Source organism: Papilio machaon, chromosome 9 (assembly GCF_912999745.1).
Source record: "Papilio machaon chromosome 9, ilPapMach1.1, whole genome shotgun sequence".
Lineage (NCBI taxonomy): Eukaryota > Metazoa > Arthropoda > Insecta > Lepidoptera > Papilionidae > Papilio > Papilio machaon.
This window is the reverse complement of record NC_059994.1, coordinates 373,849-662,206: the sequence shown is the minus strand read 5'-3', so window position 1 is coordinate 662,206 and position 288,358 is coordinate 373,849. Positions and strand designations below refer to the sequence as shown.

General features: G+C 34.1%; 24 protein-coding genes across 31 annotated transcripts; 11 read left to right on the top strand and 13 right to left on the bottom strand.

Annotated features, from left to right (window-relative positions):
* Positions 1–2,038: 2,038 nt before the first annotated feature.
* On the bottom strand, positions 2,039–6,686 carry LOC106711717 (mitochondrial pyruvate carrier 1). The gene is made up of 4 exons (XM_014504101.2): positions 6,482–6,686; positions 6,176–6,248; positions 5,725–5,825; positions 2,039–3,106 (listed from the first exon to the last, which is right to left on the bottom strand). Exons 2-4 carry the CDS (start codon positions 6,241–6,243, stop codon positions 2,931–2,933), a joined length of 345 nt encoding a protein of 114 aa, XP_014359587.1. The 5' UTR covers positions 6,244–6,248; positions 6,482–6,686; the 3' UTR covers positions 2,039–2,930.
* Positions 6,687–8,872: 2,186 nt separating this feature from the next.
* Positions 8,873–16,602, bottom strand: LOC106711699. The gene is made up of 11 exons (XM_014504076.2): positions 15,691–16,602; positions 15,349–15,482; positions 14,924–15,053; positions 14,240–14,405; positions 13,634–13,814; positions 12,774–12,891; positions 12,083–12,203; positions 11,375–11,494; positions 10,681–10,969; positions 9,723–9,840; positions 8,873–9,198 (listed from the first exon to the last, which is right to left on the bottom strand). Exons 1-11 carry the CDS (start codon positions 16,462–16,464, stop codon positions 8,944–8,946), a joined length of 2,406 nt encoding a protein of 801 aa, XP_014359562.2. The 5' UTR covers positions 16,465–16,602; the 3' UTR covers positions 8,873–8,943.
* Positions 16,603–16,878: 276 nt separating this feature from the next.
* Positions 16,879–19,726, top strand: LOC106711714 (50S ribosomal protein L1). The gene is made up of 8 exons (XM_014504098.2): positions 16,879–16,975; positions 17,066–17,115; positions 17,227–17,357; positions 17,461–17,674; positions 17,885–18,052; positions 18,336–18,569; positions 19,010–19,107; positions 19,563–19,726. The coding sequence occupies exons 1-8, from the start codon at positions 16,957–16,959 to the stop codon at positions 19,693–19,695; spliced, it is 1,047 nt and encodes a 348-aa protein (XP_014359584.2). The 5' UTR covers positions 16,879–16,956; the 3' UTR covers positions 19,696–19,726.
* A 363-nt stretch (positions 19,727–20,089) lies between these two features.
* Positions 20,090–32,712, top strand: LOC106711748 (ras-related protein Rab-11A). The gene is made up of 6 exons (XM_014504149.2): positions 20,090–20,349; positions 20,766–20,887; positions 29,463–29,695; positions 29,947–30,062; positions 30,776–30,908; positions 32,667–32,712. Exons 1-5 carry the CDS (start codon positions 20,310–20,312, stop codon positions 30,901–30,903), a joined length of 639 nt encoding a protein of 212 aa, XP_014359635.1. The 5' UTR covers positions 20,090–20,309; the 3' UTR covers positions 30,904–30,908; positions 32,667–32,712.
* Positions 32,713–35,430: 2,718 nt separating this feature from the next.
* On the top strand, positions 35,431–43,136 carry LOC106711696. Its single transcript, XM_045679455.1, has 9 exons — positions 35,431–35,542; positions 36,343–36,488; positions 37,038–37,238; positions 37,354–37,559; positions 38,554–38,662; positions 40,425–40,565; positions 40,860–41,060; positions 42,144–42,349; positions 43,004–43,136. The coding sequence occupies exons 2-9, from the start codon at positions 36,348–36,350 to the stop codon at positions 43,107–43,109; spliced, it is 1,311 nt and encodes a 436-aa protein (XP_045535411.1). The 5' UTR covers positions 35,431–35,542; positions 36,343–36,347; the 3' UTR covers positions 43,110–43,136.
* Positions 43,137–44,329: 1,193 nt separating this feature from the next.
* LOC106711735 lies at positions 44,330–56,616 on the bottom strand. The gene is made up of 10 exons (XM_045679454.1): positions 56,544–56,616; positions 56,073–56,244; positions 49,166–49,372; positions 48,433–48,638; positions 47,980–48,118; positions 46,848–46,881; positions 46,302–46,459; positions 45,622–45,819; positions 45,061–45,263; positions 44,330–44,459 (listed from the first exon to the last, which is right to left on the bottom strand). The coding sequence occupies exons 2-10, from the start codon at positions 56,220–56,222 to the stop codon at positions 44,354–44,356; spliced, it is 1,401 nt and encodes a 466-aa protein (XP_045535410.1). The 5' UTR covers positions 56,223–56,244; positions 56,544–56,616; the 3' UTR covers positions 44,330–44,353.
* A 1,901-nt stretch (positions 56,617–58,517) lies between these two features.
* LOC106711737 (glutathione S-transferase 1-1-like) lies at positions 58,518–66,332 on the bottom strand. The gene is made up of 5 exons (XM_014504136.2): positions 66,241–66,332; positions 61,506–61,647; positions 60,079–60,279; positions 59,215–59,420; positions 58,518–58,752 (listed from the first exon to the last, which is right to left on the bottom strand). The coding sequence occupies exons 2-5, from the start codon at positions 61,644–61,646 to the stop codon at positions 58,653–58,655; spliced, it is 648 nt and encodes a 215-aa protein (XP_014359622.1). The 5' UTR covers position 61,647; positions 66,241–66,332; the 3' UTR covers positions 58,518–58,652.
* A 3,236-nt stretch (positions 66,333–69,568) lies between these two features.
* Positions 69,569–84,623, top strand: LOC106711694 (WD repeat-containing protein 44). 6 transcript variants are annotated; one of them, XM_045679533.1, is made up of 19 exons: positions 69,569–69,749; positions 70,310–70,472; positions 72,194–72,318; positions 72,622–72,710; positions 73,162–73,257; positions 74,473–74,634; positions 75,413–75,540; positions 75,648–75,762; positions 75,852–75,998; positions 76,118–76,277; positions 76,496–76,641; positions 77,347–77,476; positions 79,579–79,695; positions 80,060–80,137; positions 80,764–80,965; positions 81,497–81,628; positions 82,067–82,444; positions 82,531–83,124; positions 83,441–84,623. In XM_045679533.1, the coding sequence occupies exons 1-19, from the start codon at positions 69,682–69,684 to the stop codon at positions 83,579–83,581; spliced, it is 3,171 nt and encodes a 1,056-aa protein (XP_045535489.1). In that variant the 5' UTR covers positions 69,569–69,681; the 3' UTR covers positions 83,582–84,623. The 6 variants fall into 6 exon arrangements, with proteins under 6 accessions (XP_045535489.1, XP_045535488.1, XP_045535492.1 ...); XM_045679532.1 differs by having other exon boundaries at positions 77,344–77,476; XM_045679536.1 differs by lacking the exon at positions 74,473–74,634 and having other exon boundaries at positions 77,344–77,476.
* Positions 84,624–86,343: 1,720 nt separating this feature from the next.
* Positions 86,344–91,885, bottom strand: LOC106711698 (probable DNA double-strand break repair Rad50 ATPase). 2 transcript variants are annotated; one of them, XM_014504074.2, is made up of 9 exons: positions 90,487–91,885; positions 89,806–90,039; positions 89,277–89,531; positions 88,704–88,907; positions 88,210–88,436; positions 87,659–87,761; positions 87,361–87,580; positions 87,128–87,216; positions 86,344–86,963 (listed from the first exon to the last, which is right to left on the bottom strand). In XM_014504074.2, the coding sequence occupies exons 1-9, from the start codon at positions 91,732–91,734 to the stop codon at positions 86,793–86,795; spliced, it is 2,751 nt and encodes a 916-aa protein (XP_014359560.2). In that variant the 5' UTR covers positions 91,735–91,885; the 3' UTR covers positions 86,344–86,792. The 2 variants fall into 2 exon arrangements, with proteins under 2 accessions (XP_014359560.2, XP_014359561.2); XM_014504075.2 differs by lacking the exons at positions 86,344–86,963; positions 87,128–87,216; positions 87,361–87,580 and having other exon boundaries at positions 87,665–87,778.
* A 273-nt stretch (positions 91,886–92,158) lies between these two features.
* Positions 92,159–93,095, bottom strand: LOC106711719 (trafficking protein particle complex subunit 1). Its single transcript, XM_014504105.2, has 2 exons — positions 92,890–93,095; positions 92,159–92,712 (listed from the first exon to the last, which is right to left on the bottom strand). The coding sequence occupies exons 1-2, from the start codon at positions 92,986–92,988 to the stop codon at positions 92,374–92,376; spliced, it is 438 nt and encodes a 145-aa protein (XP_014359591.1). The 5' UTR covers positions 92,989–93,095; the 3' UTR covers positions 92,159–92,373.
* A 260-nt stretch (positions 93,096–93,355) lies between these two features.
* On the top strand, positions 93,356–94,491 carry LOC106711716 (mitochondrial import inner membrane translocase subunit Tim17-B). 2 transcript variants are annotated; one of them, XM_014504100.2, is made up of 4 exons: positions 93,356–93,486; positions 93,573–93,733; positions 93,815–93,992; positions 94,183–94,491. In XM_014504100.2, exons 2-4 carry the CDS (start codon positions 93,590–93,592, stop codon positions 94,356–94,358), a joined length of 498 nt encoding a protein of 165 aa, XP_014359586.2. In that variant the 5' UTR covers positions 93,356–93,486; positions 93,573–93,589; the 3' UTR covers positions 94,359–94,491. The 2 variants fall into 2 exon arrangements, with proteins under 2 accessions (XP_014359586.2, XP_014359585.2); XM_014504099.2 differs by having other exon boundaries at positions 93,566–93,733; positions 94,183–94,490.
* Positions 94,492–96,145: 1,654 nt separating this feature from the next.
* LOC106711713 (periplakin) lies at positions 96,146–99,578 on the top strand. The gene is made up of 9 exons (XM_014504097.2): positions 96,146–96,372; positions 96,736–96,810; positions 97,432–97,527; positions 97,701–97,802; positions 97,875–97,976; positions 98,044–98,175; positions 98,309–98,473; positions 98,753–98,890; positions 99,420–99,578. Exons 1-9 carry the CDS (start codon positions 96,370–96,372, stop codon positions 99,510–99,512), a joined length of 906 nt encoding a protein of 301 aa, XP_014359583.2. The 5' UTR covers positions 96,146–96,369; the 3' UTR covers positions 99,513–99,578.
* A 9,316-nt stretch (positions 99,579–108,894) lies between these two features.
* On the bottom strand, positions 108,895–110,224 carry LOC123721248. The gene is made up of 2 exons (XM_045679413.1): positions 109,246–110,224; positions 108,895–109,160 (listed from the first exon to the last, which is right to left on the bottom strand). The coding sequence occupies exons 1-2, from the start codon at positions 110,059–110,061 to the stop codon at positions 109,158–109,160; spliced, it is 819 nt and encodes a 272-aa protein (XP_045535369.1). The 5' UTR covers positions 110,062–110,224; the 3' UTR covers positions 108,895–109,157.
* Positions 110,225–141,284: 31,060 nt separating this feature from the next.
* LOC106711734 lies at positions 141,285–193,812 on the top strand. The gene is made up of 4 exons (XM_014504133.2): positions 141,285–141,457; positions 188,961–189,191; positions 193,068–193,155; positions 193,305–193,812. The coding sequence occupies exons 1-4, from the start codon at positions 141,367–141,369 to the stop codon at positions 193,453–193,455; spliced, it is 561 nt and encodes a 186-aa protein (XP_014359619.1). The 5' UTR covers positions 141,285–141,366; the 3' UTR covers positions 193,456–193,812.
* On the bottom strand, positions 186,833–188,620 carry LOC106711732 (D-aspartate oxidase). The gene is made up of 2 exons (XM_014504131.2): positions 188,428–188,620; positions 186,833–187,985 (listed from the first exon to the last, which is right to left on the bottom strand). The coding sequence occupies exon 2, from the start codon at positions 187,980–187,982 to the stop codon at positions 186,969–186,971; it is 1,014 nt and encodes a 337-aa protein (XP_014359617.1). The 5' UTR covers positions 187,983–187,985; positions 188,428–188,620; the 3' UTR covers positions 186,833–186,968.
* Positions 189,591–191,389, top strand: LOC106711733 (protein transport protein sft2). The gene is made up of 3 exons (XM_014504132.2): positions 189,591–189,809; positions 189,914–190,065; positions 191,024–191,389. The coding sequence occupies exons 1-3, from the start codon at positions 189,624–189,626 to the stop codon at positions 191,292–191,294; spliced, it is 609 nt and encodes a 202-aa protein (XP_014359618.1). The 5' UTR covers positions 189,591–189,623; the 3' UTR covers positions 191,295–191,389.
* A 2,198-nt stretch (positions 193,813–196,010) lies between the features above and the next one.
* On the bottom strand, positions 196,011–207,451 carry LOC106711731 (fragile X mental retardation syndrome-related protein 1). The gene is made up of 14 exons (XM_045679453.1): positions 207,324–207,451; positions 206,903–206,955; positions 206,669–206,822; positions 202,234–202,397; positions 201,881–202,030; positions 201,012–201,098; positions 200,624–200,915; positions 200,295–200,432; positions 199,755–199,905; positions 199,454–199,544; positions 199,217–199,352; positions 198,710–198,833; positions 197,076–197,150; positions 196,011–196,213 (listed from the first exon to the last, which is right to left on the bottom strand). Exons 1-14 carry the CDS (start codon positions 207,372–207,374, stop codon positions 196,011–196,013), a joined length of 1,869 nt encoding a protein of 622 aa, XP_045535409.1. The 5' UTR covers positions 207,375–207,451.
* A 677-nt stretch (positions 207,452–208,128) lies between these two features.
* Positions 208,129–211,868, top strand: LOC106711693 (GDP-L-fucose synthase). Its single transcript, XM_045679447.1, has 8 exons — positions 208,129–208,341; positions 208,433–208,584; positions 208,769–208,883; positions 209,225–209,353; positions 209,681–209,754; positions 210,194–210,333; positions 210,993–211,121; positions 211,612–211,868. The coding sequence occupies exons 2-8, from the start codon at positions 208,433–208,435 to the stop codon at positions 211,845–211,847; spliced, it is 975 nt and encodes a 324-aa protein (XP_045535403.1). The 5' UTR covers positions 208,129–208,341; the 3' UTR covers positions 211,848–211,868.
* A 378-nt stretch (positions 211,869–212,246) lies between these two features.
* On the bottom strand, positions 212,247–216,793 carry LOC106711722 (glutamate dehydrogenase, mitochondrial; the record flags this gene model as incomplete). The annotated part of the gene is made up of 11 exons (XM_014504108.2): positions 212,247–212,372; positions 212,634–212,776; positions 213,010–213,214; positions 213,537–213,698; positions 214,045–214,182; positions 214,417–214,583; positions 215,207–215,293; positions 215,362–215,454; positions 215,534–215,641; positions 215,962–216,085; positions 216,551–216,793. Coding segments are annotated over 11 exons (1,587 nt in total), but the record flags the coding sequence as incomplete, so codon positions are not given.
* A 394-nt stretch (positions 216,794–217,187) lies between these two features.
* Positions 217,188–220,027, bottom strand: LOC106711703 (phenylalanine--tRNA ligase alpha subunit). The gene is made up of 6 exons (XM_045679280.1): positions 219,668–220,027; positions 219,179–219,533; positions 218,739–219,016; positions 218,369–218,509; positions 217,687–217,894; positions 217,188–217,412 (listed from the first exon to the last, which is right to left on the bottom strand). The coding sequence occupies exons 1-6, from the start codon at positions 219,938–219,940 to the stop codon at positions 217,192–217,194; spliced, it is 1,476 nt and encodes a 491-aa protein (XP_045535236.1). The 5' UTR covers positions 219,941–220,027; the 3' UTR covers positions 217,188–217,191.
* A 1,330-nt stretch (positions 220,028–221,357) lies between these two features.
* LOC106709986 lies at positions 221,358–226,177 on the top strand. Its single transcript, XM_045679452.1, has 3 exons — positions 221,358–221,951; positions 222,516–224,810; positions 226,166–226,177. The coding sequence occupies exons 1-3, from the start codon at positions 221,358–221,360 to the stop codon at positions 226,175–226,177; spliced, it is 2,901 nt and encodes a 966-aa protein (XP_045535408.1).
* On the top strand, positions 225,777–235,829 carry LOC106711701 (saccharopine dehydrogenase-like oxidoreductase). The gene is made up of 9 exons (XM_014504080.2): positions 225,777–225,926; positions 226,509–226,677; positions 231,183–231,370; positions 231,723–231,852; positions 233,476–233,590; positions 233,722–233,808; positions 234,063–234,441; positions 235,068–235,162; positions 235,733–235,829. The coding sequence occupies exons 2-9, from the start codon at positions 226,509–226,511 to the stop codon at positions 235,827–235,829; spliced, it is 1,260 nt and encodes a 419-aa protein (XP_014359566.2). The 5' UTR covers positions 225,777–225,926.
* Positions 235,830–239,145: 3,316 nt separating this feature from the next.
* Positions 239,146–262,526, bottom strand: LOC106711749 (homeobox protein Hox-A1). The gene is made up of 2 exons (XM_014504150.2): positions 261,615–262,526; positions 239,146–239,679 (listed from the first exon to the last, which is right to left on the bottom strand). The coding sequence occupies exons 1-2, from the start codon at positions 262,219–262,221 to the stop codon at positions 239,279–239,281; spliced, it is 1,008 nt and encodes a 335-aa protein (XP_014359636.2). The 5' UTR covers positions 262,222–262,526; the 3' UTR covers positions 239,146–239,278.
* Positions 262,527–276,327: 13,801 nt separating this feature from the next.
* LOC106711711 lies at positions 276,328–284,780 on the bottom strand. Its single transcript, XM_045679451.1, has 3 exons — positions 284,688–284,780; positions 281,552–282,211; positions 276,328–276,656 (listed from the first exon to the last, which is right to left on the bottom strand). Exons 1-3 carry the CDS (start codon positions 284,778–284,780, stop codon positions 276,504–276,506), a joined length of 906 nt encoding a protein of 301 aa, XP_045535407.1. The 3' UTR covers positions 276,328–276,503.
* Positions 284,781–288,358: the final 3,578 nt, after the last annotated feature.

The window sequence follows — 288,358 nt, the reverse complement described above, 5'->3', positions numbered from 1 at the left end:
TTGCTGGCATTTAACCCTGTTAAACTTTGTTTGCTACCTTTTGAAAAAAGAACGACTATGGCAGATTTATTATTATTATATGCCATCGTTTTGTTCCTAATCTCACTTTTTCTCTGTTTATTTATGTTTATGCTCATCTTGCTTTTGCTTTGGACTATTAGCTATTTGACAACAATGATTTATAAAAACATTAAACCATTCGGAGTATTGCACGTTCTATTATGATAAAACTATTGGTGCACGGTATAACGTAAGTCAAATATAAGTCTTGAAGTTGAGCTGAACTAATCCGTAATACGTTTAGGAGCGTCGTAATCGCGCTGCAGGCGGGAGCAGCTGTGATGTGATTTGTTGCTCCGACGCTTCCGTCTGCGAGTCCGGATTCCGACTCTACTAGATTGATTGCTTTAGCGCCAGCCCTAGACGTCTCTAGAAGCTGCACAAACTTTGAACGATCTTCCAATATCGATGGTATTACGATATTAGATTTATTTGTTTTTCATAGACAATTTTGGATAGTCTAGTAACAAGCTTCAAAATTTAAAAGCTTTGAGATCATCATCGTACATTTAACTGATGTAATTTTTTTGGTTTGTCACCTGTACACCTTTTGCCATTAGAATAGTTTGACCATTTAATCCACGAACAGAGACCATCCACAAGCTTCCATTTCAATTGTTTTAATCCTTTTTGTAATTAAATTGACAAACAATAGAGATGTAATGGAGTTATCTATGGTATGTGTCAAGGCATTGTGTTCGCGTGGCGGGAGACACGACTGTTTCCCGCCAACTCGCGCTCGTAGGTGACAATGGCGGGGCGTCACAAACACGTAGAGACAATGAACTAAACCTGCATTGTACTGGGATAAGTGCGCGTGAATATACAGCGATTTCACGTCATTAAGGAAGTAAACGTACATAAGGGATATTAGAGTACGTACTTTCCGAGATATTACAATGTAATTCCACGAACGTTTTTGTTTCAACTGTAAATGTAAATTTAATTGTTTGTTACACTAGCTATTTAATGCAAACAAAAAATCAAATCTTTGGTCTTTACAAAATTAGTATTTTTTTTTTTGTATTAGTAATATGTATAATGGTTTATTTTCCATTCAATCTTTTTTTTATTTGCTAAACAAATTTAACCTTGTCGTACTTTATTAGAAAATCTCTGCATAGGTATAAAAATTGAAAGGCGAAAAAAAACAATTCTTTATTTTATTTATAAATAAAAGTCTTTAAAATGGAAGACAAAAAAACAATTTCAAACAGATCAATAACGTGGTATATTCAATTCAATAAATATTCGAAAAATATACTTATTTACAATAACTAAGACGCCATAGACTAAAGAGCGACCACAACTCAAGACGGTAAATTCCACAGATTTTATGCGACATGACGTTAGTAACACAGATAATATAAAAATATCATATATTTATAATGTGGCAAGAATGGAAATAACATGATAAATAGTAGACATCAAAGTAAAAAGTTAAAAATTAAAAAAGATTCATTGTTTTGTAAAATATTTGAACAAATATCTTGAAAATCATAGAAAACATTGGTCAAAAAATTGGTCATTAATGTAATTGTTCATGTTCAGAGGACCTAGCACGAAAATTTACGAAAAAGTAGTCTTAACGTAATCAAAACTTGTATTAGATTTGTACAGTGCGTGAAGTAAAACAAAACTTTTTCAAACAAATATTGTGTTGAGAAATGGCAAGCTGGTGCCACGACGTCACGACCGCCGTCCGCTCGTACGCGCCGCCAGTCGACGGCGACGACACTCGCCATCTTGGACCCCACCGGCAACGGACGACCTTTACGAACGATCGTTTTTCAAGACGGCAGTAAACCAGCCTTCATACAGTCTACTCTCCTAGGTCCTCAAACATTGGTCCTTGGAGCCGGATCAATGTTTGAGGCGAGTGTCGTCGCCGTCGACCGGCGGCGCGTACGAGCGGACGGCGGTCGTGACGTCGCGGCACCAGCTTGCCATTTCTCAACATATTGTAATTTTTTTGTCGATGATGTTACGAATACTGATATCGCTAATATTCGAGATAGACCCTCAGAAATAAATACTTACAAGTCACATCGATAATCAACTTCAAATTGGCAGACAAAAAATCAAGAGGGTAGAGAAACAAAAATATTTGGTAACTCAAAAATCACAACTTTATACAATGATTCTATTAAAACAAATTTTATGTCTATTCCTAAATTGATTTTAAGCACATTTTTTTCTTATAAAATACAATCCGTTAACTGTCAAAGTATTATTATTTCTACACATACCTACACGTTCAGTTGTGGCCGAGGCGTCCAAGTACAACCATTGACTACATTTACTACTGTGTACATACTACGCAGAGATAAGCACCGCAAATAAGGACTGCTATACACGGGCGAATTTATATCCAAATGTGTTATTTCCTCTAATAAAGGTTAAGAATATTTATTTAGGTACTGTCTAAATTAAACTAAATTAATTCGTTCTCATGTATCCCTTCCACTTAGAGTTAGGGTATAAACAGTGCCTAGTGCATTAGGTCAGTTCAGTCACTAAAACCACGCCAAAAATACTACAGTATGTTTTAAAGATCGTTTTGACACTTGACAAAGTTTAAAAATATATTTTAAGCGGCACTTAGGCTAGCCTAAAACTGATCAAAGACAATCATAAAAACGACTCACCTTGATATGTATTCAAAAGAATCCAACCCATTACATGGATTAATTATAATCCCATCCTAAGTTAACCTAAATATTTTGTACTAATTACTATTGCAAATCCCTTTGAACATATTTTATGAAATAATCCGCAAATCCCTTTATGTATATTAATATTTTGTACTGGAAACTATCGCCCATGTAAACAGACCCTAAGATAAGTTCTAGAATTTTCTAATTGTGAGCTTATTTCTTGAGATCTTCCTTCTTCTCTCCACCCTGTATGTAATGGTAGTTGACGAACCTCACTCCCTGTGTGATCTGAGCGCATTCGTTGGTGAAGTGACAGGCGAACAGTAGCATGTTCCTCGGCTTCACTCGCCACGCGAACCTCATGAACATCAGAGAATATAGCGTCAGAGCTGGGGACAAAGAATATAAATAGACGTATGTTCAATTGGTACCGTTTCAAATAACTGCGCGTCAACTTCTGTCTATCTAAGCTAGAAAGGTACAGATTACAACAAAAAAATATTTCATCATAATTATTATTATTATTTAAGAATAGTTCGTACCTGCTTCGCACGTGTGGATATTTTTTTTAATTAAATAACAATATTAAAAACAGCCGATGAGTAAAGAATTTTTGAAATGAGTCAAATAGTTTATTCAGTTTATTTGTTACATACAAAAATGCAAAACCATTCCTGTTTATAATATTTGATATAGTAATAAGAGTATGAAGTCGACAATATACTCGTAACATTGGTTCATTATAAAAATGGCGTCAAACGCATTCGAAATTTATCAGACATGTACAACGTTTTTTCTCTTCTAAAAAAAATGGACGATTCAAACGAATAGAAAAGGATCTTTTAATTTTAATGCGTGGCTAGAAATGTTTTTTTCTAACCCATTTCATTAATGTCAACTCCCTACGGACAGGATTTTCCTTTTCTATTGTCTATTGTATTCGCAGAGCAAACGTAACGGATAAACTTATATGGGAATAGAACAAAAGACCTTTAGTCTATGATTGAAATAGATTTGATTGTTATAACTGTATGTTACATATAACGTACTGGCGATTTTTAACGAACATTTTTTAAGCCATTACACCTCAACAGAAGGAAATATAGAACATATTGTTGGAGTAATTAAAATCAAACATTTATTTCGTCCTTCCGATCCAATTTCCGACTGTATATATTTTTGCACATATTTCAAAAATTAAACAATAGACAAAATAAATTAGAAAAAATTAAATTTTTTGGTTTGAATATATTCTTTTGTATAAAACCTCTTTGCTATTCTTTGACACATATGTTCGTACAATCTTTCGACAGCAGCAAAACACAAAAACATCTCTATCTCACTCTATCCTTGATTAAAGTTGCCTTAATATAAAAGAGCATATAATACTGTTAGTAGAAATATTGTCCAGTGTATTTCTACAATGTATTTAGAACTTGATATTGACACAAATTAATGTACTTGGTATCTTGTTTAACATCACAAAGAACAATATTATGTGTTTTACTTTGTTAGTGCCATTGTTAATACAGATTATATAAACGTTAAGGACTGTTACTTGTCCAAAGAATATAAATGTAGACTGGAAAGGGATAAACTACGCAAACGGAAGTGAGAGAGAAAAAGAGAAAACAAGAGTGTGGAAGAAGAAAATGAAAGTAATTTCACATATGTGATCAAATATTTAAGATTATGATCCAGCCAGCCATAAAAAAGTCACTTTAGTACATACTCATATTATTGACGATTATTTGTACTTTAATTATTTTTCCTCTGAGAGGCTGGGATAATTCAAAAACACTAGAATCATTGTATAGTCTTTGAATTCAGTCCGTGCATTTATTAAAATGTCAACATAATAATGTTATGTTTTAAATGTATAGAAATGTATCAACTTTATGCTATGTCATACACAACTGTATGCTAAACACAACATTAAATATGAAATATTAACTGTTTTTAACCAACTGTTTTTATTTACCACACTATCAAATCTAGACAGACTCCAATCTTATCATAAATCTGAATAAAGTATTTTAACAGCAGCTATAAAATGTATGATAAGATATACACTAAACATTATTTACAATATTTCATTTGCCTACTTAATATTATAATCTATATACTCGTATATAAAAGAAAGTCGTGTTAGTTACACTATTTATAACTCAAGAACGGCTGAATCGATTTGACTGAAAATTGGTGGGCAGGTAGCTTAGAAACAGGAAACGGACATAGGATAATTTTTACCCCGTTTTCTATTTTTTACTCCGCGCGGACGGAGTCGCGGGTAAAAGCTAGTCTATATATATATAAGAAAGTCGTATTAGTTACACTATTTATAACTCAAGAACGGCTGAATCGATTTTACTGAAAATTGTTGGGCAGGTAGCTTAGAACCAGGAAACGGACATAGGATAATTTTAACCCCGTGTTCTATTTTTTATTCCGCGCGGACGGAGTCGCGGGTAAAAGCTAGTATTAAATATATATAGCACCCTAAATTGTTTAAGACAATGTTTAGTTGAAGATAACCATTCCGAATGATACATTGTGTTATCATAAGGAGGTTGGGTTATCTCCTTAGAGTTCTAAGTACGTAAAAGGGTGACAAAATTCATATAAAAAAGAAAATGTACACAAATTAAAGTCTTATTTAGTAACTAGTCCCTTATCTAATTATTAATCTATTTATAACATAACTAGCTGTTGACCGCGACTTCGTCCGTGCGGAATAAAAAAGTACTTAATAAGTAGCCTATGTGTTCATCTGACTATTTTCTATATCTGTGCGAAATGTCATCAAGATGTGTTGAGCCGTTCTGAAGATACCTTTAAAAATCCATCCATCCATCTAAACATTCGCATTTATATTATTAGTAAGATATATGATAGTCAAATTATTTATCAATCTATTAAGTCTATTCATATTGCTTATGTTTTATATTAATTAATATATCATAATGTTAGTCCATAGAAATATATATCTCTAATTTTAATAACATACCAAGTGTCATTTTGCCACTAATGTAGACAGGATCTTTCCGTGTGTCTGCAATTGCTGCCAGTGGTATACCCCAGTTTGCTACGGGGCCCCAGAAGTGGGTACTGAAAAATGTATTACTTTAATATAAAAACCATTTCAACCACCATTAGAAGTTACCTGTAGCTATTGCTTCAGATTTTAGTTAACTAATATAGGAATGACTAAAACACTCACATACATATGTCCTGTATCGGCACCGACTAGTTTCGAGCCCATCAGGGGCCTTTCATCAGGTTGGGACTGGTATTACTTCGTGGACACGGCCCGTCGCTCACTTAAAACTAGTCAGTGCCGACACCAGATATATATATACATAAGTGTTTTAGCCATTCCTATATTAGTTAATGATAATGTCTCAGATTTTACTGTGGTATCAGTTACCAATGCTGTGTACCTTCATAACTAAACTAACCTCATCAAATATTCCCTAAACTCCTTGCTTTTGAGCTGGTCAAATAGTTTTTTCACCAATGAACCCATTTTTACTGAAAAAAAAAAACAAATAAAATAAAAAAACTTGTTTATAGTTTTTACAATTTCCAAGAAACGATTGTAGATCTATAATTTCAATGTTAAATGATATCTGTATATTTAAATTCAAGCAATTACGAGTTGTGTTATAACAGATCATGTCAAGGTCTAAACCTTTTAACCTCGTCATTTGAATAAAACTTGAATGAAAATTGTTTAATAAAATGAAAATATTAGCAGAACTTGCCTCTATTCCTCCAAACTTTTAATCTTTAAATTATTAATTAAGCAGAAAAACTGCTACGTCCTCTTCAACTTTTTACTAGTGAACCAATGTCACTGTCAACTGATAAAAGTGATAACCAAGAAATATTAGAACTAATGTTTCGTACAAGAGTGTAAATAGGTATAACAAAAATTATTAGAGTAGTTAAAAAGGTCAACAGTTCGTTATTTTATTCATGCTTGAATTTAAAATTATAAAATGATAATCATTTTTATCATAACTTGTCTAAACTGAAATAATGATGAAAATGTAAACGTCAAGTGTTTGACTGATTGATTGTCAGTGTTACGATTTACGATATTTTCACTTTGTTTCACCTTCCAACTTAGATTTTTAATATTATTCTCAATAAACATACTTTTAGAATTATTTCTTATGTGCTCGCGTGAAAATATTTCATACAAGTAGTTCAGTAAAATCAAACATTTATTATCTGTTAACAATCCTCATTGACACTTCGTTATCAACAATTATCACCAAATCAAAACAATTTACAAAACAATACTCACCGTTATGGATGAATTTTAAAATAAGCCGTTACAAATAGTAATCCTTTATTACCATGTTAAGTATCTAAACAAAATGGGTTTACTTCGTATACTGGTTATAATTTACATGCTGCTTTATATAATCTTATACTTCGGGTTGGTAGGAGGACTACTATATCTTCGCGCTGTTGTCATCCAAAACTATAGGTAAGATGTAATGTATAAATATTAATAAGATCAAAATAATAGATTAATAAATTGATCAAAATACTATTAAATAGTCTACTCTCATGTAGAAAACTATGATGAAACTGAACTATATGAAATCCAATAAGGTGTTATATCTATATTGCTTTTCAATAAAAAAAATGTACTCTTTTCAGTGGCGAAGCAGCATACAATACTGGATGAAATAAGAAGTCAATATACATAAAAAAAAACTTTATTCATACACAAAAATATAAAAGGCACTAAAAATGGACGGTACTTAAGTCTTTTATATAAGTAATATTTACTATTGGAGTTAAAAATTAACTTAACATGAAAAATAAAAGGATTACAAATAATATAATGCCATGTTCACACTTATTTTACAAGTAAACGGTTAAGAAACCCCACTGTATATTACTAAGTGACGTAATAATTCTCAAAACAAAAAGAAAAACATTTCATTTCTTTGCTGTAAAAATAACTTCTAACTTTAAAAAACAAACTAACAAAGTAAATGTAATTTTAATAAATTTGCACTTTTTCGATATGAAAACGCTGCGCGTACATTTGATATGTATTGCTTATGTACACAATTATATCATTAATATTAATTAATGTCATATAATACCTTATATAAATATCAGAAATATTAGTTAAAATAATATCAAAATGGTTTTTTTTAAGTAATCTAAAGCAAGTTCATCATCATCAGATCTTATGTGAGGTTAAAACATAAACAAATAAAAAAAAATTATACATAATTTTGAACTGTAAATAATGTAAAGAGTGAATTTAAAATCTCAACTTATTTATAAACAATATTTAAATTGTTAGAAGTGAGTTGAAAGTTTTTACAACATCTTAGATTTATCGCCGCTGTAAAATTTAACATAAACACAAAAGAAAGCTATATTTATATAGAAAGAATTATAACCTATTTGTAAAAAAAAGAGATTCAAAAATGCATTAACACAGTCAAAAAAATAAAAGTAATTTATATTAATGATTGACTATTCGGATAGATGCCTTAATTTTCACTGAAGTTTGTCTATTTATTTAAACTTAATGAATTATATAAAGGAAATAAATCTTATATTTACAAAATTGATAATTACGTAAAAAAAAAGTAAAAACGTAATGAAACATGGATTGATTATTGTAACAGTCGGTTTCCACTGCCAATACAATACAAAAAAAACTTAGCATTTATTATAAAGTGAATAATTCGTGTTTAAAAGGATTTTGTTGATAAATGATAATTCCTACTTCTAATGTATGTTATAACTAAAATTTCTCTTTTCTAAATACTTTATAGTTTTTTTTTTATCTTGCATATGTCTTGGTATATAATTCTATAAAGTAAATGAACTAAGTTTAAAAAAAACGGAATGTATATAGATTAAAAATATTTTTGTGTCACTTCACATAACCTATAGTCCTTAATTTCTAATTTTTTAAGGTATTCAATCATTTGAAAGTGAATTTATTGCAATCAATATCGTAAAATTACATTTTGAGCTTTAAACTAGTAACTAGTATTTTTTTTTGACAAAAGTTTATACAATCAAAGAGATGTATAGAGTATATATGTAACATACATACAAATGTACCTTACATATCTTTCATATGATATTAAAGATATCAGAACAAAAAAATGTATATTTCAGTTCAATTATTAAAATCTCTTTGGTTAAATTTACCAAAAAGACACTGGCAACACTGGTATTATCTGATCTTGAACACTAGCGCCATCACAGCTATAATTATAACAAAACTACTTTGTATAGCAGCTGCTCCGGCTAATCTGCATTTAAACATATCTATACGAGTCTCTTTATCCGATATTATATTCTGGAATTCCGCCTCCACTATTTGTCCATCGTAGTAAGTTGTGAGATCTTCAAATGGATATTCATATCCTTGTAAGCATTCACATTTGTAACCACCAGCTTCGAACCCACGACCCAGGATAGGAACACACTGAAAAATTAGTTACAATAAATTAGAAACAATACTAAATTTTGACTGGAGTTCCGTGGATTCATGTTCTTAATGTCATTTTGATGGTACATGAAATAACGGGTATTCTTTTCTGTTTTCCCTAGTTATTAGAAATAACTAAAAAAAGTAAAGCTAGCATTTGTAACAAAAAATAGCTTTTCGAGGTATATATTATTAAAAACTAGCTTTTACCCGCGACTCCGTCCGCGCGAATAAAAAATAGAAAACGGGGTAAAAATTATCCTATGTCCGTTTCCTGGTTCTAAGCTACCTGCCCACAAATTTTCAGTCAAATCGATTCAGCCGTTCTTGAGTTATAAATAGTGTAACTAACACGACTTTCTTTTATATATATAGACTAGAGAAGTAGCCTATGTATTCTTCCAGACTATGTTCTATATATGTGACAAATTTCATCAAGATCGGCCATTCCGGACATACCTACAGAAAAACATGCATTTTTTCAGCAGATTTTAAATCATAATATATTCCTAAGTACTTACATAAGAAGATTTCCTGTCGCACTTATCAGTACCTTTGAATGCATTAGGCACATAGTACTTGTCCGGGCACTGGTTGATGTCCAGCGCCATCAGAGACATTGTCACAGCGACCACACCCCTGGAAAATACAACAATTTTTAATATCTTCCGAAAGAATAACATCAAATTAAGTGCTCGCAGTCAGTTGATGGATGCAATGCCATCATTAGAAAAAAGTCTGCTTCGTTGCTTTGCAGACTGAGAGCTAGCTCCAACTCCAACCTGAGCACCATAGTATGGAGATTTGACTCTCCGCTGTTACTAGGAATTGTTTGTAGATACATATCGAACAATAATTTTGTATGACCGGTTTTATCTTATTTTACTAACATATTTGTAATATATATTATTTTTTTGCAGTAACACTATATGGATATAACTTGTCCGAAATAAAAATTACTTTTTTTTTTTATTTAAGTCGCAATATAAATTCAATAAAAATCAAGAAATAATACATTTTCTAGCAAATCAAATACTTCAAATCAATATCTGTAATTGTCAAAATAAACAATACAATTACTGTAAACTGAACAAATAGGTTAATAACAGTGGTAGACGTCAGCAACAACAGTTGCAGGAATTGCCCTCGCTCAGTGAATTACCACCTCACAGAAGACAGGCGTGAAGTGGAAGTAATTCCAAGTACAGTCTGATGAGTGTGGTCCCGGAGGCCTAATTTTAGTTCTCTTTCCCTTCCCACCCTTTTCTTATAAGGAAAGGATGGAAAGGGAAGGTGGATTTGATGGAGGAGGACAGGAAGGTTATTCTCTTTTTGTGCATCTTCTCCTTCGTGGATTGAAGGTAGGCAACGCATCTGCAATTACGAATGTCTATGGGCAGCGGACGCTTCGCCATTTCGGCGAACTCATGTGGCTGATTGCTCATTTGCCACCTTGTAATATTGAAAGAAAATACTTACTTGAATTCCAATTTGACTTTAACATTATCCCATCCGAAGAATGGTGAGGCGTATGTCACAACCCATTGCTTTAAAGGTCCATCGCAGTCATAATAAGGTTGAGTCCAGTGACCGTGCTTTATATTAGCTGCTCTATAAAATGTAGGATATTTCTCATATTGTCGCAAATGCACTCCAAGTTCATCGTCTCTTAACTTCATTTTGAGGAAGAATTTCTCCAAATTATCAAAGTTTGTCGACCATCTTTGTTTCAAGAATTGAAACCATTGCTTATTCGTGTAAACATCCTCTGTGAATTAATGAAAATTAAAAAATTAACCATTATGTTATCTTACTAATATTATAAACTAGCTTTAACCCGCGACTCTGTCCGCGCGGAATAAAAAAATATATACGATATCGAACTTAAAGTATTTCTAATTCTGACTCTGTCTTCTTCTGTTGACCTAAATCAGAATAAAAAAAAAATTGATCTTAAAAGTAGGTAGGTAAAGGTTTATTTTGGAAAAGGGGGGTCACTTGTCTAAAATAGTTTGGGTATCCCCAATAGGCATTGCCTGGATGAAGACATAGGTTATTAATTATTATTTTTTATTTCGTGAGGACAGAGTCGAGTGCAAAAGCTAGTATTAAATATTAATAGTTAATAAATTATAGATTTAAAATTAGTAAAGAAATGTATGTAATCACTGACCAGTCTTATTCAACCTCGCTAAATCCTCCAACTTGTACTTCCTTGTGTTGAGCTCAGTTTTGTAGGCGAAAGGTGCAAAGTAAGTTCTATTCGTAAACTTGTTTCTATCCCAGTAAGTACCTGCAGATATGTTATTAAAATTTAGCATTATTTTCCATACAAATAATACGAAAATTCCATTTTTAGCCAACTTCAAGAAGGAGGTTATCAATTCAACTGTATTTATTTTATGTGTGTTAGTGCGAAACTCCGCCCCTGGTGGTCCGATTTTGATAAAAAATATTTTAATTGAAAGGAAGTGCTTGCAGATAGGTCCCATTTTTTTTTTTAAATAACTAGAGGACTTATAGATTTTAAATATAGCTTCAAAATTTGTTGCGAAAATTAGGAACATTTTTGCTTTCAGCGCTTATGTAGACTAAACTATAGGACCTACATAAAAATAATGTATGGACGAATTGTAGCTCTTTAAATGTGCTAAATAAAAGTTCGCGATAGCATATATCTATCTTTTATAGTTTTCTCACAATAACCAATTTTTTCTTCAGAAACATCAATTAAATTCATGCCCTATTTCCAACGCTATTATTCGAGTTCTGTATTAACTCTTATGTAAATAAATATGTTCATTATCAAGAGAATTTAATGTAGATTATATTTTTTTTCATAAACTTAGAATTAGTTTAAATTTAAAATAGTATTATTTACCTGCAGACCAGATCTTGGAGTCGCCAAGGATGATAGCTAAGGTCTCGCCTATCATCTGGTCTTCAGTCAAGGGTCTATCCGCTACACGAGTCCCACTGAACACTTCATAAGGGTCCGACACCTGTAGAAATAGTCAAATTAAATTACAACATTAAGTATAAAAAATTGTAAGAAAACTACCCAAAAAAGAAAAGACCATGAGTGTAAATGTCTCTCTTTCTCTCTCCTTACTGCTGCTACATAATATTTGATATTTCAATGTATTTTAGCTCCAATCTAATTAATTTAAATTGAGCGTTGATGGCTCAGGGGTTAAGTACTTGACTTGCAATCTGTAGGTCCTGTGTTCGAATCCTGCCATGTACCAATGTGTTCTTCTATTTTCGATTTACATATATACATTTATCCGATGTTCTTACGGTGAAGGAAAATATCGTGATGCTGCACATATCTGAGAAGAAATTCAAAGATATGTATGAAGTCAACCTGCACTTGGTCAGCGTTGACTATGTCCTAGTCACCCCTAACTTGGAGTAGACTCCGAGCCCCTCAATGGAGACGTATAGTGAGCTGATGATGATGATGATGATGATCCACCACTTGGTCATAAATTGTAGTCTACATTTCCTGTAATTCTGTAATAGCTTTATACAACTATATGTAAAATTTATTGATATACTAATCTACAAACCTGTAAGAAAGCGCTTATAAAGTTAGCTAGACGTACGGCCATCTTGGCCTGGTTCTCGAACTGCTCCGGTGCGCCAAAAGCTATATCACCATTCAGGAACAAGTCTGTTGGTTTGTATCTGAAACAAACAATCATATTTTTACAACAATTTTTTTTTATATTACAAGGTGGTAAACGAGCAAGCGGCCACATGAATTCGCCAAAATGGCGAAGCGACCGCTGCACATAAACATTCGCAATTACAGATGCGTTGCCTACCCTCAATCGACGAAGGAGGAGACGCACAAAAAGAGAATATTTAACCTTCCTATGCATCTCCTCATCCATCAAATCCACCTCCCCTTTCCATCCTTTTCTTATCAGAAAAGGGTGGGAACGGAAAGAGGAGTAAAATTAGACCTCCGGACCTCATCAGACTGTTCTTGGAATTACTTCCACTTGAGGCCTGTCTTGTGTGGACGTGGTATTTCACAGAGCGAGCCGGACAATTTGTGCAACTGATGTTGCTGGCATCTACCACTGTTGTTGAAAAATGAAAAAAATAATGACAACAAAACAATAACCGATGATTTTATTTTCAGCTTTGCCCATAAACTTTAGTGTTTTTTTTTAGTATTTAAAAAGCTGGGGTTCTTTGGCGAGCTGGGCTGGCTGGAGTAACCCACAGCCTGCCTTCACGCAAAATACGCGCTTGTCGTGGAGTTGCGGAGAACTGAGCCCCTACTACTACTACTAGTATTTAAAAATATAAACGTAAAATCTTTAAGATATTAATTTTAGGACATAAGTACTCATATAAGTACGGTATTAAATCTCAATCTGACTGCTGAGCTTTGTTTTAATTATAATACAGCACTTACTTGGAACAATTATGTGGCTGCACTCCTCTAATAAAATTGAGCACTTCAAAGATATTGATCCTCTCCGTATGCAATGCGTCCGCGCCGCTGCTCGCATTCACGTACTCATAGTAACGGTCCGCGTACAGCGCTCGGATAAATGGATGAGCTTTTTCCCACTTTACAGGGAGCTTTTGTACCCCTACAAAGTAAGAAAATATAATAATATTATATAGTACTAGCTATCGCCCGCGACTCCGTCCGCGCGCAGTTAAAAAAAACTAAATGGAGGGGGGGGCATGAAAAATAGATGTTGGCCGATTCTCAGACCTACTGAATATGCTCACACAATTTCATGAGAATCGGTCAAGCCGTTTCGGAGGAGTTCAAGTTCGAACCCCGTGACACGAGAATTTTATATATTAGATAATTCCTAATTATAGTCTGACCAGGAATGTAAAACACTTCACTATAATATAGCCTAACCAAGAAAATAGAAAAACTAGGCGTAGTTGAAGTTCTAAGCAATAAGACGCTAAGAAATTAGTTCTAAATTTTTAAAGTTAAATTAGAAACCAAAGAAATAATTAATGAATATAGTTCACAAATTCAAAGAAATTAACTTACATCCAATTTCTTTGCAGTCGAAGTTATTGTAGTATTGATCAGAGGTGGCTCGCTCGATTAACTCGCCGAGGTAGGGGCGACGCACAATACTTGGCAGTCGGTAACCAGGCCGGCACCTGCACTGGTATCCACCCCGACGGAACCCCCACCCGTGGAGAGGCTCACACTGGTTACATACATAATATAAATTAAATATCACTTCTACAATATTGATGTTTGTAATTGTTTAAAGTCAGGGACACAAGAATCGAACTGAAAAAAGATGCTAATCTAATCAACATAATGATAACCGGCTCCTTGAGCTAGATGCCAGACGCGACGAGCTGAAAGCCCGACCACCTGCGGCTATCAGCTATAATTACGTGAACGGTGTGCTCTCATGTCCGCAATGTGCGAGGATTTTCGCAAACAAAATTGGCTACATAAGCCACATGCGAGCACACCAACGTCAAAACCGGAGCTGAAGACAGTCGCCGTGGCCGATATCGGCCGGGATTACAACATCATCAACCAAGTATAAAAAAAATAACACTGATAACTATCTAGGGTTGAAAAATAATACCATATAAACAAAAGGGTTAGGAATTAATTTAAAATTTGACATCCTTGACACTAACGTTCTACAAATCTCAGAGAAATAATCAGAAAATCTTAACAATTGTCATAATTAAAATGTTAACTTACTTCTGTAGTTTCTAATTTACATCGTGCTGTTCCGGCAAACCGGTTCGGTCGATCATTACCCAAACTGACATTACATTGATTTATATCTATTCGATCAAAGTCCATTTCCATAACAACAGCTGCAGTATACCTGTACAGAAACACTCAAAATTATATCATGTACTTCTCTTTTTAGCTGACTTAAAAAAAAAAGGAGGTTATCAATTCAACTGTTTTTTTTATGTTACCATGAAGCTCCGCCCCTGGTGCTCCGATTTTGATAACAATTATTTCAATCGAAAGGTAGTGCTTGAAGATGGGTCCCATTTTTTTGATTATTTTTTAAAATAACTAGAAGACTAGTAGATTTTTAGTTTTTTATACCAAACCAACAAATATCCATAAAGGCTACTGGAATAATGACTCGGAATGTGTTTTAAACTTACGTTGGAAATTCAATATGTCTGAATTGTGTGTGTCGAGGGTATATATCCGCTACAGGAGACACAGCCCCCACCAACCATTTGTTGAGGCGACCACAGTCAAAGTATGGACGGGTCCAATTGACTGGCCCCTGGATCTATAAAATAAGAAGTGTTTGTACAAGATTAACATGGATTTAGTACTATATTACAATGAGGTAAGATAATATGATGAATTAGATTATGTAAAGAAACCAAATAAATATAAAATGCATGGTGAATGGATGAACAAATTTTTGGATATTTTGATTTCTAAATAGAATGCAAGTGAAAATTGAGTAAGAGATGCCAATTAAAATTACAAACCTCATCATTTCCCGGTGGTCCGTGGAATGTAAAAGTTTCATTTGTATTATTAGCATATCTGATTTCAACTTGGTATGTAGTCTTTGTGTCGTGACGTTTATCTACTTTGTCAGGCAACCATTTGAAGTACCATTCATTGGTCCGATAATAGTCTGAACTGTAATCTTTTGACAAACTGTCAGGCTCAAATGCTCCCAAATCTAGCACATGGAATGTGTTCAATGTAGAAATCTTCTGTAGATGCACAGGATCATTGAAATCATCTGCTCTGAAGGCTCTCGGTGCAAATCTTGGCAATGTTTTGTTGAAGAAGCCACGATACGACGAAGTGTAGGAGGTATTGGGTGAAAAATATATGGAACTGGCGTTTATATATGGGTTCGCAGCGACGTCCGCAACAGATGATAAGAAGTAATACATCATTCCTGGATCGTACGTGTCATTTATAGCCGGTCTTATAAACCGAGACTGTAGAATATAACTCCAGAAAAACGCTCTATTCATGGCCATGTTGTGTAAATGCAACATCGCCGTGCGATTTGGGAAAACCGGGTTAATATTTATTTCTTTCACATCAGGATGATGTGACACTGAATTCTCCGGGAGGTAAAGGTCATCCAGGTGGGTAATGTAGCAGTTATCGGCCGTGACTTTGTCGATCTTTTCACGTATTTCATCGACAGCATCTCGGAGCTGCCATTCATACTGACCGGCCACACCCCATAATAAAACACATAATGAAATCGCTAAGAGCAGAGAATTAACTATCTCCATTTTTACTTACGTACTATGACACTATTATCAAAATAGTTTTAATATCTTAACACACGACATTTGTTTCAGTTATTTATCGTATTGGATTTTGTACATGTCCTCAGACGTTTGTTTTCAAGTTTGAGTGAAGACCACAAAGAATTTTATAGTTCAAAAGCAAAGTCATAGCAACGGAGCAAAGGTATCCAAATCGTACAATTCAGATCGTTCAAGGAATTGAATATTTAAAAATATTTTTAACAGCTTCTTAGGGTTTAAACTTAGACCTACTAAAGCCATAAAATAGCTATAATATAAACAGAACAGTCGATAATTGAAAAAAAAAAATTATACATAAAAGCAAACACACTGAACCAATAAACAACAAATGTCAAATAAATGTAGAGTAAAATTAAACAAATGTCTATGGTATAACCTCTTATTTAAATATAATTTCTTGTGTAAGGAAAGTTTGAGATAACTTATTAATAAATTAAGATCTCTAATTCCCTAATGGCTGGGACATTAATTCGTCAGTAACTTTTTTATATTTTGCTCTGTTGTTTCCAAAAGTTCAAACGAATATAAACACAAAAATGTAACACCATTTTCTTTATTCCAGGGACCCTTTTTAACAATTTATCAATTTATGGTACAAATACGGCTAATTTGGTTAGTATAGTAATTCTTAAACTTAAAACTAACAGTACACCATCGTACCATCTTAATGTCTAAGTCGAGATTTGCGTTTATAAATAACCAAATATATGTTGATACTTTTAGAGGACAATACATACTTCTTCATTATATTACGCTGCACGTAAAGGTACCAGAGCTAAGGCCCGTGCAAAGAAAGTGAAAGTTGAGATCACTAAAGTTGGATTCATTCCTCATAATCAAAGAAAGAAAGATAAGTATGTTTGCTACATATTTATTCAACAAGAATATAGAAATTGTTTTATTCCTGTGATTTTATCGTTTTCATTCAATTTAAATCATTTAAAAAACTTCATACAGGACCTCCAAGACCTCTATTAACAAGCATTTAGATGACAGCTTTAAAAGAGTCTCCAATGACAATGTATTCCCGATGCGTTACTACCGTTGGGTTGTGTACACGGCTGAAGATGCAGTCAAAGCCCACCAGGAGACCCACCACCCCACAATGTACAATCTCCCAGATGCTTTAGTATATGCTAAGGTTGAAATGAATATGGAAGCTGTTAAAAAGGTAATCATGATTTTAAACAAGCATTATATTAGTAATTTAAATAGAAATGAACATCTGCTTACTAAATAAAAGTCAATGAAACCAGGAAAAAAGTAATGACCGGGAAATTATAGAAGGAAAAAGTCAGTTTGAAAGTATAAAGACCAATGTAATCAATGTTTCATATGAGTTGTTATTTAAAATACCAATGAACTCAATTTTTTTTTATAGAATCGTTATATGGACTCCTTTACACGTCTGACTCTGTTGCCTCACTCATTCCCTCGGGATGAAGAGCGTACTATCCTAGCATTCTGCAAAGGTCCGGAGCTTATAAAGCAAGCATTAGAAGCAGGAGCCACAACTGTTGGTGCCAATGAAATTGTTAAGAAAATACAGGTGAGATGTACTAGTCTATTTTTATAATAGTATTTTAAGCATTGGAGAAAGGTTAATTCTAACCAGTGATGCCCAAAGTGGACAACTTTGAAGATAGACCAACTTAAGTCCACAGAGGAACTGGGGTGAAATAAAGTTGAGGGGCCCCTAAGTTGAATAAGAAATAGTAAGGGTTTCAACAAAACCAGTCTAATTCTGAAAGGGTCTATAGTAAAAAGAAATAGAAATCTCTAGTAGAAACATTTGCTTTCATGAATTATCTTAAACATTTATTTACTTTCAGGATGGTGAAATAAAACTAGCCGATTACGATTTTGTGATTGCCCACCCTAATATGATAACTGAATTGGTACCAATCCGTGGCCTAATGAAGCGGCGGTTTCCTAATGTACGTAATGGTACACTAGATCCAAATATCTGTGATTTAGTCAAGAAATTTGCAGCAGGTATACAATACAGAGTGACCAAGGATGAAAAGCAAGAAAACTTTGGCTCGGTGGAAGTACCAGTTGGGAGGGTAAGCAAAAAAGTTTTGTACATATCAAAATCCATTCATAGGATGGTACTAAGTTTTTTTATTGTAGGGGATTTATCTATTTTACGGTTAATTTTTTTTTTTTGTTGATTAATCTAGTTTACAATATCAACATCCACCACAGTGAGTTAAAATTGTCTATGGTTTTTAAGAATGGAATTGAAAAAATAGAAAACCTGCTCTCACTTTCTGTTTTCAGAGTAATCTATATCTATATATATAAAAGAAAATCGTGTTAGTTACACTATTTATAACTCAAGAACGAATGAATCGATTTGACTGAAAATTGGTGGGCAGGTAGCTTAGAACCAGAAAACGGACATAGGATAATTTTTACCCCGTTTTCTATTTTTTATTCCGTGCGGACGGAGTCGCGGATAACAGCAAGTTATAAATATATTTAAGAAAATTGTTATTTTCAGTTAAATATGGATGCTAAACAAGTTGCTGAAAACATTGATGCTTTCCTCAAAGATATCCAGTCTGTGAGGCCAAAGAGAGATGGACTGTTTATTACAAGGTAACATTTTTAATCAAAATTAATCACAGTACCAAGAACAAAAGAAATGTGGATGTCTATGGGCAACAGTCGCCTCACTATTTCGGCGAATTCAGGTAGCCGTTTGCACGTGTGCCACTTTCTGATATAAAAAAATGCAAAATCGTCGAAAAGGATAATAATTAATAACCAAAATCTTATATTATAAAGTTGTACATAAGCTGAATACTAAAATTAATGAGTTTTTCAATCTTATATATAAAATTCTCGTGTCACAGTTATCGTTCCCGTACTCCTCCGAAACGGCTTGACCGATTCTCATGAAATTTTGTGAGCATATTCAGTTGGTCTGAGAATCGGCCAACATCTATTTTTCATAACCCCCCCCCCCCATTTAGTTTTTTTTTTGTAACTGCGCGCGGACGGAGTCGCGGGCGACAGCTAGTTATATCACAAAATATGATTTTTATCAACAGATGTTTTATCGTGAGCCCACCATCAACAGAAGTTTTTAAAATCGATCCATTTGTTCACGTTGACCGCACCTTGTCAAAAGAAGTTCAAGAAGACAGTGACGACGAAGGTGAAGCTGTGGCGGCTACTGCTTAGTAATTAAAAATTAATTTAAATGAAAAATGTAACGTACTGTAATCAAAATAAATTGTAATAAATAAATATAGATCTATAGATGTAAAAGGTTTTTATTCATAATCCCTTCTAAGCTTAGTTTAAGAACGCAACGTTTTATTAAACGTCACATATTGAAACGTTGGACTGCGTTGGACGTTGAATTTTGTGAGGTTTAAAAATAAGTATTTGAATCAATTTAACAAAAGATCAATTTAAAAAGTTCTTACCAATTTTTTATTGACAAATACGATATTATAATAGACATAAAGACGAGTACTTAGATATCTAATATAAAATCTTTTTTTTGTTTTCTTCTATGTTATCTGTAGTTTGTTTAGTCTTGAAAGTTGAAGTTCTTGAACGCACCAATAGGGGCGTAAAACAATCCGCCATCTTGTCCCAGTGACAATTTAGATTTTATTTAATTTAACCCATATATATTTATTAAATCCGTTGACAAAAGTGATATTTACGAAGCTGTGTAGTGTTTTTAAAGCCTGTGATATTTAAGTGTCCGAATATTTTTTGTTGGCATAAATATCTCTACGTTATTGTCAGTCCGATTTTGACGTCGAACGAAGTAGATAATCAAAATGGGCACAAGAGAAGACGAATACGATTATTTGTTCAAAGGTAAATTTATCTACAATATTCTCCTTGTAAAGTTGAAAAATAACATTCCATACAAGCGCGAATATAAAAATATTATTTGAGAATCTCCTTTGTTATGTGTTTCAGTTCGAATCGTAATGACGTAGAATTAATATTTTTACTGAATGTGTACAAAAATGTTTTACCACGTATAGTTAAAATCAAAAAGAATAAAACATGATTTGTTTATTTCATGAAAATGGCATAAATACAAGTTTTTAGTTCATCAGCTGATGTATCATAAATAATCGATTGGTAATTTTTTGTTCGTGAGTCATCTTTATACATTGCTATGATCTAATCACAAAAGTAAAATAGGGGCGAAACTTTCTTACGTTGTTTTTACATTACGAAAGATACTTTGCATGTATTTAATTTAAAAAAAAACATTGTTCCAGTTGTTCTCATAGGAGACTCAGGAGTGGGTAAAAGTAGCTTGCTGTCTCGTTTCACTAGAAATGAATTCAACTTAGAATCAAAATCCACAATAGGCGTGGAATTTGCAACAAGAAGTATAGAGGTAAATATCTTTTATTAATTTATTACATTCTGTATACAATATTTCATGTCATTGTTATGAGTGCAATCACTTTTTGTCGATCTCTTTGTTTATGTTCAATGGAGTTTGTTTAATTTTCTTACAAACTATTTTGTAATTAATTAACACAGTTTCTTTGTTAACCTTTTTTCAACTTTTATTTTTTTAATAAAGATAATGAAATGTTTAACAATAAAACATGTCATTAAATCTTAGTTACTCTAAATTGAGCAATGGTGAGCCTCTTAAAAAAAAACAAATGTCTTTGTTTCTTTATGAACAAATAATAAGGTCATATTGTAGAAAAATTTACTCCACAACTACACTTAAAATTTACTTTAATCTTAAAAATATACATGTAATAATAAATATTTTTTTTATTATATCATTTTTATTTATTATAAAAATTAAAAGGTGTGTATGGAAACATGATATGAGATTTTTTTTTATTTATTCACTATAATATATACTTAAAAATAATAGTGTGTAGTTCATCAGGATATTTAGGCTATATTTCCATTCAGCCTCGTTACGCCCACTGCTGGGCATAGGCTATATTTATAGAAAAAAAATACAGACAACAATGCTCATTTCAGTAAGAGGTTACTTATAATTCAATTGACCTCAATTGATTCACAAATGTGGAACAGTTAGTCTTTTGTCAGTGATGTTTTATTTTTTAACTATACCAATTGTGGATTTTATTTGATCTATTACATGGTGTTACTGTTAATGTATGCCTTGCTACATGGTCAAAGTTTAATAAATATAGTATAAGTAATATTTCTTATGATGTACTAGTTGAAATGTATTTTGTGTTATAGAGAATTTTACCATTACAAAAGACATTAAAATTAGTCTATTTATACCACGAAAACACACTTTAATAGATACTTCTCTATCTTACGTACTAAATACGAAAGTTTGGTTGGATGGACGTTTGTTTGAAGGTATGAAGGGACAGCATAACGGATTTTGATATAATTTTGCACAGATGTAGGACATAGTGTGAAAGAACACATAGGCTATTTATTAAGTTTCTTTTTAATGTGACATGGACACGTGAACAGACTCGTGGGCTACAGCTAGTGGTGAATAAAGATAAAGTACTTGTATCTCCTAATAGCTATGGAATAATTTGATCTTAATTTAATGTCATTTGTTTTCTTTTTGTTAAGAATTATCTTGATTACTTTGTCTTCAAATCAGTGAACATATTTACTTTAGCCCACACTATTTGAATTAAAAACATATGTTAGTGACATATGTTTTGTTTGTTAATGAATGTAGAAGTTATATTTTAAGTTTATACTGTTGAGAACTAAATGTGACACACGGACAAATTATTGCATTTTAATATAGAGAAATTATCTTCGTTTTAATATATACCTTACATATAATATTGATTCTAGTTTAGATAAGATTTTTATAGCCTTACACTATGCAAATACACAAATATATAATTTAATGCATGTATTGTTTGTGTGTTATCTTATATACTGCTTTAAAGTTTCTTTTTTGCTGTTCTGATTAATATTTTTATATATATTTCACTTTAGGAAGAGTTAGAGGAAGACCAAAGAAAGTATGGATGGATTGTGTGTAAGAGGATATGCTTAAGAAGGGGGTAAATTCAGATATGATGGCTGATAGAGATGTATGGAGGAGTAGTACATACTGTGCAGACCCTCCATAGAGATAAGGGCAGGTTGATGATGATATATTTCACTTTAATTACAGTTTCATTTAGTGTAGCAATTTTTTTTTAGAAAAACATCTCATATAAAAAGGGAAAGATCGGAGATAGAGATCGAAAGATAATATCATTTTCACATTATTAATGTGAAAATGATATTATTCTGATTTGGAGTTTAAACAATTAAATCATGTAGTTATTACAGTCAAATCTGGAAAAGTGAGAGAGATTGGTCAAACTCTTAGTGACAAACTCGAGTCAGAGAGAAACCTCTATAAACAAGAAATGTATTCCAGTCCCTTGAACTTTTGCTTATCCAGGTTTGACTATATCTCATACTGTTATACAAAACAACTTAATTATATGACTAATGAAAAGAATCTCTAGCCCACACAAATATATAAATTAAAAAAGTTAAATATTCATAACTTATGTTTTTGAATTATGTTCCATACCATTTTGACTTTATATGTATGGACTGGACATACAATTGATAATTTTTTTTTCTTTTAATAATCTAATATATAAAATTCTTGTGTTGCGGTGTTTGTGGTTAAACTCCTCCGAAACGGCTTGACCGATTCTCATGAAATTTTGTGTGCATATTGGGTAGATCTGAGAATCGGCCAATATCTATTTTTCATACTTACTTTTATAACTGCGAGCCGGACGGAGTCGCGGGCGACAGATAGTATTAATATAGATATAATTATTGTTTACAAGTTGTATAGTCTTCATTATGTTTATCATGTAGACAAGTTACATTACCTTTCACTTCCTCTTAAATAATTTCCTGTACATTAACTTCCTATCAAACTATATATGGCAAATTTAATGGGTTGGGTATCTTTTTGTCATTGAGTTTTTCGTCCATTTTTATTTAATGTTGCTGTTGATAATATTGTATTCTTGATGATTTTAAGTAAAAATTGTGGTAAATATTGAAATTATGATAAAGAAGTTTGAAAGTTTTTTTTTTTTGTATTAGGTCTTTTATATTAATATTATCACATTATAAAATTACTAGCTGTCGCCCGCGACTCTGTCCGCGCGCAGTTAAGAAAAACTTAATAGGGGTATGAATGTGAATATAAAATTTCATAACAATCGGTCAAGCCGTTTCAGAGGAGTAAGGTAACTAACATTGTGACATGGAAATTTTATTTGAAAGATAAAGTATGTTGATGTTGAAATAAATACATTTGATAGAAGTGGAAATATATAAGAATAATTAGAAATAATTTTGTTTTTGACACAGATTTTTTTTTGTAACTGTATTTTAGATAAAATGTTCTATATACCCTGTATTGCTAGATGGCCTTATGATCCCGATAGGGTGACTATTCAAAAATGAATTTAGGGACAAATTAATAAAAAACCTCAAACATTTAGAGTACTTTGATATGTTGACTTTGAATATACTTCATACTTCATATAATATGGTTGATGTGTATACACCAACTTGACATTTGATATTTTACATTGCTCATCACATTTGACAGTCCACTAATATAGCAATAACTGGGTCACCCTATCCACGTACACATTTGGCAACCTTCCAGATAGTTTTACAACTGTTGATAATATACCCTTTGTGTTGTTGTGCAACTGTTAAAAGGACATAACTCAAAGCAAACAAAACAACTTCATGAAGATTTTGTTTTTAAAAGCACTCTTATAACCATGGGTTTCTGAGACATAAATCTCTGTATAAAATGTAATGTCATTAATCATTATCTTTGACAAAATAGAGATAAGAATATGTTTTAAACGGAGATTTTGGGCTCAAAAACTCGTGGTAAGTATCGCTCATAGCTTAAAAGTTATAATACTGTTTGAAATACGCATAACTCAAGTTTTATTAAATGTAGTAACCGTATCCAACACACAAGCAATGTTTTTTTCACGTCACTGCAATATGTCTGCAAAGTTTTCTAAAAGTTTGCTTTGAATGTTTTTAAACGGCACTTAATTTTTTATCAGACCAATAATTTTGTATACAAGTTTGTAAACTCGTTAAAGCCTCATTTTAATTTACTCTTAAAAGAGTTAATTTTTTAAAGTAATAACAACCTAAATATTAAATGGTCAGAATTGTTGTCATCTAGACAGTTTGTTCTCAACTTCATTATAGACATCATCTCCCTGGCCTTTTCCCATTCACTTTTGGGGTTGGCACACAAGGTTTTATAAACTTTAAAGTTTTGGCTTAACTTCAGACATAAGCAGCATATACTTACGATCTTTAAACTTTATGTTGTAAATGCTATCAAAACGAAAAATAATTAATATTCCTTGCTATATGGCTGCCTTGGTTCGTTTAAGATCATTTTACAGTTAAATAAATATATGTCGTCCATATTTCTGCATCTAACTCAAAATAAAACGGCATACTTTAATATTCACTTTAATCCGTTCTTCATTTGTCACGGGATTTGATTTCATAAATTTCATTAACGTGGTGACGTCATTATTGTACATCGGGAAATAAAGGGGAAAGTGTCTAGGAAGCTCAGTCCCCTCCGGAAAACATACAAATACTTATGCCCTTTTTAATTTCCTGCACTTTCAAAGGTTGACTTATAAGTCGAAATAATTCAGTCAACTTAGAATTTAATTAAGATCTAAAACTGTATGACATACTTAAGCTATCTGTTATGGTTCCTAAACCTTTAAATACTTCAACACTCATAGTAGTAAATTGGACATAAAAAGTGACCCTTAGTGTACATTTCTCTTAGTAAATGTATACTAAGGCTTATATTTATGTGAAGGTTGGACTCTGTCAGCTTTCATTATATACACTGGTTTAGCAACGGTCAAGATTTCCTTTGTCCTATTTTATTGTAGAGCCAATTTGCTCTGTGAAGGATATGTCAGCTCTTTTAATTAATGGTCCGCTATAGTTTTGTTATAGTCTGGAATGCATGTTTTTTTTTCTGATCGTTTTAACTTTTAAATTGAGACAAATATAAATTGAATCGTCTGCCAGTTACGATTCTGAATTGTAATAAAATGGATTTTTAGCAAACAAATACCTAAACGATATGGATTTCTCTTTAATTTGTTGAGATCCATCTTTTTAAAGGATGTGTTAAAGGAGCTTAAGGGAAAGATTATATAATACAGAGATGGATTAAGTAAATAACTTTAATTCCAGTAGCAATTATAGTCTCTGTACTTATATTTAAAAAAAAATACAGTCGAATTGATAACCACCTTCTTTTTGAAGTCTGCTAAAAACTACAGCCACTGTAAACAATATTTCGAATTCAGCCTTCAATAAATGTAGGTAGCTTGTATACAAGTCAAAGCATAGCCTTGGCCCGTGCCACATAATCGATGCGAACGAAATTTTTTTAAATTATGTCGTGTCGGACACGTCATTTTTAATATGTATCATATCAGCGTGTGACTCAAGATAATGATGTGACGAAATTGACACGTTTCAAGTGTTAAGTCTTGATTTATATGACTGTCAGTTTTCACCAAAACAAATGTACTAAAATATGACGTTATCTCTTTTTTTTTTCAACAGGAATAAGTGAGATTAGACTATGTTTCGGATAACTCATAAATGAATCGAACGATACCAAATAAACTAATCTTAGTTCATATATAGTCGTATTTAAGATGGTACAGTACTATATCTAAGTTCTTGGAACTATCTCTATGCGAATTCTTATAAAGATATCTGTCTGTTAGTAACATCTATTGGCCTGGTTAGAAACCTGTCATGGAGTGGTAGAACAGTATAACATGTTGCTGCAAGACTAAATTAAAAAGATATGAAATCGTTTACGTATCAATGTTCAGAAACACGGATCTGTTTTTAAACGGTTTAATTTAACTTGATATTTAGGTTAAAACTAGTAATTGAATTAGGCTCTCTTTCCGTTAGTAGATACTTCTTCGTTCTAAAGACCAGACGATATCTGAAATAATAATGTTTTTAACGAATTTAGTATACAGTATGATTCTTAAATAATGAACCAAAAGCCTGTCCTGACCATTAAGAATCAACTGTATAACTCAAAGTAAGATAGAAAAACATTTCCTTGACCAGCGCTCAATATACTTGATGGTAACTGAACAATTGACCTATTTATTTACCACTAGCTTTTACCCGCGACTCCGTCCGCGCGGAATAAAAAAAATAGAAAACGGGGTAAAAATTATCCTATGTCCTTTTCCTGGTTCTAAGCTACCTGCCCACCAATTTTCAGTCAAATCGATTCAGCCGTTCTTGAGTTATAAATGGTGTAACTAACACGACTTTCTTTTATATATATAGATTTACTTACCACTATTGTTATAACTAACCTTGTATGAATATTCTACTTGATGATGCTGATAAATTATAATTGAATTTCAATGCTCCACAATCAAATAAACATGATATGTGACGTGTTTTTGTAGTCTGATTCATGCATACATAAGATAGTGTTTGCAGTTACAAGCGATTCGTCATCAGTAATGGAAATATACGAATTGTATATATTTGGCTAAATTAATCTGTTACGATGTTAAAATTTTAGCATCAACCTGCTCTTATCCCTATGGAGGGTCGGCACAGTATGTACTACTCCTCCATACATCTCTATCAGCTGTCATTTCTACCCCCTTATTACGCATATCCTCTTTCACATAATCCAATAATTTCTTTGGTCTTCCTCTACCTTTATAGCCATCCACATTAAATTCAGACGGTTGATGCTCTGCATAACACGTCCAAACCATTCTAACCTTTTTCCTCAATTTCTCGAATGAATTTTACATTGTAATTTTTCACGAAATAATACGAAGAAAATAATTTTCTATGTGTAGTTTACAGATTGATTTGTTGATTAGAGATGTTGATTGCCTTCCAATCCACAAGAAAATTATTTTATCTTTTTTCTTAGCTCAGATCAGCTATATTTTTCAATTATCAAAATTATCTGACAAAAATGTATATTATATATGTAATGGTATTTAAATACCACTTGACGAATTTAAATACAGTCGAACCAAGATAAGCGAGAATCATTGTTCCAACGGTCGACCTCCATAAGCGAGATAAATATCGCGGTCCCTTATACTCCAGGTTCGACTGTATAGTTTAAAAATATAGACCATTTTAGGTCATTAGTTGGAATTTGATAGTTTATTTATTTGCAATATGTTACTAATACGATGATAGTATCTAGTAATAAGACCATACGATTAAATTCTAGTAACAACTACTCCGTGAACCGTAAATAAATAATTAGAGTGTAAACGTTATGTACAGTTTTAATACACTGATTTTACATATATGTAACTAACGTAATTATTATGTTACTCTTTCACTGTAATATTTTTATTTCGTAAAGATATAAATAAAAAAAACTGTCACATTTCAAAATTCGCAAATATTACGTAAGAGTTTTTAGTGAAATCTTATTTTGTACCTCTTTGTTTAGAATGTGAACTTTAGATCGTATGTAGAAAGTAGTTAAATTGAATTCCTAAGTGATCTATATAGCAAAAGGAGTACATTTTTATATACTTTTATGTCTTTATCCATATAAAAACGCCCTTTTATTCCTTTCCTTTGCAATATTGTACAGGATTTTTAGACCATTTTATAAAAAAAATCTAACTATAGTAGTTGAAGTTTTTCATTACTTGATCCTAAAGTGAGCTTCCTTTCGTCCAATTTAACAAAGGCAGGAAGTTCAAACGGCATATGTGTGTGACCTCTAACGGTGTAGGCCGGTGTCCCGAATTCTATACGTCATGTTATTGCACCCACTGTACCGCTATTGATACGTTTGTGTGTACGCCGCGATTGAACACGCATCAAGCGTGTAGAATATAGCTTTGCATAGGCGATATGAATGATTTACCCTTGGTTTCTGACACCGAAATCTCTGTATAAAATATACTAGCTGTCGCTCGCGACTCCGTCTGCGCGGAATTAAAAAAAACATAATAGGTATGTGTGCCTATGTGTTCTAGACTATGATGTACATATATGTCAAATTTCATCGGGATCAGTTGAGCCGTTCTGAAGATACCTTCAAACACACATCCATCCATCTAAACATTTGCATTTATAATATTAGTAAGATTGTCAACATGTTTTGAATGAGGATTTTGTTCTCAGAAACCGACGGTTGGACTGCACTGACGACTTATTGAATTTACTTGTATTTTGTTAAGAATTAAAAAAAAGTACTTAGTTGTACATCAGTTACATGTTACATAGAAAAGAAACTCGTTTATATCGTTGCTCCTAGTTCTGACAAACTTGACCTTGATAAAGATGCTGTGCACGGATAAAACCGGTTATCTTGTCCGTACAAATTACACATTTATTATTTTAATAAAGTGTGCACGTTACTCGATCTTACTCGAAATTACAACAAAATAATGTTAGTCTATCTATATATATATAAAAGAAAGTCGTGTTAGTTACACTATTTATAACTCAAGATCGGTCGAACTGATTTGACTGAAAATTGGTGGGCAGGTAGCTCAGAACCAGGAAACGGACATAGGAGTTTTTACCCCGTTTTCTATTTATTATTCCGCGCGGACGGAGTCGCGGGTAAAAGCTAGTGTAAAATAAATTCTACAATCCCAAGACGACGTTATTGGGCACTATGCTCATCGCTAGCTAGGTACCATTGATTTTTTATATGAAGAAATATATGGTGTCTCATTAAACAACTCCACTAACGGGCGCTCCAGCAACCCAAAACAAAATTAACTTCAAATTAACATAAACTGCAATAATTGTAATTTTATTTGTCATTTCAAAAACGATTTAACAAAAATAATAATTACATATTTGCAACACATATATAAAGTAAAATTTAAACTGATCGTTTCCAGGTGGACGGTAAAACCATAAAGGCTCAGATCTGGGATACGGCGGGTCAGGAGCGGTACCGTGCGATCACGTCGGCGTACTACCGCGGTGCGGTCGGCGCGCTGCTGGTGTACGACATCGCGAAGCACCTCTCCTACGAGAACGTGGAGCGCTGGCTGCGTGAGTTGCGCGACCATGCCGACCAGAACATACTTATCATGCTCGTCGGCAACAAGAGTGATCTCAGGCATCTGCGGTGAGCACACATCATGGCTAAATGTAGTACATTACACATTAGTTGAATGAACATAACCACAACCACACATAACATAGGTGTTAAGTAAAATATTTTATTTAAATGGTGGAAGTGTCCGGAGGCTTAATTCTAATCTATTATATGAGATAACAATGTTCTTAGAATCTAGTGCAATCTACTTTATTGTTATCAATGAATATAGTTTTATTTTAAGTTTCAATTGAAAATGATTCAATCAACTTTATTAACAGATCCATCCCGACAGAAGAAGCGAAAGCGTTCGCGGAAAAAAATGGTCTTAGCTTTATCGAAACATCGGCCCTCGATTCCACCAACGTGGAGCCCGCATTCCAGAATATTCTAACTGGTAAGGATTAATTATTGATAGATCTATTATAACTTTTATAAAAATATACAACTGCGTGTAAAATTTGTATATAAATACAAAGATTGCCTGTAAAATAAACCTATCTGCATTAGACTGATGTAGTTGACTAAAGCTTTGTCATAACTTAGAGCTGGAGCACCTCAGTGGAGCGTACATCAGCTGACAATGGATATGAATGCAAAAATATTCCCATAATAAAAGGAAAAAGTTTCGTTAACCTCAAACTCTACACAATCTTGCTCGCTTTTCTTTATTTTCCTAATCTTCTCTCCAGAGGTCACTGTAATATACATGTTATATGTTGTTAATCTACTCAACCATAGATCAATAATTATAAACAATTTATTTATTATGTATTAGCTTATGCCCGCGACTCCGTCTGTTTGGTGTCAAAATATTTTTTATTTAATTAGTAGCCTATGTGATCTTACCAAATTTCACCGAAGTTTTCTTAAGCCGTTCTGGAGATTCTAACAAACATCCATCAATCCATCTAAACTTTGTCATCTATATATATATAAAAGAAAGTCGTGTTAGTTACACTATTTATAACTCAAGATCGGTCGAGCTTAGAACTAGGAAACGGACATAAGAACTTTTTTTATCTTGAGTGCATTATTTTATTCCGCGCGGACGGAGTCGCGGGAAAAGCTAGTTTATAATATTAGTAAGATTTATATGTTGTGTTGCAGAAATCTACAGGATCGTGTCGCAGAAGCAGATGCGTGAACCGCCCGAGGGAGATGTCATCCGACCTGATGCGGAGCCTGCGGATGTGCGACCTGCAGCTGACTCTGTGCGCAAGCAGTGCTGCCAGTAGACACTGTATGTATACACCGTATACATCATATGTATCTATATACATCACACGTATTAATATACATCACATGTATCTATATACATCACATGTATCTATATACATCACATGTATCTATATACATCACATGTATCTATATACATCACATGTATCTATATACATCATATGTATTTTTATGTTAAAAACTACGTCTTAGTCTAGTTAAGAACATGCATTACACACAAATACACATTTACAGGTGTAAAAGTTATTTTTTTGCTGAAGTAAAAGAGCCTATGCAGCCTTTTTTTTCTATATGGTTGTAAAACTTTGAGAGCCTCTCCTGTAAATTTGTCAATTTGCACATTGGCCCTTATTTGTAGGAGCCATCGATATATTACATACATATGTCACATACAACTTCTTTTCCACTCAATAAACTTTGTTTTATTTTTAGTATAAACAAAAAAGATGGCAATATTTTTTTAAAACTTATACTATAGTTATAACAATGAAAGTGTGTAGAGTTGTATGTTTTTTCTAATTTTTTTTGTCAATTCTTATCCTTTTTCATTCAATTATTCTAACAATTATTTAAAATTATATGTAGGTATTTTTACTTAGTATATTGTTCGCATAAGAAGGTAGACAACGCATTTGTAATTGCACAAGTCTATGGGCAGTGGTCGCTTCAATATTTCAGCAAATTCATGTTACCGCTTACTCCTTTTAATATAAAAAATAGGACGGAATAAATGAAAAGGCCTATTTTCTGGATAGTCACAACGTTTTTAATTTTAATTCTACACAAAGTCGATTCTTCATTTGCCCATACGCCATATCTATTCACTTCTTTCCATCGCATACGTCATAATTAACTTCCATCACATGTTTCGTTCTTACATATACAGTCAAAACCGTTTATAGCGACATCGTTTAGAACAACATACCGGTTAAATAGACCAAAATCAAAGGTCCTGGCTGAATGTTATTACATATCTTTCCTATTAATACCTGTCACCGGTTGTTACAACTATCGGTTTTTACGACTCAATATGAGTAGTCCCTTCGATGTCGTTATAACAGATTTTGACTGTATATGTAAAACTAGCTTTTGCCCGCGACTTTACATAACTTAGTAAGTAGCCTATGTGTTCTTCCAGGCTATGTTCTACATATAAACCAAATTTCATCCAGATCCATTAAGCCGTTTTAGGAGATACTTTCTAACAAACATCCATCCATCCATACTAATATTCGCATTTATAATATTAGTATGTAGTATGATTGTATCATGTTTAATACATTAAATACTTAATTTTAATTTTATTCTTTTTCTAAGTCTTAAGTTAGATAATAGTGCAATTAGGCATTCAACTACATTTTATAATGTTGCTATTCTGTTATTAAAACTGTAACATTAAGACGAAAGAGTCTTGGCTCACATAATACGGGTCTAGAACCTAATTTAGGAACCAGGCGTACCTTTACTTTGTTATTACCATACTTTTGTTGCCTTAATAAACGATTTTTATATATTATATTATCTATATATATAAAAGAAAGTCGTGTTAGTTACACTATTTATAACTCAAGAACGGCTGAATCGATTTGACTGAAAATTGGTGGGCAGGTAGCTTAGAACCAGGAAACGGACATAGGATAATTTTTACCCCGTTTTCTATTTTTTTATTCCGCGCGGACGGAGTCGCGGGTAAAAGCTAGTATTTTATATTATTTAACATTCATTAAAAAGAAATCCTAATAAAAAAAATGTTAATTTGTAGAAAGTCCAGTTCACGATGGAGCCGAAGAGAGAAAAAGTATGGAATACAAAAACACAAGATTGAATCATTCCCGGACAGTGGTCTACTTCAGTACTGGCAGCGGAGTGCACCTCGCTGTCACACAACTGCGGCTCATGTAGATAGCTTTGTGTAATTATTGATATTTAGTGTTGGAACGAATAAAGTTAACAAAAAAAAAATAAACTATATAATAATTATTGTAATGTGAGCAATTCCGTTGAACACAATGTAGTATGAATCCATGTTGAAATAATTGGGATGCACACAAAATTATCTATTATTTTTTTCTTGTAAGCGCTTTCAATGATTATTTTTTCACAATTTTTTAATTCGTTCCCTTGTTGTTTATTTGAAAAGCTATTTTTTTTTTGTTTGGATGTAGTAGATAATTCATTATATATTTATTTAGTTAATATACAATTAATAGCCTCTCTGGCTGCGTATGAAATGTGATTTGTTCCAATTTGATCGGTTCTAAAGAATGCAATAGCGTTGGCTTGAATATATATATAAATATATAATTAAATATGTTTTATAGCACACAAATCGTCGCTTTGTGATTCAAATATGTTTTTAATTCATTTTTTTGTAGTAGCCGGTAGTATAACTAAGAGATAGCTTTTTTAAAATGATCATTTTTTTTTCTTTACGGATATTATGTGCCTTCAGCGGATGTGTTGAGACATTGAGCTTTCATTGTTCAAGTTTTGGAGCGAAGATGTAAGGAATATATGTCATATTTATGTTTGATAAGACACAGTGATATGTAGATGGCCCTTGCATTTTTAATTATTAAATTACTAGCTTTTACCCGCGACTCCGTTCGCGCGGAATAAAAAAATAGAAAACTTGGTAAAAATTATCCTATGTCCGTTTCCTGGTTCTAAGCTACCTGCCCACAAATTTTCAGTCAAATCGTTTCAGCCGTTCTTGAGTTATAAATAGTGTAACTAACACGACTTTCTTTTATATATATAGATAGATTGTTCTAGTTATAATGAAAATATTAAACGCTGAGTTCTTTTCATTTGATTTAAGAAAATATTCATTCAAATCGGGTATAAATTTTGAAATCTTTTTTGGACTGTATGCTATTTATATAAATTGTTTGCTAATTTTATACAAATTAAAATATTGAATAAATAAAACTACCAACATGGTAAATATAATATTTTATTCACTGACTCGCTTTAAATTTCATTGAAAGAAAATAATAAATGTAAGGGCTTATCTATATATTGTTATCGTTAAAGAAGGCGTCGCTGCGGTCGTTTTTTAAAGTTTGATAATAATTTGTTGACAGAAGTAAGATGGCGCGACTTTGCCGCGCGTTTTTAATCTGTCGCGCCGCCTTGTCTATGGAAATAAGGGCTTGCTTGTCTACGGAAATAAGGGCAATTGTACACTGGGCGTTCACCAGCTAGTTTAGTGCCGTCTTAATATGTATTGAATACTCAGGCGAGCCTACGCACGCAAATAACTTGGTCTCATTCACACTAACCCACTCGGGCACGGAGACAGTGTTCGTTGTATAAGAAATATGTTATTATGGTCTTCATATGCATGGTTATTTTTTTAGTGCCTATCTGTAATTACTTTATTAAAGACAAAGATAATAAAATATTATGTAAATTTCTTTGTGTTTTATTTTTTTTTACCTTTTACAGTAGATTATTTATTAGATTTTAATTTTAAAATAGATCTGCGATTTCTCTGGCTTTGCTGGATGTCCATGGGCGTCGGATCAAATAAATTAAGGCGGTCCGTTACTCGTTTGCGAGAGAAAAATACCTTCAAAAAGACGGGGATTTTTTTTTATATCAAGGTGGCAAGCGGCCACACGAATTCGCCGAAATGGCGAAGCGACCGCTGCCCATAGACATTCGCAATTGCAGATGCGCTGCCTACCCTCAATCGACAAAGGAGGAGACGCACAAAAAGAGAATATTTAACCTTCCTATGCCTCCATCAAATCCACTTCCCCTTTCCATCCTTTTCTTATAAGAAGAGGGGTGGGAAGGGAAAGTGGACTAAAATTAGGCCTCCGGCACCACACTCATCAGGCGAAACGCGGAATTACTTCCACTTCACGCCTGTCTTCTGTGTGGTCGTGGTACTTCACCTTGCTGGCGTCTACCACTGTCACGTCTACATCTGTCTAGGATTGATCACCTCTATCTAATTCACGGATGCAAATTGTAAAATAAACCACTCCAAGGCTATTTTCATCGTCATAAAATTGATACAACTTCGGTAAACTCGTTTGGTAATTTTGTCAGATTAACTTTCGATAGTCTGACGTGGCATTGCACAACAATTATTATTAATTTCAACTACTGCAATGACTTGACGAAATATGCGAAAAGGAAATAAAGTGGAATATTCTAGAGCAGAAGCTTTGGTTTGAATAATATTTCTAAGCTCTATTTTACTTGTAATATGCCAAAACTGTTTTTTCATTATCCATGAAGCAATTTAATTAAGTTTCTAAGTTCCCAAGTTAATTATTTCGGAGCACATTTAACTCTTGAATATGTACACTTTCAAATTGAAAGTACGATAAAAATCTAATTGCTGATAATATTAAATCTATAAAATATAAACGAACGACAAAATCATTTATTTAATTCCTTTGATTTTAACCTTAATATTCTATTTTCATAGCAAAATTATGCTTTAATAAACAAGCGTATAATGATACCTACATTTTACCCAGTTCATATTGTGTACAAATTTCAAGGTTATCTTGTGTTTCCACAATGTTCGTCAGCAGCCGGCCGGCGTAGTTTTAGGTTAGGTTACTTCGGGTCAGTAAACGCTGGTGGGCGTCTGCGGTGGTATCCTTCGCTGTAATCGTAAGTACTTTTATATTACTTGCATTTTAATAATTCTAGTATTAATATTTCATGTTATTTATTATTATTTTTTCGTTAAAATAGGTACATATCGACGGGGATGAAGTCGGTTCATTTTAATTCGTTCACAAAATAATAATGATTTTTTTTAATAATAAGTATTTATTAGATACTATAATTTTATGTTTTTCCGCAGTAACAAGGACGCATTATTGCAGATAAACATTAAATATGCCGCATCATGTTATTTTTCAATGTTTCCACGATGATGTAATAGTTGATAATGGCCAGTAGTATATTATACATAGGTCTTTTTACATAAAATATTCCAGTATTTGAATACGATCAGATTATCATACATTTTTTTCTCGTACACCCTTTACTGGTTACGGTGAACAGCTGCAGCTTCATTTCTTTAACTAGTAAATGCTCAATTTTATTAGCTCTTTGCTGGGTTTTTTATGGACCCTGGGATAAAACTTTGAACGACTTTGAGAACTGATGTAGATGCAACTTTGACTAAATTTGTATAGTGTAAAATAATATTAGTAATTTGAAGCTCAAATTCTCTAAAAAATTGAGAATTTAACAAAAATTTTAAGAAAAAAAATAACCGACTTCAATAAAAACATTTTTAAATAAAATGCACTAGAAAGTAAAAATAAATGTTTTCAATACATTCGAAAGTAAGAAAGTTCTCTTTTGTAATATGTCTAAATTGTACAAATCTTATTATTTTGGAGTTGGTCTTCTATGGATTTAAACTAATCTGAATAATACCATAGTTTTGTTTTGGGCAGTCGCAATGGCAATAGATCTGTATTACACGCCGGGGTCGGCGCCATGCCGCGCCGTGTTGCTGGTGTTGGCCGCTCTCAATATCGACTTCAACCACAACCTCGTCGACCTTAGAGCTGGAGAACAGTTGAGGCCGGAGTTCTTAAAGGTCAGTACCATCTGCTTCGTCTATTTTTGTAAACATTATTGTGATCAGTCAAACAATCAGGAAATAAATGTACCTCTTTCATCTTTCCTTCCACTAACACGAGAGACGATAAAGACAGGAATCATCCTTTGGTGTTAAAACATTTTCTACTACTGGCTAACTATTAATAAGTAAGGTACAGAACGAAGTATATATGGCGTTGGGATTATTTCATCCAGAAATAAATTTGAAAAAGTGGTATAAATTTAGGGTTCGATAAAACAAAAGAATGCAATGACATAGTTGCCGGAGGCCTAATTTTATTTCGCTTTCCTTTCCGACCCTTTTCTTATAAGGAAAGGATGGAAAGAGGCAGTGGATTTGACGGAGAGCAGGAAGTATAGGAAGGGGAAATATTTTCTTTCTGTGCACCCCCTTCTTCGATTAAAGGTAGGCAACTCATCTGCAATTGCTGATGTCTATGGGCAGTGGTCGCTTTGGCGAATCGGATGGACGTGTGCTCGTTTGCGACGCTATGATATAAAAAAAACCTATGTCTTCTTTTTCCAGTTAAATCCCCAACACACTGTCCCAACGATTGCAGACGATGGTTTTTCACTGTGGGAGTCGCGCGCCATCGGGCGGTACCTGGTGAATCAATATGGCGGCGACAGCGAGCTATATCCTAAAGACCCAAAAGCCAGAGCTGTAGTAGATCAGAGATTGGACTTCGATTTGGGGTCACTGTACCCTAAATTCGCTCAGTACTTCGTAAGTTAAGCAAGTTAAAATTTGATTTTTGAAGACAAGAAATTTAGAATAATTTAGACCGCCAAATTTCATATTTTTAACATGGCAATAATCAAAATTATTATAATATTGCCAGTATCCTCAAGTCTTCGGTGGTCAGCCCGCCAACGAGGAGCATCTGAAACAGCTGAAGGGTAGTCTGGACTTCCTCAACACCTTCCTGGAAGGCAGCAAGTACGCAGCAGGAGAGGAACTGACCTTGGCGGACCTCAGTCTGGTGGCCACCGTGTCTACCATCGACACGGCCGGGATCAGCATCGCGGATTATCCTAATGTCGTACGGTAAGATATCCTTATCATGTGTGAAATTATAAATTAAAAATAAATTGTCTATGCGCTATTCCAGACTATAATCTGTACAGTAGTTGTCATATATTTAGGCGGGTTCGTTACTTTGCGCTGCGCAGAACACAATTTTAGGTGTTTTAGGTGTGCGCACTGCTATATTTGGCTAGATTTTTAGGTCACTTTGAAGAATTAATCAATAACTTAGACAAAATTAACTATATAAAGCTAAATTTTCCTGACATCACAGTGCATTTAATGAAACTTTTTTATATCATAAGGTGGCAAACAAGCTAACGGTCACCTGTATTCGCCGAAATACCGAATTGGCCGCTGCCCATAGACCTCTACAATTGCAGATCCGTTGCCTACCTTTAATCGACAGAGGAAAAGCACAGAAATAGAATAATTTCCCTTCTTATACGTCCACTCCTCCATAAAATCTTTTCCTTACCATACTTTCCTTATAATAAAAGGATGGAAAGGGAAAGATATTTAAAATAAACCCTCTGTAACGGACATTTATCAGACTGTACGCGGCATTACTTCCACTTGACGCATGTCTTCTGTATGGTCGTGGTATTTCACTGAGCGAGGTCCATTCGTGCAACAGATGTTGTCGCTGGCGTCTACCATTATTACTACGACATTTAAATATGTTATATGAAAGCGTCGGTGGAACAGGGGTTAAGCACTTGACTTGCAATCTGCTGGTCCTGGATTCGAATCCCGCCATGTACCAATGTGTTTTTTATTTTCGATTTACATATGTACATTTATCCGATGTTCTTACGATGAAGGAAAAGATCGTGATGCTGCACATATCTGAGAAGAAATTCAAAGATGTGTGTGAAGTCAACTCGCACTGGGTTGTGGTTGACTATGGCCTAGTCACCCCTAACTTAGGGTAGGCTCCGAGCTCCTCACTGGGGATGTATAGTGAGCTGATGATGATTTAAATATGTTAATAATAATAATTTATTTGTTACAGATGGTACGAACTTGTAAAGAAAACTGCACCTAACTACGAAGAAGCTAACGGCAAAGGTCTTAAGATGTTCAAAGCTATGATAGACAACCTCAAGCCTAAAACTGAACTTTAATTTTGTTTTTCAATCTTTTATATCGTTTTTATTGCATATAGATACTCTAAGTTATCAATAAAATATATTTTTTTACTTATGTGTTTCTTTTATATATAAACCTCGATAATTTTTCGACAAAACTTTTTTACTGAAAGGCACAGGTACAAATCTGGTTAAATGATTTGAACCTTATTTTATTCTTAAATATCTAGCAATTTTTAGTAGTACGTTTAACTAATAGTTTCCTTACATGATAATTTTACTAATATAAACTAGCTTTTACCCGCGACTCCGTCCGCGCGGAATAAAAAAAATGCACACAAAATAAAATAGTTCCTATGTCCGTCTCCTAGTTCTAAGCTACCTCCCCATCAATTTTCAGCTAAATCAGTTTGACCGATCTTGAGTTATAAATAGTGTAACTAACACGACTTTCTTTTATATATATAGATAGACTAGCTTTTACCCGCGACTCCGTCCGCGCGGAATAAAAAATAGAAAACGGGGTAAAAATTGTCCTATGTCCTTTTCCTGGTTCTAAGCTACCTGCCCACCAATTTTCAGTCAAATCGATTCAGCCGTTCTTGAGTTATAAATAGTGTAACTAACACGACTTTCTTTTATATATATAGATAGATATAAGATAAGATGCGAATGTTTGGATGGATAGATGGATGTTTGTTTGAAGGTATCTCCAGAATGGCTGCAAGGATCTCGTTGAAATTTGGCATAGATGTAGAACATAGTCTGGAAGAACACATAGGTTACTAATTTTTTTTAATCCCGCGCAGACGAAGTCGCAGGCAACAGCTAGTTCAAAATAAATTCAGACATGTATATTGATCTTTATATCTATAAACTAGTCATGGAATAATTTTTCCCTTTACATGAAATTTAATATCTTAGTACTATATTAAAATTAAAACGCTTGATGTTTTGTTATTTCTTTTTTTTAAATATTATAAACCCTTTCTTCCAAACTTTCGATACTGTAATAAAATATTATGACTAAAGTTGATTGTAATATTTTTAAAATGCATGTTTAACCGCAAAATTATATTCCAGTGTACGTTTGAATTTGTAAAAAGCGTCGGTGACTCAGGGGTTAAGCATTTGATTTGTAATTTGCAAGTCCTGAGTTCAAATCCCGATATCTACTTATGTATTTTACTGCGAAGAAATTCAAAGATGTGTGTGAAGTCAACCCGCACTGGGCCAGCGTGGTTGACTATGGCCTAGTCACTCCTAACTTAGGGTATAGTGAGCTGATGAGGTACGTTTGAGAACGTTGGTAAAAAACATTGAATTACGTCATTAAAAACAGTTTTATTGACTAAACAAATGTATCAAAAATAGTAGTTATCTAAGTTTGTAAACCGCACAGTCATGCTTTTAGACAGATTACATTATGTACATAAAAATTACAAGGCCGCGTATGCGTTAATATATAGAAGTGGACTCAGTCTGTGCTTGTTTAGTACTAAGGAAGCATCAGTTCTGAGAACACAGTTAAAATTTAACAATATTTCTTTATTATTTTGTAAGTATAAAAACGCCGCTAGTGATATTTCTAATCTTATCTGAATAATCTCTCATAATCCGCTAAGTACGGCGTATTTTTTTTGATTATAACAAATAATACTTCTACTTCAATTTTTAGGTCAGACACTATTTTTATTGGTAGCATTAACCGTTATTTTAACCATTACTTTTTTTTCCTATAAAATAACAACCAAATTATTTATTATTTCAGCGTAATTACAATCAATAACTAACAATGCCGATAGACTTTTACTCCTCAAAAGCATCGGCCCCGTGCCGCTTCGTGGAGCTAGTGGCAGCAGCACTCAAGGTCCCATTGAACCTCAAACAAGTTAATCTAATGGCCGGCGAGCATATGCGTCCGGAATACATCAAGGTGTGTCACAAAATCTAAATTCTAGTCCAGTGATCCCTAAATTTGTTCAGGTGGATGCCGAAGGTCAACGAAGGACGAGGCAGTGGTGAACGATGACGGAAAATAGGTAGAGAGTTCACAAATCAAAGAATAAATTGTAGCAGGGCGTCTAACGAAACAAGAAAATAGAAAGGGTCCGCGAGAAAAATGAGTTTGAGAGCACTGTTCTAGATTGTATTTATTCTCAAATATAGGAATTAACCAATATAAAACCTAACCTAAATTAAACCTAAATGAAACAATATATTTTTTTAGATTAATCCTCAACATAATGTACCAACAATCGTAGACGATGGCTTCATCCTATGGGAGTCTCGCGCCATCGGACGGTACCTGGTCAACAAATATGGCGGCGACAGCTCCCTGTATCCTAAAGACCCTAAAGCCAGGGCCGTAGTGGATCAAAGACTAGACTTTGATATAGGAACATTATATGCCAGATTTTCTCAGTACTTTGTAAGTATTATACATTTTAATTAATGAACAACTGCCTGGCTATTTTTATCTGAATAGATAGATAGATGGCCAAAAGTTCAAACAACAATATTCCTTGCAATCATTTATATCCTCACTCACCTCATAATATCGATCATCAATCCGTTTTTAAAATAATTACATTAATTGCCGACACTTATCACCTTAGAGTGCCTTTTAGTTGATGTTATAATTTTCGACGACTACTCAACGAATGAACCCGTCTCCATGGTTGTTTTCCACATTTTCACTCTACAGACCAATCCAACGGAACCGGACGTTCGTTCAGTTGTCGTATTAAAATAGTAAAACATTTAGTAACGATTCATCAATACACTCTAAAATCATAAAACAGATTAAGATTAATTTACGGATGATTAAAACAATTATGTATTCTAAACTCGATTTGCAAAAATAAATAAATTATTTAGCTTAAGGAAGCCAATCAATTGCACAACTAGTCTTGAGTCAATGCAAATACCATTACTGCATGGATTACGTCGTAAATGACATATAATTATAACATAGGCACGGAGGACCCTAACAATAGTTTTATGATGTCATTTGATTTTTTCGAATTTCATAGAGATTCAGTGAGTCAGACTTATTTCGATTTTAGAATCATCTAGCGGTTGCCCGCCAAATTGACCGCGCGGAATTTAAAAAAAAAAACAGCATGAAGTACTTACTATGTGGTTTTTTTGATATCATATTGTTTTTATATTTGTGTCAAACAATAAGGTAGATCGAACCGTTGCAGAATTATTCAGTAAATATTTTAATCAAAGGTACAGGAACCATTTCCGGGAACTTAGGTAAACTTGTGTGTTCTTCCAGACTGTGTTCTATATCTATACCAAATTTAATCGAGATCCATGCAGTCTTTCTGGAGCTACCTTCCAACAAACATCCATACATTTAAAAATTCCCATTTATAATATTAGTACGATTTCAGAAATCTGTTTAAATTCGATGGTTCAAATTCTCTTAGTGCACAATTCTCATTCCAAATCTATAATAAGCTAAAGAATTAACGTGACTATAAGATTTAATTTTTTTCGATAGTACCCACAAATCCTGGAGGGTCAGCCAGCTAACGAGGGGTTGCTGAAGAAACTGCACGATGCCCTGGCTTTTCTAAATACGTTCCTGGAGAAGAACAAGTATGCAGCGGGGGAGGAACTGACTCTGGCTGACCTCAGTCTTGTCGCCAACGTGTCAACAATCGATGCAGCCGGGATTAGTATTGCAGAGTACCCTAATATTCTTCGGTAAGGCATATAGAAATCGGCTATAACTAGTAATTCAAGTGAACAATGGTGGATAAAGGGTTTACAAGTTTAAGAAGGAATGTATTAGCTAGGGTTTTATTAGAACCATTAAAACGTTGAAAGTTCTTTGAGAATAATGTTGAGTATTGGTGTGTAGCCAGCACCGATTTAAACGGAGATGAATAGCAGCAAAGGGAGGCGTGGAAGCTATAATAGAATGGATAAGAGATAGAGCTGGTTCCTATCCTAGTTACATGATATATTGAAAATTATGTAAAATATGATGTTAGATATACTATTATAAATAAATATATAATATAGTTTTAAGAGCTTCGATGGCTCAGGGGGGCATTTGACTTGAAATCTCCAGATCCTGGGTTTGAGTCCCGCCATGTATCAATGTGTTTTTCGAATTTTGATTTACATATGTACATTTATCCTAAGTTCTTATGGTGAACAAAACCATCGTGATGCAACCTGCACATATCTGCGAAGTAATTCAAAGATATGTGTGAAGTCAACCAACCCGCACTGGGCCAGCGTGGTTGAATATGGTTTAGTCTCCCATAACTTAGGGTAAGCTCCCAGCCCCTCAGTGGGGGACATATAGTGAGCTGATGATGATGAATAAAGTTCAAGTGTTTGTAATTTCAGATGGTTGGATCTTGTTAAAAAAACGGCTCCAGATTATGAGGAAGCTAATGGAAAGGGGGCACAAGAATACAAAGAAATTATTCAAAAGATGCGATCAAAGAAGTAAAATATAAATGCAATTTAAAATAAGAGACATCGCTTTGAAAAATTTAATAAAATATTTTCATGATATAAAGTTTTTTTTTTAAAGATTTCCTAATTTTTAATCTTTTTTATTTATACCTTTACGAGCAACTTGACCTTTACGACCTTGTGAAAATCCGAATAAATTGGATGAAGTGGCGAAGTGGTTGTCGGTATGATCCAAGAATGCAACTTAAGCTTAAGGGACAGATCTACAATCAATCATAATCGTCGTATTGTACGGATCTGAATGTTCGGCCACTGTAGCTGAGATGCGTATGCTAAGATGGATGTGTGGTGTGACAAGAAAATATAAAGTTAAGAATATGTATTTTAGAGGAAGTTGGAAAGTAGCGCCGGTGATCGAGAAATTGAGGAGCAGATGGTTAGCGTGGTTTGGACATGTTATACGGTGGGATGATGACCACATAAAAAAGAAGTAGTGAGATTGAATGCGGATGGCTATAAAGGTACAGAAAGACCAAAGAAAGTATGAATGGATTGTGTGAAAGAGGATATGCGTAAGAAGGGGGTAAAATCAGATATGACGGCTGATAGAGATGTATGGAGAAGTACCTATACATACTGTGCCGACCCTCAATAGGGATAAGGGCAGGTTGATGATGATGATCTTTATGACCAAATTTTCGCGATTTAACATTATTCGTATAATAATTTGATACTTGTAATGTAGTCATGTACACATCTCCCTAAAACTATGTAATTCATTAAATATTTGTATTGATGCAGTATTGATGTAGTATTGATGTAGTATTGATGCAGTATTGATGTAGTATTGATGTAGTATTGATGTAGTATTGATGTAGTATTGATGCAGTATTGATGTAGTATTGATGTAGTATTGATGCAGTATTGATGTAGTATTGATGTAGTATTGATGCAGTATTGATGTAGTATTGATGTAGTATTGATGTAGTATTGATGTAGTATTGATGTAGTATTGATGTAGTATATGAATTAATTAGGTAATAATTTCAACAGTTATTTTAAACATATTCTTGTATTTTTATTTACTTTAGCAACGTTAATTTTAAAATACTGTTTTTACAGTAGTAGGTATTGATTTTGATTCATTTATTATATTAAACTATTATAAAAATGTTCTTTCATTAATGAAACGATCGATTTTATTTGAATTTCTTTATTAAAGAACAAGGAGAAAGTGGCACATAGCACAAAATATTTGTATTTCAAATAGAAATTTATTTATTGTGGCTTTGACATGGTCTCTAAAAATTCTTTAATATCATTTGTAGTCTCCGTTATTGTCTCTTCAAACTTTGGCAGAGATGACTTCACGAGTGCTAACCATCTGCAAACAAACACAAAATATGTATAAAAATTAAAACATTACTTATATTAAACTAATTACGAAAGATTGAATGAAAGTTGTTTTTACAACTTCTTCTTTCTTGCTGAAATTTAGATTTTAGCGTTTAGGTTTTCCGCGCTGGCACTCACGGTGTACGGGGAGCGACCCCCGGGTGGCGGATGGGGGAGTGGTCGTCAGTACAGCTTAGCTACGCTAGTCGGCTAAGACTGATAGGCTCTCTGATCGAAGTAGAGTGTGGTCCTCTAGCCATACGGGGGTTGTGTGGCGGGCTGACAACTCGCGAACGTAAAATATTACGAAAATGAAACGAGAGAAAAGTAAACGATCTGTGTAACTCGTTGGACGGCCCAGATATCGCTGACGAGACGTAGTGGAGCTGGCCCTGCGTGAGCTAAAAGCGATTAACTGGCAGGAGACAGCACAGGACAGGTGGCGTTGGTAATCTCTCGTGTCAGAGGCCAAGACCCAATTTGGGTCGCTGCGCCAGCGAAGTAAGTAAACGTATAGGTTAATTAGTTTTTTTAAATTCCACGCCGACGAAGTTAATTTTACGCGACAGCTAATTTTAAATGCAACGTACCTGACAACATTAGTATACTTCTTTATGTTGATTTCAAAGGCCTCCATTAGTGCGACGGTGACGCCGAGACTGAAGTCGGCCAACGTGGCTTCCGCTCCCACAACAAACTTGTTCTCTTTCAAATACATGTTGAGGACACTCAGGGCATCATCCATTTTCTTCAATTGATCCTCGGTTAAAGGCTTCTTCAAAATTTTTGAGTACTGAAAACAAAGCGTACTTGAGATTGTTCTATTTAGGAGATTGCAGTTACCTAAATGAATCTTAAATGAGATGCCACACTTGAGGCGTCTCGTATTGTGTGTAATTTTATTGTACAGAGCATCGTGTCAATATTAAAATAACTGAAAATTCAAGTTTGGTGCTATAAAAATAATTTTATTAGAGTTACCGTCCCGCGTCTCGTTTTGACACACAGTATGGTCTGGTTGGCATTCCGACCTCTATTAACTCAGTAGAGCCGCACAATCGTCCGTGTGGCATCTCCTTATCTCGGAATTTAGCTTTTTTATAATTTTTTCCAATATTCTATACGTTTATCATTAATAGCTTTATACTTACGTATATATCAATGAGTTTAGGATAAAGGGTCCCTATATCGAAGTCCAGCCTCTGGTCTACAAGAGCTCGGGTCTTGACGTCCTGGGGGTAATATTTGTTGTTGCCGTACTTTGCTGCCAGATATTTGACAATAGCACGAGACTCGGAGAGAGCAAAGCCATCGTCTACGATTGCAGGAGCTGTGTGCTGCGGGTTTATCTGGAATGTACGTCACATAACTCAATATAGAAGTGATGTAATACACTCATCAGACAAAACAAAATACTGCTACATCACGCCTTCTGTTTCGTCGAGGTTCACCGGTTATGCGATCCACTTTTGTAGTAGTAGCCCATGCTCTACCTCAGTCAAAAAGGATTGTTCTTGGTTTCATTTCCTTATAATTTTCTATCATATTAACAACGTTCAAAAGTAGTTAGGTTTAAAGTTGGATAAACAATTATCATAATCATCATCAGCTCACTATACACCCCCACCGAGGGGCTCGGAGCTTACACTAAGTTAGGGGTGACTAGGCCATAGTCAACCACGCTAGCCAAATGCAGGTCGGTTGACTTCACATATATCATTGAATTTAATAAAGGATAAACAATTATAGTCCTATTCAAATTAGATTTTGTGTCGCCTTCTTCAGTACATTTCTATTTCTATATCGAAATTGACTTTTCCTTTATAAATACCTTTAAGAATTCCTCTTTTAGATGTTCATTGTTCATTTCATCGACAAGGCGCTGCTTGACTATGGCTTCAATGCCCAGCGCGGTAACTGTCAGGGTGACCACGGCGCAGGGCGGTGAGCCGTCCATACAGTAGTAGTCGATTGTCATTTTGCTGTTGTCTTAAGAACAATTAAGTTAAGTTAAATAAAAATTAATGTATAACCATTAATATTTAAGGTGGCTTTATCTATGACGCATTGTGTGCGTTGGCACCGATTTTACACACGCGCTCAACATCATAAGTTTACATTTTAAAGCATTGCAATGCTAAGAAACTCTAATAGTCTGCAGCGTCAAAAGGCCTGCTAAATCCTGACATGATAAACAAAGAGGATAAAAGTATTTTTATACTTATAAAGATGATTTTTAAAACTTACCAAGTTATAAAAAAACACTTGTAAATATAAGTAAATATGATTGTTCTCTGTGAACGATATCTATTGAACAGGCAAATATGGCGACTGGGCAAGAAAAATGTATCAGTGCTAATGCTATCAATTTTGATACCGATCGTGATACAGCACATTTTGATGTTCAGTTGCTATCACAATATTCAAGATAACATTCCATGGTGAGTGTTATACAAAATTAAATCTTTATGTCACGTATGTTTGTATGTAAGTGGGTACTATATAACAAGATTCAAACTGTATTAGATGCTAACGCATGTCGACATAGTCGAGTTCGTAAAGAATAACATACAACAACTTTTAATTTAATATATTATATTATATTAATAAATTATTATGAGGAGCTCATGAGGAGCTCAATTTATTAAATCGACCAGGGGCGTGGGACGCCAAGGAGGGGTGAAGGTGGACCGATGATTGAGTGCGCACCGGGGGAATTTTGGATGCTGAAAGCGGAGGACCGTATACTGTGGAAGTCCAATACCAATGATGATGGTGGTTAAAAATCATGAACAGGATTTTCAAAATATCATTCATGACGATGATGAGGTCCCGATAAAAAAGTGGAAGGGACTGAGGAATGAGGAAGAAAGTGACTACGTTCGCGACACTTTTTAGTAGCATATATGTTCTTGCAGGCTATATTGTTTCTATGCCAAATTTCAGCGAGATCTATGCAGCCATTCTGTAGACACGTTCTATCAAACATCCACCCATCCATCTAAACTATCGCATTTATAATATTAGTACGAAGTTACTCAGTAATAATGTAGTTTTCTAATGGCAAAAGACCTTTGAAACCGATCGAGTAGTTTTTGTGTTTATACGTTACATATAACAATTCTAATTCCTCTGCTTTATTAATATAGATAAAGACGAAAATATACGACGAAAGTAACAGCAAGTATGAGATTAATATAAAAAAAAATTAACCGTTTTTAATCATTTATTAAAATAAATAAAACCATATATTTTTCTCGGTTATAGCGGACCAGACAATGGCTCACGCCTATAGAGGTTTCTCGCTTAACCAGCTTCGACTGTATATGTTAGTATTATGTATCACGTATTAGTAGTTCTCATAGCAATTCGTTTTCATTTTATACATATCTAAATTTAACCTTTTGAATATAACCAGTGGACCCAAGAATAGAAACCAAATGTGACTGCAATAATTTCAATTTTCGTCTCTTCACAGTATATGCTTATCTAATTATTTAAGATTTCACATTTTGAAGTTGTTCCTGCTCTGCACGTTGGAAAACTGTGGCCTCTAAGTAGAAATCTACAACCTCGTTATGTTCTTTGCCATATTTCTGCATAACCTCTTCGAACTTTGGCGCGGTGCGTTTCACAAGTTCGAACCACCTGAAAATTGGTTGAAGGTTATAATTTAAATGGACTGGCAGGAGATTATTATAACTAGAAGAGGATGTTGTGGGAAGAGTTGAAAAAGATTTGAAAATGAAAATCTTTATTACTGCACACTAAGTTTACAATATTCAATATTGCCTTAGTACCTAAAACCGACGTACTTGCATGCGAAGATGTATGTATGAATGTAGAAGAAGTGATAGAGGTGTGTCTGGACCGCACCAAATGAAGGTCCGTGGTCCCTGCCACGGGGTTATGGGCGTCAGTTGTTATTTACGTAATAAGAATAGAAATGCTCGTTCATTTACCTGACTATGTTAGGATATTGCTGGACGCTGACGTTTGAGATCCTCATGATCTCTATGGTTACGGCCAGGTTCAAGTCCGCCAACGTCATATTAGATCCTACCGCAAATTTATTGCCCTCAAGGAAGCTATTGAGGAAACCGAGCGCTTCTTGCACCAACTTAAACCTGACCTCGTTCAAAGGAGATCCGTCAATCAATTGCCAGTACTGGAAAAATATTATTTATGTAATTTAGTGAAAAGTCACGAGTCCTATATCTACTTAAGCGGCCGCGATTGTTAGGCCCATCGTACACAAGGGAACGTAAATCATAGAAACGTATATTGCATCTATGCGTCATCACGCGCTTCGTCTGTACAAATAACGTTGAGTCGACGAAGCGAGTTGTCTATTAGGTCATCACAGGCATAGCGACATGTCAACTGTATAGATTTACTTCGCCATCTTGAAATTTGAACATTTGAACTTGACCAACAAGCTGGGAGCGACTAGCTTTCACGATGATAGATAGAAACGACGACGACGCGTGCCTGTGTACGAACTTCTATGACATTACGTAAAGTGCTTAGCGTCTAAAATCACCAGGTTTCGAAAATACCAGCTTAATGGAAGATCGGCCTTACAAGTATGATGCTATATGTGAATAATTAGCCTAACTGCTTGACCGATTTCAAGGAGATTTTATTCGATTCGTATTTTCTCCGGTATGACGTAGGGCATAGCTTGTTACTTACGTAATATTCATAGAATCTGGCATACAGTGTGCCGAGGTCAAAGTCAAGTCTCTGGTCGATGATGGCGCGGGTTTTGATGTCTGCGGGGTACAGTGTCTTATGCTCTTCCTTTCCATACTTTGCTACGAGGTACTTGCAGATGGCACGCGACTCCCACAGCGTGAAACCATCGTCTATGATAACCGGAACGGTGTGTTGAGGGTTAATCTGAAAACATTACATCATCAGGTATTTAGTAACATCTGATTGCTCGAAATTTGCTCATTTCATATAATTTTAAACCATAAGATTTGTGTAAAGCGAAAGAAGAGATGGCACTATCAATCACCTTTTGGCGTTATTCTAATAACTAAATTCGTCCACTTAACGTTGTTATCTGAGACCATCATCCCATTCATTATCTTGAACAAAACAGAGATAACAATATGTTTTAAACTAGAATTTTGGTCTCGTGAATCCACGTTTAGAAATGTATATTGTACAAAAAGCTGTTACAATAAGAGCTATAACTTAGCGGGTATGAGAAGAATTTGAACATAAAAAGTAATTTCAAGAAAACGGTAGGATATAAACGTCTTACGTTTATATCCTACCGTTTCTACCGTGTGTTATACCTTGATGAAATCCTCCTGGAGTGTTTCGTTTTTCGTTAACTCCTTGCAATGGTACCTGAACCTGTGGGCTATGCCGAGCGCAGCGCCTGTGAGCTCCAAAAAGGCGCACGGTGGCGACCCCGGAGTATGATAGAAGTCAATAATGCTCATTCTTTGAGATGCTTCCTTTAATCTGACTAAATTCAAACAAACAATACATGCAATTATTAATTCTAATATATTTAAGGGAAAGTCATAAATGATAAAGAAATAAATAATTGATTCCAGATTAAAATATTCATTTCAGAGTAAATAAAACAGTAGTAAGTAATAATAGTAGTAGATTTACGGAAATCAACTATTAAACAACTACAACAACAACTATTAAATCTTATTTTAAAGAAATGATCGGGTTACTTACTTAAGATGTTTCTTGCACAGCGATGCTGTAGTTCTGATCAGATTGCGCCTTGCATACCTTACCTCTTGTATTTATGCATGCATTTTAATTACATGTACATTTTATGTATTTACTCATTTGTATTCCACGCAAAGATCAAAACACGCAGTGTCAGAGAATGTAACATTGTTTGTTATGTTTTTGTTTAATCAACTGCCATACTCAGCGTCATACATTAGTACTTATTTAGTAATACTTTGTACCAAGAAATACAATGATTTTCATGGCCGATGGTTTAAATATACACATCAGTTACTACGCAGGCGAGCATGAAAAATTTTACCAATTTCATCCCCTAGAGGTCTTAAACGGAGAGTGAGGGTTTTTATGGAAAAATATTATTTCTTTAGTAGACTTACAGTGAGTTTCTGAGAATCTCCGTTTTAAACATATTTTTATCTCTGTTTTGTCAAAGATAATGACTGGGATTAGATATGTTGTGTACAGAGATTTTGGTCTCAGAAACTAACGGTAATTTAATAATTGAAATGAACACTTTTCGTCACAAATTCACGAATGTATATCCTGAGATTTTTATTAATGTGAAACATCTATAGGATCACTTGTAAACCGAATCGTTGGGTTGGCGACGCTTGCCGCTTATATATATTTTATGTGTTTAGTTTAATAATATTGAATATTTAATATTACTATTATTATTATTATTATTCCACATATTTATTTCTTGTTTAATTTTATATATTTTTCTTAATAAAATCTTAAACAATATTAAAAAAAATATAAAAAATCTGGATACGTCGGCAGCGGAGCCTTGGGCCCAAGCTACCGGCGGTTAGGCCTCCAGAGACAGAAACCTCCTCACAATGCGTGCCGTGCTATTGGCATTGCCATTGCCATTGCCATTGCCATTGCCATTGCCATTGCCATTGCCATTGCCATTGCCATTGCCATTGCCATTGCCATTGCCATTGCCATTGCCATTGCCATTGCCATTGCCATTGCCATTGCCATTGCCATTGCCATTGCCATTGTCATTATTATTATTATTTATTAAATTATAATATTTTATATTTTATGCATATTACTTGTACACACACGATGTTTCACATCTGCCAGGCGTCCCATGACGGCTCACAAGTTTTTTTTCTATTGTATATCAGTTATTTTTTGTTTAATTTGTTTTAATTTAAAATCAATAATACAAAGTAATTTAATTGTCCTTCGAACAAGGAAGTTAATTTCTCAATGATCCTCGCTAATTAATAACAGATTAATATACAAAGTTGCTTTTCGTGACCTCTGTGCAACTTCTAAGTTCTACTGATTTGATAGTGTTACGGACGCACAAAGTCACGTGAAAGCCCTATTCAACGCTAGATGGCGTTAGAGGTACTACTATGGAACTTTATAGAAGCATCTCGAAAACCGGGTATATGCGTCATATTTCCGGAATTGTCCAAACCGGTCGATCACGTTCGCGCGAGTCGGGAACGTTCCAGAAAGGAACTTTCTTATCACTTTTATTATTTGGTTTTATTTGGTACCCTAAGAGAGGGGGACAGGGGAAGAGGGGAGTGAGAAGCAGTGAAGCAGAGAGAATGTTAGTATTTGTTCTCGTGTATATGCATAGATTTTATATTGGGGGCACAGGTGGGCACAGTTAATCGAAAAGTTAACTTCGTTAATCGTTAATTCGTTAATTAAAAAATTAACTTCGTTAATCGTTAAAGCGTTAAATTCTCGAAAATTTAACGCAAGTTAAAGTTAATCGTTAACAGTTAACCATACCAAAATTATACATACTAATTTCACTTATGTGGCGACACTTTTTTAAAATAGTAATTGTACTATACTTTTATAGAATGTACACATTAGTATTAGAGACAAGTATGAATACATTATAGTATATTTCATTACGAGTGCGGAAAGCCTGTCATTGTAAATAATTCCGAAGGTGAGGGTTGACAGTTGGAACAAGTTGTAATGACGGTTCTGCACGTGTACTAAACAACTATTTTTAATACAGTTGCGAAAAAATGAAGCAATTTAATAAAAACAATAAACTTAACTAACTAAAATGTTTGGAAAATGGCGCCAACTGTAAAAGATTAAAAACAGAGATTTTTTTGTTTTCTTCACCCATTCTGGGTAGGCAAAGGGAACTATGCCCAAACAGCCAAGTCTTCAGTAGATTATTTTTATTGATATGAAATAAAATGAAACCTACCCTAATTCATCGAATTAAATCATTAAATCTGATATTGTAACAAATTAGGAGCTTCTTTTTAGAAATATTTGCATGAATCATAAAAACTTCAAAGATTTTTTTTTGTAAAAACATCGTGGTTGGTTTTTCTTTTTAACAGACATTATTTTGAGAGTTGGGAAAGAGAACGCACGAGTTTGGAAAAGCTAAAGAAAAAGCATGAGTAAAAAATATTTTAATACAGTTGTTCAAAAAATGGCGTATTGCAGTGACGAAGAGCGTTTGGAATGTGGGCTATTACATACTCGTGCTTTTATATACTCGTAATGAAATATACTATTTCGAACCTTCTTTTGATTTTGCCCTGTAGGTCACGTCTTTCCCGGACGCTCTGATGCATCACACTTGCACGCGAACTTCACATATATCAATTATCAACTCGTTCGTTCACCATTCGAGTCGCCGACAGTCGCCTGACATAGCTGAACTTACGAGCGTGGCGTGGCGCGTAATTTAAACAAAATGACAGCATGTCTCCAAGTTTCTAATTTAACGATTAACGGACTTTTATTAACGGAAGTTGAGTTTAACGGAAGTTAACAAAAGCGTTAAAACTTTTTGAAGTTAACTTAAAAGTTAATCCGTTAAGCAAAATGTTAACTTCGTTAATTAACGATTAACGGATTAACGAGTTAATGCCCAGCTCTGATTGAGTGGTTTTTCTTTGTAAGATGTAAGTCGTTTTAGTTGACAAAATTATATTTAGAATATTTTGTACTCATAAGTTTTTGAGATAGCCCTATTTTAGAAAGGGGAATGTGTCTCGTTACAGTGAGTATTTAATGAACAAATAGTGGGTAGATTAATATAACATGTTTAAAACATCTTTACCAATAAATCAGTCCACCCGTTGACCCCGCCTTTTATTGACGTTCCTTACACATATGTCAGTCTCAATTTTTTAAATAGACCAGGGGCGTGTGACGCCAAGGAGGGGTGAAGGTGGACCGATGATTTAGTGCGCACCGGGGGAATTTCGGATGCTGAAGGCGGAGGACCGTATACTGTGGAAGTCATTAGGAATTACCTATATCCAGCAAAGAGCAGACCAATGCCAATGATGATGGTGGTTAAAAATCATGGGCAGAATTCCCAAAATATTATTAATGACGATGATGAGGTCCCTATTTATAATATTTTACTTAGTATGTAGTCAGAAAAAATATAGGAGTCGATAAAAAAGTGGAAGGGACTGAGCTCGATACTTTTTAGTAGCATATGTGTTCTTCCATGTTCTACTTCTATGACAAATTTCAGCGAGATCCATGCAGCCATTCTAGAGACAAGTTCTAACAAACATCCATCCATCCATCTAAACTATCGCATTTATAATATACGAGTACGAAGTACGAAGTTACTCAGTAATAATGTAGTTTTCTAATGAAAGATCTTTGAAACCGATCGAGTAATTTTAGAGTTTATTCATCTTTATCTATCTATTATATATATAAAAGAAAGTCGTGTTAGTTACACTATTTATAACTCAAGAACGGCTGAATTGATTTGACTGAAAATTGGTGGGCAGGTAGCTTAGAACCAGGAAACGGACATAGGATAATTTTTACCCCGTTTTCTATTTTTTTATTCCGCGCGGACGGAGTCGCGGGTAAAAGCTAGTTACATAGAGAAATTCGAATTCCTTTTCTTTATTAGTATAGATAAAGACGGAAATATACGAGTGAGATTAATATCGAAAACATTTTTACAGTATTTAAACATTTATTAAAATAAATAAAACCATAACCTTTATAACCTTAGGTATTTGCTCTTGGTCAACTCTTTCACATATGTAGGTCACGTACATAAAATATCTACAACATGTCTCAAACATTTCAATTAAAAGTTGCTTAAAGGTAGGTTTATCAACAAAGCAATCCGTTTTCCTTTTATACATAACTAGATTTGACCTTTTGAATATAACCAGTGGAACCGGCAGATGATAGAAACCAAATGTGACTGCAGTTGTTTTAATTTTCGTTTCACAAAATATGTTGGTAAATCATCTTCATCTGACATTAGTTTAATTACGATTTCCCATTTTGAAGTTGTTCCTGCTCTGCACGTTGGAAAACTGTGGCCTCTAAGAAGAAATCTACAACCTCGTTATGTTCTTTGCCATATTTCTGCATAACCTCTTCGAACTTTGGTGCGGTGCGTTTCACAAGTTCAAACCACCTGAAAATCGGTTGAAGGTTATGATTTATGGATTTTTGATGATTGGGGGATGATTCTTTATTTTAGGATGTTTTGGGAAGAGTTGAAAAAAGTATGAAAATGAAAATCTTTATTTCCACACTAAGATTACAATATTCAATATTGCCTTAGTACCTAAAACCGACGTACTTGTATGCGAAGATGTATGAATGTAGAAGAAGCGATAGAGGTGTGTCAGGACCGCACCAAATGGAGGTCCGTTGTCTCTACCACGGGGTTATGGGCGTCAGTTGTTATTTACGTAATAAGAATAGAAATGCTCGTTCATTTACCTGACTATGTTAGGATATTGCTGGACGCTGACGTTGGAGATCCTCAAGATCTCTATGGTAACGGCCAGGTTCAAGTCCGCCAACGTCATATTAGATCCTACCGCAAACTTGTTGCCCTCAAGGAAGCTATTGAGGAAACCGAGCGCTTCTTGCACCAACTTTAACCTGACCTCGTTCAAAGGAGATCCGTCAATCAATTGCCAGTACTGGAAAAATATTATTTATGTAATTGAGTGAAAAGTCACGAGTCCTATATCTACTTAAGCGGCCGCGATTGTAAGGCCCATCGTACACAAGGGAACGTAAGATAGAAATGACTACGACGCGTGCTTGTGTACGAGCCTCTATGACATTACGAAAAGTGCTTAGCGACAAAAATCACCAGGTTTCAAAAATAGCAGCTTTATGGAAGATCGGTCTTACAAGTATGATGCTATATGTGAATCATTAGCCTAACTGCTTGACCGATTTCAAGGAGATTTCATTCGATTCTTATTTTCTTCGGTATGACGTAGGGCATAGCTTGTTACTTACGTAATATTCATAGAATCTGGGATACAGTGTGCCGAGGTCAAAGTCAAGTCTCTGGTCGATGACGGCGCGGGTCTTGATGTCTTCAGGGTACAATTTCTTGTGCTCTTCCTTTCCGTACTTTGCTAATAGGTACTTGCAGATGGCACGCGACTCCCATAGCGTGAAGCCGTCGTCTATGATAACCGGAACGGTGTGTTGCGGGTTAATCTAAAAACAATTACATCATTAAGTATCAAGTAACAGCTGATTGCTCGAAATTTGCTCATTTCATATAATTTAAAACCGAGAAAAGAGATACCATTGTCAGACACCTCTTCGTGTCGTTCTAATAACTACATTCGTCCACTTGCCGTTGGTGTCGGAGACCAGAATCTCTGTATAAAAACATATCGTCATCCCTGTCATTATCTTTGATAAGAGAGAAATAACTGTATGTTTTAAACGGGAATTTTGGTCTCGGAAACCCACGATTAGAACTGAATATACAGCAAACTGTTACCAAAATGCTATAACTTAGCGGGTATATTTTGCTATGTCAAAAATTTGAACGTAAAATATAATTTCAACGAAACGGTAGGATATAAACGTCCTAGATTATGTGTTGTACCTTGATGAAGTCCTCCTGGAGTGTTTCGTTTCTCCTTAACTCCTTGCAATGGTACCTGAACCTGTGGGCGATGCCGAGCGCAGCGCCTGTCAGCTCTAAAAAGGCGCACGGTGGCGACCCCGGCATGTAATAGAAGTCAATAGTGCTCATTCTTTAAGATGCTTCCTCAAATCTGAATAATTTCAAACAAATGATATGAACATTTATTAATTCTATTTAAGAATTTAAGACAAAATCATAAATCATAAGGAAATGAATAATTGATTCCGGATTAATTTATTAATTTCGGAGTAAATAAAAAAAAAGAGTAAGTACATAGAATGAAAGAAATAAATATAACCATTGGATCTAACCCTTTAGAATCTTTTCCGAGATGTAACCAGGTTTATAAAAGAATAGTAGTAGATTTCCGGAAATCAACTATGTAATGTTATTAATACTTATTTCAAAAGATCAGATCAGGTTACTTACTCTAGATATTTCTTGCACAGCGATGCTGTAGTTCTGATCAGATTGCGCCTTGTGTGCTTTGCCTCTTGTATATATGCATACATTTTAATTACATGTACATTTTATGTATATTTATTTTTTATTTCTTCATTAATTTGTATTCCAGGCAAAGAGCAAAACACGTAGTGTCAGAGAATGTAACATTGCTTATGTTTGCGTTTTATCAACTGCCATACTCAGCGTCATACATTATTACTTTTAGTAAAACTGTTTTTATGGAAAAAGAGACCAAAATCTCCGTTTAAACATATTGTTATCTTTCTTTTGTCAAAGATAATGACTGGGATTAGATATTTTGTGTACAGAGATTTTGGTCTCAGAAACTAACGGTAACTTAATAATTGAAATGAACACTTTTCGTCATAAATTCACGAATGTATATCCTGAGATTTTTATTTTCTATTGTATATCAGTTATTTTTTATTTAATTTGTTTTAATTTATAATACAAATTAAGTTAATTGTCCTTCGAACGAGGAAGTTAACTTCTCAATGATCCTCGCTAATTAAATAACAGAGTAATATACAAAGTTGCTTTTCGCGACCTCTGTGCAACTTCTAAGTTCTTCTGATAAGATAGAAAAGAAATCAGTCGAAGCCGCGGAGGATCGCTAGTTGTTGGTAAAAAAGTACAGTAAAGTTAATAATCTGCTCATGGTCATATTGACAAAAATAAATTGTTTACGTATAATTCAGTTTCACTTACTCCACGATATCTGATTAATTAGTTAATTTGCATATTTATCAAGGTATTTATCTTACCGGTGCCCTTAAATGTGAAGTTTCACTGTGTACATGTATTAATCCGTCGTCCCTTTCATGTTTTTCAACAAAATAGAGACGAATATATATTATGTCAATACACGTGCTACGGCAGTGGAATTTCACGCTTACATTGACAAAGCAATTGCGCAATGACCAGCGATAGTATAAAAGCAAACGACAAACGACCGCAGCCCTTCCCCCTCCCCCCTAACCAGCTAGTTGTAGGTAGGTGTCACCGCTTACAATCTAATCGCGCTCGCAAGTTTCGTCGGGATTTTCGTAGACCTATACACGTTCTTGACTTTCAAGACAATGCAGTCGCTATCGCTCAGGCTAAGGTAAAACATCACAGACAGATTACACGGCGCTCGCTGTCGGTTGCGGCAATCATTCCCGCGATTCGGCCTCATAGCAAGCAGGCTTTCTCCGGTTAATGGTAAAAGCGTTGCTGGAGTTTCTTCCGCCACTTCTTCCAGCGCTAATGCTTTCTGAAGTGGTAGTAATGTTAGCTGTATTAATAATAGCAATCAGATAATAGCAACCAATCAAGCCGAGGTTTGGCCCTCCCGGGCACCCGTGAATCGAAATGCTAACCGCGTAATGAGTTACAACCCAAGCCGAGGTCCTGTATCTGTGTGAAGCTGTAAATGCCTCTTCAAGGCAAACAGTGACTGCTCAGTCCCAAAAAAATCGCTTGTCATTGACATTCGCAATTGCAAATGCGTTACCTACCTTTAATCAACGGAGCTGGGGACGCACAGACTAATAGTAGTGTCGGAAAATGTTACCAGACGAAAGCTAAGCTGACGTTATTTTGAAAAATATTATTGCGCTTTCATGTGGTTGTTTAGAAAAAAAACTGATTCCAAAGAATACAACAATTACACTATTATCATTCACATCATTTGATAAGTGCACAAAATTTCAAGTCAATTGAAAAAATGTTCAACTGGAAGACTAATTTGGATATAATTCGAATTCGTAAATTCCATTATTCATGTAGCTGAAGTGAATACAATTTTCAACATATTTGAAGTCGAAGAAACCAAACTAAGCAACAATGTATACTGGTAAGTTGGGTTAATTCTATTTTCGGTCAAGGAACCTATGGTCTTTCATTGCACACGTTATTTCTGAACATCTTGTATAATATGATGATAAAAAAAAACAATTTAAATTAATAATTAATTTATTGTGCCTTAGATTATAAGTCTTATATTATTGTGGTGCAGTGAGGTGCTATAATATTAGCGTTGTGTCACGGCTTCCCCCCGGACTCGGGTCTATCGAGTTTCCTCCGGCTTCATTACTTCTTCATGCTGCTGACGAGGGCTTTGAACGCATCGAGCCCCTTCTCGTTGGCTTCCTGGTAGCCTGGCGCTGTCGTCTTCACAGTCTCGTACCACCTGGACGAATAACAAACATACATTCGACGCGAATAAGATGATGTAAGAAATATATGGCCTCTGTATCTACGGTTTTAGAATGTCACTGCATTTGAATTTCCATACCTATCAAAGAACAGTAATATTTGTTATATTAGAAAGCAAACATTCAAGTTTCGTAGAACGCTCGTCTATTGTTTTTGTCATCTCAAGATATTGTCTTTATTATTCTATACGACTAACTATTTAGGTAGTGTTCAATGATTGACATTGACAAGACTCTTTATCAGTAGGTAACGGGTCTAGCTAGATTGCTATAAAGTAGAATATGAAATGGCATTTGAGCTTGACGATTATTATAATAAGTGTTTGTAGAGGATTAGTTGTGATGTCCACTTTCTTACTGATTTAGTTGAATCTTGAATCAGGTATGTACATGCTTTAATTACAAAGTCTAGATATTTATACGCGCGTATTGTTAACCTCTTAACATTGGCGAACTTCTTGAAATCGATATCGGAGGCCTCGAATGTGGAGACGCTTGCGATGAGGCTGAGGTCCGCCACGGTGAGGCCGGCTCCTGCCACATACTTCTGCCCCTCTAGGAACACGTCCAGAATCTTCAAGGCATCCTCCACCTTGGCCGCCTTCTCCTTGTCCGCTGGAGCACCCGCGAACACTTGTGGGTACTGAAACAATTAAGGTGAATATTGCCGCAGTCCTGTTCTAAACAGAGTTCCCGCAACCTGCTAATTTACGCTGTGGCCGACGACCCTCGGGTTTTACGTGACGAAGTACTCTCAAGGGATTTCTCCATGTAAAAAGGGCATATGTATTATGATGTATGTTATGTTGGGATGGAGTAATGAAGGTATGTTAATTGGCTATACTATTATTTACTGAGCATTAATTTCAATTAATTTTGTTTCAACATAGCTAACTAGAGTTTGATTAACTGGCCGCGTATTGATAGGTCTAATAAACAAAACAAGTGTATGAAAATAAATAAATAAATATTTATTTATCATTGAAATATCCTGTTATTTGCGATAACGTCATTACCGCAATGAAAAATAAATTTCCTGTTTTGCATTTAAGGATGGAATACAATAACTAAACCCCGTGTAAAACTAAATCAGCTAAAACATACGATAATTTATCATTTTACATTTATCGAGCAGTGACATTTACTGGTCAAAGTATTTTTTACAGAAATGATGCCTCTGAACCTCTCTTTCTCTCTTCTTGAGAACACTAGGCACATCCTTGAGTGCTAGCTGTGCTCGCAGCTATGTACGAGTTATAAAGTTTAAATCTTGTTTTATCAGTTAGTAGAGTTTAACTTACGAAGTATTCACTAAAGCGCTGGTAGAGGGTGCCGATGTCAAAGTACAGGCGCTGGTCGACGAGTGCACGCGCGCGGGCCTCCTCCGGATACAGGCCGCTCGCCTTGCCGTACTTGTTAACCAGGTAGGTAATAATAGCGCGAGACTCGCTCAGCGCCAGCCCGTCGTCGACTAGTGTCGGCACTGTGTGTTGCGGGTTCAACTGGAAAACAAGAGTTTATTGTTAAATCTATATATATAAAAGAAAGTCGTGTTAGTTACACTATTTATAACTCAAGATCGGTCGAACTGATTTGACTGAAAATTGGTGGGCAGGTAGCTTAGAACCAGGAAAAGGACATAGGATAATTTTTACCCCGTTTTCTATTTGTTGTTCCGCGCGGACGGAGTCGCGCGTAAAAGCTAGTGCTTAATAATAAAGAGTGGAATACATAATGAACATCACTAAGTTGGTTTCCAAGTTACAATAGTCATATTGAGTATTGAATCTTGGTTTACATGATTGTATGTGTCATAGTCAATAAGTTTGATGCTTCTTTCTATCGCTTCAATTAACAACTTGGTATTTGCTAATCGAAGTTTTATTATGATAACGTCGAAGAACGTTCATTTTTATAAATAACCTTGAGACTTAGACAGAGATTACGTATCTCTATTTCATTGCACACCTCAATCGCTTCTTCCACATTCATATATCTACAATTTACAAGCGTATTTAATTATTACTCGTTCCGGTTTCCTAATTTTAGTCCTGTTTCCCTTCCCCACCATTTTCTTACGACGCATAAGATGGGTAAATATTCTCTTTATGTGCATTTCCTACTCCGTCGATTAAAGATAGGCAAAGCATCTGCAATTGCGGTCTATGAGCAACAGTCGTTTCGCCATTTCGGCGAATTCAGGTTGGTGCTTGCTCGTTTGTCACCTTATAATATATTTTAAAAAATGACACATATGCTGCTTTTGCTATTAAATACTTTTCCTAAAGTCAAATAATGGAAATCACGTAGATTGTATGGTGTTCTGTTTAGAGAGCATTGACCTCATGTTCCCACCTCGCTTACATCATACATTCACAAACCGGTGTTTTCGACCTTCAATCGCAGTCAAAGCAATATGCATTTAAATACTAAAACTTAAAGTTTAATATTGTAAAACATTTTTTGATATAAGACCATTCTAGTACAATCAATACGGAAGGTAATTGCTTTAGTGGCCGAATGATATGGAATGCCGTTTTCACAAACTTATTCCGATGTAAAAAAAAAATAGATTGCTGTAGAAAACTATTTATGTAGAGATATCAGTCTCAAAAACCCACGCTTAGTGATTTTGTTCATTGCCAAAAAGCTTGTTAAAAATTTGCAAAAGCTATTGTTATTTTTTTTTCAATGCAAGTGCAGTTAATCAGACTGTAGAGGTGGTCACCTTGACGTATTCAGGCTTGAGATGCTCGCCGTGGTGCAAGTCGACCAGCTTGAGGTTCAGGTTGAGGTTGAGAGCCCGAGCGGTCAGGAGCACGGCGCGGCATGGCGGTGACCCTGGCACGTAGTACAAGTCGATAGGCATGCTGCAATGTAACAATAACCAGGTATTAGTTGGAACAGTGATTACCAAAATCCAGGTGGTCCATACAAAAGACCTGGTGGTGGTGTACAATAGAAAATAAAATTGAGGGTTTATACGAGTAATTTAAAGAAATGTAGCTACAAGAAAACTACTAACATTTTGAAAGGGGTTCGAGAAATAAAGGTGAATATTTAAGTTTTCTGACTTAAGAAAACTTTGGTTAATATAAAATAAAAAAAATAAAAAAGTAAATTTAGTTGAAGTTTTCAAAATTATTATTAATTTTTTTCAAAATTTAAAATGAAAGTGGAATAATCGTTCTCGTACCGGGAACCGAACCCGAGCCTCCTGGGTGAGAGCCAGGTATTCTAGCCACTAGACCATTCGTGAGACGTGAAATATTGTGAAAAAGTCAAAGGTTACAATAAAAATATTCTTAAAAAGCAACCAAACTAAACATTTGAATTTAGAACATTTCTCAACGCAATGTGTATAATTCATCTCTGATTATGGGAAAATATTTACTTTTCTATTGTTCCCTAGTGAAAGGCAAAGCTTTGTGTTTTCTTTTTTGTATTTCAATCTCAAGGAATTCTTATTTGTTGCCAGTAACATTGATATTTTTTTTCGGTTTGTGAAAAAACTTTTTCCGATAACAGAAGAAAAATTACATTTGCTTGTGACATAAATTCCAACCGTCTGATAAATGACGAGCACTGAATTAAAGGCTATTTAGACGTTAAATTCTAGAAACATCGACATTCATGAATCATTCGATCAAACGTACATAGGTACGCGGAATTGTATTCACTCAATGGTGACCGTTCTACTTAACTCCGTTACACAAGGCTATGTGACCAATGTTTTTATAACAACTAAAAAAGCTTGCTGCCAAAGCATTAACTCCTACCGCATTTTTTAAAATCTTAGATTATATAACGAAAATTATTAAGAAAAATCTTAATAATGTTAATAAAAAATTTTAAATAAACTTATAATTTTCGGTTTATAAACTAAGTCTGTAGAAATAAACCGGTCTTCCCATCGTCATTCCTAATGTGCCTTAAAAATATAACATAAAATTATTGTATGTAAAATACTTGTATGTAATTTCAGTTCTAACTCTAGGATCATACATTGCGTTACAAAATTACGTTTTTACAAAATTACGTAACCTTGACGTTTAACTTGCCATAATCTTGATATTTGTTCCAGATCTTTCATTTGATAAAACTACGTAAATGGTAGTGAACAGATAAAATTCTTCTTGCAACTTTGTGTGTGTTAAGTATTATTGCTGTATAGTGTAGAGAACGGCTTCATAAATACATATCGGCGTGCCTTACTCCGATGCCCTTCAACGAAAATACCTTTATACTCGTATAATATTGTTTATTAAAATTTTAATTTTATTAGGTACTTTCCTAATAAATTCAAACTTTAAAATATAAACTCTAACAATGGGATTGATACATATTCTTGTCTCGGTTCAGTCAATGAGAAAGAAAGGATTGACAATATGTTTCAATTTCAATTTTAAATAAGTATAGGCTAAATCCATAGTTAAAGGTGCGAATTAAGAAATAGCGGGAGTGAAAACTTAATTAATTATGTTATAGTAAGGTTTTTTTGCATTTTTTTCCAAACCAAACCAAAACTTTCGAGTAAAACATTACTATCTCTGTTTTGTCGAAGGAAATGACAGGGATTACGATATGTTTTATTCAGAGATTTTTTATTTTGTCTCGGAAACCCACGGTAAGTTTGCGGGGAGCTGGATATAATTGGAATTAATCGTTCAATTATTAAATTGCATTATTCACACTACTTTCGTGTTTTCCTGTTTTCTAAATTTGTTACGGATATCGTAATAGTGCAATGGCGGTTGCATGTTGAACTCGTTTTAAATTTCTACATAAAGGAAATAACACGCATGTGTGTACGCGTGAGATTTAAGCATTAACATTTTATTATAATTTTAAACCAGATATTTAAAGACCGCATCATGTATTTTGTTATAAAAAAATCTCTATTCATCGTCAAAAAAATTTTCTGCTGCGTTATAATTCGTTTGAAAGTCATATTTTCCCGCATCAATAACTTGGCTTATATATTTTTTTACATTTGATATAGGTGTAGATATAATTCAGCCAATGTCAACTTTGAGGACAAGTAGGTCGAGGACTAATATTTGTAATAATCGCCATCGTATCGTTATCGACAAAATAAGTATTAATATTTCTGCAGCACCCCCTATCTTATCTAGCGTAAAGTACACCAAAAAATAATAAACTTATTTTGACATAATTAAGATGACGATTGTCACAAATATACGTGCTAGGCCCACTGGTACAAGGTTATCAAACCGGAATGAAAAAATCAATGTTGCGTGTGGCGCCATTATTACACCCTATAAATAATAAATGATATAATCTCTAGGGCTACGATCAAAAATACTGCTGAGTTATTGTTGGCTATATATTAACGGGTCGATACAAGGACGTTCGCTTTCATATAAAAAACATGTTCTTAGTTATAGTTATGACTAACACCTATGGAATAAATATTCTTGAGTGAAAAACAGTTTATCTTATTTAAATTTAAAATTATATACTTAAATTGAAGAATTAAACTAATGTGAATAAAAAAAGTATTTGTTTACGAAGCTTATTTCCAAATCAGGGGTAAAACTATTTAAAAAAATGCTGATTCTGAACTTATAACGTTTTTTAACGTTAACGATTGTATAATTTATCGACATCAAACAAAAATCTAATTAACTTGATTGACATGATCATAAAGATTTTTTTTGTAATGCCAGTGACTCTTTATTAAAAAAAATAAAGGCGTTAAAGTTAACACGTCTGCAAGGAAATACCGCTAGACCACAATAGAAGAATAAAGGATATAGTATTAAATAACACATGGGTCAGTCTCTTTGTCACATCCCAGTCTTTTGTCAGATATCGGATGACCGGATAACTCTTGCATAGCATTCAAAGCAACCTGTTAGACTTTGAGGTTATGTTTCAAAAGTACATTGACCTATTTTTTGAAAAAACTACGACTAAAACATATTGACAACATTGATTGCTCCAAAATTAGGTCTTAGCATTTTGAATTGACAATTTTTTAATACAAACATATCCATAGCTTAATTGTTTTCAAGTAAGTTAAAACTGTTTATTTTTAATTTGTTTTATAGCTAAATATCTCCTGTTTGATTTTTACCTTTATGATTCAAAGTCTAATTAATTTCTTAATGCAAATTCCTGCGTAGGGTTATTTTTTACCGTGACCGGTCTGGAGGAGGAGCTGTCAATACTGGATTACTCGTTGTTTATTAGCGGCCATAATACCACACAACTATTTAATAACATAATAATTGATTAGTAAAAAATCGATTGAATAGTAGATGTGGGCTTTCACTGTTAAAGATTTGTATGAAATAATATCATTATTTCTCTCATTCTCCTTATAAAAATATAGATAATAATATATTATAGCACAAGTGTTACGACACTGAAATTGAACGGAATGAGTTATTGTGTTTTTCTTAAATAAAAACACTATTGTTTAACTTAGTCTGTCTATCCATTTTCACGTATTCACAATTAATCAAAAAAATTGTATTCAAATTAATTAGGTACTTTAAATAATATAAATTAAATAATATAATATAAATAATAACCATAGTAAAAGGGAGCGTGTTAACTACACACTACAAACAATTAAAATATTTCTCCTTTATTAATTGTATGGACTTACGTAAATTATATATTTAGTTTATTAATGCTACATTTTTGCATTAGCAATAATATCAATACATTAAGCCTAACCTGAATAACAACGAAAAACAGTGCCTATAAAGATAATAAGATGCAAGCAAAAAACTCACCTATTTACTCATTACCTGAACTTACCTTTATTATCTATGGACTATAATAAGTGACAACCATGATAACAATTTTAATCTAAATTCTTTAATATCAATAAAAATATATAAAGATAGTAGTGTGATTAAAAATAAAACAAAACTATAGGTATGATGTCATACAACCGCATTCATAATATACAAAATTGCCCTTCCTTTTCGGACCATTATGTAGGTATTTATCCTTTAGTAGCTGTCTAGACTTTGAGACGCTGGGAATAGTAATTTATTAATAGTGTTGTAGTGTTTGTAAGTCCTGTTAGCAGTTACTAATTACACAAGAATCTGATAAACACCGCAAACAAGATATATCTCAATTAAAGGATACTTCGATATTACGTAAGCCATAAATGCTTTATAATGACCGACAGAAAACATTAGATTGATTATATAAAAATCAATACTTAAGTTAAAACGTGAGCTTATTTATTTACTACAAGATTAAGTTACGGTTTTCATTCCTACACCGAAAATGTAACGCAGTTTTTGTTCTACTAAACTGGTTTGGTATTATATTTGGGTTTTAAAGCAAGAAATGTTTGATAATTTGACAAATAGATGCTTCCAGAAATAATTTTTAACAATTATATATTTTTTAAATAAAAATCTGTCCTAAAGTTGTCAATTGTCTTTACCTAAACAATAAAAAAATAAACTTACTTTTTTTTTGCGTAGTCTGTACAAATTATTGTCAACGAGCGTGCAGCCAGCGCCAGCGATTGGGCAGAATAACTGGTAAAAGAGGGAGGTCGGTCATTTTATACTCGAGCGAACTGAACTTTACACGGAATGAAAGAATCATTTTTCGATTCGGATTTTGATTGAAGTACATATCTTTTCAGTTTAGTAATGGCAGCCCTAAGATTACAATTTGTTTTCTTAAATAAAAACACTATTGTTTAACTAGTTTTGGTTTAATTCTCATACAACTAGTAAAACAATAAACAGGAATAACTATGTTGTCTAATTATGATTCTTGTAGTGTTAACACGCTCCCTGCCACTAAGATTATTTTTGTAGTCGCGTGATAAGTCAGCGGCACTTAAAGTGTTAAACAGACACGGCATTTAGTTTGTTTTCTGTTATTGTATTGTTTACTTTTCGCAAAGTGTGTCTTTTACAGTCTATACTATACTCAAATAATGTTTATTCTACACTTATACATAATATGAACAATAACTAAGTGAAAGTTTTTCGACGTGTACTTAGAAATTAAATAACCTAATTAATGTTATTTCTTACGGATGGATGTTTTTTAGAAGATATCTCCAAAACGGCCCAACGGATCTCGTTTAAATTTGGCACAGATGTAGAACAGTCTGGAAGAACACATAGACTACTAATTATTATTTTTTTAAATTCCGCGCGAACGGAGTCGTGGACGAGAGCTAGTGATAATATATGTGTACGAATAAGTCATATCCCATTTATAACATACGACTATACAGGTTAAACAGGAGCTATACAAGTGACTGATACAAGGGTTCCGTAGAATGATAGGACTAAACGTTAATGCAACATAGTAAAAGAACCCAGTAATAATAAACAATTTGATCAAAAGTATTGCATTGATCAAAGGCTTTATACATTTAGAATTCTTACTACCGAACCCAGATTTGTTAAGTGGTCACAAAAAGAGCATCTTAGTGTATACAAGTAAACATTATACGTCTCTGTGTATCAATTGATACGGTAAATATCTATGTTTATTGCTAGTTATATATGTACTTACTACAATGATATCGTTATTATTTATCTCCGAAAACTTTTATCTTCCAGTCGCTTGAGAATTTGTAGGAAGTCTTTATTCGCTTGATTGGTTTTACTAACAATGAAACACGTAAGCGGAACATTGTAAAACCTAGTGAATTAAAGGTATTTTAATTCCAGATATTTTCGTTAAAACTCGATGGTAAATGAATAACTTATTTGTATCAACAAAACAAAACATAGCAATTGAATACAGAATCAAAGATGAAAAATTCATAACCGTAGAAAAAATCAATTGATTTAAAAAAGGGGTTCCCAAATTCCATTGCAAATTCTCACTCTGTCTTCTTCTATTGACCTAAGTCAAAATGAAAAATAATAATAATAACAATAATTGATCTTAAAAATACATAATTTGGCCATGGGGATCTGTGGAGAAGGTTCATTTTAGATAAGGGGGTAACTTGTCCAAAATAGTTTGGGGATCCCTGATCTAAAACTATCAAAAAATTTGGTTTTTGATTTGCTAAACGCTTGACCTATAAAATTATCATTATTCCAATAATTAAAGTTTAGTCGTTAATTCCTATATTAATTTACGCAAATACATGTGATATACTAACAAAGTATACTCGTACTAATGACCATAAGCGTCGGTTACTACGTCACACAATGATTCAGTAACGTTTTTCCCCGTAACATTTCGTGTCTCTTAGCGGACAAGAGGCCGGCGGGATTCGCTATTCATTAAAGATAATCGCCTTTTCCTCTTTTGGTTTTTAAAATTTCCAATAAAATTGTTACCTCATAAAATCGTAGGTATTTCTTAGGAGTATCAAACGGTGTCATTTATTTATAAGACAATTAAGTTAAGCTAGAATAGCGAATCTACGATTCAAGTTGATTGTTCGGACTAAAAGATACTCAATGTAGTTCTACGTAGTTGGAAATTAATAATATCTCTTCAAGAAGTATTTGAAGTTATCAGCTTGTATGAGTACATTGTATGACATTAGCCTGCCTCAATGCCCTCCACAATATGTTTCGTTCTTTTCAAATTTCTTGGCGTAACAAGGTCACCGGCGCTCTGCGCTTTGCTCTCCCCTATACCCCACTACGCCCCGTTTCGCCGAAAATTGTTTTCTGTGTTCGCGCGAAGTTAAGAACAGCTAAGATATCTGAAAACTACTGTCCTTGCATACTTTTAATGTGAGTACGATAAGATATAGCACATTTCCTTTACCATAATCTATATCTCGTATTTATATCACTTTTAACCTACGTGTTATCTATGCGCTGATGTCACTTGATACGAAACTCACGATGGTATTTACCAGTAAGCCCATGACTTGCATTCGAGTCCGCTCCAATCTAAAACAACCGAGTACGAAGTTCAAAGAAACTTCTTTTCGATTATGTTATCTGGTATCTATCTTGATATGTATACGTTTTAAACAAATTAATTTATTGTTATGTAACCATAGCAGTTGCGCCTGTTATTAAATACATAATATTGTTTGCTTTCCTTTTAATTGCATAAAATCCGTTCCGATTTAGACGGACCGTTCAGATCAACGAAATAGCCATAAACATAGATTAGGAGTTAGGACTTTGCGAAAAATCTTAACTTTGATGGACCCTCATTTTATTCTGAAGACGAATAGTGCGGACAACGATCATTGTCTGATGTCTCATGTTACCTTTGCCTCGTACGGGTAACGGCGTGCCTACAACCGTAACGTTTCTATTGTGCCCCAACACCAGCCTTACAACAGGGGGTACTAGTAATTAACGATTTTTTTTCTTCCCTAACAGGAATGAAGGTCTTATATTGAGGCTCAGCCTAGATCAAGGCTAGTGCAAGTCAGCCGTAACATCAATATCTATCCTCTAAGTTCTAAGTTCTGAGAGTACTGGAAATAATAAAATAATAAAAAAAATACTTTTTGAATGCTTATAAAAAAATATGGTAATTAATACCAGCGATTTTATTTAAACAATAATAGCTAAAGTTAGCTTTATGAGCACGACTTTATAAATAGATACTTAACAATGTAAAATTTTGCATTCACAATGGAATACGTAATAAACAGTATGATCAACCAAAAATAATTATAATGAGCTTACTCAGCACAGAATTTTTAAATTGTATTTACTAATTTTCATTTAAATATATAATAAAATGTGAAAATACTAAATTGAACAGCTGTTTTAAAACTGTTACCAATCAACAACTGTCAACTGTCAGAACAAATTTAATCTGTCAATTTGATAAAATGGCAGTAGTAATCTTTAACTTTCATTGTAAATAATTAATAATTGGACGATGTTGTAAACATACTGTGTACAATATAAGATCTACATCTTGTTACCTATTTTATAAGTAACATAATGGGTGACAGCAGTGATTCGGAGGAGTTCTACGACGCCGAGGAATTCACACCCATCAAGGGTTCAAAGTGAGACAGTGTTTATTCTTTCACATTCTTTATATATTATTTTTATATAAATCACACAAGAATTGAAAGGAATATTTTGTCGGTGTTGCATAGATACTGAGAATGAAGCCTACTTGATATGTACTAGCAGTTTTTTTTTTTATATTTTCAAACAATATGGCATTCGTTTTTAAATTGCAATTATATCATAGTTCAATTTTTTATTTGTCCTTGATTGCTATTGACTAACAAAAAACGGTGCACCTTTATGTTAACAATCCATAGACATTACATATAATGTAATGTAATCATGTAATGTTACATGTAAAAAAAATATTGTTTCACAAAATCTTTGCTATTAGATATAGTATGATTTCCAATAAATATCCACACTTTAAAACTTTATGAGACAGTTAAATACACAATATTTCTCAATAAAGAGAATAGAATTTAAATAATGTCATTAGATGACCAATTCAATTAATTTTATATTATGTGACATTAATTGTTTTGTCATTTCTCTCTATACATCCAATTAGAAAAAGACGATCCTTATCAAAATTAATATTTATTAATTTTAGGAGGTCATCATTATGTAAGAACATAAATGTGACTGATGGTGGTTCTCCAATCCTGAAAGAGAAGGTTCCTGTTGTAAAGCCAGAGGAGTTGCCACAACCAACCACACACAGCACACCTGCTGTTGAAGCCAATATTGAAGATGACAGGACTAGTGTTAAAAATGTAAGACCTCTTTTATTGCATTTGTAATACAAAATGGCTGCTTTATATGTGATCTTTCTTGTTTTACAAAGTTTAACCTCTGCACAAACTAAAATAAAGTTAGATGTTTATAGTAATACATATTTATGTATCTAATCTACATAAGTAGTTTGATAGTAGTAGTCTAATCTACATAAGTAGTTTAATAGTTTGATATGTACTACCACACCTATATGTAAGTAACACAAATGTTAATTTAGGTTTCATAAGTAGCCATTGTTTAAGGATGTACATTTGGCACCTAAGTGCCCCAAGGTTTAAGACAATACATCTGATTTCGTCACTATATTATGTCAAGTATTTTAGTGACTCATATAAATTACAGAAAACATTGTTTCTTAAATAAAGACCTTTGTTAAATTTGCATTGAAATGCTTCATATATTAGTGGCTTTCAACTATAAGGATATAAGGCATGGAGATATTGCCATTGCTCGCATTCACTTTGAAAAAATATAGTTAACTTATTTTAAAAAATGTGTTAGTAGTAGAACTCTACAGTTATAGAAAATTTCTGCAAATATTGATACATATTTGTATATTAATGTGGTTGAAAATGTATTGTTTCGTCAACTCAAATATGTCCCCACCGAAGAGTTCAGAGACAACACTAAGTTAAGGGTGGGTAGGACTTAGTCAGTCATGATGGCTCAGTGAAGTTTGATTTCGCACATATCTTTGATTTTTTTTAAATGTGTTATTACCAATTAGTGGTAATAGTAGGAACTTCCTCCCTTCCCGGCCGCAGATCCAGAGGCAGACTCAAAACTAGATGGAAAGATGTAGTACTAAAAGACATGAGTGAGTGCCAAGTATCAGATGAAGATGTAGAGGACAGAGTGAAGTAGAAGGAACTAAATAGGAAACCAGACCCCACCACCATGTGTGATATGAGCTAGGCAGAGAGAGTAGTAGGAACTACAGTTTCCGAATTAGGACACTTTGGGACATCTTTTGTGGGATGGCAGGCCATGGGTCACTAGTCAACCCTGCGGACCAAAGAACCTCAGCAACCCTTTGATGTTGCTGCTGTTCTTCAGAGAGCTCGGCGAGCAGAGATACCTAATCCTGTAGTCGGACATTGCCGGGCAGTGTTGTATTATGTGATTTGCTTTTATCGATAATTTTTTACTATAGTTTTTCTTATTATAGGTCTAATTATTAGTAAAGTCGTGTAATTTTTTTTTTTAGTGCAAGTTATATTTCATGTTCCACTTAACTGAAGACTAGTTAGTTGGTTGGATAATTACTTGCATAACTTAAGTTGTAAGTCATTACTGCGCCTGCGCACGTACCTCTATTGTGTGAGGTGCGTATTTTATTTATGTAATGAAATGTGTATAGAATTGAACGAGTGTATATTGTGTGAATAGTTTTGATTAACTCTGATTGTAAAATTTTAATTCGATGCATTTTTGAATGGAAGAAAATACACCTGTAGAAAAATAGTTTTATCTTTGAAAAAAGGGACATATCAAAATTATGTTTATGTGAAGGTGTTTCACATGTGGAAACTAGTAACTTGTACATTGAACATAGTAAATTGTAACTGTCCTATTCTTAAGCACTATTAAGGCTGGCAATTCATATACCTAATTTTATATGAGAATGCCATTATGGAGTGGATCAGGTATTAATCGCTGGCATGTAACAATATTAATGATTTCAGTGGATCTTCCCCAGGTTGTTCAAGGTCGCAAGAGGTTTCAAGAGCTGCGGCGCTGTATGCAGACTGAGGAAGAGGACGATGGAGTGCCTGACACTGCGCTGCCCTCCGACCATACCTATACACTGGAACATCCCTTCAAGTTAGTAATAATTATATTTATTAATTAAAAAAACGTCCATACATCCATCTATCCATACGTTCAAACATTATTTTTTTAGCCAACTTCAAAAAGAAGGAGGTTATCAATTCGACTGTTTTTTTTTTATGTGTGTTACCGCGAAACTCCGCCCCTTGTGGTCCGATTTTGATAAAAAATATTTTAATCGAAAGGAAGTGCTTGCAGATGGGTTCCATTTTTTTGATTTTTTATAAAATTAATGGTAACATAGTGTAAAGTAAGAGAAGCGTAGTGTGAACTGAGGTGAGGTTTGTATTGTTGTAGAATAATATCTCACGACACAATGAGCCTGCAGAGCATGACGTCACTGGGCCGCATCGGCAGGATACTGAGCGGCGCCGCAGAAACACATTGTGAGTCATTTCTCGTTCAAATATCTATGAAAAATACTTTTTTTTATATCATAAGGTAGCAAACGAGCAAACGGCCACTGTTAAAATTGTTATTTTGTTTGTTTATTTATTTTTAACTTTTCTAAATTAGTGATTACAGTTATTTTTTGCTTTTTAAACTGTACGACCCTGTAAAGTTGAAATAGCAAATTTACTACAATATTATACATTTTTATGTTGTTTTTTTATGTGTTTTCAAAATACGATTAATTTAATTATTATTTTTTTTTGTAAACAGAAAAGTTGGTTTACGTTTAGCAAAAAAATTTACAATAAATTAAAGAAAATGTCACAAAATACTTTTTTTATTAATTTTACTTACTTTACAAGTTACTGAATCACTTTTATGTAACATGTTGTTAATTTTATTTTTAGCAACGAGTATAAAAGATATGAAAATACGATTTTACAGCAAACTTCCGTGACCTCGTCGCACCTTCTGCGTCATCGAGGGAACCATCAACAATATCCGATGACCCTTTAGCATCAGACAATAGAAGTCAGAATGGTGAGTGACGTCACACATATCAGCTTATTATGTCATACTAACAAACAGAATGTGCTATTGTTGCATTTAATTCATTAAATATACAACTTAGATATAGTGACTTACAAATTATATGACGGCTCAGAATTCATTACAAGGTCTTAAGGTTCATCTTACTAATATTATAAATGCGAATGTTTGGATGGATGGATGTTTTTTTGATTTCAAATAAATGTAGAACATAGCCTGGAAAAACACATAGCCTACTATTTAATTTTATTTTTATTTACGTGGTCGGATACGCGAGCGACAGTTAGTTTAGATGGGAATACATGAGAGCGCTATACAGCTACTGACGTCATCGCCGGACAGTTACAACTATATGTACGAATTCCGGATTATGTCTAAATGAACCTTTTGGAAATGTATTTTAATTTATTTTTATTAATAATTCATTTGATATTTTATTTAATACTAATATTACAAAGAGTAAAGATTTGTCAGTTTGTATGCATTGAATAGGCTCCGAAACCACCGAAACGATTTGAAGAATTCATTTTTTCTTTCACTGTTGGTGGTTTTCACTATCCTCGAGTGACATAGGCTATATTTATTATTAGATTTTCTCAAATTCCGAGCAGAAGGAGTCGCGGAAGTCTGCTAGTATTTAATACAAAACATAAAATTAAATTTTTAATAAAAAGATAAAATTTATGTTTTTAGAATATTTTTTTTAAATCATAAGTCATAAAATGTAGACAGATGACAAATTATTTAATTCAATTTGTTATCTGGCTACATTTTTAAACTATAATAGAAGCATGTTTAATTCAAAAATCAATAGCTGTTCCATTCGGTAGATACTACATAATGTTCTGAAAGTTATATACAATGTGTGTTTTGTACATTCTAAAACAATGTACATATGCAAAGCCTGTAATCTCTGTCAACTCCCTAACGTATCCTTATCCTACCTAATTCCCAACATACCATGGTAGATTAACGCAAACACGGAATAAAACTTGCGCTAATCTACCGCCATCCATGTTTCCATCCCTCGTGTCATTGGATCTGACTCGCGCCAGATTTTTTCGACTTTCGATATGTGGAGGAACGCGCCGTATTCTTTTTGGTTTGATATGACTAGCTCCTCTCCCCTGGTCGACTCGACTCCGTAGGGCTGTGACGGCGGTAGTGATAGTTGTGCGTGTATGAAGATGGGTTGTGTTGTTGAAGCGCTGGCGACGTCCGAGCCGGACGTGATAGCCAGCACGAAGGCCAACAGCCTGAAGCATGCGCGCGCGCCCGCAGTCGTGTCCGTGTCCGGTGCGCCCGCCCCGCCCGCCCCGCCCGCGCACCCCGCGCAGCCCGTCGCGCCGCCCCGCAGGAAGAGGCGCGGTGAGTGCACCACCTCCCATCCCCTCCAACTCTCCACTTTACACCCTCCACCTATCACCTACCACCTTACACCTACCGCCCGACCCAGTACACAATTAATATTGAAAAATTATTTACGTTTGTAAAGTTTTTGTGAGTGCAGTTTTGAAAGCTAACTTTAATTCACTACATTACTTTTGTTGAGCTATTTCATTCATTCAGCACATCTTTTTCTTATTAAAAGTAGTAAAACACTTTATTGTGTGTTCCTTCCTATTATCATTTGAAGTAATAATTTTCCTTGTAGCATTATACGTTAGTTTCTTACACCGCCCCCCCCCCCCCCATAGAGAATTATAACATTTTAGCTTATTGATTATTTTAGATAGAATATATTTTCGTATTTCTAACTACATTTGTTTCATTTATTATAGAGGACGTAGTTTTAAATTATTTAGGTCAATCTTCTACTAATCTTGTCTATACGTTTCATGCTTTTGTGAAAAAACCTATGTATGTTATTTAGTTAATATGTCATCAATGCTACTATAGTTAGGGTGAAGTGTAACTAACCTAGATATAATATTTTGACTATTTAATATGTAGGGGTAATGTAGTATAAAATAGATCTCAACCTTTCCTTGCCTAACTCCAGTAGTATTGTAATTATAAGCATTATTTGTAAATAGATGTACACTTGTAGCTGAGTGAGGGTTTTTTGATCGTAAGGGGTTTAACAAATGGGGGTTTTAAACCGTCACATGTAGTGTTACGTAGTTTACGTTTCGTTATGGTGCAGACAAGGTGCCGGGTTCTCAGTCACAGTGCGGGGAGGGCGAGGACACGCGCAGCGTCAGCACGGCCGGAGATGACCCCATCTACCCTCGCCGTCCCGACAAGCCGCAGCTCGACGACCTGCTGGTACAGGTACATCCTGAAATACGACATTGTTATTTATCGAATTTAAAAAGCTTTCGGCATTAACTTGGTGTTATAGCATGTGCTAAGTCATAGAGATTTTGATTTCCTTGCAGCCTCCTCTGTCACACTCTTTGAACCAAACGATGGCGCTACCCAGCCCCGCCAGCACCATAGAGTCTCTGACCAGAGAGTTCCAGGATTCCTTGGAGCTCTCGCAATCTAAATATGGTAAATTATTAAAAAAAAGTAGCCAACATTAAGATGTCAAATTTGCTACTCTGAAAGATATGACCGATCAGACTTAACACGGTTGTCAGGTAACGATGTGTCGGGTGGTGTCAGTGCGCGCGAGTGTCGCTCCTCGCGGTCCAGCGAGCGCGCCAGCGGCTCCTCGCGGTCCAGCACTGCGCAGCGTCCTCCGCATCTGCTGCACTCCGTCCTAGACATCAACGAGGCAGTACGAGGTAAGTCCACCTCGAAGGACCAACTTCCACATACAATTCTCCTCTAGTCCATCCACATTTAAGTTCAATAGTGTAAAAACATTGGACCCACGTTTTTAATGACATAGTATATAATACAGGGGAGTGTGTGGTGCGCGCGCAGGATGAAGAGAGAGCGCGCAGCAACTCGCGCACGCATAGCGAGGGTCGCGCGCACGCGCACGCGCACCTCACCGCGCATCAGCAGCACGCCCAGCCCGCTGACATCCAGCAGACCAGCGCCAGTCTCGGGCACGCCAGGTACGAGGAGATTTACAACACCGTGGGATAAAGAAATCATCCGAGCAATCTACTGCCTTTACCAAATCGTCAGCATTAAACTTACTCTCGATTGTGTAATATAAATTAAGAGAAGTATTTTTTACTATATGTCTGCATTATCTCCACCTTTTGTTACAATATATTGTGATCTCTATTTTTGAAAGAGAGAAGGAAATAGATAATACATTGTACTGTAGGAAGAGTGTGGGGGGGCGCACGCGGCGGCGGTCTGCCGGCGACTCTCCGACTGTGGCCCCGGCGCTGCGCACGCGCTCCTCCTCCGGACACCAGCTCAGCGACATCGAGATCCTCGAGCAGGTCACCGTGCTCAACCTCGACACCGGTAACTATATACATACCCAAATATAACGATAATTTTAAGAGATTATCATCATCTCCTTGACCTTGTCCCACCTACGTATGGTAGGTGCACCAAGTTTCCATCCTCCAAATCAATCTGTTTGCCGTCATCTCCATTGTCACCCCCTTCTTTATCATGTCATCTTTCACGCAATCCATCCATCTCTTCCTATGTCTTACTCTACCGGTGTACTTCCACACTCATACTTAACGTTCTCTTTGCCACATGCGATTCTTCCCTCCTCATAACATGCCCATACCACGCTAACCTTTTACTTCTATCTATATATATAAAAGAAAGTCGTGTTAGTTACACTATTTATAACTCAAGAACGGCTGAATCGATTTGACTGAAAATTGGTGGGCAGGTAGCTTAGAACCAGGAAACGGACATAGGATAATTTTTACCCCGTTTTCTATTTTTTATTCCGCGCGGACGGAGTCGCGGGTAAAAGCTAGTAATAGATATACAAAGAGATACAATTTATAATTGTTAAATAGATTCTACGTCTCTCTCTTTCTCTTACACTCTCTCTATCAAGTTCTATTTTTATTTTGTTTTTCGTCAATCTTTAAGTTTTCCGAGTCTCTTAATAGAGTCGCTTTGAATCTTCTTTCTGTGGGTATCAATTATGAATATATGAATGGACAGTAGATGTTCTGATTGTGATATAAATATATTTTGCAGGTGAACGTATGCCGCTGAGTGTGGCGGAGCACAAGCTGCCTCAGTGCATCAACCCGCTCAGTCTTCACATCATGCGCCTCACCTCGGAGTACATCAGCAGCGCCAGACCACAGGACGATGACAACACCAGGTACACTATCGCCAGGTTTTACTTTAACTTAGCGCCATCTAACGAATAATATCTCGATTTATATTGTTTTTTAATCATCACAGATTATATATATAGTGTTACCTGTTACCTATTCTAATCATGTTTAAGAATTTTAAAATATGTAAATTAATATCGAAAAATTATCCTTTAAAAATACTTTTATTTTTGGTCGCATTGTAATTTATGGGGATGGGTCGTATTAAAAAATATAGAATCATAAAACTTCTTGTAAATTAATTATGCACTAACTTCTTTACATTTTACATCGTCACTACGTCTTCAAGATCTTCTACATTAACCCCTTTTTAGCCGACTTCAAAAAGAAGGAGGTTATCAATTCGACTGTATTTTTTTATGTGTTGTAGTTTAATCGAAAGGTTGCAGATGAGTCCCTTTTTTTTTAAATAACTAGAAGACTAGTAGATTTTGTACAGTCAAAACACCTTTTATATTCTGCTTTGGCGGAAGTTCTATTTTCCATCTTTTATTTTATTTTTAATTTCTAATGAATTTCAGGCCAACTATTTTTCGTTCTTAAATCCTATATAAATAGATAACCCTTGTAATAATAGTTACAGATCTCATTTCACCTCGCTACGACCTAGACTTTTTTATTGTTAAATGATTCCTAGTATTTAAGTCATAAACATTATTAAGTCCATGTTTTATCCAGGATTTTTTTTTATTATTAATCTGTGATCATACTTTTAAGATCGTATATATATTTTTATCTGTTTCTTTTATTCTAGTTATTAAAAAATAACCTTAAATAGAAATATGAATTTTCTATATTTAATTCTACCTAACATGCATGAATAAGTTTAATGATAAATCTAACGCATGCGGGTAAATTATTATTGTAAATAAATAAAAAAATGTGGCATGTAGATAAGCTCAATTTCGACTAATTTTATGTATGTATGTCGATTTTTTTTAAAATTTATAATGAAGTTAAATCTTTTCACTTTAAATTTTTCCATCGGACTCGAAGGACCATTTTTTTTTTTCAATCTAAACGATCAATATTTCTTAGTTATTGATGTCACTTCCCTAAATTACATAAAGTCCTTTCATTCTCGTGTTTTAGCAATTTTATAAATGATATTGTCTCGCAGTCCACAGACAAAACCAAAGAGCATATGGCGCAAAGGTCTGCACAGCTCTGCGCTGCGCCTGCGCCGCTCCCCCTCCGCCCCCCTCAACAACTCCCTCCTCAGTGTTCACACTAGGTTTTATAACTACCCTACATTTTACTATCGATGTTGTCTATACATTGTGACTCTTTTAGTTTCCTTTATTTTCTATATTTTTTCTTTTATTGTATGAGCTAAGTACTGTCGCATAGTTAGTGGTATTTATCTTGCTTTCGTTGTACTAATTATGTTTTTTGTATGTTAACACTAGCAGTACATAGAAGGTACTTTGTTGTGTATCACCCGTTTGTAATATTTGCGGGTGTTTCGACTGATCAATCGGCCTAAAGGGATTTTTTGATGTGAAACATCTATAGGATCACTTGTAAACCGAATCGTTGGGTTGGCGACGCTTGCCGTGGCGACGGGTCGCCAAGCTATACTGAGGTATACATATATGTATATATTTTATGTGTTTAGTTTAATAATATTGAATATTTAATATTACTATTATTATTATTATTCCACATATTTATTAATTTTCTGATTTAAACATTTTTCTTAATATTATTATTATAATTACTATCATTATCATTGCCATTTCCATTGCCATTGTCATTATCATTATTACTATTATTTATTTAATTATAATATTTAATATTTTATGCACATTACTTGTACACACACGATGTTTCACATCTGCCAGGCATCCCATGACGGCTCACAAGTTTTTTTCCTATTGGGCCAATTAAATTCATATTTCCTAATGGGAAAAATCACATTAGACCGATTGATCGGTAGTACGATCGATCCAACAGGAAATATGTTTGCTGTTTGCTTCCTATTCTTTGGTAGTGTACATTATACTATAAGCTTTAAGTACATTTAATGTCAGTATTATTATAAAATTTAAGATATTTTGAGGTTATTATTTCACATTTTTCGCAGAGAAACCGATGAAGAGAGTGAGAGTGTTTGTGTGGGGGGAGTGGAGGACGAGACGAAGGAGATCAAACGCGAGTCAACAGACAGACAGACAACCGCTATCAGGAGAAAAACTGAAAAGTACGTAAATACATATATATAATGTTGCAAAACAACACACATCTCACAATATATAATATGAATATAATTTATTCTATTGTCAAACAAAATTATGTTTTAAAGCACTTTATTTGACAATATCCATTAATATCTAGTGAAAAAGACCCTTATTTTCGGTGAACAGGTTGAGAACGTTTATTTCCTGCCCATTTAGGTTAAATTTCATTTGATCATTACGCAATTAGGCCGATAACTTGTAGCAAACTCGTACATATGTGCTAAATAATAGCTCTTATGGTGACTTGTAGTACGATGTTAGATCCGGAGTGGGAAACGAATTAATTTCTTTGACTGTAAAGTTTTCAACGTGGGTTATTTGATTCAGAGTGCTGATGAACGATTTAGTGAAGTGTCACTCGCACGACAACATTAACAGGCGGTTGACTGGCGCGGCCAACTCAAGGTGACCCGCATCACATCACTAACGTGCTTCTGACAGTTTGACGTTTTCCTTTTGACAGTTTGACATTTGACACATGTCTTTGCAGTTGTGCCAAATGCGTTGCGGTTTACGCATTAATTTTGTATGGATTTTGCCTTTGTTTAAGAGATTTTTTTTTATTACTTACACCTTACCGTGTGTTGTGTTGTTTTTTTTAAAAGGCTAACGCGTGACTTAGCTTTTGGAGACTGTTTGGAAATTGAACAAATGCAGTTACACAATAGTGTAAAATTATTTGCTTTGAATATTGCTGCTGCTTTTCAGATCTACATAATTCATTTCAACTACATCACTTATAAAATATGATTGTGGACTATTTTATTTTATCACAGTATTGCTTTATGTGTATTTTTTATTAAATTATATACCTTTGTTCCAGATGTGTAATTTAATATTATTAATTCCAAACACGTCAAAGTCAATTACGACGATTACTTTAATTTTAGTTGTATAAAAGTTTCATGAAAAAAACAATCTAATTTAAGAAGTGGTATTAATTTAATCAGTGATTGACGTCAGTGACAGCTGTCATTGTCATTGACGTCAGTGACAGCTGTCACTGTCACTGACGTGAGTATCGTGGCTAGGTTGAAGCGGTTCTTCGGCAGCACTGTGAAGCGTACTGTGGACGCCGCCAAGTCGTTAGCTCAGGAGGTGTCACACGCGCGTCACAAGGAGGACGTGGCTGACATCGCGGATGACGTGCGCGGTGAACATAACATCAAATTGAAAGCGTCCAATTCGCACAAAGGACCTTATGACTTTGACGGATGTGTGCGACATGTGCAGGTATTGCAGCAGTGTGAAAATTTTCCTTTAACATGTTACCGTAGGTTTCTGAGACTCTCTATAATCTCTATTTAAAACATAAAATCATCCCATTTGTGACAAAATAGAGAACAATATTTTCCAAACGGGGATTTTGGTTTCGATAACCCACGGTTAGGTATTTTTGTTAGAAGTTTCGAAAATATAGTTCGTGATAATGCTTACGTTGACGGAAAACTGAGATCGTATATCTTTTTGTTGATTTTTCAGCAGCGTGAACAATTGCTTTATCTAGTAAATTCATATTTTGTTTAACAATTATTTGACATTGAATTCGCTTACAAAAAGTTATTGTCTTTCCCACTAAGAGACTTCATACTGTCATACTAATATTATAAATGAGAATGTTTGGTTGGATACATGTTTCTCATTAGGTATCTTCAGGACGACGAAACGTATCTAGATGAAATTTTGCATAGATGTAGAAGCGCAGTCAGAGTCGGGGGCAAAAGTTAGTGTTAAAGTAAACCGTGGTACTCGTGTATCGTGCAGGAGATGGGCAGTGGGCACACGGGCGCGGTGTGGTGCTGCAAGATGAGCGTGTGCGGACGTCTGCTCGCCACCGCCGGCCAGGACAGACTGCTGCGCGTCTGGGTCACACGAGACGCCCACCACATGTTCCAGGTACATCCCCCCCCCCCCACACACACACACATTGTACACTCGCGCACAAAATACTATACTGACGTATGCACAAGTGTTGTGTTTACATTTTTGTATAGTTAGGGATCTTCGCGGTGTACCACTTACAGGGAAGCTATGAAGTGCGCAAACTACGGCATATTAATAAAAAACAATTAGTCGTGTATCACTGACTGACTTTTTTGTTCGTACAGTCACGTTTAAAATGACTATTGTTTCTAATTCGTTGTTTCGATTACGAAATGTTCAAACGACTGTCGCTTTGACGGTGGAATACCGACAGATTCCCTGATAGTACATAGTACACACATGTTGATAAGTTTTTAACATACGTTGGCATTATGTACATTCGTGCATAAATTCTAGAACAGTGTCGCGAAAATGTTTACGTACAATTCTAAATAACGCATTTTTCACCAGGACATGCGAACAAAATACAACGCGGAGAAGAAATCCTCACCGACACCATCTCAGGAGTCTTTATCCCTCTCCGCCCCTCCCCCCAGCCCCGAGGCGCCCCTAGGACCCTCCGCCCCCTTCTGCCCCAAGCCCTTCTGCGTGTACTCGGGCCACACGTCGGACCTTCTAGACGTTTCCTGGTCTAAGAACTACTTCCTCCTCTCGTCGTCCATGGACAAGACGGTGAGGCTGTGGCACATCTCCCGCGGGGAGTGTCTCTGCTGTTTCCAGCACATCGACTTCGTGACGGCCATCGTGTTCCATCCCAGAGATGACAGGTACTTCCTCTCCGGCAGTCTGGATGGGAAACTGAGGCTCTGGAATATTCCCGATAAGAAGGTAAGTGCTGCTGATGGATTCATTTAAGGCATCTTTTGATTTTTAATCTTGATTGTTGTAATTTTAAAATATTTATTTATTCACAGGTTGCGGTGTGGAATGAAGTTGACGGCAAAACTAAGTTAATAACCGCAGCTAACTTCTGTCAGAACGGCAAGTTCGCAGTCGTGGGTACTTACGACGGCCGCTGTATATTTTATACAACGGACCAGCTGAAGTACCACACTCAGATCGACGTGCGCTCAACACGAGGCAAAAACTCCACCGGCAGGAAGATAAGCGGCATAGAACCCATGCCTAACGACGACAAGATACTGGTCACATCTAACGACAGTAGAATACGACTCTACGATTTGAGAGACTTGAATCTGTCTTGCAAATACAAAGGATACGTCAACGTATCCAGTCAAATTAAAGCCTCTTTTTCTCACGATGGGAAATATATCGTCAGCGGATCAGAAAACCAATGCATTTACATCTGGAAGACTTATCACGATTACTCCAAGTTCAGTTCAGTGAGGAGGGACAGGAACGACTTCTGGGAGGGTATAAAGGCTCACAATGCGGTGGTGACTTGCGCCGTGTTCGCTCCCAACCCTGATCACATGATACGTATGATAGCGGAGAGGGAGGCTGAGGCCAACATGGCGGACAAGACCCCAGAGGAACGAGAGGAAGCGGTGAGTTCATATCGAACTTACAAACTATATCAGTTATAATATTAAAAGACCTATAGTACAAAGCGACAGGTCTTTTTAACCTGTACTCTAATGTATATAGGACTTTATTTTTTCACTCAGTATACTAATATTATAAAGAGTAAAGACTTGATTGCTTGTTTGTCTTGAATAAGCTCCCAAACTACTAAACAGATTTGAAAAAATTCTTTCACTGTTGAGAAGCTATCCCCCGGGTGACTAACTATATTAATAAGTTTTTTTTAAGTTGACAAAGTTTCGGGTAATTACTAGTTAAATAAAATGTTTATGTCAACAGAAGGCGGCGGAGGGTGGCATGGTGTCATCCTCGCAGACTGGGCACGTACTAGTGAGTGCAGATTTCAACGGCTGCATCAAGGTGTTTGTGCATAAAGCCAAGCCCAAACACAGCTCGCTGCCCGCCTCCGCGCTCGCATAGCACGCCCCCAGCCCCGCCCCCAGCCTCGCCCCCGCCGCCTTCTGTCTGCAGCTGCTGAGATGTCACAGGTAACACACGAACATGACTCGAGTGTAACATGAAGTAACGCCCACGTCACTTACTCGATTGTAACATGGAGTCACATTCAGGCAACTTAAACAAGTGTAACAAGATTTAACATCAATATAACTTACAACATTGTTACAAGAAACACCCAAGTACCTCATTCGAGTACATGTAGTAGTGAAATCTAGGCACTTTACTCGAATGTAACATGAAGTAATTACCCACGTGACTTACTCGAATGTAACAAACGTGATTTACTCGAATGTAACATGAACGTAACTTATTCGAATGTAACATAAACGTGACTTATTCGAATGTAACATGAACGTGACTTATTCGAATGTAACATAAACGTGACTTATTCGAATGTAACATGAACGTGACTTACTCGAGTGTAACATGAACGTGACTTATTCGAATGTAACATGATCGTGACTTACTCGAGTGTAACATAAAGTCACACTCTACCGTGTTGTAACAAAAGGTGATGGAACAATTTAATGGAAAAAAATGCTTAAATTTGAAAATTTATATCTAACTAAATAAAGTAAGTCAACTGATGAAAATTAGTTTTAGATCTGCTGTTTGTAGAAAAATGCCTTTATATAAATGAAATTAATTATTTTAGACACTACAACATGTAATTAAATGCAAGTTGAGATTTGATAGAAGAAAACTATGTAAATATGTTTTATTACAGTCTTATGTTTAATATCTTTTATATTATGGAATTCTTTTGCTTTTATTATTTATGTATTTTTAAAAAGTATGGACCTTGATTCTGGAACTCTGAAGTTTGTAATAGCCAAATATACTGTCATATAGAAAGTTATCCGACAAAAAAACCCTAAAATCGATCTCCAATTGTCCAACCAACAATTTGGATATTCCAGAATATGAACAAAGTTCTCCAGTCATATCTAGATTGAATATGAAAAATCTACACAAAGGGACTATTTAAATAACCCTAAAACAACTCTGAGTATGGCAATAAATGTTTGTTACAATAAAAAGTTGTAACAAATAGAGTGTTACAACTTTTTATTTCAATAAAAATTGCTCTTAACTATTCCAATTTAATGGTTTCTAATAATTACCGTGGGTTTCCACTGCATAAAAACTTACACAATTTTTTTTTTTTCAAAGGAATGATAGTTTTAATGAGTATGACAAAAATGTTCTGTTCCATTCTTTTTGAAAAGAACTGAGTTAATTATTTTTCAGTTTGTGTAAAATTGAAAGTCTCTGATAAAGAGCCGACCAACAAACTAATAACGCACACATATTTTGTGTATTTTGAATTTATTTTTATTTAATTTACTATTACTAATGTTTTCTTATTAACAGTAAAATTAAACACAATACACTTTTTTTTGTTATTTCATTGTTATTGTATGATAGGTTTGTTTTAATTTTATTGTCACATCTCACGCGTATAAAATAAGTTCTTGCCTTAAATGTGACTTTATTAAGTGTAATTTTTTTTATTTAGTATTGTATTTTGTATAGAGATCACGATGCCATTGTATTATCAAATAATATTATATTGTGTACGTTTAGATCGCATTTATCGCAAATAAAAATCGTTAATTAATTATGTATTTTTATTTCTACACACATGTGTAGTGCACAATTTAACAGTGGTAGATCCCGCAACAACCTTTGTTGCACGAATGAGCCAGATAGACCGGTGAAATACCACGACCACACAGAAGACAGGTGTCAAGTGGAAGCAATTCCTCGTACAGTCTGATGAGTATGGTGCCGGAGGACTAATTTTAGTCCACATTCACTTCCTACCCTTTTCTTATAAGGCTATTTGATGGGAAAGGGAAGAGGAGGGGACGTATAAGAAGGGGAAATATCCTCTTTCTGTACGTCCCCTCCGTTCTTTAAAGGTAGGCAGGCAACACATCTGCAATTGCAGTTACCCATGGGCAGCGGTTGATTTGCTATTTTGGCAAATTCAGATGGCAACTTGCTCATTTGCCATAATATGAAAAAAATGTGCATTCTACATACTTTGATCTATGATTGAGTATATTTTTTGGTTAATAATAAAAACAACAAAATAATTTTTAAATTTTATATCAACAATACAAAGTGGAGTTTGCTCATTATAAGTAAATATTGTTTAAAGATTAATTAAAAGCCTTTGTAATTATAAAACCACTCTATTAAAAACTACAATTAAAAAATTTAACATATCACTTTGAAGTATCAAGATGGTTTAGTTTGTTATGAAAAATATTAAAAAAAAAATAGTGTGTTTATTGTACTTGCCACATTTACCTTAAATAGAAAAACTTGTTCACAAAAACTCCTACATAATAATTAATAACAATAAAATATTGCATGAAAATATCTCTTATAAAAAAACAACTAAATATGCTTATTTATAAACATAGGACATATATAAAAGGGCGGATTTGTTTCATCAAAAAATATTATAAAACGCATTTTTTTTCAAATATAATACGAGTTACAATCAATTTCATTATTTTTCTCAAATTAAAAATAAGGCTTTCATCAATAAATGCAACATTTAAAAACACTTCAGTCCTTTTAAATTCATTACATAATTTTATCAACACCTTAATCTTTAAGGTTTAATATAAGGCCATATTAAAGAGATTATTATTTGTTAAGGATAATTGGAAATATTTTTGATGCAATTAAATTGTTTAAACTTTTGTGAGACATCATAATTAATTAATTAAGAAACAGCTTATATATATGAGTGCAATATATATGAGTCCTCGGAATTAACACTCGCCCTGAAGATGGACCCCCTATGGGTCCTAAACTAGTTGGTGCCGTCACTGGACGATCACACGTAAGTTAAGCCGTTTCTTAATTAATTAATTTTTGATGCAATTTAATTTCACTATTAGCAAAAACTACACGCTCAGAATCTAAAGTGGTACACAGTGACATGTTCCTGGCACATCTCTCGCTACAGCCACACATACATTTAGATATTCCTCATATATTTACCTGTCTGTTATTTTCATGAGTCTTGCCGCCTTCTTGAATCTTGAATAAACACAAAACTCTTCACTTGACACAACAAAAACACTTGTAAAAGCTTTGTTTTTTGTTTAACAGTCCACTATTGTATTGTAACAAATTCACAATCACTTCACTACGCTTTCCAGGGCGGTTTAGTAATGTAAGTCTTCTTTGTCTTGTCTCTGCGCTCGTGTTTGTCTGCACGATCGCTGGTAGGTGGCTCATGCAGCTCCGAGCTGGGCCGCTTCATGTCCTCGCCTTCAGTGTCTAAGTTACTCTCGAAGTTCACTGGTTTTGATAGCAACTGTAATAATTTAATACAAGGTTTTTATAGCATATAAAGTGCCAATTTGTGGTCTTTTTTTTTGGAAAATTGACCAAAATTTGGAAAATTTTATTGGAAAACAAAAGTATCTAATGCTTTAAATATACTAGTACATACTTTAATTTAAATAAACAAGAGCTCACCATATTAACATACTGCTGTAGTTCAGTATCGCTCAGTCCGTCCGTTGCAAGTTTTTGTGTAGGTTTGCTGTTACTGCTCGGAGCCAATACTATCATAAAAAAAAAACTTTGTAATTACTTTTTATGCACAAACGACGGTTCTAGTTATGGTAGTTTGGTAACACGACAATATTCACGACTAATTTGAACAATCATTAAAAAATTATTGAAAAAATATTATTTGAATAACATACCACTATCAGGTCTCGATACATCTAATGAAGTGAAGCCATGACTAGCCACAGCCAGCGGGTTCGGCAGACTGGTGTACTGGTTAGTTTGCTGGCTAGTTGTCTGTGCGGCTGGCTGACCATTGGTGAGTATCTGCAGCGCCTGCCGCCATTGAGCCTCCATCACGCTGTGCAGCTGTGTAGCTATCTGACCGCGCCGACGTCGGTATGTCTCCAGTTTATTCTAAATTCATATTAAATAAAAATTAAAACACCACCACATTATAAAGAATGAAACTTAATATACAGATAGTAGAGATACCTCGAGGAATCCAATCCTCTCTGCAGCTTGTGCTAGCTGCAGCCGGTACAACTTGATCTCCTCCTTCTGCTTCTCTTCTAGAATGTTCACCTCCAGCTTGTGTCTGCACATTTACAATCACTTTGCACTTACTAAATTATCTGCACCTTGTTAGAGGAACTACGGGAAGGTTGAAAACCAGCACTGCCTTTAGTGACAAACTGAAGGCAGCATCAGCTGAGCCTCTTTCCATTAACCAAGAACTATTTTTTTTAGCTTTAATTGATATCTTTTGTAAGTGTAATTTGTTTTGTTTTCATTTAATAAACTATATATTATTTTATTTTTTATTTTTGATAACAGAAATACATAGCATTTTGTTATAAGGTGGCAAACAGTCACCTGATTTCACCTAAAATTGCAAAATGACCATTGTAGAGAAAGAAGATATTTTTCTTAGTATTTTTCCCTTTCCCATCCTTTCCTTATAAGAAAAGGGTAGGAAGGGTAGCAGAACTTCAAATGGTCTCTGGAATGCACACCTTAATAGCATAGACGTTGAAATTACTCACTGTTCCTCGATCCTTGAAATCTGAGCATTGTATGTATCAACTATAGTATTCTCTTTAGCGCGTGCCTCCTCCTCCATGTCCTGCTGTGCTTGGTGCAGCTGCGCCTGGAAGTCGTGCAGCTTGGCCAGCACGGCCGCCTCCAACTGCCTCTGGTAGTGTCCGCGCACCTCATTCTTCTGCACCTCCAGCTGCTTGTGCATTGACTTCACCTCACCGTCTAATGACTCCTGTAGAGATATGAGGATGAACAGGTACAAACAAAAGTTTTGTGACTAATTAAAAAATAAATCTAATTCTATTTTAGTAAAAAAAAAAACAAACTACTTTAACATCAAGTATCATACACTAATCATTTAAAAAATCTATCGGATCTTAATTAAATCAATAAAAAAGCATTTAATTAATGATATAAACTTTACTAAGACATTTTCTATGGAATAATAGGAATTTAAAATATCACTTTCAAGTTAGAATTGATAAAATACCAAACTTACACATCTCTTAACAAGATCACTATTCAAATTCTGAGCTTCACACAACTGTCGCTCAAGTAGATTGCACCTGGATCTCTCTTCATTCACCTTCTCCTTCAGCACATCTCTCTCCTGTCGTGCGAGGGTTGCCTCGTCTTGCTCTAACTGTATCTTGTCACTCAGCTCACTTAATCTACTCTTTGTTAATTCATGTTCTCTTCTTTCCTACAATTTTAATAGAGATATTAAATATCCATATTAATAATTATGCCTATCTGCTAGTAGTTTTTTGAGTACTCCTTGCTAATAATATAAATGTGAATGTTTGGATGGATGGATGTTTTTTAAAGGTATCTCTAGAACAGTTCAACCAATCTCATAGTCTGGAAGAATACAAAATCTACTTTCTATGTTCTTTTTTTAAATCCGCGCGGAGTCGTGGGCGACAGCTAATGTTATTATAAAGTGAATTTGAATATGGATGAAGCTATAAAACCTATTTGGATGATGAGATTTAAGGTACATCCACACTTACATAACAAGATAACCTTCTGCTTAATTTCATTTAACACAGAATCTAAAAAAAATTGTCACCTTTTCTAGAGCATCTTCTAAATTCTTAACACAGTCAGCAGATTGTTTATTCAGTCTCATTATTGTTTCACAATTGTCTTTGACAACTTCTATTTCCTTCTCTTTACTTCTTAATATTTCTTCCTTCTCTGCTATCACTTTATCAGTACTCTCCTGCAGTTCCTTCTTCTCTTGGGTTATTTGTTTACACTTTTCTTGATAGTCATGTGCTAAGTCAAGAGCTTTGTAAAGTTCACTTTCAAAGTGTCGGGTTTTCTGAAATTTAATAAGACAATTATTAACTAAAATAGAAATTAAAAGTGCCTGAATGAGAGAAAGCATTAACATCTTTGTCCAGAGACATTATAAATTTCTATCTTCAGACAAAACACATGTTGTTTTTGATAAAAATTTTAAATTAAGAGACTTGTAATAATTAGGTTTGTTCTAATATAAAGTTAGTTTTTTAGAATAAATATGTGATAAAATTTTACACATTAGTTTCCACTCAATTTAAATTAATAATGAGATAAATGCAGCAAAACCATACCTTCTGAGCATCATTGGCTACCATTTTAAAATTATCTACTTCTTTGACCATCTTCTCCAGTGCGGCCCGGTGCCTCTCCTCGGCCCGGTCCAGGCTATGAGTAAGCCGGAGCCAGGCATCCCGCAGCTTGTTGATAGCAGTGTCTTTGCCGCGGTCCACTCGGATAGCAACCGCCAATTTCTCTTGCTGTTCCAGAATCTTCCGTTGAAGTTGTTGTATCATTACTTCACAATGCTGAGGAATTTACAATTAGGTCATATTATTTTGTATCGTAAACACCTATTTTAGCTTCAAACATATTCTATATTAAAAACTAGCTTTTACCCGCGACTCCGTCCGCGCTGAATAAAAAAATAGAAAACGGGGTAAAAATTGTCCTATGTCCGTTTCCTAGTTCTAAGCTACCTGCCCAAGAATTTTCTGACAAATCGATTCAGCCGTTCTTGAGTTATAAATAGTGTAACTAACACGACTTTCTTTTATATATATAGATAAAAATTATTTGGTACATATTATGAAAATGAAATCTAGGAGCATATGGTTATATGAAAGATGAGTTTGGCTTTAGAAGAAATTCCATTGGTCTGATTAATAAGTAGGTCGACCAGCCTAATGGTAAACACTCACAACATTGTTAAAATGGGCTATTTTATAAAAAATTAAAAATCAAGCAAACCTTACCTCTCTTTTTAATCTCTCTTCTTCTAATTTCAAACTGTCAGCTCTCTCCAGCCGCTCTCCCTTCTCTCCCCATAGTTCACTTAGGCTTAAAAGATCTGTATCTATAGAGTCTATTTGTAAAGCTGTCATTTTGTTCTTGGAGTCAACAAATGGTCTCATTTGGGGCATTTTAAAGTCTCCTTTCTCTGACAAATAGTCATTAGTGTCTGTGACAGAGGATGGAGCATTTTGTGAATAACTCTGAGACTTATATTGCTCTAACACTTTTGATGCTTGGTCATATATTTTATTTGATGATGGTTTAAAGTTTTCTAAATAGCTTGCACTATGAGAATACTTTTTAGGTGTAGATGTAGTCTGAGCATCTTTCTCATTAAAATTCAATTTTCTTACACTAGGAGATTTCGATTGACATTGTATATCTGGTTTTGTTTGCTGTGATGCAGTATAGTTTGAATTCTCAACATTTTCAGATTTTTTACCACTAGCTTCTTTATCAGATAGAGCATTATTTTTTACTAAATAAATATATTTGTCTAAAATTTCACTCGTGACTTTCCTTCCACTGGGCAATTGAATTTCGTTCTCATCATTTTTTGTCTCTAACTGTTGTGCTATATAACTACTTGTTGCTTGTATAATACTTTCAGGACCTAGTTTTTCAACACCTTTAAATCTCGTTTCTGGTGTTTCGTAACACTCAACTCTTGTCAAAAACTCGTCTATTTCATGGAGAAGCAATTTATCATTAGTCTTACTTGGTGTTGAGATTATACTGCTTATATCGCCATCCATACTTTGTGAATCATTTATGGTTTCAGATATACGACTTTGTGTGGTGTCTGGTAACTTCAGTTTAGGAATATTTCTATGTAAACTCATACAGTCAAAGCTAGTCAAAGATAAATCTGAGCACTTATCACGTCTAAGAACTTTTCTACGACGTCTGCGAGGAAATGTTGAACACTTACGGTCGAGACTCCTGTAGCTGTCGTTACAAGTTTTATTTTTTATAGAACTGGTAGTGGAAAACGTGGTACTAGTGTTTAGTTCTAAGGTATCTAACCTAGACTCCAACGAATGCACTTGGTCGACCAACTTGCTTAGGACATGTGCAGTTCGCGAAACCGGTTTGTGCACAACTGTTCTTGAGGATTCTAGCAAGGAATTGTCAGATTCCGAACTGCAAATGAGGAAAAAATTCGGCGGTATCAACAGAAGAACGTCGGTATCGTCTGTCTCACTCATTACAAAGTCTGTACGGTTCTACATATTTGAAAATCCGGGCCATTATAAATTATTAAGTTAAAGGTAACAAATACTATATTTAATTGAAGACTTCAAAATTAAATAATAAACAAATAGATCAACGCAACGGACGATATCGTTTTGTTGTGATTTGTTTGTCTATGATTTTTCCATAAACATTCATGCAGATAACAAACGAATAAATAAGATATAGATTATATAATACTGTCATTTTAAAAGTTTAGATAAAAATTAATCGTATTCCATTAAATAAATAGTTTATAAACATTATTAATAAAACATAGCATATTAATCAGCATATATATTTTTATTTACTTTGTTTAATAGTTTACATTTTATCAACACAATTACTTAAAATGCATAAACATTCTCCATATTAAATTAAATGAAGATAAGATTATGAATTGCCCCATTTCTCGCAAATGTTGATCTTGATCTATTCCCGTACACTTGGATATTCTGGTCTGATAAGATATGCACTATTGGTGGTATGACATAGCTTATACATTCCTTAATACATAACATAAAGGTAGACTTGATGCCAATTATATAGACCCATCTACAACTGTCTGGAAATGCTGGCAAAATTTAATTCATGATTCATAAATTAAATTTTTATTATGAAGCCCTAACAGCATGTATAGGAGTCTGTTTAATAAATGAATCCAATTTGCTCTTAAATAATTCACTATTAATTGGTTCTCCGATACCACAGAGTGGATTTCTTACAGCATATTTGACATAAATCTCTCCATAAATCTTCTTTAATAGATCCCTAACACCTTGAGCTTGGTTATCAGTGTTCATTATAAACTTAAGTCCAGAAGGTGTTTCTAAACAGTGCAGGGTATACTTTGATGTTTTGTAGTTTAGGAATCCATCTTTGGGATCTAAGGGCGATATTTTACTGACAAATGACTTGATCGAAAATAACATTCCGTACATGAGTTTTCCTTCCTGAAAGAAAAAGAAAACATACAAACTATTAAGCACCTTTTTTGTTAGTTAAAAATAAAACTTTGAGTCAAATGAAATAATTCGAGTCAGATGGTAGCAAATGTTCAATAACAGTATTTTTTACATAATTTGCCATCCTTTTAATAACAAAAACATAAAGTTAAACTTATTGCTTACCTCTTCCCGCGACATACCAGATTGCTTGGATCTATTCCATTCCCCATAATACAGTAAAGTACCATAACGATCAAAAATATAAAGATTGTGGATTGTCATTTTACTCGAAATTTTCTTTTGGATACATAAATAATAACACTAATACAAACAAAAAAATCTAATATTTATATACTTCTTTCACAGTACTTCGCTTCGTTTCGTTTCAATAAAAATGACAGTGAGAGTGATAACAGATAAGAGCAAATAGGAAAGAAACGTCTATGGTATTTTCTTAAAGCATAAACATAAATAAAACAAGTTTGAGTTCTAGCTGTGACGAAGAAAATAAGTATTCCTAAGTACTAGAAATAGATGTTTAGACTTGTGCCAAATCTAATTTGAACTGAAATCGAACTCAAATATCTTTTCATTTTTAATCTGTAAAACGAGTTCTTTCTATATTTTTGCTTTTATTCTAACTCACCTCCATTTTACTCTTTGCTCTTTGGAATTGTAACCAGCAAAAAACGAGTGTCCAGAATTAAATAATGGTGTGAAATTATTAGAAATTTGACAATTATAAAATAATTTATAGAAATAAAACCAATAATAAGTTAGGTACGGTAACGTAACAATTCCATTTTCTAACAATATTTTTTTATTTTACTTTTATTCAGAGGTTATACTTATCTAATAGTTTACAGAAGGTAACCTATAAATAATGGATGAATATTCAAGAGAACCTTGCCCTTGGCGTATATTAGATGATTCCGGTGGTGCTTTCATTATGGGAGCTATTGGAGGTGGCATATTTCACTCCATTAAAGGTTTTAGAAATGCTCCAGTTGGTTTCAACAGAAAAATGGTATGTACAATGTATGCATCAAAAAAATACGTCTAATCAGTTTAATTAGACATATATTAAATTGTTAACGTTGCTTTTTAGCTTGGAAGCTTAGCTGCAATTAAAGAACGATCACCAATAGTAGCTGGTAACTTTGCAGTATGGGGTGGCATGTTCTCCACAATAGATTGCTCTCTTGTATATTTACGACAAAAGGAGGATCCTTGGAACTCTATAATGAGTGGAGCACTGACTGGAGGCATCCTAGCTGCTAGAAATGGTAAGGTTTTGTTCCCAAACTTAAGCAATCAATGTAAATTTCACAAAAGTACTTTATCAGAAAATTTGTACAAAATAACAAAAAATAGATATATGCAATGGCCGCGATTTATTGAATTTGATATTTGCCTCTAATCAATTTAGGTAGCGGATTGAAAAGAGATACAGACTTAAACATCAAAATTTTTCAGGTGTACCTGCCATGGCTGGCAGTGCTTTAGTAGGTGGTATCCTACTAGCATTGATTGAAGGTATCGGCATAATGTTCACTAGACTGTCTGCTGAGCAATTCAAACCACAGCAGCCTATCTTCGAAGATCCATCAATATTAGGACAGAGTCAAGGGCAGAGCCAATCCTTCCAATAAGGAAAATATTTGTTTAGTTTTAAATTTGATTAAAATGTACAATGGAAGTTCAAAATGGGTAAACAATATAAGCTCAAGAAAATTATTGATTATTTATTTTAAAATATAAACTAAACATTTGAATAAGTAAAGGTAAAGGATACCAAAAGATTTGTTGTTTTTAGCAAATGTTTTCTCAATATTACTTTCTCTTTATAGTATCTAACTGGTGAATGGTATTTGGTTATACAATTTTTCATTCTACTTTGCTTTATTTTTATTATAAATTGTAAAACTAAGTATAGTTGAATTTATTTTGTGGTTTTGAATATAATTGTTATTCAGATGTGAAATAAGATTATTTTGTTAGAAATGTTTGTCCATTTTGTATTTGAGTGAAGAATTATTTTCTGTGATATTATCAGTTGCCCGCTGATTAACTATGCTCACTCAATGAATGAATATTCAATTTTATCATAATTATTTATGGTAAAAATTTGAATAGTTATCACAAAGTGTCTATGGCATATTGCAAGTAAATGATTTAACATATTTATTTGTTTCCCATATTGTTAATCATGTATGCTTTATACATAAGAGATTTACGTTGATTATAGTTGTGAAGATTTATTTACTCCATCTTCCAATTTTCATCACGTAACATCTCAGTTATGCTATAAAACATATAAATTGCATGCAATATGCCATATTTGTAATATTTGTTTTAATTAGAAATAAAAAATGGTTTTATATAAGTGTTTTATTTAACTTAATACCCTATTTTTAGTTTTATGACCTAATTAAAGATAACATGAATAGATCTTGTTGCAAACTTTACGAAACAAAAGTGTGAAATAACAGACATGATTAGTTTTGACAAATAAAATAAGCAGTTAACTCAGTTCATTGTTTTTCGAGACCAAAATCTCTTGTACAAATATATTGTCATCAATATGTTTTAAATGGAGATTTTGTTTTGAGAAACCCACAGTAATTATTTAAAACTTCCTCTATTTAGTTGGTGCAGCGTCGCCATACTTTTTTTTAGTCTACTGAGATTACCAGATTGTGTTCTAAACACACAATTCCTACAATTGAGTATTAACCACTTTGTTGTGTGTTTCTCTTTCCCCCACTTTTCTTATTTCTTTAATAACATAGGCTAACGATTCCGGGTCCACTCCAAGTTCACAAAGTCTGATGCAAATTGTAAGAGTTTCTTGATCGAGTCCTGTGTTCAGAAGTTGCGATATTTGATTTAACATTTGAAATGCTTCCCGCGCCTGCCCGATTTGTACATTTTTTTCTGACGTCATTGTGGTACTGTAAATATAAAAGACATTTCATAAATTCCAATTGAATTAAAATACGTTTAAATAATCATATATACCATCATACTTGTATATGTTGAAACTGGTGAGTGTTTGTGTGTTACAAATTTAACAATGTTTTTTTAATATTAATTTGACAAAATGTCAATGTCAACGTCTCTAATTTCTGCATAGAGAACCATAGATGAATTTCTGGTTTACCATTAACAACTGTGGTATTTTTGAATGTAAAATGTTTTTACAAAATTTACAAAATCGTTTACTAAAAACTATAACACAAAAAATTGAGGTCTCTCTTAGAAATTAAATCTAGTGTGTACATATATGTTTGAATATGAATAAAAGTGTATATGCACTTCACCAATAGTTTCAATAGGTATATACATAATAAAATTAAGTCAAAGCATCGCTTTCTACATTTCCTCTATTTCAAATACTTTTTTCCAAATTTTCTCAAAAATTTATTTGATTTTAATTCTTAAACGAATATTCGTGCCATTGCAAATTTATCGGAAAGCGGGAAGTTTGGAATTTCACGTCGCTGTACAGTTTTCTATTTTGGTCCCATCTCATCCACAATCCAGAAATAGCTGATGTTCAAGTTTTAAGAGTGATTTGTGCTTTTCTTTGCGCTCGGAAATAAATTAGTGAATATTGTTCTTCCGTGTAGATTTGTATTTTGTATTTTGATATAATATATAATGGTGAGTACGGTGCGCGAAATGTTAATACTGAAAGTTTAAATAAAGAGATCAATTTAACTTTACACATTGAATTGGAGCACAATTTTTGTCATGTCATCATTCAGATTTAGGCCACGTGTAATTGAAGCACTCAAAATGATTAAAAACAATATAATGCAGATTATTTTTTTTAATAAAAACTTAAATCACATTTATATTATTTCAATAAGTTGACATGCATACTTTTAGTATCTTAATCCGTTTCTATGTTGTGAAAACTCCTTTATTGACGACCCCTTAACATCTGCGTAATTGCAAAATGAATTGCAATCGTATCTGAATCGTAGTTTTAATACATTTTGAAACATAGACACACGTTTTCAGGCAGATCAAGCTCAAACTGAAACTCAAAATGCGCCTATAAACGGAGCAAACGAAAATATCCAAGACATGAAACTAGTAAGTAAACTTTCGAATTTCTAAAAAGTAAAATCACAATCCTATTAAAGTGAAGAGTTTGCTAATTAGCACTTTATTTAAAAAAAAAAAATATATATATCAAGTTGAGAATTGTCAAATGTCATCTTTTGAAACCTGATGTCTTAGCCTGGCAACGATAATTTTGTGTTTAAAATAGAACGAAAGCCTTGTTTATTCTCTATACTCTTTGACGACAGCGTAATAATGAGATCACTTTCTAGGATTAATTATCAAGTATTTGATCCTAGATCACTATGGATGAGGGTCTGTCTTTTACAGAATAGTTTTTGTTTACCGCACATATCTTTTAAATAATGAAAGCTGGGACTTAATGAACTCAGGACCTAAATATTCTAGAAGAAATACAAATGATTGAATTATTAACGCATTACTTATTTCAAATTTGAAGGGTTATTTCGTCTTCGTACGATTTATTGATGATTTTTAGTAAATAATGTTCGTATATAATGATAAACAATTAAATTTTCCTTTACCACAAGCAACAATTTGTAAAAATGCTACGAGATTAAATGTGCTAAATTATTTTTTTTATATATTTTTCCTAACTGCCAAGTTAATTATCGTATTTTTATATTTCAGGCCGAAGTGGCACAAAGTCCAGAATCTGGAGCAGGTGATGAACCAACAATAGACAATAAAGTAGTACAAGACAATTTACAAGAAACCAAAGCTATGGTTAGTTGTGTACACGATTTTACAGACCTTGCGAACCAACATCGCTTAAATTTAATCAATTCAGTGCTAGAGATCGTACATATTATTTAAGGAATTAATTAGTATTTAAATACAACCACACTGTTAGACAAAATTAAAACGAAATGTTCTTAAAATTGGACTATGATTTTTAGCCTAATTCCAGTGACGAAGCTCCGAAAGAAAATATAGATGTCAAACCTGCGACTGAAGAAACAATCCAGTTAGAAGAGAGCAGTGGGGTTCCTAAACCATCAGTAAGTTTAAAGTTTTATCAGGTAGGCATTAGTTAATATTGACAAAGTAATATGTTGTTTATCTTTTTACAGAACGATTGGCAACAACGCGAAACGGAACTCTTGAAAAAAATCGAAGAGTTGGAGAAAGTAAAGACCGCAAGAAGCGAGGATGGCCTGCGACTCGAACTGAAGGTTGTTAAAGCAGTAATTAATTAAAAACACAAAAAATATAGATTTGCATTAATAATTTTTTCTATAGGTCCGTGAAGAGGAAATTGACCTGCTGAAAGCGCGAGTGAAGAACCTGGAGACGGAGCTGCAGGCGGCGCTCGCCAAACCCGGCGGCAAGAACCAGGAGATGATCGAGAAGATTAAACAGCAACATGAAGAGGTAACGTAAATCACCGAAAGACAAAGAGAAGAAGAATCGAAGGAAAGAAAATGCAATTCTTCTCTAATGTTTTTTGATGCATTCAAAGTGGTGTTTGTCTCCTGATTTGATGTATTTGTGGTGTCGAGAGTAGTTGCTGAGCAAGGCGCGCGGCATGATATTCGACAAGACGAAGATGGTGAAGAACCAGGAGCTGCAGATCGAGGCGCTGAGCACTCAGGTGCAGTCGCTGAAGGACATCAACGTCATCACCAAGGATTTGCTCGACATTAGGAACTCGGAGGTCAAGGCCATGGAGGTGAAGCACTAAGAAAATTATTATTTATATAGAAATTTCTCAGACACTTCTATATTTTAAATTAAAAATGAATTTCTGAGACTATGACTAGGTTTCTTAAATAATATATCGGTGTTGATTTCCGATTCTAAATCTATACTAAGGGTCTCCATTAGTTATTATTCAAAAGGTCTGAGTGTGATAGTAATTTAATTTTCAGAAAAGTCGTGGACCTCAACTTCATATGCGTCTTTTTTCGGTCACAAACGTAAATAATAACAAGTGTGTTGCGGATGTCAGGAGCGTTTCCAGGCGATGGAGGCGCGCTTCAAGGCGGAGAAGGAGAGGTACTCGCTGGTGCTGCAGCGCGCTCAGACATCCTCCACCATCAACGATGACCTGCGCAAGGAGTACGAGACGCAGCTCGCCATCTTCAAAGTAAGGATATTTTATACCAGCTGCAGCAGAACGGGAGAGGGAAAGAGGATAGGAAAGGGAAAGTTTCTAGTCTACATTTAATTAACGGAGGATTATGTCCCTCCTCGATCAACTTCCCATTTTTTTGCTTATAAGAAAAAGTGAGAAGGGAAAGGAATTAAAACTAGGTCTCCTTAAAACTTAACACGTACACTTATCAGACTGTACGCGGAATTGCTTCCACTTGACACGTGTTTTATCTGTGATTCGTGCAACAGATAATATTGTAGCTGGCGTCTACCACCATTGAAGGTGTCAGGAGAGAGGAAGGGGACAGAAGAGGAAGACAGATGAGGAGAATTACCTTTAGCGTAATTATGTTCGAATTTAAAAATATATAATTACGAATCTTTGTTCCTTTGTTATCTCTTGTAGCAGAAATGGATTTCTCGATCTTGATTTGTTAAATGTCATCTGATTCCTATTCTTCTGCGGAGTGTTATAAATAAAGTCAGCCGCGTTTATGGCACTTAAATGATTTTTATTTCAGGAGTTACGAGAGAAATACGAGCAGAGAGTTAAGGCATTGGTAGAAGAGAACAATCGTCTTAAAGAGGCCGCTAAGGGAAGCACATCCGCTTAGTTTGTTACGACTAATGTTATATTAACAATGATACAAAGACTGCTCCTAGATATTTGTATTTCAATGGACAAAAGTTTGAAATAATTTATTGATTTTTATATAATAAATATGTTTTGATATTTCATATTTAATTATTGTTTTTTATTTAAAAATAATGTAAAATTAAATTCCTTCTTTTTTTAACCTCATAGCATAGGACCTCATGAAAGGTTTCATATTAACAGCCAGTCATGTGAAATGCAAGTTATTTCACAGCATCATAAGAAAGTTATATTTTATTTACACTCAATGGAAATTGAATCTACGCAAACATTTTACATTAAAACAAAAAAAAAAAAGAAATATCTGAGATTAAACGTGGTTAATTTTTTTTATTTGCCACCTTCACTAGTTTAAAAAAAACAAAACGTTTACTAAGAATCTACTCATACTTAAGCGTTTTATAAAATATAACAAACACAGGTCCATTCACTTGTAAAATTGCGTCGATAAAAGTGTGGAGCAAGCTCTCAATGATCGTTGAGCACATCTGTTCAATTCAAAAGAGGTAACATTTCCAGTCCATTTTCGTAGATTGCTATCATACGGGGATATTGAAAAGGTTACGCTACATTAAGCCAAGATTGAATTAAAATACTATTCTTGTATCAAACGAAATACGTTGTAAGAAACTCTCAGATAAAATGATAATTTAGATTACTTAAGACCTTATGAGATTAGTAAAGATTTTCAGAAATAAAAATAATTGTAAAGTGGCTTTAAATGTTGATATCAAAGACTTAACTGTAGTGTAATATTCAGTAAAAAAATCAAAATTATAGATAAATGAAAAAAATGTTTAGACATCTCTAACTTCTCATTGAGAGATTCTCTTGAGAGATTAATCTCTGAACATAAAAATCTTACATATAAAATAGCATTAAACTTGCCTTTTCAAATATATTTCAATTTTCATTTTCATAAGTAGAAAAGGTTTCGAGAGGCGATCGGGATCGGGCGACGTCGACAATTTTTGCGGTTTCATTGAAGCTTTACATTTCTGCAGATCCTTCAAGTTCAATTAGAAAAAGGACAGCACATTTTTCGCTTCCATCTTTTATAATAATTTTGCTTTTGAAATTAATACAGCTCTTTTGACTAGCTTTGTGCCACACTAATAACTTAAATGTCACCTAAACAGTAGATTTCTCACAGTAAGTCTCTCTTAAAGGACTTAGTAGTTAGGCTATATTATTAGAGTGCTCGATGATGGTGCTTATTCAATCCTATTTAAGTATATTTTATTGCTTCTTTTCGATCTGTTTCCATGAGTAGTACTAGCATTATATTAATAAAATTATTAAACAGTAAATATATGGACAAAGGATCGACATCATTATAGATTCCATACTCCACTCTGACGCTAGCTTCGCGTCGTGTCGATGCAGAATTAATTGAATAATTCATTATTAACGGTTCCAGTGACGTTACGACCAATCTGTATGTATAATGAATTTGTAACACGGCACATTTTGTATGCAGTATTATATAAATGCTGTTGCAGATAATTTAACAGAAATTTCAATGAACAGCTAATTATTTCTTCCGTAAAAATATAGAATACAATGTTACAATGAAAGAGTTTGCTATTTCATTTTGAAGCATTTTTTTCTTTCATAGTTTTCAACGTACGCCATAAATTACAAATAAACTCGTAACATGAAACGGAACAAAATGTGAGCTATCATCATCATCATCATCATCAACAGCCTTCATCTGCCCACTGCTGGGCATAGGACTTTTCCAATGCCTTCCATAATACGGGGTCCTCCGCCTTCCGCATCCAACGACTTCCCGCCGTGCGAACTATGTATAATAGACTACTAACTGATGAGCATACTAACGAAATAGACTAGTATTTCTTCTTATAAAGGACTATGATTTAATCGACACAAAGGATATAAAGGTTATGAGGAAGGTATGGAAGGATTCTTTAGCAATCAACGTCGAAGAAAATAAACACCGCAAGGAAACACTTCTGAATAATTTAAGCTGTGAGAACCAGAGGCAAATACTTAGATTATAGAAGAAATTCCCTTTCAAAGAATATAAACGAACTTCAAAGAGCGATATAAATGAAAGAAATTTTCTTTGCCTCCATTCAATTTTATGTGATTGATGTAAATACGACTTTTGACTGCTCACAAAAACAATGAAATTAAACTTTCCTTATTCAATATTGCCTGATATTTATTTTTTGTTATTTTATATCGGCAAAGATTAGAAACCGAAAATTGTGTGACACATTTTAAGTAGCGAATTAACACAAGATCAAACACATACTTTCAAGTCAACATTGAATTTTACACGCTGTCAATGTTTACATATAATAATTTGAAAAAAAAAAATAAGTTCCTTGTCATCTTGTTTGAATCGCGAGTTAAGGTCAGTGCCGGTGTTCGTGTAGGGCGCTGTTTGGCGACCGTCCACAGCGCTGGACAGAAAGGGTGCCGCATGTCTGCGAATTACACAGTCTTACGTAATCCAGTAAACCTCCTTAAAGCTATGGTAAAAAAGGGAGCACTGTGGAAATCTCTCTTAGGCGTGTAGACCTATTTTATCAACAGAAAAAAAAACCCTAACAGCCTACGTGCAAAAAAGCATCAATATTGTTTGTGTAAGTGAATTGCAGAAATTGAATTTACATACATAGTCGTACATATGTATACAAAGATTATGGACTTCAGAAGGTTATTGCATTTTGCACGAAGCAATCACGAGTATATTTTTCCTCTTTGAAGTTTTCAATACGTTTCCTGTATACTGTACATATTCGCTCGGAGCGCAGGAAATAAAGAAAACTTTTTGTAAAGCTTTTAAGAAAACTATTTTTGTACAAATCTCAAATGCCGTCAGATTGTATGTTAGATAACTTCAAGTGAATAAAATTTCTTTCATATTTAGCAGTGGTATTTTTATGAATAAAATAATACATAAAACTTGTCATTTTCATTTAATTCGGAAACTTACTATATATTAAAAATATTATGTCGTTTGGAAACCTGAATTATTTGTTATTTGTAATCTAAATTTTCGTAGAGAGAAAACTAAGTCAGAAGAAATAATAAATTTTGTTGGTAAAACGACCGTAGTCCCTTACGTATAATTGAGCAAAGACTTAATTACACTTAAGACGTAAAGGTTTTCTGTCGTAATTAATAAAGTTAATGGACGTCTTCAAATAGATCAATTTTGTTGGCTTCAAATATAATTTAGATTAAAAATACACCTCAAATTGCCTTCATAACTTTTTTTATAAATATATAATTTTTATTAAGGATAAGGGGACCAACGAGCAGCGAATCGCCTAACATTAATTGACATCCGCAACACCCAGGCTCCTAAGTCGTAACTGTTTGGAAATACTGCTGAGGACAGAGTATCACAGTAGCACAGTAATCATTTCCACATCTGTTTATAAAAAAAAACTTGATATTTTTATATTAACATGGGTAAAAAAAAGCTATTAAAATTTGCTATAAAACTATTTTTGTTTTATACGTATAGAATTTTTACGTTAGGAGAAATTATAAATTTTAAAAGTATACTACCAAGTTTTGACGCTTAATATATTTAATAACATTTTACCGAGCTTTATAATTCTAGAAAGATACAGCAATATAAATTACCTTTCACCTTAAGTTTGATATATCACACCTTTACAATATAACCAGTATATAACTGACTCCAAACAAATCCGTAAATACCTTCCTCGTGGGAAGCTATCCATTACGCTAACCTGTCTCCTTACAAAATATCAAATATAATGGAGCTACGCCATTCGTGAGATATTTATGTGTTGAAATTAGAAAAGTAACTTGGAACTTTACCTAATATCATAAAGGGTAAAATAATTTGTTGTTTTGTCATTTGTTAGAACCCACTTCTAAAAAGTGTGTGTAGTTTTGTAGTCAAAGTACACAATTTTTGTCTGTATTTTTTACATCAATGCTACTTATTTTAAGGATATTAAGACTTTTCAATTACTTTAGATAAACAGCAATTAGATATGTAAAAATGCTATTAATATAGGTTAAAATTTAATCGGATTAAAAAAAATATTAGAAAAGAATGGAGCTTTATATCTTTCAGCAATTAGGTCCTTTCACGCTCCGCATTTAGATCGGTCCGTTGTTAGAGACGAGCGGAAAATAGAAAGGCGGGGGGAGCGGGTAATGGGAAAATTTCTAATTACACAAACTGCTGTCCCCTACTCTGTAGATGTAATATGCTCGAATGTATTTTATTTAATTAGATAGGTCACATTGCTTCCTGTGAAATAACTTTTATAAAACAAAGATTACATAAGATAAAGTTGAAATTAACATCAAGTAACCACTTGTTGCTAACTTAACGCACCATATATTTAAACTATACACAATTTACTAGCTGTCGCCCGCGACTCCGTCCGCGCGCAGTAAAAAAAAAAAAAGAAAAAAATGAAAAATAGATGTTGGCCGATTCTCAGACCTACTGAATATGCTCACAAAATTTCATGAGAATCGGTCAAGCCGTTTCGGAGGAGTATGGCAACGAAAACTGTGACACGAGAATTTTATATATTAGATTAGTTGGAATATATTTTCCTTACTGTTAATCTGCCGAATTAACTGTACAAACTGTGAAAGAACAAAGATTTTTGTACAGATGTGACATTGGTGAGTTACTATGAATGACATTGAATTCACCTTGAGCGTTTTTTTTTTATTTGTAAGCAATTACTTTAGGGAAGCGTGTATGTACGGACTATACAGTCGCTATACCTAGTCAGCTGGGAACTAATTACATTCCCCCGACCACGCTCCCTCGGGATCTCTTTACGACCAGCGGCAAATTGGTTTCTGATCCAGTCCCAATTTGTTGTAAACGTTTCTTAACACTTTACGTGCTTCAAATAGCGTTTGATTAATGCTTTTTAATTTTAAATTGTTTTTACAACTGTATGTTGCTTTCAATTTATACTGTTGTAGGAATGTTATTAACCTAATTTCAATAATTATCTTTGAAAAAACAGTCACAATAATATGTTTTAACACATGTGGTAATGGAATGGAATTTCACTGTAAGGTAGACTACAAATAGAGTCATTCTAATAAAGTCAAACTATCAAACAACAAAGGAGTAGATTAAAACTTCTAACGATTCAAAGCCTTTGTAAAGGTGGCTAGGCCGAGCACGCCAAACTCACTTAAATTCAAATCTCTTTAATTAGAACCTTTAGAATTTAAGATCTAATTTAAGTTTAGACTTATTACTAGCTTAAAATAATAACTTTTAATTTCGTTTCGTCTTTTAACGTTTTTGCTCATAAAATTTCAATTATAAAAGTAATCTTTGCTTACTTTTTTCTTTAGCTCTTTCCATAATTAAAATGTTAGAACTCGGGCTGATAATTATGATGAAATCCTTAGAAATATATAAGAAATTATACATTAAAAGAAAGCTTATAGAATTTTCTTTAAAACAATTTTTGTATCGACACTCTGAGTAGTAACAGTTAAAAAGATTGTGTTTTCAATATTGTACAAATTAGTTTTTATGGTGAGTGTACTTACAGTTAATATATCAACTAGTTCTTTAATAATAAAAAAAATTGTGAGCCGTCATGGGACGCCTGGCAGATGTGAAACATCGTGTGTGTACAAGTAATATGCATAAAATATTAAATAAATAAATAAACAAATAATAATAATAATGATAATGACAATGACAATAATGATAATTATGATAATAACGATAATGATAATAATTAAAATAATGATATTAATGATAATGATGATAATCTTGAAATGGTGGATGTTGATGATGGGATCACTCTCAAACTAATTATACACTTATAGACTGATTCGGAAAATATTTATTCTAACTCAAACATATTGGATATAATTTAGTTGATACAAGATTATTATTAAATATGTATATAAAAGTTAAACAGTTATTTTTGAATACTATACATCTTACTTATTTGAGAATATAAACGGAATTAATTTATTATAACATACTTCAAACTTGAGAAAATAATACTGACATTCCTAATTCAAAATAATTTAAACATACTACATAAAAAGCCAAGTAGGTCAGAATTATCAAAAGGAGTATGTATAGGTATATTCTGAGATTACCAAATCAACACACCCCCTTAATCTCAGAATATACATCATAACAACAGACAAGTACAGAAAACCCAAATATTTAAAGTTATCAACAAAACACCAATAATAAAAAAAAACAATAATACATTCTCTCAACAAAACCACAAACTCTTAAAACACAAGAAAAACACAATAACACTAAAGGAAGAGGAGATATTAAAAATTCTGTAAAAGTTTTTTTGAAAAAATACCATCTTAATTCCGTTAATATATATTAGAACATGAAATATTTGACTTTGCACAAATCCAAAAACTGAGCAAAAATGCAGAATAATAAAAATCTCCTCCCCTAACAAAAATAATTGATTAACACAAAAAAATAAATCCTTTTCCCCTTACAATTAAAATCTCTTCCCCTGCGCGAATCTCTTTAACACCCCCTTACACTAACATTACCTACACTAAAAAAGTTTAGAAAATAAGAAATACCTAAATATCTTTATATTTTTTTTTTTTTTTCACAAAAACAATAACAGCACTAAAGTCATTTCCTAACTACACCATCACATCACTAAAACCTGATTTCGAAGCTGCAAATATTTAACGTTGGTTAGATTCTTTGTTAATATATCAGCCAATTGTTTATCCGTTGGACAGTATTCAACTTTAAATAACCGTTCATCAAGCTTCTCTTTCAGAAAGTGGTAACGAACATCAATATGTTTACTTCTCCTGTTTAAAACTCCGTTCTTCATTAAAGCAATAGCAGACTGATTATCAACCATCAAAGTTGTTTGCGGTACAACATGTAGCAACTCCTTCAAGAGATTTTGTATATATAATAATTCTTTACAGCAATCAGCAGCAGCAATATATTCGGCCTCAGTACTAGATAACGCTACAATAGGTTGTTTTCTAGATGCCCATGCAATCGGACCTCCTCCAAAACAAATCAAGTACCCAGTGGTACTTCTCCGAGTATCTAAGTCTCCTGCAAAGTCTGCATCACAAAAAGCCACAAGATTAGTATCTCCCCTAACATACTCAATACCCAAATCAGATGTACCTTTTATGTATTTCAGAATAGATTTAATATTAGACTTATCATTTTCATTGGGATTATTTTGGTGTCTACTACAATAGCCCACATGAAAAGCTACGTCAGGACGAGATTTATTAGCTACATACAGTAAAGAACCTACTGCCTCCCTATACTCCTCAATTAAAGAATCGTCATTTATAACAGGGTGTTCACCAATAAATATAGAGGGCGTAATCGTTGTCTTTACATCTTGCAAATTTAATTTATTAATTAATTTGTTTACATAGCTAGCCTGATCTATTTTAATACCATTATCTGTAATATTAACATCTATACCAATATAATTACTGACGCTGTCACAAACACGCATTTCAAATTCACTATTAAGTTCTTTTAGAATTTTATCCAGTTCCTCAATAGAGTTACCAGCAAGTAAACCATCATCTACATATATAGCAAGAAAAACAACATCACCATTCAATTCTTTAATGAAAATACAATGATCAGATTTTAATTGTAAGAAACCCATTTCCTTCAGAACACTGGTAAATCTAATATTCCACATCAAAGGAGCTTGTTTTAGACCGTAAAGACTCTTCTTCAATCTACAAATCTTCCCCTTCGGCACAACATAACCTTTAGGAACTTGCATAAAAATTTTCTCTTCTAGATTCCCATGTAAAAATGCTGTCTTGATATCAAATTGTCTTAACTTTAAATTCTTCTGAGCTGCTATCGATAAAATAATTCGAAGCGAAACACTATTCACTACAGGACTATAGGTTTCCTCATAGTCCACTTTATGTTTCTGTTGAAAACCTCTGACTACTAATCTAGCTTTGTATCTTCCATCCGACTTCTTAGCAAAGACCCACTTGCTCGTTAAAAGTTTTCTCCCTTCAGCTTCTTTTTCATCAACCAATTCCCATGTACCATTCTTCTCTAAAGAAAATTTCTCTTCTTCTATAGCTTTCAACCATTTCTCCTTTTCACTAGAGTTAACTGCTTCCTCAAACGTTAAAAGTGCACACTCAGCCAAAAAATCCATAACATAATCTTTATACTTCTCAGGTAAAGACCTATTTCTGGGTGGATTCCTCCTTAGACCCACACTTTCTGCAAGAACTTCCGTTTCTACTTCATTTGTTTCATCAGCGTCATTAAAAACGTCGACATCCTCCTCTATTCTATCCTCACTTGCATCCATAAAAACATCAAAGTCTCCATTATTTTCTACAACTTCTTCATTTAGATTATCAACAAAATTCACATTTCCCACATCTTCAATTGTTTCTTCACAAACTACTTCATTTGTTACTGTACTCTCTTCATTTTCAACACCGCCAATTGTTACTTCTTCTTCAACTGTTTCTTTTTCAATTGTTTCTTCTTCATCACTAGAAAATTCTTGTAAAAAATTTTCCTCTTCAATATTTAAACTACTAAATAAATCAGCACAAAAATAATTATTAGATACACCACCAAAATCTTTACAAATCTCCGCATAATTATTCAGATTTTCATCAAAAACGACATCCCTCGAATGTAAGGTTTTCCTAACGCGTGGATTCCAAATTACATAGGAATTAGCATCATAACCGACCAACAAGCCCATCTCACAACGTTTGTCCAATTTACCTATACGTCTGTTTATTTTATAATATGCTTTAGAACCAAAAACCTTTATATTAGATAAGTCCGGCTTTCTACCATGCCATAGCTCAAAAGGCGTTTTATTTTTCGTAGACGTACATACTCTATTAAGAAGGTACACAGCTGTAAATAGAGCTTCACCCCAAAGAAATTTAGGCATCTTAGAATCAAACATAAGAGCTCGTGTTTTCTCCATTAGAGTTCTATTTAGTCTTTCTGCTTTACCATTTAATTGAGGAGTATATGGCACAGTGTAATCCAGCATTATACCCCTATCCTGACACCACTTAATTAGTTGGCTACTGCAGTACTCACCTCCATTATCACACCGTAGTTTTTCAACTTTTTGATTAAAATGTCTTTCAGCCCAACGAATAAAGTGTAATATGCAACCTATTGTATCTGATTTATTCCGTAAAAGATAGACCCTTGCGTAGTGAGTAAAATCATCGAGAAACGTAACGAAATATCTCCTACCATCCCAAGTCTGACAATCAATTGGACCACAAATATCAGTATGAATAATTTCTAGTGGTCTATTAGGTAAATGCCGTACAGTTTTGAAAGGAAGCCTACATAATTTAGCTTGATGACAAACTTCGCAGGACTTTGATACGAAATCGGAACTAGACAGGTTTAAACCTACAACGTTCTTTGCTGTTTCTCTAACATTGCTCAAATGAGCTAATCGTCTGTGCCAAATACTTTCACTTTCCACCATCAACGCCGAGAGAGTTGGAAAAATTGCATTTAGTTTCGTAATATAAAGGCCGTTATTGTTCCTATGCGCTACTAGTATTCTTTTCTCTTCTTTCTTTACTACTGCAAAATTTTTATAGAAAATTATTTTAAAATCTCTATCTGTTAAGCTGCTAACTGAAATAATATTTTTAGCAATCTTAGGTACATGTAACACTCCTTCTAAAGTACAGGTGTCAGTAATACAACTACCAATTGCTTCTGCATTAATCGTCATATTATCAGCGCAAGCTATAGGTGTATTTAAAGATTTCAAATTGTATAAAAGTGAACTGTCTTTGAACATATGTGATGTAGCACCAGAATCTAAAACAGCAACTATACTCACATTATTTGGTTTATGATTATAACTGTTTCTATTATTTCTTTTAAAACATCTATCCGCAGTATGACCAGGTCTCTTACAGAAAGAGCAAAAAAAATTTTTATTCTTAGAGCAATTACAAGCGCAGTTATATTGCTGTGCGAAATTATTTTTGGGACAGAACTTGGCAATGTGCTCCTTAGACTTACAAATAAAGCACTCCCTCTCATTTGCTTTGAATACAGTAGTAGCTGTATTTGCTTTTTCCAACCTCTCTTCTTTATAAAGCCTAGAGACAAGGTTCTCCATAGTTTTATTATCAGATGGAGTTGCGTCCCACGCTAATCTAAACGCTTTGTATTCAGTTGGTAATATTGAAATAATTTTCGTTGTTATTTCTACATTCGATAATTTGTGATTTAATGAGTTCAGTTTATTTACTAAAAGCTCAATACGCCCGATAGCCGTCAATATATCCTCCGAATTAAATGTAAAAGTGTAAAACTCATTAAGAAGTTCACTGATCTGCAGGTCTCTGTTTGCTAGAAAAATCTTATCCAGTTTCTCCAACATAGAAAATGTCGTATCTATTAAAATCACATAATTCTCTAGGTCTGGATCTATGGAGCTTAGAATTAACGACTTACCCCATGCCTCCATTTTATTTATCGATAATAATTCCTCACTTGTTGTCGTGGTCGCAATCTCCTCATTTTTTTTTAAAATATTTTCAAAACCCGCAGCAATTATTTTCAAAGTAATTTTTTGTTTCCAACTATGGTAGTCAGAGTCTTTTGATAATAATGGTTTGATGGGCTTGTCCATCTTTGAAAAAAATTTCCTTTTAACTGTCACTCCTGCTCAAAAAAACTGGAAAAAACTCCAAAAAATATAAATATCTGGGCCCATAACCTCTTGAAATGGTGGATGTTGATGATGGGATCACTCTCAAACTAATTATACACTTATAGACTGATTCGGAAAATATTTATTCTAACTCAAACATATTGGATATAATTTAGTTGATACAAGATTATTATTAAATATGTATATAAAAGTTAAACAGTTATTTTTGAATACTATACATCTTACTTATTTGAGAATATAAACGGAATTAATTTATTATAACATACTTCAAACTTGAGAAAATAATACTGACATTCCTAATTCAAAATAATTTAAACATACTACATAAAAAGCCAAGTAGGTCAGAATTATCAAAAGGAGTATGTATAGGTATATTCTGAGATTACCAAATCAACAGATAATGATAATAATGATAATTATAATAATGATAATGATATTAATAATATATATATGTATACATATGTATACCTCAGTATAGCGTGGCGACCCGTCGCCACGCCAACGATTCGGTTTACAAGTGATCCTATAGATGTAAAATACATTTATTTATTCACGTATCTATATAAAATGAGTAGTAAAACAACAACGAAAACTTTACATTGCGAGTGTGTCGTTCAGTGTCGCGAAAAATACGCTAAGTAGAATCATTTTTATGTCGTAATACTCAAGATGGAAACGAACATTTGACATTTAAAAGTAATCTTACTAATATTATAAATGCGAAACTAACAATGGATGGATGGATGTTAGTTTGAAGGTATCTCCGGAACGGCTCAACGGATCTTGATTACTAACAACTGCTTAACTTAGTTTTATCCTACTTTTCCAACAACATATTACGTATATATTATAGAAAACGCGTACATATGCGAGAAATATGAGGTATGAGGTATAAGTAATTCATAACCTTTAAAGTTAGATGATAACTTACTCCCAATACGACAGCAAATTTCTAACTTTGTGAATGTTATTTGTAAAGTTTTGTACCAATTGGGAATTTGGTATCACATTGAATTCATAACTTATTTTTATTATTAATTTCTTTTAAAAATACATATAGGATAAAATTAAAATATTAAATAAAAGAAAATGTATAGAACTTTTACGCAAATCTATTATCATGTCGTTTTGCTTCAATGTAAGATAAAACCGGAAAGACTTTTCCAATTAGTTCACGTAGAAAAGTGCTACGACATAATGACTCGTTCGTAGCTCTACGTAGCTACGAACTCGCACAAAGAGCAATTAGTTTGTGATTTAAAACAAATCAACTCTTCAAAGAGAATAATATTTTAACCGATTGTTTTACAATGTTATTAAGATTTTATTCATGAAGTATTTTAAGTTGTTATATGAAATAGATTTTCATAGCGTTAAAGTCTCAAGTAACGTAATAACTTATTGGACATGCAATGAAAAATATGTTTTAACGCGTCATTAATCAAGTAATTTTTTTAAGTTATTATTAATTGTTTCATGTTTTACTTAATAGTTTCGATGTCTGTATCTTAGAAATCGCAATATAACTTTTCGGCTACAAAACAATTTCTTATTTAACTTAAATTTACTTCGCTCTCTAAATATTTAACTCAAAACAAGTTGTAAAGGCTTTGATGTAAATTACTTTAGCAGCAGCTAAGTTTCGATAAATTGTTTCGCAATGTTAATAATAACATATTTATATTGTTACAAAATATTAATAACGCCTGATTTGAAAAATAAAATTTGGTAAACTTTAGTAAAGTGCGAAAAAAGTTTTTATTAACTTATAATCACTTATTTATTTTAAAAAAATAACTGCAGATTAATCTATATTAAATTTATTATTATTAAATAATAGCTGATTAATTTCTCTTTGTCTCAAATATTAATTGAATTTAAGTTCAAACTCGAAAGTTTCTTACAAAGCATTAAAAGTTGTATTGAACAGATGTTGATTATGTTTTTGTTTAACGTTTTACAGATAAGTTAAATAATAAATATATTCCAATTTGTGTAATTACTTTTCAAGATTAAGCATTTGATTCCAAGTTTCACTAATAATTTAATTTAATTTAAATAAATATTTCAAATGGAAGAAAGCGGTTCAATTGTTTTTATTGCTAGCTAGTTTTATGATTAGGGTTAAGATCAACATTTCCGTTTCATTGGCTGTATTAAAAATTAAAGCACTCAAAGGATTAATGGATAAATTTATATCGAATGGCAAAAAAAACCGTAGTGACGTTCGACACTGACATATCGCTGATACCAGCTTCATTAATCTTTGTACAAGCATGGACATAAAATGTGGAACTTCGATCCTTGTTACTGTCGAAATACTTGTATAAAAACATTGACAATATGTTTGTTTCTATCGTACCCTTTGAAAGAAAAAAACAAATATATATGTCAATAAAGCAGACGGATATCGCATATTCTTCAGAATGACAATTATTTAAAAAAGGAACAATTAAACTATAGAATTTTTCAACAACAATTAATCCGTTGTTTTTTTTATCTGGTATATTGTAATAAAATGTATTATCAAAAAGATAATTTTAAAAGAAATAAGCTGGAGATAACATGCGACATCTCAGTGTCACACAAGTATTTGGTCGAAGGGGTAATATTCTGATAGAGAAGTTTATGGTTTTTTTATATAAGGTAGCAACCGAGCAAGCGGCCACCTGATTTCGCCGAAGTGGCTAAGCGACCGCTGCACATGGACATCCGCAATTGCAGATGTGTTGCCAACCTTAAATCAACGGAGGAGGAGATGTACAGAAATAGAATATTTAAATGCTTCCACTTGACGTCTGTCTTCAGTGTGGTCGTGGTGTTTTACTGGGCGAGCCGGCACAATCGTACAACAGAAATTGTTGCTTGTGTCTACCACCGTTTAAATGAATTTTCAATTCTGAACAAAATTTGAATAAATCTTTCAATAAAATAAATTGTCAAAATAACAATTCTTTTCGTTTTTATGTGTGGCTATCTTTAATTTTATTGTGTCGATGAATAAAATGTATATTTCTATATTCTTTTTCTCCTTTAAGAAGAAATTTCCTTTTATCATTTTTATAAATAAATGTTAACAATACTTTGTTCGCTTAAAAGGTTTCGTTAACACATTTGTCTTCATTCGTTGTTCAATTAGGTTTAAATCCATTCGTATCTCGCCACTTAGCAATATGAATGTTTGATCATTTTTCGAATGTTTTAAGCTCATTGAAATATCATTCATATTACAATAGTAATAAAGACTAAAGTTCAAAATAGTAACTGTATACAAAAATAAGCTTTAAAATATGTGAATCATATTTCCAGCACAAGTGACAGCTTAGCACTTTGCTCAATAAATAACAAAATATTTTTATATATAAAAGCTTTATAAAATATTTAAAAACACGGTCGTTTATTTAAAAAATCCTTGTTATTATATAAACAAATAATTTTGAATAAATCAGACTTCAAAATGTCAGAGTATGACATTTAAGAGACCAATTTCTAAGAGATCGTTCAATGTAAGTTCCAAGTAATCTCTTTTTAAGATTGCTTAATATAATTTTGGGTTTTTAAAATCGTTTTTAATTAATCCGGGACTGAATTGTACCTTGATGCACAACTGTTTGAAAAGTATTTCAAAAACACGTGGTAACTCTTAAAAAAAGAGGCAAATTCCTTAAATATAAATAAAAGACTTGATTGACTAAATGGAATTATACAATAAACAGGTCTCATTTCAAATTGGCAACGGAGTCGGAATTCGATACTTGGGGTTCCTAACTATTATTTTTAACAAGATCTCGACACTAATCAATTGTAACAAGAGTCATTCTTTCGAACTGTCGAGTTATATGTTGTTATCTCTGTTTTGTTAAAGATAATTAGAGGGATGACGATGTTTTATATATGGATTTTAATCTTGGAAACCAACAATTAAGGAATTTGCCTTTTTGTTTCCTTGAGTGAAACATTTGTTTAAAACAAATCTTTATTTCCTTTTTTTCTAAGGGACTAATATAGGGCCGCCCTATGCGCTGGACTGACCAAGTACGCGCCGCACTCGACTCCAGCATACATAATGCCATCCACAGCGCCGAAAACCGCACAGAATGGAGAACCACCCTTCGCGAGATGGTCAAGAGGAGAGGTCGCGACCCCTCAGGAGTGAGGAAACGATGCGCAGAGAGAGAGAGAGAGAATAGGGATTTTTTTTATTTTTTTATATCATAAGGTGGCAAACGAGCATACGGCCACCTGGATTCGCCACAATAGCAAGGCGACCGTTGCCCATAGACATCCGCACATGCAGATGCGTTACCTATCTTTAATTAACGGAGAAGAGGACGCACAGAAAGAGGATATTTCTCCTTCCTATGCGTCCCCTCATTCCGCCAAATCCACAAAATATTTTTGTACCAGTGTTACGGCAGAGGAAATTCATTAATTATAATTACCAGCGAGAAAGTGAGAAAATTAGTAACATATATTAGTACTAGCTGTCGCCCGCGACTCCGTCCGCGCGCAGATAATAAGCTTATATGACACGTTCGTACATAGCAGCGCCATCTATTGATTACTTACTCAACCCAGTCGAAAGGTATCGACATCTGTTAGAATCATTTGGAGTTAACAGATAATTGTGACTGTCAAATAATAACAGACAAATAATAATTAGCAATAAATTAAAATTGCGACTATAATTTGAGATTTAAACTATCCTATCTCTCAAGTTGGATCGAACTGCACATGGTGTGCGAATTTTATTATAATCGGTTAAGTGGTTTAGGAGTCCATTGAGGACAAACATTGTGACACGAGATTTATATATATTAAGATAAATTACATATTAGTAACATATTATGTTCGTATCCTCCAAGGTAATTTTAAATTTAATCGAAATTTCTCTCCATTGCTGTAAAACTTTTGAATAGATATTAATATCTAAGAAAATTAATAAATGTATGAAAAGGGGCGAGACCCTGCGGAAACGGTTTTAATACTGTTTGCGGTAAAACTTTGCGCCAACAACTTGGCGATCACTTAGTTCAAGTTATAGGCTAACTTGTAATACAACCTGCTAATTTATACAAAGTGTATAAATTGAAAACAGCAGCACGATAGCCTAAAATGTTTCTATTTTTCACCCATATTTTTCTTACACAAAAAGGCAAAAGTATTGGTGACCAGAATACCACCTCTCAGGCATAATATTAGGTCCTTACATATGAAATTGGTGTTTTTCGTACTGGCCACTTTAATCAGGAATTTCTCCTCTTTGGTAAGGAATTCCAAATTCAAATTTGTACAGCTATAGACTCATGTATTTGTGGTTCGATGACCGTCATTCATTTGTTTTTTTTCTTCTGTTTTTTTCTGTTTGCGTCACTCATTTTACGAAATGGAAAACTTAAAATATCGCATTATTTACGAGTACGAGTTCCGCCGTGGCACTAGTGCTGCGGAAACGACTCGAAGGGTGAATGATGTGTATGGCGGTCGTGTTGCAAAAGAAAACACAGTTCGTTTTTGGTTCCAACGTTTTCGTTCTGGAAATTTCGATCTGCAGAACAAGCCCCGTGGACGGCCTGACACTCAAGTTGATAATGAAGAGTTGAAGGCTATTGTGGAAGCGGATCCATCGCAAGCCACGTCCGAGTTAGCTACAGGCTGCGATGTTAGTGATAAAACTGTTTTAATTCACTTGAAGCAAATTGGGAAGATTAAAAAGCTTGAAAGGTGGGTACCTCACGAATTGACTGAAGCAAACCGGCAAACGCGCGTCGACTGTTGCGTTACATTACTAAACCGGCACAATAATGAAGGTATTTTAAACCGAATCATTACCTGTGATGAAAAATGGGTTCTTTACGATAATCGGAAGCGCTCAGCGCAATGGTTGGATCCTGGCCAGCCAGCCAAATCCTGCCCCAAGCGAAAATTAACCCCAAAAAAGTTACTTGTAAGCGTTTGGTGGACTAGTGCCGGTATTGTTCATTACAGTTTTCTCAAATCTGGCCAGACTATTACGGCTGATGTCTATTGTCAGCAATTGCAAACCATGATGGATAAGCTAGCGGCTAAACAACCTAGGCTGGTCAATCGCTCCACGCCACTGCTGCTTCACGACAACGCTAGACCACACACTGCGCAACAGACGGCTACTAAATTAGAAGAGCTTCAATTGGAAAGTCTAAGACATCCTCCGTACTCCCCGGACCTTGCTCCAACAGATTACCATTTTTTTCGAAATTTGGATAACTTCTTGCAAGGGAAAAAATTCAACTCCGATGGGGCAGTCCAAATCGCCTTCAAAGATTTTATTGATTCCCGTCCGACTGGTTTTTTTAGTAAAGGGATCAATGAACTACCTATGAGATGGCAAAAGTGCATAGAAAATAATGGTTCATACTTTGATTAATTAAATATATTATATTAAAAAATATTCGACTTTTTGTTCCTCCCATACAAAGCGCCAATTTCATATGTAAGGACCTAATATTTAAGTCTGCAGTCAACACAAAGTTATCACACGAAAGCGAACCGAAAAAAGTGATGGTTGATATGGAATTGGCATAGATGTGAATCGTTTAAGTAAATTGTTGAACAGACAAATTGTCTACGTGAAAAAAAAGAATTTTTAAAATAATTAGCAAACTTTTTGTTCCATTTTCGTGTTCGGTGTGCTACAGGCGTTATGTTTCTTTTCGGTTTCTGATTACAGCTAGTTCATTATTTATTTATTATAAATTTTTAACTTTGAATTATTATTTAATATTAAAATTAGGGTCTCAAGAACTCATTTCATAGCTAATAGAATCCTTATAATATCTTTAATAACTAGAAGCTGAAAGTTTTCAAATAAAACTTTTTTCTTTTTTACTAAAACTTGTATAGCTTCATGATCACGAACCCTTCTAACAAAAGCAATTATTTTCAACATCAATAAAGTCATGAATAATAAATACATAAAATTTATCTTTATTTATATTTATATTTATCAATGGTAATAAAATACGCGAAAATATAAAATGAATTTTTGCCCAAATTATGTGTAGGACAATGGTTTTTTAGTTTAATACGTTGTCTCGTGTTCCATTCTATTATCTAAAATGGCTCGACCGATTTATGGATGTGTGAGTTTATTTGTTTTGTACGATCCTTTATGAATTTTGAATCGAGTTATATTTTATGAATATTTAATCATAACTCTACTTAATTACCGACTCCAAAGAACAGTGAACAGAAAAATAAACATCATTTTACTCGAACTAATGTAGGGTCTGGAAACCAATTTGGCCGGTGGCCGTATACTTTTCCCTCGAGAACGAATAGAGCCTTGTGCGAGTTAATAAAGAAATAACAGAGTAATTTATAGATAAAATATCTTAAAGCAAAGTATTTAGCTCTATTGATTTATTATAGATATAGATATTCAATAATACTATTTAGTTTTTTTTTTATAGATTGGATTTTTGGAACAGATTTCCAGGGTAAAAAATTTTTAAAACACACCTGTTTTTTTTTTTCAAATTTATCGTTTAAACGTTTGAACTCTTTATACTGTCATTATTTTTTTATGTAACTACAATTTAAGTATAGCAGTTTTCCTCATATCAACTTCAACGTGTCCACAATGCAATCTCGAGAGAGCTCGCTGCGAGCGCCGCACCGCTTTGTGCGCGCGACGTTGTTGTGAAATATATTAAGAGGAATATGAACATTTATTTTTAAAAGTTTTTAATGCTATGTTTCAATAACTAGACATATATTTATGTCTTTACCTTTCTCTCTAATTCTGAGCCTATTCAAAAACATAGTTTTTTTTTTTTTTTTTTTTAGGATTTAGCAAATATTAAGTAACAAAGATAAAATTCTACAAGTTCTGACGTCGTAAGATCTCATTAACTCCAGAGTTAGTTTTCCATTAGTATTTCGTTACTACAGCAGTTATTTCAAAGCCTACAAAATACAAGAACGTTTACTTAAAATAATATTAAAGCTAATAAATGGTTAGAGAATGAATATTGGAATCGTCTTTTTAAATTTCTTTTATTAGTTTCGAAACAAGAGCCATTTGAGTAGATCTTGCACAAAAGTAATTTTATATTGGTGTTTGCAGAAAACTTTCAAAGTGTTATTAGATCTGTGGCGCTTTGTACTATGTTTACCAAGTTTTTATGTGAAATCATTTTAAAAGCTATTTAGATCAGTCGATAATGTTTTAAATATAAAACATTTTTTTTTAAATTTTTCTTTATAATAAAGGATTAAACCAGTCCTTTTTGTGAGCTGCATAAGTGAATGTTAATAATATTATTTTAGGCATTTTTAAAATAACATTTGTACCTTTCTTTTGATAAAAAAACATCAGGCCCCAAGCCTTGGTGGGGCTCGTGTGGATAATCCAAACACGAAAGTCTGTCTTTCACACCTGAAATATGAATGATATCTGCCATATAATTTTTATGTACTATTATAACCTTATGTAAAACACTTATTTTATTACATAGCATTCTTCAAATCTAACCACAGCTTTGGAATATTAAAAAAGCATACAAAACAACAAAAATGATCGTAAAACCTCAGTGATAGTATAAACTTATTAAATAGTTTAAAGCTCCGGAGCTTTTAGTGCAGGTGACGGCAGTTGGTATATACTCAGGAGCTTTGTTATCGTTTAGAGCTTTTATACTCTTCTTTGTGTTATTTAAAAACTAGCGACCCGCCCCGGCTTCGCACGGGTGCAATGCAAAATATACCTACTACAGAATGTCCTTATACACAACGTTCACAGCGTTCACATTAGAAACCTTTAAAATTTATCAGTGTTTCTCTACTATATTATGCATTTATTATACATACAAACCTTCCTTAAGAATCACTCTATCTATTAAAAAAAACCGCGTCAAAATCCGTTGCGTAGTTTTAAAGATCTAAGCATACATACGGACATACAGCGAAAGCGACTTTGTTTTATACTATGTATTGATGATATTGTCCTATTTCTATATAAATAAAATACTTCAGCGTAAGCTTAGACAGCTTAGTTATTTGTTATATTTATTTTATGTTATGATGCCCAGGTTTAGTGAATAAATTTTCATTTATTATTAAACATAAATTTTAAATCTACATCACTACGCTATTATCTCATTGAGTTTGACAATGTTCTTTATTTTACCCACGAGATAAGGTTAGTCAGTACCAGTATTACAATCGAAGTTGTGGTATTAAATTGGTATATTGTCTTGACTTATTTATACCAATAATAATTACAAGTATACAATTATCTTTGGTGACTCTGTAACCAGAAGAAGTGTTTTTTTTTCTTTATTATATTAACATCGTCAAGTACTTTTGTATTCATTCATCAATATGATAAACGGTCGTAATAATAAGAGGATAATAAGAGGCTCGTAAGACAAAACCTAAGTTTTGTCTTACGAGCCTCTTATTATCCTCTTATTATTCTAAACTTACTCTAAACATTTTAAAGACATATTCTCTTTAAAATTATTGTACTATGCTTACGTTCGTAGTACATTAGAATATGCAAGTCCTGTTTGGTCTCCTCATGCCGCTGTATATAAAAAGAATATCGAACGAATACAAAAAATCTTTATCAATCACATTAATTTCCGGCAACGAAAAAGTGCCACATCTTACACAGAAGCATGCCACAACAACGGATTATTGACGCTCGAAGAAAGGCGTACTTTACTTGACATGTGCCTACTATATGATGTTATACACGGTAATGTTGATTGTAAGGAACTAGTAAGTAAAATCAAATATTGTGTACCAAAACGTCGAACTCGTCATACACCTTTACTTCATGTACCTATGCACAGCACCAACTATGCAGCCAACAACACCATTACGCGACTTACGAACAATTATAATATTTATTTCAACGACGTAGACATCTTTAACCTCTCAAAAAATAATTTTAAAGCACAAATCCAAAAATCTATCCTTTACAATAACAGATAAAACTCTTAATATTTTTTACAAATTTATTTGATTGTTCTCGTATGTGTGTGTGTGTATTTATGTTTTACTTAATTATTTTCATTTTTTCTCTCCTGTTTATCCAATTGACTATGTGTAAAACTGTGTATGTGTGACTATCATGTGATCGTAAGACATCTTTTTGTTATTTCTAAGATAAATTTACTGGAAAACCTATTATTGGCCTTGCTTTGTTTTATATGTACTGGATGTAATTTTTGTAACTAATACGCTGTTGGTTTTCTTCTTAAATAAATAAATAAATAAATAAATAAACGGCCCGGCAAGGAAACGGTTCAATGAGTCTCACTCATGTGGAAAACTTTCATCAATAAGTAAGGATATGGCTGTCTTGCTCGTATCCCATATGTTGGTTAGGTCAGCTTTCTTACGTGGTCTTTTCCACTTTGCTATGACTTTGTTGTTAAGTTCTTTTTTAAGAATAATTTTTATTGATTATTAATTTGAAATGAATGACGTGAATATAAGTTATCAGTCATTAGCTCACTGTAGGCCACCACTGAGGGGCTCGGAGCATACCCTTAGGCCCAGTGCGGGTTGGTATAAGTGCTTTATCATAACTTCTCAACTACCATGTAATGAAGTTGGAGGATACCAATTTTATTTTAATATATTTTTTTATTACATTCAGAGAATTAATTAAATGAAAAAGTATTAAAAACAGTCATTTAACGCGCTCCAAACTCAATCAAAGTGTTCGCGTAATGAAATAAAACACGCTCGGCTTCCCGCTGTTTTGTTTAATTTAACTACAATTAATTTTGTAAACGAATCAGGATTGCGTTGTTTGCTAATTGAATTGCAATTAAATCAAATAGTTTCGTGTTTATGATGTGTTAACGGCTGGTTTGTTAACTTTGCATGTAAACAGTTAATTAATATTTCGGTTAACATACAAACAATATAAATAATATAGATAAAACTTCTAAACATATATTTACATTATATTAGTACAGTTATAATACGCTATTTAACAATGTATCGCTAGTTAAGATTTCTTCGTCCGGAAACGTCTTTACCGTCGTATACAGAACCTAGGTTCTCCAAATATGATTTTATTTTTCAGTATTGCCATAAAAGATTCGGTTAACCTCAGAGTTCGATTTTGTATGTCCGATTTTATACCTTCTCATCATGCTTTTAATAAAAATTGAAGTAGCTAGATTTCTCAATTGCATTTTAGGAAAAATAACTAAATATTTTTGAAAAATTTTGTTTTGTTTTTTGTGTACGCAAATAATAATAATTATTGAAGGGATGTTGTCAGCTAAGGATCGCATTACTGTCAAGAAGAAAGCCTCAGTTTGCGTCGGAAGCCTGAGGACTATTATAAAAATGTCCCCTTTTATATTCATCTTTACTTTGTTAGAATTAGGGATTTCTTTTTTAGCCGACTTCAAAAAGAAGGAGGTTATCAATTCGACTGTATTTTTTTTTATGTGTGTTACCGCAAAACTCCGCCCCTGGTGGTCCGATTTTGATGAAAAATATTTTAATCGAAAGGAAGTGCTTGCAGATGGGTCCCATTTTTTTGTTTTTTTTTTTATTACTGTCATTTTATAATATTACTAATATTATAAATGCGAATGTTTAGATGGATGAATGTTTGTTTGAAGGTATCTCTGGAACAGCTCAAGGGATCTTGATGAAATTTGACACAGTTGTAGACCATAGTCTGGAAGAACACATAGGCTTATTTCTTTTTTTTAATTCCGGTTCTCATTTTTTTGCTTATAAAAAATGGTGGGAAGGGAAAGAAGAAATTAGGTCTCCTGCACCTCACTCCTCAGACGAAACGCGGAATTACTTCTACTTGGCGCCTGTCTTCTGTACGGTCGTGGTATTGCAGCGGGCGAGCCGGTCCATTCGTGCAACGTATTTTGCTGGCGTCCACCGCTGTTAGATAGATTTCACACTCTTTCTTTATATATAAGAATCAATTCATATACATGTAAAAAACAGCGGTAGCTGTAGGACATTTAGAAAATAGTGGTAGCTGAATAATCACCGTTTTCCTCGAACAGGCATTTACAGCTTCACTGGGCTTGAGTTGGTCGGGCGCAGATGACACTTAGCTTAAACCTCCTTTATGAGTAACTAGGCTCGAGAACTTTCTTAGGAGCCTCGGCTCGGGCTGTTATTATTACCGGGTTGGGAGGTCACCGAGCTCATAGATCGCTAAGGTGGACGCTCTATTGAGTGACTAGACACAAGAACCCCAGAGAGGGGACCACGGCTTGAGTGGTAGCTGAACGTTTTTTAACCTTTTGTAGTTACGTTCCTTTTGATTCCTATCAAGGACTAGGACAGACGATAAGAATTCTATAATTGGAAGCGCCGACATTCCGAGAGGTGGCGCGAGCGTGCACGTACCGCCGCCGAACTTTACTCATTAATAAATGTCTCTCCTACTTATACCCTACATTCCAATACGCACTATTGTTATCTGTGACAATTAGATTTTTGCTATTTTAAATTAACTGTGTAGGAATGCACGGTAATTCAAATGTCTATGATACTAAAGTCTGTGACAGACGTTCAGTTAAAACTATGCGTGTAAAGGCAAAACTTTTAACTGTCAGTTGTAAAGTTAAAGTTTGTCCTGCACAGTTGTAACCGAACATTTTGCTATTCAGTTAAAATTGAACGTCTGACCACGCTTAACTGTCACTCTCCTTATTTGTTTTTACCAATCTTTAATTGGTGACTAAGCGTGTTCTTTTGTGTAGCTTTAGTACGTGAAATAAACATTAAAGGACTGCTCTAGGAGGAATTAAAATATTCTAACGACAGTTAACCTTTTCATCATAAATCTTTGTTTATTTAAGAAGGAATTTATGTGACGCAGAACGATGCTCAACCACGCAATCTAATTTCCCATTCCAGTCCTTAAATTTTGTGAGATTGTCACAGTCAACATTTCGTAGAGAATTGAATTGCGGGCTTTTTGAAAGAAAATCAGATAGTAGTCTCAAGTGGCTGAGTGACCTTGTTCTCAAAATAAACATCGTTTTGTACGGTTTGTTTTGTATTTTAAAAAATTAGCTCTCTTTACAAATAGGCTCTGAAATATATGTCTATTCAGTACCCTATGTAGTAAAATTATACACATATAAAAAAATAGTTTGCACTCTCTAGCAAAAGTTGATTATGTTTTTAAAATGTTTTTCAAGTAAAATACTTTATACCTTTGTGTTTAATAAAGTGCGCTTTTTATTTTCAAAAGACATTATATTTTTAAATTTTAACTTGATTAAATACATATTAGATACATAAACCACTTTTGCTAGAGATCGGAAAACTTTTTTAGATGTATGTACATAAATTGTTTTCTTCGTAAATGCTGTAAATGCAAAGACAAAATTACATTACAAAATTATTTGTAGCAATTTTCATAATCATAAAGATATTTGTTTATAAAATAAACTATCTTTGAACACATTCCTTGTCATTACTTTCTCTACATAAAGTCGGACCATATTCATATCGTAACATTACATAGCGCGTGTGACAATAACACTAAAAATAAAATGTTATGGTTTTTATTACCTAGTCACGTATGAAATATTTTTTTTTCTATAGCAGCAATATTAGAATGCTGTATGAATATTTCTTATGAATTATAAAACATTGTTTTATGTTGGTCGGATGCTGGTGACAGAAAGTTTTAGTAGGGTTCCTATATATGTACTAGCTGTCGCCCGTGACTCCGTCCGTGCGCAGTAAAAAAAACTTAATAGCGGTATGAAAAATAGATGTTGTCCGATTCTCAGACCTACTCAATATGGTCACAAAATTTCATGAGAATCGGGAAAGCCGTTTCGGAGGAGTATAACCACAAACACCGCGACACGAGAATTTTATATATTAGATTTATTTAAATAATTATACATCTAAAAGCGCATAGCTTAATTTTATTTTATTGAACGGTGCATATATCTGCGAAGATATGTGTGAACTAAACCCGTACTTGGCCAACGTAGTTGACTATGGCTTAGTCACCCCTAACTTATGGTAGGCTCCAAGCCCCTCAGATGGGACGTATAGTGAGCTGATGATGATAATATCTAGTAATAAGCGTATTGTCATTGGTTTAGTGACACCAAAATCCTAGTTTAAAACACATTCCTACCATCTGGACGGCTGGAATTCCACAACAGTGCGGTTCTCGCGAAATTTCTTGCCGCACACTGCCGCGTTGTGGAATGGTCTGTCCTCGGCGGTATTTCCAAACCAGTACGACTTAGGGTCCTTCGAGAAGCGAGCATATCACCATCTCAAAGGCCGGCAACGCATTTGCGATTCCTCTGGTATTGCAGATATCTATCGGCGTCGATGAACACCTTGGTGTTCCCGCTGCTCGTTTGCCCCCTTCTCTTATAAAAAAAACATTGTTATCTCTGTTCTGTCAAAGACAAAAGACAGGGATTACGATAAGTTTTTTTTAATTTTTATACAGAGATTTTGATGTCAGAATCTCACGGTAACTAGTATTAATTAAAAGGTTACTATGATTTATATTACTCAATAAATATTTATTTACTCAAAATAAAATGAGTATCAAGAAAACGCAAACAATTGTTAACAAACAAAAAGTTTCGTAAAGTAAAGACGTAGATTGTCAGCCGCTTTGTCATTCAATTTGCTTAGGCCTTAAATTAATTACTTTGTCGGCAAATCTAATTTGATTTGGGCGAGAAGGGAATTCTTGAAGAAAAGAACGAAATATATATGATTTGTAATTATTATTCTCTTGAAAACTGAGCCCTTTGCAAAATATAGTCTAAGAGCTAATAGAGATAGTAACACATTGTTCTTATATACGCTCTTTATTACCATAGTTATGTATATTCAATAGAAACTAATCTATGATCATGATTTTTCTGTGGAATTTTCCCTTTCCCAGTGAAAATGGGAACTTAAATTGCTTATTAAAATTAATCCTTTAACATAAAGTATAAATGAGGATTTTGCGGAACGGTAATTCTTTTCATTATCATTGTAAATAAGCTCTTTATTTTGCCATCGTTTCCCAAGGAGGGTGAGGTGGGGGAGGGAAATGTAATTCTTTGGCAAACGATGCGTAATTTGAACAATGGATTCAAATCAGTTTCACTCACCACCTCTTATTATTTCATTTTTTTATTATACAAAAATCTATCCTTATTATTATTATTATTACTTTAAATCTCAGTTAGTATTAGAGATATAGAGGTTACTCGACTTATATAATTTTAAAGTCTTACAAAATTCATAATAGTTAATAAGAGTAACTACTCTTATTACTTATTTATCAATCAATACATAGTATAAAACAAAGTCGCTTTCGCTGTATGTCCGTATGTATGCTTAGATCTTTAAAACTACGCAACGGATTTTGACGCGGTTTTTTTTAATAGATAGAGTGATTCTTAAGGAAGGTTTGTATGTATAATAAATGCATAATATAGTAGAGAAACACTGATAAATTTAAAGTTTTCTAATGTGATGTCGTAAATAAGCACGTTTTTTTGCGCTTATATTGCAAACGCTGGCTGAACCCTACGAGATAGACCAAAATAATGTACTACAGTATTGTTCACCTTAAAAAGTTCAACAAAAAAGTCCGCGATGGTATATGTCTATCTCTTAGGGATAACCCAGCATAACCATTTAAACAATACAGCATTAATCCTTATCCATTTAAGTACCTTAAATAAATTGTGCATTTATTCTGTAGTAGGTATATTTTGCATTGCACCCGTGCGAAGCCGGGGCGGGTCGCTAGTTATTTAATAAAGCAAAGAAACTTCATACTTTAGACAATGTTTGAAGTATTTATGTGTGAAATAATTTGCACATCTCATTTCCCAGGCGTAATCAGGGGAGCGAGGTGCGCTAAATGGTCTGAAACGAGCGCGTTAGAGCGATATGCCCCTAATTCGTATAGACATAATATAATTTTTGAATATTTACTTTGTATACAGTACTATTTTGATATAAATACTTAACTATGTAGTATATAGCGAGTTTATATCATAATATTTGTACATAAAGCATATTTAAAAGCTTTGGTAAACTCTGTTTAACATTTCGCTTTGAGACTGGTAGTTTACACGTTGTAAAAGTTTAATAATTTGTATTTTGAGTTTTTTAGCATCAGTTAGCTAAAGCAATTCGGTGCCCATGGCAACAGTTGACTGAGATCAATGGCTTTCTCCTTAGAAATCAATTGTATAGAATTAATTAGAAAGCCTCGCGCAGCCGGCCGCAGGCGGCGCGTCAACTGATTGGGAACTAATAACAAACGCCGATCGTAAGGCCGTCAGTGAACGCTTTTGATCGTCTGAATCTGATAGATTATTGTAAAAATTAGAGAAAAACATTATTTTTCCAATATGGAAATACTTATTTAGTAGACGAATATTTTGGTGAATTAAAATTCTCAACGTCACGTCACCAGCTCATACATGTCTATCGAGGTGTTTGGAGCTTGCCCTTAAGGGTGACTAGGACTTAGTCGACGCTGGCCTAGTGAGAATTGGTTGACTTCACACATATCTTTAAATTTCATCGTGAATCACAATATTCTTCTTCACTGTTAGAAAGTCATATAAACGTACATATTTAATTAAAAAATTGATAGATACATTGGTAAATGGCGGGATCGTATCAGGGCCTGTAGATTACAAGTCATTAAATTTACATTTATAAACTTCTAAAGGCAGTCGTCTGCAGTAATTAGCGTGATGTATTCCGTACATTGATTTATTTAATAACAATGTAAAGCCTACCCTTAATTAACCTCAACTATAGTCAAATCGAAAACCGATACTTTAGTATCTTACCTTTTTATCATAAAAAAATGGTTTGTTCTTTTATTTTTAAAAATTCAGGCGCCCATTTACATTATTTTAATGATCACTTGAAGAATGTATTTTAAGCAAAGATCAAAGATAAAGATAAAGATAGCTTTATTTTCCCTTAAACACAGTTACATATTATAATTACATATTATTAAACCTAATTTTCGAACAATAAACTATTACTAGTAAAATAATGCTAATATTTACTACCTATAAGAAATGCGTTAGTTTTGTTAGTTTCTGTATATGCTAAACTTATTATTTAAAATTAGTATGGTTAGTGTGAGTTTTCTCCTTGATCTTCTGTGTAAGGGCCGCCTAGAGCGGTGAAAGCCTCCTCCAGATTCTTCCATGTCTTCCTGTCCGATGTTAGTCTGGTCCAGCTGTTACCAGCAATTTTTATGATATCGTCGCACCATAAGCAAAGATATTAATGTTTAAATATAAAAAAACAAAGTATTGTTTTATATTTGAAGCAATTCACAAAAGGCGTATTAAAGTTTTGGCACATTTTTGTAATTAGGTAAATGTTTTGAAAGCACAAAAGTATTTCAATTATTATCAAACAACATTAAAATAAAAAAAGTATATTTGGGGTTTATTCAGAATTATTAAATTAATGAGACCTTGATGCCTGTTGAGATATAAACAATTTTAATGTAACATTTTGGTCACACAAAGTATTTCCTCGGGGCAGGATTATCTTCAATTTATTTACAAGGCTTAAAAATAATCAAACATTTTCTATTTGTTAAAGAAAATATTTTAATAAACAAACGCATTATACAAACGCAGTAAACGTATTCTATACAATTAATAAAATTGGTAGAGAGTTCTAATATTGGCTTTATTGAAATTTAAAAAAAAAACACATAAACATCTATTGTATATGTATGCGTGTTTAGGAACGTCTGCTGCGCTCGACTGCCGCCAGTATGACGATGACGTCAATAAAGCAGTTTGTACTAAGCTAGCGTTTGTATAATTACTTTCTATACTTAATAATATATATTTGTACTTTTGTAGGTCAATATTAAGAGGTATATGAATACGCAGCGCCCCTCCACAGGCACACAGACTGACAGAGAAACACGTAACCATTATCTTTAAATTTTTATTAGAAACGATACTTCAGTATTCAGTATTCTCAACACAAGTTTTTGCTGTGGTTTATTAAAAATATTTTAGATATAAGTTTTTCATGCGCTTATTCATATTTGTCATAAAATGTTTAATTACGATTTGTTATTTTATTTATTAAGTTTTTTAATTTAAGTATTATTCCAAACAATACTTTTTGATTCGTATGAAATTGAATTACATATAGAAATTGTAAAGGGTCGACCACACTGTAGAATAAAATAAGAATCGATCTAAACCTTGACCAAATCTTTACAATACGGTTCAGAGCACTTGAACTCTCAAAATGAAAAGACTCGATCGTCGTCTCTCAAACATCGCACGCCTTATTTGCTATCGAAATTAAGTCGACCGTAATCTTTCACCTCACTAGCTTATAAAGAAACTACGATCTTTCGACCACGATTATAGTAGACTTCCACGGATGCGAAACGAATATTACAATGTAGAGTAGTCAACGATATATATAGATTAAGACACCCACTTCCGTTTTTTGGCCGCAGTGTAATAAATTACTAGTACTATGAATTTTTATGAAAGGACTTCACGTACATTAACCAAGCAAAAGTTAATCGAATGATATGTTACGTAAAAATTTTGTTAAGTTTTTAAAAACGTTAGTATTTTTTAGTGAAAAATCTATAGGATGTTGAGTGTAAATTGGACAAAAGCTTCAAGTAATTGAAACAGTGTCTAAGACAGTGCAAAGTTTTAAGGACACCGAGTCCTCGAGATGACAGGCGGCTTGTGTGAGTGACACTAAGCCCTTACCAATTGGAAATCTCATATTCAAATTCGCTTAATAAGGGATTTCTAAGCCTCAAGTCAAGTCGAATAAATTTCAACAAATATCTTTACGAATTAAATTTATAATAGATTAATAAATAAAATTAAATTTCAGTTTTATTTAATATCATTAGAATCAATCTTCTAATAATTAAATATTTAGTGAGTTTCAAAATTGAAAATTCTAGTAATATCTCCGAGTGAAAATCCATACTCGATGAACAGCGCTTAGTTAGAATTAATTAAAGTGCTTTGAAGCGTGAAATTATTCAACGGAGGGGGTATTAAGACGGGTATAAATTTGCTCATTTGAAAAACGATTCGCAGATTCTAGTTTTGTATTAATAATAATAACCTTTTAAATCACACGATGAAAAACACTAGAAATGATATACCTTTTTGCCATTTTGACCTTCGTAGTTTTGGTGAATTTTCGTGCGTGTAGAATAAAATTATTGTCAATTATTTGCTTTAATTTTGTTGGCAATCGTTTCTTCGATGAAAAATAGTACAATCAGAGCTGGGCATTAACTCGTTAATCCGTTAATCGTTAATTAACGAAGTTAACATTTTGCTTAACGGATTAACTTTTAAGTTAACTTCAAAAAGTGTTAACGCTTTTGTTAACTTCCGTTAAACTCAACTTCCGTTAATAAAAGTCCGTTAATCGTTAAATTAGGAACTTGGTGACGTGCCGTCATTTTGTTTAAATTACGCGCCACGCCACGCTCATAAGTTCAGCAGCAAGTTGGGCGACCGTCGGCGACTCGAATGATGAAGGAACGAGTTGATAATTGATATATGTCAAGTTCGCGTGCAAGTGTGATGCATCAGAGCGTCCAGGAAAGACGTGACCAACAGGACAAAATCAAAAGAAGGTTCGAAATAGTATATTTCATTACGAATATATAAAAGCAAGAGTATGTAATAGCCCACATTCCGAACGCTCTTCGTCCCTGCAATACGCCACTTTTTGAGCAACTGTATTAAAACACTTTTCTTCTTCTTCTTCTTGTGCCTCTCCACTATTGGAGGTTGGCCGACAGCTTAGCGAAATTCTTCCTATCTTGCGCCAAGCGAAACAGGTTGCCAGGAAACAGGGAGCCTTCGGGCTTGGACATAAACAAGTTCGTTAACCCGGCTTAAGGGACAGTAGAGCTAAATTCTATACCGTCCACTTAAGTAATTCTTCTCTGGCGCGTCCACGTCGCAGGGGTGGGCGATGTCCACTTCAACAATCTTCCAAGTAGGTCGGGAGGTGTTGATGACTAAGTTCAGCTGAAGGACCCAGTGCTGTGGGGTATAACACGGCTCCCTGCCTAGGGTTACAGGTGAAGACCTCAACGGTGGTAATGGCGAAGATGTTTGCAAAGCAGAAGTCGGCGGAACCAGCGGAGGAGGCGAGCCTTGTCATAAGGGCGTAGTTTTTATGACCTTGGGTTGGAAGCAGCAACCCGAGTACTTGCATAAGGCCTAGGCTTTAGTAGCTTAAAGGGCTCATGCAAGATACCTGTGGGCGCAGCCGACATCTTCGGTACGACGGTCACGGCACTGCGATGACGGAAGGCAACGGGATACCACCATTATTTTTTCCTAGTAGTCAGCTTAATGAATAGGACAAAGAAAGATATGGCCCCGAGTCTCCGGCGTCCCTTGAATGAAGGACAAAAAAAAATGAGAAAAACACTTTTATATTCGTGCTTTTACTTTTGCTTTTCCAAACTCGTACGTTCTCTTTCACAACTATCAAAATAATGTCTGTTGAAAAGAAAAACCAACCACGAAGTTTTTACAAAAATAATAATCATTGAAGTTTTTATGATTCATGCAAATATTTCTAAGAAAGAAGCTCCTAATTTGTTACAATATCAGATTTAATAATTTGATTCAATGAATTAGGTAGGTTTCATTTTATTACATCTCATTAAATTTCATTTTCATTTCATATCAATAAAAATAATCAAATCTAATGACAGGTTTTCCGCACTCGTGATGAAATATACTTTAATGCATTCATACTTGTCTCTAATACTTATGTGTACATTCTATAAATGTATAGTCAAATTACTATTATAAACAAGTGTCGCCACAATAAGTGTGAAATTAGTATGTATAATTTTGGTATGGTTAACTGTTAACGATTAACTTTAACTTGCGTTAAATTTTCGACAATTTAACGCTTTAACGATTAACGAAGTTAATTTTTTAATTAACGAATTAACGATTAACGAAGTTAACTTTTCGATTAACTGTGCCCACCTGTGAGTACAATCATACACAAATCAGAACACATGATGTATATGATTGAAAAAGTTGTAAGAAGTTGTGGCGTCGTCAATGACAGAAAAATTTGATATCGCGTTGAGGAAAAACTTATCACATGAATATTTCTTTTATTTACGTTACTATTTATTTAAGCAATGTTCTAGATAAAAAGTTATATCGGTAAAAAAGTACAATTCGTCGCTTACCTTTATTAACAGTGGTACCTACTTAAAAATATGATATATTTTTTATTCGTATACTTATTCATTAACTGACGCAATAACGTAATAATGGTATAAATATTAATATCCAAAATTTTGTATTTACCACTGTCTACCTCCATGATGTTTTGGTCGTAAAATTCTACGTTCAATAACGTATTTATCATTCATCATCAGCTCTATATATTATGTCCCCGCTGAGGGGCTCGGAGCCTACCTTAAGTGTGACTAGGAGATAGTCAACACGCTGGTCATGTGCACATATATCTGAATTTCTTCGCAGGTTGTATCACGATGTTTACCTTCATTGTAAGAACGTCAGATCGCCGCATTATAATTTTTAGCCGACTTCAAAAAGAAGGAGGTTATCAATTCGACTGATTATTATTATTATTTTTTTATGTGTGTTACCGCGATGCTCCGCCCCTGGTGGTCCGATTTTGATAAAAAATATTTTAATCGAAAGGAAGTGCTTGCAGATGGGTCCCATTTTTTTTTTTTAAATAACTAGAAGACTAGTAGATTTTGAATATAGCTTCAAAATTTGTGCGAAAATTAGGGACATTTTTGCTTTCAGCGCTTACGTAGGCTAAACTATAAGACCTACATCAAAATGATGTATGGCGAATTGTAGCTCTTTAAATGTGCTAAATAAATGTCCGCGATAGTATATATCTATCTTTTATAGTTTTCTCACAATAACCATTTTTTTCTTTAGAAACATTAATTAAATTCATGCCCTATTTTCGACGCTATTATTCAAGTTCAGTATTAACCCTTATGTAAATAAATATGTTCATTATCAAGAGAATTTAATGTAGATTATATTTGCCGTTGAAACTATATCATTCTGTCTAATAGTTTAGGAGATATCATAAGAATAAAATTACGCGGAAACGAAAAATGCTGCATCGCGTTACAATGAATAGCACAAATTTGCTTTCTGGGCTTACGTAGGTCAAATTATATGACCTACATTAAAATGATGTATGGAGTAATTGTAGATCCTTAAATTTGCTAAATAAAAGTCTCAGGTGGCATATATCTATCATCTATGGATGTCTCACAAAAACCATGTTATTGTGAACCAACTTCGATTAAAATTCACACGAAAAACATCGTCGTAAGCTTACGGCGCTATTATATTATATTCGATATGAATCCTTATCCAAATAAATATGTTTGATGGCTAGAGTATTAAATGCAGATTACATTAGCCTTTAAACTATGTAATTCTGATCAATAGTTTGGAAGATATTAAATGATTAAAAACTACGCGCATTCAAAAAATGGTAGTGCGGCGCGCGGCTGGACAAAATTAAAGGCGATGACAAAATTAAAGTTCGTTAATTTTCAATTTGTATACCGATTTTGATAATTATTTCATTGTTTAAAGGATAAGTGGTTATCTGGTGCATTCTAAATTAGTTATTAAATAGAAGTACACATATTAAATAGGAAAGCTCTTTTCTTTATTTGTCTTATTTATGTCCTTATACGTATTAAGGAAATTTGTAATTGAACTTCGAATTCACTGAAAATTGTGAAATAAAACAAAAATTTTAAGAAAAAAAAAATAGCCGACTTCAAAAAAAAACAATCTCAAACAAAATGCACTCAAAAGTAACATAAAAAAACAATTTCAAACAAAATTCATTCAAAGTACCTTAAAAACAATGTCAAACAAAATGCACTAAAAAGAAACAAAATAATGTCATGAAAACTTCTTTCTTTCTTTCTTTCTTCTCTCTTTCAAAAACCCTCTAAACTCTAAAGAAAGTTCTCTTCTTTCTTGTAACATGTCTATATTGTATAATTATTGTTATTTTGGAGTCGGTTTCGGCCTAAGTAGGGACATAAACGTAAGTATGTCTAATACATCTCAAATATAAAATGTATAATATTATATTTACTTCGGCCGACACCGACTGCGAAATAACAATAATTATACAATATAGACATGTTACAAGAAAGAAGAGAACTTTCTTTAGAGTTTAGAGGGTTTTTGAAAGAGAGAAGAAAGAAAGAAAGAAGTTTTCATGACATTATTTTGTTTCTTTTTAGTGCATTTTGTTTGAAATTGTTTTTTTATGTTACTTTTGAGTGCATTTTGTTTGAGATTGTTTTTTTTTGTGTAATGTTTTTAAAGCTGCTGCAGCTTTAAAAACTTTTCTGTTTTCAAATAATCTCATGTATTTATCACGTTTTTTTTTCTTTTTGTATGTATTTCTTCACGTTAACTTGATATGATACGGTAAACATTTCTCAAACTAATTTCCTGTCACGTCTGTCACCTGCTTTGCCGTTCAGTTTATTCGTTATGCTTTAGAAAGTTAATAAAACTGAGTAAACTATCTCCTCGTCTTTGTCTTTAAAAATACAAAGACAAAATTATGTCTGTATAAAATAATAAATAAATACATTGAAGGCAAACTTTTTCCAATAAATTTACGACCGAAAAATAATTCAATGTTGAACGATTTTTGCTTATCCGCTTAATTACAATTTTCTAATCAATTTCCTTCAAATTTAAACGATCTAAAGCCAATTAGTAAAAGTAATCGAAGTTCACTTCCAACATTCCACTTTTTTTTGATGGGGATTTGACGGAGGAGGTGACGCATATGAAGGGGAAATATTCTCTCTGTGCATCCTTCGCCAATTAAAGGTAGGCAACGCATCTGTAATAGCGGATGTGTCGCCATTTCAGCGAATTCAGGTGGCCACTTGTTCATTTGTCACCTTTTAATAAAAAAAAAACCATGATCATCTACTGTTTAGTCGACAATCGAATAATTTTTGTACAATGTTGTTTTATTATTCAATCATAAAATAGCGCCCCCTAGCGGAATGAGTACGACACAAAGGGTGGGAGGATTAATGGATTCTGTTCATAACATAATGGAATGTAATTTCATGTTGCTATATTAATTCTATAACATCAAAGCTTTTGTTAAGGATTAATAAGAAATATAATATGTCTGATCTTTGTACTACCGACGCAAAAATATCTTATTGGTTGAGCTCATTCTTACAAAAATGATATTGTGTAGGTTAGAGGATTAATTTTAACGAATAGAAATAATGTATTGTCAAAGTAAGAAAGTCAAAGTTACTTTATTGAAATTGTGGTACCTATTAACGCAGTTATTTTTAAGAGACAAGTATATATTTTTAACAGCTTTAAATTGTGGTAACTTAGAAATGGTACATCGTAAATAATAGATTTTATTTAAAAGATTATCACGAATTAAGAAAAAGTTTCAGGTCATCTGTTGAAAGAATGAAGTTTTATATCGTTAAACTTATCTAACACGTAACTTTGTAAATTTGTCTTCGCCCATTCCACTCTTATTAGATTTATTGCCTAACTTGAATGTTTTATGTCAAAAATTATAGTAGGAGCAAAAATTATTCATTTGTCTCTTTTAACTTTTCTACATTTTGCATCTTCCTTCACTCTCTTGTAACAAAACGTTTTATACCTTGATTTTATACTTGAAAGACTACTTGAATTTTACAAGCAAAATGTACGAGTAATTTAATGATTACTTGATACTGAAGTTTTCAGCCTCGTTATTATAATTATTCTGCTTACATGAACAACTTGAGCTTCTCCGAAAGCTTTTAAGAAAGGATTTACTCTTCAGCTTATCACATTACAAAGTAAATTAAGCAAATTTAAGTTGAATGTTTAAGTCCCTTTCAGTACTTGAACAGTCTGAAGAGAGAAATGTTAACGATCTCGTTTGCTGTTTTTGGGAAAACTGAACGGAATGTTCCTTTGGAATCTGTTATTAAGTCAAAATAAGCGTTGGTTTTTTAAGCGAGACACTAGTACAAATATGAAAAAGTAAAGATCTAGTGTTTCGGTAGTGGAAACCTATACTAAAAGAAGCAAATATTTATATATCGACGGCACGACAGTGTCGAAAATTAATATTTAATATTAATGTCTCAACAAAGGGATTTGTAGATAAAACATGATGTGCACGTTTTGCCTTTGTTTCGTCACGTATTTGTACATTCGACTTGAAAAGTGTCTCAGGTCTGAATTATGTAGATAAGCAAGACAAGAGAACGCCACATTTAATTCTAAGCCACGCAGAATATGTTAATCCGTGACTTTATACAAATTATGTTAAAAGTTTTCAAAACAAAGATAGTGTCTTTGTTTATTCTACAAATGGATAATACAAATCTATATATTTTATTAAAGGTTTGCTTACTTATGATAAGGCGCAGTCAATGAATTTTCTATGACAAAGGGAGTTTATGAGATATTTAACTTCAAGCTTCGGATCTTAAGGTCGCGGCAGTTATGTAGTAAAAATGAAAATTGAATATTACACAATGTTGTACATCACTAGTGCAGTGCTGACAACGATTAATACAGATTTTGTTTGCCCACACACGCGATAACAGAAGTATTATGTTGTACGGCAAGGTAAATTTTCGTTAACTAATAAATCAAATAATATAAGTGTGGTTCTTATTATAAGATAAAAAATTATTTTTCTCTGATGTTTGAATACTCGTAGAAATAAATATTTGATTCAAACACAAATATTTGCTTCCAATTTCTGTTTATCGATGCTAAAAATAAGGTATAAATGTGTTTATTTGTAATGTCCTGCGACCCTCGTCTCACAATGGCCTCGGGGGACGGAGCAGACTTCACCAGTTCTAACGTTCAACGTATCAAATGTCCTTCTTACATATTGAGTATATATAAGATAAAGTTTAATCGATTTCATAGATCAAAGGAATCGTATATACTACCGTCCTTGAAACTATCTTGAGTCAATATATATACTTTGCCATAATTGTGTGTGTTTTTTTTTGTTTTTGTAGTTTGTGGACGTCAATTATTTTTTCAGTTCTATTTAAGGAATTATTTAAAGTACTTAACATTGATTTTTTGAGATTAAAAATTAGTGGGAGATTTTGAAATTCGTATTTGTGTCTCAAGGTAGGTGTCGCCAGCGCTAAGGGTCTGCTTTTACTTGTTTAGTTTACTGTAAGTTTTTTATGTCATTCTATAGAATAAAAAAAAACATATTCTTTATGTTTATGCTGGAATTAAAAAAAAAACAATTTCAAACAAAATGCATTCAAAGTACCTTAAAAACAATGTCAAACAAAATGCACTAAAAAGAAACAAAATAATGTCATGAAAACTTCTTTCTTTCTTTCTTCTCTCTTTCAAAAACCCTCTAAACTCTAAAGAAAGTTCTCTTCTTTCTTGTAACATGTCTATAATATTATTATTGTTATTTCGCAGTCGGTGTCGGCCGAAGTAAATATAATATTATACATTTTATATTTGAGATGTATTAGACATACTTACGTTTATGTCCCTACTTAGGCCGAAACCGACTCCAAAATAACAATAATTATACAATATAGACATGTTACAAGAAAGAAGAGAACTTTCTTTAGAGTTTAGAGGGTTTTTGAAAGAGAGAAGAAAGAAAGAAAGAAGTTTTCATGACATTATTTTGTTTCTTTTTAGTGCATTTTGTTTGACATTGTTTTTAAGGTACTTTGAACGCATTTTGTTTGAAATTGTTTTTTTATGTTACTTTTGAGTGCATTTTGTTTGAGATTGTTTTTTTTTGAAGTCGGCTATTTTTTTTTCTTAAAATTTTTGTTTTATTTCACAATTTTCAGTGAATTTGAAGTTCAATTACAAATTTCCTTAATACGTATAAGGACATAAATAAGACAAATAAAGAAAAGAACTTTCCTATTTAATATGTGTACTTCTATTTAATAACTAATTTAGAATGCATCAGATAACCACTTATCCTTTAAACAATGAAATAATTATCAAAATCGGTATACAAATTGAAAATTAACGAACTAATACATCGCCTTTAATTTTGTCCAGCCGCGCGCCGCACTACCATTTTCTGAATGCGCGTAGTTTTTAATCATTTAATATCTTCCAAACTATTGATCAGAATTACATAGTTTAAATACATAGGCTAATGTAATCTGCATTTAATACTCTAGCCATCAAACATATTTATTTGGATAAGGATTCATATCGAATATAATATAATAGCGCCGTAAGCTTACGACGATGTTTTTCGTGTGCATTTTAATCGAAGTTGGTTCACAATAACATGGTTTTTGTGAGACATCCATAGATGATAGATATATGCCACCTGAGACTTTTATTTAGCAAATTTAAGGATCTATAATTACTCCATACATCATTTTAATGTAGGTCATATAGTTTGACCTACGTAAGCCCAGAAAGCAAATTTGTGCTATTCATTGTAACGCGATGCAGCATTTTTCGTTTCCGCGTAATTTTATTCTTACGATATCTCCTAAACTATTAGACAGAATGATATAGTTTCAACGGCAAATATAATCTACATTAAATTCTCTTGATAATGAACATTATTTATTTACATAAGGGTTAATACTGAACTTAGCTCTTAGCTCTGCTAAACTTAGCTCTGAATAATAGCGTCGAAAATAGGGCATGAATTTAATTAATGTTTCTAAAGAAAAAAATGGTTATTGTGAGAAAACTATAAAAGATAGATATATGCTATCGCGGACTTTTATTTAGCACATTTAAAGAGCTACAATTCGCCATACATCATTTTGATGTAGGTCTTATAGTTTAGCCTACGTAAGCGCTGAAAGCAAAAATGTCCCTAATTTTCGCACAAATTTTGAAGCTATATTCAAAATCTACTAGTCTTCTAGTTATTTTAAAAAAAAAAAAAAAATGGGACCCATCTGCAAGCACTTCCTTTCGATTAAAATAATTTTTATCAAAATCGGACTACCAGGGGCGGAGCATCGCGGTAACACAAATAAAAAAAAAAAAAAACAGTCGAATTGATAACCTCCTTCTTTTTGAAGTCGGCTAAAAAGAGCTCTGAAGCCGGAATATATATTCAACTAGAAAAGCACTTTTACCATTTTTTTTACAAATAATTTAAGAACTATCCTGTGTAGAATTTGACGGAAGTCGTTGGTATGATTACAGTCCATAGAGTACTTTGTATATAAAGTTAAATGTTGTTTTAGATTCGTATCGTACGTACATATATATAATGCTAATGCTAATGTACATATATAATGCTAACGAACACCAATACAAAAATCTTAATTGGTAATCTATGTGTTCTTCCAGACAATGTTCTACATTCATGTAAAATGTTATCCAGATCCGTTGTGCCGTTCTGAAGATACCTTGCAAGAAACATCCATCCATCCAAACATTCACATTTATAATATTAGTAAGACTATTTTTGAGTCGTTAAATATATCAGCTTTATATATAGTTATATTTATTGTCTAATCAGATTCCAGGGCCGCATAGTACTCTAGGGTAGCGTTCTCTCGCAAATTGGTTTTTGATCCCTTCCCATTTCCCAACAACTAAGGTTTATTAATAGCTACGACAGTGATGATATGGCTTATAATAAATTCATTATTCACCTTCAGCCTTCACAACCAAGTTGCTATCTGATGAAAATTAAAATATGAAACTGTATAAATACCATCTATTCGTAACGACAACTAGTTACTACTCTTCAACACATCTACATCAACCGTTATATCTGAATACATTCCGTTCTTTAGCATATTCTATATCACTCCATACATACTTTTTCGGTGTTCCTTTATTGAGGGACATTCTAATGATTAAGCTTTTAAAGAAAAAGTGTTTTTGTAATGTTTTATATGAAGAAAACCCTTTCTAAATGTTAGATTCAGGTCAGTAATATTGTAAGTCTCGCTAGGTAAAATTATGTTCGAGTTTTCTCGAAAGCCTCGATAACCTTAATGAGAATTTAATGAAATATAAAGTATAGTTAAACTGAAGCACAAGTTTATTTTACTTTAATATATCTTAAAGCGAGTAATATTAAAATGAAGTACTAATGCTTAATGCTATGCGGTCACAATAACACAGGTATCTTAGGACTTGTTTATAACGAGTTTTTTTTTCTACAGCGTCCGAAAACAACATTTCTGTAATGATATAAAGAAAGTGTTTTTTCCTTTGTCGGTACGTTATGTTACGAGTATAGCTATGTTAGTATTTCCCGAATTATTTCAGTTTTCGAATTCGAAGCATTTTCTCGGCGTAATGTACTGAAAGGAAATTTGCGAGGTTTATGATTGGTCAAATGTAATGAACTCATATTACATAAATTCATATTTTTAAATGCATATCATTTACTTAGTGATTTTGCTTGAGAAATTTTCAACTCTTTGAATTAGTTATATTAAATTATTCCATGGTACAAGCTATATTAAGAGCATCTCCTCCTTACCGTTGGTTTCTAAGATCAAAATATCTGTATCAAACATATCGTCATCCCTGTCATTATTTTGTAAACAAAAAATCTCAGAAACCCACTATTAGTAGCATAAATATTAAATGAAGAGATTAATATGCCCATCATAGTTATAATACCAGGTTATTTACGATAACTTCCTTCATAAAATCTTTACTATGTTGTTTGCTATAAAAATATATTTTTACATAACATTTTGGTCGCTACATTTCTCCATAAAAATAAACGCTACCTTTATGTGGGCTATTTATGATACAATGTAGGCCTATAATAAATTATACTTTATTATATCGGTTAGGATTACATGGTTTTCTTGAATTCAAAAGTTTCAGGTACTCTTAAAATGCTATGTTTTCACGTCATCGGAACGTTTGATCTTAATACGTTGGCAAAGGGAGAAAATGTTCAAGGAATATCTTTGAAGTGTGATGATAAATAAATCCGAAGTCTTAACATGTGCACATTTGTAGTTGTTGTTATTTTATTTTACAAATAGAAAACCAATTGTTTTATTCATATTATGATTAGTATTAGAGAATTGGTTGAAATGTATGCTCGTCCTTTTTTCTGTCAATTAAAGGTAGGCAACGCATCTGTATTCGAGGGTCTATTGGCAGTGGTCGCTTCGCTATTTCAGCGAATCAGGTGGCTGCTTTCTCGTTTGCCTCCTAATAAAAAAATTGGCAAAATTAAATTTCTAATTAAAATATTGCATTATAAATCTTACTCTTACTAATATTATAAATGCGAATGTTTAGATGGATGGATGGATCTGTGGAACGGCTGAACGAATCTTGATGAAATTTGGCACAGATTTAGAACACAGTCTAGAAGAACACATAGGAACACTTTTTTTAATCCCACGCGGACGGAATCGCGGGCGACAGCTAATATATAATAAACGAGAGATATTAAATTAAAATAATATATTTTTTATCGATTATTATTAAGTGAATTATTATAGAGATAAGTAACGTTATTATTATTCTGATCGTTATCGCTTTTTGAATGTCACAAGATAACGTAATAGAGTAGCGGTCAAATTTACATTTTCATAAATTTACCTGCTAAATGAAGTGATGTGCGCATGTGTAGGCTTCGGCGGTGACCAGTCTCGCTTCAGGCGCTGAAACAAACAGTCGAGAGAGCTTTCAGCTTTCAGAAGCTTTCAGCATATCGTACAAAGTTTCTAAAGTATTTTTTAATTAAACAAACAACAGTATTAGAAATCAATAAAGTTTTCAGTTACATTGTATATTATTTTAGGATAGTAATAAATAGTTCTGTTTAATTGTAATATTTATCAATATTATAATTAAAGTGTTTCAAAAGAATGTTGTTAAGTTACGATTAAGTTTATAAAGTGTTTGATCATTAAGTGACTGAAATAATAAACTTTATTGTATATTTAGTGAGTTTTCATTGAAGAAGTTTTAAGCAGTTTTAAATAGCTTTATTCGTGAATTAAGTGAACTTTAATTAACAATGTGGTGGATCCTGCGTCGAGCTGGTTTGACCGGCGCATCCTTCTTCAGTCAGTCGTCCGGTACTAACAACAATAATGCTGTTAAAACAGGTAAATTTAATGTCGATTTAAAAACCGTTTTACGTTACTTTTATAATTAACTAGCTTTTACCCGCGACTCCGTCCGCGCGGAATAAAAAATAGAAAACGGGGTAAAAATTCCAGGAAAGGGACATAGGATAATTTTTACCTTTTACCTTTTTCTAAGCTACCTGCCCACCAATTTTCAGTCCAATCGATTCAGCCGTTCTTGAGTTATAAATAGTGTAACTAACACGACTTTCTTTTATATATATATAGATTTGATGTTGTTTTAACTTATATATTGCTAAATATGTAGATGAATAAAACAAAAAAGGTGTGTGCATTGTTTCTAAATCTGAAATTGCTATCGTGAACAATGAATTAACGGTTGATGTTAATTTTGTGTATACATTGTGTCTTGGTTATAACCGTACGTTTAGGGTTGTGTTAATGGCGTTTTATATCTGATAATGGTTACGATTAGATAGTGTGTGTGTAAGTATACGCATGTCATCAAAGGTTCTTTATTAGTTGATGACAGTCGTGTAGTGATTTATTATTTATTGTTTTTTTAAAAATTATAAATGATTGTTTTCTTTTCTTTTGTCACTAAATGTAAAATTAATTTAATGATAGGGGGAAGGGATTGGCTCCTGAAACACAGGGCTTTGCCCTAGTTCAGGAACCAAGGCTTTCACATAATTGTGTATATGAGTGTCACAATAAAGCAGTTGTTTATATTTATATTATTGAATCCACAATAAAGATTTATACCAAACCGACCTATCCGTTGCTCTCGAGGCCGTATACAAGTAGTTTTTATCTATGTCCGGTTTTTGAAACTACTTACTCTTTGAATTTTCTACCCAAATGGCTTTTTGTTTTGGATGTTTTTTTATGTTGTAAATCAACTCAATTTTTTAATGTTTTCTTTGCAACTCAATTTATAAGTAACTTTATGTGATTCATATAAAGTAATAGTCGACATACAAACCTTACTATAGATTTATTTATTAACTATCTTAGCAAGCCTAGTGCGGCAGGGAGTTATGAATAAGCATTTTTTGAAGCTTTTAGATAATCATATTTTGGATATTAAGGCAGAGAAAAATAGTAATAAAATACAGATAAAATTGCTAAAACGAATTTTCTTTTTGAAAAAGATAGATAATGTACTTCAAATCGACAATCTAAAACAAATCATATGCCTGGATGAGACCAATAATAGAGTTTTATCTTGCAACTAGCCTTGCGTAAAACCTAATTTATTTTATTTCATTTATTTCTTAGATGAAATAAAACATAAAAGATTGAAATCTGAATCGGGTATGAGTAATCTAATCTAATCTGGTAATAAACAAATAATTTGTTTATTTTTAATAGACCTGAATATTTTTACACATACATACAACTGATACAGTTAACAATACTCATTATAACAAATTGTAAATTGTTATAACAAAACGCATAACAATTTTAAAACCTTGTTTTTTGTAAATCTTTATATTACGAGTATACTACCGGGGTTTTTACTGGGCATCATTAGTCAGTAGTTGCTTAAATGAACATAATTCGTATTTTTTTTAATTAACATTAACCGAACACTGGAATAGCATCACTGATTTAAATTATATTTATTGTCAGTCGTAAGTTTGCGCTGGGAATTGTAATACGTGCTGTTGGTAATACGTAATGTGTTATTCATTTCTAAAGTTCAAGTGTCAATTATACAGTTAATCAATTACAAAGTATATAATTTAATGACGCGTATTATTTGCCTAGGCAAATTGTAAAAATTCAACAAATTACATAATCCTATAGGTAGTGAAAAAGAATAGACTACTCCTTACATATGAGCTTAATATAACGGCCGAAATTATTTTAAAAGTAACCTAAAGTGTTTGTATTAAGCACGTCTCAACGCATATTTCCACGAAGCTTATCTATCAGATATCTGTTGATATTATGCGAGCTCACGCGCTCTCACCTCACTTTAAAATTGGTGGATAAGTTTATGCATTAATGACAACCGACATTTTATATTAAACTGTTCATGGAAAGTATAAAAAAGTATGCACACATTCCTTTTACTGATTATATCTTCTTCTTTTGGTGCTATCTCCTAACGACGGTTGGCGATCATCATGGCAACTTGAACTCTGGACACAGCAGCTCGAAAAAACTGATTATATATTAATTACATTTTTAACATTATAAGTTTCCATCCTATGTATATCACTCAAGGTTTATTTACTACAAACATATAAACTACCTACAAATACATCGGCTTAACTTTTACATAGGTAAACTTTTGTGGGTGAAAAGGGTAAGATAAATATTATCTTAAACATCATTTTAAATCATGAAAAGTCTATTATTTTTACTACAATGAATACTGTGGAATTATCATTCATGTGTCGATTATTTATCGTATTGTACCATAACAAAAGATCAAAAATCTTTACGATGGCTTTAAACGAAAAAGAGCTATGATAAAATATTTATACTGTAACTTTTAAAATATCTTATGTATTTCTTACGTATTTCCACAGAATTATTCAAAACATTGCTAAATAAATATTCGATAGAAACCATTTAATATTAAAATGTAGGAATAAAACAAACAGAACATTTGTATTTATTATTAACCAAGCATTTGTATTTATAGTACCGAAAATATTAGATTTAGTAAAAAGTATGCTTTCTAATATCCATTCGTTTGATTGGAACAGTTTTTATGGATCATATTACATTGAAATGAGTATACGATTGGATCAGATCTTTTTCTCCAGACGACAGTGACCGGGTATTTGATGTACATATTGTTTATACATTTTTTTTTATGCGATATGAAAATGTTCTTATCGACTTTACTTGTTACTTAATAATTAAAAGTAAAGTTTTTTTTTTGGTATCACAACAACAAATATAATTTAATGAAATTGTATTTATGTAATGTTATTGAATACTTTTTATAATTTTAATATATTTAAAGCTTTTGGTAAGTTTCAAAGATTTATTTAATGATAGCCAAGTTTTTGCTAGAAATTATGTTATCTTCTCTAATGATAGAAAATAATATACATGTGTATTATAGATATATAGGATACCGTAACATATAGTGAAAATATTATGTAAAAGTACTATCGAAACTTCATTATTTATATACTTCAATTAAATAGACCTATTTAAACAAGCAATAAAACAAATAGGCTTAATATAAAATATATTCAGTCCATGAAACATGGCGAAAGTTTTATCGTGACGCCGCATAATGGTCTCAACAGATGTACGCGTTCGGTTACATTCATAATGAATTATAAACTGATAAAACTTGGTCTTTATATATTCTACCATAATTTGGCTCACATAAAGTCTGTAAGAAACTGTATTCACACCACGATTTGCCTTTTGAGCTCCTAATATTTCTTATCTGATATTTCTTACGAACTTTACGTTACTTTAACTTTGAAAGTTTAGATATTGCTCTACCACTATTATGTATTAAAATTAAAAAAATCGAACAATTTTTTTTTTATTTTTCGAATTTTTCGGGAACTTTCGAATTATTTTAATTTTCGAATTATTCGATTGGTGTTTTTATACGAATGTTAATATTGGCTTGGAATGCATTATACCTAAGCACGAATTATTCGCTCACTCCTACTATAAACTTAACTTAGCGGTGATCTGGAAAATATCTCATAAATAAATTCTCTACTTTATTAACATATTGCTTGAAGTAACTTGAGGTGAGTTAAGTGACGTCACGCAATATAGTTTAAGTTCCATTGAGCATTCAATAATTCATGAGCTCGCTTACGACATAAGGCTTTAGAACATCAACAGATGCGTCATTATTCATAAGATTACCAAGTGGAAAGGTAGCTTTATAATAATTGATTACTGATTCAGCTACGCATTGAGATTGTTGTAAGATTAAAGTGGAGTTTAATTAAAAATTTAACTACTTTTAAATGTGTTTTTTTTAATTCGATTTATGCTCGTGATTAACTTTTTACATCGGAACAAATTCCACGTGTTTTTCACAATTTAAGTGTATTTGATATATGCTTGTTATTAATAATAGGGAAAGGTTAATTTAGAATTAATATAACATTGTTAAAACTCACATGAGAATTAAATTAAAATGTTTTTATATCTTTTGTTTAATTTTTGCGCTGATAAATTAGTTTACTAATTTTGATCGTTGTTCTATCTGAGTGTATAAATATGACGTATATACGAGTAAGAGTTTTAACATTCATATCTTACTAATATTATAATGCGAATGTTTAGATGGATGGATGTTAGAAGGTATCTCCAGAACGGCTCCGTGGATTTCGCTGTAATTTGGCATAGTTCTAGAACGCAGTCTGGAAGAACACATAGGCTACTAATTAAGATTTTTTTAATTCCGTGTGGAGTCGCGGCCGACAGCTAGTAAGGAATATAAGTAAATAGAAAAAAAAGGTCAGGTAACGAAAGTTATTCCAATGTTACGATACGGCATTTTATGATGCGCATTTATTTTTTACAACCTTTGCAAATATCTTTTTATTACTATTAAAGAAGATGGATATCTACTAGAATAAAGGAAATAAAATTTTCAGTCGTAAAACCTTTTCTTTAGACTGAGGAGGACACTAAAACTTTTAGATAATAAGATAATTTAAAAACCAAGTTTTGTTAAACTATCTTAAAGTTTTTTAAGAAACGGTTAAGATAAAGATGTTTTGATACTATATAAAAAATCAATTACAAGTGATTTAAATTGAAATTTATTTTCTTTGTTACATGCAAAATAACCACTTAATAATAAAAAATTGTAGACACTAAAAATTTTATAAAAAAAAATTATTAAGAGAAGATTTAAAAATAAATACTGCCTCCAAAATGTATTCAGTCAGGATTAAAATCCTTTATTAATACTGTTGTTATTTTCATCTGAAATACCATCTTCTATAGTCACCAGTTAATTAAGAGCTCTGAGAGAGATCCACTTTACTCTCAACCGAGATCGAAATCTCTTTTGTAACAACGTACATACAATATGTGGGTCTGACAACTAATCTATTGTTATATGACTTTGACACGTAATATTAATTGTGGATTTCTGAAATCAAACTTTCCGTATAAAACATATTGTAATATGGTAATATTATTAAGGCTTTGTTCGTCAGATGATAAATTGACAGCTAGGTTTGATTTTAAAGACAAGTTATTGTTTATTTTATTTGTATCTACCTAATTAAGTCTAATTGATTTAGTTTATCACAAATTGTACATGTTAAAAAACTCTACTATAATCTCACTATTGTATTAGAGTTACTAAAATCCTAAGTTGAGTCTCGTTTATTTATATTTCAGCTCTTTACCTGTGTCTGGTTCAATCATTTAAGAGTTATAACAGGTTTTATACGAATAAATATTAATTAAAATATATATGCAGTGTTCAATGCTTGTTTTTTGCGGCTCGTAGTCGTGGTAAATTTAATTAAGAGGATGCCGTAGGACTCCGCGAGGCGCCAATACAATTCGTAATGAGGCACGTCTCTCCTCTGATATAATGCATTCGTTTTTTATTCAAAATGTATTTCTAGATTTTTATATTTTATAAATGTTTTAATGAACTTTCTACTTTATATCCGTAAAACTTTCTGATCAAGATTTTATTCACAGCTTTTTTCCCACATACTTTTTTTATGAAATAACTTTCAATGTTGCTTCGAGACCGCATTCATTAGAACGCCATTAACAAATAATATAGTGGATCTTTTCATTGAATTATATAATTAAAATAAGCTATCAAAATTACTTATACAATACACAACTAATTTTCATTTGATCATTAACCATTTGCTCTCGCCGGCCATTTATTTTTCCAGATGAGTTGGCAGGCAGTGCAGGGTATTGTTGTAGCGAATGAGCTCGCGTCATTCAATTTTTTACAACACGCGCCGGGCCAATTTAATTTAACTGCGGATGAAACCGCAAAACTACGACTCTTTTAATTAAATAATAAAATACAAAACGCATGATATTTATTTAGTTCATTCGGTCATTTCTTTGTCTTTCTCTTTACAAACTATTTCATCTTTATCTACCTTTAATAGCTTTGACCCATCCGAAAAAAATAGTCACATCTCTTAAAAGATCTTATAACAGATGTAACAATATCCGTTAACTTCTTTCTGAAATAAAGAACTGAAAAAATAAATTAAAACATACGAACGTAACCAAAATATTATGAAAGGCAAATTCCCTATTCTACTTTAAACAGTTTGGTCTAGTGAATTATGTCCGAGTGGGGTATAACTAGCATGCCGCGCCGAGCTGGAATTTAAGGCTTTCGACCGTTTGCGGGAGGAATATGTGGCTCTGATTATATTATCAAACTGTATAGCGTTACTTTATTAATGTAATTAAATTATAGATTATATATTGTTTTACTCATAAATAACCTTTTTACTATACTTATAGTAGTGTAATACAGAATTTTACGCTGATATTTGCCAATAAACTACTAGTATGTAATAATATTATGTGTTGAGATATAAATCTACTCCAAGTTGTGAGATGTGTAACTCGGCTCCTAATTACACGGGTCTTTGGAAGGGATGATTGTGGTAACATAAGTTGCTATATTTCATATTTTTATTACAAAGAAGTTCACGTTCAGTGACGTCACGATCACTACTTTTTACTATACTATATATACAAACTAGCTGTCGCCCGCGACTCCGTCAGTGCGTAGTAAAAAAAAAAACTTAACAGGGGTATGAAAAATAGATAGTAGCCGATTCTCAGACCTACTGAATACGCATATAAAATTTGATTAAAATCGGTAAAGCCGTTTCGGAGGAGTACGGTAACTAACATTGTGACATGGAAATTTTATATATAAGATTACTAACAATTGATCACTGTGTGATCTTAAGATCATGAAATGTTCTAGCGAATGTCTTACATTATTTCTTTTCGGGAATAATCCCTATAGGCTTAGTTAAGCTTAGTAAATCAGACAGCAGATAACTAAGTCTGTCTCAGTTCGACTAAGGAATAATCTTATCTAATCTATACAGTTAATAAAATTGGTGTGTCTGAGTGTATTATCGAGAAAAAAAACACATTTCATGAATATGTCGTATTTGCGTGGCTGCAAATGAAAATATAATTCTTAAAATTTGTGTCTGTCTGTCTGCTAGTCCGCGTGATGATATACGCGGGCATATTGTACACTGTTACTGTTGTTTTCATAAGACATCAAATATAATAGGATCCATCCATCCATCCATTCAGCCTCGTAACGCCCACTGCTGGGCATAGGCTCCCCCAAAGAGGCCTATAATAGGATCCGTCGGTTATATTATAATATAACAATAACTCTGATCATATTTAATATAATGAAGTTACTTTGTAATATGTATTTGGAATCTGTTATGTTGAAAATCTCATTTCGAAGTCCCATTTAATCGTAATGTGAACTTAATTATGTTGAACGATATAACGTTTTGTGGCCTATTCAATCATTAATTCAATTTCCTGTTCGTTTGTCTTTGATGTAGCGCCGTAAGCCTCATGTGCCATAAAGCCTTCAACTGATGAATGAAAGATTGAATTTCAAAGATTCAATATCACAGGGTTGCCAACACAATGGACGTATATTACGTATATAGATCTAACATATGCTTTTAGAATGATAAATGATACTTTGTTCCTTTAGCTTTTAGTGACGGCAAACTTATTTTGTTTTTCATGTGTGTGTCTTTTTCATATGTTTTTAATTTATTGAGAAAAGAATGTATTGAGGCACCGTCAGACATAGGACATCTTAGGCTCATTGATGTTTGCTGATCCTATCATCCCATACCAACTAAAACAAACCTATCTATGGACTTTTTGTACCCATAGAACTACTGTTAAGTATTACTTCGTAGGAGTATTCTCAGCAAATTAGCTTTTCCTTTAAGCAGTCTGTTCTTTCCATATGTATACATTTGTGGAGGCGTATGTGTGTATATAAACACGATTTCTTAAGATAACTGCATTGTACATAAAGTGAGTTAAAAAGACCTCGCTATGTTATTTAAGAATTCAGTGTTTTGTAGCGGCATGACATGATTTCCAGTAAGATACAAAGGTTGATGCGGACAATTCGATTAAGTCACGTCGGCGTCACGTCGTTGCGTCAGGTCCGATATTACAGAAATGGATCACGCTCGGGAGCGTGACGGCCCGTGAGCCTTCAGGTGCTGCGATATTGATCCCAATTCATGTATTGTTATGTACCATATTGTATCGGATAAATGTATACATTATTTACTTTCAACATTACATATATATTATTGCATGTTATACGTGTTTCTTGCCGTGGCTTTCCATTGTCATATACAAGAACATCTTATCATCACCTCATTCTCTTTGAAAAAATACTATTATATTATATAAATTTTTCAAAGCGGGGATATGTTTTATAGCCATAGTTAACAAAAAGTTCAACTAATAATTTTGAAATTTGCAATAATTATTGTTATTACTATTTTTTCTGTACCTAATATTATTATAAATTTTTGCATGTTAATATTATATTAACAAATAGGCCGCACTCAAAGATTCTGTAACACCTTAATAACTGTACCCTATTTATGGCAAATAAATGAATTATTATTATTATTATTATTTCTGAATTCATAAATAAATAAATAACTTCGACAAAGACTTAAAAAAAATCGGTATGTAAAGTGTTTTATCTCTTTTTTCAATTCGCAGAAGTATGTTTTTTATTGTATATTCGGAGTGGAGCATTTACATTTCACAGAGAGGTCAACAAAATGACTCCTCTGTTGAATATTCAGATTCGTTGAGTGTCGAGAAAATCGAGGGACTTTGTTATGTTGTTGTTATACACGTGGTGTTTTTGTTAGAAAAAGATATCGAGTCTGTTAGGCTTTGTCTACGAAACTACGACTCTACGGTGCTACAATGCTACGCGGCTACGAGGCTACGACTATCTTTACGACGTTTTACGTTTTGAATTTTGATAAGTACAGAATGCCAAAAAACTTTTGAAACAATTAAGTCGTTTTCTATATTAAATATTAAATATTTTTTTATGGTGCAGTGATTTAGCGCGGTGGGCTTTCGCTAGTTATGATTAAATTGTTAATGAAAACATATATCATTTTAAAATTATGACTTAATTTGATTCCTTAAGCTTTATTTCTATTATACGAGAGGATATAAGAGAAGAGATTTGAAAACGCTATTATTTTTCCTAAACAATTTCGTTGGTAGTACTGAAGTTGACGCAAATGAATTAAAGATCCCTTACAATAAATTGAATTCAAGGTAATTCTTAAGATATTTGAGTCGAACAACTTTGGAGGAAATTATTTCCAGCCTTCTGGTCTGAATTAATTTCACAAATTGTTCCTACTTTTGATCAAAGTCTCGCTTCTATTTGTTTCCAAATATTAAATATTAGCAGTCATAAACAAGAGTTCGTACTGAGAAAATGAATAGTAAATATTTAGAAATAATTTTATTTCCATTATTGAAATAATAAAGTTTATTTAGTATTTAAATAATGCGCCTGTGTAGGTACAATATTGCGTATATGTACATACTTACAATACAAAACTATCTTATAACTAACTGTCACTCGCTACTCCGTCCGCGCGGAATTGAAAACAAACTTAATAGCCTATGTGTTCTTCCAGACTATGTTATACATCTTATAGTTGAGCCATTCTGCAGATATAACAAACATTCATCCATTCATCCAAACATTCGCACTTATAATATTACTAAGATGTATTTTCTATAAAAGTATTAAAGCAAAACATCAGTTTCATTAATTTTAACTGCTGTTATTGTGAAAGTGATCGCAACCATAAAAGGTGGAACCAATTAGACAATGTTAAAGTATGATGTTGAACATCTTCAATAATCGATAATTCATGTTATCTTGAAGATGATATATTGATGTATTGCCAAGTAGATTGGCAGTTGGCAGGTTGCCAGGCAGGTATCAACGGTCACTGCGACAGACTGACCGCTGACCACATGTCATACTGCAAAGTTACTTAACAATGAGTTTACACTGGTATCTTGATATAAAAACATAATTTCAGAAAGCATCTTAGATACTTACAGACAGTTTATACCTTTAGAACAAAACTTAAACTATTAAGAAACTATAAAAGAAATACAATAGTGTAAGGAATAGACTAAGGAAAAAATACCTAAACGTACGGCGTTAATTTGAATTTTTTTTCTTCCATCTAGCGCGTGTTTCAACATAAATTGCTTAGGGATGAGCCTGATGCAAATGAGATAGCTGCCGATCTCACCGGAACGCGCAGATGAGACAAGCTAGACAGGTTTTATAGTAAATCATTTGTATCAAAAAATATAATGAAGGTTTTTTTTAAAAAAATAGATTAGATTACAATAATTAATAACATACTGAAGTTTTTCTTACTACATTAATATCCATTGCAGAATATACGACTATATTATTGTCTTAAATTTGTTCATCAATTAATAACATTTTAAAAAACGTGTATGATATTGATATTATATCAAAGGTCAAGTGAAAATTTAACGCAAAAATAAACCCACTGTTCAAAGTTTTCTCAACTAAATGGAGGCAATATTAAAACTGCCAAATAAAAAATATGACGACATATGCAATTCAGAGGGCTGCAAAATCTTTGACCTTGAAATAACAATGTAACCTGCGTAATGTGCCTGCTGAGTAACATTAAGTAATAAAAAGTCAAATTTGTATTTCGTTACTTAGTGTTAGCCAGGGTTTCAAATTTCTAAATGGTGAGTTTACATAATCAAAGAAATCTATGTTTGCGATAGTGATATAACAGCAGTTAAACGTTTTACTTCAACCCAAAACACTAGTATTGTTTTAAACAAACATACCGCGATTTAGTCTGATTCTAGCGCCATCTAGTGATTGATGAAACCAAATTAAAATAAATTAATTCCGACAGATGGCGCTAAAATCCTTCACGTCATTACTTTTCTTTTGAACGTTATAAATTCTGCTCAATGAAAAATATGTGCATAAATCGACATGTGTCACAATATTGTTACGTGTTGAAGAATACGCGGCCTTTTAAAGCAATTTAGTGACAGCAATTCTGCAGTACTTAGCCCCGAGGCTCGTTGGCGACGCGCCAGCTACATACTACTGCCGCAGACATTGAAAAGTGGCCTCAATTAATATTAATTAGAGAGATACTTAGTTTTACCCATAAACAATCAAGCATGTTTTCGGACGGTAGTCTGAGATTACAAAGTTTTTTACGCCCTACCGTGACTTGAACTGCTGAAACATATCGTTGTTTCTACGAGCTATATGTAAATATGTTTTTGCATGTGTTTTTGTAGTGAAAACTCACGTTAATTGATGCCACATGAAGTGGTGTGATCGCTTGTCATACCTAAAAGTAAATGTTGTGAAAATATTTGTAAGTAGAGAAGTCGTGCTCTACAATTATAGAACAACTTTGTTACGTATCCTTAGAGATGAATTCCTAGCATTATTGATGTCAGTAAACATTTTGTATAAACACAAATAATCATCCGGACTGTGTTTACTTTGGGAAAATTAATACTTAGGATAAAGTCAACAGACCTACTTGATTCAGCGAACGATCAAAGAAGAAAAAAACAATGAAAAAAGAAACTTATATATTTATAACTAATATCGCAGTGACTTAATAATTCCTTTTTGTAAACAGTTTCAATGTACACATTTCTTATATATAACTGAAATAGAGTTAAAAAAATGGTTACGCATAATAATATTAATAACTTGTTATAATAAACGTGTAGGCCGTAGTATTCATCTTCCTGGCCTTAAAGGTTTAAAACCCAAACCTCAACAAGATTTTAAAAACCTTAAAGTTTTGGCTTTATTTTTTACAGCTTGCCGCCTGCCTGTCGCCAACCCTACTTGGGAGAAATTGTTAAAATTAATTTATTATAATAATAAACATGAGTAATTAAACATTATAAATGGAACAAAATTTTTAGACTCCTGTCCCTAGATAGTGTTCATCATATACTTCTGCGGTACTGTAATTATGAAATACAAAATGTATTAAAACTCATTAATAAAATTATGTCAAACTCTCATTATAATAATGTTCTAACTAAGAACAAAACTGGGCGACTAGTGAATACATTTTATACAAATTGAAAGCTCTCTTAACATTGCACTTTTAAAAGCTCGGAGCTAAATCTGAGCAATACTCATTAAAAGCAACGCCGGGGGTCTAGCGGTCGCACTCTCTCGCAATTACTTTAAACGTTTCTTAAATACGTACTTGTCTACTTGCTTGTAACGTTTTAAAATAAACTACACGCAAAAGTATAAACTTTTGTTTATGAACATTTTAATAAACATTGTCTAGACCTTTATGTTCTTCATCACACACTCAACAGTCAAGCATAGAAATAATTTCACTTGAAGCGTTTTTTCTGTGTGGTCGTGGTATTGCACCGTTCAAAAGGGTTATTAGAGCAGTAGCTATTGGTATTACGAACTCTACCACCGGTAAACTTACTTTTTCTTCTTTGCGTTTATAATTGATTTGAAGGCTTATTAACAGAGGTTGTTTAATTAATTAATTTCCAAGCAGTGGTTTTTAATATATTCGTTTTAATTCAAACCATTTGACTTGTTAGTAAATTGACAATGTCAACTCAAGAAATTCCTATATCGATTTTCTTTTACTTTAAGTAGGTTCTTTGTGAAGCTTAGTTTGAAGGTGAATAACAAAATACACTGCAAAAATTATACAATAGAAAAATCTGGTCGGTTAACTAACCAACAGTTAAAGGAGTTTATCCAAATGTTGTAAACTAAGCTAATAATAAACAATACTTTGTTCTTATTAATTAAATTTTGAATATTATCTTTTAGTACAAATTGAAAGTAATCGTTTAATTTCCCTTTTACATTATACAAAATAAACTACGATCTGATACAAGGTAAATGCGTGTCTTTTAATCCGTTGGACATTTAGTTATCTTTGATTCAACAAAGAGGTTTTATATTACGACAAAGAGATTGTCATCTGCATTATGTTGGGCCATTTCAGAAGATCTAGCTAAATGGAATATTTAAGAAATTATTAAAAGGTTTTTATAATTTAGAAAACAAATTAGTGGAAATTAAAAAAAAATCAGGCACATAATTCGATATTTTTAGTTTTTCTTTGGATTCTTTTCTGTCTATTTATATTGCCAGAAAACTTGATACTTTAATATGATAAAACATATAAAAGAAACATTTTGTAAAAAAAATAGTTATAAGCTATTTATTCGCTAACGCTTTAACAGTGGTAGACGCCAGCAATAACAACATCTGTAGCACGAATTGACCGGCGGCTCGCCCGGTGAAATACCACGACCACACAGAAGACAGGCGTGAACTGGAACTAATTCCGCGTTTCGTCTGACGAGTGTGGTGCCGGAGACCTAATTTTAGTCCTCTTTCCCTTCTCACCATTTTCTGATAAGGAAAGGATGGGAAGGGGAAGTGGATTTGATGGAGGAGAGAATGTATGGGATGGGGAAATATTCTCTTTCTTTGCGTTCCCTCCTCCGTCGATTAGAAGTAAGCAACACATCTGAAATTGCGGAGTCTATGGGCAGCGGTCACTTTGCAATTTCGGTATTAAAAAAATATATTTTTCAACACCACTAATGTATATATTTAGAGAACTTAATTGATAATCGATAACGGAAGCTGACGTGAATAATGTATTACATGTTATTATCTGCACTTAATTATTCTAATTATGACAGAGCAGGTAGTTACGCCCGACTGTTGTTTTGCCTGAATGTTTATTCTACTTTGAACTGTAAGTCTAAAGGTTTTCACCAATTTAGTTGAAAAGTAGGGTTTCTTTTTTTTATTGTTAAATATTATTATTACTGCTGTCGATTATATTAAAAAAATAAATCTATCTTTGTTTCTTTTTCTAAAAGGGCGGTAATACATCTGCCAGTCTTCTGGTGTTAAGGATGTCCATGGGCGCCGATGATCACTACGGTATCTTCTTCGCTCGTTTGCTAATAAAAAATAAGCACAAAATTGTCTTACCGTAGAATTCGACTGACGTGTTGTAATTTGTCAAAGACTATCTAAGTGATAACAATCAGTGTTAATACAAGTTTTACAGCATTCGATATTAATTGTCAAGTTCAAAGTTATTATATTAAATCCCAGGGACTGAATCAAAATATACAATATAATAAAATACAAAATGAATGAATGCTCGATCTTAGTCTGAACCATTCAGGTAAAATTAAAACAATTTTTCTTTAGCTTAAAATCTCCTTTATCATAAGTCAGACATCAAAGGGCTCTCTCTTTTGTATTCTCTCAACTCGTAATAGCATTTTTTATCTTCAATCTGAAAGATATTAAATTATTTAAGATAAATCGTTTCGTTTGATAAACAAAAGGTTAATAGATTGAAAAAGGAACGAGAAAATATATGAAGTACTTACGGTATATTTTCCTATATAATAAATTTACTAGATCCAGTTAAGCAGATATATGTATTTTTACATAACCTTTATTATTAAGTTGGTAATATGTCTTGTAAAAGTATTAAATTCGCAAATACTATTAGCGTATACTTTTACATATATATATATATATATATATATATATATATATATATATATATATATATATATATATATATATGCTTTATGTGTTTTGTATAAATATATATAGCCTTAAGTTTATCAGATTAATTAAAAATTAAAAATGTATTTCAGTTGTTTAAACTTTTAACTATTATATTTATGAGTTATTCTGAATGTTGAACTCGCTTTATCCAGGTCAAGTTAGCGAGGTTCTGATTCAAATATCTGCCAAAAATTCGTCAAGAGCTACGAGCGAGATACTTCAACTTTCAATTTGAATTTTTCGGTGCTATTTGTAGGTACGTACTTTTTATATAAACCTTAATATTAACCTATCACTCTGAAGAGTAGGCAGACATTTTGAGTTCCTACTATAAGTTGTAAGAAATAGGCTACGCATCTGAAATTGCGGAGACTATGTACAGCAGTCGCCCTGCTATTTCGGCGAATTCAAGATCAAATAAATAAAAATTAGATTACTCTATTTGATATGTCAGTAATCTGATCAGCATATGTTTTTTCGTACTACCAATACTGCTTCTATGTTAGCTACATAGATTAGGATAGATTTTTTATATAGTATAAGGTGGCAACTAACAAGGGGCCACCCAAATTCGCTGAAATAGCGAAGTGTACTCTGCCCATAGACATCCACATTTGCAGAAATTAATCGTTAGAGATAGGGACGCACAAAAAGAGGATACTTACTATGTGTCCCCAGAATCTGTCATATCCACATCCCCTTTCCATCCTGTCTTTACAAGAAAATTGTGGGAAGAGGTAGAGGACCATAATTAGGCCTCTGACATGCACACTGATCAGACGAAAGGTGTACTTCGACTTGATGCCTTCTGATGTCTTCTGTGTGTTTGTGGTATTTCACCGATCGAACCAGCAAATTGTGTGTGCAACAGATGTTGTTGTTGCTAGTATCTACCACTGTTAAATAAGATAAACTTGCAAAGTGGCTTGCCAATGTTTGAAAAACGCTACAATATAATATTTTGGACTATATTTGAGTTATTACATTATATATTTTTATTAGTAATTAATAATATGATTGTGGCATTTGAGTTTGCGGCTTTAACTTGTTATATCTAAATTTATACCCACTTTAATTATAATTAACGCATTTAGTACACACAGGACTGACATTTACATTTTCACGAGAGGTTAACGAATTGAACGTCATGAATATTCAAATGTCTGATTTGCCGGCATTTTATGTCGCGAATAACTCGTTTTATATGTGCAATAAAATCTCGTTAACTTTATAACGTCATTTGCGATTCCATTCGAGGCTTCTCCGCGTAAATTTTATACTCAAATATGAATAACCCTTCGTGTAAACCTTATTTACATGACTACCATCTGTGTATTTTATAAATGCAAGGGAGAGGCTAATCGAAAATGCATCCAACATTCGTCTTAATTATTTTTTAGGCTGTATATATAGAAATTTGATCTTTAAATTATTAATAAGAAAATTCACTGTTATAATTTACTAGCTGTCGCCCGCGACTCCGTACGCATGGAGTTGTTAAAACTTAATTAGTAGCTTATATGTTCTTCCAGACTGTGTTCTACATCTATACCAAATTTCATTGAGATCCATGCTGTCGTTCTGGAGATTCCTTCAAACAAACATCCATCTATCCATCCATCTAAACATTCGCATTTATAATATTAGTAAGATTCATTGTTTTGTTATAATTTATTCTTTGCTTTTTTATTAAAAAATTTAGCAAACAAATTAGAAAATATTCCTCAAATAAAGTTTCTAAAGCGTGAAAGCTGAAGTGAGCTAATTTAGCTTTGCTTAATGAGGTCTTCAGCTTATCCGTCGCGCCTCATTCTGTAAATTTTCCTTCGACATTGCTACACTTCTCTCCAAGGCCGAGTTCTTATGTCAGCTTCATCCACTTATTATAATTGGTTTTACTATCTGATACCAGCGCTTGTATTATTATAATACATTTTAAATTCAAGTGTAAAATAAAAAAATAGTATCCAATTTATTTTGTTATTACAATGAACTCAAATTAATTATAATACTTAATTTGGGTTTGAGATTTACCTTGACATTTTTAACATTGACAATTTAAACAAAACAAGTGTTCAAGCAATGTATTTTACATCGATCAAAAACTTTAAATTTACTTAAAATAACGCATAATATTCCTTGCGTAAAAGTACCATTTTGCAGTTTGGTTTCAACGCCGTTTACATATAACATGTTATTTATGCGGCGACTGCTGCACGCTGGCTGAATTATACAGTGAACTTCCTGACGGTGCTCAAAATAAAACAAAAGCTGTAACAAATGGCCGACGTGGTGCACTGTGGTCCTGCTATTTGATACCTAGCTTTAGACACGTGAATTATAGCTACTGTTATATTAGTTGATTTAAGCTGAATTAAAGTTAAAAAATTCGTAGATTATTTATCAAAATAAATTATTAAGTTTATTATATTATTTTTATATTTCTTTGTTATAGCACCAGAACTCTACAGCACTGAAAATTTATACTCATTTTCATCTCTTTAATTATATTTAAAAATGCAGAGACGACAAAGTGTGTCAATAAAGTGTCATGATAGTCGTTAACACAATGTAACTGTGACGTAGTTAACTTATGAAAAAATATTAAGATTTTAATGTTACTAATATTATTTTGATACTTATCTTTCAATATTTCGTTAAAATACGTCCTAACAGTTTATAATTTTAATTACAATAGTATTAGTTATAACAGATTAAAACAATAATAGTATCGATAGCCCAAGAGGAACTTTCCCCGCGTCACAAATAAACGAGGCAATTTTCCAGTATATCTCACTCCAGCACCAGCGCAAACACTCTCTTTCAATTCCCAGGGCACTACACTTGCAAATGGTTCAATTTTTTTGTTCTGTTTAAATCTTCGAATATAATTTATAATCTTTTGAAATTTTATCGACAGTCTGTTTAATATTGTATGAAAATATGTGATTTAGTAAAAATTAATCAAAAAATTTATGGTACTTAGATCATCTTCGAACTGGCTACGCATAATAATAAACTTACTCATTTTAATACTTCGGCATAATCTGAACATTCAGACCTATTTTACCGCACTTTCTTATGACTTGTATAAGTGAACCAAATAATTTAATATAATCTAAATCTTTTAGATCTGCTCTTCTACAATGTTTATCTTGACCAAGGTGACATGTGAGAGGTGACAGAGATTAAGCCGAGCAGAAGCACGTTTGCGACATAGATTATATGAAAATCAATTTAGCCGTCGTACGCATCGTCGACTTTATATCCTTCTTTCATTATTCGACGTTTCTGAGCCCTATTGTAGGAAAACATTTCTATTACATTCATAAAAGTTGGTTCCTTTTCATAAGGTAGCGAAAAAATTGTCGTGGGAAAGATTTCTGTATAAGGAATAAAAGATAAATTTGATCATATTATGTTGCTGCGTATTGTTTATGGATTTCATTAGTTTGGGTTATAATAAAATATAAATAATAAACAACAATAAGACACACACTCACACCCACACACACACACACGCAGATTAAATAACAATATCGACTTTGAAATTAAAAAGAAATATTGTTCTAAGTTGTAAAGGTTGCTAACCTTTTGATGTTGTAATCTTTGGTATTGAACAATTTACTCTATGACAAACGCAAATTAATGTAAATTATCTGTTTGTGAATACAACGTTATCAGTTAACCATTAAATATAAAGTTAAATTGATCAAAACAAAACCGCAGTCAAATTATGGCTCGAGGCGTTCTGTCTAAGCGAACGTAATTGACGCTTGACGTCGTTGAATTTAACTTTAAAAAGTTATGTTTACTTGATTTTCTTCATTCAAAATATACGCATGTATTAAAGTCGGTGATAAATTAAACCAATTAATAAACAGCTAACACTCAGGTATTTTTATCCGGGGACGATACCAACTAGTTTCAGAGCCGTCAGGGGTCCATCTTCAGAATCAGGGTCAGGTGTAGGTTTGAAACTGGTCGATACCGTCACTGGATATGTAAGTGTTAGCGGTTCTTAATTTTTTTAACCATAATATTATATAGAGACACCGACACATAAAATAGTTAAACGATCGCTGCAGAAAAACATCCACAATTGCAAATTCCTTACCTAACTTTAATCGACGGAGGTACAGAAAGATTTTCCCGTCCTATGCATTCGCTTTTCCATCAAATCTATTTTCCTTAAAAGAAAAGGGTCGAAAGAAAAAGGACAAAAATTAGTCCTGAAGCACGCGCTCTCATTAGACGAAACGTAATTAGTGTTGAATAATATCTCTAGTAAGTTTAAAAGGTTTAGTTCGTATTAAAAAAATTATAAATATTTTCAATTTTTTCTAGTATAAGGTGGCAAACGAGCAAGCGGCCAGTTGATTTTACTAAAACGGTGAAGCAAGTTTGGGATTTCATTTTTTAGTCTGTAGTTTTTCAGTCAAACGTTTACGGTATATTATAACATAATGTAGGCGGCAAAATGGCACTTAATTAACTGATTAACTGATTTAAATAATCTATTTAAAGTACCCTGTAACATGTAAACTTGTATCTTATTATTACTATCGTATCACATGAAATTAAAATTTTATAAAATAATGAAAAAATATTAAATTAATATCAAATGTATATAGAATTTCCCAAAATATTAATATTATTTTTGTTTCTTACTTCTTTTTCTTTAAGCGATAGAGGCTATTAATTTTCACTAAAAATTAATTAAAAGTCTAACAAAGGCCGGTCTAACTTGACACACATAATCCTGGTAAGTAAACGCAAGTTGTGTGAGCTTAGTGGAATTAATTTAATTAAGCCACGACATTACTGCGGTTAGCTGCAGCCTGCAAATCTAGACTCGAATATAATATGCACATAGTATATATATATACTATGCTGATGATATAAAACATCGCAAAACTCTTTTATTTACATACAAATTCTAGTATGTTACTACTCACTAAAACATATAAAACATAAACTAAAAATAAAAAAATAAAATTAAAAACAAAGCAATAACTTAAAAATATAATCCAAATGATCTGTAACAATATATGTAACTCGAAAATTAAATATGCAATAAAAACAATAGAAATTAATTTAAATAACTTTCTTGTCACTTTCTTCGATTGTTATTCACTATTTCGAGTGACAAATAAAAAAAAACTCACCAGAAATGTTAAAATATCATTGTATAACTCGTAGTTACAATATTACAATACTCAGTCATGCATTACAGGGAATTGTAATATTAAGTTTCGTAGGACTGCTACGAAGCTCGTAGAGCTGCTACGAACATTGTAATAAATCATAGTGACGTCGCAGTTTGTCGTAGCACAGTCACTTTTAAGTCTACGTTATTATTCTACGAGCAATTAACATGGCATGTCTTACTTCAGTGAGTCAACTTCTGGTTTGTTGCTTAAATGCAATTAAAAAATATAATTATTATTAATGGACCATTATTCAAGAATAAGGAAGAGAAGAGATATTTTATTACATTTGTACAATGAACTTAACAGTATTAGACTTGTCGGAAACAAGTTATAGCATACATATTATTTCCTTAATTTTTCTTATTAGTTGCACGGAATGGTCCTTTGATTTTTTTATTATTTTGATATTTTCCTTGGCTTAAAATAACAAACTGGAAATATAATAAACCTTCATTTCGTTTAATTATCCGAATGTACGTTAGTGAATAAACTTCAAAATAAATTAATTTAAATAAGTAGGTTTTCAAGCGTAGTATATAATTATTGTGCGGAGTAGTAGAGCTTATCCCAAATACTTGAATGTAGCGCACTTCAAAGCCAAATCAGATTAGGACAAATGTGTCTTAGACGCACTGATAATTGTATAGGTATAGTTCCAAATTAATTTGAAATTACAAATTACATATATATTTATGTATATTTGCTGGGATTACAATTTTACTAACCATCCAAAGTATATTAAATTTATGGAGATCGTTCACAATAATTATTGATGTGTAGTTTCGAACTATAACAAGATGTTGTTCCTTCTTAAATACATTATGTAAGAAAACTCTATTTTGTGCAATCTAACTGTAATGAAATAATTTCGCTGTTATGGAAACTGGAGATGCGTTAATATACCAGGTAACTTAACGCATCAAAAAGGAATAATTAAATTTCAATATCTTTAAAAATACAAAAATGTTAACATATTTTTATTGAAATTTAAAGAAAACTTTACTGAGATTTTTTTTACATATACGTCCCTTAGAAATAGATCACCACATTTTAAATAAGTATTTTTAGTTTTATTTCTATTTATTACTGTTGTTTTGTTGCAGTTAAAAAAAAATGAAAAATAGATGTTGGCCGATTCTCAGACCTACTGAATATGCTCACAAAATTTCATGAGAATCGGTCAAACCGTTTCGGAGGAGTATGGCAACAAAAACTGTGACACGAGAATTTTATATATTAGATGTTAAATATAAAGAATCAGTCTTGAAAATGAATTTGCAGAGAAAAAGTTCTATATACGTCTGTCTGATATGAATAAAAATCTTTTTCAAATGATAAAATCAGGCAAATATTTATAACATAGATCGCACGTCTCGGTTCACATTCCGGGACGTCGAGTGATGAAACGCTACGCTGAGAGAAAATCTAATGTATTATATTCTAAATCTAATAGTCGACAGAGTTCTTGATATTTATTTGATACTAGTGGTCGCCTGTGACTTCGTCATAGCGGAATTTAAAAAAAAAGTAATCCATAATATGGCCGCGTGCATTAGCTACCTTCCTGTCCGAATCCCGTAAAAATTGATACTGCCGTTCCGGAGATTACTCGGAACAAAGGCAGCTTTACGGATCGACATACGGACTTTTAGATAAAAATTAAAAAATGATTTTTCTTTAATAGTTACGCAAATACATCACGTGTAGAAAATACAATTTTGTTTTTTAATGTTACGTACATTCATTGCAATTTTATTAATATGTATAGACAACTCGAAAATATGTGTAGCTGATAAAAAGTACATTATAGGTGGTATTTTAATGACTATTCTGTATGAAAATTAATACATATAAATCAGTTTAACTACGATACAGCAAAAATAATCTATGTTATTTATTTTGATTCAAATTGAAAATTAAATTAAAATTAAAAAGCGCATAACTACCAACAAACATAGTTTTATACATTTGAAAATAGAAAAATAAGAATTATAAGAATTTTGCTTTAAATGTAACCTTTAAGGATCGTCCTAAAGAACAGGTTAAAAGCTTTTTAATCATCGCTTCACTATATCGTTTGCCATCTTATTATACACAAAAAAACTATTCCAATAATCCCTATTTGAATTCCAATATCTCTTGTGGAATTCACAATCTTATTGAACCATTTTCCTAAAATTAATTATAAAAGGTTTCATTAACATTTGAAATCTTCAGACTAGAAACTATTTGGAGAGTTTATTAAATAACTTTAATCAAAGATTTATCAATAACTTCAAACGAGATTGTTCATAATTTCAAGAACGAATAATTTGTATTTGTAGTTTTCTTTGAGTCAATGACACGACATTTTATAAATTCATAAAAGCTATAACGATAATTTAGTGCTAACAAAAATAGGAAACAGTTAAAACACTCACGTACATTTGTCCAGTGTCAGCACCGACTAGATTCGAGCCCATCGGGGGCCCTTCATCAGCGAGCGATGGGCCGCGTCCGCGAAATAATACCAGTCCCACTCACCTTTATGCAGGGCCCCGGTGACCTCGAAACTAGTCGGTGCCGACACCGGACAAATGTACGTGAGTGTTTTAGCCGTTTTCTATTTTAGTTAATGATAATGTCTCACGAAAGTTTGAATAATTTAATAATTTAGTGCGTCAGATATTTTAATTCGGATCATTAAAATTATATTGGATTGATATCCTGAGATAGCAAGTTTTTATGATATTTCAGGTTATGTTTTCAAACTCGTCTAATCTGGTTAATTAGAATTATGTCTACAACAGTCTTTTGTTTTCCGAAGCAAAAACTATGTATCTTCATCATATTATATACTTTATATACTAGTCTATGTACAATATATACTACGAGTATAACCGTATTCGAAGTTAGAATAATTTTATTTTTCTTTCCCAGGTATTTTATACAAAGTTGTTGATGAAGAAAAAGTAAATATAAATAAAAACGATCGATCCGGGTAAGTGAGAACGCCAGGGAATCTATGAAAAATATTGATAAGAGATCTACTTTCATTTGAGTTAGATGTTTTATGTTAAGTGACTACTAATCTTTGATGTACATACTAACCTGTTTAGTGAAAACTTTTTACACGGACAAAAGAAAATATAATGCTCCCGCTTCTTTGCTCTAAATAATAAATCTCCGGACGTGTCGTAATAATTCAATTGTTTTTAAATTCGAAACAATTTAGTTGACATAAAACAATTCGAGATCGCAACACAAAGTTTTCATCCGGACGACAATGTTCCTGGTAGTGAAATGTACGGGAATATAAAGTTTACATTTACTTTGTGTGTGTTACAATGCGACGAGAAAATTTTTCTCGAACAAACGGAGGAAGCTGGGCTGTAAACAATGACCTCTGACATTCACGTCACAAAAACATAGAAGCTTACTACAAAATAACGTAATAGTATTTACTGACTAAAGCAGAATTAAGAGACATCTAATTCTTTAAAGACTAGTATCACTCACGGTGGGTTTCCATTGCCGAAACACATTTTAAAACATATCATCTTTTCTCTCATATTGTTGGATAAAACAGAGATAACTATATAGCATTTGGTTTAGGGTTTATCAAATATATTTGTAAAATTCTAATGATTCCCAATACTTTATTGATTTCCAATGTTATCGTTACTTCTCTAGATAATTAGGTGAGCTTTGAATCTGCTCTAATAAGATTACATGGTTAAGATTTTGTTCTCAAAGAATTTAACTTCACGTCTAAAATATTATTTCATAATATGATAAATTATTTTCTTTGCTTTTTAAAACTAAAGTTATCTTAGCTGTTTCATTTGACGTCTGAAGCAGACGTTCCTAAGGAGGTTTTAAAGGATTTCTCAAATAATGTTTTTAATAAAGAAGAAATAAGATAAGATAAGATTATAAAGACTGGTTTACTGGCTTACTAAAATCTACAACATTTTAAGAATAATTAGGATTCTTTCTCAAAGTAAATATAAATTTATAAGACTATATAAAACATATCGACTTATGAACTGGCTACTACGATAATAATGTGAAAAGGAAATTGAAGATTTTCTGAACAATTTTGTAAAAAAGGGGACGAGTTTATTCCATCGGATTTTCGTACATACTGGAAATTAAACCGAAGCCTCGGGCCTAAGTCAACAGAACAGGCCCACGCTCACTTTGAGCGTACTGACACGAGTAATTGACCTTCAAATGTCCTCGTAAAATATAAAATTAAGCTCTCACCGCTACATAAAACTAATCATATAGAGTACAAATTTTATGTTTGTGTCTAAAACACACGATAAAACTCCCAAACGTATATCTTGTAGTCTTACTCGTATAAGGTCGAAACTAATATAGTATGCCTGCGTTGCGAGAATCGTCTATTTGGTCAGTACATACATAGCGAATACATATCAACTGTATAGATTTGTTCCGCCATCTTGAATATCGCAGCAAATTTTCTCACGACGTTCTTCACAAACAGGTTGCGAGCGAGTGACTTTGGCTTTGGTACTCGGTACTTTGGTCTCGCGTATAGCGACTGCACTCCCCGCGTTTTGCAGATTTACGTTGCCTTGTGTATGAAGGACCTAAGAAAGTCCGATAATCGTATTAACATTTCGCTCTGTCTATTGAAAGACAACGAAAAATAACAGAATAGATACAATAATCGAGAGAGAGATGAAATATGTACCACTAGAGGGAATAAAACTATCAAAATGAAAATTGTATTTTAACAATTTGTACCACGTCTCTAGTTTACGTGATTATATGAATAGTAGAGGAAAACTTGTTATGTAAGCTTATGACATTAATATTAATTACACACATATGTAACAACATAAAGCCACGTTTACTATAGTAAATAATCCATTTCAATTGAGAATATCCGGATGACAAAACAAGGTATGTAAGATGTTCCAAATACATAAAGTAGGCATATAATTGGTTGAATAATTAAGCTTTGACTAATGAAGCCGTGTTAATTACTACAGCTGCGTCGATTTGTGTTATAACAAGCTAAAGCGTTACGTGACAATCTGCAGATTTGTATTTTAGAATAACAATGTGATGAAGTAAGACAGATAATATGCCATCTTCAGGTGCGACAGAGATACGTTTATAAAACATTATTACGGCCGCTTATATAGCTTCTTATATACGTTAATTAAATTTAGTATTGTATACCAGCTGTCGCTCGCGAATCTGTCCGCGCTATATTAAAAAAAAAACTTAATAAGTAGCCTATGTGTTGTTCCAGACTATGTTCTACATCTGTGCCAAATTTCATCAAGATCCATTGAGCCGTTCCGAAGATACCTTAAAAAAACATCCATCCATCCATCTAACATTTATAATGTTAGGAAGAATAGTGATGATGATGATGATGATGTAATCCCGACCGATATCGGCCACGGCGACTGTCTTTAACTCTGGTTTTAACGTTGATGTGCTCGCATGTGGCTTATGTAGCCAATTTTGTTTGTAAAAATCCTCGTACATTGCGGACATGAGAGCACACCGTTCACGTAATTATAGCTGATAGCCGCAGGTGGTCGGGTTTTCAGCTCGTCGCGTCTGGCATCTAGCTCAAGGAGCCGCCGGTTTTCGAAGGCTTTGACGCTATATTTAACTAGCGCTCTCCACTCAGGAAGAATAGTAAATGTCAAAACTAAGTAGTACACTTTTCCACAACACGTTTAACGACGCATGCTTAGATGTATGAAAGTAGCAGAAACGAGAGATTTTTATCGGGACCGCGCCAAGTAGAGTACCGTGGTCTCTGCCTATCCGTCTGCGTTACGAGCGTGAGTTATGTTGTTGTGTATTAACGACAAACTACGTTTATGACTGACAACATTATTCACACATTTTAAATATATACAGACTTATTCTTAACTTAAAAATAACATTATCGTAAAAATGTAATGGCTATATACATTACACTCCAGTCCTTTTTTAGACACCCAACAATCACTATGTCAAAAAAAACTAATTAGAAGGGTTATATAATATTTTGCCGTTAATGAGTCTAGAGTCTAGAGGCTGTAAAGAAAAGCGACCTTCACCTCGTATCTTTAGTAGGGAATTTGATGGTGGCTGTTTGCTGAGGAAGCAATTTACTCGAAGCACCTAGCCGCGTCTTTACACGCTATCATTTGACATTTTGCCTTTAAAATGTAATATTTTCAGCTTTTTTTGTATCAAGTTTTTTAATGTTGAATTACATAAAAGTCACGTTTTATTGTTATAGCATGTTTTTAAATATGAAAATTGCGTTACTTCTTTAATTACAAGTTTTTCTATTTTTCAGTAACTTAAAGTGTACTTATTTTTTTTTTATAAACTCACAAGTAATTTAATTAAAAAAGTGTAATTACTGATTTTTCTTTTGCAAAATACAAGTTATTAAGGTTACAGGGTGTTGAGCACGTATATTTGTGACAATCGCCATCGTATCGTAATCGACTTTGTATTTAAATTTATAGAGCGCCTCCTATCGGATGTAAAGTACACCAAAAATCTTATACAAATTTTGACATAATTGACGATAACTGCATGAATATATAAAACAAACTAGCTGTCGCCTGCGACTCCGTCCACGCGGAATCAAAAAATAGTTAATTAGTAGCCTATGTGTCCAGATTATGTTCTACATCTGTGTCAAATTTCATCAAGCTCCGTTAAGTCGTTCAGGAGATACCTTCAAACAAACATCCATCCATCCATGTAAACATTCGTATTTATAATTTTGGTGTGGTGTATGCCAACAGCTGGACCAAAGTCCAACAATAAGTAAATAATACTCTACACTGTAACTTAATAAAATACCGACATATCCTGAATACATTTGACCTTTAACGTGAAGAAGCGTTACCAATAAAGGAGCGTCACGTCGACCGTGAGATTCGGGAGCAAGGCCCTTCCTGCCTCTTTGAGGGCCCTCCTGATTGTAATAATGAGAGAATAAACGCTTGTCCCTTTTAGGGTTCCCTAGTCATACAAGGTCCTTATATAAAATAAAATTAAAAGAGTTGGCACTTGCGTGAAAACAATTAAATATATATTTGTTTCAATAAAATTTCTAAGTTACTTTGACCTTATTAGAGGTGATAAAATGACGTCAGAGTTCTCTTTAATTGTGATGACTACATTAATGTTATATTATACGAATGTATAGACTGTTTTTAACTTATTTTTCAATAAGGTTAATTTTATTAATAGTTTTGAGTGTCAAATGTTTTTGAAAGTTATTCGTTGAAGTAATTTTTCACACTTCAACATCAATGAATACGAAAAGAAACTTTCCATTTACATTTCAGGAAAACTCTAATGATAAATGGGACAAGTTATATAAAACATCATTTTCTTCATGAAATTTATTACAGAGACCTACAAAAAGCTTAAAATGTTCGCTCGTGTGTAAAAACATTTCTCGCAGCGATTTAACAATTTCTACTTTGAATTGATTTTATATTCCCTATTATCTTTTATCACATAAAATGTTTTTAAAATATTGAAGAAACTTTGTAAATCATGTCGTTAAAAAGTAATACGCGTTTTACACGTGAAAGTTGCTTAAGCTTGTGTAATAAGTTTTGCAGTTATTACGCAATTCACGGTGATTACGTAAAACTGGATGGTTTACTTGAAAACAAATCGCAATAAAAAATAAAATGCTAGTAATTTGAAAGTGAAGTATTAAATAGAAAATGCACCGCTTTGTACGAACAAATTGTATTAGTGTTTATTATCACTTTTAATTTGGCGTCTAATTTATTTTAAAAATTGAGTAACGCTAAAGTACAAATACGTTTTAAAGTAAATTCAGATACTAACGTTTATAGTTTTCATCATAAAATTGCAAGCTGCACCTATATGTGATGGAAAAGTCAATTTAGATGGAAACAATTTCAATGAACATTATATACATACATTGGTAGAAGCTAAAGTGGTTTACACAGACATATGTTTGCTGTACCGGCTGATCTCACAAACGTTACCTTGCCAATTGCATTTCCTTGCTTCAGTGCTCTCGAGGGACTTTGCTACCTCACTACTCTGTTCACTGATAGTATAACAAAGTATAGAGTAAGACTAAATATTTTACAGTGGCAGCATAAATCTAATATATAAAATTCTCGTGTCACAGTTTTCGTTCCCGTACTCCTCCGAAACGGCTTGACCGATTCTCATGAAATTTTTTGTGCTTATCCGGTATCTATGAGAATCGGCAAACATCTATTTTTCATACCCCCCCCCCCTCATTTTTTAACTGCGCGCGGACGGAGTCGCGGGCGACAGCTAGTATTATATAAAATGAGTCTTACTTTGGGTTGCAGTTGCAATGTTGTGGTGGGTTGTGTTGTAATATTTTAATATTTATTATAGCTATTTTATTTTCTATCACTTTTGCTTATCAATATAAGTAAGTAACACATTAAACACATTGTTTAAAAATGTCCGACTTCAAAAGTGATATTGTAACAAAGAAACGGGTACGATATTGTAAAACTAAAGTGTCCGTAAAAGCTTTTATAGAGGTCAAAGACGTCACAAGACCCAGTCAATGTCGTCCGGTTACGATGTAATTATAAAACAATTACTGCGAAGAACACTTTAAAACACATTACTCCCTAACGGTCGTAGTAAACGTGTATTAAATAAATGTTTAATATATAATTCAAGGTATAAAAATATATGTATCATTCGTAATCAATTCTTTAATACAGTATTGTTTTACAAAAACAAAGCTTAAAATACCTATACTTCGACGTCAAACATTTCATTTAAATCTGTACGCTTCATCAGAGCCGCGAGTAATTTACTTTTAAATCTCCATTTTAAATTGCAGCTGTTGACGTGCGAGGCGAGATAGTTTGCCCGATGTTTTTAAAATTTAAATATGCAAATAAACTATTGTGAGATTTATTTTATACAACGAACATAAACTTTAAAGTAAAGGTTAATTATTAAGTATTTCTAAGTAATTAATTTCAAATATAAACGTAAATTAATTTATCATTACTATAGACTAGGCCATAGTCATCCACGCTGATCCAGTGCGGGTTGGCTGACTTCACACATATCTTTGAATTTCTTCTCAGATATGTGCAGCATCACGATGTTTTCCTTCACCGTAAGAACGTCAGATAAATAAACATATGTAAATCGAAAATCGAAAAACACATTGGTACATGGTGGTATTCAAACCCAGGACCTGCAGATTGCAAGTCCAGTGTTTACCCCTGAGCCACCGATGCTCCTCAATTAATTAATTTATACATGGAAATAATTTAATTAAAAGTATTTCTTTTTTCTTTTAATCTCGTTTGTTTTAATAGTCAATTAAATATTAGGATTCTTTGATAATCTTAATTTACAAAGTCAAATGTTTTAACGTGAATATTTCAATATATTAACATTAATATTAATATTTCAATATATAATAATATCGCAATTTCAATATTTCGGTATAAATTATGGATACGTTTTTATAAAGTTCATTCATAACAGCGTTTTCGAGTCCCGGCCGCGTCAATACAGCTCGTCCTCCCGCGGGATCACGAAGCTTTTATCCAGCTCAGTGGCCTAGATACCTGAAAATATTCGATACAAACTTAATAACGTATCATTTGCATACTTTAGTTCGATTAGAAGAATTTTAGCTTGATTTTAAGTTATTATCATAATTTACAAATAAATGAAATAAAACTATCACAACTCAAGACATTAAAAACTTCTGAAAAATTTTACTAAATTAAAATTTCCAAGGAAAATATGAACATCAATCAGAATTCTTTTGTTTTTTTCTTTTCAATTAACTTGTATTCTATGAGGATTTATGTCATGTTGCTAAGAAATAGATTATTTTGTAAAACTAACTTTGTTTTGGATATTCGTGCATAAACTCAAAAGGGGATTTAACACTACAATCCCTCCACAAACATTGTGCGTAATCCAGCTGAATAAACAATGTTCTGCTAACATAAAGCCGACTTAGTTTGTTATACACGAATTAAGAGTATAATTCAAATTCAAAATACTTTATTTCGGACAACAGAAATCCATATTTGGTTAGTGTAAATTACAAAAACTAGAAACATAGATGACTAGGGTTAGTGACAATAGTGCTAGTGGAAAACATGTATTTAGGAGACAAGAGATAGAGATAATGTATTAAACAATTAAATTATTTTAAACACATTTTAAGTTCAAAATGTCTATCTTCGTTTCCTAAAGGTTCCAGAGAAATTTAATTTTTCAAAAAATAAAAACAACTAAAGATAAAAACTTTTGTGCATTCATTTTTACTGGAACTGATCATAAATATAAAAAATATACTGGATATCATTACGTATTTTCTGCTCATATGTCTGTATGTTATGTAGTAGAAGTTCCATTATCCAGAATCAACAGACGTATGTTTGTTCAACAATGGTAACTTTTAACAATATATGTAACTCCTAACAATAGTAAACCAGCTAACTTTGGTACAATCTTTTGAACGGTAGAACTCAATAGACAAATAACAAAGTTTCACTTAATTATACTAAGTTACATGAAAGTTACATATTAAAATAAACTTGCGAATATAATCACATTCCTTAAATACCAGGTACGTATTTGTCCTAAATATTATATACTTAAATAATAGATAACGATTTTTTTTAATATAAAGACATGAAATCTGTATATAACTTCAACTATCTATTACCAACATTATCCCTCTAACTTACATTTCACTTGTAACATTTCATTTAATTACATAATTACAACATAATATTATTTTATTCGTAAAGCTTCAGTAAGAGTTCTATAAAAATAAAAAGGTAAAATGACTATGCAAGGTTTCGAACGTAGACAATGAGGCGAGTGTTTTTTGAAAGCTTTCTAAATCTCTCGCCACTTAGTACATTTAATTTTATTCAAAATACTAAATATTTATTGGAATCGAAAAAACTTGTGTTCATTTAGAATTTGACAAATTTAATCTTAGTACAGTAAAATATAAATAAAACATTTAAATTCTAAATGTACAAGACCAAAAGGTTATTAAACCTTCTCGACAAAAAAAGCAAAAAGTGGCAAATCATTTAATTAAAATAGATCATTCTAGAAATGCTTTTGAAGTAGAGTTTAATATAAAACTAAGTACAGTTGTGTTCATAATCCCGGTATCTTTTGGAGCCAGACGAAAGTGTTGAATGCACTCTTTGAAACTTTTAATAGTCTATCATTAGTTGTCTCTTAAACTTTGCAAACATAGTGCTCTGCAATAATCCACACAACTGCACACATTAAGACCCTTAAGGTGACGACTGACTAATTCGCACAATGTGAATATTAAAGAATAAACGAATATTTGTTCGAAGTAAATGTGATGTGCTCGCTTCGATGTACGTGCTGAATGTTCTCACATTAAGTGAATGCTTATATCAATCGCCACCATTAATATTTTCTATTTACACGTTGATATATCTGCTAAAAGGTTCATGTGCCTTGTATTAATTTAGTACCGAAATATTTATCTAATGTATTCCTTTTAGTAATTCACAATTTTTCAGATTTTTTTTGTCATAAAATTTCTCAAGTTTACTATCTATAATTTTCTATTCCCCTTCCATTACGTCATTAGATACATTCCGTCTTTTTTTTTCGAGGGGGAAATCCTCAACAGATACCCTGCCTTCTGGGGGAAAGGCTGGGTTATGCGAGACTTGACTCACTAAAACCCCGAGGGGGTTCATCCTCAAGTGCAACTGGTAAGAGCCCCGGGATATCCAAAGGAACGTTACGGGACTCTCTGCACAGGGCTTCTGCACGACCTAGGGTAAAGCACCCTCACGTGCCCTCACTCGATTACGGTGTCTCAGGACCACACCTTGTTACCGTTTTCCCGAGACCATTTAGTAAGGCAATCAGGCCCCCCACCCTAATCGCCCAAGATCCCGAGGGTCCCTCTTGTCGCATATCGCTGTGGCGGACAGACAGACCAAGGCGCCCAGGAGAAACGCCTCGCCTATTACGTCTCCGAGCGGGGTACACTCGTTCGCGCTCACGCTGACGCTCAGCGTTTTCTTTATGGAGCATGACAACCTCGCAAAACGACACAAGAGCCGACCACTGCAACTTCCCCGCCAGTGCAGCCGCCTACTGCTGGCAGAGAGAGATACTTTCCGTCTATATACTACTAATTATTTATATACTAGCTTTTCCCCGCGACTCCGTCCGCGCGGAATAAAAAATAGAAAACGGGGTAAAAATTATCCTATGTCCGTTTCCTGGTTCTAAGCTACCTGCCCACCAATTTTCAGTCAAATCGATTCAGCCGCTCTCGAGTTATAAATGGTGTAACTAACACGACTTTCTTTTATATATATAGATATACAACACTAATTATTATTTATACATCTTAGATAATTTTCTTCGCTTGATTTACATCGTTCCAAATACTATATGAATTTTCGAGGAAAAAAATAAAAAATGATTTTTCGTATCATATTTGGCGTGTGTGAGGAAAAATGTATATTGAAGAATATCGGTATAATGAAATAAGGAATATGGATGATAAGCAAATTGATTTGATCGCCGTTGCGAGGGCGCGCCGGGGGCGCAATATGTTAAGGGATATTCAATTTTAGGCAACGCTTCACCCGACCTGATTGTCACAAATTTTTATCGTTGACAAAAGAATTAAATGCTCCATTAATCCTTCACCTACATATTTTGTCAATGAAAGTACATTTCTTTGCATACTCTGACCAACTTTATCAATTTTAAAGAGAGGCAAGTCAGCCCTTCAATGTCTTATTTGTTTTTATTATTCATTTTCAAGATTATTTTTAAATGATAATTTTTCTCCTACTTAACTGTCGTCATGTTTACGATTTCAGAGTACAGAAGGAGTTTATTAATAGTCCTAAGTACCATAAAAATATAATCGGTTGAAATTGAATACTTACCCTTCATTACCTATCGAGTAATTTCTTTTTGAACTTACTTATCCCCTGCAATATTACAAGCCTTTGATTCACTTGCTCTCAAAATTTTTGGAATACTAAAGGTAAACTAAAAGGCATCAATTTGTTAAATGTTTTATATTTAAGATGTAACTAACAAATTCAAGATTGTATTTTTCTTACGCCTTACTATTACAGACATTATTTCGATAAACTATTTACATCATATTTCTGTGTGAAAGGTGATTTGAAGCTACTTTTTATTTCGTAAAGCGAGCCTGTCTGTCAGCCGGCTAAATTACGTTCAAGTTTTAAAAAAGGAATTTATACTAACTAATATATGAACGGCTAAAACACTCACGCATGTACAAATGTATAATACGTACGTATGCATAGTAGTACGGTGTCGGCACCGACTAGTTTAGAGCCCATCGGGGGCCCTTCATCAGGGTGAGTGGAACTGGTGTTATTTCGCGGACGCAGACGGTTACTGACAGTGAACGATGCGAAACTAGTCGGTGCCGACACCGCACAAATACACATGAGTGTTTAGCCGTTTATATATTATTTTATGGTAAAGTCTCAAGAAAGATTAAATAATTTAATAGAAATTTATATTATTAAGAGGTACCTACGGATCATGTGGTATATAGAAAGTAAATATGTGCTTTGAAACAATATTAACAATATTGGAATTTTTTCAATATCGAATTCAGATATTCAGACAATCTTTAATAGGATAAGCAAACTTGAGTGATAAGTTACGTAACTTTAATATCATTCGTTACAGCCTTGATATGGAGATTTGAATATCTTTGTAAGTTTGTGAATATATGATAGATGTATGATCGCATAACTTATCGTCGAACGTGAAAACAGCGCGGCGCGGGTTTCTGTGTTATCTCAGAGATAAAAGCTCCTCCGCGAAGGCGGTAAGCTTTTATCGTTCCATTCTTGTTTCATTGTTTCTTTGAATCTTACTTTTATTACCGCAATTTTAAAAAAGACTACGAAATCGTGCTATAAGTACTAACAAATTCATACAACCTTTTCCTTTTTTTTTCCTCTAAGTGAGCTACTATTTTTTCTGAATATTATTGGAGAAATATATAATATTTGCAACTCTTGTCTTTGTTACTTAGATTTTTCAGCGCATTACATCCAAAGAATAGTAAATATAAATAACAAATTAAATATTATATTTTAAAACTAGGAATTCACAATTCTTATACATTAGGTATACCTAAACCTAAATCCTATTGAATTTTTTTAGGATACATTATCATTATCAGCTCACTGTACGTCCTCACTAAGGAGCTCGGAGCCAACCCTAAGTTAGGGTGACTAGGTCATAGTCAACCATAGCCAAGTGCGGGTTGGTTGACTTCACACATATCTTTTGAATTTCATTGCAGACATGAGCAGATTGCTTCACAATCTTTTACTTCACCGTAAGAACGTCAGATAAACATACATATGTAAATCGAGAATCGAAAAACACATTGGTACATGGTGGGACTCGGACCCAGGATCACCGATGCCCTCCCGACCTTTGGATACAGCATAATAAAAATCAGTCCAAAAGTTTTCGAATTATTTCGGTTAATCAATCATTTGAATAAATCTTTTTTTTTCTCAACTTGTAGTGACCAATGTAAACTAATTAAGATAGCTTAAGACAGCGTGCGTTGTAATTAGTTGCGGTCGCGTTATGTCGGGGGAGTAACCCCGGACTACGCTCCCTGCTCCCGGACCCCTCAGTCTCTTGACCTTAATTACGGTTTGATGTACAATATCGACACAAGTTCTTGGACAACATTAATTACAATGACACAATGACTATCTTATATATGCTATGAAAACTAAGTAACTTCTGTTGTTGCAAATAATATGAATCAAAAATAACCTTTTTAATGCAATTAAGCTATATTCGATTTAATTTATCGTTTCCTTTAATAATTTATGCTATACAATTTTATACACTACCTTTCCCTAACGTTGGGTAGCATCAGAGTTTCGTTTTCTTGCTGTGTTTGAAGTTTGCAAGGTTTTATTAATCTTTTTCTTTTCATAACGTTATTTTTTAGGTTAGTATAAAATTTGAAATCATATACTTTTAAATATTCCGTATCAAGAACTTAGATATTAAAAAGATACATAAGTATTGCGGTTATTTGAATTCAAGATCCATTACATGACGGAACGAGATGGTTGGCATCCCTCCAGGCCCACTCTGCATAGCAACGCGGTTTCCGATCAACTTTTTAAAATACAGATCACTACCACATTTGAAATTCTATTTGAATTTTATATGTAATACTATTGAACCGATCTGGTTTTGCGACGTTATTATAAAACTAGTATTGCTTTATTACAATAATAATCCTTAATATAGCGTAGGTTCGAGCTCCTCGGAAGGGATATAAAGCTGACGACGAGCATTCGAGTACTTGTTAAATGAACTAGCGGAATCTGAAAGATATAGAACACCAATGTTTACATTAGGTTTCTTAAATTACACAAGAACTAAATAGTACATTAAATGAAATGAGAGTAAGTGTACTTACTATACGAGTATAATACTAAACAAACAAAAATACGCCGACCTTATTTATTTTGTACGTGAGTCATGCTTCAGTGTAAATCGGTGTAATTTTTTTTTGTTACTGTTATAAGGAAAATAAATTATGTAGTAATTCTTAGTTTTAATTTTATATAGTGTAAAATAAACTGATCCCATGATGAAAGAAACATTCAAAACAAAGAAACAATTGCAGTCTACAAGAAGTTTATCAAACGTAATAATTTTCCAACAGTCGGATATTGTTGGAAACTTTTAAGACTCTTTTCTGTTCCCAATTTGATTTAAAAGTAATAAATGAAAGTAAGCTTTCAGTTCGTTGTATCTTATTATTCTTTGAACATTATTTTTCAAGGCACTTCTCATTTTTCCTTGTGTTTTTCTCGTCGAATGATATAATGAAAACTTATAGAAGAAATACCAATGTATTTTGTATGTAGAACTGTTAACCTATTATTTTACCTGTGTGTTTAACTGTTTATTTTTATACACACATATTTCGACGCCTCCGACGAAAAACGTTACATGTTAAAAGGAGATAAGATGTAACTTTTTTCATCTTATAAGTCAATACGTCTTAAATAACTAACAGTCATTAGTATTTGAGATGAAGTTTTAAATAACAGCGGATGAAGTGTGACTGATCTAGAACGTAATCTCCGCAATAAAAGAGCTTTATTCCCTTTTTAGAGTGTTTAAATGTGTTTTATTTGAACTACTTATTGTCGTAAGAAGAACAAAACGTTTCCCAGTAGCGTAAGCCGCCTTTATCTGTTCCTTTATCTCTTTTGGAGAGACATTAAGACGTGAAGAGGGTACGTATGGTTTGCTTTACGCTATCTTATATGTCTTGTAACAATTTACTTTATTACAACATGACGTTTACCGCTTTATACATTGTTCATACATCTTTTGACTTCTTTAGTTTTCAAGAGATTTGTGAGTTTTAAAGTGTATAAGATAATTAATCTTCTTACATACCATCTTACTAATATTATAAATGCGAATGTTTAGATGGATGGGTAAATGCATGTTTGTTAGAAGGTATCTCCGGAACGGCTCAACGGATATTAATGAAATTTGGCACAGATGTATAACATAATGTAGAAGAACACATAAGCTACTAATATAGTTTTGTTTTAATGCCACGTGGACAGAATCGCAGGTGACAGGCTTTCCAACAGTGAAAGAATTTTTCAAGCTACACTATCCCCAGGTATTTTTATCACTAGAGAAAGATTTTTTAATACCAGAATCAATTGCTAGTTACAATTAAATTTATTTATTTATTAAAATTAAAATGATAATAATTTTTTTTTTGAGTTTAGTGAATTAAGGGACCACTTGAATTTCAATAGAAGAGCTTTTGCTAACTCAGTATGATATCGAATAAAAAAACCACAACAGAACAATTAAAAAATATATATTTGAAAGTAAAAGTACAAAAATCACATATTTGATACACGAACGAAAGATTAAACCGACTTATAGTATTAAAGCATAAATTATAAACAAGATTTACTCCATGTTTGTAACAATTTCATAGAATAAGTAATTAATACAATTCCCATTAACCCATACCTTCATCGGGCGAGGTTTGCGGGCTGCAGTAATAATGTTGAGAGCTAAAATACTACGATACTCACGTAATTAGTTAAAAGCTTTAAACCATCATTAAGCACTTAGCAAGTAAACATAAATCTAGGGATTTTTGCTTATAAAAATTTACTGTAAATAAATGTAAATCTTTTACTGGTCTTGGGAGATTAAAGTTAATTTGTAGAAAAGCATTTATTATTGAAAAACTATAATTCTACATTTATATTAAAGAAAGTCGAGTTAGTTTTATTATTTATGAATCATGAATGGCTGAACGGTTTGTCTGAAATTTTATCGAGAGGTAGCTTAGACCCAGGAGACGGACTTTGGGTTACTTTTAATTCCGTTTCGTTCCTCCGTTTGTTCCGTTGGTTGAGTTGCGGGCAAAACTAGTTATGTACAAAAGTAAAAAAAATTAACACAACATAATTAAATATTTTAAAACAGTAATCCTACATGTATGTATACGCCCACGATTCTGTGACATTTTCGTTAATATTAAATTAAAATTAAATATCAAAATTCATATTATTTATAAATCAATTATTATGGAGTTGCGATAAATTACATGTCCCGAGTTAAAATGATTACACGTTAATGAATTATATTAACATTGCCGTGTACAATAATTTTATTTACATACATTTATTTACTGCATATATTATGATAGTCATGACCTAAAATAAACCATTACTTGTTTATACTTTTATCCAATACTAGCTATTGTGCACGACTTTATTTGAGAAGAGAGAGTATCGGGGTTAGTATACATATATCCAAATAATATCAACGATTCCCAATTTGCAAAACATCTTTAGTATTTTTATTCTACTTTCTAAAACAAATTTTTACACTTTTTATGCGAGCAAAAATTTACAAGCCACAAGTTAAACACGAGCAAACGATGAATTGAATACTCCTCGCTTTTTATGCATTAATATTCGTAGCAAGCGCCTACGGAGTGCTACAGAGTGGTACGGATTGTTGCGAGTGCTACGTAATTCAGTCACTTGAATTGCGCTACGCTTTTTGTTGATTTTTGTTCCACTGTGCCATGGAAAACATCTCTTACACTGTGTATGAAAATATAAACATAAATGAATAAAAGATATGTTAATATACATATAAAATATGTTATACACATATATTTTACATAAAACGCATGAAAAACTTCGATCCTATAAATGCCTTAATTTAATATCCTTTTGGTGGCTTCCAGAATTACTTTTGACGGTGGTAAATCAACGAAACAATATTTGTTAGGTGCACGAATGGTGAAGTGAAACAGTACCACGCTTCGTCTGATTAGTGTGGTGCCGGAGGGCTAATTTTAGTCCTCTTCATCTTCCCATCCTTATCTTATTAGGAATGGATGGGAAGGAGATTTGGTTGAAGAGGGGACACATAGGAGGTGGAAATATCCTCTTTCTGTGCGTCCCCTTCTTTGTCGATTAAAGGTAGGCAACTCATCTGAGATTGCAGATGTCTATGGCAGCGGTCGCTTCGTTACTTCGGCGAGTTCTGGTGGCCGTTTGCTCGTTTGCCACTTTTTAATATAAATAAAAAAACAACTTTCCAGACTCGTGAATTCCAAAAATATCCCTTCTAATATGAAATAATTCTACTCCTGTATCATTGTGCTCCGCTTCGTCTTTGCCTTAATAAAAACAACTGTGAGCATTCGGAAATCCCGAGGAATGTCTCGCTTCGACTCAAGTAAATTGAAACGTAAGTAATAAAATGTTCTTACTTCAGTCTTAGAAGACAATGAAAAATGCTCTTAACAAGGTATCTTATTTCTTTGGACGGTCGTTAACAATTTTATTTAAAAAGATTGTAAGTTATATATATTTTTTATACCTAACTAAGTCTAGTTTTGTTAAATAAAAATCTCTAAATTACATTATTTACATTTGCAAAATGTTTTCCTTATAACATAAATGATTTATACATCTAATAAAAAATTGAAGTGTTTGTATGTAACATTTTAATATTTAATTTTACAAACAAAGTTGCGGACGAATTTAATATGAATTGCAAAAAAACTTAACCAAAACTGCGTTGAACTTCAAACAAGCTAACCTGAACTTAAAAAATTATTATAAAAACTGAAATTCCTCCTCAAAACCAATATTTTACTTGAGCATAGCTCCGCCGCGGCCACAGACTTTTATTATTTAACATCAGATATATAAAAGTTTAAGATTACTTTTTCTTCACTTTCCAAGTTGAAATATAAATAAAGTATGTTTTGATCAGTTTTAAATTAAGCTTTAAATCGTGCTATTTGCTTTAATTAAATGAAAACGAGTAAAACAAGAAAAATTGTGTGCGCGAAACTAACACAAAGATTACTTCAGTTTGGTGTTGTAATCATATAAAGTGTAAATCATATAAAGTGTAATCATATAAAGTGTAATCATATAAAGTGTAAATCATATAAAGTGTAATCATATAAAGTGTAATCATATAAAGTGTAAATCATATAAAGTGTAATCATATAAAGTGTAAATCATATAAAGTGTAATCATATAAAGTGTAAATCATATAAAGTGTAATCATATAAAGTGTAATCATATAAAGTGTAATCATATAAAGTGTAAATCATATAAAGTGTAATCATATAAAGTGTAATCATATAAAGTGTAAATCATATAAAGTGTAATCATATAAAGTGTAATCATATAAAGTGTAATCATATAAAGTGTAATCATATAAAGTGTAATCATATAAAGTGTAATCATATAAAGTGTAAATCATATAAAGTGTAATCATATAAAGTTGGTAGACGCCAGCAACAACAACATCAGTTGCACGAATTGGTCGGCTCGCCCGGTGAAATACCACGACCACACAGAAGACAGACGTCAAGTGGAAGTAATTCCGCGTTTCGTCTAATGAGTTTGACGGAGGCCTAATTTTAGTCCTCTCTCCCTTCCTACCCCTTTTCTTATAAGGAAAGAATGGTAAAGGGAGGTGGATTTGATGGAGGAGGAAATGCATAGGAAGGTTAAATATTATCTTTTTGTACGTCTCCTCCTTCGTCAATTGAGGGTAGGCAACGCATCTGCAATTGCGAATGACTATGGGCAGCGGTCGCTTCGCCATTTTGGCGAATTCATGTGGCCGCTTGCTACCTTGTAATATAAAAAAAAACAATACCTTTTTAAACTTGAAGAAAAGATATCTAATCAACTTGTAAAAACTTTTAAAAAGAATGGGTTTAATTATATTATTTTACATTAGATTTTTCATCGTGAGGAAATTACGCAATAATAAAGTAAGCTAGGACGCTCTGCTACCAAACTGTAGATGCATAAATACCTTTTTAATTTAGCAGGTTAATAACCTCTGAGTGTCAAATTTCTATAAAGTGTGATCAAATTGAATAAGATCGTTGGTTAATTAATTGACGATAATTCAATTAGAACTAAACTCCAACAGTTTCATTGATTACTCAGTAACTTATCGTCTGACTAGTTTCTAACGAAGGAGTCACTCATGAATAAAATTTATTAATATTAAGACGAGAATTATTGAGAGTGATGATATTTACATAGACGTCCAGTGTTTGATCTAAATTGAATATCTTTATTGATTTTATGTTAATTTGAGGTAACTTATTTTTAAATATAGATTTATTTAGAGTTAACATTTACGATTCATTACCTTTTAAACACTCCTAGTATCTACATATTTGGAGTATCGATCCCTTACCATCTGATCAATAACAAGAATAAATAAAGTAGATTACTTTCGTAAGAGACCATGCTGAGACGCTCTGTGGCGGTTGCGTGCGGACAAGCTATGCTGCACAAGCAAGATGTTTGTTATTTGATATTAATAGTAAACTTTTTTATTTCATTTATTTAATAAACAGAGCCATGAAAACAACAACTAATATGACACCAACGTCGCCAGTAACCTGACTCCCTCTGGCGTCCGAAAGTGGTATCATTTATAAAACAAATAATGCAACATCAAAGGGAAAACTCATTTTACGCATTGTAAGTAGAGTCAACAGTAGACGCGCTTAAATAATAACCGGCCTCGTGAATATTCAACTGCAAAGTTCGGTCGACCTTTCTCAAAGGCTATGCTAATGTCAATCCTGTACATACAACGCTTTGTTTGTGCCCGTGCTCGCCACGCTGCGGTCAACATTCACTGCCCTTCTCATCAAGGGCCGTTAATTTTAGCAATGTATAACACATAAAAGGCGTCGGTGGCTCAGGGGTTAAGCACTTGACTCGCAATCTGCAGGTCCTGGGATCGAATCTCGCCATATACCAATGTGATTTTCGATTTTCATATGTACACTTATCCGACGTTCGTACGGTGAAGAAAATCTGAGAAGAAATTCAAAGATATGTATGAAGTCAACCAACCCGCACTGTGCCAGCGTAGTTGACAGTGGCCTAATCACCTCTAAATTAGGGTAGGCTCCGAGCACCTCAGTGTGCACGTAAGTATAGTGAGTGATGATAACACGTATTTATTTAATAAAAAATTACGAAAGAGATTTTATGTATTAACACAAAACAATGTTCAATATATAGAAGTGTTATTTGTTAGAACATTATGTAGCAAGCTTACACTAATAAGGTATCAGGTAAATCATGTCTTCGATGTATCTCAGGCAGTTAATTAAGCTTTGTGCTGTAAACTGTCTGCCGCAAACCGCCGACTATTCCCCCCTCACCTCACCGCACCTCCATGCAGATTTATAACATTCCGGAATTAACATGTCTTATGAACATATTAATAAACAAGAAATTTAATAATCATTTATACAATATCAATGCCTCTCTTTATCAGTTTTATATCTATATTTATAAAAGTAAAATTGATTTCTCTTTGTTGTAAAAGAAAGCAGTTGAAAAACAAGGAAAAAAAGTCATTTCTTTGAATAATTTACTCTAATTACCATAAGACTTTATATCGTTTTCCTTTTACCTGTCGTCATTTTGTAAGCAGTACGACAAAGTTATAATAGCTCAAACAAATGTAATGTAGAAGTTGAAGTATGCGTAACTCAAACACGATGGCAAACTTTTGGCGTAACGGAACTGCGCAGTTGTGCCAAAGTGTTCGCTGTTGCTAAAGTTGTTTGCTCTTTTTTGTTGTTTTTTTATCTTTAAAAATATTAACAAAAGAATTAAAAGGTAAAAATGATATCAATCTCTTTAATTCACTAAAACTAAAACCTGAAGATACTGTTTGTTGATACATATTTATAATAAAAAATTTGAAACTTTTGATTTACATTAATTCTGCACAGACAAAGTCGCAGAAAAAGCTAGTAATTTTATAAAAGGCGTTTGTATGATTGCACACTATCTTTTGGCAACATAATAATAGATATAATTCAAAAGATCGTTATATTGATGTGGGTTCCATTGTATTAAACAATCATGTTCAGATAACCTTTAGACTCAAATAATTACACTAACGAACTGAACTGCCTCAATTGCTACGTATAATAATGCTCTTAAATTATACCTAAATAAATTCAGTAATTGGTTACAAATGCGTTTGCTAATTTCACAAATTGTATGCACTCGACCTCAATAGATCGCGGCCCGATCAAATCAGACATTGTTCTCATCTGTCGACTAATTGGAACAGTAGCTTTGAACCGCTTTGTTTCGTGTATTATACCTATATAACAGTGATATCTTGTTTAGTGAAATTGAATTGCATTTATTACTTTTTATGTTGTAAATAAGGTAATAAAAACAACAATTTTAAGAAAAAATATTAACGAAATTATAAACTTAGAGTAGGTACGGAGAAAACAAAGATGTTTAACAAATTGTTATATGTTATATTTAACATTAAAAAGGTTTTAAAGGTTAATTTGGATGTACTAAAATAAAATTCATTTCCGATGTCGGAAAATGAAAACGTCGCAGTTCTAACGTCAACTTTTAATTGAAATATGAAACAAAAATAACCACCACTGTTTCGTTCCACACATCAGAGACCGTAATAGACTAATGTAGTCCACAAACGGTTGACACGAAAATATTAATTAAAACTTTGAAAAACACAATGTTTCTGGGATCATTTTTCTTTTACCAATTACATCATAGTCTAATGGTATAAGACTTTGTTTTGCTATAAAAATAATGTAAATGTAATCATAAATAAGCTGATTCATTAACATCCATTAAGGTACGTTAATATACATTACCAATGTTTACGAAAATAGTTACTCACTTTATAGCAATGAAAATAATAAAAGAAAATCAGCGGGTACTCAACAGAGCGTGAGCACAATAAAAAGTTTTTTTTATAAGCACAAAATCGGTTGAAGTAATCATTATTAATGATATTTATAAAGTTATACTGCGTTTTTAAGCAGTTAAACTGTATTTTTGTAGTCATTTTTTTATTATACGCACACTCATTCTCCGTGTGTGCTTAATTACACACATTCATCAACGTCCATATTCGAATGCAAGTTTTGTTTACTTTAATTGTTGTACGGTTTAAACATATTTCCTGGAACAGCAAATTATTGAGTTCCGTGAGTAGGAAGTTGTTTAATGACTGTTAGCGTTAAACTATGTTTCCACTGAGGAATTTGTACGTAATAATATGACAGTAGGTTTTGGTAAAGAAATATTTTAATGCATTCTTGCAAGCTCTTACTTATTTAATAATCACAATATGTATTTTAATATCTGTATAGATTGGTAAAGCAATCACATAACTTGATAACTTCTGTGTGTTCCATGTCGTAATACGTACAAATATATGTCAAAATTCTAATTAAGTCACCCATCGTAATGAAATCCCGTCCACCGTAACATTGCGCTCGCGGCACGTCGCACAGTTTACGATGTCGTTAGCACCCCCCAAACACTAACCCCCCGAAACCCAGCGTCCCAAACCCTAGCCCCCAAACCACAGCTCACTGTCTATTTATTAGACATGTTTGAGAACAAAACGTACGTTATTTAGTATAACGACGCTACGAATTTAAGTAAACGTGCATAGTTTATCAAGTACATAATAAAGTGAAACATGAACATAATATTGAATGGGCATTTCAGATTATTAATAGTGGATTGGACATGTATAACTAAGAAAGAATAAGCACTACTTAAATCAGATCTAAGCTTAATTAAATAATCTTCACTTATCCGAAACATACTGCAGACTGAAATTATTAATAACTCAAAGAATTACGTTTCAAATTATGCATAAAATATAATAATATATTTAATGTAATCAACTATCTTAAATATAATATAAAAGCTAAAATATATCATTAAAAGGAGTCCCTTTAGGCAAGGTTCCGAAGATACTGGCAGCGTTCCCTCTTTGAATAGCTAAACGAATTCTTTGTCCGAGGTAGCTGCCAGCTCTTCGGTCTCCTGTGATGTCGACTAACCTTTTTGCTATTTCCTTAAAAAGCTTTCTAGCGCTAGGACCCCACGGACCAAGGGTCTCGACACCGAATGGGACAAATTCATATTCGGTGCCCAGACCCCTGTATTTGCAAGCTTTAGCTTTTTCAGCCGCAAAATATAATATGTTTTACCAGTTTGCCCACATCAAATTAAAAGCTTTCTAGAGAAAACTATGATAATGAATGTCGAAGAACACACCTTAAGTTTTTTTTATTAATTCTAATCGCTTATTATGAAATGGAAACTAAAGATTGACGTGATCACAGATGAGAGTCATTTATTGATCCCTAAGTATTCATTTCTTATACTAAATCTTCACTGAGGATCTTTCTTAGTGATCTACAAACAAAAATGTTCTAAGTACGGATAAGACTAAACCTTACTAACAGTAGCTAAATCCGAAACCCGTTGTCCCGAACACCAGGTGTGTTGTAGCTTGTTTATCACCTACCCTTGAATACAAAAATGCTAAATATTTTGCGGGAGTGTTAGTTTATTGGCAAAAATAACAACATCGTAAAGTTGAAAAAACTTGAAGTAGAAAATTTTAGTGGCACTTGAGGAAGGCTGCGGGCGATAAAGCGAAATGAAGTGTCGTAAAGCCGGGGAAAGATCGGGCCATGGCGTTTTACAGTCCCCGCCGCCCAGCGCCGCCGCCCCACGACCCCTCACGCTTGGATAAAGAGAATTTTATAATTGCTAATGTTGTAGGCGACAAAGCAAAAAAAAACGTTTAATTTAAAATTTAATGTTTTCTCTATCCATTGATCATTATTTAAATTAGATATATAGACACTTCGAAGAGTTTAAATTTGGACTTTTTAAAGAATTAGTATGACGAAATAAACAATTTTCTTTCATGTATTAATATATATAATGCCTTTGATTTTTATTTAATAAACTTTGAAACAGTAACACCTGAAGTTGATCAGTAGAATAAATTGCTTAAAAATACATTTGCGTTATTTATTAACAATCATTGAGTGAATAATTTTAGTTTATTTTATATACGCCAAAAACTATAGTTTGGTTTTTACATTAGTTTTCAGTAGATCCAAACCCATGCGTACAGCGTCCATAGCCGTCCCCGGTGCACATGTCACACCGTATCCCCCGTGCCCATAGCAGTGAACCACCTTTACACCGTTCACCGTCTCCGGCTCCACTCTTACGGGTACTCTGTGCGGCCGCAACCCGACCTTGTGGGCAACAATCTCAGCCTTTTTCAACGCTGGCAACATTTCACAGCACCGCTCCAATATGGCGGCGCTGTCATATTTACAAATTTTCATATTATAACTGTCATATTGCCTGACCCCGCCCAGCGTTGCTATTCCATCAAAACCAGGTATTATGTACGTGTCGTAATCGCCGTAAATAGCCGTTTTCAACCAAGGTGCTTTCACCTTTATGACTTGTCCCCGAATCGGAACCAAATGGTGATCGTTACACAACAATTTCGCGCCTAAACCTGTGCAGTTGAAAACCAAGTCATACTTTTCAGGTAGCGAGGTGAAACTCTCAACAGTGGACGTTATAATTTTTCCACCTTTGTCTAAAAATTGTCTTTCCACCCAAGGTAAATACCTTTCACATCCGATTTTTATCGTCGAAAAGTATGATCCATATTTCCATCCCTCGCCGCAAATTTTCAGTTCATTTTTGTCTACAGCTCTATAAATCGGTACTAAATCTTCAATAAGATGATTCCTAGTGACGGTGTAACGTTCTTTTGAAAATATATAACTAGAGAAAGACATTAGACCTGCTTGGGGTGCTTCAGATGACTTCAAAATATCTTGCCAATAGTACCAAGAGTTGTTGATCCATTTTTTAGTGATTTCAGCAGTGGGCCCGCAGAAGCTCGTCCCTGGCCGGAAAATACCAGCAGCAACCGCGCTTGTCGTATTTTCTTTGAAAGAATCGGCGATAATGGTTATATTAAATTTTCTATTTTCATCTTGTAGCAACTTAGCTACGGTCATCCCAACAACTCCCGCTCCGAGTACGGCAATATTTGGCCCGTCAGTCATTGTCTAAAACAAGAAAGATTCAACAAAAATATACTTGAATAACACCGACTCAAAGCAGATGTCTCTGTATAAACATAAAACGCCAATAACCTAATGGTACGAAGTACAAAACATGAGTTTGTGAATTAAAATCCCCCATTGTCGTGAACATCCTATTTACAATCTACTCTTTTGCTCTATATTTTAACAAAGATAATATTTTATCGATTCAAATAAATGACTACTTGCCGTATATTGATACAAAATTAGATTGAATATTATACAACAAAGTTGTGTTAACAACTTTTGAAACACATATATAATAACATTAGTAAGATTAGTAACAGCTACGTCATAATCATACATAAATCCAGGAATCGCCTATTTAATCTCGCAATAGTTTTAGAATTCTTAACTAAATTGTAAAGCATAAATCACTGAATTAAAATGTGAAATGTGAACTTACGAATACTTTGTCGTGTGGTCCGCAACTACTGAATGTATTCAACCTTATTGTTAATTGTCGACAACAAAACAACAATAAACACGACGAGTTTCATCACTCGTAACTCATGACACTGCGCTCCGAATTACGCTTCATTTGATCATTTAATTAGTCTTAAATAAATATTTTTATAGATAAACTTAGTTAATTTTGTTTCACTTTTTGTTATCTAGTGTCAACAAAATGTATGCATTGAAGCTTGTATGATATGAACGTTGAATGCATTGTAGAAAGTTTTGCGGTGTTATAAAAATACCTAATATGATAGCATGATTTTAGAAACAATTATAACAGAAATTTGAAATAAGCCATATCACAATTTAAATCGAACGATAATGGACTCGAAAAGTATCAAAGGTAAAACGTTCAAAATTTAAAAAACGCGGGAATAGCTTATGCAAAAAAATAACAATGAAAGACTATTAAGACTAATGAGTAACCGTATTATTTTTGTAACAACATTAAACCATCTTCTTTTTTGTTTTTTTTTTCAGAACCGAGACCGTTACGGAAAAACTATAATCAACTTTCGTCAAACGAAAAATACGACAAAAGGCAAGCCGAAGACGTACACATCGAAGAAGCCGAAGTCGACTCCGATGCAAGCAGCACCGATCTAGAGGAGCGGGACACGCGCGGTGTGTGCCCGCCTTGTGCGCATGACCGCTACAACAATAATATACGACGCCATGCACACGACGATTTCAGTGACGATACTGATTATGGTGAGTGGTGAGCAATTACATTTAAAACGACACTTAATAAAAGTCTGAAATACTGTAAGTCTGTAAGACTAAACCAAAATTCTTTATTGTGGATCAAGGAATAATCTTCAACGAATATAATAATCGCGACATTATTTTTTAATTCAATTTTCAATCAAAACTCACAGAGTTTTTTGGTTGAAAAAATTGAACAATCTATTATTTGAACAAAAAATTTGAGAATTTTTTTCCTGTTGCTGGTAACATTTTACGTGTCAGCGTCTGACATTTATAAATGTCAAATGTCGTTCTTCATTGTTTGGTTACGTCAGTTTGTTTGCGTCATTTTGGTAGTTACTCCATTCATTGACGTTTAGAGATTTTATGGGAGACATTGGTTTAATAATTAAAAGTGGAAGTAAAATTATAAGATACAATTAAATATCCGTGACAATGGCCAATTTAAAGTCTGATTTGGATGACTATCTGCTACAAAACGAGAGCCGAAGAAGCTACAAATTTGGATTGCCTTCATTCTCGAGACCCAGTTTCCTATCTCGAAGCAACGATGATAGTCCAACCAGCACTAGTTCTACAAGTACATGGTTTGATAATGTTCAGAAGGAATACTTTACTTTGGTGAGTACAAAACTTTAACTTTTTTTAATACAAAACAATTATTGTTAATCTAACTACAATGTAATCTTTGCAATTATTGATATATCATATAATGTTTGTTTCAGAGCCGCACTCAGAGATTTATGGGATTTGGAATTTGTATGTGCTTTGGATTACTATGTTTCATACTGTCCTTCCTGTACATACCTATCTTGTTGTTACAAGCCAGAAAGTTTGCTTTGTTATTTACTTTGGGAAGTTTGTTCTTCATTTTCAGGTTAGTCATATACTTATTTAGTTGAAAAACATAATTTCTTCTGGTGTTAAGTGTTAATATAATAAAATAAGTGAAAAAATAAATACAATTTGATGTCAACTGCTACAACTTCCTAAAACTTTTGGTTACTAATACATTATTGCCAGTCTTTTTGTGTTAAAGGAGTAAGAATGATTGTGATACCAGTTTTTTGTTCATTTAAATATTTCTTTAAATACTTTGTTAAGAGTTTCCCACAGTAAGTATGCAAATTAATGCATTCATTAAATATTAAATTCTCACATATAACAGTTATCAGACACTATAGTAATAAAACAATGTGTTTAATGACATTTGTTATCAGTTGTATGGCTGTGAGTTTGATTGGATTTTCATAAATGTATAAATGTAAATGTGTAATGTACTTTCGGTCCGTTGCTCGTTTTCCCTCTTTCTCCTATAAAAAAAATGTATACTTAATTAGTAATTAATGTACTCACAGCTGAAATATTTATTTTATACATCCTTATAACTTGAAGTCAAATTAAATTCTTGTAGTATTTGAAGTCAAGAAGTTATGAGATTGAAATAATAATTTTCCTTTTATGAGTCATATTGCATTTAACATGAAATAGACAAAATGAAATCTCTTTTACTTAAGAATATTAAATCTCAGTTTCTTTTTGTAATGTAATTAAGAACTAAAGAAGAAATTTTAGAAATTTATCCCCAATGTAAATTAAAAAATACTCTTGTCAACAGAATTAATCTTACTAATATTATAAATTTGTATGTTTAAATGGATGGATTGATATTTGTTAGAAGGTATCTCTAAAATGGCTCAGATCTTAATGATATTTGACATAGATGTAGAGGAAAGTCTCGAAGAACACAGAATAATTAATTTTTTTTTAATTCTATTTCATTATTTTAAAAGTGTAATAATTTTTATAAATATTAATCCACATTGTTTGTACAGTTTCAGCTTTCTCTATGGACCATGGTCACATTTCAAGTCATTATTCTCAAAAGAGCGAGCACTAACAACATCACTGTATGGTTCCACACTAATAGCAACCCTGTACTGCGCATTGCACCTGCAGAGCACACCTCTGACCATCATATGTGCGGTGGGGCAAGTGCTCGCTCTGCTCTGGATGATGGTGGGCTATGTCCCCGGTGGCTCCTCCGGAATGAGGTTCTTTGGCAGCATGTTCAAATCTTCAGTATCCAATACGCTACCAATATAACAAACAGTTATTTCTAGTGCTACTGTGTTACAGATTTTGTGCTTAAATGTGGTTAAGTTGTGTTTATAAATGACTCTTTTGTTTACGTCTAAAACTGATAGAGACTGAAAATTTTCGAGTTTTGTTGTGGTATATTTATATATTTATAACTTAAATTGAAAACTAAAGTTTGTTTTGAGGGGATACCTGTCCACATATCAAATAAGACTAGTTAGACAATTTTATACAAAGAACAATTGTAATTTTGAAATCATAAATTTTATTCTAATTTTATATAATGCTGCCTATGGGTCATTAGTTTTCCGTCATTATTTTATTCTTCAAAATCAAGTCTTTCATTCAAATACTTATATGATATATTTAATGTTTTAATGTAAAGTGATAACATAAATTACTATTTCTTGTTTGACATGATATAAAAATTACTCATATAATTTTTTTCATGTCAACAGAATATATATATGTTGTCATTGTATAATTTTAAAATCGATAAAAAAACGAAATTAGTTGATGGAATTATTACTGTTTAATAAACTGAATTATTATTACCAGAAATTGACTGTAAATTGTATATTTTTTATTGTGTATATACTACTAAATTAAAAATAAGATGTTTGAATATGAAAATATAAACTATAAAATGCTATAGTAACCATTGCTACATTTTTATAAGTGACTTACGACATTTTGTTGTCCTGTGCTTACGACAGTTTGCTGTTAAAATTTTACTATAAGAATTAAAAAAAAACATTCAAATTATAGACTTAAACGCACATTACAATAATTAATTAAGGTCTTTGATGAATTTTTCAATTTTATACACGTAAATAGGGATTTTAATATTCTTAATAATAAAAAAAATAGCTCTCAATCTCTGTATCTCAAGTTCACTTTATATGTGACAATTGTAGTAGCATTGAGAGTGTTAAATACTTGGCAGCCACAAATTAAATTGATTATATTATAATATATGATTTTTTTTCCTCTGTAATAGAACATTTAAATAAAGATCAGAATATTTTTTTTCTAATAAATTGTTTTTTCAAAATGAGGCCAACTGCAGAAGACTTATTAGGCCTCAGAAAAATTAAATAAATTCTAAATTTTAGCCTTAAAAATGTTATTTCTTTCCATTAGTTAGTTTTTTTTTAAATCTTTATATCGTGTACTGTACATAATGAATATGGCAAGTGAAAATTGTACTGAACCTTATAGATGAATTTTTCGCGTCTAACCATATGACTATTTTGTACTATACTATTTTTATTTGTACATAATAAATAAATACATTCTAAAATCGTGTTTTACTATGTTTTTGAGTTTGCTGCAAGTTTTTGTTAAGATGCTTTTTTCGACAACCTACATTTGATTACCCATTATGACCGTGTTTACTCTATTAACTACTTTATTATTCAGAAATGGAAATAAGGATAGAAACCAATAAACATTTATTAGGATATATCTTCTAACGATCGACCAGTGATCTATATTCAACATTTTAAGCTAATTAGTGTCAAAGCAGTGTTCAAAGAATATTATCTGCTTTTCCTTCATACAGTCCATCCAGTTCCTTAAAATACAGTCAAACCTGGATAAGCGAGAGTTCAAGCGGTCATGATATTTTTTTCGCTTAAAAGCTTCTTGAAGGTCATCCACTGGGACCGGACAGTGACTCTCGCTTATCCAGGTTCGACTGTATTTATAAAAAAGGTATCCTCTAACTATTCGCTTCATATATTTAAAAAAATTGCTTACTTCATAAATGTATTTCAGATGAGGCGCTGACGTGCAATGTATGCGATAGGTCGTTCTCGACGCGCCGTCAGCTCAGCGACCACCAGCAGAAAAAGCGACACTTTGGGTAAATATACACAACTTGATACTCTTTACTAAAAACAACACCGGGTTAAATGTTAGTGGATAGAAAATTGAAACAATGTGGTGACTATTTTAGACAATAAAGAGCTATTTCAGAAGTTAGGATGTTATTAGCTTATTTCTTTTTTACAGTTGCAGTTCATGCGACAGCCTGTTCCCCTCGCTGATGGCGCTGGAACACCATAAGGAGGAGTTCCAACACTGGAGCGACTCCTCGTACTGCTCGCACTCTGACAGCGAGGAGAGCGAGGGGTGCCAGGAGGACCGGCACCGGCTGCTCTAATGCCACCATCTCATTGTCGCCGGGGACAAGCCGGCCGAGCTCGGCACCTTCGTCTGATAGCTTCCAGCGCCCCTATTCTGCTGCTCCCTATCTACTCGTAATGGTTTAGGAATTTTCCAGAACTAGATCTGGACTCTCCAAGACACTTTTTTAACCAATCGTGTCACAATGGTCAAAAAAATGTCTAATATTTACTTGCATTTTTTAGTAATCTGCTACTGAACCATTACGACTTACATAGCAGAATTGAGGGTAAACGTTACGGACCTAACATACTCTGTATCGCAGACTTGAACATGCCTTATTTTGTAACAGCCATTTGTAAAATGGATCATTTTACTATACATATCTGACAGTTTCCAGGGAATTGTTTTTTTGTTTATATTAAAAGTAGACAATCTTTATTAATATTATTTCTCTAGTGATTAAGAAATAAGTTTTGTATACTTTGTCAGAAATATATCATTAAAAAAATGGATCGTAATTCCGATTTTTTTTAAAGAATGTAGAAAAATACAAAAATGATTAATAATCACAAGGATCTAATCGACTTTTTAAAAAATATAGTTTACGTTTTTAGCAAATTTTGTGCCAATTCAGAGGGACCAGAATGGTAACAACTGTTAAGGCATATAAAAAAGATGTTTTTTTTTTTAAATATCGGTGATGTTATTTTAGGATAAATAAAACTTATTTTATTGTAAAAAAACTGAATTTATTGATTTTCACAATATGTGAAAGAAAGGCCTAAGACATGTTATATTTAAATTAAGTAAGTCGCAATTGCATGCAAGCATTAGTTCACTCTATATTACAAAGTCCTCATCAGATTAGTTTGTCAATGGCCGAGCTCCATACACACTATTCCTAATGACAAATTTTCTTAACTAAAAACGATACATTTTACAAAGAAAAAAAAAATAGGACTATTAGTGTCCCGTACATTTTAATATAAAACAAAATATTCACATCAAACAGTCAAATATCAAATGATGTTCATATAATTGTTTCTTTACAATCCTGTTAATACAATGTGTGGATCACAATTTGGTTAAAATCAGCCATTATTTTAGTTAATTTCAAATTTGTTTTACATTCCAAATTACAAAGCCATCTTGTTTTCAGCTATTTCAAATAGATCATAAAATCCACAGATAATAAATATTCCCACTACAGACTACAGAGATAACAGAATTGTGCCGTTGATGCAATTGCGACAATCTAATGTAATTGAGTTGTAATATTTATCAAATTTTTGTAACTACTCGTGTATTGTTTTCTCAATCAGTTTATAGCTATTATACACTAGCACTTCCAAGTCGCAATGTTATCATCCCTTAATTGTATTTTTTAATTAATAATATATTTTTTTCGTGAGGGTAATTACGAAAAATACTTCTAGTGTCCGCTATTTTCTATATAAAATTGAATCGCTCATATATTTGAACGCAGCGATGTCACTCAGAGTATTTTTCGTATATGGGTATGAGCCGTAAAGCATATAAAAGAGGTTAAATGTATTAAAATGTTAATTTATTACAAAATAAACATGTTAATGAGAAATGCCAAAGATCCATATTAACGTACAATCGACATATCAGTTTGTACAAGCTGCGTTTACACAATCTGTATCTAAGGTCACGGTGACTTAGCTGAAAGCATATCTCAACTCTGTAAATATTTCCTAGTGATATATCCCGGCGATGATGCATATCACGACAGGTGCGACTCCTGTCAATCGTTATGTAAACTGTGAGCGCCGCCCCGGGGCGGAGCCCTGCCTCCGCCCCCGCCCCCGCCCCGGGTGCGGCGTCAAGTCTAGTCTATAAGGTATATACTCTAAATTGGGAGTTTGGCCTTTTTGGCGAGGACAGAATAGGTATTGTCATCGGAGTCACCTCATGAATTTTAAAGTTCCGAGTGTCACAATTTATGTACCCCCAAGACCTTCCCCGTCTAGACGTTCCGAGATTATATAGTCATCATTTATGCATTGTATATATCATCCTAAGTCATATAATGTGTATCGATTGCCTCAGCACGTGAGCGGCCGCCGACCGGGCGAAGTACGACTCCAACGAAATCCCAACGGGAGGAAGCCAAAACAAACACTGTCCTCGTCCCACTACCGATACAATAATAATAATAATCAAAACGGTGTAGAGTTACGAGCCGCGAAGATTTCGATAGATTACAAGAGCGGATCCGCGCGGTCGGAGCGTTTACAAATCAAATAAAAATACAATTAAAAATATGTACAGAAACATTTTATTGATAGGAAATGACACAACCGCGGCGCGGAGGTTGCGGTCCGGGGGTAGGTGGCGACGTACGCGACTTGAATAATCGAATATCGGGAATAGAAAAACGAGGAATCTCTTATAAAAGCATAATACGAGTAGGTGTAGGTGTGTGTATGCGCAGTGCGGCGGACTTGTGAGTTCCAGTCACGCGGCCGCGCCGGCGGCTACACGTCTAAATATATGAACAACATTAACTTATGTTGGAGTGCGGCTCGGCCCGCAAGCCCCGCCCGACCGCCCGCCCGCCGCCCTCTACGCGGTGCCGTTCACCAGCGCCTCGGGCTTCGGCTTGGCCAGCGGCGAGCGTCGCTTGCTGGACCGCTTGTCGCCCTCGCCGCCCGCAGCGCCCGCAGCGCCCGCAGCACCCGCAGCACCCGCAGCGCCCGCAGCACCCGCAGCACCCGCAGCACCCGCGCCGCCCACACCGTTCTTCCAGCCGCCGCCGCCACCGCCGCCTGTAACGTCGTCCCAACAACTAGTTAGTGATCGCTCTCCTCTGTAGGGTAACTCCTTTTGTAATGTATGTGCTGTAACGTTTCAGTATTTTTTCTCGATAATAAAGAATTTACGACTTCGTAATGTAAAATAGAACATTGTATCATTTCCCCGAACCTCCACAAATATTACTAGATGATGTGGTGTAGCTGTGTGAGAGCTGCTAACGATACAATCTTGATGTATCTAACATTAGCTTGCACAATACAAAGGAGATATTGTTGCATTAAAATTAAACTATAATATGATGATCATTTTGATATGTTTATCAGTTAGTCAAAATCTGAAAATATTACATCGTGAGATATTTTACATAAACAATACTAAATATTCATGCAACTATCTACAACTAGAATAACTACATTTTTTTTATTAAAAATAGTATTTTTATAGTTAAAAAGCTCATCAATAATGTTACATGCATTGTAATGATATATTAATGTATGACAGAGCAACCTTACAATTATCATTTCAAGCTTACATTTGGGTTCAGAAAACTCAAATTATTTTTTGCTACACATTGACTCAGTAGGTAAAAATAGTAAAGATTTTAGAATTATTACAATTAGCTTAGGTAAATTGAAGTAAAAGATTGTGTGTGTGTTATAATTCTATGATAACATAGTAACAACTTTATCAACGACATATACGCTGCAGTCACTTATCTTCTCAGATATAGATTGCATGAAGTACAATGAAAAGTGAATTTTATATATTTGTAGTGGTCTCCTTGTATGAGAAATGTGTTTCAGAGAAGGGCACTAGCTTGTGTTGTGTTGTGTGTGTATGTTTGCGGCGGGGGTTTGGTGCCGGGTGCGGTACCTCCAGTACGACGTCTCCGGCGCCTCCTCGCGCCGCCCTCGCTGGCCGCGCGTCCCTCCTCCGACGACGCCGACTCTACAACACACGCGCCGCTCACTCTACGCACTCGCCACTACCCCGCTACCCCAAACACCCCCAACACCCCCAACACCCCATGCCCCACGCGCCTACCTCATGCACTACTCCTCTCACCCTAAGATCAATCAGCTTTATCTCATCTATATATATAAAAGAAAGTCGTGTTAGTTACACTATTTATAACTCAAGAACGGCTGAATCTATTTGACTGAAAATTGGTGGGCAGATAGCTTAGAACCAGGAAACGGACATAGGATAATTTTTACCCCGTTTTCTATTTTACATTCCGCGCGGACGGAGTCGCGGGTAAAAGCTAGTTATAACTAAAATTTAAGTATATTTTCTCATTAACGATATACGATAATGCTAAACATAATATAAATACTGGAATACGTACAACTAAACACAACCAGTACAACTTTGCTACTCCCCGCATCATCAACATTGCATGCAATATACAACTATACAAGACAATATTTCACACCCAACATAAAACTATATAATACTTATGTACTAATTAAAATGTAAACATAGTTTTATGACTAACATTATTAAATATAAAGATTTTGTGTTTTTACATTTTAAACACTTAAATTTAAATAAACACCATTGTCCGGAGAAACACTTATTTAAAATAACCGTATTCTATGATAATAAAGACATAAACTAGGGCTACATTTTGATTAGCACATTATGTAACATTTTCAGATTTATATATAAGAATTCTTTTTTAATAATTTTATAATTTATATTTGTGTATTGTGTAATAAATAAAATAAAAACGTCGAATAAACCTTTTTTTTAAATCCAGTCACAATGAATTATATTGATTTTTAACATTTAGGAAGAATAAAAGTAGACATAAATCAAAATTAATTTTAAGCTTGAAGCAGATTAGAGCATGTCACAATGTCCAAGTAAAGTGCTGGGATAACACCAAAATAATTAACTGCTACATAAAATTTCACATTAAAGTAGTTTTCTCCCAAAAGACTAACCAACTAATTTATGTGTCAGTTTGTTACTTATAGCAGAGATGTCGTTTTTAATGTTTCAATTTATGGAACATGTGTGAGCATATAACATTTTTTATTTAATCAGTCAAAAATAATTGAAACGCATCTTTGATGCTTTATTATGTCATATATACTTTGAATAAATGAATAAATAATCTGCAACAGTTATAAAGATTTTAAAAAATAATAGATCGACGATTTTTATTTGTAACAAAATGAATAAAAACCACAATTTCATTACTTTAATTAATTACAATGCCCCCCATTTTTTGGGCCTCTTATCGCCCCCTCCTAGGTTTCAAACGCCTCCAGGGGGGCGTTATCGCCCACTTTGGGAAACACTGGTCTATACCAAACTAAACTTTGTTTGGCACTTTATTTACCAGTTAAGCTCATTAGGAAAATATGAAACACCAAAGATGAGTTTATTCATCAGGTAAGTTGCAAGTATTCAGAACTTGACTTGGACATTGTGAAACTGTTTATCTTGCTAGGAACTAGTACAAAGTGATCGTTGTGTGTGTCAGTGTGGTGGTGTACCTCTGTCGGCGCTGGAGACGTCCTGTACATCAGTGGTGGCTGCTTCCTCATCAGTCGGCCGCCGCCGCTCCTCGCGACCTCCCTCACGTCCTCCCTCGCGTCCCCCCTCGCGCCGCCGCCCGCTCTGATATACAAACATTTTCCTTTTCATTTAACTTTCGATACATTATCTAAACAGTCACCAGACATTTCGCCAGGAATCTATGTCTACAACACAAACAATTACCCACATTCCATCAACAGCATTGGCTTGCAATTGTATTGATTAAGATTACTCAACTTGGGCAGAAATTAAACAACCGATTTCCAACTAGGCTTAGACTGAGAGTTTCGTAAGATATGGAAAGTGCAGTCTGTTGATGTTCTAATGCCTTCGATAGCAGAATACATATATTTATCAAAATAAAGAACTGGATTTTGATTGAATCAAAATGTCAAGCAGGAAAAAAAGAAAAATAAATATACAAAAGAGGTTGGCCGGTGTTGCCGCACTTGTCGTGTACTCACAGTATCGCGCTGGTCGCGAGGCTCCCGGGGCTCTCGTGGCTCCCGGGGCTCGCGCTGGTCGCGCGGCGGGCGAGGGTGATGGGCGCGCCCGTTCTCCAGCGGTACGCGCCGCTCCTCACCGCGTCGCTCACTAGACCTGCGTAACAAACACAAGGGAAATATACAATATTCGAGATATCTTGAAATGAACAATACAGAGCCCGTTATCATTTAAGTGAGTTAGTTGAATGATGTTACCTGTTGGGTCGCGGCGGACGAGCTCTACCGCGGTACCCTCCTCCGCTGTCGCCGCGCTCCTCGCCCAGCTCCGGCGTCGTCCGTCTGCCGCCTGGAAACATAACGACACCTCTCATTAATAAATATATCACAAAGGAATCGAGCTAACACTGACAACTTCTGTTCCAACAAATTTTATGAACGTAAACATTTACAATAGCCATGATTTTCTGTATTTCAATTTGTAAACATTTGGCAAAATAGATCCCTCAATTGTGTGCATTTATTATATCGTCTAAGTACACTTTGCACTTTGCATTACCTGGCGGGTACCTCTGCGGCGGCGGGCGGGGGCGGCGCGCGCGCGTTGCGGGTGCTCCGCGCGGCGCGGGGAACGAGGCGCCCGGCCCGTTCAGCACCACGCGCAGCTGCTGGTCGATCTCCTGCTTCTCCGCGCGCAGCTGCTCCACCTCCTGCTCGACAATCACATCATTTGTATCTCGCACTGTTTTAACATGTGCAACTAATTTGTGGGCAATACCAACCACCACACAGAAAACAGACATCGAATGGAACTCGCCCTTCAAGTCTGATGAGTGTGCGTTCTGGAGAATTCATTTTACTTCGTTTTGTCTTCCCACCCTTTTTTCATAAGGAAAGCATAAGAAGTGGATTTGATCAAGGAGGGAAGATGTACAGGAAATGTTCTTTCTATGTGTCTCCTCCACCATCGATTAAAGGTACACAACGCATCTGCAACTGTGGATGTCTATAGGCAACAGTTGCCTCGCCATTTTAGTGAATTCAGGTGGCTGTCTGCTCATTTCCCGCCTTATTATAAAAACGAATATGAAAACGTTACCTTGAGGTGTGCGACATGGTACTCTACGAGCACCTTGGCGTTGGCGATGTTCTCCCGCGTGCCGACAAACACGAAGGACATCATGCCCTCCTCGCGCGGCGCCGACGGCTGCGGCTCGTTGTCGCCCTCCACCTTCACCTGCTCCATAAACACACGCAACATACTCGCTATAGATCTTAGAAATTATGTATTTATTACTCACAGTAATATTTAAAAATTATATAAATTGGAACATTCTTAATATTTTTCAATTTTTCTTATCTTGAGTTGTCTTGTTGTAGGTAGATATTATGAATTAAGTTGGTAATAGAGACAAGACATCAACACACCCTGACGACGCCGCTCTTGTCGACGATCTCCTGTATGACCTTGCCGTTCTTGCCGATGACCTTGCCGACGAGGGCGCGCGGCACCATGATGGACTCCTCGGCGTACTCCAGCAGAGAGCGCGCGCGCCGCACAGCCTCCGCGGACTCGCCGCAGATCTTGAAGGTGCACGTCACCTCCTCCAGCTCGATGTTGGTGACGCCGGGCACCTTGCGCGCCTGCTGGATGTTCACACCGTGTGTGCCGATCGCCAGCCCCATCAGCTCCTCGCGCACGCTGAACTCGTCCGAGTACCTGCAGTATCGATACACAAACGACAATATTATAGGACTTCCGCAGACACTTCTCACATAACATTCGTTCAAAATTCAATTCAACTAGTGTACGTACCCTCCCTGACTGTGAATTTTCGTCGATTCCAACTGTCTAGCTGCCTCCTCAGTCTTTTTTAATAATAGCAGCTTCTGTGTTAAGTTTCTACAAAAGAAATTAGTAAATATTAGCAAACATTTGACACACATGGTTACACAGACAAGTTTTCAAAGAATACTGTAAAGAAAATTGATTGTTAAAAATAACTTATTTTAAGGCAAAACCTAAATGTGTAAAAAAAATCAGTTTTCATAATTATGTCTTTTATTCAATCTGTTGTTAGAGCACTTTTAATAAATACATAATCTTTCTACACAAGATGCACAATCATAAATCTGATTATCCTAATAATTCAATTAGTATAGAGCATATTTATACACGTCTATGTTGGCCAAACTTCCTAAAGGGGTAGGTAGCAGTTATAATCGAAAATCTCAATTTAACGTAATTATAAAAGCTTCTGTAGGAAAATTACACTACCATCCGAGCACGAATCTGAATGTCGGTGGCCCTGTGTCTTCCGCTATAATGTCAGCACTTTGTCTGCCAGAGTGGTGAGTCTGCCGCTCTGAGCAAACAGGACTCCAAATGATACTTAACATGTGAAATCCCACTTTAGTGCTATTTATGGCAAAAGTATTTAACCCTCTGGTATTCATTCGACCCCGAATAAGTGCGAAATTATTCCCAGAGACCAAACGACACGCACGAAAGCAACATTTTGCGGTCTTAGACAGCGAGAATGATTTAGGATTAGCGAAGGTGGTTCCTCGTGTTTAAAAAAAGTTTATCATAAAATTTTGGTCTCAATAGAAAAAACATAGAAGAAAAATATCATAATGCAATCTGCACATAACTGGTTCAAACCAGTCGGTATGAGGACGTACCTGAAGTGCATCTCCTGCAGCATGGTGGCACGCTTCTGAGAGGTTTCACAGCGCGAGATGACGGCCAGCGTACCGCGCTCCGGTACGTACCACACCAGCGCCGCGCCGATCGCCTTCTGGAACTCCTTGTGCGCGTTCTCCACATTCGCGCTGCGCACACGCACACGGAAGTGTCAATATTGTGAGATAAAGTGGACGTTAATGGCAATCGAATACTGCGTTTCACAACTCAGTGGCGAGAAAAAGCTCCATGAGACTAAAGGGGATTCCCCGAAGCCGTGAAAATTCCTGAAGTGATTAAAACGTTTATAATGCAGGGGTTAATATTAGCAACAGCAAAAGTAAATACTGACTATTCCTTGAGATCATCGGGCACAGGTATTTCGAACTTGTGAAAGGTGTTCTTGTCGATGGGCGTCTTGGGCGTCTTCAACCGCAGCCGGTCTGCGGCCACGATCTCCGAGAAACAGTTGTCCCATTCCAGGTATTCTATCACTAGGAATTCCCCGCGCATCATCTGCAACAATATATCACATACAAATTAGTTAGTTAAGCCATTCTTAATTTGTTTATTATTATGTCTCCCGAAATTTTAAACAATTTAATAGTAAACAGTATCTGTGCTATGACTAATATCCTTTTGGTCGTGTTGAATATTACCTGTCCCGTCCTTTTATAATATTACTAAGAAGTAAATTTACAACTAAATATGAAATTTATTGATAATAATGTTTTAGGATTTTTCCGGAATATTCAATGAATATGTAATGGGACTCAAACAAAACGCAAAGTTAATCTTTACCTATTGCCCAAGTCTAAAAATTATTTATTTCTTCAAAATTTGACAATTTCTAAAGCCGAATAAATAATCACTTCATCATCAATGCTTGTAAGTACGCAATAAACATATTTAATTCAGAAAGAATATTTAAGATAATAATAAATAATAAACTAAACTAAAAAAGAAATTTTTCTATTCATCGAGAGAGACGCCTTAAAAGAGCCATTCAATAAATAAACTATTACGCGAAGCTGAGAAGCATCAATGGGGTGGACTGTATAATGTATTTGGCTTGGCGGCGGACAAGTGGCACTCGGCAGAGCCTCGCGTACTTCTTGCATTTCAATCCACTCCCCTGCTCCCCCGCGCGCAGGCGTACTACCACAGGGGTGAGAGGGGAGAGGAAAGACGCAGTCTGCGAGTGCAACATTAGACAAACCCCTACTACATTACGCGACTCACAAATACTATATATATAAATAAACATCTTATCTGTCCATTCATGTAAGTTATTAGATCAGTTTAACATTATCTGTATATTCTACCATAGTAGAAAATAAAACATTATAGAAAAAGACATGAAAAACTTTAAAAACACAAATTTCTCGAGGCGTCCCTACATGACACGTCTGACTAATCTAAAGTGGGTCAGGCGGGCGCAAATTTTTTTATAAATCCGCACCCACGTTCGAATATCGGCCGGACACTGACTGAACGTCTGCTCGGCCAAACATAATCCTGTTAGAATTTGATACATACAAAAATAAAATTAACGCTAAAACATTACTCAAATTAATTGTTTTCTGAATGGTCATGGTCACAGAACCCATTCATGATTTCGCTTAATAGTATTTCTAGGCCAAAATCGAGACGGTATGATCAATTCCATTATCCCGTGAGATTTTAATTACTTTTTAAAAAGTGAAAAGTGCAATATTATTTTGGTGCGAGAGTGTCGAAGTTTGCAGCGCGGTTGGATCGGAAGCTATTGACTACGGTATTTGGGTCGTGCGAGCAAATATATCTTCACAATTATTTCCTTTCGAGGTTAAAAAAAACTCCAATGACATGTGCTTATATTTTCAACGCTTAATCTGTAGATTTGAGACCGTACTATTCGTCAGGTTTAACTAACTACACAGATAGTCGACAAAATTAAAATCTGATCTGATTTAATTTAATTTTTTCGTTTGAACTGTGCAATTATTTTACGTAAAATTTAAGCTACATAGTTATGTACGCAACTTCTGATTGAAGTTAAAGGTTACTACATCGATTCTAACATAGGTAAATAATCTATGTACATTAAGATTTGAATACATTAACATACTGTAGTTTTAGTGCGATACGATAAGTATCTACAAAATGTAATATACCCTTAAATATTCTATCAGCAATCTTAATAAAACCGAGTGTACGTAATTTCGTACTGTAATTTACGCGTTTAGAAAAGATTTTTACGAGTTTTGAAAAGCTGATTGTTGGGTGGATTCACATTTTGTATAAGATATTAATTATATTTTTACTTTTCACTTACTACTTTCACGACGTACATTGTATAGATTTCAATAACATTTTTGGATTTTTTTTTGCCAAGTTACGAAAATACAGCCTGCCAAAAATGTTGAGTCAATACTGTACTATTTAAAATCTCAGTACCGAAACCAAGACGAACAAAGTTATATAAAGATATAAAGACCGCATTCATATTAAATGCAAGTTTATAATAATAAAATTGTTTATTAAATATAATATTGTAGAGGCGGCACATAAGTTCGCAATTAGCACACGATCCTTGCGAGGCTGTCGACCCACTGCCCGTGTCGGATGTAAGCGTACCACGTTTCTCATAATTTGCGGAAAGTCCCAAAAAAAATAAGGTGGCCCATGAATTGATAAACCTAATTAGCTACTGTAATTATAAACAAACTTGAGAAAAATAGAAGATAATTTGCATCGAACTAATAAACTGTGTAAAATACATTGAGCGCGATTGTTTTGCTCATTTCTAGTCCCGTTGAATCATAAAATGTGGTAACCCTAATCGGAAACGCAGTTCAACTACTACTGCACGAATAGTACACATACTAAGTTATAACTTAATGAGTGGTTTTGTTAACCAGAACAAACTATATAACACTTTTTTATTAATTCTTATAATTTTAGCTCAATTAGTGAAAGAAAAAGAAGAAATAAAATTATTGTAATAAAACACTTTCGTTATAACAAAAGCGTGTAAAGATTGCAACGATTCAAATTTTATTTTAAAAAAAACATTACACAAGAACCTCCACATACTAAATTATTTTCCGGCGCACCCAAGGAAATGGAACTTAAAATTTTTTTCGTATATATTGACAAGGTTTATGTAAGGAGTAGGTCTGGCGATACATCCTGCATTGCAGGCGCATTACTGCATATTTACTTAGTCCTGCATATCAACTAACTGCAGGTACATACTATTGGCTACAGACTAAGTTAGGGGTTAATGCACTTAGAAAATTCAAATATTGAAAATTAGACAATAATACAAAGACACATTTCAGTGCGTATTTATATGGAAATTCATTTGCTGTTTAATTGCATATTAAGATCAATAACTGTCAAGATTTACTAAAAAAAAAGTAAGCACATATTAATCCGCCGAAATCGTAATTTCGCAATTTTTAGCGAAATTTGCGTTCTTTGTCTTGAAATTATGGAATTAACAAATTTGAACAACACCTACTATTTCTGTCAAAACAAAGATCACTATAATTTTAAAATAATTGTGCTTGTTGTTGTTAATTCCCATAAACTCCTTATAACTTTAGCAAGATAAGAAAACAGGATGACTCAAAAATGCAAATTGTATTAAGAATTTAAAGACATTACTCTAACATATATAAGTAAACACATCCATCATCTATAACTGGGGTAGTATATTAATTTGGCACAGTTCTGGCACACCTCTATTGCTTCCTCTACAGCCATAAATCTACCCTAATGATACAGTATGTTTACATACATATAGGGTTATCAGTTACAACATTTCTAGTAATATGTTACACGAGGGTACATTAATAAAAAGTACATGTGATGGTTACATTTTTGTAACATAATTTCCAAGTTACTATGTTTATAAACTTGGATTAAACAAGAGGCAAACTTGAATGCATTAAGTAATAATCAAGTTAATATTTGGTTTATTAAATAGATTTGAATCAATTTTCACTTTCAAATAAATCCAAATGAAAAGGATGGCCATAGTTTGAAGATGTTAGGTTTTTTGCAATGTATGTGTAAATATGTACTTTTTTATATTAATTCAGATAAGTTAATAAGTTTTTTTTTCTGAATAGACAATGATCACAAATATTTTGTTAAATCCACCATGTTGGCTGATCAGAGGATTTCACATATTTCTCTCAATTCCATAACTTTTTAAAAATAAACATTAACAGTATAATGTATGTATGTATAGCAAATATACTATAGACATAAATTCACTCAAAAGACATAGTGCAAAAAAAGGACACCCATTCAAGAAAATTATTGAAACAAACTGGATTTTCAAGAAATACAATGTTACATACAATATAAAGGACAAAGTATAAATAAATGCAGGGGCACCAAAGTGCAAATTTATGCAACCACCTGGACATTTATAAGGGATTGAAGAATATTTGTTAAACAAAATCTTATTAGCACATTACTTGAAAAATTAAGAAAACATAGTCAGCTTACTTTATTTCTTTATAAATCTTTGGTAGATAACTGTTCAAAAATATTTTTTTACATTATTTTCCTTTGTTTGGAATTACAATCTAATCACTATTTTTATCATCAAAAACTTGTTGTTGCACCAAAAACAAATAATAATAGATAGGATTACTTTGCTACATAGCTTAATTTGGCAAAAAAAATGTTTATAACAAACTAGACATTTGATACATGTCTATAATTACTATTAAAAAAATCTGAATTTATATAATTTTGAAAAAAGTCTGAAAAAAGTAATACAATACCTTGATATTTGCTGTCCACCACCCATTTGCTTCTTTGTCGTTCGATCTTGCAAATACCTCCACCTCTTGGTTTATCACAAATTCCGTGTGTTGGCCGGTGTCTTTAGGTGGTAAGAACACTTGAGAAAAAGGAAATTTTGATTCCGGCTGCCAGCTAAAACAGAAAGTACATGTAAATAAATAAGCGTCCAGTTTGGTTCAGGTAAATATATATTAAATAATTAGTCAACTTACTCATTTTCAAAGGCTACGAGAACCTCGTTGTCGAGCACGTCGGTGACAATGGCCTAAAATATAGGAAATTATTATAATATGGTGATGATCCAATAACTTGGTAATGCGCTAGAAATAAAAGGACTTTTGGGTCATTCACATTTAAACGTACAAATGAAAATCCATATCAAATGCTGCTCAAGTATAGTTCCGCAATCGCGTCTAAAAATATAAAAGCGGCACGAATAAAACACATGGAAAATTCACGCCCTGTCAGACGGACATGGCGTCCATTCCAGCCGCGATGATCTTCCCGGAAAAATATTTTTGTAACTATGTGACAAAACATAGTTTTAGAGCTTCTTTACAACACATTACATAATTCACGAATTTATGTTATATAATTTACAAACAATACTAGCGTACTTCACATTTTACAAACCTTATAATAAGCACCATTTTCACCGTACACCTCGACCGACAAATCCTCCATTTTGGTTTGAAAGCGTATTTGGCGTTTTCAGAGCGAGAATGAACGCTCATAGAAAAACTGTTGGCCAATCATTTGCGAGGAATTGAAGCATAGACAATAATGTTTACTTTTAAAAGACACTGGCCAACAGTTTGGCTGCTTGGTTGTATAAAAACAAAACATTGCAATTTTAATGTGGACCATAACCTCGTCAAGGTAAATGTGTTTTTGATTTTGGAATAACCGCAACATCAAAATGTGAAAGATTTCATAGTGTTTATTCACTACTAGCCTTTACCCGCGACTCCGTCCGCGCGGAATAAGAAATAGAAAACGGGGTAAAAATTATCCTATGTCCGTTTCCTGGTTCTAAGCTACTTGCCCACCAATTTTCAGTCAAATCGATTCAGCCGTTTTTGAGTTATAAATAGTGTAACTAACACGACTTTCTTTTATATATATAGATAAAATCATTCAATAAACAGCAGATATCAACTAATTTCTCCTAGTAGTATTTAAAATAAAGCGCCAAGATTAATTTTCTCTTGAAACAATTTTTTACTGAAAAAAATCTCTTACTAATCAATGACACAGCACTATTTTAACAAAACGTTTTTTTTTCAAAATGATATCTGTTTTTATGTTTTATTTAAGAGAAAAATATGTTTGAAGTTGAAGAAGTAAACTTTTTGGTCGTAAAATAAAGAAAAAGAAGGCAACTTGTTTGTCTGTTGTCAAATGACAGATTGTCAGAGTCAATCAAATGTCAAATATATGTAAATGATATGTTTATCTAATTAGAAATAACAGGTAAAATTGCTTTTACAGACTGTTACAGATTGGGTTTACAAGTAAAAATACTACAAAAAATCACATTATTATAAAAACTGCAACTGTTTGGAAAAGATTTGCCAACACCTTAAATAGAATTCTCTGAAGTGTATTTCATGTTGTAAGAAGTTGTGTTTATCGCCACGTATATTTGAAGGTATGTATGTATATACTTTGAAATTAACCAAAACATTAATTTCCAAAAATATTTGCTTATTACAGTTAATTTCACTATATGTTTACTTTAGATGAGTGAGGAAAAGAAAGTTGTATTGGTTACCGGGGGCTCCGGTCTGGTCGGGCAAGCAATAAAAGAAGTGATCGAAAAAGAACGTCAAGATGATCCACATTCTGACGGTGAGAGCTGGATATTTTGTGGGTCCAAAGATGCAGATCTAAGGTAAACAAAATAATTAACTAAATGCCATTCCCTTTTCAGTATGACTCCATTGAAATTTGTTTCTAATTATTATACCAATACTATGTATCTTAGAAGATTAATTTAATCTTTTACAATGTATTTCTGTAGGTGGCTATATAATGAAACAAAACATTACTTCATTTGCAACCATTTTGTTTTCTAGAGACAAAGCACAAACAGAGGCATTGTTTGACAAACATAAGCCAACTCATGTTATCCACTTAGCTGCGATGGTGGGGGGATTGTTCCACAACATGGCACATAACTTGGATTTTTTTGTAAGTTATATTTTAAAATAAAATTTTGATCACTAAATATGTAAATGTAATATGTAATACAGTTTTCATTCCTACAATAATACATGTCAAATATGTGCCACAGACTCACCTGACAAGTTAGTTCACAACTGTGGGCCAAGTCCAAATATTTGTGACAACTATCATCAACAAAATTTGTAATAATATTTGTGCAGCACCTCTATTGGTGTAAAGTACTCCAAAAATTTCATACAATGTAATTTCATATAATTGACTGTAACAATATGAAGGTGTACATATGAAGGTGTTTACACACTTCTACTTTTATGTTTTAATAATTGCACACAATTTTTTCAACACAGAGGGAGAATATGGCAATAAATGATAACGTCCTTTACGCCAGTTACAAATACAATGTGAAAAAAGTTGTCTCCTGTCTGTCTACGTGCATCTTTCCTGACAAAACAACATATCCCATTGATGAGACTATGGTATGTGCATTTTTGTTTTAAGTAGACTTTATTGGATGGATGGATGGATTGTTACAAGGTATCTCTAGAATGGCTCAACAGATCTTGATGATATTTATCATGGTTGTAGAACATAGGATGGATGAACAGATTGGCTATTAATTTAGTATTTTTAATCCTGCGCTGATGAAGTCACAGGCGACGGCTAGATCAATATAATTTTTGTTTGGTTGTTGCGAAACTTTATGTTTAGTTAACAATAATCATATTTGCATTTAAGTTTAAATTATCACTTATATTGTTAACTAGCTTTTGCCTGAGACATTTATTTTTATTAATATTTTTCAGGTTCACAACGGACCACCTCATCCTTCTAACTTTGGTTATAGTTATGCAAAGAGAATGATTGACATTTTAAACAGGTAAATCAATTAAATAATGTATAAAATACATGAAGACCCCATTTTTTTTTAAATTACTCTTTAACTACAATGTCAAATGAATTTTATGTTGAACAACTAAGACCCTTTTTCCACTGTGATCATGTGTCATATTTCAATGGTTCCTACGAATAAGGGCCAATATACAAATTGACATTTACAGGAGAGGCTCTCAAAGTTTTAATCATATAGAAAAATAAACTAAATAGCCTCTTTTACTTCAGCAAAAAAAAATAACAATTATACCTGTAAATGTGTATTTTGTTTAGTGCATGTTGTTAACTAGACTAAGAGGTAAGCTTATAACATAACGTAGGAACCATCGATTTGTTTGAAATTATCAGCCGCGCCAGTGGAAATGGTACATAGAAATAGGGTGAGAATTATAGATTAGAGTGTAAGTGATGCTGTGACATGACAGAGGTTACCACGAGCAGCACGGCTGCATGTTCACGTCGGTGGTGCCCTGCAATGTGTTCGGACCTCACGACAACTTCTCTCTCACAGCCAGTCATGTCATCCCCGCGCTGATACGTCGCATGCACGACGCCATGATCAACGGTTTGTGATATTGTCTTATAAATTAATATTTTAAACAAATAGGAAATAGGTCGGCAACGTATATGCAACTACGGATGTCTATGGGCAGTGGTCGCTTCGCTATTTCAGCGAATCAGGTGGTTGCTAGCTCGTTTGCCACTTTATAAAAAAATATCTAGTATCCACTACAGTAATAAAAAATCTTGAGTTTAAGGCCCTTTGTATACAAGATGTAAATATTCGAAACTAATGTATACTGGCGTCAAGTATCGCACGCAACGTTGAATTGTCGACGCCAATCGCCTATTCGTCAGTACAGGTATCGACTGTAATTGGCGACTCTGAACAAATTTATAGATTTGGTCTGCTATTTAAAAAATCAGGCGACTTATTTTTAGCGATGATAAAAATGTCGGCGATGCGTCCTGTGTACGAATCTGTATGAAATTGTGTTTCGTAAGTCGCTTAGTGATGAACATCGCTGTGATTCGAAGATTTACGTTAATTTGTGTACGAAGGACCTAAAAGCGCCATCATGGTGATGCCATAAAGAAATTACATAGGAATTGATTTTCGTGTAGTAATACAAAATGCTTGTGTGATTTTTTGTCTGTTTCCTTGCTTGTGTTAGCGGTGGATTTAATTTGTATGAAACATGTAAGATGTATGTATGGATGCAGACGAGGCGAGGTTCACAGTGCTGGGCAGTGGGCGGCCGCTGCGACAGTTCATATACTCTGTGGACTTGGCGCGCCTGTTTGTGTGGGCGCTGCGCCATTACAACAACGTCGAACCACTCATACTGTCAGGTATAGCTCGCACTAATCTAAACATTTATATAAAACTAAAATGGTTTATCGTCCACACTAAACTATGTGAATAAATTATTTGAGGTTACTTGTTCTTACTTTAGTTTTGAATCTGACTGTCTTGTAAAATATTACTGGGTTTTCATTGTCAAAGCATTTGATAAAAAACATGTCATTTTATTTGGCAAAATAGAAAACACTGTGATAACACAAGGTTCATAGCAGTGAAGAAAATATATAATAGTGCATAGTAAAATTTACTATTATATATTTTCGTTTATTTATTTGTGTTTAAGTAGGAGTCTGAGCAGAAAAAGTAACCTATAACATTCCCACAAATATCAACAACCTTCCCGTCAAAGTAGTCAAAATTCTGGTCTAGACAGACATACAGAAATAAAAAAAAATGGATTTTGTTTATTGTCTTTGGAATTCTACATTTTTTTTATTGATAATAGGTAAGGTTAAGGTATATCTATGTTACTTTCAGTGGATGAAGAAGAGGAAGTGACGATCGCTGAAGTGGCTGAAGCTATAAAGAAGGCTCACGGCTACGAGGGTGAGATAGTATTCGACAGCAGTAAGGCTGACGGCCAGCACAAGAAGACCGCCTCCAACAACAAACTGCGGACTCTGTACAAGGACTTTCAGTTCACGCCATTCCACACAGCAATACAATATACCGTCGATTGGTTCAAACACAATCGCGAACACGCTAGATTATAAATTTCTAACAAATTATTTGTTTTAAAGACATGTTAATAAAGATATATTTATTCTTTAATGTTGTTTTCTTTGCTAATCATGAAAATGATGAATGAAAATTTATACTTTTGTGAATGCCTATTCACTTTACGTCGTATTTTTAGTGGTATATTGCTATTATATTAATATAAGTTAGTATTAATCGCTTTATACAATGTAGGGTATATTATAACTTCTCGTATCCTGCACATTTGCTACTCGCTAGGCGAGTCAGCGGCACTGATCGTGTAAAAACTAAATTGGAAAGAGATCGAAAATAACAGTAATAAATCAAGTAATAGTTTAAGTTTAATATTAAATAAATAACTGAACTAAACGGCAATCGATGAACTAGACGTAACAATAATGATGAAAGCGGGGTGATCGCAGTTATAGGGCGAGGCCGTGCTCATCGTAAGTGACGAAGATCTTCTCAATGGCGGTGATGTAGGCCGCCGTGCGCATGTCCAGCTCCAGATTGTGAGTGCTGGCCGCCTGCGACACATTCTGCACCACACAACACAAGTTTCGCATCAACCTGACTTTCATCAGTCGAGAAACTAGGTACTTTAAACACGCCTGTTGACAAAACATGTCAAAAGACCAAAGCAGCTGTAAATGAAGAGCTCCTAAATATACCTTTCACCATTTCACCTCTTTTTGTATATTTTCCCCCTGCAGTAATCTGCAATTCCTCGTGTGCCATTGCTGTCATTTTGCAATAAGAGTCTAATTGCTACTACTACGGCTATAAGACTGTGTTAGAACCTGGCAGGCCTTTGTCATGGAGTACTCGAGGCCGGAGTTGACGATCTGCTTCTCGTTGGCGCCCGACATCATCGACTCGAAAATCGGCGTCGGTTTCATCTTAGCCTCGATGTTGCTCGCCTTCAGCGACTGTTCCACCGTGTCTGTTCGATACACGACTGCTTAATACAATGTATATAAAGCAAGAAGTCGGTCTTGTAGACTTACGCATCTATAATAGATGCGAATGTTTGGATGGATGGATATTTGTTGGAAAGTATCTCCAGAACGGCTCAACGGATCTCGATGAAATTTGGCATGGACGTAAAACATAATCTAGAACACATTTTTTATTTTCTTGCGGACGGACTGCTAGTCAATAAAATTATGTAGTAACCTAGTAGTGCAGTGTTCGAGTCCCGCCAGAACTTGATGCTGAGCTTGCCGAAGGAGACGTGGTTGAGGTTCTTGAGGAACTCAAAGTAGGAGACGGTGACGCCGCCCGCGTTGGCCAACAGGTCGGGCAACACCAGCACGCCGTTCTTGCGCAGGATCACGTCCGCGGCGGGTGTCGTCGGCCCGTTGGCGCCCTCCGCGATCACCTGCTTGCACGTAACTCGTGTGTCATTGAAGGATGACAACCATCAGGAATTAAATGCGTAAAAATAAAACGTGGAAATAAAACGTAACATTCTGATGTTACGTTTAACGGTTGAAATCAATATTCGATCCGAATAAAACTAATAACTTAGTACGGAACGGAGTAACTTATTATTGTATCCCTCTTATTCGTTGGCTCTCTTTAAATAATAGATAATAATAGATGATGTTTTACGATTCCTAATTAAAACCCAAATTTTCACCTTAAACGTACTTAAGTTGCTTACTTTTTGTCTCGTATCTCACTTGTACTTGAAAACTCACCTTGCATTTGATCTTGCCGGCGTTGTCTTGTGTGATGGCCTTCTCCATGGCGGCGACGACGAGGATGTCGCATTTCTCGTACATCAGCTCGGGTCCCGTCTCCTGCGCGCCCGGGAACCCCTTGATACTACCTTTGTTGTCCGCCTTGTACTTCTGGAGTTTCTGCATTTTAAATGTGCTCATTATTGTACAAAACCACTCAAATGGTCTTGGTTCCAGAAGTATCAAGTTACGTTGACATCGCCCGCGCAACAATAACAAAGAATCAGGACGCACCTGTAGGTTGTAAGTTAATTATTAAAACAGTGTCATTCGCAGACAATGGTCGCAGTGCAACTCAAAGACATTGTATTTCTATAGCAACAAACCTATTAGCTCATGATCTCGTGCATCTGCTGCAAACGTATTTAAACAGATTTCGAGTCAAATAAATAAGCATTCCTATATTAGATGTCGTCTATTATTGACGTCCACCGCTACCTCTCGTTCGGTCACCTCATATACACACCAAAGTGTCGATGCCGTCCTTGTTGGTGAGGTTGCAGTCAAACTCGAGCACGCCGGTAACCTTTACACCGCTGCGCTGCAGATATACCGCTGCGTAGCTTCCTACATTGCCGTACCCCTGGATTATGGCCGTTTTGTTCTGCACACACACAAACGTTCACAATTTCGCTGTATACTAGTACACACGCTACAGTATATTATAGCTTTCTAAAGAACATAGAAATAATAGAATTGCAGTATTCTAAGCAGCCGTAGAAATTACCAATTTTTGTTCCAAAAAGCGATAAAACCAAAAGTGAAAACGCAGAGTTTAGGCTCCACCTACATTCACGTTTACTTTACCTGCGCCTGTAGACATAAGTTTTTGGTTTACCTTGAATCCAACCTCAAGTCCGATGAGCTTCATCCACTTCTCGTCGTGCATGAAGTAATTGATAGTCATGTAGACGCCGCGGCCGGTGGCCTCGACGCGGCCGTGGATGCCGCCGCCGTTGATCGGCTTGCCCGTCACACACGCCGCCGCGTTCAGGTCGTTGTACCCTTTATTTATTGTACTAATATATATATATATATAATTTAATTTCTTTATATGCATTTTTATATATTATTATATATCCGAGGAGAAGAAAGTGGCCGTTGCCTCCTTCTGCGAAGAGGTGATTTCGCAGAAGGAGGCACAGGAGCGGGAGCGCGAGAGAGACCATCTGGCACACCCGCTCCGGCGCAGGAGAGTGGGGAGGAGAAGGTGGCAATATGTCGCCGCCCTCCCCCCTTCACGATAGCTCTCGGGTAATGGATGCGGGGGAGTCCATTGCCTGCCATTGAGGGCAGCCTACCCCCGAGAGGGAGCTGCCTCGGCAGCTGACGCAGACGGGATCGCGGACGAAAGCGAAAGCGTGCACGTGGTCCCGTCCCGATGCGTTGGAGGAACAGAGAGGTTTAGTGGGTATGCTTCCAATAAGGAAGAGAATCTCACATAACCACCGCGTCCCCCCCGGGGCGCAGAGTATGCATATAGCATTCCTCTCTGGAAAAAAAGGGGGAAGAAAGTAGACATGCCATCAAGATGCGCGTTATAGTGCTCTGTTTAATTAGTATACTGAAACTAACGCTAGTGGCTCTAGATGTTTATAGATGTTCAATTATTTCTGAAAATTACAGACCAAGTGTCTTGATATATGTGTCAACGATCCACGACATCTCTCGGCCTGATGTGTTAACGTCAGGTGCCGGCACGTCGATGCCAGCTCCTACAAAACAAATATTGTCAGTGTAACCCCACAATTAAATTCTACACAAGATTGGTGAGGCAACAAACCTATATAGTTCTTCTTGGCGAGCTCGAGCGTGTAGCGGCGCGTGATGCGCTGCAACTCCGCTACCGTGTACTCCTTAGGGTTGATGGCCACTCCTGTATAGCAATATAAACTTTACGTTTTGTATGAAAGAGGCGATATCATATGGTTACATAATATTGTGAGCATGCTCACCTCCCTTAGCGCCGCCGAAGGGTATGTTGGAACATGCACACTTGTAGGTCATGAGAGCCGCCAGCGCCTTCACCTCCTCCAGGTCAACCACGTTCGAAAATCTGATACCTGCACGTTACAGGTTTACAGCTATTTGAAAAGGATAGAGATCTTATTCTTTTCATGTAAACACTAAACAAAAAATTCTTGGATCGCACAATTAACTAACGACCGATTGCCAATTCTAAAATTCTTTGATTGATTGTTGTTAATCGTAGATTGCCCAGAATGATTAAATAGATCTCAAAGAAAGTAAAAATCTCAATATTCAAGTACTCTTAAAGTAGTCATCTTCCGAAAGCATCGCTAATTAGCTTGTAGGTTTACACTGTACTTCAGAGCTCCTCTCACCCTGTAGCTTTGCATTTATTATAACATTGCAATGTAACCTCCTTTGCAGGGTAGACGGTGCACGCTGTGCTGCGACCGGTAGCCATGCACGATCTCATAATCGCCGTTCTTACGTTGCAGCGGGAATTCGAACTGCAACGAGCTGTTGCACGATCCCATCACCTGACATACATTGACTATACTCAAACATGATTACAGTTCACTTGCGACTTAGGCACGAGGATTTCATAATGTAATATTGTTTTCAGATATCTTGGCGAGTCTTAACATTGCGCATGTCTCTGCGCAGAACACAATTTTAGCGGGATGCGGGGGAGGACACTGCGTTGCACAAATATGACTGGGCCACCGAGATATTATATGAAAAGGATTATACTAGTTCTGATCACGTCAATGCTATTAGAATTTTACCTTTCTAGTGTATACCATCTACTTATTTTGTAAATTGCGTTGGATGTTAAAGTAGTCGAAGGATTGGAGTTGGTTAAAGACTCAGGTACATGACAATTGTGATTATCCATTTGGTACGCTTCTTGCATTCAACACCACATGTACGTTCACAGACGTTATTTTGATTGCTTTTTTACTTCACGAGTAATCAAAATACGTGTAAATTGACGTTGTTACCTTTAGAATCCCTGCGACCCTTTGTATTCTCTTCTTGTCTGAGAGATGCGTGTGTTTCTTCAAGTAGTCCAACAGCGCGGGTTCGACCATGACCAGCGCTCGATGATAGTAATATTCAACCATTTTGTAGAAACTGGGATTGGGGTCCGTCGCAATCGGTTGTAAATGTTTTGGTATTTCGTAAAATCGCACGATGATTTTTTTAAAATCTCTATTCCTTGTGCCATATTTAATATTTCGAAACGTTTTAAACATTTTAAAATAATGAATAACCAAATAATTCTAATACAAATTAAAGTTTAGAATATCGATTGTCAGTGTGACAATCGATTTGGAAATTATGGTTTTTTTTTATCATTAATTATGTACTAAATTGACAAACATTTACTTCGGGAACATTTAAAATTAGGTTCGATAGGTCCTAAAATAGAATTTGTATATACAGGATGCGCGTCTGCAAAAGTAATTTTTTATTTCGATACGTAATGATACTACGGTAAAGCGTTTTAGAAACTATTATTAACTATTTTACTTTTTGAATAAATTACCATCGCACCGCAAAACCAATAATCCTTTATAAAAAAACCATAATTCAAGCATGTATCAATGAAATGCAAGACATATAAACAAAGATAATTTATTTATTTATCGAGTCTGCAGATGGGGTTGTTGTGAACCATGCGCAGGTCAACTTTGGGGCCGACGAGATCTCGGATGTTGTTGAGGCCGTATTTGATCATGGTGGGGCGCTCCAGCGACAGTCCCCACGCGATCACACTCACGTCTGCAGGCAGACCCATCGGCAACAACATCTCCGGACGGAACACGCCAGAGTTGCCGATCTCAATCCACTTGCCCAGACCTGCACCAAATATTCATCATTTGTTATTTACTATGCGTTTTATGTAGCGGGGCGTAAAGGGATGCAGGAAGAGATGTACTGCGTAGTGACCTTGAGCCGTCAAAATTATTGATACGGACAATATTATTTAAAAATCAATTTTAACTGATTTAAACTTATTTTCTCAATTTCAGAGATATGACGTCACAATATCACCATCTTTACAGACTATCACTATAAGATATCTGTCTCAATTCATTAAAAATGACATCAGTAAGGTTTAAGAAGTACTCGCCTGTGTGATAAGCGAATATCTCCATGCTGGGCTCGGTGTAGGGATTGTATGCAGGTTTGAACTGCAGCTGGTGGAAGCCGAGGCGGCGGAAGAAGGCGTCCAGCACGCCGATGAGGTCCGCCAGCCCCAGCCCGCGCCCCGCCACCACGCCCTCCACCTGGTGGAACTCCGCCAGGTGCGTCGCGTCCAGAGTCTCGTTGCGGAACACCTGACGCACCAACGAATATTATATTGGCAATTTCAATCTGTTTGGTGATCTCAAAGTACTGTGGGCAGTGCCCCTACACCTAAAATTGTGTACTGCGTGATGACTCGGGTGATGCGTTGCCTACGTAGGTTTAATCAACACAGAACGCACAGGAAAGAGGAGATGTATCCTCAACCTATTTGTCTCCACCTCCGTCAAATTCACTTCCCATTCCCATTCGTTCCTTGTAAGAACTGTTCAGCCAAAGAATTTAATTCACTACCCACTTAGGATGAAATATCCATGAATGTAGCCACAAAGGTTATAATTTAACACGCATGTATGTTGTCAAAATCAGAGCTGACATAATGTGAATAATTGGCGCCAGTGAGCCACAGACCACGTCAGACGTCCACAACTATCCTACTGTACTTGCATAATGTAGACTGGGCATAAGTATTTTTTGCCTATCAGGGGATATATGTTTATAACTACCTTATCTATACTGAAGTACTTCTGCGGTGTGAACTCCTTTTGCTGTGCTAGGTGGTAGAGCATGCGCGCGCTCACCGCAGTAGTGTGCGTGCGCAGGAGGTTCTTCTGCGCCTCCTCGATCTTCCAGTCGTACCTGTAGCCCTGAGTATCACATAACATTATTACTGACTACCAGAGTTGATAAAACATAAATATTTGATAAACTGAGTGAGTTTAAAAGTAGTTAAATAGTTTTAATGAGCCAAAATCTATGGACAGCGCTCATCCATAAGCCATAAGTCATTTGTAAGACACTCCTTTCATGACTGCATTCAGTCAAAGAACACTTCAATCAAATGGGTAGGTAATAAATATCCCCAACTGTACTCACCTGTGACCCATAACCACCTTCACTATGTACTTTTTTCACCCTCTCTAGGTAGTCCATGGGGAAGTCTGTTGTAGATGCCGGAGATGAAATAAAGAATGTGTCATGAGCATCCCTGGCAGGGTGTTGCTGAGGCTGGAATAATGCATCAAAGTTCCAGAAGGAACTTTCCACATATTGGTTGGTCGGCATCTCTGAGAAACCCATTTCTAAGAAGATCTCCCTGAACTCTGACCTCACTTTAAGTAATGGATGTAAGTGGCCACATTCTGGAGGCTGACCTGTTTAAAAATAAAAAATATTTTAAGTTTAAAATGAAATTTAAGAAAAGAGTTCAGATTAAAAAAAATCGTATTCAGCGAGCAATCGCAACATCTTATTCTATACCTTGCACCACATATGGCAACACTTGATGTGTATAAAAGCAGCAACATGAATTTTACCTAAAGCATCAAAATTATATGGCTTGAACTGCAAATGTTTCCAAGTTCCAGAGAGAAGCATGTCACTTGTCAAATCAGTTTCTAATTTCTTTATTATTGTTGAAAACTGTGGCCCTCTTGTTAAGAGAAAGCTTTTTTGTGTGATCTCTTGTAACAATTTCCTTTTCTTATAATCGTTCCTGACATTATCTGGCAGATTGTCTATGCCTTTTTTGATCTCATTCAAGTGGTTTTGTACCAAATCTGTAATGCTTGATACTTTACGTTTCACTAATGGTGCCCCTCCAGATTTGTCTATAAGTATCCACCCTAAAGACATAGCTTTGCTAAAACCCACTTTGGCATTTGGTACAACCTGTGAAATATAAATGTTTTAGAAAAAATAAAACTATATTCCATAGATAGATAAAACCAAATAAATGTTATTTAAATTCAGTTGTATTTATTTACAAATTTAATATTATTATTATAATACTAGCCAAACCTTACTTTCATTAATTCTGCTTGAGGAATTCCACTATCTGGTATACTTCTATAAAGAATTGCTTCATGGCTACCATTATCAGCGACTTGATGACCTTCTTCTGTTAATTCCCATTTAGTTGTCTTCAACGGATCAGACTTCACCATTTCCAGTGCTTCAATACTCTTCACGGCACCTATTATCTTTTGATGCTCTTCACCGAATTCATCGGCTAGTTTTAAAGTATCGATCTTATCAACATTGTCTAAGTAACATAAAATCCTTTCATTGAGTTCCATTGTTCAATATAATATTTTTTACAATTTTAGGTTATTGTAAAGTGTAAAGTTGTCTTTACTCCGTTTACAAGTTGATCGACTTGTCACTGTCAAAACCAGCTGTCAGCTATAGAGTGGCGAGTGACGTAGTGGTGTAATATGTTGTAAGTTAAATCGATTCTTGTCCACACACATTACCTAAAAATATCGATAATATTGCAAAGAAAAATAATGAACAAAGTTAGAACATAGACTATACTATTTTTATTTCGTAATAATTTTTAATTTTATTTTACTTTCTTGTATTTTTTTTTTACATTTTATACACCGGAAAAATTATAAATAGTGTACATTTTGTATTGTAAATATTTAAAAGAGTTTACTTTGTTCAATTATTTATATTCATGGCTAATCCTAACTGAGTTAAAATCTTACTATTAGATGTATGTCTGGATGGATGAATGGTTGTCTGAAGGTATTCTCCATAACCACTCAACGGATCTCGCTTATTAGATGTAGAACATAATCTGGAAGAACACATAGGCTACTAATAAAATTTACTGTAATTCCACGTGGAAAGAGTTGAGGGCGACAGCTAGTTCTTAATAAATAATTTTTTATTCCTCCCTTACTCTACAGATCGACTTTCGAAACATAAAGGTCTTAAAGTCGATATAAAATTGAACAACACCATCACTTTATTTTTTGCGTGTTGCAACTGCTTAATTACTTCCCGTCATCCAGTGTTGCCAATTTAGCGGATTTTGTGTTAAATTTGGCAGATTTTTGGTCAGGATATATAGCATATTTTTCGTCGTTTAGCAAATAGAATTTTTTAGCATATCAATTAGATACCTTTAAACGAAATTGGTACAGATTTAGGCGTATTCAAGAGAACTCAAGATGAACATTATGCTTTTGAAAATAATTAAGTTCGACATTAATAACAACAAGTAGAGCAGAGACACTTATAATAGGGCACCTTTTACACTTTCTCAAAATTCAATAACATAAGCTTGTAACGTCGGTCATAAAATAATATTTATCTCTTTTGAGTTATATCAATTATAACTAAATAAAATTGTTTAACTTTTTTTAAAGTTTTGATTTCATATCTATAATATTAATGTCAATCGATTATAGTTACAATTTGAATTTTGTAAACGAACGAAAAGTCTTTTATACGTATAAACCAATAATGTAAATAATAATTCTGTAAAATGATTAACTCAAGCTCAAGTACAACAACTCACGGCTCTGCGTGCATATGTAATAATAATAATAATAAAACTCTATGGCAACGTTTGACACTGTCAAAACGAAAAATTTCTCCCAGTAAATTAAAATACAATTTAAATATTTAAACAATCAAAACTAACAATAGAAATGGAAAAGAAACAAACACAAAAGAAGCCAGATCACAAAATTCATAGATACAATGAGGAGAAATCCAAGAAGACAGTGTCGCGTTGCCGAATGTGAGCTCGCACGCCCAACAACTTCGCGGCCTGCTCTGGTCTGCGCCACGACGGGGGACTGGATACCTGTTGCTCCCCCAGCCCTGATGACATCCAGTGGCGCAGCCATCGTCGGGCCGCCTTTGCCGGCCACTTCGTCTACAACACCGATGAGGAGTGGCCGCCCACCACCGGCTCGCTTGGAATCCTCGGGGGTTACTCCCCCGCCTACGGCTCCCGCAACCGGTGGTGTAGTGCGCCGCATGAGATGGCATTTATTAAATGAAAGTGTCATGCGGGCCTACTTCGGGGCGACAGAGGGTGGAACCAACCTAACGGCGTATCGGCCTAAGATGCTGTCTTTGTTTCAGACCCTTCACCCAAGTGTGTCTGTGACTGCCCAACGTCTATCGGATCAAGTGCGGGTCATACAACGGCGTCACCTGTTAGATGACTCTGTACTTGAGCGACTCTGTCACGAAGCGCGACCCCTTCACAATGCAGCTGAAGTATGTAGTGTTGCACCTGTGGACCCCGTGGCTGCTGATGTGCTAACGGAACCACCAAGTGAAGAGGTTTGTGTTAGTGATCAGGATATTGAGCGTTTGAGGAGAACTTTGGAAGATGTGATTTTGAATTATAGATCCGTATCAATCAGTGACCGTCCTCGCTTACCACGATTGCCCATTAACAAGCGGAATATATGTATTGTAAATGCTGTAGACCGCTTGTTATCTCCGTATGTGGATTCTAGTCTAGATTTATGCGATACCCATTCAATTCTCTATTGTGGGGCACTGACTGCATGTCGGGTGGCTGGAGTGGGGATTATAAATCCCAATTCAGGTTCTCGTCGTGGAGAAGCTCGCCCCGTATGGCAGTGCAGAATTGAACGGCGCATAAATGTAGCTAGAAGGCTCATAGCGAAGCTTCTTTGTTTTCGGGCGGGTAATAACCGCCCAAAGGTTATGCGTTTCGTGACTCAGGCGTTTGCTGGGACTGGTATCACGTCCAATGAATATCTGTCAAGAGTCATGGAACGCATAGACTTCTGGAAACAAAAAGTGTTCGCATGGGCTAATCGCCTAAGAAGGTATAAAGAAAGATCTGAGAGATTTATTCAAAATCGCATATTCCAGAGAGATCAGAGGTGTATTTACCGTAACTGGGAGCAACCACAAAGCCAGGGACTTGATTTACAGCGACCAGATGCTACTGTGACTACTGCGTTTTGGAGCGGTATCTGGTCGGTGCCAATCGAGCACACTGAAGGCGAGTGGTTGAATGTTGTCAGACGCTCGTGTGAAGCGGTTACCGAAATGGGACCTGTAGTTATTACAGGTTCTGACATAAGTGCTGCAGTTCGTTCTGTTCCTAATTGGAAAAGTCCGGGCCCGGACGGACTGCAGAACTTTTGGCTAAAATGGTTCCGTAGTTCGCATGAGCGCCTAGCAGCTCAATTTCAATTGGCAATAGAATTGGGCACGCTTCCAGATTTCATGACATCAGGTATAACACATCTGATCTATAAATCTGGATGTTCTACGGACCCTAAGAATTACAGACCAATAACATGCTTGCCTACCATCTACAAGCTCCTTACATCCATTCTGAGAATCAAAATTGAAGCACATATTTGTACAAATAACGTTTTGTCAGCAACTCAGAATGGATGTAAGGTTGGGTCCCGTGGTACCAATGATTGCCTCCTCATTGATATGGCTATTTGCCAACAGGTTAGGCGAAGTAAAAAGAACATTTCTATGGCCTGGATTGACTACAAGAAGGCTTATGATTCGGTGCCCCATGGATGGTTAAGTAAAGTGCTGGAAGTATATAAAATACATCCTACACTTCGCACTTTCCTTAACTCATGCATGGGACAGTGGACCACAAGCTTTTCCAATCCAGGGCAGGGAAACCTTTCTACTTCCTCTAGCCGGATTGGAATCCGGCGTGGCATCTTTCAAGGTGATAGTCTGAGTCCATTGTGGTTTTGCTTGGCTCTGAACCCTTTAAGCACACTGCTAAAGAGTTCAGAGCTAGGTTACCGTCTACGTAGAGGGGGCGAGATCATATCACACCTTTTGTACATGGATGACCTCAAGTTGTACGCATCGAAGAAGTCTGACTTAATGACTTTGCTTAAAATTACCGACGATTTTAGCAGAGCCATTGGTATGACGTTTGGTGTGGACAAATGTGCGGTCATAAATGTACAAAAGGGGAAGGTTGTAGCTTCTGAGAATCTACAGCTTACTCAGGATGTGGCTCTCGTTTCCCTCTCGGAGAATGAAAGCTACAAATATCTCGGTATGTCGGAAGCATTAGGTATTAATGACAAAGGTATGAAACAACTGGTGAAAGAACGGTTCTTTTGCCGCCTGAAAAAAGTTCTAAAAAGTCTTTTATCGGGTGGGAACAAGTGCCGTGCTTTTAACAGCTGGGTCATGCCAGTCTTAGCCTACTCTTTTGGCATACTGAGATGGTCGCAGACAGAACTGGATGCCTTGGATAGAAAAGTTCGTCGATTGCTTACAGCATACCGGATGCATCATCCACGTTCGTCTGTAATGAGGTTATACATCCCGCGGAAACATGGGGGTCGTGGCTATTTAAATGCCAAGACCCTGCATAACCGCGAGGTGCACAATCTTAGGGAATATTGCCTTAAGGTGAACGTGGGAATGTATCAAGATGTTGTAGCAATGGACAAAGGAGTCACGCCGCTTTCCTTGGCTACCACGAATTGGCGAAGGTTACCGGTACTAAGTGTCTCAGACCGCATTAGTGTATGGAAGAGCAAGGAGTTACACGGTAGGTTCCATCGCGCCTTAACAGGGCCTGATGTGGACCAATTATCCTCCGTGGCTTGGCTGCGCTTCAGCAACCTCTTTGGGGAAACTGAAGGTTTTGTCTTTGCAATCATGGACGAAGTCATCGTAACGAACAACTACCGAAAACATATTCTAAAGGATGGTACGATTGACATTTGTCGGGCATGTCGTCGTCCCGGTGAGTCTATTAGACATATCGTTTCCGGTTGTTCTCGACTTGCGGACGGTGCATACTTGCATAGACACAACCAAGTGGCCAAGATTATCCATCAGCAACTTGCCCTTAAATATGCTCTTGTGGATACTGAGGTACCTTATTACCAATACCAACCTTCTCCTGTTCTGGAAAATAGCTATATCACGCTCTACTGGGATCGATCTATTATTACAGATAGGACTATTACTGCCAATAGACCCGATATAGTAATAATAGACCGGTCTGAGGGTTGTGTAATGTTAGTCGATGTCACTATTCCACATGACGAGAATCTCGTGAAAGCTGAAAAAGAAAAATTACTAAAATACTTAGACTTGGCTCACGAGATTACCGCCATGTGGCGTATGAAATCGACTACCATTATTCCGATAGTCGTATCGGTGAATGGACTGATAGCGAAGAGCTTCGACCAACATCTTAAGAAGCTCTCGCTAAACAGTTGGATTAAGGGCCTGATACAAAAGGCAGTTATTTTAGAAACCGCACGCATAGTTAGGAGGTTCCTGTCTCTGTAGCCCTCACCACTGGTTGTTTGAGTAATGGGATTCCGCAGCCGGTGGTATACTATTTTTTATATAATATATTTTGTTAATTTTTTTTTTATAAAATGTATTATATAAATAATAAGATAATAAATGAATAAGGAATAATAATAATAAGCCTTTTTATTTCCATATTTACAATTGCATTTTGTTAGTATTGTTAGTTTTAAACTTATTTTAGTTATTAGTATTGTTAGTCTGGTATATTCAAATATGGATCCCACTTTGGGTAAAGGCCTCTTCCATCTTCTTCCAGCCTGTTCTGTTTTTGCTGAGAGTGAACCAATCTTTCCCTGTTACTTCGGTTATATCATCAGCCCACCGTTTTATTGGTCTACCAACTTTCCTTTTCCCTACTGGCCCTTTCCATCTTGTAGCTTCTAAAGTCCATCTGTTGTCAGTCATTCGTGATATATGACCAGCCCATTGCCATTTTAATTTTAGCGCTTGCAAACATAAGGAAGATACACAAAATTTCAAGTGAAAACATCAGACAAAAAAAAAAAAACCAAGCTAACTGATGCATTAATGCAAGCGTGCATATGTATTAATTGATAATTGTTGTCGGCTCAATTGTACAGAACTACAAAGATTATTTTTTACAAGGGGAATATTTGAACATCTATTACTCCTGGGGGTTATATTTCAAGGTAAATAGATGAACTAACCCTAATAGTCCTACGTGAATCAACTCTGTACCTGTATTTTTTGTAATGTTTTTGATTAAATAGCATATTTTTGCATTTTTAACAGTTTTTTCTTTTGGCACACTTTGTAGTAGCCGAGGTGGTAACACTACTTTCAATTGCTGTCATTCTAGTATTTAAAGTGCGAGTGATTTCAACGCTGGCTTTACTTTACCCGCAATTTTTCGATTTTGTTGCAATTTAGTGATCGTTATTTAACATTTTAACTGCTTTAAAACGGGTTAATCAATCATCGAATTACTGAAAGGTAAGATTTTAACGAATTAATAATTATTTTATGAATTGAAAAACACTAATTTAACGTGAACTTAGTAATTCTCGTGGAACGCCGGTAATATTGTGTTTAATATGTGCAAATAATTAATTTTCCCTATTTTCTAGCCCGTATATGTATTTACAATATTAAATAATGGTAAAATAAAAATTAAAAATTAGGAATATTACTATTCTAATTTCGTAATTGATACGTTGAAAATTTTATTTTAGGTTATTAAATAGAAAACTAATTAGTTCCGAGTAAAAAAATATTTACGACATTTTGTAGTTCTTTGCATTTTACTTACATTTTATTTTTAACTTTGGGTTTTTAATGTATTTTACATTAAAAATATTTCTTAGACATAAAAATCATTGTTTATATTAAACTTTAAATGTAAATTTATAAATTTTAATGTAAGGAATTTAACTGTATTTTCTTTTCGTCTATTAAATGTAAAGAATGTTACAGATCACACAAAAATAACTATAAAAAAAATGTAAAAAGGTTTTAATTGTTTTACCTAGAATCCTTTTGTCATTGTACTTATGTTTGATTGATTTGTATTTCTAGATGTCCCGTTTAGATCTGGTGATATTTGGGGCTACAGGGTTCACTGGCAAATATGCTGTGATGGAATGTGCTAGAATTGCCAAGAAGGAGCCCGGCCTCACCTGGGGTATTGCAGGACGGTCACAATCAAAGCTGAATTCTGTACTTGAGGAAGCATCTAAAAAGACCGGTAGGTATAATAATAAGTTTTTTATTATAAAATTATTTCATTATGATAAGTAATAAGTTATTATGATCTATGTTTTTTTTAAAAATGAATTTTAAAGTAAGAAATGTGAGAACTGGTCTAAAATATCTACAAGATTAAAAAAAGTCAATGAAACATCAATTGATTTTTTAAAGTTGGAACGTCATTGTTTCGTTTTAATATAAAATACAATAAATAGAACATAATCAGTTTTTTTACATGTTTGGATTTCAAAATTTTTGCACATTAATTCAGATGTTTTTATCCGACTGACAAGAACGTAATGTTTTTGCGCTTATTTAAATTTTTTGTAACCTTAATGAAAAAGACGGTAATATTTTGCGCGAGTATAAAATACGTATGAATATATTAATAAAATTTGGCTAATTTATGTCAGAAGGACCCCCAAGCGTCTAAAACTATTCCGTACCAAGACCGAAATACACCTGAAATAAGCCGTATTTAATTAGTGTAATATATTATCTCACTAAAGTTAAAATAAATTATCGTTAGTTAAGTTTGTTTTTTATTACCGTTTTTACGGGGACGAAGTTGCAGGCGATAGCTAGTTAAGGATAAAACATAATATCCTACTAGCTGTTTCCTGCAACTTTGTTCGCGTGGAGTTTAAAAGTCCAAAATAATCTATTACCCTTTATTTGGACCTTATCAGGATAATTTTGAAGAAACACAAAAACGGTAAATTTTTTGTTGTGAGGAATTTTTATTTCAACTTTATTTTTACATCTGTTAAAGGAATAAATCTCTTCATACAAATTTGTACCTATATTTTAGACCTTTAGGGGATGAATTTCTTTAAAATCTTTTATAATGCTCAAGTGAGCATTATAAAAGATTTTAAAGACTTACTAAGATACTCTGTACGTACTTACGTAGGTACAGAGTATCCCATATAAAATTTTAAATTTCTAAGTTTTGAAAATATTTCCATTTAGTTAATTTATCCCTCCTTTGTACACCTTTGAAGTATGCATTTAAAAAAAAGCCGATAGATGTAATTACACTGATTATTTGTACTGAAAAGTGTTTATATTAATTTTCAAGTAATTCTGCCGAATTAATAACATTGCTCAATATAAATTATGAATCCTCATTGTTGACTTTATCAGTAGATAAGTTTCGTATCTTTTCTTAGTGCTTAGTACATAGTTACAGAAACCTATGTGCAAAATTTCAAGTCTCTAGACTCAGTAATTTTGGCTGTATGTTGATATATCAAACAGTTTACTCTTTTATATATTAAAGATAAAAAATCAGATTTATTTGGACTGCGTGCTATTTATATTACATAATGTTATACCAATATCACGAATATAGGTAATAAATACGTCGTGATGTGTCGAGTCATACCTAAAATTGATTAGTTTCAAGGTGACCGGATACTATATGCCCGAACATGCGACCAAATAATATAGTACTTAATTGACCGAAACAAACATTATTATTTGACATTAATAGGGTTTTTTGGTGAGCTGGATTGGTCGATGTGATCCATAATATAACACGCAAAATACTCGTTAAAAGTAAATTTTCAGTACCATAAACATTATGTGATAATAGTGTTGCTTTTTAACATTTGGTGTTTCCTTTCGTCATTGACAATTCCTGAGTAGTAGGAATGTTTTAACTATTAGAAATTGCTGGGTAAAATCTTCTTTCTTCTTAAATATAAATCGTGTCACAATGTTAGTTACAATACTCCTTCGAAACGGCTTGATCAATCCTTAAGAAATTTTATATGCATACAGTAAGTCTGAGAATAGGCTACTACTTAAAATAGGGATCTATTTTTCAACCTCTTATATAGTTTTTTTAACTCCTAGCTGGTTTCATATATTTTTATATAAAACTGTCATAAATAAACGTACCTCAACCGGCTCCTAGAAACATCGATGTTTGTTACATCAAATCTGCTGTGTCATCCTGGTGAAGCGTTGATTTCTTATTACTTAGATATATAGGAAATACATCGTGATAATGTTAGTCTGGTGACGTCATTATTTGTTTATTTTTATTTTTAAAATGACTGCAAGGTTCTACGTACTTTGAATACTAAACGTGAATAAGAAATTTCTTATAAAAATTAAGTACTCGGAGATCATTTTAAATACGTTAATTTTCAAGGTTTTAATTTTAATTCATACAATGTAGATTTTTTTTTGGAAATGGCGTCAGCCTTGAATTTAATATATGTTTCCATTGTTAAAGAAAAATTGCGTACGAGAACGTAAATTTTAACCACATATTTACTTCACTACTTTATTTAATTAACTTTAGTCAAGAGACAAAAAAATATTCGTAAAGACACTCATATCATCCATAATACGCAAGTACACTGGTAGACAAACTTTATGGCGGCTCGCAATATCGTACTAATCAACTATCTGCAAAGACACGCTCGCAGCTAACCACGAGCTGCGAAAAAGTATGAATCTTATTATACACAATGATTATCATTTTCGAGTTTTGTGTACCTGCGATGTTTAATTTCAATGTTCAAGTTCAAGAATAATCTGTTGACCTTCAGGCACCGTCTTTGAGCGTAACGTAGCGTAGAGGTGACAGATGATATCACATTTTTTTTACAGAAACATTCCTAATCTAAAACTAACGGACACAAATTTTAATAATGCTTATCTTATTTTCTTTTAATATTGAACGTAAAACTATTTTTAAAAATGTCTAAGGAAACCTACCCTAAGCTAGGAGTTTAGACCAGTGATCCCCAAACTATTTTGCCTACTTTTAAGATCAATTATTATTATTATTTTTCATTCTGACTTAGGTCAATAGAAGACAGAGTGAGAATTAGCAATGCTTTAAGTTCGGTTTCGACCCCTTTGGGAATCCGTGGTTTAGACCTTAGCCAACAACGCCAGTCCAGGGAGTGTTGGTTGACTTAATATGGCGTTATTTGGAAGCATTTCCGCGTTTCGTATGATGAGTGTGGTGCTAAAATTCTAGTCCTAATTTTAGTTCCCTTCCCACCATTTTCTTATAAAGAAAGGGAATGATATTAGTAATGTTTAGATAAAAAAAATCTTTAAATTTCCTCACCGCTATGTGCAGGTTGCATCACGATTTTAATGATAAAAAAATATTAACAAACATGTTAGTAGGTGATTATTTTTTTGTAACTTTATAACAGACATTGTATCAATTAATCTAAAGTCAAGAATGATAAATAATTATGTCGTTGTAGTACACTAGGTACAAATTACAAGCAAAGGTCACGGTACTTTATAACAATCATTAACAAAATGTAAATTATACGACTATAGTAGTTCAGAAAATACTTTTGCACAACTTCGTGTATAAATACCAAAAGTAAGAAATTGCTTAGAATATTTGCTTTTCCCTTATCATTTATTAGCATTATTTTATGAATTTTTAATATTATGTAATTCTCTGTAAATACAATTGTAAACTGTTGTAATTTAAAAATAAAATTAATAGTAATTTGAAGAAATAAAATAGTCACGAATAAAGTGAAATACATTTACATATGTAAATACATGCCCGAGGTGCGAGTAATGTAATGATAGTTTTTGTTGTAGTTATACATTACAAAGGTAGAGTTATTTTCTGTTATCAGTGTTGATAGGTTGACCGCTTTAGGTTATCAACAACAGGTAACATTAGAGTAGTCACATTCATTAAATGTGAAAACCCAACTATAACTTGTCTTATTTTTCTGTTGAGTTTTTTCACATTAATTTAGAATTGTAACATAATACATATAAGGTGGTAAATGAACAAGCAATTTCTTTCTTCGATTAATATTTCAATCGTAGTCGCATCTGCTTATACATAGAAAGTACACATGGTCATCGTGCGGAACAATGACCGATATATTTATACAAGAAAGTTAATTAAACGATTACACTAGGAACGATTTTTCGTTTGACTCTACATTCGTTTAGTTTAATCTCGTATAAGTGCCTATTTCCATCTGAGTGCTTGTACATGTCAATCTCGAGGGCGCGACCGTCATTAGCTATGTTGCTATGTTGCATCCGCGCCTACACCAGCGCTTATGTGGACGCTTTCATTCAACGTCATATGTTTAAAATTTTACCAGCACGCCCGCGCCTGCGTCCTCGGGTTGGTGTGTACAAGCACTTACTGTTGTCTGCGCGCGCTTTAATGGACGCGCTATTGTATGTAGAACACTAAACTCCATAAAAATGTTTTTTTTTTTTTTATTATCAAAAGGTAGAAAATGAGCAAACGGCCACCTGAATTCGCCGAAATAGCAAAGCGACCGCTGCCCATAGACATTTAGAATTGCAGATGCGTTGCCTACCTTCAATAACCGGAGAAGGGGATGCACAGAAAGAGCATGTTTCCCCTTCCAACACATCCCCTCTTCCGCCAAATCCGCTTCTCCTTCGTATCCTTTCCCTGAAATAGACATTGCTGCCCTGCTTGCCGAGGTGTTATTAATATTTGGAGTGTATTATCAGGCGAGGAGCTGTCATCAATCCCGGTGCTGATAGCGGATGTTGGTGACGAGGAGTCGTTGTTTTCGATGTGTCAGCGTGCGAAGGTGCTGGTCAACTGCTGCGGCCCGTATCGGCTGTACGGCGAGCCTGTAGTGGCGGCTGCGGTGCGGGCGAAGACACACTATGTCGATATCAGCGGGGAACCACAGGTATTTTTTTGAATAAGGGTGCAAACGAGCAACTTTATCAAAAGGTGGAAAATGAGGAAACGGCCACCTGAATTCCGCCGAAATAGAGAAGCGACCATTGCCCATAGACATCCGCAATTGCAGATGCTTTGCCTACCTTTAATCTACGTAAAAGGAGACGCACGGAAAGAAGATATTTTCCCTTCTTATGCGTCCCCTCTTCCGCTAAATCCACTTTCTTTTCCCATCCTTACCTAATAAGAAAAGGGTGGGAAGGGAAAGAATTATAATTAGATATCCTGATAAGCTGTAGCTATATTGTATTAGAAATCTACACTAAGGTTATCCCTTAGTGATAAACTGTTATTGTCAGTTCATAGAGACGATACAGCTGAGGTATGACTCGCCTGCGCGCGAGGCGGGCGTGTACATCATCAGCGCGTGCGGCTTCGACAGCATCCCCAACGACCTCGGCGTGGTCTTCCTCGAGCAGAACTTTGAAGGTCACCATTTAATTCAACTTGTTTCATATTTGCATTACCACTTTTTGCCAATGGTTACTTTTTTAGGAATTTAGAAGATATTTGTTGTTCACAGAAGTACAAAAATTGCCAGACATTGTACAGGCTGTTGCAAAAATGTGATTGAATTTTGGTTTGATATTTGTGTTTTCGAGGCTCTGTTAATTTTGTAACAATCCTTTGTTCTACCAAAAGTTGTAGTTTGACAAATAAAACCTATAGCTTTAAACTAAAACTTAACTAGATATTTAAACGAATGTTAAATAATTTATAACTTTGAAGTTAACAACTTTAAATATAGGAATATCATGGGTGATACTCCGTTGTACACATCTTTTCCGAACATCCTGTATGAGTAAATAAATAAACATAATCGTTTTGAATAGCTAATAGTAGGAAATGAATAAAATTTAACTTTTTTTCTTTAAACGGAATCGCTATTAATATTAATTAAATTAACTTAGTCGTCCAGTAATTCTGGTAATTATTTAGCAATCTATAATGTTTTTTTGTGAGGACACCAATTAACTAGATTAGTCTAATGTTAAACTAGATTAGTAAAACGTACATATGACTAGTTTCGAGCCCATCGAGGGCCTTCATCAGGGTGAGTGGGACTCGCATTAGTTCGCGGACGCGGCCCATCGCTCACTAGTCGGTGCCGACACCGGACAAATGTACCTGAGTGTTTTTGCCGTTTTTTTTTTATATCAGTTAATGATAATGTCTCGCGAAAGTTACAATAGTCTAATGTTTTTAACATTAATTATGTGTAAGTCGAGAAAGTGTATTGACCTACATATTTGTACGTGTGAGTATCGTTCACATATCAAGTTGTAACTTACTATTGTTCACGATGTTTCAAAATGCATTCTATCTTTTCATCTATTTTCTAAGACACTTAGCGGCTCTGATGCTGCAAAGTATCACTTTTTTTCATAGGGCACTGCTTTATGCGTACTCCGTGCCTCGGAGCAGACACGGTAGTTATGTGAGAATCTCTCCCCGACTGGGAGCATACCCACTGAACCCCTCTGTTCCCTCAAGGCCATTATGTAGGGCGCCACGGGATCACGTTAGTTTGTACCCGCGACGCCCCTAAAGGGACGCTGCCCCCTTAGGCGCTCCTCAAAGACAACACCGTGCAGTGCAGGTTCGGGATCCCCGCCCTCTCCCGCTGGTGCCGCCTAGGGTTTATATAGCTCCACCTGTCCGCGGTCCCAGTGGTCTGCAAAGTACCACTCTGCATTTGCATTATTATTATTTATTTACACTTATGCTATGTACAGTATGATCTTATTTAACATTGGATTCTTAAACTGATATGTTTGTAAGAGCTCTGCACATTATCTGTAGTTGGGAAGTTTACAATATTAATCATATTATGAAATGCAATACATTGATAGGAATAAGGTCACCAAGAGATAATGTCTGACGTCATATATACACGAACTGAGAACTTTATTTCTTCCGTTTAAACGAAAAGGAAAAACAAATGAGATGAGGAAAATCAACATTTAACTTATGGTTGTTTAATAAAAAAATCAGTTGCCGCTTCTATGTTCAGTTATTTCATATCCTTTTAAAAGTAAGTGCTTCTGTCAGGTACTTTGAACTCTGTGGAGTCGTACATAACCACGCGAGTGGCAGACGAGCAGAGGGCACTGGCTCGCCAGCACGGTGTCATACATCGCGGCACTTGGGAGTCTGTAGTATACGGGTAACTAATCTAGTTAATTTAATATACGTAATAACTTGGATCTCCTGAAAAAAAGACCCTAAATCTTGAATCTTACATATTGGAACATCCTGTAAATATTTCATTGGCAAATAAATGTTTTGTGTTTTCAGCGTAACTCACCGCAACGAGCTGCCCGCCTTGCGCAACAAGTTGTACCCCGCCAGACTGCCCGCCTTCAACCCCACACTAGGGAAACGGTACTGCCCTACTACCCTCCACTCCCCACACAAAAACATATCTGATAAACAATCATACTCATTCTAACTCTCAATCTAGAAAAAAATATTGACACCAAAAAAAAAAACAATTTAAAAAAAAAAATTGTAATCGTGGAATATTTTTCTTCGGTAATTAATAAATTTCCTGACTTTAAACATTCATATAAAAACATATTGTTATGTTAGTTTTTACAGAGACAGCGAAAAAAAGTATAATTGACTTCACCCAACAGGTCGATACACAAGAAGTGGGGAGGCTGGTGCATCCCCTTCCCTGGAGCTGACTCCTCCATAGTGTACAGGACACAGCGGGAACTGTACGCGAAGACAAACAAGCGACCTGTTCAGTTCCGTGTGTACTTCCAGTTCCCTGACTTCCTCACCCTGGTCGGTGTGCTCTTTGTGGGGTTTGTCCTGGTGGTGTTCAGTTTGACGAAGGTCACCAGGAACTGGTTGATACAGCATCCGAAGTTTTTCTCTTTCGGTACTGTGACAGATGATGTGAAGGAGGAGGTGATGGATAATACGCACTTCCAAATATTGTTGTATGGAGAGGGTTGGGAGAAAGACACAGATGAAACTAAGCCAACTAATAAAAAGATGGTCGCTAAGGTAAGTTTTTTTTTAATTAGTTTTTTTTTATATATAGCCTATGTATTCTTTCAGACTATGTTCTATATCTGTGCCAAATTTCGTTAAGATCTGTTGAGCCATTCTAGAGATACCTTCATACAAACATCCATCCATCCATCTACAGATCAAACCTTCGTATTTATAATATTAGTAATATATAATAAGATTATTTGTACTAATTTTTTTCTATAATTAATGTTCTTTTTTCTGTCAAAATCACATTAAATTTTGTTTTGTATTCAGTTCCAATACAAATCTGAAATATTTTTATAATAAACAAACAACATACTTTATAATTCTAAAATTCAGCTACTCTTGTATTTTCACTTTATCTCACAAATTTACATAAAATAACTGAAAAAGAAAAACAGCGTAATGTCCGCCGTGTATTTTGACATCATTTGACATCACATTATCTATTTAATTTAGGCAATGAATTGAAATTAAATATTAATCCAAGAATCTCTGTTTTACTTTTTAGTCGTTGTTAATTAAAATTACACAACGCATCTGTTATTTCAGATGTCTATGGACAGTGGTCACTTCGCTATTTTGGCGAATTTAGATGTTCTATTATAATTATCGTGAGGTTTCTTGTGTGTCAGGTGTCGGGAACGAACCCTGGGTACGGCGCTACTGTGGTGGCATTGCTGCAATCCGCACTCACAGTGCTGCAACACACAGACAAAATGCCCCCTCCGTATGTATATCTGTATACCACATTTTGCCCTTTGTTCATTATCAGTACAGTCCAACCTGGATAAGTGAGAGTCCGGTCTCCACTGACGACTTCCAGAAGCGAGGAATTTGGATTAAATACACTTTTATAATCTCAGGTTTCTGAGACCGAAATCTCCTTTTAAAACATATTATTATATCTGAGTTATAAAGAGAATCTTCAATTAAAAACGTACCTGCATTTCTGATAACAAAAAAAACCTTTTTACGTTAACTAGAAATCAAATAATAAAATGAGCAGTATTTTTAAAATGTCTAAAATCAATAAATTTGAGAAAAGGTCTATATTTCTTTACAAGGATATAAAGATTTAAGTTTAAGAAACTCACAGTAAGCGTGATAAATATCGCGGTCTGATTCTCACTTATCCTGGTTCGATTATATATCCTTTATTCAATGAATAGTAAACTCTTGTACATTTTATTTTCCTAAATCGAAGTTTTCTATAAAATGGATTCTGAAATGAATAAATGGTTTGTTAATTTAGTAAATGTTTGTTGTGTTATGTGTTGTGTTGTGTTGTGTTGTGTAGCGGCGGCGTGTTGACAACTGGCGTCGCCTTCAGAAATACTGACCTCATACAGCGACTGCATCACAACGGACTTACCTTTGAAATTGTACAGAAATAAACCTTATAATTTATATATATTCTAAGTGTAAAATACTGAAATATAATTAAATAATTTGGTTTCAAATTTACAATAATTGAAAATTTTTATTATCTATTAGTTAAAGATTAAAGAGTTACAATTTCATTTTTTACACCACTCAATATTTGTAATAATCTTCGTATCGTCGTCGACTTTGTATTAAAATTTGTACAGCGCCATCTATTGGACGTAAATAACATCAAAAATCTTATACTAATTTTTTGATGATACGAAGAAGATTGTCATTAATATTTGTGCTTGGCCCAAAAAAATCTTTACTATATTGTTTATTTTTAAATAAAAGTTTTAAATGTTGTACCTCTGAATATGTTGTGTTTAAGTTTTGTTGTTATATATCAATAAAATAATATCATTAAATACGGTGTCTTTATTTATAAAACTACTTTTATATATAAAAAAATATCGAAATGTACAAGAATGTACAAAATTTAGAAAAAGCGCCATCTAGTTCATGAAGTAGAATGTTAAGTCATCACTTACTAATTGTTTACTAGATGGCGTTGATTGATTAAATCATTAGTAAGATTTACAATCACAGTTTATAAAACCTTAAAATACTGTGACCGAAACCACGTGAGATAAGGCACGGGAGATGATGAATGATCTTTGGTACATATCTTTTGTTCTAATGACATTTACAATAATTGAAATAAAACCATTTGATCCTTTTTAATAATGTTATTTCGATTAACTTAAATAAAGAACCTCTGTATATTTTGATATAAACTAAGTGACCAGTGGGTACCTGTGGCTTTTCTTACTGCTGAGTCAATATAATTATAAAATAAATAAAAAAAGAATCTTTAATGCATACTAAAATTACTACAGCATCAGTATCACCTTGGCTCCTCAACTAAGTTCACTTGGATTTAAAGAGCCAATGACTTCCCTTTTTATTACATCATACAAAATATACAATGAGTATGAATGAATTTAAAGTCATTAATTAATCGAAAAAAAAACAAACAGAATATGTTTGTATGTATGCTCAGGTCCGCGTGTGTGTGTATTTATGTTTTTTTTTGTTGTTAATAATTGTATTTTTGTTTTAATTTTAATTTTAAAATACTGTTATAGAAATAAAGTAAAATATATAATGTTGGCAACATTTACAATGAACATTGAATGTTGTCTAATTTATGATAAGAGATGTCACTAGCCAAGACAAAGTATGATTTTTATAAAATTGCGCTGAGAGGCTGAAATTGTAGACAAGCGCGAGTGTTCAAGGTTTCGAGGCTGTTTTGGCGTAGGAAGGTAATATTTTGAAATTGTTCATTCGTTAGCTCATGTACGTCCCCACGAAGAGACCCGAAGTCTACCCTAAGTTAAGGAGTGACTAGGCCTTCCTCGACCAAGCTGATCCAGTGCGTGTTTGTTGATTGGTATGGTTGTTGAGTTCCATCGGTTTTTTGGCTACTTAATATTTTTTATATTAAAATATGGCTAAAGAGGAAGTGGCTACTTGAATTCTGATACTGAAACAGCGAAGCGGACGCTGTCCATGCGGATGTCTATCCGCAATTGCAGATGTTACCTACGATCGACAGAGGAGGAGACGCACCGAACAAGAATATTTCCTATGCGTCCCATTCTCCATTAAATCCACTCCCCTTCCCATCCTTTTCTTATCAAGACAGCGGGAAAGGAATAAGGACACTCATCAGACGAAACGCCAATTACTTCCACTTGACGCCTGTCATCTGAGTGGTCGTGGTATTTCACCGGGCGAGCCGACACATTCGTGCAACTGATATTGTTCCTGGCAACGTGAAAGGGAAGGTGAAGATGATCTCACTATTCATTGTTAATATGCTCATACAGACATATTCCTGCTGTATCGTATAATTCCATGACTTATTCAAGCAATTGAATAAAACCACCATTGAAAATAGATATAATTAATTTATTGAATAAGTAAAGTTCCTAGCGATATAAAATGTACACTACACACATTTTCTTATCACGCCAAGCTATATGTACACAGTGGCCAGTGCCCACGCCCACGACCTGCCCACAGCTGGGCCAAGCGGGGGGATACACAATAAATACAACAAAAATCAGCTTTGGTCAAAATTAAAAGATTGTACAAAATTAAACACGTACAAAAGCAATATCGCAAACTTATTTAAAATAAAACGAAACCAAAAGTATGAATATTGTTTGGTAATGAAAAGGTGAAGATATGACACAGAACCTAACCTATAAAGTTAATCGACAAAAATAATTTCTTAAAATCGAAGGATCTGTGAATTCTTTGATGTTACACTTTTTTTAACAAAATTCCTACACTATACTAGCTACGTAATCTCATCGTTTTAAAGTACAGTGTTTATCTAAAATAATAATGCAGTTTTTAATTGATATGTGTCCATTGTTAACCTCAGCTACTCCAGTACAAAATTAAATAAAATGGCGGGAAAATAATGTTGATACAAAGGTAGGTAAAGGCAAAGGTGACAAGATATGACAATTTTTTCGTTATTTTTTTAAGCACTGATCTCTATATATGGATTGGCTATAAGCGATGTTATTTTGTGTCTATTTGATTTTTGCCATTTTGGTGCTGACGGTAGCGGTTGGTTGCGATGGTAAGGATTGTAATATGTAGGCTTATTTAATAGTCCACATTTGAAACTTATCAATTTTAGCTTCATAGTTAGGTGTGCTGCTTACAACATCGATTGAAGTAAATGAATCGATTCGTATGTTATTACATATATATTTTTTTTGTTCGATTTTTTTGGAACATCCTTAGTGTTTAAAAAGTGTTCACTGAAGCAACATTGTAACGACGTTCTATTAGCATAGTTATAATAAATATAAAATCGAAATTAAATTAAAAGGTAAGCAATTGCGCAGTTGTAAATTAAAAAAAAATATATATTTAGTGCCCGCCGCGCCGTTACAAGGTCAAGTTGTTCGATTTTGATGAAGTGTCAAATGTAACCATTTAAAATGGTGCGTCTAAAATTATTGAGGTAGAAAATTACATGACAGTAATTAACAAGGATCTATCCATTCAGAGATCAGTGCTTTTTAAAAAGAAAAATCTTCGAATTTTTTTAGCCAATTAACTCTTTACTTATAAAGTGAAACAATAAACCTTTTTAATGTAACTTCTTTTTTAGCTACAATACAATGCTCAAGTAACTTCGTTACGATTGTGGTTAAAAAAACAAATTATTTGGATTTCTTATAATTATTTGAGCTATAAATAATTATATCAATCAATTATATACAAATAACTTTGACACATTTTAAAATCTGTGTTTTTTTGTTTATATTCCTTGCTCGTACAGTATTTAACTTCACTTCGAAAAGAAGTGAAAGAAGGAAATACACTATTTGTATAAACTTTTATGTCAATAGTCTTTAAATAATTTACGACTACATTTAAATTAACTTTAACTGGATTCCCGACTGTTTTCACTGGAGCCGAGGGTGTTATGCACTGGGGGCTGCGAGGTCGCGGGGCTCGCCTCAGGGGCCACGATAAGCCCCTCTTTGATCCTCTTCTTCTGTTTCATCCGTCTGTTCTGGAACCATATCTTAACTTGCGTCTCGTTTAGCTGCAGCGCGGAGGCTATCTCTATCCTCCTCGCTCTCGTGAGGTACTTGTTGAAGTGGAACTCTTTTTCGAGCTCCGTGAGTTGTTTATTGGTGAAATTGGTGCGGCCGGTGTTGTTCAGGTTGAGCAAGGGGTTGGCAAGCATCTGGCCTCCCGTGGGGGTCCGCATGCCGTCCTGCGGACTGCCCATCACACCTTGGCTCGTGAACTCGGTCGGTGGTATCATCAGTTTTGGAACTGGAAAGAAGAAATATTTTTTTGTAAAGAAATTTGTGTGGGTGAAATTTTTTTTAAGCGTTTGTTGTAACTGTTTTACCTTAGTCAGCTGTTAAAACTTTTAAAGTTAGTGCCAAGTAATGATTACTCTAGTTATTTAACTTTTTAATTTCGTGGTTACAACTAGTTTCAGTTTAAAGTTTAAAACAATGTATAAGTTTTATCATAAACTTTTCTCTAGACTATTATAGTTAAATCAATAGCCTGCCTGTTGGTTAGTAAATGAATAAAAACATTCACAAGTACAATGTGTTATGTGGTGTAAGAAAAAACATGAGTTTAACGTAGCATTGTGGTTAACTTGCCGAATAATACAATATTTGTCCGGAACAGGTCTGTTTACACAAAAGCCTCATTGCGAGGATAATCTTCGTAAACTGCGCTGTCCATAGGAGCCGGTCTAATGTCAACTTGTGACAGGTGTCAATTTTTTGTGGTGCGCACAAAACGAGAGATAAAAGATATTTCAATGGCGCGGCTTCCCGCAGCGCGGCCAGCACACGCACGTGAAGTTCTGACGTTTATTATGGGAGATAAGTAAACAGGTATTGTACTCAGAGACGGCTATCAACTGGACCGTTTGTAAAACTCTACGACTGTGCTATTTTATTTAAAGTTGTCAGTCAAGTTTCAAATCTCTGTTTGTATTTCCATCGGTTTTTATTTTTTAAGTAAAACAACGAGATTAAGCATTGAGTGTTTATGTAATCTGTAATTATTGTTATTTTTTTTATGTAACCCGTGGTGCAACTACTTAAAGCAAATTACTGGCCGCATGTTAGCCGATGAAGAAAAATTTAAAACTTTAAAAAAAAGGAAACAATAATTGTGCGATTGTTGTATCAGACTTCGATCGGAAACAAAACAAAGATTTCTCATTGTATCTGGGATTACATATGAAAAATATTAATTGATTAGATTTTGATAACACTTTACACAACAGACGTAGTAAATCCGGCTACCAGAGATCTCTATCTATCACTTATCAGTAATTTCAAATCTAATCTTTATTTGCTTTAAAATTATTTGATTTTTATAATATTTCATGCAATTTATACCTAATCATAAAAATACATACAAATGACATGATACATACCACAAATGACATCAAAACAGCTTATTTTTATGGTGTAAAATTTTTATGTTTAGTCCGGATTATGTTGGTCAAATAAACACAATCATCACCACCTTCGGATAATGTTAGGATGGTGTTTAAACTGGTTGATATAATGTTTCAAAAATAATATTAATAATTAGATGTTTTATTAATTAGAAAGCTTGGTATAATTAGAAGGTATGGTCGCGGTCGGATAAAATCCATTTAATAAAGTAAATCTGTCTAACCCATCGGATCGTGTACCTACGCGTGTTACAAAAACAGTATTAATAAAGTAATCGTAGTTGCAACCCTTCCGTCCGTGTCATGTCCGACTGTCCTGCAACTAATTGGGCCGGGGGATGGTGTTGAAAGCACGACATATGTCCACACAATATCACAAATCCCCGTGAAACGTATAAAACAAATAAAAACGACAGTCGGTCTACGTTGCAAAACAAATAATTAAACATGATCTAATTGAAAATTTAAAAACCGTTTCTTGGAAGCGCTTCAATCGCCTTCTTTATCATATCACTTTCTAAGATGCGGAAAGGTTTTGGTTTCAAAAGTTTTCCGCAATATGATAAGGGTTAAGCTACAAAAGCAAATTTGCATTCTTGCTATGGATTTTCGCTGTTCAAACATCTTTAACAATTCTCTATTCAAAACCTAGATAACATAAAACTAAAGGCTCAATACAGTTCCATACTGTTTCTATAAAAATGGGGAAACTACAGAGAAATCCCTTAAATCTTATATATAAAATTTCCATGTCACAATGTTAGTTACCGTACCCCTCCGAAACGTCTTGACCGATTTTTACCAAATTTTATATGCGTATTCAGTAGGTCTGAGAATCGGCTACTACTCGTATCTAGTTTTCCTACCCCTATTAAGTTTTATTTAACTGCGCGCAGACGGAGTCGCGGGCGACAGCTAGTAATTATGTATTAATAAGTCCTTTGTGGAAAGTATAAACAGTGATATGATATATGAACCACATATATAGGGAATTCTGTGTGGTATTTGCAGACATTGTCAAATTAACTTTTGCCGTTTTGGACGAGAAAGGGTTAAACTTGCGTGTTTAATTTGTCGGCATCGTTCACTTATTGTTTGTGTTCCAGCTAAAATGTTTACACTATTGCGACCAGCGGCGGCGGCGCAGCGGTGTGGGCACCTGGCAGAGACCGGTCTGCTTGCGTAAATACAAACAGACGCGCAAGCTCGCAAGCGAACATGCGCGTTTGTTTGATGCTGGATGACGCGGAATACAAATGACTCTTAACCGTTTTATTTGATCGTTTAAAACTGGCCAGTGCATATTTATTCTTTATTTGAAAATGGAATAATTATTTTTTCATACGGTTGTAGTGACCTGTCAGGTGATCTACATAGGATTTTATTTCTTTACAGTAAAGGCTGCTTAAAATGTAACTTACCAGCTTTCATCCGCGCCTCCGTTCGCGCGGAATCAAAAAAAAAAACTTAATTTGTACTCTATGAGTTCTTGCAAACTATATTCTACATCTATGCCAAATTTCATCAAGATCCGTTCATCTGTTCTGGAGATACCTTCTAATAAACATCCATCCATCCTTCTAAACATTCGCATTTATAATATTAGTATGATTTTCTTTGTTTTCTATGCAAAGTTCAGTTATTTGTTATAAACCAGTAATGTGCACAAATACTGATAAAACAAATAATATCATGCCCATACGTGACTTCTGACAAAATTCAATATTATCCTTACGCAAGACCAAAGACAAATTTTATAGCTTTTGACAACAAAGTTTTGTGGCGTTTGTTTCCTTGTTTAATTTAAAAACACACATCAAATTCTGGAAATTTCGAGTGATTGTTAACTAATCGTAAATTCTAGTTAAATTTTGTTTTATTTATTTACCTAATATTGTGTGAGGAAATGTTGGTTTTATTAAGGCTTTAGCAATCAGAATTAGCGCAATGATTTTTTTTATGTTGTGATTTTCTTTGGAAGCTATCACGTCACGTTTTATTTGAATATAATTAGACAAATTTAGAAATCATTGAAAAAAAAAACATACCGAATGTTTTAATAGCTAATAGGAATATTCCTATAAATTAGGTTAGTATTTGTACTTGAAGTGTGTATTCATAGTAGACACCATTTTTGGTTGAACAAAATTTTAAGAAAATTTTTAAAATTAATAACATTTCAGACAAAACTATAATTTTTGTCAATTCTAAAAATTAATATAACACTTCTTTCTATCACTTTATAATTTTCTCACAAAGCTGGAACAACTAAAGCATGATTTTGTTTAACTTTAGTCAGGTTTTTTTCCTATGTTTGTTTTAATCTAGAATATTTCGTACGTCTGAAAATATTATAAGCAAGGTTCACGGAAGCTGTTCTTGTGTGCGTAGTTTATCTTGTCAGTAAACTTAAGTGTTTGACATTGCATAACTATTTTTAGGCATCTGTCGCATAATGTTACTAAAAACAACTACAAATTTTAGTAAATTAACTCACGAATATTGTATTTTAACTTAAAAAAACTTTAATGCGTAATTTAAATTCGATGCGCCGTCATTGGGCAATGTTGGTAACTTCAATAGTAACTACAAATATTTGTAAACACACTTAGTTACAGCACACTTCGATTAAATATTAAAAAAAATATTTCTAAGATAAATTAATTTGTCTGTTCAATGACTATATTAATATTGATAAGTGGTACAGTTATTTAAAATTAATGTTAAAAATTTCTTCTTACTACGGTTCAGATGACTGCAGTGGCACTTATGTTGCATAAATTTTGTCATCCCTTTCGTCTTCTTTGAAAAAATCGAAACAACAATATGTGTCAAGTTTAAGGTTACAAATAACTCCTCGGAGTTAGAACACTTCCTTGGTGTAGAATTGAGAAATTTACATCACGTTTATTACGCAATATCCAATGTAATTTCAAAGTTGGCTCAGTTTTGGCGTAGTGTTGGCGCAGTTTGCGCAGTGTTTGCGCGCGCCGGCTGTAACAGTAGAAGGCCGCGACACGGCTAATCCATTACCCGGCGCAAATGTTTGCGGAGCAGCGACTGGCGTTTTCGGCTTTTACCAGTTTACCAATCTCTACCCGGACCGCTCGGTGTTAGGTTCCACTCGCTTGCGTAAGCGAACTGTTAGATTTTTTGTTTAGAGATGGTTCAACGAGTCTACGGGTTTTGTTTATAGACAGTTGATTATTTGAACATATTTTAGATATTATTGATAAAAATTGAACTGGTATTAATGGCACGTTTAGACTAGGTTAAATAAATTAATATAATAACAGCCTATTTTATTTTTTTATTCCTTTGAAGACACAAGTTGCAGACAGTTTCTAATACGAGGTTAGGTTTTTTATTGAGTTAGTTATAAAAGAAATATGTCTTTTTACGACGTATAATTTTTTTTGCGTTTTATTAAAAAAATGTTAACACTTAAAAGCTTATAAAATTAATGAGTGTAACGCAACTCATAAAACCGAGTTAGTGTTCCCGCTATATTTATAATACTCAAATAATAAATAATAGATTAATTGTAATTGCATATTTACATTACCATCGTAATAAACGTATTTAATATGGCAATTAATGGTCTAAATTACGCCATTTCCAACTTTTAACTTTACCCTTTTATGTTCGATGCGGGTGGCAATCCATATATGTCTTTGACCGTTTACCATCCGACACATTTTCCGTCCGCTTAATATTATGTATAATTCAATCAATTCATATTGTCTGCCAGTGAACTGTCCGCTACTCGTACGTCAACGCCCTACTGACAGCTCGCAATGACCACAGATAACAAAATTGATGTTCCCGGTTAACGAATGTCGGGATAATTTCAAACGTATGAAACAGCTGTCTGTCGATTTGTTTGTTTTTGAAAAATCGTTTTGGAATGATTACGGTAATAGTCCAAAGCTTAGAATGATTAATTTTGCACTTTTAATGATCACTAAGGAAGTCCCTAAGCATTGGTATAATATGAAAAGTCTACTGGTCAAGTAACTTTGACTTTGAAAACGAGAGGAGTAAAGAGTTGCTACAACTTTGTTGTTTGTTTATTTGATGTCTGGATTCCTATAATAACAATAAATAAAAGTATTTAGAATGACAAGCGCAGTCGGAGGCGAAGTTTAGTATGCAGTAAATTCGGATGTCTGTCATTGAGTGACAGCTAGGGGCGCGGGAGACGATGCGATTGGTCGAAAATTGGACAATGCAGCAGATGCGTTCGTTTTTGTAAAGCGGCCATGTTTGCTCAAATTCTTTACCGAAAAATGGGTGTTGGTTACATAAAAAGTATACAAGGGCAGCTGAACATTTCAATTTGGCGTGAAGAGATGACAGGAACAGCGATTGTATCGTAGGTGAAACTTGAATATGCAATAGAATCGGTAGGAAATTACGAGTGACGGCGGACAGGTATGATGTATCACTTGCCTCTTTTGTATTTATGTTAATAGAAAAAATTGAATATTAAATTAATGTCGTCGTCTTTGTGGAATTAAAGTGGACACTACACGATATGATGAACATTTTGTGGTTCATTTTGGTAAGAAAAATACATTGAACTTGTCAAAAATTTCAATTTCATACAAGTATCCTGTCATTTGGTCTAGTTAACAATTATTAAACTCTTTTTATTTATACACTAATTTAGTTTAATCATTTTTTTATTTGGCGTAAGAATTTATTGTATCAAGGAAATTTTAAAAAGGTTTACAAAACCAAAGGAAAGGACTCATTTATGCATTTAAGATTAACATCCATCAAAACCATTTGCAAATTTTCAGACTAGTTTTTTAGTGTAGTGGCTATCGGCCAAAAATATATTCCCTTTTTTTTAATAAAACTGCGTTACAATAGAGTTGTCGATATCGCAGTAATTGGAATGCAGGACAAACACGTTAGCAATATATACTAAATCCTTTAATCCGCGACTACTGACGGTGATACTAGCCGATAGTAGCTCCCGGCTACAAATTACCAAATTACCTTCCTATCAAACATGCTCTGATATTGACAAAATACTAATAACGGACTCGGGCCCTTACTGTATGTACATTTGGCGCCTATTATTATTTGTTCCGATAACGTTTTTTCCTTCCAAGATAACATTTAAAAAAAAACAATCTAGTTACTATTCCTTTGAATAAAATAGTCATGTATATAAACGGTTTTATAGTTATGTATTTACTTAAGTAATTACATATTTTTTATCAAAATTAACTGTTATTAACCGCTAGGGAATCAATTCTACGCTTACCACGTAAAGACATTATTATTCCGATTGAATTATTTCCCTTAAAATAATTACTAATTCGACTAAGCAATGTAGTCGATGACGTATTTATCAACTTTCCCATGCAACCCCTAAATAAATAAATGCTGAATATTTTTTGGCAAGCTTGAGGGTTGCGGGCGGCGGTAGCGGTGCGGGGCGGGCACGTGATCCGTCACTGGCTGTCGCGACGTAATGCGCGCCGATGATGTTATTAATAATTCTCTGAGAGAACTCATACATGTATGTATGGGTAGTGTTGCAAGTCCATTGTATGAAGGTTTGGTAATTTTTTGGATTATTGTACGAGTAATGTAGGAAAAGTGCTAAAGCGTGCACGCTTCGAAACTGTACCAATTGAATCCAGTGAAAGTTTTGCAAATATTATTTAAGTTAGTTACAGCCAATATTTTCTAGTTTATGACCCGTTCACTGATATATGGAACGACAGGAGTATTTTAAAAATGTATACACTTTTCGTTATTAAGTTTTGACTTATTACAAACTAGATGTCGCCTGCGACTCCGTCCGCGCGGAATTAAAAAAAAAAACTTAATTAATAGTCTATGTGTTCTTCCAGACTATGCTCTACATCAGTGATAAATTTCATCAAGATCCGTTAAGCCGTTCCGGAGATACTTTCAAACAAACATCCATCCATCCATCTAAACATTCGCATTTATAATACCTATTAGTAAGATAATAGTGTACATTGTATTTGTTATTTTTAATTAATATGGAAATATAGACAGTAAGTATACAAAAATAACGTCCAGAGATTATTTTGCGCCAAATTATAATTCAGGACTTCGGGAAACATTTGCAGAGTAATTTGCACCCCTCTGCTCTGATGCTTTGCATTACAATGAGTATATAATTATTAGGAATGGTCTATCTATAATGAAAAATATTTATACTTCTGTATGGTCTTCTGATTAGTCGCAATTTTGAACACCAAATAAGATACCGAAACCTTTTTCTACAATTCAAAATACCTAATAGCAAATGCTGAAAGAAAAAAGAAAAACCAACTTCATAAACATAGACAATAATTACAACAGTTAGCACTTAAGACAGTAGAAAAGTAGAGTCAAAGGCGACGATGATATGGACAATGAGATCTGTCATAATTTTTTATTTTTTATATTATAAAGTGGTAAATGAGCAAGTGGCCACCTGAATTCGCCTAAATACCGAAGCGAACGCTGCCCATAGACATCAGCAATTGCAGATGCATAGCATACTTTTAATATAAGAAAGAGGATATTTCCCCTTCCTATACGTCCCATCCTCCGCAAAATCAAATTTCCCTTAGCATCATTTCCTTATAAGAAAAGGGTGGGAAGAGAACATGGATTAAAATTAGGCATCTGGCACCTAAATACTCGTACAAATATAATCCGATATAAATTGTTCACGAGTGTCGTTCGGGATATGAACTGACACTCGTTCGTAATAATTACTGTTTAGATGTTTAACTGCTTCACGTATCAATTGCTATGTTAAATGTTGAATCGCTAATTGCTCTGTAATTGTGCGCACGCCGCTTACACATTCAGAGGTATTAGAAGATTCAATCATTATGACGGCTTGTGGTTAGCTGCAAATTTATGTATTAGTACCACGTCCAATTCAAATCTCTAACTATAGATTTAATACACTTTGGGTCCATAAGTCGATAACTTCATAATATTTCTAACTACACCTACATCATCACTTCACTCTTGTGGCAATTGACGAACTTACAATTTTCACGGAATTTCTAAAAAAGTTAAATATCTTGCCATGTTTCATTCAATTGACATGCTACTGCTTAGTTAATTTCAACTTTGGATATAAACAAAGCATAGGTGGATTCGTTGAAGGAAACCCGAGGAGTACATCCCTTTACGAGCCGTTGATGCCTAGAATTGTGTTGCGCAGCGTTTCGTACGAAATTTGCGAGCGGACATTAATTTTGTATAAGATTATAACGCTAAGATTTATGAAAGTTACAATGCACGCCGAGTCCGCACTCACAATACCTACGCTAATGTTTCAATTACTTTGTTCAACTTCACTCATAAAATACGATATAAATTGTTAAATTAGTTACGGTATAATTATTATTTTATGAGAAGACAGTAGAAAATAGAAACGACAGAAGAAATAAAGCATATGAGATGCTGCTTGGCTAATTTGGAAAGTAAAAGTAGGAAAGTTAGTCGGATATGAGGTAAGGAAAAAAATCTACTATGAAGCATAGAATTTATACTTAAAATAAATAGTTCTTTACAGTTTTTACCTATTCTATGTTGTGATGCAGTTAGTTTTAAGTTAACTTTACAGCAAAATCCATTCGTATTAGAGTTTGTCACATTAAATCTTTTAAGTACCAATACGCGTGTTGTCACTAAAACTTCAAGAACTTCTTCATATTTGGTTATTTCGCTTTCCCTGCAGTTTAAAGCAATTATAATACTACTGTTGCGTGAATTAACAACAGCGTAGATAAAACTGTAAGTAGCTAAAATATCCCCAACTATGCCGGAAAGAAATCAAAATGCGAAAATAAACAGTAATAGAAATAATAGGGTGAAGAATAAAACTGGGATGGACGGGAACACGTCCCGGGGGAGGCGATCAATCGCCGGCGACGCCTCCGGAGCCGGGGGTGCGGGGTGGCCGCCCCTCGCCCTACCAACTATATTACACAACTAGGTTTTCCTTCTCACATGGTAAAGACATTTCCAGATTAGGCCCCGATCTCGTTTTACTGATTGAAATAATGTTCTATGAGAATTGCTTTTCTTTAGATTTGTAGATACTTTCCGTGCTGTTTTATTTAATACAAGTGAAGTAAAGGACAGAACAACTATAAACTAAAAATATAAATTATAATCCACATCTAACTGGATCTCAGCACCTCAATAATCAGTGGAAATAGTACCATGAATATTCCTAATCTGGACTTTGTTTCTAGTGCACATTTAAAGACTAATTACTCGGCTAAAGATTAATTTCTAATAGTATATGGTGGCACGAACAAGTAGCCCTCTGATTCACCGAAATAGCGAAGCGACCGCTGCTCATAGACATCCGCAATTTCTGATACGTTGCCTACATTTAATCAAAGAAGGACGCACATAAAGAGAATATTTCCCTTTCTTATGTGTTCCACTGACTCTTCCCATCCTATCTTTATAAGAAAAGGGTGGGAAGGGAAAGATACCTTAAATTAGGCCTTCGGCACCACACTCGTCAAACGAAACGCGGAATTGCTTCCACTTCACGCCTGTCATCTGAGTGGTCATGGTATTTCACCGAGAGAGCGGGCCAATTTTTGCAACTGACGTTGTTGTTACTGGCGTATACCACTTTTATGTACGTTAAACTACTATTTTTAAATATACTATATGTAGACTAGTGTAATATGCGCCGGCGCAGGCGCACGTGTACGGCGACGGATGTGACGCGCTGATACGCTATCAACAATCTGTACGTTATCAGTCGCCAGTGATTTCATGATAGTGTTTCGACACGACGATAGCGCCGCGACGGTCGCACAGCGTCACTTCACACCGCTCAACAATCGCTTACTGTTTTTTTAGTGTGACGAAGGAAAATTTTTCGAAGTTCGACAACAAACATGATAATACTTCTTGTTTTGTCCGAGATGGAATTTTATGTATAATAAATTATTTAACAACAATTTCAATATATTATAAAGCTATTAAAAACATAAAACGACAATTGAAAGAGTTATCATTTTGCCAAAGCCATTTTATATAACGCCGAAATTATGTAAAACGCCTTTTGTTAAGGGCGGAATAATATAATATACCTGTAAGATATGTGCGAGTACTAATTACATCGAGTACTAAAAACAATACTATAAATCCGTATTAAAACCTAAGAAGCTTTGTTAACAAGATTGAAGATTTTATTAAACAAAACAACTATTTTTGCACTGTCATCATGTGCATCGCATTGTAAATTATTACGTGAATCTTACGTCAGATGAGTTGAATATTTGAAAATTTATTTTTCATTGAATTTATTATCACCTTTATTACATAACACAAATCTTTTTTATCGTAAAGTTACAAGATTTGAAACGTTACTTATTATAACTGAGTAAAACACTTGAAGGTTTTTCGCTTATAGTCTTTTTTAGTGCTTATAATAAACATATAAAGAAATGATCCAGGCAACACGATAATTGCATTTCTAATTTCATTACGTGTATAACCCTTAAATAAGTTTTTGTTAAGCAAAATAGTAGAACAACGATTGTTAATTAGCATATGTTTTGTATCCGGAATTTCTATGAAATATGACAGACGCGATCTCTACTCTATTTGTAGTGTCAAACACGGAACTCCGTAGAGATAGCATTCTACAATCTTAGAATAGTCTTTATAATATTTAGAAATAGAATTTGTATTTTACATATTTACTAATATTATAAATGTGAATGTTTAGACTTGTGGATGAATGGATCTGGATGTATCTCGAGAACGGCTCAACGGAACTTGATAAAATTTGGCACGGCTGTAGAACATAGTCTGGAGGAACACAGGCTGCTTATAAAGGTTTCTTTTTTAATGCCGCGCGGATGGAGTCGCAGGCGACAGCCAGTTTTATAATATTTGTAAATATTGATAAAACTCATATCGCTTTATTTTAAAATCATCTGACGTAATCTGGTATATGAAATGGTTGATAATATTTTTAAAACACAACTCAGAAATGACATTTTCCAAACACGTAAATATAGATTTCGTCTTTACTTTAGAAACTTCAATTTACATTCACATCAATCATATAATGTGCATATTTTGAAATTGTTACAAACACATTATTTATATGATTTATCTATTATTATGACATATTATAAAACTTATGAAATTTATTTACAACACATATCACAAAATTTATTCTTCCTGGTTTTTTTTTAAAAACAAAAATATAGCAACATTAGTATTTAATACCAAGTTTAATTAAGTTTTTTCTAATTCTGCGCGGAAGGAATAGTGGGCGACTGCTATTATTAAATTATTGTTTTAAATAATAAGTTGTAGGTTGTTAATATTCACATGGGAATAAATACCTTGATGTAGGTTTCCCGGTATTTTAACATTCAGCTTAACAAGTTAACTTTACGTTCGATATTTTTTCTCCGTGTTTAATTTTAAATTATTATCGTACCATGAAGTAAACACTAACGCTACAGAGTCAGCAGTACTCCACAAGGTCAGATAATGTCCAGCTGCTCCAAGTTGAGACGAATTTATATAATATTCAGATTGTAGGTATAGTTAAGATAACATGTATTATGTAGGTAACAACATTGATAAACTATATTAGGATTTACTGAAATATGTTTTAGTTTTTCTGCTGTAGTGGATCCATTTACATTCTGTCAAAGATTAATTGTACATGTTATTAGTTAAGTTAAGTGACATAATGATTAGAAATTGATATGAAACTATACACAGATATAGTACTCGTAGATTGGGAAATATAAATCTCATTTCCGCGACTGAGATAGAGATTAAATATTTTATTTTTTTGATAGATCTTTAATATATATTTTTCATTTTATTCTACATGTTTTACTAAGATTTTCATCATCTTATCTTGTTATTACTTATGCCATTTAGCAGAAGAAAGCTTGCGTGGCTCTTTATACAGCTCAAAATGAAAAGCGTAGTTGAAAACAAAACAAAATTTGAGAAATATGCCTTGTACATGGCTTTTTATTATATAGGCGATGGGGGCAAACGAGTGACGGGAACACCGAAGTGATCATCGACGCACTCGGACTGCCGCAACACCAGAGGAATTGCAAAAGCGTTACCCGTCTTTGAGAAAGAGAAATGTTTGCTGGAAGAAACCTAAGTCAAACTGGTTTGGTAATACCGCAGAGGACAGATAGTTCCACAACTCGGCTGTTCGTGATAGGAAATTTCCCGATTTAATTTACCATTTACACTAAGTAAAGTTGGCGTAACTCAATTGCATGGTTTCATGCAGAATGTTTTTGGGTTGCAGTCATTTAAGAGCAGGCAATGCTATTGATTTTTTATTCAAAAAATCGCTATCCCTATCCATACTTCTAAGTAACTTTTCGCTGAGTGACTGTTAGTGAGTTAGACCGTATGTTGTCTTTATAATGAATTGAATTGAATCCGGTAATCCGGTGTTGCGCGACTAACTACTGGTTACAAACAAGTACATGTCTCGTCTTATCGATGCATTATCTGTCACGTTTCTCTGTAAATCTGCAAGATATCGCTAAGTTTGTAGGCACTTCTGATCTGATTCAAACAATATGAATGGTTGGATATAAAACTTGATGTAATCTTTTAAAAGGAAATTCCATTCAATTAAATTATCTGAAAATATTTTGCACGCGCGAAACGTGGTTATAATAATAAAATATCAGATATCCCTGAACCCCCTTCGATTGCGCTCGAGGCTAGCCACGGAGGGAGTTTTGGTGGGTCAAACTCCCACATAACCATGGCTTTCCCCCCAGACAACAGGGTATCTTTCGAAGATTTCCTCCGGTACCAAAAAAAAAGTTATAAGATGTGAAGAACGCGCAACGCAACGGATCACTTCTCACGGCGACGCAGTTATCTGGCAACAGAGACGTTGCGTTCGCCTAATTGATTTATTGAGTGTTGACATTGAGTGTAGGACTCTGTGCTCCGGAAGCCCCACTACAAATATAATAAATTATTAAAGCGCGCCTGATAGTGGCCGCGTCCGCGGTGATCGATCGCGCGCCGGCTAATCGATGACCTCGGCCCTGCAGCTGTGCCGTATCCAACATGGCCGCCCACCAAATGTCAAACTGACATCTATATTACGGTCGCATTGTCCGTTTTATTTACTGTTATTTACATGTTCATTGTTGTTGATCCGATTGTCCGTTTAAATCATTTGTTACTACTGAATACGCTTCTGTGTCATCAATACCTATCATTGTTTTTTCTACAAGTACAATAGTTACGAGTAACCTAAAAAACACTTCAATTAAAGAAAATAAATGCCTACAGTGAGTCCAAAATGTTACAAAATATGCAAATAGTTGTATTATATAATTCATAGGTCAAAGTCACAAGAAATTGTCATTAAGAGACTTAACTTTAAGTCTTTAAACCCTAACTTCCTTTACCGTTTGGCAACCGGGAAGAAAAATAATCGACTTGTATAGGAAAAATCCTATTACGTTCTTATCAAACCAAATACAAATAGTTTGATAAGGATTTAATGTCGCCAAAACGTTGATACACGTCTGTCTACAAGTTTTTCCTGACCACCGTTAATTCATTGCAGACATTGACGTAAGCTCAGTAAAATATTAAAATAAAATTACATTTAATAACAATGTGTAAAGACAGTTTATAATTTATAAGAAAACATCATACCTACAGTAATTGAATTGTACGAGTACTGGGAGTAACTCCACGTTTTGATATGACGAGTGTTCGTGTGTAATTTTAGTCCCCTTTCTCTTCTCAACCTTTCATTATGAGGAAAGGATGTCAAGGGGAGTTTGATTTGATGGAGGTTATGGAGTTTACAATGAATACTAGTATTGTTATCACGGAACAATAAGTGTGTATTTGCTTCTAAGATTTTATCTACCTTAATCTTGTATTTGGCGGCCGTGTATTTACATTTGTAAAATTTCAGCCCCGTCATAAATCTTCCGGCAGATATCTCCTGTCTCGTCATAAATCTTCCTGCCGATAAGCTGAGGTTTGCTGCTCAAATCAATCGTTCAAGCATTGTGATTGTTACGAGTAACGTGTGCCATTTGTTGACAAAGGAAAATAAATTTTAAGATTAATATGAGCAACTCCAAATTGTCCGAATTTTAGATATGCTAATCAGAGATATAACATACAATTACAACATTTAAAAAAATATATATTTTTTTAATAATAAGAAATCTTTTTCTATGCGATCACTACAATAATTTATAAAGAACTAGCTGTCGCCCGCGACTCCGTCCGCGCGCAGTTAAAAAAATGAAAAATAAATGTTGGCCGATTCTCAGACCTACTGAATATGCTCACAAAATTTCATGAGAATCGGTCAGGCCGTTTCGGAGGAGTATGGCAACGAAAACTGTGACAAGAGAATTTTATATATTAGATTGCCACAATCTTAGAAGTAACAAATATTTGTTTTTGTTATAGTACAACATTTTTAATTTTATTATTTTAGTGCACTTCCTTTAATTTTTTTCGTGTCGATCAAGGCTTCTGGTAGATGTATCATTAAATTAATTCTAATTAAATATGAATTCAATGAGTTGGAACACAATTAACATTGTTATTGACAATTTCCTGTAATAAAAATCCGATGTCCCTCCCAAATACACGCTCGAGATAAGATAGCAGGAGTGATTTGTGAAGTGGCAACAACTGGCGATATGCCGATACGGCGATACGGCGATGTGGCGATAGTGCGCCTAATCGCCGCGGAGCGACCTGTCCAATTTGCGATAATCGCCCGATAAGCGTTTCGTGTCGAAATCATGAAACTTTTAATCCGAATGACGCAAGTAAAATTTAGATAGGACTTTACATTTAAATCATTTTAGCGATATTCCTATACCCTACTGTTAAAAAAATACAAACTATAGTTAAAGTCATCATCATTTGTTTTAAGGTATCTCCAGAAGTGTTACAGATCTTAATAGAATTAGTCACAGATGTAGAACATAGTCGGGAAGAACTCATAGGCTACTTATTATTATTTTCTGATTCCGCGCGGACGGAGCGCAGGCGACAGCTAGTATTTTTACTTTAATTTATTACTTGGTATACTATTTTTTTTTATATCATAAGGAGACAAACGAGCAAACGGCCACCTGGATTCGCCGCAATAGCGAGGCGACCGTTGCCCATAGACATCCACGAATGGAGATGCGTTGCCTACCTTTAATCAACGGAGAAGGGGACGCACAGAAAGAGGATATTTCTCTTTCCTGTGCGTCCCCTCTTCCGCCAAATTCACTTCCCCTTCCCATCCTTTCCTAATAAGAAAAGGGTGGGAAGGGAAAAAGGACTAAAATTAGGCCTCCGGTACCAAACTCATCAGACGAAACGCGGAATTGCTTCCACTTCACGCCTGTCTTCTGTGTGGTCGTGGTATTGAACCGGTCGACTCGGCCAATTCGTGCACCCAACAAATATTGTTGTTGCGGGATCTAGCTACTTCATTCGGGGAGAATAACTACTTCGCGTAAAATACGTATAGGTTTCTAAAAAAATCAACTAATTATTGCTAAAGGATTAATTTCTTTTCTATTTGTTTCAATTCAATTCAATTTCTTGTTTACGACACTTCTTTAGCTAATTGACTCATTGTCACTAATTTTTATTGTTAAATTATTTTTGTAATTTTTTTCTTATCTTATAATTAAATAACTATAATTTAAATATTATGGTGGTTATCCATAAAAGCTCACCAAAACTGATAAATATAAAGTATGTTTCCTTAAACATATTTCAAATAAAGTCAACGACCGATTCACTCGATACTTCCCAAACATGTAGTAACTAAAAACAGATAATAGAATGTAAGGCGTAATCCTGTGATAGGCTAATTCATCGAAAGTTGCTACAGGGTACATATTACGGTTCCCCAAACGTTTTACAAAATAAACACATAGCACGCCTTTTTAATAAGCCGTTATTAAGTTTTACTAAATATGGCAGGAAACCTTACCCTCTTACTGCCAAGTTAAAAAAATAAAGCTACATTAAGATAAATTACCTATAGATAAAATAAAATAATAATAATAAAATTTTTAATATTGGAACAAAGTTCCGACATTATTATTTTCCGCCACTCAAGTGGGTTCAAAATAAGGAAAAGGCTTTTGCTAAATAAATGAGGTCAATGTTTCAATATATGTGCTTCAAGCATTTTACTTATTGTAAAAACCTTCATAAGTTGATTTTTTTTTATATCAAAATATGCAGAACCCTATAAAGTTTGTTTATTAATGTTTTATTCAAAAATATTAATATACCATCGTGATGAGCCTCCCACGTCTGGTATATCATAATCAGGTAGACAATGGGGCTACCGGAATGCGTTCCTATCAGTACAACCGTGTGGGTTAAATGTTAAACGTCCGCGACTACATTAGTGATGTGATACGAGTATTATAATGACCTGTAATCTGGTACATCTATATGCTTGAATTATGGTTTAAGATTTTAAATATAAACCGTTTGTTTTTGAGAAAAAAATCTCCATTTAAAACATATTGTTATCTCTGTTTTATTAAAGACTAGCTTAAACCCGCGACTCCGTCCGCGCGGAATAAAAAATAGAAAACGGGGTAAAAATTATCCAATGTCCGTTTCCTGGTTCTAAGCTACCTGCCCACCAATTTTCAGCTAAATCAGTTCGACCGATCTTGAGTTATAAATAGTGTAACTAACACGACTTTCTTTTATATACATAGATGACAGGGATGACGATATGTTTTGTACAGGGATTTTGGTGTCGTAACCGTACAGTCAATCGAGTTTGAAATAAAATTAAACCACCCAATTATAAAACCACCCAATAAATTGAACCAACCAGAAAATTAAACCCACTTAGTGTAAGTGGGTTTAATTTTACTTAGTTATATTTGATGAAAAGGTTTAAAAGGTTAACAAAATATGCTGTAGGGTAATAACTAGTGTTTAAAATGGCGATTGATTTTTGTTATAACTTTGGTTAAGTTATAAGGTACAACATTTAAGCAAGTATCTACAAGTTGGGCATTGTAAGTCAGGGCACTACAATCGCTAATAATATTATTGATATGGGGCAAGTGGTGGGTCATTACCGGCCGAGCGAGGGCGTGAGGGTCGCCCAGGGCTGTACCTACGCCCTCGACTATTAACTACGTTATCATTTGATAATGCGAACAATTGAACCGAAATATTTGATATTAAATCCGTCTCCAATTGTGTACAAGGATTTAAAATAATATAATTGTAAATAAAATATAATTTATCAAGTTAACTTGCTATGTAGAGAGAAGTTCTGTCTTTTCTCGTATTCACTGTAACGGGTTGAAATCAATTTTAAGAACTTTGAGAAATTTTATATACTTTTTCTCTTAAATTGTATACTTTTTATATATTTTTTAGGTAAAAAATTTTTACGGGATTATACTTTTTCTATTACAATCTATATTATACCATAGAAAAGTGCCAGGTGACAGGTGACAGCCCTATGCGTTGCGTGCTAGATGTCTCGTTGATAGGGGGCGCCATTCGCTAGCGGAGCGCTGGGCCTAGCTTGTTGCGTGGTACAAGTCACATACTGACCGATTACAAACAATTTAATCCTTGGTATCTTCATATTAATATATTATTGGATTAATTTATTTCTTCATACATATCCAACTTAGAAAATGGTTAAAAGTAAAAGAAAGTATTAGTACTTTTTCATGAGATGATTGAATCAAAATAGAGATCTTAAAAAAAATATTATTTTAATCGTTAAATAAGGAGGTCATGAAACTACTCAACTTGTACAAAAGATATTAATATTCGTAGTATAGAGAGTAAAGGTTAAAAATAATGTAAAATCGTGTGACTTGTACCATAGGGCACACGCCGGCTAATGCAGGTGACTTGCAGGCGCTTGCCATTAGAAGCGGCCACACCGCGCGACTGTAATGGCCAAGCTCGCGAATTAGCCACTCTGGCCACTAAGAACACTAAAACCCTACCATTATTCTAATTCACCATTCCATATTAAAATGTCGACCATTACCAACACTTCCTTGATAAAAATAAATCTAAGTTGCCCTGAAATCTACAAAATTTGTAAGAAATCTAAGAATTTTAAATTCAAAGTGATCTGTAGAAGTTAAATTTGATTGCATCTTGGCATAAGGTAGCAGATATTATGTCCTTTTTGGCAAAAGAGACATGCGAACAATACGAAAATCCCCTCGACATTTTTAGTAATCCGTGATACACCGATCTTGATACATCGATTGTTGAATAAAATCGATACAATCTAATTTTGTTGACTGCACAGAAAAGGAATATTGAAAATATAGAAAATTTGAGCTGTCAAATTTCAACTTTATTTCTATTACATTTAGATCGTATTTAGAACACGAGAATGTATGCAAAGAATACAGGCTACGGGACGGTTGGATCTCGTGTGGAATGACATCGTGAGATATCGGTAGTGCCAATTTAAATTTGCGGCGCGACAGGATCTATAGCTGTCATATTTGCGTTCAGTCTAACGTCAATATTTGAGTGGAGATCGGTTTGTGAGCGACAGATAAGCGTTTGCGGGCATCTCAGGTCCGCGAGATGGCATTGTGGAGGCACACCACAATAGATAACATCGATGGAGTTTGACGGGTCGTGTGTGGCCCGCGCTTGCTACGCGCGCTCGTCCGACGTTTGCAAAATGATTCACGAATATATTCACTTTGCGTTTTATCATGACGTCTAATATAATTCCTTATCACCGGAGCGTAGAGGACACGGCTCGCTTGACCTCTAAAGGTCGATCGCTTTCGAAGAAATTCTAGTTGAACAACGTATACTTTGCGAATACTTGTAAAAGAGCTTTTGAGCATTGACGTAAGCGTATGAGTAAGTTATTATTCATATCATTTCTTTAACTAATAAAAGAAATGTTCAAAATACATATACCTACCTACAGATCCCTATGTCTTTTTTATAACCACAACTTGAGCCGATGTTAGTTGTCAAAGCGATCGAAATATGTAACGGACTAGTTAATATTAGCATATTGACCCCACTTTAGAAGGTACCCGCGTCAGTTTCGGACGGAAGCATTAGCGTTAGTAATTTTCTCCAATCCTTCACTTTATGCTCAGTTACAAATTGTTTGATTTAAAACGCAAATAAAATTGTTTTATGAAGCGAGATTAATTGACAAAAGATAATCTATAATTTCGACTATGGTTGGGCTAATTTAGCTTCATATTAAAGTAACCTGCTTAAAAAATCGAATCGACACGGACTTCAAACTTATTATGGGAATAGAATTTAGTTATTATGAAAAATCTACATTTTTTAAAATTTATTTTTCAACTTTTTTAGAGCATAAAAAGAAAAAGGATTTATTGAAACAACATTGTAACGACTTTCGATAATGCCTTATTATAATAAAGAAAAATAAAGATTTTGTGTCGTTCCAACTTCAAAAAAAATATTTTAAGCCCGCCGTTACAAGGTTACGTTGTTGGATTTTGATGAAGCAGCAAATGTGACATATTAAATTGGCCCAACTATAGTTATTGATCCTGTTAAGACAATTTTACCGTGACAACTACTTTATTATTAATAAATTTGCTTTATTTCATTTGGTTTAGAGGAAGCTTACATTGCTAGAAAGTGCGTGTCATTTTCCTAGATAAGGAGTAAACTTAATTAATTGGCAATTTGTCACGCTGTGGCTTGTCATCTTGGCAGACTTAACACATTGATCGTTGCTTTGTCATCGTGACTTAACTTTACCGAAACGGCTGGGTTTTATTGTAAATAAGTAAATAGTGTCGTGGCTAAGTCAGTACCAGTCCAATATGTTGGTATTGAAACCAGTTTATTACAGACCTGTTTGTGTTTTGACGTACAGGCATTTGTGGTACGATTTTGAACTTAAATGGGAAACTTAAGGTGAATAGATGTTTGATCTAATACAAAAAGCTTTTTAGGTATTTAATAAAATTTTACATTTAAGTGATAAATCCGAATAACATATCACTATGTTAGTGTCTCTTTTTAATAAAATATATTGTGTCTATTTAATATCTTTACAGTTAGTTTTTCATAATAAAAATTGGTTCTGAGACTTTAAAGAAAAATTGAAAAAAGGCTGCTTTTAAGAGCTCCGATCACATAGGCCAAGATTTGTTGTGATTAGGCTGAGTATTTGAAAATAAAGACTTATAAAACCGTATCGACCGCACGTAATCCGCTAAGACAAAAATGTTTGTTTGAATGAATTGTTTTAACTTTTTTCCATACACCTCCACCCTCAGGTCGCGTGCCAGCCACAACCAACACAGGGGCTTAGTCGCACGGGGGCTTAGTCGCACGGGGGATAAGACCGTTGTCGGTGGGTCGCGTGAGGCGGCGCGGTCGGACAAGGCCTGTCCTTTGCGTATTTCCTTCTAATTAACTTTTTGGGTTAAACTCCTTGCATTTGTGTTGACAAAGGCTCAAGAAACAACACGTAAACGTACTTTACTCTTAAAGAGATATACGAGAGTCAAATATTTTAGGTACTAAGTTATGTTACGTTCTAAATTATTTGCTTCATATCTGCTGCTTTTATACTTGCAGACTAAAAGCTCATAGACATACGACGTACATATATAACTTAAAATATTACTAGGAATTAATTTATTTATCAGTTGGTCAATACATTCAATAGACACGTCAGACGCAGGTCAATGTTGACGTGCCTGTCACCTTTCCTGACCACCTGAACACTCTGATTACTAAATACTAACGTAGTATAGGTAGTAACACATATGTAGGTATGTTATATAGTTACATACATCTGTTTTAAAATGTTACTAAAGTAAAAAATTAAATTAAATTAGTAAAGTAATTGTAAAAAAATAGAAATCAAAGAGTAAACCAAACTGATCAGTAAAACATCGATTCCTTATTGTTTTGATTCTTTCTTATCATTAAATTTAAGTCCGACATAGTAATACTGTAACTTGACCATTACATCATAAGTTAAAGAAAAAAAAAACGTGCCTATAGTTTTAAAACACAAGCATAGGTGTCAAAGGTCTCACAGTAGGTGTATGTGACTGCGGGTCCGGGATCACAACTCGTGACCCCGTCCGTCACAATACCCCGCCGGCATCGCGCCACTGCGCCACTGCGCCATGGGTCATTTTAATTGACAAATTGACATACTAACTAGCGACTAAGAGGTCGTTAATGTTTTATGAGTACCTGACTTCAACTTCTGTTCGCAGCGAGAAATTACAAGTTATTAAGTACGGAATATTGTTTGAATTTATTTTAATTGTTGAGTTTAGATTTTGGTAAAAAACATAAAAGTTTCGAGTTTCAGAATGTCAATTCACGTTGTTTTATCTTTCCTCATTCGGGATTGTCACAGTGAAAAATGCGCAGTTAACATTGTGAAATATTGCCCAATTTACAAAGTTTGAACTCAAACCTTTTTAAAACTCAATTAAAAAGACTGTCCTATACGAGAATTAATTAAATTTAGGTTGGTATTTACATAAAATCAAATAACAAAAAGGGTAAAAAGTTAGATAGCAATTTTCTGTTACATAAACTTTTAATGTAGGTTGCTATAATGTATTGGCTCAATGCTATTTAAACGCTGGGTTCTATTTGCATGGTTTATGTTGCATTTTCCACTTCTATTGTATGAACGTTTTCTTATACGAGGAATGATACATTTTAAAAAAGTACTCACCTGTTGGTTTCGGTACATTCCTCTTGACCTGCATCCACTTGTAAGTGGGCACGGCGTGCGCGGCATGCTGTGCGTGCTGCGCGTGCTGGGCATGTTGCACGTGCGTGTGCGGCGCCAGCGCGTGCAGGTCAGCGTCGCGCGGAAAGCCCTCGCGCAGTCCGAGGAACTCCTCCTTGGGCTGGTAGGGGTCGAAGTCCCCGCAAGGAAGAGGCGACCCGGCGTGTGCACTGTACTGCACACTCTCATCCACGAAGTGCATGTTGTACTTGCTTTCTAGGTAGTGTCCATCCAACTTATGCTCCTCCCGGTGCGCAAGGGGCATGTGTGGCGTGTGGGCTGCGTGTGGTGTGTGGGGAGTGTGAGGCACGTGCGGAGCGTGCGTCGGTGCGGGATACGCGTGCTGCAGCTCGCCATAGTCCAGGTTGGTGTAGCAGAGCCCGGCGTCGGTGCTGATGACGGGCGGCGTGTCGAGCGGCGCCGTCAGCGCGGGCTCATAGTACTGCTGCTGGTCATAGTAGCCTTCGTGGCAGTCGTACTGGCAGGGCGGCGGGTAGTACTCGCCGCAGCCCTGCTGCTCACCATACATGCCCACGTCCATGGTCATCATGTCGGAGGTGCCGGAGCGTCCTCACTGCGCACGTCGCCGGCGCGACTCCCGCCGCACTGAGCGCGCCGCTTCGAATTGCGACGCGCAACACTATTTTCTTAATCGCACCTAATTTTCGAATTTTCCATCCCACTTGGACGCGTTCGCGGCCCGCGGGCCGACGGAGACGGTAAAGTTGTAGAGATACGCCGCAATAACCAGACGACTACGTTACGGTTTTCCACGACCGAGTTTTGTTAATAAATTTAAGTGTTATAAAATGAAGCGCGGCGCGGCCGACGTTGAGGCGACCGTGATTGTGGGCAGCCGGGCACGGTTAGCGGCGCCGGCCGCGACGGTCCGGGCGGACCGGCAGGCGGGGCGGCGCCGTGGGGTGCGGCCAATGAGCGCCCGGCGCCGTGCAGGCGGGCGCCGGTTGGCCGCGCTGCGGACCGGGGCCGCGCTCTCGTTATTTACCGCATCCTCCGAGCACCACGCAGCCCTGTACTGCATACTGCACACTATACAACGTGTCAATTTCTCTCTCTGTGTGTATGGATTTTATTTGGACGTGCGGACTCATTTTACCGACAGCTATTGAAGCGTGCAAATTTGTTGCCTTTGTGTTCCGAAAAAGCTATTCCCAGCACAATGTGTCGTGTATATAGATACTTAAGTTCTTGATATTTATGTCAACATTGGGGTAGGACGGGACCTACTAAAGCATGACACGATGTATCCGCTATGTTGTGTTGAGGGTAGGTAGGTACTGGTGCTCCTTGCAGATTCCCACAAATACACCCCAATCCCTCAAATAACATGTCAAAAAATATTGAAGTACCTACTTCTTGAATTGAAGTTCTTTATCATAATAAAAATACATTATCCTTTGCACTGTTACTATGATAATCTTTGCTAACTATGAACTTAACTTATTGGGCGCCCTGGTGTGGAAATCATTACGTAGCTTCGAAAAGTAATACATCGGTCATACATCTGCTGGCGCCTCTCAGGAACTAAGCGCCTGATGCACCGAAGGCAGATTTTCTGTTATAAATATTATGCTTTCCAAGTCACATTCTTGGCTCCAAATGTGCCACAGAGTCACATTATCGCCGTGTAGAAGAAACGATGTTTTTTATACTCATCTGCACCAATATGATGATGATTACCAAAAGTCGTGATGTCGCCGCGTATCTTTCTCATATAATATTATAAAGAAAGTTTAGTTGGATGTTTGTTTGAAGATATCACCGGAACGGCTGAACGGATCTTGACGAAATTTGGCATATATGTAGAACATAGTCTGAAAGAACACATAGGTTACTAATTAAGTTTTTTTTTAATATGGCGCGGACGGAGTCGCAGGCGATAGCTAGTATTTTAATATAAGCAGATGTTAAATTAAATTTCAACAATGAATATCATGTTTTATTCTGTCATATAACTGTGGATTCTTTTTTATAACGATAAGAAAACCAATCATAACGTAACCTTTTGAGTGTGTTATAGCAACAGACATTAGGTACCTACCACACGAGGAGCAGTGGCGATAAGTCAAAGGCGATGTCCCTTCTGTCTCACAACAGACTTTCTTTTGAAATCAAAATAACCTCTATTTCTATAGCAGTCATGACTATTTTTGTTTGTCCTTCACCTGTTGGTGCATTGGTATAAATATTTTAATGAGGAGAGACGTGTTAATGTCTGAAGAGCGACAGATAACGTCCGTAACAGATAACATAGCTAGGGCTGCTGGGATTCGAGTTTATCGATGTACAATACAATGAGATTCCACTGCGTAAACATTTGTCTAAATACATATATTCATCCCTTTCAATTTATAAACAAAAAACAAAGATAGTTAATATGTTTTTGTGTTGGTGTTCCGGGAGTAAAAATATTAGACAGTTGTTGATTAAATTACAGAAATTAAATGATATAGAGACGCATTATAATGGCATCTACCTACTTAAAATACCTACATTATACATGTATACAAAACTAAATAAAATCTTACTAATATCATAAATGCGAATGGATGGATGGATGTTTGTTTGAAGATATCTTCAGAACGACTCAACGGATCTTGATAAGATTTGGCATAGATGTAAATCATAGTCTGGAATAATACATAGGCTACTTATTATGTTTGTTTTTAATTCCGTTCAGACGGAGTCGTGGGCGACAGCTAGTATTAACGATTCAAATTAAAAAGTATATTAGCATAACTTGTAATTGAGCATATACATTTGTGCAGAAATAATCAGATAATTTCGAAAGGTTCTGTCCTTTGAATGATAAATATAACATTTTACACAATTATAATTGTACGAAAATGTATAATTAGACTTTGTTTTTTTGTCGATAGAGATCTTATCGTAACCCTTCCCTACTGCAGTGGGCATTCAATTAAGTTGTAGAGTGCCGTTCTTTTTCTCTCTCACACTTGTTGCATGTCCATCTACTTGTCCCTATCTCGCAAAGCAACGGAAGCTGTCGTTATGTGGTAATGATTAATGGCGATAGGGGCAGTAAGGGCCGCTGCTGAAGGGTTAACTGTTAACTTTTTTTTTATTCAATGGCAATGAAAATGCAATTAAAGCAACTATGTGGTGATGGCGTGAAATTGATAGTCTACTCACATAATCTTCAAACTTTTTGTCTCAATGAGGTATGGCATAGGTCATGCAAACTTCTGAAACTAAAAAAAAGAAGTTTTTTTTTACATACGACGTACTAGCTTATTTCGTAAAAATTTAGTCTGTGCAAAATAACAACAAAGTTTGCGTGTTTTTTTATAGCTTTTTTATATGCTTACTTGTTTAATTTATTATTGAACAAGTATATATATGCTCTCGCTTATTTCGTGGCTATCTTACAGTCATTTTAATAAATAATAATATCAATGAAGGTTCGCCCACAGTCTGAGATAACAACAAACTCGCCTAAAACCCTAACACGTTATTATATCAACATTTCGAAAAAAGCTCAGCGAACACGCTTCCACCATTATTAATCAAATCTTGCGTCAAAACACTGTGATGTGTTCACTCACCACTACCTAATAACCCTTTTAACTCTTACTCCATTCGAAATTGTACTCTGTTCCCTAATGGTAAGTTATATTATCGCTTACTGATTTATATCTGTCATAAGACGTTTTAAAACTACAAAACAATCAACGAAGACAGAAATATAAACTTTAACAGCTTTGGAATAAACGTGGTTATTGTTTAACAAGAATCAAATCAGTTTCAATTTAAAGCTTTCACTCCACACACAATTAATTATATATTCTAACTTAATGAAATAATGATCAATTTTGTTTGGGGCAATTTTTAATAGGTTGCCAAGTGATAGCCCATTGTTTCTGTATCGGACGTCATCGTCAAGGTATGAAGACATCGGCCGTCAGAGGGCGAGCCGATAACGCCTGCCTCTTATTAATGCTTCGCTCGTTTTGTTCTGTAGCCTGGTGACAGGCGACAGGGGACAGCTCTGAGGTCTAAGTGGTCGATACGGCCTGCAGTTTATCTTATTAGTTGACCTTTGGGTCTTGCAGTACGCATTACAGTGCTTTTCATTTTCACATTATGCTAAAATTTAAAATTGGCTTGAGAAGTAAAAGTCATTAAAATCGAATAGTTGTTTTCTATTTTGTAATCCCCCATGAAATAGGGAATTTTTATAACAAGGTACTGTAATACTGTATATAGTACAGTTTAAAGTTCGATTCGAACATTTATAGACGTCAACAGAGTCGACTAAGTCCTGTGTTTAATTCACTTTCAACAGTGGTAGATCCCGCAACAACAATATTTGTTGGGTGAATTGGCCGGGTCGACCGGTTCAATACCACGACCACACAGAATACAGGCGTGAAGTGGAAGCAATTCCGAAGATTCGTCTGATGAGTGTGGTACCGGAGGCCTAATTTTAGGAAGTGGATTTGGCGGAAAAGGGGACGCATAGGAAGGAGAAATATCCTCTTTCGGTGCGTCCCCTTCTCCGTTGATTAAAGGTAGGCAACGCATCTGCATTAGCGGATGTCTATGGTCAACGGTCGCCTCGCTATTGTGGCGAACCAGGTTACCGTTTGCTCGTTTGCCACCTTAAGATATAAAAAAAATACAGTCGAATTGATAACCTCCTTCTTTTTGAAGTCGGCTAAAAAGTGAGGAAAACTTTTATATAAAGGCCTAGACATAACAAATGCTTAATACAAATAAAACAAAAGTTTTTTTTTCTCATTCATACTTTGTATAGCTTTCAGTTTCGATCACTTCTATTTACAATGCAATAATCATGTCACTTGACATTATCTTGTAAAATCAGGCAGATGTCGTTACGTAATTGTGTAGACAGATAATTAATTTATTAATAACAGTCTATCAAACTCGACAACTTGTAACTAACTAACCAATTTGTTTTATAAAATTTCACTCCATTTACCATTAACTGTTAACCCTATACCGCGCGGTGCCTTGAGCTGTCACTTTTGACAGGTGTCAAATTTGGCAGTTGTCAGCGTGACAGCGGCGTGATTGAGCGCTCGGTGATTAATTAGTGAGCGAGTTTGTAATTGATTTAACTGCTTGTATTGTCTCAACACGCGGCGTTAGACGTCACAACTAGTGCTAACAAACGTTAAATATTTGCCGTTTTAAAACGTGAATTAAATCCTAAATGCCTAAGTTAATGGCTTACTACAACTTAAATTCAGAAATTAACAGAAAGAAACGGTAGTTTATTCTTTTGTCTTGGCTGGTAGATAGAGTTAGGAGGTAAAGGCGAGCGCAGAAATTAATCAGTATTAATGTTACGCATGCATATAAATTTTGTTTCTAATTCGCACACTGAAAAATAAAACCTCAAATAACCTTTGAAATCAATAAAAACTTTTTCAGTTGTCTTTTGTTTGGAATATATGCGCTTCAATAACCGAATGTTCGGTTTATTTTGTGTTAAAAGCATAAATTGCGTGTGCGTCTAATCCCCGGTGGGCTGATGTAGTGTAACAAGGATCTGATTGTTGTCAACTAATCAATAGACAAATGTTGTCTGTGGTTATCGCGCGCGTTATCTCGCGGCTTCTTTGTCTTCTGAAGTGCGCAGTAAAACTATAGCGTAGTCTATTGCCGTGGGAACGCACCCGTGAGATCATTATGAAAATATTAAACATTGTTTATGGACTTGTAATTTTAATACTTTATAGCGCCATATTGTAGACTAACAAAAGCCGGTAACGTATGCCTAAAACCTAGGTATTACTAAAAATGTATTAATTTAATTTTGGCAATTGTTCCGAGAAATAAGTACTAAATAAAGATTTTAAATAACAGGGTTTATTTCTATAAAAAACTAGGTGTCGCCCGCAACTCCATTTGCGCAGAATTAAAAAATAATTAGTAAGTAGCGTCTGTGTTCTTCCTGACTATGTTCTACAACTGTGCCAAATTTCATCAAGATCCGTTGAACCGTTTTGGAGATACCTTCAAACAAGCATCTATCCATCCATCTAAACATTCGCATTTATAATATTAGTGAGATATTAAGAAGTAAGGTAGTAAGATTATTTAAATATCGCACAAGAGGTGCTCTAAGAGGCTTGAGTCTTTCCTCTGATCAACGACTTACATTTATGACAAATGGCAGTCACAATATACTGGTTACTATCTGAATCTTCAAAACCTTTGTCAATAACATCAAAGTGAAGGTAAATCTTGTTTAGAGGTTATGATTACATTTAAATTTTAACTTGTCCGATGAGATAAGATTGTACATCAAATACGCTCCTAAATCTCGAAGCTGATGATAACGATTCACTTTTAACTCGTTATCACTGGCTGATTGTCATCGAAACTAATATTACGCTTTAAAACTAAATATAGAAAGTTTAAATTTAAAAAATACAGTAAATTCAATGGCACGAAAGATTAGAATTTTAAAGGCAAAAAAGTCTTGAAAACAAGGAGGTTTTAGTCTCTTCTCTTTTTGACATATTTTTAATTATTTTTTTAATAAAAGTTTGAAATTTTCCAGAAATTCGGCTGTTGTTAACTGAAACGAATGAAGATACTTCTAATGCAAAGAAACAATAGTAAAAAACGTTAATCTTACTAATATTATAAGTCCGAATTAGATGGACGGACGGATGTTTGTTTGAAGGTATCTCCGGAACGGGTCAATGTATCTTGATGACATTTAGTACAAATGTAGAACATAGTCTGAAAGAACACACGGCTACTTATTAAGTTATTTTTATTACCGCGCTGACGGAGTCACGGGCGACAGCTAGTTAATCATACTTTTAAGAAATAAACAAAAAGTTCAGTCTTCGAAAACCTCTAATATCTCCTTTTTTGACAATCACAATAAACTCTCCCATAGCAACCCAACATTCAAAGACAATATAAAACTATAAACATATATCTGTATATAAAATATTTTTATAAAAGAACAATACACGTTACAATACATACAAACATACACACAAGACAACGATATCGTTTAATTGAATACGTAAGCGTCGATAATATTTCTAGAAAATTACTTTTATTTCACTGTAAGTCAATAAATCAAACGCAAATAAATATCGAGTATTGACGTCACGGATTAGATAGTCTGGGTATTTCCTAAGTTGATATCACAGCGCTTTATCGACTATCAGAGGTTGGACAAATACAATGTTATTATTAAAATTTATAACTATATTATAATTTGTTAAAAATTATTTTTACTAGAAGAAATTCGGAAACAGATACATGATTTAAAAAAAATACTGAATTCCATTTACGTGGGAATGGAATAAGGTTAGATTTTTCTAATCTATCCATGTGGCATTGAATTTTGATAAGGAATATGTACTCATAGTTGAAAATCTTACTACCGAGTTCTTACTGATCGGCTCGACACTCTGGCGTTGCGGAGGGACGTTAGTTCCCTCTGCATTTTCTACCGTATTTACCACGGGGAGTGCTCAGAAGAGCTGTTTGGAACAATTCCTGCCGCCGAGTTCCGTCATCGGACGACCCGACAGACCGCCAAGTTCCATCCACACCACCTCGATGGCTGGCAATCCACAACCGTGCGGTTTTCGCGTAGCTTTCTACCGCGTACCGCCGCGTTGTGGAATGGTCTGTCCTCGGCGGTATTTCCAAACCGCTACGACTTAGGGTCCTTCAAGAAGCGAGCGTATCATCTTCTCAAAGGCCGACAACGCATCTGCGATTCCTCTGGTATTGCAGATGTCCATGGGCGTCGATGAACACCTTGGTGTTCCCGCTGCTCGTTTGCCCCCTTCTCTTATAAAAAAAAAAAATCTTATCTCTATGATTCTACGCATAGTTCAACTAGTATATCTCAAAAGTTACTTAGGGAAATACACTCGAACCTTGATAAGTGGGAGTCTAAGTTCTTCGCTTATAGAGGTGTATCCCTAAGTTGAGTGTCTTGCTGAGGGAGGTAGTCCGTTAAGACTGGTCAATAACTCTCGCTTGTAGAGGTTTTTTGCATATAGAGGTTTGTATTTTGTTTTGTATTCTTAATTATTGAGTGTTTCTGCTTGTCCTCGAAGATTAGAATTCTTATTGATTTAATTTTTTTTAGATTTAAATCATTTTTTCATAACGTACATGTTACATATTTATATAATCTGCCAGACTTTTTTTTAAATAACAAAAAACAAATTGATGTTTATCAACAGATTCTGGATAATTCACGTATACCTATATAAATGACTAAATATTCGCCGATGTTACCCGAGTGTTGGTATGTCGCCGGGTGCTCCCTCGGGAGCAGCGAGCGCTGGGCCCATCCATCTTGTTCCGACGCCGGACCAACTTTGCTCACCTAAATTTACCTTAACATCGTCTCTCACGGGATGAGATGGAAAATATTCCTAACTAAGTAAAATAAACTGGAACATTTTTATCGTAGACAACTAGTTATATCTCTGTGAATTAGTTTAAAGTTTCTAATCTGAACGTTTGTGGACCGCGGGTCAATTAAATTTTTGAATCTTTATTTTGGCCAGGATATCTGTTTTTGTTGTAATTATTTAAACAATATTAATGTTAATTATATAAAATTTGGACAGAAATAATGAGATTATGTTTGCACAAGACTGTTTATAAGTTAAAATGGCCACAGGTACAGTAATCGGTATTTGAAAATTAATGAAATGCAAGCGTTAGCATGATTTCAAATATTATAAAGAACATGTTTTCCTAATGGGACAGCTACTACTATTATTTATATTCTAGTTTAATGTATTACAAACTCGTACATAATCAATCTGTCATTGTTACCAAACGGTCCGGTGGCTGTTTATTAGCATGTTGGTAACACATTCACAGTGGCATCTATGCATTTAGAATAAAGTTTGGATTAAAACACGGTCTCTTATATTATTGCAATATAAACTATTGCTAAATAACTAAAAGAAGGTATAGAAACCTTGTTATAGCATTCTAATATAAATGAGCATTGTTACAACATAACTAGATAATTTGCTATTCGATTATTAAAGGAGTTATCCAAGATTTACGATCACATAGAGTGTGAGATTTATAACGAGTTTATATTAATTAAAATTGTATTAAAATATGTGGAATTGTTAATTTCGTTCTGACGGTTCAAACGCTTTAATATTCCTAGTATAAATGTGAAAGTTTGGATGGATGGGTGATAACGGCTTAACACATCGTAATGTAATTTGGCACAGATATAGAACATAGTCTCGAGTAACACATGAGATAATTTTCACCCTTTTTTAATTCGGCGCAGGCCAAGTCGCGGGCAAAAGCTAGTTAGCTAGTTAGTTATTATATTAGGGTTTTTATATTATAGATAACAACAATGATTGTAACATCTTGGTTAAGTAGTTAATCTAAATAATTCCGAACAGATGTAATTTACATTATGTTGTTGTTATTATAAATATTAATGTTAGATAATGTGTCATACGTACATATAATGTTGGATATAAAAAGTCAGAGATGTCAACGTAATCAGAACGTTCCTGCATTAACGTACGTCCAGACGAAAATAAAAACGAGACCGTATCCGAAGCAACATTATAAAATGGCAGTGTCACCGAAAAATAATATTTCAAAACATAAAAAAAGGCCCCCAAATGATGCCCGTCAAAAGCCACTGCACGTTCAAGAGTATACGAATTGAAAAGTTATTCCTTTTAAAATAGAGTTCGAATTTGAATTGACGTAATGTATTCAGACTGGTCAATTAATACGAAAAAAATTCCCTTGTCTTTCTAATTATGTAGCGATGGAGTCAGTTGACAAGGTGCCGAGATAAACAAATAAGACGAGCGGGGCCGGCGCGGGGAATGGGGGAGAGGGTCGGGACACAAAAAAATCACGCAATGTCAGTGTATTTATCAAGATCAGAGTGAGCTTTTGGTTTTTAGCTGATACTGATACTTTGCCTGTTGATTCAGAACATGACCGTGAAATTATTCATACAATATTCCTGCAAATTTATCAGCTATATGAAGAAATTTGGATGTTCTGCATACGTCCTTACTATATGTGTGAGTGCCTAAACTTTACACTTCTTCTTGCGTGCCCAAGGCCTAATTGTACTTTCCCTCCACTTTCCCTTTGTACCCTTTTCTTATGAGAAAAGGATGGGGATGGGACTCATAGGAAGAGAAAATATCCTCTTTCTGTGCGTCCTCTCCTATGTTGATTAAAGGTATACAACGCCCCTATCATTGCAGATGTCCATGAGCATTGATTTCTTTGCTATTTCGGTGGATCAGGTGGCCGCTTGCTAATTTGCCACTTTATAACTTAAAAAAAAACTTAGCGAATTAGTTAGTCGTAAAGGCAATATTGTTTTCAAGAGTAGCTAGGATACTTTAATATTGCCCAAATATAATAAAAAACTACCTCCGTAATTCTTCCAATCTATAAAAAGGGATGTAATGAAATATATCTATATATATATATATATACATATATCTTTCATCTATAATACTTTCTCGGAGTTTTACTGCGATATTTCATATATTTAATTAATATTTAATAGACTAGATTGTCGATGGTTTGTTGCGGTCATCTACAGTTTTGAGTACAAGACTTGGCGGTTGTCGGGACGTCTCGGGATGTCAGGATAGATTAGAATAGAGATAGGTGACATAGGCGCCGGCGCAGCGCGCCACTCTCACCTTCCATGATTTCATTAGGGTTCTGCAAGATGGCGTTTTACGCCGATGTTCTTGTTTGGGTAACCGGTATACTTGCTGCACTCAGAATCATTTGACGTAGTCCCATAATATAGATTTAGCTGGAGAAATCTACACTTAGCACTGTTAAAGCCTCAGTGCAGAAGTTAGCATTATAATAGATGATTAAATTTAAAACAAGTCAAATGAAATTAACATACAAACCAGATTAGAAAATTATCTGGATTTGAAAAATAAATTAAATAATTGTACGGAATTTAATTAGAAAAATGAATAATATTTTAATTTTAACGTCAATTTAACTTATAAATGTAATCCGATCTTATTGTTGTGAGGTTTTTTTGACAGACATGTACGTGTGAGGTGGTCGTCCTAACACTATGGCTCGTGAGGTCCCGACTCCGGGTTCACTTCCAAATGCGGCTTGCGGTCTTGTAGCTGTCCGTTTCTAACTAAAGTAAACCGTATGATGTCACTTTGTTTTGTTTTTTATTAGTTGGTTCGATTTACAATATCGACTGTCTTACTTAATATTAGGGTCTTTTTATTTGCAATCTATCTGTCATCACTCTTTTCAATTATTTATTTATTATAAAGTTACCTACAATCGTCCCGCTACCGATAATGTAAATGAAGTAGTATTTTTTTGAAAGTTTGGGCAAATCTGCAAATATCAGATGAACGAATATTCACAAGTTACAACATTAACCAAAAAGTAAATTATTTAATAAGAATGTAATCATAATTTCAATAGTCTTAAGTTTCTGTGTCAACTACGAGTATGTGTTCTTATTTGAAAGCTCTATAGCACAACCGTTGATGTCTATTAATAGCTTCGCCTTATAATGGCTAAGTGCAAATATCTGTCCGTATGATAATGCTCAGAGACGACATCGGAATGCGGTCTCCACTCCCTCGGGGATGTTGCCACTCCTCGGGGAATACATCTACCAAACATGACCAGGTAACACTGTGCAAACTTAATAATGCATATTATACCGAATTATGTTCAATTTTGACACTTAATGCGTTGTAATAAAGGTGATTATACCTGAATGTAGTTTGTTGTATGCATTATTTAATTGGTAGTAGTGTGTAGGCTTGTCATTGTATTGGCCACGCGCTCCCAGTCGGAGGTCCCGGCTTAGCGAATGGTTCCCGGGATTTTGCGCGCCCCCACTGGCCCCACTCATCCCCCCACCGCGCAATCTATGTAGTGACGTGCTCTTGACTTGCTGCCGTGTGAGAGTTTTGGAAACAAAATTACACTCAAAAAATCCAACGATGATGTATTTTAAACATCTGTCATTCACTTAATCTTTCCAATTTAAATTTTTTTTGCACTATAGGATAGATATAAACTACGGCTACTCTCAAGTTGAAGTCTACATCAGTGCAAATTATTACTACATGGGGAATATGTCTGCATGATGAACTGTAATACCAAAAGTTGTACAAAAATTAAGTATATATTTCAGGTAATATGTCGTTTAGAGGTTCATGATATACGCCTGCTCGCCGCCTCGTCGCACAAAAACACTGCGAGCCTTTCCGAATCAATGAACGAATCAAAATCTGTCCTCAAACTTTTCTCAGAACATTATTATATATTTATTATATCTCCCATTGTTAATAGTTGTAAAAATTATCTGGATGTATAGATGTCCACATTTCAACAGTATAGATTTGCTTTTGAAAATTACAGAGACTTTTTTCACGATCTTGACCTTTGATTGTACATTATTTTGGTTGGCGAGCTGTTAATTTTTATAAATTTTGGTGACAGTTTGAGCGTCTCTGCGTGGGCCAGCGGAGCGCGCGACAGGTTGCCTTGCTGTCGTGTTGTGTTGTGACAGCGCGACAGGACACCGTCTTTATTTTAACAATATCGTAATATCCGTCTGTTTGGTTTCGCAGAACTTGACACTACAAGAGGTTTGTTAGTTTTTTCTAATTGCATTGTATTGACGTCTGAATGTATGACATGTTACTCATTGATGATAAACATAAAGTAACAATTTTACGATAAAAAATATATAGTTTTAATTTTTTACATGTTCATAAACCTGCTCATTTATCTATTAACTTATTTATTTCCATTATGTTTATATACTTATTCGTATAATGAATATGTATATAACACCCCCAAATATAGCGTCACGTAGATAATAATATAAATTTGATAAATTGATTAATTAATAATAAATTATGATAAGTGTGACAGCGGATATCGTTGATAACAATAACCGGATTAGCGCTCAAATATCTGATACAGACCAATTCGCGAGCTATGATTTTTTTATTCTGTCATACATTTAGTATTTAGATGTAAATAACCAGTTTATTATTATAAAAAAAATTGTTCATAGAATATACATACGAGTATTATGACTTTATGATAAAACTAGTTGTCGCACGCAACTACGTCGGCGCGGAATTTAAAAAAAGAAAATAGTAGCCTATGTGTTCTTCCAGATTGTGTTCGACATCCATGCAGCCGTTCTGGAGATACCTTGTTACTAACATCTATCCATCTAAATTCTAAACATTCGCATTTATAATATTAGCAAGATATTTATTACGTTAAAAATAATTCTTGACAGTCAACGCCATCTATTAACCTTATATAGTCTTTGCCGGAAAATGTTTGCTGCTTGTATTAAAAAAATATGGTATACTTCACTATGTACAATCAAAATTATTTAATATCAGTATATAAGAAGAGAATACAAACCAAATAATTCATATTTTTTTAAATTAAAAATATTGCAGTTCTCTTTTTGGTAGGTGTTTAATTAAACAAAACGTTATTTGCTCCATACATAACCAATAAAGTCTGTAACATGATACATGTATTTAATAGACAAAGATTAGTGAATTTGCGCTAATCTGTCAATCTTTTTATCTAATCCTACCAATTTTATAATCTGTCTATTTTCACTATCTAGTTTATTTCTTGCTCCACTACAAATTTTCAAAACCTCAATTATTAAATCAAATTTGTAACTAAAATCGTTGGATTTCCCTGCTGGTATTGATCCACAGGAATCATTACAATCAAGCCAAGGGGAGGTGAAGCGGGGATTTTTGGATTTACTCGAACGTGCCAGTTAAACATAAGTGGGGAACCTTGCACCCAATCGGGTATTTGTACCACAAATAAAACGCTCGTATGTTTAGCAAGTTCATAGACGTAATCGGCTATTTTGGTTTCAGGCACCATTAAAATTAATTCCTTAATTTTTTTAAGACATAAAAAATACAGTCAGTATTTCCATCATTTTATTTCCATACAAAATGATGCAAGTACAATTATATTTTGAAATTAAACATTTATACAAAGTAGAAAAAATACAAAAATAAATCGTTGCTTCATTAATTTTAAGGTGTTAAGTATATTTTGAACATTTGTGAAGACACTAATTACCCCAATGGGTGAAAGGCGCGTTTAAAATTGTCAAAAATAATTAATAATGTGTTTTACAATAACTTTTACTTTTTTCATATCCCTGAATTATTAAATTCAGTAAAAAAGTTAGTCCTAATTTAATTTTGCGGCTCATTTTCGAAAGGCGCTTATAGTTTTGATAGTAATAATGTTTTGGTACAATTAAGTTATACAGAACAGATAACCAATAGTATATTTATTAAGAAAAAACTTGCTAATATTTCTTACAATAAATTATATCAGAATTGACTACTTTTAGAACACATATTTTGATCACAATCGGATTATATTCAAAGAAAAGAAAGTATTATTCATTATATAAATTAACAAGTATGGCAAGATTTCATTAAGATTCAATGAAAACACAGATGACGATATTAAAAATGATTAAAAACAAGGTTATTCGTCTATTTACAAACTGTCACTTGTGTACTCTCATAAATTTTTCATGTAACAAACGACTCACTTCCGCACTCAGTCAGAAAGACAGATTAAGTAATCATTAAGCTTCTCTGAGTGCGGCTGTTAATGATGTCGATTGCATTTTAATTACTTTAAATACTTCAATAGAGAAATGATTAGTTGAGATTTTATTTGGTTGTGTTTTGGTTGGAATGCGACAGATGTTGTATATTGTTGATACTAGATGGCGCTGACAGGTCTGGCGCGGTTACGGTCTGTGTAGTGCACGGTGCGCTGCTTGCCGTCTGCGCCTGTGAACGTGTAATAGCCCCGCATGGAGGCCTCCACGCGGGAGTCGTGATGATCATTTTCCTCCCGAGGTGGCCACGTGTTCTGAAAAGAGCGATTTATTATTAATTAATTTAGATACAATGTTTATTTTTAATTATTTAAATAAAAACTCTCCTGGCTCATATTAGCTCGTATTTTGGTAAAACAATGAAAAGAAAAGATTTAAGAAAATACATAGTCGATTTGCGGAAACCGATCCCACGCCAAACTATCGATTGTCCGTACTCTTAACGCTTAGGCTATTGGTGCTACATTTATGGACTATTTAGAGCAAAATATTATACGCGTCGTATCGCTAATGACCCACTGCAGTGAAACGGCACGAAAAACGATCGTAAGTATCAATGTTTGAATGTAGCAGGAAATAAAACGAAAGGTGTGTCAGTGTTTTATCATTCAATCACACGTGGCATAACAAAGCGTACGCGTGTTGTGTAACTGTGTAAATACATGACAAGTTCACAAACAAGGTCAGTATGTACAATGCTATTCAAACTTTATAACAGTTTTTCCAGAAGCTATACATCATACTAAAATTATAAATGTGAATGTTTAAATGGATGGATGGATGGATGTTTGTTTGAAGGTATGTCCGGAACGGCCCAACAGATCTTTATGAAATATGGCACAGGTGTAGAACATAGTCTGGAAGAACATATAGGCTACTTATTAAGTTTTTTAATCTCGCGCAGACGGAGTCGCGCGCGACAACTAGTTTAAAATCATAATAGGTATCAGCTGGACGTAAAGGAATACATGAGCGGGACACAACTAGCGCATGCTTTCCTCCAATCGCAGTGGGACTGTCAACTACGAAGGCCTATGCTTGGAACTGCGAACTGTTATAAAGTTTGTATATTGTAATACGCTGCGCACGCGCACATTGCGAGGGAAATTGGGCGACTCACGTAACTGGCATTACAACGAGGCACACTGAACGAATAATTGACTGCAATTTTTTAAATTCATTGTTTATGTTTTTTGGACTAATTAGCCTAACAAAAAAAATAAGAGTTGTAAACTGAAGAAATATACACGAAAAATAATATTTAAGAATTATGTGCGTTTAGTGTGCGTTTGTGAATAACATTGTCATTGAGTAATAAGCACACCTTGCGTTGCGTACTCCCCGGCCGTGAATTCGTTTCGATGGTGCAAGTGAAGGCTTTCTATGAGCGTACGTACTGTGAGAAGAATCATTGCGCTCTAATTATCATGTTTACCATCAATTTTAAACCGTCTACAGTTAATGGACAGTAATATTTATCATTTTTACGTTCGTTTTTACTAATATGAATAGTAAACTTTGCAAATAATAAATAGTATTAACATACTTGAAGTGGTTACACTTTCACTGTCTCTTTCCTCAGCCTGTACTAAGCATATTAAAATATTATGTTTGATAACTTTCTCCACGCGCTATTGCCGTGCAAAATACTTTGAAATTTTCCTCTTACATTAAAAAAGTTATTTGTTAACAGTAATAACAACAATAATAGCCACTGTAGTATAAGTATTAAGCTTACAATATACTTATGGCGTATTACTAACGAATTAAAAATAATAAGAGAAATACCACACCATGCATTGCAACAGTCAGTCATTAGAAAACAGTTTCGACTACGAACATGCTCTGATAAACTCGGTTACTATTCTGATATCGTTTGATTGTATACCTATATTCTTATCGTGAGTTCCCACTGCCGAAATACTTGTACAAAAACATAAAGGTATCTCTGTTCTTCTTATGAAAAAAAAAAATAGAGACAAAAACATTTGTCATGAAAAGTGTACTAAAGCTGCGCATAGATGGAGGAATTTAATACAAGTCAAGATCGTGCGAATTCAAATTGATATTATCTCTTTCAAACTATCTTGTTTAATTCTTCTTTTTATTACTATAATTAATTTTAAATAGTATTATGTATTTTCAAAGAATGACTTGATTTTTAACTTACAAAATAAATTACTTAAGTTTTTTAAATAACAAACTATGTAGTTCGACTTAACATCTTATTCTTTCCGTTCTAGAGTTTAAATTGCAAACAGTTTCTTTTGAAAATATTTAAACCGTATGACCTAGAACTTTTCAAAAATAATGTCGTTATATTTGTGACATGTTAATAATTTCATACGGAACCTTCAAAAAGAAGTTGGTGTAAAACGGATCTATTTATTTAAACAATAAGAAAAAAGGAACTACTTATTTAATTATAGCTTAATAATATATCCTTATTTGCAAAAAAAAAAAAACAGAAGTGAACCCGGAACCTTTCACGCGCGAGCACAAAATTCGCTTCTGTCAAGGTCACGTATTTCAAACCGCTCTAATCTCAGGAATGACAATTAAATATGCCCCTGTGCATAATATGTGCAAAGTACGCTCTAGTACTGTTGCGCACAAAAGTGATAATAGAATTTAAAATTTATTAAAGTATACTATTATTAAATTATAATGTATTAAAATACTAGTAGCGTAAGTAATTGTTATTGAATACCAGATTTGCATTTAATAAATCACAATATTATGTTATTTTAATGAGCTACGATATGTTTATAAAATTTTTACAATAAACTTTTCTACTTTCACAATGTTTCCGTGCGTATTTTTTGAACGTTAATTTATTATTTCAATGTAAATATATTGCCTTGACACCAATGTAGGGAAAATTTCAATTACGTCATGATATTTTTGCAAAAACAAAAAGTTAACATGAACGCAAACAAAATTTTGCAACAATACGCACTTTATTTACATTTTAATGTTAATATCTGTAAAATCATTTACGTTTAACAACTACAACCCCAATTATTTATTATCAATGGTGAATGTATTAGAAAATATATACGAAACAAAAAAAGATGACTTGTATATGTAATAAAAAATATAGTTATGTTTCATTACTATTTTTGTGCTTGATTGTACTTACGGTATATGAATTTGACGCAAAAAAGATATTTGTAAATATTTAAACATACGGCAGCGGCAGTGATATTGCCTATTTCATATTTATCACTTCGATCATTTTCTACAAGACATAAAGAAACATATAAGAATTACAAATTAAACCTTAAATAATATAATGCCAATGCATATTCATTAAAAAAAGAAAAAAATGTTTTTTATACAGTCGAAAAAAAAAACAGTTTTAAACAAAAGTCTGGCGATATCGTTTTGAAAGCACATAATATTAAAAACTAAAGATTTTCATTTACTAAGGCACTTATTTCTTCTCAGTATCGATAATTCTATTGTATTATAATTGAAACAGATTCTAATATATACTACCTTTATATCTTTTGTTTTAATACAACAAAACAATGTATGAGATTTAAGTGACCTTTACAAATTCCAGCACCTCAGTGTAGGGCACGCCTACAGATTTACAAACATTGAATGATCGTTGCTCTGACCTCCGACAACATCATCGCACGATTTACGACTCAATTGAGGACTCGATGATCATCTACTTGTCATAAATCATTGTTATTTTAGTTATAACATTTTATTTTTATTCGTTGTTGAAGAGCCTTACTAAAGACATAAAAATTGTACTAGGTTTCCGTGTGTAATTTTGTGGAATGTTATCAAGAATGTTTCGAAACTTGTTTAAATATTCTCACAACGAAACATTAGCTTGATTATGTCTCATCAGTCACTTTTGTTCTCTATTGCTCATTGTGAGATCGCGAAATATGTTTAGTGGTATTATTGTTAACAGCTATAATTTCTCCGTTTACTGTGAGGTGTGGAGTCATTGTCGACCGCACTGCTTTCCATTGTTCTTATGTTCTCTCTCTAACAACAGACTATTGTTACGCGGGAACTTGTAACAAGGTTCAAAGAAAGAATAATAGCCTACGTATAATATATTTAAAACATGTTTTGTCTAATTTTATATCATATATAGGTCAATGAAAGCGTTCAGAAGTAAATTTAACTTAAGATTAAATAACAACATTATAATTCACGACCGTAGCAAAGAGGGATAGGCAGAGAAATCGAATCTCCGTTTGACGAATTTGAAACACCTTTCTTGTTACAGATTATATACTACAGATTAGACACTTCTAATAGATTAGATTGAAAAAGTTCAACATATTTCAAAGTATTGCTTTGAAGTTTTTATTTGTGAAACTGTCTTTTATTACCAAATATTTCATTTCAACAAACTAAAATAGTTGCTGTTATTGCATTCAATTTTCAAAATTCATAAATATATTTCACTTTAAAGTCATTATTTTTTAAAGGAAATGTAAATTAAGGTCAAGATAATTAAAAATATACAAAATAAAAACAGTTAAAAAAGCGAAATGATAAGTCATTGAAAGATGACATTCAAAAGCGAAAGTAGATCAACTCAGAGAGAGTCATGTGACAGTGCGGCGAACAAACCTGTGTGCGAGAAGTTATAATGGCAGGTTGAGGTAACACCTCTTATGGATTAAGTATGGATTATCAATAAAGTTCAAGTTAAATGCAGTTAGTAATTGTAAAATGATGAGGCAAAGCTAATATCAAATCGTAAATGTTAACGATAATGTTGGTAAATAAGTTGAATTTAATAAACTTCTTAGTATATGATCTACTGAAATCACCTTTTAATAAAAAAATATGTCTTTACCAGCTGTCGCCCGCGACTCCGTCCACGTGTCCTATGTGTTTTTTCAGACTATGTTCTACTTCTACACCTAAATTTATCGAGATCCGTTTAGCCGTTCTGCAAACACCTTCTAACAAACATCCATCCCTCCATCCATACATCCATACATCCAAGCATTCGCATTTATAATAAGATGTAATTATTAAAATAATATACATCATCCTTTTGTAATGCTTTATGTAGGCTATAGTTAGGTGCTTTTCATGTAAGTTGCCAGATTTCTCGTTAAGAATCTTTAACACTTGTTTTGGCTAAAGTAAGTTGAGTACTCACCCTATGTCCATAGCTATATGAGTGCTGGGGGTTGCTTTCATACTGGCTCTGCGCAGGGATGAACTTGGTGAGGTAGGGGTAATAGTTGGGGACGGGCAGAGACTTCACTTGCCCCACCTGTCCAGGGATGTGAATATCTTCCAGTTTGTACAGGTTTTGCGGCCTCTCTCTCGGTTTTACCGAGTTTATATTGGTCACTGAAATTCCTCTTAAGTCGTATATACCCATGTTGGTCCTCGGGTCGTGGTACAACACCTGGTTGTTATGCCAGGGCTGCTTCTTCAGTACGATCGGCGCTATGGTCGGGATATTCCTGTACCCTGTATACTCCGCAACACTTTTGGGGAGTTCGCGTATAGCTTGACTAGGATTATATTTTTCGTAGTCTTTAGGTGTGTTGATGAGTCTTAGGATGGCTTTCATACGTTCATTTTCTGGTAATTTGGTGTCCGGATCGTCAATGTAGCTGACAAGGGCTTCTTCTAGAGTGCTGTAGGTGTTGTAAGCCGACTCCGGACCCTTCGCTCCGGGTCCCGTGTCGTCATAGTTGTTTTCGATGGCAAATCTGATTTGCGACTCGGAGGCCGCCGAGTAGCTCGGTATAGTTAATCTGTCTCGCAGTGAGTTGGCGCTCATCGCCAGACAAAGGACTAGCGGTACCTGCGAACAAATATGAAAATGTTTTAAAATTAAAGTGTGTAAATAGCAAAGCTCCTTTTGAAGTAAATTGCACCAATAAAGTGACATTAGTCAAACTTCAATTGACTTGTTTGTATGTGGATCTCTTTGTATGCCGAATGTGTGTGTACAGATTCACAACTTAAACCACTAACTTTGGAACAAATCTTTACCATTCAAGAATTAAATAATGACATTTATATTTTACAGATCATCTAATAATATTGTGTCTTATTACAAATGTAACAATTGAATTCTACAGAAACACTAGCAACCAACATAAGATAATTAGGACAAAGGTATTTCATTAGTTTTCTTGAGGTCATTGTCCTCAAACCTTGGTCCAATATAGGGATGGGCGTTAATTCAACGAACTAGTTAAATCTACCGTTGATCACCCTAACCTTTCAACGATTCAAGCGTTGACCACTTTTCATTTGACTAGTTGAATTCAACGTAAAGTTACGTAGGAATTACCTGTAGTTTTTTTCTGCCCCAGTATTTGAGCGTTTGTTTACTGAATGTGTGATTAACTAGTTTTTCGAATAGTTAAAAAAGTTAATTAACAGTTTCGTTTTCTTGACGCCTAAAATCAATGACCCATCCATAGTAAAATCTACAATTAAGACGGAAAACGTAACGTTTATAATACTTGGAGATTCTGATGTAAGTCCAAACATCGGAAATACCGTTTTCTCACGTACCGAAAAACTCAAGCAGTCACACACAAGAAGCAGTGCGTAAACTAACAAAAAAATCGTGTTACGCAACTTGACGCAACGCAGGATTGATTAGCATTACGTTTCGTAAAACGCGTTAATTGTAGCAGCTTCGTTAATTTGTAACGGCTTCGTTATTAGCGCGTAACGTATCGGCTACTTATAGCGTTTTAAAATAATTTTTACAATGTATTAAATTACAACTGCATTTGAATGAAGCGTAGCGCATATTCGTTTACTTACTATGTTTTATATTATGTTACTCAGCTTCCGCGATGTAAGAAACTTGTCACTTATTTAGCAAGATAATTGATCAACTGTGAAGGCTTGAGATGTAAAGATGTTTAATTACTAGTTGAGCTCATCTCCTAGACCAGATTTTTACCATCGCTACAAAGGCACTACGACATATCTGTTTGTTGTGGATTAAAACCTTAATAGATTTAAGCCTGGCTGAAACTAGATATATGTAACATTATATAGATGTCAATGTAAATGACAGTCTATAGATATCTAGATAGAAAAGATTTGTGTCTAGATGAATGCTTAATTGAAACTGAAATGTGAGAGAGATACATAGTTTTTATAAATAAGATCCCTCGCACTGTGGTTGTGATACTCTATCCTAGAAGATAGGTAAACAGTGTGAATAAATACGAAAGTTATATAACAGTAAAGTTCTTGTGACTTTCTGCTAAGCGCTCCTACAAGGTCACGTCAGGTTAAGCCGTGACATTTGTGACGCTACCTTCAGTCATCTTTTTGTGACGTTACTTTTACATAGAGTTACAGAATTTGCAACCTAGTTAAAGAGGTTATATTTGTTTATGTAAAAAAGAGATCAACATATAATTTGTATAAATAGAAAGTGACCGCACATCACTCCAGTTTTATGTCGCAAGTTGCGTCATCTCATCACATAATAAAAAAGTTAACTTGCTCATATCTACACAGATGCTTTGTTATTAGTCAACTTTTATATTTCATCAGTTTTGGTACACTAGTTTTTATTTAAAACATTAAAAAACTCGTTTGTAATAGAAATAAAATTAAAAATTCTACAAATTTTTGAACGGAGGAAAAAATAATTTTGAAATTTTTACTGCTACACTCATAGTTCATTTAATACTTTAACAGTTTCTTAGACCTTCTCTTTGTAAGCAATTAATAATAGAGACATACAACAAAGAGACGAGTCATTCGGAATCAAATTTTAGCAAGGGTCAATTCCATAGTATATAATAACCCTAGTTTCCATTGTGGAAAGTAAAACCAATCTAAACAATCGTGTTAGCGTTCAAAAGCACAAAATAATTATATAGGATTCGAATCTACACCGTCCAAATGTTGGACGTGCAAGACAACTATAACGTTTTACCTATTTCTAATAAATATAATGGACTTTATTACCTTTACTTAGAGTACAATTCATTTTTGTGCAGATATAAACAAACCATTTCACGTTATTTATAAAAAAAACAATATGTAAATACGTTACGGTCAGTGGCTAGTTATCTCAAATTAGACAAACAAATTATTTATCTAAGAACTCGTCAATTTTAAATTTCACTACATAAGTTAAAATATTGTAACATAAAATCAATTAAAAATTTGCTTGCGATAAAATATAAATAAATAAATGCATATACTTACAATAATCGGCAACATTTTGCCAATAACAAAACACGCGTATTATAAAAGAACAATACGGTACGAACAGTAACCACAATACAGGGTACAGGCGACGACGCTCGATGGTCGCTGGTCGTCGACTGACTGTCGCACACCGCACAACTACCACCAGTGGTGGTCAGACAGTGGTCGTGGTTCATTACTGTCCAACATGGGAGGAGGACGTATCTGTTTCATTCTTAATTAATTACCAAAATAAAGCAAGGAATACTAGCTGCCGTAATAACATTGAGTTAACCAGTCTCGGGACTCAGATGCAGGAAATGCATATTCTTTCGTCTATCGAAGTGTTTATTCTGTCAGGTTATGTCAATTCCATGATTGTCACATTTCTTTGATAGCGGTATCTATTACCCAATTTCTACTTAAAATAAAATTAGACTAAACCCTATCACTCGTTAACTTCGGTTTAAACCTGTTTTGTCCACATTAAACATGGAGAGATGAGGTTGTGATAGGCATTTGTTCACAGATCAAGGTTAATCTTGAGCACTTTTTTATTCGACACCCATTTTAAATTTCAGGACGTAATAAATGGGCATGTAGTTATAATTTTTATTACGTTAAGACTTAGATTTCATTCATAATATTAACTAAAGTAGTAAAAAGCTACATATTTCATATGCGAATACGGAAATTGCAATAAACGATTTATTCGATAAATCAATTCGCGAATCGTTTCCTATTCGATGTGCGAAATTTCCGCAGGTTGTATAACAGCTTTGGGAATTTATTATGGCAATATCTATATGTATATCATGTTGTTTTTTTTTTTGGAAGGTGTTATGCAACATTGCATAAAGAATAGTAAACAAATTGTTGTTTATATTTTTACGGTATAAACAACTTGTTTATTTGTTACATCGAATAGTAATTAAATATTACATGACATCTTAATATCCTGTATATTCAATACTAACTGTCGCCCGCGACTCCGTACGCACGCAATTAAAAAAACTTAATTAGTAGCCTATGTGTTCTTCCAGACTATGTTCTAAATCTATGTCAAATTTAATCGAGATCCATGCATCCGTTCTGGAGATACCTTCAAACAAATATCCATCCATCCATCCATCCATACATGCATACAAATAAACATTCTCATTTATAATTATATCAGTATAATTATTTTGTGGAAAAATTTTCTATCTAACAAAAAAAAGGTTGGATAATTTTGGAACTTTGGAGGTAAGTTGGTTTAAATCGTCATATTTTCGACTAAGGAATCTGTGGTACTCCGTGGTACACGTTATTCCTGGACACATGTGTATTTGTATTAAAATAATTTGGAGTATTATCACTAATAATTATCGTATGAAGGAATTGTTTCAGCATCTCATAATTCCTATGCGACAGGGTATACATGATGTTTGTTTTTTAGTAAACGGAATTGTATGTATGTCAATTAGTATTTTGTAACATCCTGTAGCTTAAGGGGCTGATACGATTTCCGACTTGTACTTGTATTCCTTCTTATTCAAATAACATAGATTATTTTATTAATAATACAGAGAGTAATTCGAAACGGCGACAGTGAGTGTAACGGTCGGGCAACAAGTTGTAATTATATTTACAAATACTCATTTAATAATATGTTTCTACTACGGTTGACTTCGTCGGCTCCTCGGCGATCTATTACAAGCGTGTGACGAAACGTGCACAAGACATGTTTGTTATAATCGTACGCTATTTGCACTCAACAAAATGATGTCCTGCAAAATAACTCGGACATGTGGACTTAGTAAATAAAATCTTAGGTCGTTTTATGGGACGTCAAATTGTTCAGTAGTTCAAACATCATTGTCAATAGTTGTGTAGCAGAGCACTGAAATGCTGCACTAATCTATACTAATGTATCATCCGCTTCTGCTTCAAGCTAGCTTAGATTTTTAATAAACACCGTAAGTTACTTAATTATTTAAGTCAACTTTTGCTGTTAGTCTGTCCCTGAAGATAGCACTTCTTAGTTGTTTTTTTAAATACATACCCCGTACAATTAATTCCATAACCCGTGTTATTTAAACCACTTTGCCTTTGCACAGTGTAGGCAATATCAGTAGACCAAACATTGAAATTACGTAAGTACGCACATACTTTGTTACGGTTTAACTTTTCAAACAAAAACTTTCATAGTATCTAAAAGGAATATACTATAAATAAAAAAAACGTAATTCTTTACAAATTGCAATATAACAAATGTCGAACGAGTGATCAAAACTTCAAACATAGTTGGTTATCGTAAGTTCACTTTGTATAAAAATTAGTTAACTGCTAAAAAACAAACTTAACCAATAGGGAATAGAAAAGTGATGACTCATGAACGATTTGAACTTCCACCCGCCGATGGGCAAAGAGTTCTTTATATCGGCGCTCTTGCCTATTGAGCCAACAAGTCTGTTTGCAATAAGTGTGAATTATTTCTTCACTTTTTGCGAATCTCCTTTATGTCTATATATAAAGCTGCTATGAATCGCGAGATAAAATCATGGTCTAAAAATCGTAAAGCTAACTAAAATAGTATCTTGGTAAAACTTGTGATTAGCATTTTGGATAACTCTGTTAATTATATTCGCTAGTTTCATTAAAAAAGATGAGTTGTTCTACTGATTTTATTACACTGGGGTACATTTCCGCTGAAGTTGTTGTCTTTTGCGGTATCGCTACAACGTTATTTCACGTTGTATCATTAATGAGGTCAGTGCGACTGGTTAATAAGGGATATGAATTAAGTAACCAGAGTAGAAATCGTATATATGTAATTAGGTAAATAAGATGTTTAGAAGTTTCAAGGTAAAGTAACTTGAAATTCCTAACTAATACAATGTTTAACAAATGACCTCGTTGGTGTAGCGGTTAAAACATCTGGCTGATAAATCGAGGATCCTAGTTCGTTTTTTGATTTAAATATAATGGATCTCTAAATATATAAAACTTGTCTTAAAATAAACCTTTCGATATATTAAACCTAAATTTACTTTTAAATCAATTATTAACTTATTATTAATATTGATTAAATTCATTTAATTGCCAGTACTCGTTTAATTACTTGGAAAAATTATAACTTTTTATTACCAATTGAACATTATCTTACATCTATTTTTGAGTTCTATGTATCAATATTAATATTAAATATGATTGAATGTAGCATTTTGAACTTAACCACATTAAAAATAAGAATGAAGTTCGTTTATCAAGCTGTAAAAGAGATTGTTAGGTAAATATAGTTAAGACAATTAGGTATTATTAATTTAAGTTACACCTAAAGACTTTAATATGTACTTGTAATTATATATTTAGTCTGCAAGTATAATAAGCCGAGACCTTGTTCTATATAAAGCTTTTATTTAATTTAGATCACAAACATAGGTACTAAAAGCTTTTAAGTTAAATTCACTATATCTCTATGCGCATGCTCTGTGAATTCGCAATACGAAAGGAGCCTATTATGAAAATGTCTTTGTTTAGTTAAAAATTTTCTATAAATTGTCTGAATTAGTAATAATTTCTATTATATTATTCAAACTTTCGTGAGACATTATCATTAACTTATCGTCGCCTCAGTGCTTTTTTGTTCTATCGACCAAATTGACCGAAAATGGACTTTAAATGTAGTATCGTAAAGATTTAAATTTCAGTCTTGTTGGTAAAGGAAGATTAGGAAGTTTTTGTTTCTAAAACTACAAAAAAACATTTAAATTTTACGTATGACACGACACTG

What these genes read in the sequence shown, in the direction of transcription:
- LOC106711733 (XM_014504132.2), top strand. Translation starts at nt 189,624, where the DNA reads ATGGCCAATTTAAAGTCTGATTTGGATGACTATCTGCTACAAAACGAG. An exon ending in AGAAGGAATACTTTACTTTG is followed by an intron (nt 189,810 to 189,913) that starts GTGAGTACAAAA and finishes TGTTTGTTTCAG; the next exon opens with AGCCGCACTCAGAGATTTAT. An exon ending in AGTTTGTTCTTCATTTTCAG is followed by an intron (nt 190,066 to 191,023) that starts GTTAGTCATATA and finishes TTGTTTGTACAG; the next exon opens with TTTCAGCTTTCTCTATGGAC.
- LOC106711694 (XM_045679532.1), top strand. Translation starts at nt 69,682, where the DNA reads ATGGGTGACAGCAGTGATTCGGAGGAGTTCTACGACGCCGAGGAATTC. An exon ending in GCCCCGCAGGAAGAGGCGCG is followed by an intron (nt 74,635 to 75,412) that starts GTGAGTGCACCA and finishes GTTATGGTGCAG; the next exon opens with ACAAGGTGCCGGGTTCTCAG. An exon ending in GGAATATTCCCGATAAGAAG is followed by an intron (nt 82,445 to 82,530) that starts GTAAGTGCTGCT and finishes ATTTATTCACAG; the next exon opens with GTTGCGGTGTGGAATGAAGT.
- LOC106711716 (XM_014504100.2), top strand. Translation starts at nt 93,590, where the DNA reads ATGGATGAATATTCAAGAGAACCTTGCCCTTGGCGTATATTAGATGAT. An exon ending in TTGGTTTCAACAGAAAAATG is followed by an intron (nt 93,734 to 93,814) that starts GTATGTACAATG and finishes GTTGCTTTTTAG; the next exon opens with CTTGGAAGCTTAGCTGCAAT. An exon ending in CATCCTAGCTGCTAGAAATG is followed by an intron (nt 93,993 to 94,182) that starts GTAAGGTTTTGT and finishes AAAATTTTTCAG; the next exon opens with GTGTACCTGCCATGGCTGGC.
- LOC106711732 (XM_014504131.2), bottom strand. Translation starts at nt 187,982, where the DNA reads ATGACTGACGGGCCAAATATTGCCGTACTCGGAGCGGGAGTTGTTGGG.
- LOC106711693 (XM_045679447.1), top strand. Translation starts at nt 208,433, where the DNA reads ATGAGTGAGGAAAAGAAAGTTGTATTGGTTACCGGGGGCTCCGGTCTG. An exon ending in ATCCCATTGATGAGACTATG is followed by an intron (nt 209,354 to 209,680) that starts GTATGTGCATTT and finishes AATATTTTTCAG; the next exon opens with GTTCACAACGGACCACCTCA. An exon ending in GCACGACGCCATGATCAACG is followed by an intron (nt 210,334 to 210,992) that starts GTTTGTGATATT and finishes GTATGGATGCAG; the next exon opens with ACGAGGCGAGGTTCACAGTG.
- LOC106711734 (XM_014504133.2), top strand. Translation starts at nt 141,367, where the DNA reads ATGTGGTGGATCCTGCGTCGAGCTGGTTTGACCGGCGCATCCTTCTTC. An exon ending in CAATAATGCTGTTAAAACAG is followed by an intron (nt 141,458 to 188,960) that starts GTAAATTTAATG and finishes TTTTTTTTTCAG; the next exon opens with AACCGAGACCGTTACGGAAA. An exon ending in CAGTGACGATACTGATTATG is followed by an intron (nt 189,192 to 193,067) that starts GTGAGTGGTGAG and finishes AATGTATTTCAG; the next exon opens with ATGAGGCGCTGACGTGCAAT.
- LOC106711731 (XM_045679453.1), bottom strand. Translation starts at nt 207,374, where the DNA reads ATGGAGGATTTGTCGGTCGAGGTGTACGGTGAAAATGGTGCTTATTAT. An exon ending in CTCGTAGCCTTTGAAAATGA is followed by an intron (nt 206,823 to 206,902) that starts GTAAGTTGACTA and finishes TTTCTGTTTTAG; the next exon opens with CTGGCAGCCGGAATCAAAAT. An exon ending in CTCGCGACCAGCGCGATACT is followed by an intron (nt 198,834 to 199,216) that starts GTGAGTACACGA and finishes TTTGTATATCAG; the next exon opens with AGCGGGCGGCGGCGCGAGGG.
- LOC106711737 (XM_014504136.2), bottom strand. Translation starts at nt 61,646, where the DNA reads ATGCCTATCGACTTGTACTACGTGCCAGGGTCACCGCCATGCCGCGCC. An exon ending in TCAAGCCTGAATACGTCAAG is followed by an intron (nt 60,280 to 61,505) that starts GTGACCACCTCT and finishes CTTGTTTTCCAG; the next exon opens with TTGAACCCGCAACACACAGT. An exon ending in AAGTTCGCCAATGTTAAGAG is followed by an intron (nt 58,753 to 59,214) that starts GTTAACAATACG and finishes TTATTCGTCCAG; the next exon opens with GTGGTACGAGACTGTGAAGA.
- LOC106711714 (XM_014504098.2), top strand. An exon ending in AATCAAAGAAAGAAAGATAA is followed by an intron (nt 17,358 to 17,460) that starts GTATGTTTGCTA and finishes AACTTCATACAG; the next exon opens with GACCTCCAAGACCTCTATTA. An exon ending in ATATGGAAGCTGTTAAAAAG is followed by an intron (nt 17,675 to 17,884) that starts GTAATCATGATT and finishes TTTTTTTTATAG; the next exon opens with AATCGTTATATGGACTCCTT.
- LOC106711748 (XM_014504149.2), top strand. Translation starts at nt 20,310, where the DNA reads ATGGGCACAAGAGAAGACGAATACGATTATTTGTTCAAAG. An exon ending in ATACGATTATTTGTTCAAAG is followed by an intron (nt 20,350 to 20,765) that starts GTAAATTTATCT and finishes ACATTGTTCCAG; the next exon opens with TTGTTCTCATAGGAGACTCA. An exon ending in ATTCCAGAATATTCTAACTG is followed by an intron (nt 30,063 to 30,775) that starts GTAAGGATTAAT and finishes GTTGTGTTGCAG; the next exon opens with AAATCTACAGGATCGTGTCG.
- LOC123721248 (XM_045679413.1), bottom strand. Translation starts at nt 110,061, where the DNA reads ATGGAGGCATGGGGTAAGTCGTTAATTCTAAGCTCCATAGATCCAGAC.
- LOC106711735 (XM_045679454.1), bottom strand. Translation starts at nt 56,222, where the DNA reads ATGAGCACTATTGACTTCTATTACATGCCGGGGTCGCCACCGTGCGCC. An exon ending in AATGTGCTGTATCACGATCG is followed by an intron (nt 46,460 to 46,847) that starts GTATCAAAATTG and finishes ATTGTTCTTAAG; the next exon opens with ACAACAGCAAAATGACAATC. An exon ending in AAGTATACTAATGTTGTCAG is followed by an intron (nt 44,460 to 45,060) that starts GTACGTTGCATT and finishes GTTTGTTTGCAG; the next exon opens with ATGGTTAGCACTCGTGAAGT.
- LOC106711703 (XM_045679280.1), bottom strand. Translation starts at nt 219,940, where the DNA reads ATGGAACTCAATGAAAGGATTTTATGTTACTTAGACAATGTTGATAAG. An exon ending in CTCAAGCAGAATTAATGAAA is followed by an intron (nt 219,534 to 219,667) that starts GTAAGGTTTGGC and finishes TATATTTCACAG; the next exon opens with GTTGTACCAAATGCCAAAGT. An exon ending in ATATAATTTTGATGCTTTAG is followed by an intron (nt 219,017 to 219,178) that starts GTAAAATTCATG and finishes ATTTTTAAACAG; the next exon opens with GTCAGCCTCCAGAATGTGGC.
- LOC106711719 (XM_014504105.2), bottom strand. Translation starts at nt 92,988, where the DNA reads ATGACAATCCACAATCTTTATATTTTTGATCGTTATGGTACTTTACTG. An exon ending in CTGGTATGTCGCGGGAAGAG is followed by an intron (nt 92,713 to 92,889) that starts GTAAGCAATAAG and finishes TTTTTCTTTCAG; the next exon opens with GAAGGAAAACTCATGTACGG.
- LOC106711701 (XM_014504080.2), top strand. Translation starts at nt 226,509, where the DNA reads ATGTCCCGTTTAGATCTGGTGATATTTGGGGCTACAGGGTTCACTGGC. An exon ending in GGAAGCATCTAAAAAGACCG is followed by an intron (nt 226,678 to 231,182) that starts GTAGGTATAATA and finishes GTGTATTATCAG; the next exon opens with GCGAGGAGCTGTCATCAATC. An exon ending in CCTCGAGCAGAACTTTGAAG is followed by an intron (nt 231,853 to 233,475) that starts GTCACCATTTAA and finishes TGCTTCTGTCAG; the next exon opens with GTACTTTGAACTCTGTGGAG.
- LOC106711749 (XM_014504150.2), bottom strand. Translation starts at nt 262,221, where the DNA reads ATGATGACCATGGACGTGGGCATGTATGGTGAGCAGCAGGGCTGCGGC. An exon ending in GAATGTACCGAAACCAACAG is followed by an intron (nt 239,680 to 261,614) that starts GTGAGTACTTTT and finishes TCTTCTTTCCAG; the next exon opens with TTCCAAAACTGATGATACCA.
- LOC106711699 (XM_014504076.2), bottom strand. Translation starts at nt 16,464, where the DNA reads ATGGAGATAGTTAATTCTCTGCTCTTAGCGATTTCATTATGTGTTTTA. An exon ending in GACCACCGGGAAATGATGAG is followed by an intron (nt 15,483 to 15,690) that starts GTTTGTAATTTT and finishes CTTATTTTATAG; the next exon opens with ATCCAGGGGCCAGTCAATTG. An exon ending in CAGCCACATAATTGTTCCAA is followed by an intron (nt 12,892 to 13,633) that starts GTAAGTGCTGTA and finishes TGTTTGTTTCAG; the next exon opens with ATACAAACCAACAGACTTGT.
- LOC106711711 (XM_045679451.1), bottom strand. Translation starts at nt 284,780, where the DNA reads ATGAACCACGACCACTGTCTGACCACCACTGGTGGTAGTTGTGCGGTG. An exon ending in ACCATCGAGCGTCGTCGCCT is followed by an intron (nt 282,212 to 284,687) that starts GTACCCTGTATT and finishes ATTTGTTCGCAG; the next exon opens with GTACCGCTAGTCCTTTGTCT. An exon ending in CATATAGCTATGGACATAGG is followed by an intron (nt 276,657 to 281,551) that starts GTGAGTACTCAA and finishes CGCTCTTTTCAG; the next exon opens with AACACGTGGCCACCTCGGGA.
- LOC106711713 (XM_014504097.2), top strand. An exon ending in TACAAGAAACCAAAGCTATG is followed by an intron (nt 97,528 to 97,700) that starts GTTAGTTGTGTA and finishes TATGATTTTTAG; the next exon opens with CCTAATTCCAGTGACGAAGC. An exon ending in CGGAGGTCAAGGCCATGGAG is followed by an intron (nt 98,474 to 98,752) that starts GTGAAGCACTAA and finishes TGCGGATGTCAG; the next exon opens with GAGCGTTTCCAGGCGATGGA.
- LOC106711717 (XM_014504101.2), bottom strand. Translation starts at nt 6,243, where the DNA reads ATGGGTTCATTGGTGAAAAAACTATTTGACCAGCTCAAAAGCAAGGAG. An exon ending in TTTAGGGAATATTTGATGAG is followed by an intron (nt 5,826 to 6,175) that starts GTTAGTTTAGTT and finishes TACATTTTTCAG; the next exon opens with TACCCACTTCTGGGGCCCCG. An exon ending in TAGTGGCAAAATGACACTTG is followed by an intron (nt 3,107 to 5,724) that starts GTATGTTATTAA and finishes CTTTGTCCCCAG; the next exon opens with CTCTGACGCTATATTCTCTG.
- LOC106709986 (XM_045679452.1), top strand. Translation starts at nt 221,358, where the DNA reads ATGAGGAGAAATCCAAGAAGACAGTGTCGCGTTGCCGAATGTGAGCTC. An exon ending in CGGAACCACCAAGTGAAGAG is followed by an intron (nt 221,952 to 222,515) that starts GTTTGTGTTAGT and finishes CGCATATTCCAG; the next exon opens with AGAGATCAGAGGTGTATTTA.
- LOC106711698 (XM_014504074.2), bottom strand. Translation starts at nt 91,734, where the DNA reads ATGAGTGAGACAGACGATACCGACGTTCTTCTGTTGATACCGCCGAAT. An exon ending in TAGAAGATGCTCTAGAAAAG is followed by an intron (nt 88,908 to 89,276) that starts GTGACAATTTTT and finishes TTAAAATTGTAG; the next exon opens with GAAAGAAGAGAACATGAATT. An exon ending in GTGATCTTGTTAAGAGATGT is followed by an intron (nt 88,437 to 88,703) that starts GTAAGTTTGGTA and finishes ATATCTCTACAG; the next exon opens with GAGTCATTAGACGGTGAGGT.
- LOC106711696 (XM_045679455.1), top strand. Translation starts at nt 36,348, where the DNA reads ATGGCAATAGATCTGTATTACACGCCGGGGTCGGCGCCATGCCGCGCC. An exon ending in CTAAATTCGCTCAGTACTTC is followed by an intron (nt 37,239 to 37,353) that starts GTAAGTTAAGCA and finishes TAATATTGCCAG; the next exon opens with TATCCTCAAGTCTTCGGTGG. An exon ending in GAGTACCCTAATATTCTTCG is followed by an intron (nt 42,350 to 43,003) that starts GTAAGGCATATA and finishes TTGTAATTTCAG; the next exon opens with ATGGTTGGATCTTGTTAAAA.